Source organism: Chenopodium album, chromosome 27 (assembly GCF_948465745.1).
Source record: "Chenopodium album chromosome 27, dcCheAlbu1.1, whole genome shotgun sequence".
NCBI lineage: Eukaryota > Viridiplantae > Streptophyta > Magnoliopsida > Caryophyllales > Amaranthaceae > Chenopodium > Chenopodium album.
Window position 1 is genome coordinate 2,876,123 of NC_137860.1, and position 288,358 is coordinate 3,164,480.

Consider the following 288,358-nt stretch of genomic DNA (forward strand, 5'->3'; position numbering starts at 1 on the left):
TATATCACTATAACCACATTACATCCAAAATATTGCATTGAAATAGACATATTATATTATTATTCAAATACAGATAATGTATGCAATAATACCATACCATAAAATCGTGTTTAAAGGAATTAGAGCCTATTCACTTCAGCTTAATTTCAGTTCTGTTCAGTTCAACTCCAATCAGTTTAGTTCAGTTTAGCTCCAATCAGTTCTATTCAGTTCAGTTCCTTCTCTCATAAAATATTCATTTCAGCTCTTTTCATTTTAGTTCAGTTCAGCTCCAATCAGTTCAACTCGACTCTAATCAGTTCAGTTCAGTTTAATTCAGTTCAGCTCATTTCAATAAATGTGAACATGCCCTTATTCTAATAATTATGAACACGTAGCTACTTATCTCATTTTATGCTTATGAACACATTGTATGCTAATAAATAGTTTCTTAATTCCTTTGTGTAGAAAGTTTGGATTTCAAGTATTTTTGTATACAGTAGTTATGGAATGAAAAACGTTTATTCTCTATTTGAAGTTGCACACCCTACCCTCTCAAAACCCTAAGACCTCAACAAATTTTTGGCACCTCCAAGACTATTCTCCAATAAGTTTTCTCATCATTGTGAGTGCAACCTAGTCTTTTGTCTTGTTTTCTTCTCGGTTTAGTATTGTAATCCTAATACATTGTAGAATGTGCCTAAGGTAGAAAACCAATTGCATTTGGACTAATCTAATATATATAAATAAAGTAGGCATTTTTGGATAACATTGGAAGCGCCACATAAGAAAAGGTATATTTTCCACCAATTAAAAATTACATTTCTATTTTATTTTATAATTAAAAAAATCACTCGCCACCTAAACAAAAGTGACGAATGAAATTTTAAATTTTTGCCACGTAGGTAAAAACGAAGAATAGTAATTTATTAGGATTTTAATTATTTAAGAACACTAATTTTATCATTTTTATTTGTTACAAAACTAAAAATTTTCTTTAGATATTAGGATTTATATTATTTAAAAAACTAAAAATTATATTTTGATATTTAAAAAATATAAATTATCATTTGATGTTATTGGTTTTATGTAAAAATCTGATGATATGATATTTTCATACAAAATTTTTAAAACTTATAATGCAAGAAAACAATTAAGATATCACCAAAAAAATATTTATATACAAAATGTATATAAAAATTATAAGCAAAAGTAATATTTCGACCAATGAAAAATTAGATTTATATATTAATTTAGAATTTAAATTTTCAATCTCCATTTAAGAAAAAATTAACAAATGAAATTTTAGAATTGAAAACAAAAAATAGTAATTTAAGATTTAAATAATGGAAAAAAAAATTATCTATTATATTATCTTTTACATTAGGATTTATATTATTTTAACAAATAATTAGAAATTAAAAAATATATTTTGATTTAATGATTTTATCTAACTATCAGATGAATGAGATAATATTTATTTCAATTTATAAATTCAAGTTCTATATACGTAAAATTTGAATAAGAATAATTTAAAACTTAACAAAATATTTTATCTTAAATTAATGTTAAAATAATAGAATAGAAAATAAAAACAAAAAATATTAAGAAATTACAAAAAAAAAAAAATACATAAATGAAATATTTAAAAACCGTGCATCGCACGGGCTTACATCTTTTAAAAACTTGATCATCATGACTTCATATTGTTATTTTTGTGTGAGACGGTAACCTTGCTTTGATAGTTTGATACTATTCCTAATTTTATTATTACTAGATGAAAGCCCGTGCGATGCACGGTTTTATCATATATAAATCTCAAAAAAATATATTTTCGTATACATTCTAAGTTTTTTGTAAATCATTTGATTTATTTTACTATTTAATAATTTCAAACAAAAAACACATAATTTATTAATCAAAGTGTTATTGCTTATTAGAAAATATATTTTTTTTAATGTAATTTATAATGCGACTTTAGTTATTTTTGATTTGTATTTTATTTGTGGTTGTTATTTATATGACAACTGAATTTTAAAATATGAGTAAATTGTAAATATGATATCTTTCAAAAAAAAAAAATTGTTAATATGATATATTATCGGTTACATATTAGGTTAAAATCTTTAATGTGAAAAGATTTTTTTTAAAAAAAAATAATTTAAATCCTAAATTATTATTTGTTGTTGTTTTTTTAAATAAAAATATTAAAAAATAATATTTTTTAAATAAAAATATTAAAAAATCCTAAATTTAATGTGAAAAAATTTTATTTTTGAATTAAAAAATTCACTTGCCACCTAAACAAAAGTGACGAATGAGATTTAAGAATTTTGCCACGTAGGTAAAAACAACGAATAATGATTTTTTAGGATTTAATTTATTTAATAAACTAACTATTATCTTTAAAAAAAATCATCTTTAGATATAGGATTTATATCTACCATTATAAGATAAATTTTGATGGTGTTTGTGATAGTAAATAAAAATTATTCTTTAATTATAATTAAATCAAAATTTGTGATATTTATCACTATAAATTGACACATCATACTCCATCAACAAAATTTGATATCAATACAAAACAACATCAAATGAATTTTGTGTCAGTTTTATTAGGTCATCAATGAATGGGTTATTTTTTAGCTTAATTTTTAAAATTCATGTTTAAATGTATATTTGTGATTACTGTTTACATTGTGTTTATTTGGAATATTTAATGATTAAATGTGTAATTACAAAAATTATTTTTTGTGTGATTTTTTATATATAAAATCATGGGATATAAAAATTATCTTATAAAATTAATGGTTTTATCTAAATATTCGATTAATCTAATATCAAATATATATATAAATAAAGTAGACATTTTTTGGGAGCATTTGGCGCGCCACATAAGCAAAGGTCTTATTTCGACCAATTAAAAATTAGATTCTATTTTATTTTAGATTTTAAAATTCACTTGCCATCTAAGTAAAACTGACGAATGAGATATAAGAATTTTGCCACGTTGATATAAATAAATGAATAGTGATTTATTTTTGAAAATTATCTTTTTTAAAAAAAAATTAAAATCATCTTTTGTTATTTTTTTTTTTGGAGAAAACTAAAAATCAACTTTAGATATAAGGATTTAAATAAATTTTTTTTTAAAACATAGGATTAAATAATTTAAAAAGAACTCATGAATAAGTTATATTTTGATATTAGAATTTAAATTATCAATTAAATAATATTTCGTATATACTTATAACAAAAAAAATTTAAGTTTTATCAAAAAAAAAAAAGAAAGATTGAAAGATAATAAACATAAACTACATTCAAGTTAAAAATTGTGAGAAATAAAATGTTCAATTATCATATTTGAAAAGTTATAAAATACAATAATGATGGTAATAAAATTAAATTTATATAAGAAAGATGATTTCAAGTTAAAAAAGTAAAATTGTAATAAAAATCATGTTCAATTACTATAAAAAAATTTCAATTTTAGATTAGATAAAATAATAATGTAATAAGAAAAGTGATATTATTTACAAAAAAAAAGTGATATAAAAAATATAAATTAAAAATAATCTAATAAAAAAATATAAACTACGTTCTATAAAAAATAGTAAAAAAATAAAAATTCAATTTTGGATTAGCTAAAAAAACTAATAAATCATTAAAATAAAAAATAATCCTTTCTTTTTATCTTGCAAATAAGAAAAAGTATGCGCTTATTATTTATCATTTATTCTATTAACAAATAAAATATAGGGAAATTCTCTTTGGTGAACTCCAACTTTTTGGTTTTCTAATTGGTAAACATTCTTAAATTTTATTATGAATGGGAACCCTCAATTTGTTATATTAAGTCAACTATAACATTAATGACAGATTTTAACTAGATATAACAAATTGAGGTTTACCATTGATAAAATAATCTGTCATTAATGTTATAGTTGACTTAATATAACAAATTGAGGTTTACCATTGATAATAAAATTTAAGAATGTTTACCACTTATAAAACCAAAAGGTTGGAGTTCACCAAAGAGAATTTCCCTATATTTTATTTGTTAATAGAATAAATGATAAATGATAAGCGCATACTTTTTCTTATTTGCAAGATAAAAAGAAAGGATTATTTTTTATTTTAATGATTTATTAGTTTTTTTAGCTAATCCAAAATTGAATTTTTATTTTATTTTTATTTTTTTACTATTTTTTTATAGAACGTAGTTTATATTTTTTTATTAGATTATTTGTAATTTATATTTTTTATATCACTTTTTTTTTGTAAATAATATCACTTTTCTTATTACATTATTATTTTATCTAATCTAAAATTGAAATTATTTTATCATATTCAATGCTAATAATTTATCAGTACTTTAAATTTAGAAAAAACATAAAATTTTATGGGAATCCCAAGTACCAACAATATTTATATGCAAAGAAGCGTATTTCAGAAGTTAAAACAACATAAACTTGGTTTAGAACTCAATAACGGACACAATCAGTGATTCATTATATTTTATTTTAGTATTATAAGATTTAATATTGCCACTTAACTAACATAAACCGATAAGGTCACATTATAAATTACTATCATTAAAATATTATATGGTTTAAGTAAGAAAATTATCTTTTCTTGAGATACATCAACAGATAAAGCCACATTTTTACATAAAAATAATAAAAATTATCCTATTTGATAGACAATAGTAATTAAATTATACTCCGTATTGTTTAACTAAGAAAGATAACTTTTCTTGAGATTTATATATGAAAAAAACACCTGTAAAAAAATGTATGAAAAAATCGTGCATCGCACGGGCTTTCATCTAGTTTCCCTTAATTTGGGCTAATGGGCAAAGAAGAAGAGGAATGCAAACATTTAAACCAAAATTGACAATTGGGTATCAAAATTCTTAATTTTGTAGTTTGTCATGTGTTTCGTTTCCAATATTGTTGTAAGGGGTAAGTACTTTTAATTCCTCTTACTATTTGACTCTTCTTGTCGTTAGAACCTAACATTAGTCATGTTTGGTGTTAATGGTGAGCAAAAAATCTAGGTTATTGATAAACAAGAATCTAGTTTGAATCAATTCCGGATCTTGAATATCTAATTTGGACATGGTTCCTATCGGGTACCTGATTAGACTATTTTAATTAAAGAACTTAACACTATTGCAATAGGCCATGTAAACAATAGGCCCATTAGCACATTCCTTTATTAAGGTCCATTTCCTATCATAACCAACCCTAAAAACATTTCATTATTAGCCTCCACTCCTCATGCCTACTTTAATCACAAAAATTCTGATCTTCTTTATACTTATTTTTCCATCATTCTTTCATCTCCATATCTTTGATAGCTAAGAAATTTTAAATACTTCCTCTCTTAAATAATAGTTGGATAAAGCCAAAAAAACCCTAACCTCCTCTCTCTTTTCTCTCTCCTAACTCTAGCCTCCAATGTTAATTTTGAAGGGGCTTCTATCAAATTTCACCGGTTTAAAGCCCCAATCTTTGCTTCTTTTACGTTTTTTATTTTGTTTCGTATGTTATAATAGTGTCTCCCTCGAAAGAAAGGTATTATCTCTTTTGAAAGACAAGGTTTTTCGATCTCTTTCGAAAGACAAGATTTTTCGATCTCCAGTGAAAGACAAGGTTTTATTTGCATTTAATATGGTATATATTTCTTTTTTTTTTTGAGGGAATGGTATATATTTCTTTTTTCTTTCGTTTCTTTGCGTATGTAATTCAAATTTTTTTAATGTCAAGACTTTTTTTTTATTTAACCAATTCATTTTTTTCCTTTTTATTATTACAACAATTTTAATAATATGTTGAGAGAATAAATTCAATTTTTCTCTTTTAATTTTCAAATTGAGTGTTGGAAGAGTGAACTAATTCTCCGCATCTCCCAAATTATCTTCTATTGAAATTCTTTTTAGTCATTTTCTTTTTAATGGAAAATATTTAATTTTAATTTACACAAAATGTAATGGACAAAAAAGTTTAGCGATTTGCCTTAGAATATTTTTTATTTGCTTATGTAATTTAATTGAAGTAGTAGTATTTGAATTTGCCATTTTTTAAGTACTTTTGTTATTTTTATTTTTTCTATTTAAAAGTTGTCAATTCTTTATTAGAAAAATCAATAAATTAAAGAAAGAAAAAATAACGTGAATCGGGTACCCGGTTTTGGGTTCGGTATTAGAATTACTAAACCCGGTTAGAATCGGGTTAGAATCGGTTCTAATTTAATTTTATAATTACTTGTTTCCAAAACTTTGTAATTTGGAACTAGATACAGGTATTTCAAATTCTTGAATTGTAAAGGAAAGAAAATCAATGTTTCCAAACATTACTTTTGTTAATTCTCGTTTAATTTAGTGATAATAATTACTTTCACCACTATCAAAATTTCTATTTCAAAAATTGTGATGAGACTCTAAATTTGGGGGTTATGATGCGTATCCAAGAGGTGTTGCAAGACTCTTCAAATCTTATGCTTGTTTAGGATTTTGTTCCAAGGTTTTGGAATTCGCTTAATTTCTTTTTACTTATTTGGGCTTATTTTAATTCTAGTCATGTGTTTAATTTATGAGCATTAGGATCTACTTTAGGCAAGGGGGGAAACCAAATTATGGACGGTTTTTTGTTGATAAAGTGTGTATAATTAGTTTCCTTAGAGCCCAATTTGTAATGCATATATAAAGGACACCTGTTATGAATAAAATCCAATTTTGGTTGTTTGTTAATTGATGAGTGTACGTAAAAACTATCTAGGTTTAGTTCTTTTGTGCAATGACAAGCCCTTTGAGATCTATTCATCAAACTTCATCCTCCATTAATCTTAATTGCCTTTAACACATTAATTTATTATCTCATGGTACTTGAGTCACTTTCAATGCCTTGTGTTAGTAACTTTGTAACCAAGGTGATTTGCTCACAAATTAATTGTTTTTACAACCAACTTATTAAGTTCCTTCTATTACATTTTTTCGTTTGTCTTACAAGTTTCACAATTCTTTAAGGGACTTGCTCGCTAATTGTGATAAATACTTTCAAACAAGAAATAATAAGGGTCATTCCATTTTCATTTTCCTTGTGCATGTTTTTAATCAATTTATCTTAGTTTCTTTTGTATTTTTAGCATAATTCGTTATAGTTCTAGTTTTTGGAATGAAGCTGCTCCATATTGTTTGATTATCTAACAAGTTTGTCTTGTGAGATCTCAAAAATCATGGAGATGCACCTCATATATATTGAAACTAAAAGTCACTTTAAAGAGTTTGGAATGAATTTTGCTTAAAGATCAGCTGAAAGCAATATCTTCCAATATACTTATATGAAGATGATCAAGTGACTTGTGAATTTGTGATAGCTTATCTCACTAAGCTAGTTTCCTAATGAGTGATCGCGAGATCAGTTAAAGAAGTGGAGAAGAAGTTACGACATTTTTCAACAAAGTTATCCTTATTGCAGAGCTAACATGGTCATGTTGACTAAAAGAGCATTTGAATTGAGTGAAGTTGTAAAAGCAACTAACTATCAAAATGATTGGTTTTAGAAGCTGCCCAAGGCTAGTTTCTCAAAATGAGAAACACATAAAATTTGTTTATAAAAAGGTTACTTTTGTAAAATTATAGGAAAAAAAAATGCTGTCAAAAAAAAAAAAAAAATTACAGGAAAAATCGCTACTTTTAGGACAAAATCGCTACTTCATGTAGTGGTTTATGGTCATATCACTATTTCAAGTAGCGCATTGCTAGTGAACTATAAAAAAATACATTTATTTACAACTTTACCATTCGAGAAACAAACTTGTTTCTCATGTTGTGAAACTTGGAATTTCTATTGCTTTTGAGAATTTATCATTTCAATCCTAAAATTGACTTCCAATGGATTTATTTTCACTTGTAATTTTTCCTCAATATGTAAATACCCTTCTAACCTAATTCATTGTTGTTAACTTTTCTCCCATGTAGCTTCCATGGAATATTGGGTTCTATCTACTCATACCTCTCCCCATATTCTCAAACACTAACTTTGTATATATTTGAATTGACAGATATACGAGAGGCATATACTTCTACAAGGGTTATAACTCTTATAAGGATTTGTTCTCATTTAATGAACTGAGCTGAATTGTTTATGAGAGAAGGAAAACAGGAACTAATTAGAGCTGAATTGATCGAACTGAAATTAAGCTGAAGAGAACAGGCCTTAAGTTTTTTAATTTTGGGAATAACTTGAGAGAGTTCTTTTGTATTGAGTGTAGGCTTTGAGTGTGACATAGAAGTCTTATTCAAGGAAGTTCGTGAATTTCAATTGTTTGATAGAACAATTGGTTCAGGAACTTGAGTAAGAGAATAATTAAAAGGAGTTCTTTTGTATTGAATGTAGGCTTTGAGTGAAGTTTGAGTGTAATTGAGAAGATTCCAAGGAAGCCAGTGAGTTTTGTCTGAGGAGACTCACAAATGTTTTACATTACTAGATAAGCCCCGTGCGATGCACGACATAAAAAAATTCATTGAAATAAATATATATTTTGTATATGTCCCTCATATGAGATAAATTATAGAAACATAACCATTAATTGTCATTTGCAATGATATTTAGATCTTTTTAATTTTGAAGAAGAGTAAAAAGTTAAGCAAAATATGCATTACGGGGTACTCTATAACCGCGAGTAATTATATTTTGAAGTCAAATAGTCGCTCATAAATTCATAATATAAAATATGGAGTATTATTAATATTAGGAAAATTTGTCAAAAATAACACCACCTTTCATCGGTCTTCCAAGAATAGAACGACCTTTGGATTATTTCAAAATAAAATGACCTTCCCACTCCCGCCGACGACCCTCACCACTTCCCCACTGCTGGCCTAAAACAACTCGTAATGACCCTCCCTCCCCTATTCTTGGCCACCTTAAACCCACCCGAAATCACCCAGAAAATTAACCCCCCTGCCCCGAAACCTTAATCCCGAAACCCCTTCCCCCTTTTCAATAATGGATTGTTTACTAGTCTGGGGAAAGGGAGTGGGTAATGGCTGATTAGTTGCTGCTTGTGACGAATTTGGTTGGAAAGTGATGTGGTCTTGATGTCGCTTGTTGTCGAGTATTGCGGGCTGCTGTGGTGGTTTTAGTTGTCAATTTAGGAGGTGCGTGAGGTGAGTTAGGGTGCAAAGGGGCCCCAAGTTAAGTGGAGGTTGGAAAATGTCAGACGCCGGCACGTGGCAGGAAGAGATGGCTGGTAGAGACGACATCGGCGGAGGTAGGGAGACTGGGCAGTAGAGGAGGAGTGGTGGTTGGGCCGGTGGGGTTGGGTAGGGGGTTTTCTTTTTTTAATTAAGGTTTTATTTTTAAGTTTTTTTTTTTTTAACATTTAATTTTTTTTTTGAAAAAAATTAACCACTGACAGTTTGACACGTGTCCTAAGGTAACCTATTAAACAGGTTACTAATAGGTCACGTTCTATTTACGGAAGATATGAGTCAAAGGTGGTGTTATTTTGGAATAATCCAAAGGTCGTACTATTCTTGGAAGACCGCCCAAAGGTAGTGTTATTTTTGACAAATTTTCCTTAATATTATAATAATAGTAGTAGTAGTAGTAATAATAATAATAATAATAATAATAATAATAATAATAATAATAAAATAATAATAATAATAATAATAATAATTGTCTTACAAAAATATTGTTATAATTTAAGGTAAAATAAATAAATAAGAATATGATGTCAGCAAATGATTTAGGCGGGAAAAATTTTAACAACGGCCTAACATGTGTACAATTTTAAAAAGTAATGATGTCAGCGGTTATTGTTTTAGTTTATAGATTATAGATAGATTATTTTTGTCTCTTCTTCCAATCCCACATACGTAATACATCATTTATTTATATTCTTTTCTTATTTTCTCTCCCTTTATTTATTTTTGTCTCTTCTTCCAATCCCCTAAAACTCTTTACATAGCATAATGTTGCGATTATTCCGAAATCAAATGACGTAAAAGAAAAACACAAAAGGTTGAACTATTGAAAATACTACTCCCTCCGTCCCTAAATTACATTCCTCTTTGGAAATTTACACGGGAATTAAGGAGTGAAGAATAAGACAAATAACAATAATTAGATAATGCGATGGGAAGTACAAAGATAGATTAGTTATTACTCATGACAAGTCATCAATCCTTTGAAAAAAAAAGGACCAATCACATGCTCCTAATTAAAAATTTTTAACCAATCATATTCATTGTAATTTGGCGCAAGGATTATAAGTGAGATTAGGTAAGGATGAGTTAGAAAGCATTAAATATAAAACAGAAAAAGAGAGTTGATTTACTAAAAAAAACTTACCAAAAATAGAAAGGAGGAATGTAATTTTGGAATACCAAAAATAGAAAGGAGGAATGTAATTTAGGGACGAAGGGAGTATAAACACTAAAATAATCCACGTGATAACACAATTGAAATTTTAAAACTATTGTACGTATTTAATTAAAATAAATAAAAAAAATGAAACCGTTGATAAAAAAGTTGGCGCTGAAAATCCACTCAAAAAACCCAAATCCCAAAATCCCTGAGTCACCGCTTGTCACATAAATAGAGAATTCCCTCCAAAACCCAAATCTCAAAATTTCGTAAATCGCTCCAATTTTTTCAAACGTTTAAAACCCCAAAAACACACTCACTCTCTCTTCACAAAACTTCCTCAGCACACCAACACCAACACCCCTTTTTCTATTTATATTTCAAACCTCCTTCATTCTTCCCTCCATCCTCTCTTCTCCAATTCTCTCTCTCTCATCTCGCCTTGTTCTCCGAAAATGTCTTCCACTAAATCATTCGTTTCTCTCAACTCCGTCGTCAACGGCGGTGGTGTTGCTAGCTCTGATAGTGTTGTTCCTGGTGAGATTCATGTTATTGTGGATCCCATGTTTGCTGGTAAATCCACTACCCTTCTTCGTCGTGTTAAAACTGAAAGCTCTAATGGCAGGTATTGTACTTTTACTCTATTTAGTATTTGTGGGTTGATCTTAGTTTAGGTTTTAGAAATTTCGTTGATTTTATGTGAATTTGGATTAAATTATATTAGGGTTCTTGTTCATTAGATTAGTAAGGAGTAAAGTTAAATCTTTTTTTTGGATTTTTATGGAGATTCCATGTGAATTTGTCGATTTAAGGTAATATACCCTAAAAGAGAATTCAATTAATAAATAGGGTCTTGTTTATTTTCAAAGAGTTTTGATTATAATTAAATTATCTGTTAAATACAAACATAAACTTCGTATGCATTATTGAAATCGTATCTGTATCTTTTGAGCGGGAATTTTAAATGAAAAATTGGTTGATAATTGTTTTTATTTATTTTTTTTGAATTGTTTTAGAACTGTGGCTATGATTAAATCAAGCAAGGATACGAGGTATGCGAAAGATTCAGTTGTGACACATGATGGAGTCAGATTCCCTTGTTGGTCTGCCTGATCTCTCTTCTTTCCAAGAGAAATTCGGATTTGATGCTTATGAAAAGGTATACTCTCGTCTCTTATCGGCTGGATCAATTGTTACGCTGATAGTGTAATTTGAATTAGTAACGTGACAATTAAATTACATTTAAAGTTTTAATAGTACATGAATATATAGGTACACTCTTTTCTAAATGTGAAGTATACATAGTGGCCACGTCAGCAAAGTTGTTGAGAGTTAGTTATTACTCTGCCAGCTGTAATAAAAGAGTTTGCTACTCTTTTCTGTAATAAGCTGTAAGTAGTATATAAACACTACTACAGTATAACTTTTATTTTTAATTCATTAGAATCTTATTCTCTCTCTCTTAGCAGTTAAACTCTCCTCCATTAATGGAGTTTAGCTCGTAAGCTTGTGCTTGAGGATTGTAATAATAAAAGCTACTTTCCCTATTTTTCCTTTCTTCGTTTTACTAAATAACATGGTATCAGAGCATCTGGGTTCGTTTCTTGGAAGATGAAGCTTCGTTAATGGCGTTTCTCGAGTTCGCGAAGTTCGTCGCCATTGTTGCATCAATTTGTTGATTCTGGTATTGTTTCTGTTTTGAATTTCTTGGGCGTTATTCTATCCTCTGATTTCCAGTATTTTTTGGATTGTGCAATTGTTTGTCTGGGTTGTGATTCTTTGAAGAATTATCTGATTGTTGATTTTTTGGGCGAAAAAAAAAAATTGAAATCTGATTATACGATTTCTTGAGTTCTTGATTGTTTTCGGTTGATTTTCTTGCAATTCTTGCTCTAAAATGGCTCAACCTGAAAGAGATTTGAGTTTAGATCCTTCTAGTCCTTATTTCCTGCATCCGTCTGATTTCACTGGGTTAAAACTTGTTTCGAATGTGTTTGATGGGTCTAGTTATGGTAATTGGAAGAGGTCGATGATAATTGGTCTGACTGCTAAGAACAAAATGGGTTTTGTTGATGGTTCTTTGCCTAAGCCTAGTGCTGATTCTACTGATTTTAAGGCTTGGAATAGATGTAATAGCATGGTTATAGGTTGGATCATTGCTGTGTTAGATCCTCAGATTGCAGGCAGTATATTGTTTGTTGATACTGCTAGGGAGATATGGTTGGATTTAGAAGAGAGGTTTGGTCATGCATCTTCTGCACAGTTGTATTCATTGCAGCAAGATATTTCTAGCACAGAACAAGATGATTTGTCTATTTCAGAATATTACAACAAGTTGAAGAAACTTTGGGATGAATTGGATAATTTGTCTCCTCTGCCTACTTGTACTTGTAGTTCTTGTACTTGTGGATTGACTCAGAAGTATGTCCAGGTTCGGCAAGATCAGAGGCTGATGGTTTTCCTGATGAAGTTAACTAACAATTATGCTAATGTTAGGTCAAATATCTTAATGATGCCTAGTTTGCCTACTCTAGCTCAGGCTTACAAGATGGTTTTGCAAGAAGAAAGGCATAGAGCTTTGAGTTCTGGAAATCAGAAACCCTCAGACCCTGTTGCTTTTGCAGCTGATAGAAGAAGGTTTGATGACAGAAACCAGAGTTATAACAAGGGTTCTTATGGCAGAGGATACTAGGGCAATAATCAGTACAATAAGAATACTGGGACTAAGAGAGCAATTAACTACTATTGTGATCATTGCAAGATGACAGAGCATAGTATGGAAAAGTGTTTCAAGTTGAATGGTTATCCACCTGGGTATAAGGCAGGACAACAACAGTTTTATGGTGCCAAGAAGTTTGCTCATTATGCTGATTTTGGAACTGAAGAGTCTGAACCTTTTGATTCTCAGTCTGATCCAAGTGCATATTTCACAAAGGAAGAGATTAGTCAGTTCAGGTCTTTGCTGAACAGACAGAAGATGGATTCAGTAAGTGCTGTAGGAGATGGGAATGCCTTATTTGCAGGTAATTACTGTCTTTTATCTGCTGTTTATAGTAATGGCTGGATTGTTGACAGTGGGGCAAGTGACCACATGTGTCATAAACTGGATTTATTTGTTGATTATAGAGCTATTCACGATTTGAATAATCATATAACAATACCAGATGGAACAAAGGTAAAGGTGACACATATGGGTACAGTTAAGCTACCTAATGGAATTATCTTGAGGAATGTTTTGTTTGTGCCATGTTTTGAGTTCAACCTTATATCAGTACATAAATTGTGTCAAGATGGTCAGTGTACTGTCCAATTTACTACTGATCAGTGTATTGTTCAGGGACAACACACTTTGACTCTACCACTTGTTCTTGGTAGAGTGGGAAATGGCCTGTATTTTGCTGGTGATTCTGAGGTAACTGACAAAAGTGCTGCTTAGTGCTTTAGATCATGCCAAGTTGTTGCACTTGAGGCTAGGTCACATTCCTTTCACAAAGTTAAATCTTGTACAAGACAAGGTAGACTGTAATAAAGTGACAGATGAGGTTATATGTAGTGTCTGTCCTGCAGCTAGGCAGCATAGGAAATCTTTTCCTCATAGTTCCATTAAAACTGTCAGTCCTTTTGAGTTGTTACATGTTGATGTTTGGGGACCATATAGGTCTATGACTCACAATCAGTGTAACATGTTTTTGACAATAGTGGATGATTTTTCTAGATCCGTTTGGGTGCATTTGATGAAGTCTAAAACAGATTCTGTTGAAATTTTGACAAATTTTGTGAAGTACATTGAGAATCAGTTTAATGCTTGTGTGAAAGTGATTAGAACAGACAATGCCAAGGAGTTATGTGAAGGTGCTATACTTCATTTGTATAAGTTTGGAGGTATTCTTCACCAGACAAGTTGTAGTGACACACCTCAACAAAATGGTGTTGTTGAGAGAAAGCACAAGCACTTGCTTGAGGTTGGTAGGGCTCTTTATTTTCAGTCCAAGCTCCCCATTTCTTATTGGGGTGAGTGCATTCAATGTGCAGCTTATTTGATCAACATGATGCCTTCAGTATCCTTGGGAAATGTCACTCCTTATGAAAGAGTCTATGGTCAGAAACCTGGAATTGAACATTTGAGAGCATTTGGGTGTTTATGCTATGTTTCTACATCCAAGCAACATAGAGGAAAGCTAGATTCTAGAGCTGACAGTTGTGTATTTGTTGGGTATTCTCCTACACAAAAAGGCTATAAGGTGTTACATTTACAATCCAGAAAAATTATTGTGAGCAGGGACATTGTCTTCCATGAAAGACATTTTCCCTTTCATATTTCTTCTTGTCCTCAGTCTACCCCAAGCCCATTTTTTCTTCCTGCTCACACTCCTTTTCCTTCCATTTTCTCTTTTGATACTCCAGATGTTTTCCTTTCATTTGATTCTTCTCAAATCCCATCATCTTCTTCTTCACACATTTCTTCTCCTATACATATTCCAAACTCTCCACAAACTCCACAAATTTCTACAACTCAACCTTTTTCTGATCAAGCTCATGGTGATTCAGGTTCTGTCTCAGAGACTAATCTGGTTGATATGACAGACCAGGCTACTCAATCTGTGGTTAGACAGTCTACAAGACCTAAGAAAGCTGCTGCTTGGATGTCAAAATATGTTTGTGGTGGTGCTGTGACAGAAAGTAGCTATCACTGGTGTAATCTTGTCTTATTCAGCAGTTTTCCTAATCAGCATAAGGCTTTTATTGCTGAGGTTGCTTCTTTGAAAAAACCTATTTCATATAGAGAAGCTGCAGGTGATTTGAATTGGGAATCTGCTATGGCTAAGGAATTGAAAGCTGTACAGGACAATAACACTTGGGAAGTGGTTGATCTACCCAAAGGCAAAAAGGCCATTGGAAGTAAGTGGGTTTACAAGATTAAGCTGAAGAAAGATGGTTCAATAGAAAGATACAAAGCTCGTTTGGTGGCTAAAGGGTTTAATCAAAAGTATGGTGTGGATTTTGAAGAAACCTTCTCTCCAGTAGTGAAGATGGCATCTGTCAGAAGTATAATTGCTTTGGCTACACAACATGGCTGGACTATTTTCCAACTTGATGTTAATAATGCCTTTTTACATGGTAATCTCCATGAAGAAGTGTATATGAAAATGCCTGAGGGAGTTCCTAATCTAGAACACAAGGTTTGCAGATTAAGAAAATCCTTGTATGGTATGAAACAAGCCAGCAGACAGTGGTTTGAAAAGCTTGTTGCCGAGTTACAGTTCTTGGGTTATAAGCAGTCATTGAATGACTATTCTCTTTTCTTGAAGGTTTCTGATTGTCATATCACCATTATAGCAGTCTATGTGGATGATATTATTGTTACAGGCACTGGTTTGGGGCAAGTTCAAACTTTGAAATCTCATTTACATACCACTTTCAGCATTAAGGATCTTGGTGTCCTGAGTTACTTCTTGGGTATGGAAATTGGCTACTCTTCTGGTGGTACTACTATGTCACAGGCTAAGTTCACTAGGGAACTTTTGGAAGGTTGTGGTATTGTGGATTTTAAGTCTGTTGCTACTCCATTACCTTTGGCTCTAAAGTTGCAAATTGATGTTGGTGAGCTATTGGAGGATCCTTCTTTTTACAGATGCATGGTTGGGAAATTAAATTTCCTTACACATACAAGGCCTGACTTGGCTTTTTCTGTTCAGTATCTGAGCCAGTTTATGCAGACTCCCAGGCAACCTCACTTACAAGCTCTATTTCATACTCTGAATTTTGTTTCAGCTACTGCAGGACAAGGCATAATCTTCAGAGGTGGTCTTGACTTGACTTTGCAAGCCTATTCTGATTCAGACTGGGCTGCATGTATTGAAACTAGAAGATCAGTTTCTGGTTATGTTATGATGTTAGGGGGTTCTCCTATAAGCTGGAAGTCTAAAAAGCAGCCTACAGTTTCTAAATCCTCATCAGAAGCAGAGTACAGAGCTATGGCTTCTGCTTCCTCTGAGGTGACTTGGTTGGTTAGGATACTAGAGGAGATTGGTATCAAGAATTTGCAGCCTGTCAAGCTTCATTGTGATAATATGTCTGCTCTACACATAGCCAAGAACCCAGTTTTTCATGAACGCACTAAACACATTGCTATTGACTGCCACTTCACTAGGGAGAAAGTTCTTGAGGGACTTATTCAGCTGACATATCTGCCAACTCAGTCTCAGTTAGCTGATATTATGACTAAAATTCTTCCTTCTCCGCAGTTCAATGTGCTCAAATCCAAGCTTGGTATGTTTACACCCCAAGCTTGAGGGGGGATGTGAAGTATACATAGTGGCCACGTCAGCAAAGTTGTTGAGAGTTAGTTATTACTCTGCAGCTGTAATAAAAGAGTTTGCTACTCTTTTCTGTAATAAGCTGTAAGTAGTATATAAACACTACTACAGTATAGCTTTTATTTTTAATTCATTAGAATCTTATTCTCTCTCTCTTAGCAGTTAAACTCTCCTCCATTAATGGAGTTTAGCTCGTAAGCTTGTGCTTGAGGATTCTAATAATAAAAGCTACTTTCCCTATTTTTCCTTTCTTCGTTTTACTAAATAACACTAAAAGTGTTATGTTAGACACTGAATTTTATGGCTGAACTGATGCAATATCTGAAATAATTTTTTATGTTCTTTGTTGGCAGTTGGATGTAATTGGCATAGACGAAGCGCAATTCTTCCATGACCTCTACGACTTTTGCTGTAAGGCAGCTGAGAAAGATGGGAAAACCATTGTGATTGCAGGGCTAGATGGTGATTACTTGAGGTGCGAAACTCAGTCAATATTTTTTCTTTCTAATGTACTCGTAGCTAGGGATGGCAATCCAGTCCGAATCCAACCCTACTCTGCCCCGATCCGAGGTAAAAAATCCGCTCCGAGTCCGAGAAAAAAGTAATCCGAGTTCGACTCCGTTAAAATAATCCGACTCCGAGTCGGAGGAGGGTCGGAGTCGGATCCTAAAAAAAATCCGAGAAAAAAATCCGACTCCAACAAATGTCCGACTTTGACGGATTATCCGACTCCGACTCCAATAGATAGTGGATTTTTGTGTGGGTCATGGTGGCATTGGGTGTGGGTTGTCAAGGCCCAAATAGCCCAACATCTCAAAGTATATTAAATAATGTAAAAGAAACTCGGAGTCGGGTCGGATCGGAGTCGGAGGTCGGATATTGAAGTCGGAGTCGGAGTCGGATGTCGGAGTCGGAGTCGGATGTCGGATTTAACATCCGACTTCTTGTCGGATCGGAGTCGGATTTAGCATAATCCGCTCCGAGTCCGACCCGTTGCCATCCCTACTCGTAGCTGATCTGAATTTCTGATGTGAATGTTGTTTCTTCTAATACAGGAGGAGCTTTGGATCTGTGCTGGATGTGATACCGCTTGCTGATACCAGGGGCGGATCTAGGGGGGGTTCAAGGGGGTTCATTGAACCCACAGATTTTTCGGAAAAAAATTATAAGTTATAATTTTTTTTTTTAAAAAAAAAAAAGAAAAAAAGGGTTAAAACTAATTTATGTGAGATAAATAATCAAATGTTAAAGCCTGGCACATTGGTAAGGGAGTGATTGTTAGAGCATTGAATCTCCTCCTTAGGTCTTGGGTTCGATTCCTGCTGCCCTCATTTTATGTTTTTATTTTTTTTTTGATATTTTTTTCCGAGTTCTTCTGTTCTTTATGAGTTTGTGAGACCTCTTATTCCTTTACTCCTCTTAATTTTTAAATCTTTATTTAATGGTTAATCTCATTTTATTTTTATCTTTCTTTTTTGTAATTTTTTTCCGAGTTTTTCCGTTCTTCGTGAGTTTGTGAGACCTCTTATTCCTCTACTCCTCTTAATTCTTAAATCTTTATTTAATGGTTGATTTTATTAAAATTAGTGATTTTTTTAATTGGTTTTGATATATTGTTGAATACTTGAATTGTTGACAAATTGAATTGTAGAAACTTAGAATTTAAAATTTTTACTTGGTCTTTTAATTGATAATTAGAAGAAGTTTACATTGTTAAATTTGTGTTTATTGGGGGCTTGAGATTTTTTATTTTTATTTTTATGTGTAATATTGATTTTTTGCAATAGAAATATAGATTTATAGAAGTAGTAATGTATTAGCACGCTCTAATTTCAAACTATGAAAACTCGAAAAATGCTTTTGTAGGTGTTTTTTTTTTTTTTTTTTGTAAAATCCATCCATTTGTAATTAAAAAAAAATGAACTTATGTATTGAATATTTAGTTAATATATGATCATCATTATTTAAAAAATTCCGAACCCACAGTTCGGAATTCCTGGATACGCAAAGTTGACAGCTCGGTGTGAGATGTGTGGGAAGTGGGCTTTCTTTACAATGCGGAAGGTAGGGGAGACACAGACAGAATTAATTGGCGGAGCTGAGTCATACATGACTGTTTGCCGCCAACATTATGTAAATGGGCAGGCAGTCATTGGAGCTGTGCTCGAAACTAGCCACATTAAGAAGGATATTACAGTTCCAGAAGTTCTGGAAGCAACTTGTGTCTCCTAATCTGGTTAAGCATCTTCTTAAGCACCCTTTTTTTCGAAGAGGGTGTGAAAGCGTGCTTCTACTAGCTATCTCGGCTATTACTGATCTAGTGAAGTATTCTTCATAGTTCGGTGTATATAGTAGAAAAGTTACTTTTGTGTGGTTAAGTAGGTAGCAGTTCCATCTTTCTTAATCATATTGCATTTGCAGCTAATGTTATACGAGTACTGTTTAATTAAGCCTTATACTCCGTATGTAGTTTGTCTCACTTTTTAAATCATGAAGTCCTTAATGTTCTCATTAAGATGATGATTCAATTGCAGAAGTGCCTGTTTTAATTCTAATAGTTATAAATAATACTCGTACTGAGTATTCTGTATCTGTCTATTTTGCTCTATCCTTTTTAATGTACTTTTGCTTCTGTCTACTGAGAGTTCAAATGTGATTTGTACTTGTAAACAATCTTTTCTTTGTGGCAGACAGTATTACCTTTAAATGATTTTTTCTGCAGTAGAAGAATTATCGCTAAATTTTGTTCAGAGAAAATATGAAGTACGGAGTACATTTCAGTCCACCAAATTGGCAACTACTAGCTCCACAATTGGAGGCTAAGATGGAAAATATATGGAGTTCATTTGTTGTGTCTAATAGGCTAACTCCATAACAAAGGAGTGCACTTGTAGTGTCTCAGAAAAATCGGAACTCTGATTTGTGGAGTTTGGAGTGTCTAATAGGCTGTGTGTTGTTAGCAGCTCAATTCCAAGTTCTAAGCCACCAAAAACGTAAATTTATCAGACCTTGAACATCTATTGCTGTTTGTTTGCTGTCTGAATTTTCATTCGCTTCAACAATATATCATGATGTGAGCTTCAAGTATAGTTGTCAAAGTGCATTTGCTATACGCAGGATTAATTATAAGCAAAAAAACATGTTCATGCTGCGCAATTAACATCATCTCTAGTCATGAGAAAAATTACATTCCTTCAACAAAATTCATTTTGGGCAGCTACAGTGCTACTTGATTGCTAGACCTTTTCCTTTTATTCTACTTCGTATGTTATAACTTGACATACGTAGTATAAGTTAATCCTTTTGTACTTTCTTAACTATGGAGTTATGCCTTGTTGAGTTGTGTGGAGGATAGTTTCAAGACAAGTCAACGGAGTTATAGAGCCATAAGGTGTTTAGGCTTTGGTTTAAAGTCAGGGATAAGCCTAAGGAGTTGAAAAAAGCTAAAAGACACGCTTGTGCATTTGTGCTATTGTATGCACAAGTCAAAGGAGAGCTGAAAGGAGGAACCAAGCAGGCACTCTCATGACCTCTGTGAAGGGCCAGAGTCATGAGGCATGCCCGTGCAGATTGTTTCAAGAAGTTCCTGCTTGTTGCTACTATTCGACGATGGCACTGAGCAAGCCCGTGCTGCCTAATACTAGCCTTACACCATCAAATACTAAATACCTTCTAAACCCCTTGTGAGTTATAATGACTAGGAGAAACAACTAAGTAAAACTAATACGTAGATAGAAACCTATTAATGATCAGCTTGAGCACATTTAATAAGAATCACACTTATCACACAAGTAATCACAAAAATTTCCATAAAGTTAAGTAGGTTCCTAATTAGAAGTTCAAACCTAATCCAACACTTAAAACCAACAATTAGGCCAAGATAAAGTAAATAGGTTCCTAATTAATTAAACAGAAACTAATGCTCTAATAAATGATCTCTAATCTAAGCCTAACTATGATGGATAAAGGCTAGTCTTTCCCACCTTAATCAGAAGGTCTTAAATGCATCCAGGTCGATAATTGATAGAATATACAACGTTCATGGCCTTACGAATTTATGATGTTATGGATGCAGAGTCTTGTAGAGATAATCTTATGCTAAGGTTGAGTATTGCTCTAGTGAGACTCTAAACGAACATTTTCTCCAACACATATTCAATTAAATAGACAGAATATAAAGTAAGCAGCATTCTTTATGTGCTCATCAAGAAATGCCCAAATAACACATTCGCGAAGTATGCAATAAATTTTCATTGATAAAAAGTATATACAAAGTAATATCTGCCTTTTCCTGAACTTGTGATTCACTCAAATCAGAAAAATGCATTTCTAATTTTCTATTCAGATCTTGTTCTGGCATTAGACCAACGTTAATCCTAATTAATTGCTGCATACATGAACAATAACATTATTGGTCATCAATCCATAGATTGAGACACTTGGCTACTTTGACTTTATATACATGCTTCGTCAAATTGATCAACTAACCAGTTGCAAAATTACGACGAGCTGTTGCTGTTACTATCATCATCATCATCTACTTCTGCGAGGTTGTTACTATCATCATCATCATCTACTTCTGCGAAAAATGGGTCCTTGAGGAGTTCAGAAGCAGAGGGTCTTTCCCTAGGCTTTGCAATGCACTTATCAATGAACGCCTTCACCTCTGGATCGTTCACCTTGTTAAAAGAATCGGGCTTAATACCAGAGGTCACCTTCTTGTATATCTTGGCAATACTATCACACTCGCAGTAAGGAATTTCCATAGTCACCATCTCCAGCAAACACATTCCAAAAGAGTATATGTCCACCACTTCTGTATAGTCTTCCTCATACAGCTCTGGTGCCATATATTCTGGTGTACCCAGTATTGAGTGTGCTACATGGCTCTTACCCACTATTGCTGCCAAGCCAAAGTCACCGATTTTCACCTGCATAAACAAGCAGCAACAGCCTGGTCAATGGAACACAAACTAACAGGACGTACATTTAAGATTCGTTACATCAAAGGTATACATAAACAGGCTAGCAATTTTGACTCAATTAAAACCCCAAAATTAATATATTTAAGGGCAAATTTGATGAAGAAATTATGGTACACTTTCTTAATTCGACTAGTTTCCTATGCATGTGCTATATGTCAAAGGATCATATTTTAGATAGCAGGTTCAATAGTGGTTATTTCAATCATCATGTAAATTTAAAACAGGAAAACAATTGTTAATGAGTTATTCTTTTGTGTTACTTGTTCCGAACCCAGCAAAACCTACAAATTATTATGAACAATGGGAAGGCCAACACAGAGAGTATTGCATCTTCCATTCAAAATTCACAGATTCATTGAACAGCTGACAACTATGAAGCAATGATCATGTTTATTTATGGTCATATGGCAGTATGGATAGCTTAAAAACACAGGAATAAGGATCAAACTCAGAAAGATGCAGTCAGAACAATATTTTAAGAGACAGGATAGACTATATACCTCGCCAACGTTCCCATTTATAAATATATTGCTGCAGTTAAGGTCCCTGTGTATAACACAAGGTTCAAGTGTATGCAGGTACTCCAAACCCTTGAGCACCTGCTTCGACCATTTCTTCAAAGCTCTAATCGACACATGACGGTGTTTCTTTCTGTACTCTCTCAGGTTCCCTGAAGTACAAATCTCAGTAATGAAGTTGAGAGTGTTATGCTCAACATCCCTCCAAACATGATATAAGGTGATGATATTATTGTTCCTCAGCTTGCTCAGCAGCTGAACTTCCTTCACAAGTCGATCAATCACTGACGGGTCTTGGCTGAAATTCTTTAGCTTCACCTGGTTCCAAGCAATCTCTCTTCCTTCCTCCTGATCGAAAGCTCGATACACCCTCTTCACAGCTCCTGCTCCAAGAAGGTCAGGATACCGACCAAACCGGCCAGTAGGATCAAGCTCCTCAAACGGTTCTTTATCACCCTCAGGTGGGTTTAGACTCTCACAAGTCATCTCAGAAATCAAATACTAAGTATACCAAACTCAAAATACTGTTAGAATGAAATAACCAAGTTCTTTCACACAACTCTCCTGCATGAAACACAAACAAACAGGTCCATAAATAATCGCTCAACCCAGAACACACCAAATACTGTATACAAAACCTCGTTTAGACAAAAGGGTACGGGCTTAAATCCAGATTAGTCCGAGTTTAATAGGCTTTTGGCATATCCCATTAAATAACTCAAAATACTGTTAGAATGAAATAACCAAGTTCTTTCACACAACTCTCCTGCATGAAACACAAACAAACAGGTCCATAAATAATCGCTCAACCCAGAACACCAAATACTGTATACAAAATCTCGTTTAGACAAAAGGGTACGGGCTTAAATCCAGATTAGTCCGAGTTTAATAGGCTTTTGGCATATCCCATTAAATTTAGAACTACCATACTTTTCATATCAAAATCAAAAAATTTTAAATGTGCCCATAAAAGTATTTAACATTTGAAGAGCTAATTTTTTGTAGAATTTCTGCCAAATCGTATGAACATACATGTAACTAGAAAAAATCATTATACCAGTATTTGATGGCTAAAATTATGGCAAAGAAGTCAAAGAAAAGACATGAATTAAACTTGTCAAACAACATGAAAATTCAAAGAATAAACAGTCAACAGATAATATTGAACAAAGTCAAAATTCAAAACCCCACAACATCTCATAACAAAATCATAATTGAAAACCCCAAAACATCTCATAAAAAAATCCATGAAAAAGCAGTAATTCTAGAAACATGCAGAAAAATGTAATTAGGAGCAAAAATAGTGGGAAAACATAAGTTACCATAATTCAGAAAACGAAATACTGAAACTTAGAACAAAATCAAAAATCGTAAAAATGATGGGAAATTGTTGAATAACAGAAAGAAAGTCGAAAGAAAATGATGAAATTGAGGAGAGGAGAGAGAGTACCGAAAGGCGGCGTAGGGAAGAGAGAGAAAGAAGAGAGAGAAACGGAAGAGTGATGGGTGTAGAAGAAAGTTAAGGCGTGTAAACTGCCCAGGTATTTATAGACTTGTATAGAGTGCCAGAGTTTTTTTTTTTTTTTTCCTCAAACGCTTCACCCTTTGAGCTAATTTGAATTCAGAGATTAGTTTTGGGTGGTTAAGTTCCAATGCCCTCCCAATTGATGTTGTGGGGGATCGAACACAGGTTCTCCCTATCAAGTGTAGTCCCAATCATTACTACACCAACACTAAATTAGTAGAGGTTGTTTTATTTTAATTGGACTTGGATTACTGAGATTGCGCAACTTTGGTTTTAAAAACAAAAAATTCCTTTATTTCGGAATTTTTTTTTATCCTATAGAATATGGGAGTAGTTTGTTATTCTACCTTGTTTTATACTCCCTTCGTTTTTAAATATACTCGTAGTTTCTATTTGACTTATTTGAGTCAAATTTTAAAAACTTTGATCATAAATTCCTGTTAGTATATAAGATATTATAGGTTCATGTAAGATCTTGTTGAATTTGGGATATAAACGTTGTAAGACATATCTTAAAGACTGTAAAAAGACAAACGAGAACTATATTTAGGGACGGAAGAAGTATTATTTGTGAAATATAATGGCCATGTTTGGGAGAAAGCTGAAGCTGATTGAGTTAGCTGATTTTATTTACTGATTTGACTAACTTATTGTATTAACTGATTTTATAAAAGTGTTTGGTTAATAGCTGATAGCTTAAATGTGATTGAGTATGTGAAATGACCAATAAGCTAATTGTGGGGTAGGTAGTTTAGATAAGATTTTAAATTAAATGAGGTTATAAGTGTCATTTCACAATAATTATTGAATAAGCTAATTGAAAAAGCTCCTAAAATGAGCTTTTTCAAAAAGAGCTTATTTAGTAGAATAAGCTCTTTCAATAAACTTACTACTAAACACTTGTATTAGCTTGTTTGACTAGTCAATCAGCTAAAGTTAGTCAAATAAGCTAATATACTCCAATAAGCTTTCTCCCAAACATGGCCAATATGTTTCAGAGTAGTACGGACTACGGAGTATAAACTTATAATCCACATGCGTTAATCTTATATAGTTATATATTGTATATTTGCTTCATTATTTTTACAAGATTATTGTATTGAAATCAATTATTATTCATTTTGTTTTTGTTGTTGTTGTTTCCAAATGAGCTATTATAAAGGAAAATGCTACTTATGGGATGTGAAGCCATTAGTCTCATCTTAGCTATAAAGTATTTTGGTAACACGACCCCTAGCTATGCACAGCAACACTAAACTTGGATGATAATAGATCGCATACTAAAGGATGCCATCATTGCCATGTGGAGAGGTTATGGAAGAAACAACACTATATTAGCTAGAATAAGAATAATCCCAACTTTATGTTTACCGTAGTCCGTAGAGTTATTCAACATACACCGCCTCTACAACTTTTATTGATTTCGGTTAAGAAGGATTTCATGCTAGACTTCAACCCTTGTTATTTTTCAAGTCTATACACGTAGCAGACACTTCAGAATAGTGGAGAAGGTACGTAAGAGAATCTCTACACCTTAAACACTGTCACTTTAGAAAAATTTAAGTTCCACTCATCTAAGACTTAACGTGAAAACATTACTGAGTGAGCCAAGTTTAATGCTGGAATTCTAGATGGTATTCCACCTTTAACATAAATAAACGATTAAAGCTTATACTTTTAATTATATGTTAAGCTAGAGATTAGATTAGGGTTTATAATCATCACACAAGTATAATTTTTTCGCAAAATGAATCCACTTTTTATTAGAACTATTTGAATCAATTGATGTAAAACAATAAGGGACTAGAAAAATAAAGCAATCGGGTTAATTGTTAAGCATTATATATTAGGTTCTAGATTAATGTTTATAATTCCAAGTTAATTGCATACTAATTGCCAACATTTCTGGATTAATTACTCTTTATGGCGATTCCTACATTTTAAGCCAATTTTCTTAAGGGGAACATCTTTGTTTATGACTATTACAGTAATACTTACAATTAATACAATATTTTGAAACAATATTTGTAACAAGGTAGAAAAGTGAAGATTTGATATAGGGTAAGATCACGCAGAATCTCTTTATGTAGTACTTGCATGAGGCAAGATTTAGGATGCAAAGAAAGGGAAGTAAAAAAGGGGCATACAAATACAAGTTGCTTCAAAACACATTACGTAGCTTGTGATTTTATCAATTGCCGACTTTCTTTCTTTCTTCTTGTGGGAACACTACTCAGTATTGATTTCTCTGGAAACACTTCAACTTGCTATAAAGCACTAATAACCTTCTCGTGAACAAATGCATGTTTACTACAATTGGTTATTAGTTATAGTTGGCTTAATCTATTATTTGTTGTTGTTTTATGTTGTATCTTTCGATGTACCTGTGTCAATGCACATAAATATTCAAATATACAAATAGAGATAAATTTTAATTGAAAATTAAAGAAAAGCTATACTAAATTCTATACTCTAGTTGTTTCATACAGTGTATGCTTTTGGTACACATAGCAAGGGCGGTGGGGAGAATATGTAAATTATCACCAAAATTCATTAGGTCAAATACTCAAACGGATCGAGTTTCTCATCTCCCTATATAAATTGACACAAATTATTGATTAGACCTACACTCGATTCGAACAACTCAATTACCACCACTACTAAATCATTAATATTATCCCCATTAATTATTATATCAAATTGGGAGAGACTTTCATGTCATTCAAATTTTAGGTTCGAGATACTTTTTGTGTATTTTTTCACTATGATATTTCATAATTTGATATATATTGTAGCAACATGTAAAATAGCAACCTAAAAGCAAAAATCAAAGTCACGCATAATTATCTCTAGGTGAAGCTGAATCAGTTTCCGTGGGTATGTTGCTAATTATCAAGATACAATGTATCCATACTTTCAGGCTTAAGAAAGTTAACCAAAGCCCAGATATCAGCAATCAACCAAACCATGAGATTGTGCTGTCCAAGTGCTTCTAACTTATATGCAAAACATGTGAAAACATGTGAATTTCCTTTGTTGAACCCCCCTTTAAGCATGAAATTAATTGATTACTCTAAATATTTGAGAAACAATCTAAAATAAGATCAAAGCAAACTTCTGAAGAATAGTGTCAAGATGCTCGCTTATCATCACTGGTTTAAAGATGAATCAGAATCATGTAAACAACGTCCCGTCTCAGTATATTTAGGGGCGTAGGGGGTACTATTAAAGATCAAAACTACAACTGTAAAAGAAGTATTTAAGAGGGAAAACTAGCAATACCCAAGCCTCAATCCACTTGGGTGGAATCACGAGCATGTAAATAAATCATTGTTAAGCTAGCAGTACCTGTCACTGTAAAGTGACAAACAGTTACTGATTCTGCTCAAACTAGGCAGGAAATGGAGTAACTAACTACTTTTCGAAAAGAAGCAGGAGAGTACAACACCACAGGAAGCTAGAGCTCATAATCTTTTGATTGATTTGCCAGCTATTGAACAAGCAAACTACAGAAACAAAACATATACAGAGCCAGCCATGAAAATCCCTGCATGATTAATGTGATCCGACTATGAAATCTGAGAGCACAAGAAAACTGCTTTTCAAAGGTTATGGACTCTGCATTTCGTACACTCATGCAGTCATGCTTCACACGAATCATAATGGTAAATTTCCGCAGTCAGGTTTATTGATTATAGATGAGATATCTAACAAACATGATTAATGAAAGATAAAATCAGTAATTTGAAGACCCAATATTGTTTTCCTGAAAACCCGCAATCATGCAGCAGCACAATTTCTATATCAGCATGCAAAATGAACAAGTTCCAGAAAAATGGCAAACTCTCTCAAATAAGCTCTTTACGTGAAGGAATTTCCCAGACAAACCCAACCTCCTCCTTAATTCCTGCTGTACATGTTCTTTTCCTACCTGATGAGAACTTGATGTACTAAATCAGTTACTCTGACTTGCTAGTTCCCAAAATTTCGGATTGATGAGTTAAAGCCACCAACCCGACTAATAGAATAATACACGAATACTCAGAAGACATCTATCTATAATACGAAGTATAAAACAAACAGTTATATCAAAACCGTTTGTCATTCAAATTAGAATCAATTATTACTCAAATGCTAAATAAATATTCAAATGCACAAGATAATCGAAAAACAGTCCACTACAACTTAATGACTTATCACTTATCCTTTGCTTGTTCCTAAATCCAGAGTTCTATATTGGATAAAGTGAGAAGTGAGAAAGGTCTTGAAGCTGGCAGTTAGGCCGGTTACTGGACGTCTAAGCTAAAGCAAGATGAACATATGTTATATTATTAAGAGGTTACTGTCATTCACAAATTATCTCGAATCACATGAAACAATGGACATTTGTTATATTATTAAGAGGTTAAAGTCATTCACAAACTATCGACAATCACATGTAACAATGGACATTTCTTATATTATTAAGAGGTTAAAGTCATTCACAAACTATCAAGAATCACATTTAATAATGGACATTTCTTATATTATTAAGAGGTTAAAGTCATTCACAAACTATCGAGAATCACATGTAACAAAAACAAAATACCATATCACACAGACTCTTACTCATGAAAACTTCAGCAGTAATCTAAACAGGCGCAGCTCAAGGCATGCTACCTCATACACTCTCTGAATCCTGATTGGGATATTGTTCATTTCACATATAAGCTATAGTGGAAACGGTAGAGGGTCTCTGGTGAACATAGAAATACGACAATGGAGTATTTTAGTAAGCTATAGTAACAAGCACAAGTATGCTAACTTGCTGAGCAGGAACTACAGCTTCAAATTTCCATGAATTTTCTATTCTGAATCTAAACAGAGCCACAGAGGTTGTGACCAGTATAATACATCTATTAAGCACCAAATGACAATTTGTTCAAAGAAGACAATTAAAGTAAGACGCCATCATAGATAATGAGGATTAGGTACACTTTTTGTTTCGACAAAAATATAACAAGGACAAAAGGAGCAATGATCCTTTAATCAGCAGAAAATTTTCACCACATAAATCAGTAAGAAACAAGCTAAGGATTACAAAGCTATCCCAGGAGACTTGGTAAGAGTTGTAACCAAATGATTCAATGCTATAATCAATTAATCAAAGCCTTAATCCTATAAGTAGGGTCGGCTACATGAACCAAAAGTGATTATTCCGTATAAATGTATAATCATCCACAAAAACAACGATTCAATGCTATAACATCCTCCAAATGGTCTTACATGGTCTAGGATTCCCAAGAGGACAATTTCATAGGTAACTAAGTAACTTGTGTAAAGAAATTGCTACAACAGTCAAGAGTTAAAGTGCTAGTTGAGTTCAGCAGATCATGAGCAACTCGGACTTGACTCGGTCAAATTTTGAATTGAGTTTCCTTTACTCACACACAACTAAAAAATTTACGCTATGTTTAGATAGAGAGGAATGGAGGGAAAGGAAGAAAAGAGAAATGGAAGGATACATTGTCCTTTGTTTGGATATCAAATGCAAGGAAGGAAGGTGAGGGAATTGAAAGGATCCATTTTCCCTCCCCTTATAATAAACCAAATCCCTCCATTGTTGGAGAGATTTGGAAGGAAAATGGAAGGTTACCTTTTCCCTCCCCTCACCTCCCTTTCCCTTCCTTCTTTTTCCTTCCACTCCCTTTCCTTTCACTATTGTTATCCAAACATAGTGTTAATGAGCACAAGTTGAGCTTACTCTAAGTAAGCTCAATAAGCTCGAGATATTTCACTTTGTTTGGATTGAAAGAAATGGAGGGAAAGGAAGGAAGGAAAATAGAGATATTGATTATCTTTTATTTGGATAACAAATGAGGAAGGGAATTGGAGGGGAGAGAAATGTAGGGATTAAATTGTAATAAATTGATCTTTCCAACAATGGAGAGATTAAGAGGAAAACTCGTCATCTTTCCTCCCCTCCCTTTCCCTTCCCGCCCCATCCCTTCCTTTCCATTTCTTTATCCAAACACACCATAAAAAGGAGAAAGTTGACACTTAAATTTTAGAAGAAAGAAAGTTTTGATGAGGAGTCGGGCAAGGCATTAAGTTCAGTGAATTGCATGAGCTGAGCATGGGCGAGAAATTTTAAATTTTCGAATAGTGTTGAGTCAGGTAACAATCAGCTCGCAATTGTCTCACTTTATATCACGCTGCTAACCTGATACTGATTGGTAGAGGAGAGATTAGATCCCCACCCAAATCTGAACAGCAGTCTGTCACTACCCTTGATATGAATTGATATCCTAAAATCCTATCTCCATGGGTTTCCTGGTGTCTCACTCCAAGTAAAAGCTCATCCACAGTGAACAGTAATCATAATTCTAATGCAGGTAAAATCTACAACCAGTTTATGTAGATATTCTCTAAAGACACTACATCCTCTAGAAAACTACTTGAACGAATACTGTCAAAAGTCAGAACCCTGAAAAAACTCAGAGCTTACATAAAGATAACTGAGTAACGAACACCCAGTTAAGCAGGAACACGTAAAAAATCTATAAAGGCACATAAGAACTGATAGCATATGACTGAAAAGCAGGCAGAATTAGCAGAAATTGCAGTATGATTAAAGCAGTCATGTTGGAGAGTCAGTGTAGTCCACAAACACTTGCACGAGAACTCTATTTCAGAAGCCACATAGAGAGAACATTACAAATCTTTGAGCAAAAATATATCAAAAGATCATCAGATTGAAACTCCAGGAGCAGCAAACAGCAACTCTACCTAGTTTGTCATCAAGGTCATCCATGCAGGAAGTGGGAGTCAGGCCAGCTCTGGAAGTGTTTGATTTGACAAGCAAAAGAACCACCAAATCTTTGGCTCACCAAATCTTCCACCAAATCTCTGGAAGTGTTAGTTCTCTATCTAAGGTTGAAGAATGTAAATCTCTCAAAAGGATCAAGGTTAACCTATTTAAGTGGCATATTAGACACCTCTTAGCCTGAACATTGCAAAGGGATCAATGTAAACAACTGAAAATTCCTGCTCTACTGCAATACTAGTATACATTCTTAAGAAGACATGACCCAGGATTTTCACAGACGTACATAGCAGTATAGCACTAACCAACAGTACATGACTGACAAGACATGATTACTATCTCGCTGCACCACTGGTCCACAGAATAGATTTTTACGGTGAGCAGAGTTCTGTTCTAGTAAAAGGATCAGCTGCCAGGTTGCCAATATCATCCTTAGATCTACAGGTAAATAGCTGGAATACTGTTCTCTTACTCCATACTTTTAAATATACCAGTTTCAATTGCATTATGTTAACATGTCACCAGCACTTCAACAAATTAAATAAAATATTCATATGAGAAGGAAACCAAATTTTATACTAGTCTATAGCATATCCCCTCTACAGAACTTTCATAACGTGAATACATAACATAGTGAAAAACATCAGAAGGCTGATCAAAATTGAAAACAGCCCAATAATATAGTTTTAAAGCACCACGCACATTTAAGTAGAAAACAGGTATAGATTTCTGTGATGATAAATCAGAGGCACAAAGGCATCAAGCACTTTCAGCAAATACAAAGAAAAAGGTAAAATAGACGAATGAGAGATCAAGATGATATAACATGTATTTCATGAAATCATAGGGAAACATAAGTTATCAGATACAGATGCTGAAGTACAAAGAGATCCATACCCGAGAATTAATGTACAATGGAACTTGTTACTCTAAGTTGTAGTTCCTACAAGCCAATTAACCAATTACCAAGGAGGATTAGAACCTTCTCTCACAGAAGGTGACCTGGCAGAATCAATGGTTCCTTCCCTAGCAAGCTTTGACACGCTCCTTCCCGGCTTAGGAGTACCTGGGCCAGGGCTGTTACCTCGATAACTAGCACGCAGAGATTCATCAACAGAAGCTGATGATTTTGCCATTGCATTCCTCATAAACTTCTGAGCAGCAGGGGAAAGAGTCCTCACATTGGGACTGGCACTTCCACTCCTCATAGGCGAAGGCAGGGGTGGTTTGTCATACATCCTTGACCTTTCCTTTATCTTACGAGCAGCCTCCCGCGACAAAGAATGAGCTTTCAAATCCCGTGTAGGTGGCAATGGAATCTTGAAACGCGACCCATCACCACTACCTCCAATATCAAGTGGCGTATCCTCACTGTCCAATCTCAAAGGCGTCCCTTCAATTTCACCCCAAGTGATAAATGGTGATTCATCCCCACCAGGAGCAGGTGAAGGAGTCTTCACAAAGCTGTAACCATTCTCAGCCTTTTTCTCAGACTCCACATAAAACACATTCGGAGACTTCCTCAAATCCTCCAAATCATACTTCTTGGTCTTATCCCTATTCCTATCAGACATCACCGGTGTACCCCCGGCTACCATGTTATAAAGAACCTCAACCTCTTCCTCCTCTCTCGGTCCAGAATCCGACATCTTCCCATGAAACCTCGTATTGTACCGATCAACCTCCTTTGTCAAACCCTTCAACCTCTCGGCCCTCTCATCCGCCGTCAACGGAGCTTCACCCCTATCAGCAGGATGATACATTAGCAAATTCTTAGCACAATACTTCCAACCCTCCAACGTACTCACCGGTTGATCGGACGTACCATAACCATCCGTAATCCTATCCCTCTTCACATCCTCAATCCCCTTAACCTCATCACCTTCCTCCTTCTCACCTTCCAACAAATACCCATATCTCTCCTTCCTCTTCCTATTAACTTTCTCCATAATTCTATTAAAACTATCATTATCTTCACTAGTATACTTCCTAAAAAACTGATCCAAACTCAAATTAACATTAACAGAATTCCCATCAGCAACCACCTCCCCACCACCCAAATTCCCATCAATTACAGAAGGGGTTCGATCAAAATCAAAAGGGGTAACAGAATTCTTAAAAAAAGTGGAACCAGGAGTTCGAATTTTACCTCCATCACTGGGGTTCAAACCGCGACGACGCTCAAGAATCTTCAACTGGGCATCACGAATTTGAACAGGATCCCTAGTATAGACGGCCTCAAGCCAATCGATGCGATCACGAAGCTTCGGAATGTCAGGGAAGAAGTCGCGCTCGATGATCTTCTCGATTGCGGCGACATAGCTGTCTTCGTCGAGAACAGTTGCAGATTTTTTAGGGGGGTGTTGTTGTTGGGAAGAAGAAGAAGAAGGGGGATCGGCGGAGGACAGAGAAGGAGATGGGGATGGAGTAGAGAGGTGGCGAGGGGAGTGGCCTGGAGAGAGAAGCATGGCGAATTTGGGCGAAATTAGGGTTAGGGTTTTGGAAAAATTGGGGATCAGAGAAAATTTGGGGAAGAAGATGGAGGAGATGTGATTGAATTGGTGGGTAACGGTGGTTTTAGCCCTTTTAGGGACGTTACGCGGTTAAAGTCGGTGAGGATGTAATTTTTTATTTTTATTTTTTATTTATCTATTTTTTGAAATAATGTAAAATAGTTTTTATTTACAGTATTTTATTTATTTATTTAATTTTTTTTTATTTTTTTTTATTTTTTTTTTGTGTTGCATATCAGAGGTAAAATCTTGTACAGTCATTTCAGTTTAATCAAATGCACTTAATTATAAACAGAGGGAGTATTTGGAGGACGATTTTGGAGCAATTCATAGGTTGGGATGAGTTCATGGAGGATTTGACCAAATTTGACTAAAATTTGCCGATTGATAAAAGTAAAACAAATACTCTTTCCGTCACTAAATAAAAGTCTTATTTGTCTTTTCTCCTTTCACATATTTTTAGGATGATAAGTTTGACTAATTGATTGCAAATTTAAAAGACAAGATAATCTGATATAATTAGATTTATAATACGTAGAGTATGATTGACTAACATTGAAAAAAAAGGGAGATATAAATTGCGACTTTTATTTAAGCAATAATAAAGTGTAAATGTAGCTACCTAGGCTTCCAACAAGTACCTGAAATTGGGCTGGACTAAGAACTAACGAGCCAGAATAATGGAAGTCAATAAGCTAAGTCATACATTAATCATATAAAGCATGATAAGGATCACTTTCATGATCAAATATATAACATACAAAAGCTAAAAATGTACAAATGTGTGTTTGACACTTTGACAAATAGCATCAGAAACTTAGTTGGGATAAACTGGGATTCAGACTCTTCAACTTCTTTACATTAGTCGGAATATGCCCTGTGTTTTTGGTCTTCAAAACTTTAACAAACTACAAAATATACAATCTAAGGTTCAAGCATCTTCAGACAAAATCTCTACTTGACTATATAGTCAAAAATTTACCTGCCTTACTACTTAACTAGCTAGCCGCGATATATAGAAACTTTGTAAAAATTGGGCTTACGGCTCACCAGCTCAAACATACATGCATCTCCAACCTTCAAACCATTATCATTCACGAAAGACTTCCAACCGCTCATGAGTTGTGCATGTTTCTTCCCAAAGTAATATCCAACGGCATGACTTCTCCCAGTTGGCCCTTCCAAGATTATCTTCTCAGATTTATCACTTGGGAAGTAAGTTGAAGCATGGCTGTTGAACGGAACACTCTACACATCAAATAGACCAGACATTAAAATCATGAGATATTATTATGATTTACAAGATACGTACACAAAAGAAACAAAAAACAGATTAATAATCTTACCAGAACGTATTTTTTACACACATGTGTGCGACAAATAATGGATTTGAAGTGAGGATATTGAGATTTTAAGCCATCAAGCTTCATCTTGAGATTTTTCTTCCTCATTTCAGGAGAGATTTCATCATTCCCTTCATTCACATGCAATGAAGAATTTATATATATATATACATCAACTGCTAAACAATTGAAGTTGTTGCATCGACAAAATTTATTGTGTTTGAGGATTTAACAAGATTCCACTAAGGAAATCGTTTATTAGTTTGTTAATGAGAACATGACAATACCAAGTATTACTTGTGACTATTATTTTCCGACAAAACCTCTAATGTTCCAATGTAGTGCAGACAGTTTAAACACTTGTAATAGTATACTGAGTGTGACACACAGACACAGAGGAAAAATTTGCATACTATACCTTTAGTTTTGATGAGGCTTAAACCTTCTCTATCATCATCAGAATCTGAGGTATCAAGATCAATAACTGAGTCGATTGTGTTGACTTTTGGTGAGGATCCATCCAACGTTTCCATGGAGACATCATCGGCCTCTTCAGTGTGATGACCGTGATCTTCTCTAACATCCCTCTTAAGCAGCCTACTGTCAGCACTTCTCTTCGATACATGAGAGCTTCTAACAGGATAGTCTATCTCCGTACCACTCATGTCGAGTATAAGGACATGGAAATGTGATTGTAAACCCCCATCTAGCCTAAATACTAAGAGATGCCTATATTCTAAGCTATAGAACTCCACAAAATCTTGCCAACCTTTCCCTAAGGACATATCAGTGTTTTCTTTCTTTATTTCCACTTTCCATGGTTTTTCAGAATTTGGCACATTAAGGTATATGACATCAGATAATTGTTCTCCGTATTTCTTCACAAACACCAGCGGAATCCTCTGCCATACGGGTGAAACAATGACCATGTTCAGTATTGTTACGAAAAAAAACCGTCTCCTAATCATGGAAGGCAAGTGTAGTCTAACAGCAATATAACATTCATTTCGTACACACAAAAAGATGAGATGACATAATTTACACCAAAAAGTTCATATAGAGTAGTAAGAGTACAGGGGAAAATTACACATTGTAGTGATTCACTAACAGCATTATAATATGAAGTAACAAAAAAGAACAATACACTCTAGTACCAACATTTCATCACTGATCAGTCTCCTACAGTCCTACTCGTAGGTCGTAAACTCGTAATACTAGAATTTGTTTTTAATTCAATCAATTCACCTCATTTCTCTAACATTGGATTATGAATTTATGATACTTAAAAACACCCCCGATCCTATCTATACCATGATCAAATCTCCACCAAGGGTGCATTTAGGGAGACACCCGGTCCTAGCATTTTGGATCAAATTTCACTAGGAATACTTATACGTCTACCTAGGTGGGCCCGCTTTTATTAATTTCAAAAAGAGTAAAAAGAGGAAATTGATTTTGGCACACCCATTGTGACAGTACAATTTTCTATGCTCTCCTCGTGTGCCAAAATCATTTCCCGTAAAAAGGATTATCCCTTATCCTAGTCAATTTTAATAGAAACAGAAAAGCGGCTCTCAAATTAAGAATATTTCCTTGTCCTACTATTTTTAGGACATACTCCATGAAGCATGGAAACTTCTAGGACTACATGAAGTCTCAAGTTTCAACATCCCAAATGTTTCAAAGGCTAATTTTTGAGGGTTAGTCATTTTCGAAACCCGAGCCATTTTCGTGCTACATTAATAAAACATCATATTTGGATTTACGGATCACTTTAACCCAAAAGAATCATACATGGATCACTCAACTCTCCAATAAAAATTAAAAAAAAAAAAATTGACAATCATCAAAACAAAACCCCAATTGAATTTTGTGACAAAATGTAGTAACCCACATGAAGTAAATCAATTTCAGTACATCACATTTCAACCAAATGCCAAGAAAATCATATAATATACATTTGATAGAACAGTAATTTTCGCATTAATCTTGATTACACAGCACTAATCTTATTTACCCAAAACAAAAATCCACATTAGACATTCAAGATCATAGTAAAAATCGTAAATACAAATACTAACAAAAATTAATAGCAATAAAAAAAATGGTTAAAACAAGTACTTACAAGATTGGATTTTTGAGCAAGGGGAGAAACAATGATTTTGAAGAAATGGGGATTTCTTTTTTCTGAGTTAAACCCTGTTTTTGTAGCGTTACTTTCTTCAAGCGCTTGCCTTTTCTTAATCATCATTAGACGACTACTTCTCATGATTTTCAACTATATTATTTTTATTTGTCCGAAAATTTAATGAATTAAATGGACTAATTATATACAGTACAATAGTACTGGAGTAGTGTGTATTTGAAAGGTCGGAATGATGGATGAATGGCAAAATTTTTAGTATTCCTTTATCTGTTATTATGTATTATGCTGTCTTAATATTACAAGTACTTGTATTAGCTGTAAGCCCGTAATGAATCAATAATTAATTAATTACTAATGTGTATCATACTGTCTTAATAACAATAACAAACTGGGTCATTGCTTCAAGCCTTATAGGCCGGGGAAACATTTGATATATTTTGGAATACTCCGTAATAAAGGTTTGACAAAAGGTTTGACAAATACAATTGTTAACAAATTAAAAATTTTATATTAAGAACATTCTTTCATGATTATTGCGCACGTAGTTGTGTTGATTTTTTTAAAATTTAAAAATAAAGAAGACTATTTTTTTTTTGAATGGAAAAGAAGACTAATTTTAGAACACTATCAAATAAAGAAGATAACTAAAAAAGCTCCCTAAATATGGCTAGCTATGGTAACACGCGTTTTAGCTATTTAGGACAAAGTTTAGACTATTTCAATGGGGTATTGTTTTGATTTTTATTTTTATTTATTTATTTATTTATTTTTTTAAAAGAAAAAATATAATTTCAAAACATGGAAAGGAAAAGAATATATATTCTTTAAAAAAACCTAACTGTTTAATAAAGTTTTTGCAAGCCTAAATATTTTCTCTATTTTTTATTTACATTTTTTATCACGTTTGCTCACACACAAATGAATATCAGAAAATTAAAGCTAATCAAAGTGAGGATTACAAATATGCCAGCTTTAAAAGAATGGAGGTAATGACCGATAGTGTTATAACATAACCTCTTAAGCTAGCATTTCTTAATGTTACAAAAAACCCAAAAAAAAAAAAAAAAAAAAAAAAAGAAAAAAAAAAGAGGGAACGATTGTGGGGTTTTAGTACCCATAGAAAGTTAGGGTGTATTCTATTCACCTGATTTTCACTAATCTAAACTTATCTGAACTTATCTAAACTTAGCTGAACTTATTACACCTGAAATAAGTGAAAATAAGGCAAACAGAATAAACCCTTAGAAACAATCAGAAGGTTGTAAATAAATTCTTGAACATATAATAGTGTATAATTATATTCTTGTTGATTGAGTGACTTGGTAGTACAAATATTTTCTCCATTATATTAGACAATGCAATATCATCAATTATTAATTGCATGCACTCATGCAGTGTATTGGAAAATTGAATTTCATAGGAGGATGTACTGTGATGCAATCCTACTTCATTGTTCAAATAAATTGTCTTAGCTTGGGCAGAATCGAGTGTTAGCTAGGCAACTTTAATTTCATGCAATCATCAATTAACCAATACCTTGAGAAAAAACAAGAATGGATGAGGGTAGCATTACAAGTCTGATCTAGCTTCACAATTAGAATCTTTCGTTCAGAGACTACTACATCTACCCATTAAGTTATATCTATTTACGTACATTAAAAAATGAAAATAAAATTAGTTATATAGAATGAAAATAAAGTTAGTTTAGTTATTTAAAATAAGTTCTGATAAGTTCAGATCAGGATCAATAAGTTCAGGTAATATAACGAAACTAAGGGCTAATAAGTTCAGATAAGTTCATACCAGATCAAATAAGTAAGAATCAGGTGAATAGAACGCACCCTAAAATGATACTTGTACATCATTTACCAATTGGCTTCATTCTTAAGAATAATCAAACTTGTAAATGGTCAAATAACTTCAAATTATAATAGAAAATCTACTAAGAAATCAAATTAAAGAGGAGAAATAGTTAATTAATCCATAATACAATACATAACAATAGACAATACAAGTAATGACTGAGCAATATGCAAAGGATGAAGGGTGTACTTTAATGGTTCTTCGGATCACGAAAGATGGTTGCCTTATAGGTGTTGCTATTAAGATCGACGAGCTCGAAAACACAAGTATCTCCTATTTGTAGCTTGTTGTCTCGTACGAAAGTTCGCCATTCAGATCCACAAATACACGCCGATGAATTTGACTTGTAGTAATATGACCTCAAACGATAGCTCTTTTCATCATCGGGTCCTTTTAAAATTAAATCATGTCTATTTTTATCGTTAAAAAACACTCTAGCATAGTCAATTGGAACATTCTGCAAAAATAAGGATCGGATATATATAATGAATCATCAACTAATCTTATAAATTCATACTAATTAATATAATTAGGGAAAAAATAGCTAGCTAATTTAGTACTAGTAGCTACTTAGGCTTCTCTTACCAATATTGATTGTTTTCTTGTGATAAGTTTCATTTTATGATATTCCATGACAACTTGGAAATGAGGATTTTCTGATTTGAAGGCTTCAAGACTCTCTATAGCACTTGTGTTTTCATCGTTCACAACACCCTTTGCATCTACATTAAAAAAAAGTTTATATTAATTAGACACGATACGAAAAGATTAAGGGTGGCCTCATCTTATGTCGCATGCAAGACTTACAACTAATAAAAACCAGAGGAATTAAAATACATTACCGGTTGAAATGATACCGTGATCATTATTGTCATCTTGATCCACCCCCTCTTCTTGTGGAGAAATTTTTATCATTTCTTGATCTTTTGTACGATTATCGAACTCTTGATCATACTCTATTTCGAAACAAGTCGTGTCGAAAATAGTGACGTGGTATACATAATTGACCTTATCATATCTAAATAGAAGGAAGTAACCATATTTAAGTGAATATTTCTTCACAAAACATTCCCAACCTTTGCTTAGCCACACTTTGCCATCTTCTTTAAACAACTCTACTTTCCAAACTATACCATCATTTACGCCTAGTTTAACGTAATCATGTGCTAATTGCTCTTCATAATACATCTTCACGTATTTTTCGGGTATTCTCTACCTCCCATAAAATGAAGCAACACAAAATATGTCATTTAAAAATTAAAATTAATCATCAAAAAACTACTAGAAACAATTTTGCATGAAACCTAAATTAATACATTTAAAAAAAAATATGAAACTATAATGATGAACTTACTAGGTTGTGACTTTGAGTTGAAGGAGCAACAATAATTTTGTAAAAACAAGGTCCAATTGCATGAATATTGTCAGGAATTATTTCTGGAAATGTTGTTGATGCAATCTTCTTACCCTTGTTTTTGTTGCCTTTCTTAAGGACCTCCATTTTGTAGATTATGAAGTGGTGTACTCTAGTAATAGCTAAGGCAATTATAAGATATGAACTTAAGAAAGAGAGTTGTTTGTGGAAAATATAGAAAGCATGTCATCGTTCATCATAAATGCTAAACTTTGGAGTATAATTTATGTCAGTCCGTCATGTCCCTAACCCTTCGTACCACAAAGCCACAAATACAATTTTACGAGATTTGGGGCCAGTTCTCATACGATTATTTTCAGTTTAGTTCAGTTCAACTCTAATAAGTTAAGTTAAGCTCAGTTCAACTCCTAATTTCCTTCTCTTATAAAATATTCATTCCAGTTCAGTTTAGTTTAGCTCTGATAAGTTCAGTTCAATTCAGTTCAGTTCAGTTCAATTCATCTCATTTCAGTCAATAAGAACAGGCCCTTGGTGTTGTCGCGTTTAAAAATAACACTCGCTTCGTATATTATAAGCGTCTGTTCTCATTGACTGAACTCAGCTGAACTGAACTGAAATGAATATTTTATAAGAGAAGGAAATAAGGAGCTGAACTGAACTAAACTGAACTGAGCTGAGCTGAACTGAACTGAATTGAACTGAACTTCAACGTATGAGAACAGACCCTAATTGAAACGTTTTGACTTTTTACACTTATCTAATTAAGTTTGACTAGTGATTGTGATTTAAATATAAGAATAAATATATTTTGTGAATATTTATTAGAATCGTCTCAATTAATGAATAGTTATTTATATTCAATCGTTTACATACTTACTAATTAAAGATATTATCAGTCAAAGTTGTACATTAACATATGTATACATACAAGAGAAACATTTCACTTATATGAATACAGAGGGAGTAAAATAGAAAGTATTGCAAGTATATGGATAATGGGTCAAGTGTTACAAGTATATGGGGAATTGAGGGAAAATAGAGCACGCCCAACTTTATTATCTTGTAAACAAAATTCGTTTATCAAGTGGCAAAATCATAAATAATTCAAAAAAATTATAATGTCTAGCCAACATGCTTGTAATTATATCAACAGTTGCGGCCCTTGCGGGTGTCATATTTACTAAAAAGTTGTTGATTTATTTACAGTTTTAGAACTTGTATTTTCTTTAAGACTATGGGCCTGTTCACATTTACTGAACAGAGCTGAACTGAACTGATCGGAGCTGAACTGAACTGATTGGAGCTGAAATGAATATTTTATGAGAGAAGTAAATTAAGAGTTGAACTGGATTGAACTGAACTGATTGGAGCTGAATTGAACTGAAGTGAAATTAAGCTGAAGTGAACGAGCCTATATGTTTAATTCACCTAATATGATTGTTTGATTTGACAAATTTTGAAATTTTATACATTAATTTAAAAAAGATAGTATGAAAAAGGTGTCATTAGATTCATTTTATGTATAATTTTCAAATATATATCAGACTAACAAAAATTTGATTCAAATTTTATTGGTGAAAAATTACTTTATTTAATTGATCCACTTTTCTCACCTAAGATCTTTAAGTCAATATTGGATCAGAGTCATCTTTGTTGTCAAATATTAGTTTCTTACATGCACTCTTTTGCTTGTCTAACAAGCGAATAGATTGAATGAGTGCAGTCTAAAGTAGAAAAGTACCTCAGTAAAAATCTGATAATTAAGTTGCTGTGAATTTTAAAGTACAGTAGATGCTAACAATAATACTCCAACAAGAAACTTCACCAAATTAAACCAATTACAGTATAACTTGAGAATAGTGGCACTATAGCAAGTCTAGTTACATAGACAAGTTAGGGAATTAGGATTTTGAGGAGATTGTTAGTTAGTTGATACAATAATGTGGGCCACTTGGCCTTAATAAGCTCATTAAAATATTATCAATGGTAAATATTGTTATAACTTATACTATGTACGTGTTAGTTAATGACGTTAGTTTGTGTTGACTTTGTCATAAATTTGGAAATTAATAAAACAGGAAAAAAATAGAAAATTATTAAGTCCGAACTTGGTCTAATTAAATTTGAATAGTACAACACTGTCCCTTGGTACTCCTTGGTCCGATTAGTCCGATTAGCTAAGCCGCAAGTCCGATTAGTTCGATTACTTGATGCAATGCGTGCTTTAGCCCTTATCTTGATGTTTAAATTCTGATTTTCATTATTATTTTTGTTGTAACAAATTAAAATCCCTAGAACTATGGTAGCAAAGGTCCATGATCTAGCCACTAAGGCTAGAACGAAAATGGGCCTAGCTTACCTTTGGTTTTTTCTTTTATATATGCCAAACAAAACCAAAAAAAAAAAAAAAGGGGGTTGGTGAGTAATTGCACACACACCAAAATGGTGTATTTTGTTTAATTTATTAAGGGCCTGTTCTCTTACGTTGAAATTCAGTTCAGTTCAGTTCAGCTGAGTTCAGTTCAGTTCAGCTCAATTCAGTTCAGCTCCTAATTTCCTTCTCTTATAAAATATTCATTTAAGTTCATTTCAGTTCAGTTTATTTCAGCTGAGTTCAGTTCAGTTCAATTCAGTTCAGTTCAGCTGAGTTCAGTCAATGAGAACAGGGCCTAAGTCTACATTGTGCATATTTTTAAAATCTTACTATAATAGTTATAAAATCACAAAATAATTATAAAATTACAAAACCTCTATCTTGTAGTCAGATATGTATATATATACAACGACCAATATATATTAGAATATTAACAAGTTAATCTAGCTGCTACGAAATATAGATACCTTATAAGAATAGGAGCAAGGATTAATGAGCTCAAACATACATATATCTCCAATCATTAAATCATTATCCGATGCAAACCTTCTCCATCCACCAATTAGTTCTACACAAGCTTTCCCATTATAAAATGTTACATGATGGCTCTTCCCATTTGGTCCTTTCAAGATTATCTCCTTCGGTTTTCTTGGAAAGTAATTTGTTGCATGATCCAATGGAACACGCTACACATCACATGCACCAAATAAATAAATCAATAAATCATTATATTTCAGGACATACGAAGTATACTTTAACATTCCTTTTTTTAATTGAAATATTATTCACATTTTTCAAATCATAAATTTAATGATGGTAATTACATTTAACTTTAATAGAATTTTGAAAATATTTATTAAAGCGAAATCTAATATAAAAATCACAACAGAGAACAATGTTGAGTACTTTTATGATGTAAATCCGAAGTGATTCATCAAAAGAAATGGGAGAACGTAAATGTATGTTGATCTATCTACTAGTTATATATGGTGAAAATGCAATGAAAAACTAAGGGCTTGTTTGACACCATTTTTGATTTTCAGTTTCCTGTTTTTTTGAAAACTAAAAACCAAAAACTGGAAACAAGGAAAAGGTGTTTCCACTTTTTAGTTGTCAGTTTTCAAAATTATTATGATTCTAATAAGTTTAAATAATTTTTTATTCGTTATGTGACATATATCATGTACTTATAATAAACAAAAAACCAAAAAACAGAAAACCACAGCAATGCCAAACGAGCCCTAAGTAAAAAAACTTACCAACTTTTTTTGGTTACGGACATTTGAGGGATATATGATTCGTTTGAAGTGAGGATGTTGTGAGGTAATGCCATCAAGCTTTCTCGTAAGTTTCTTTTTCAAATCAGGAGAGATATAATCATACCCTTCACAACACAAGAATTTAATTTCAATATTAATCAACTATAATAAGTAATTGTTGCTAGCCATCTCAACGTACTAGATCTTTTTAACATCATGTCACTAAAATAAGTTCAAAAGTTCACATAATAGAATAATTCAGTCAAAATAAGTTAAATCGAACAAAGAGTACTACTAAGACATAGACACGTCACAATTACATTAGTTTACATACCTTGGCTTTTGAAGCTTGAACATGATACATCATCGGTACTAGAATGAGTAGAATCTAACGTATCATCAAGACTAGCAACACTTAAAACTTCGTTGAGATTTGGTGAGATTTCATCCAAAATTTCGACTGAGACATCATTTTCCTCAATCTGTTCTTTTGTTGCATAATTCCTTTCAATATGTCCGGAGTCATAATTCGTGTCGAAAGAGTTTGAGTTTCGAACAGGATAGTCTATTTCCGTAGCACTCATGTCAAATATACAAACATGGAAATGTGGTTCTACTAAGCCTCCATCAAATCTGAATAGTAAGAAATGTCCATATTCTATGCTATAAAATTCCATGAAATTTTGCCAACCTTTCTCTAAGAATACATTATTATTGTTAGATTTCTCTAATGTCACTTTCCATGGATGTTCGGAATTTTGAACATTGAGGTATATGTCATTGGATAATTGTCTTCCGTATTTCTTCACAAACTCTACCGGAATTCTCTGTGGAATGAGGAGGAAAATGACCCATATATATCAGCTTTAATTTGATATATATACGGCCGCAAATTAAAAGAAAAGTGGAACAAGTAATAAAATATGAAGATAGTAGAAGATATATAAAGTCATCCATGATCTATCTTAGCTTAATAAAGAAATTGATTCTAATGAATCTATATATATTTCACAAGTGAATTTAGTAAGTCGAACACGAATAAATATGATAGGTTTATAAACTTATTACCAAATAAGAACATTTTTGAACCAATATAATGTTTTTGGTACAAATATCACATATAACCTTATTAGGCGTTGAGACTTTCTCCCAATTTAGTAATGATTTCTAGGTTAAACAAATTGGGAATAAGGGAAAAAAATAAGAGAATCTATAACCCTAAAGAGTCCTAATGGGCGTTCAATCTATACTACGTATTTACGCATCAAATTATATATCACATCAGGAGTAATTACTAGCTAGGCAAAATCACACGCAATTACACTGATCTCCATTAAAATCAATACAATTGGATTATAGTTAAGAATTTGCTTCCTAATCTGATTATTTAAGTATTCGCTTCCTAATCTAATTATTACGGAGTAGATGATTAGGGACGCTTCCTAATCTAATAATTAGGCAAAATATTCGGATATTGTATTCTTGATTAATGTATGATGATGACATAAATATGCATCATGGTTTAATTTAATCTAATGACGACTTTCTAGTAACCTTCATATATTCCACGTACTTATTAAACATCAAGAAGAAATAATTTAATTATTTTGATCCATGAGTAATATACTCAGTATAATATCATTATTATTTCTATCAATTAATTTAATCTAGGTTTAATTTAAAGGTGTAATCCCTAAATTTTCGAATAATCTCAAAAAGAGGTTAGAAAAACTTACAAGCTTATATTTTTGAGCGAGTGGAGAAAGAATAATCTTGAAAAAATAGGGGTTTCTTTTCTCTGAATCAATGCTATTTTTTTGCGGCTTCATTGTTTTTCTTCATTAGCCAAATCTTTCTCGTGTTTTCTTCGTTTAATGATTGTTGTCTTTTAAGCTGCTTATTATAGGCAATTGAACGTATATATAGGTTTAGTGTTTTTATTAATTTATTTTATAAAATATATCTTTTAATGTTAATTATTGGCTACGTTTTTAGTTTTTATTTTTTATTTTTTATTTTTTATTTTTTTTGGTCGTAACTATGATTATTCTAAGGTATGATTAAAAAGTAAAGTATTTTTTCTTAACGTTTTTTAGGACTAATTATTTATGGCATTTTTTTTAGCAAGGTTCACACAATAGTGCGATACTGGGATTCATATTAGCGTTTTATTAACAATTGCTAAACGAGCCTTCCAAAAAAAAAAAAAAAAAAAATACAATTACTAAACGTTCAAATCTGTCCGTTAGAAATCACCCTGATTCTTGTAGTGTTAGGTTTCGATCTTGGAAGTAGTGAGAGGTTGTTATATACAAATCACTCTCTTATGGTGACCATAAATACACCCAAAAACAGATCTATACGGAGTACAATTTTTTTGAGACTCCAAGTAAGGAACACAGGCACAACTTTGTGGAACAACGGGACTAGTTAGCATTTAACAACTACCAATAGCTAAAAGCTACCCGTTATTGCTAGTTTTACAGATTTAATATAATATAAAATTTGTACGGATCGGAGTATCTTTTTATCATTCTCCATTAAATAGCTACCCAAAGTAAAGGTTTATCATAAAACTAAAAGCATTATCTTTTAATGTTAAACACATAATACTCGCACAATAGTACTTAGGAACATGAAATAATAGTAGGACAATTACACCATTTAGTACAGGCACATCTTTGTAGAGAGTATGTAATGCATAACTTACGAATAGAGGTGTCGAAAGCACATCCGACCCGACCTGAAAATATCCGATTTAAATTTGAATTCGCTCGCGTGGACTTAATAATTTAGCATGACTCAACTTTAAAAATTAATCCGACCTGACCTCATCAAACCCAATCCGATCATCCAAATTGACTCATCTACTTACGAATGATTGTAACCTTGTACATAACGGTCTTAGGGTCAAGCAGCTCAAATGCGCAAGCATCTCCTACGCACAACTTATTGTCACATACAAAATTGCGCCATCCAGCAGAGCCGACTTGTGCGAGATTATTTTTGGCATACACATTTAACTTCAAATTGTAGCACTTCTCGTCTACTGATCTCTTCAACATTAGCTTCAACTTCTCGCTCGCAAGCGTCAAATGTGCTCTAACATGGTTGATTGGAAACGACTACACCATTTTTGTAAAATAATTGAAGTTAAGATTTATCTTGATTTTTACTTAATTAATCTCATTTATGTTTATCAACTAGGTAAAAAAATAAAAATAAATTAAAATAAAATTGTGAGTATTTTAAATGATGAAAGACTAAGGGTCTGTTCATATTTAATGAACTGAACTAAATTGAACTGAACTGATTGGAGCTAAACTGAACTGATTAGTGCTAAAATGAATATTTTACAAGATAAGGAGATTAAGAACTGAACTAAATTGAATTCAATTCAATTCAGTTCAGCTTCAGTCAGTTCAGTTCATTTAAGCTCCAATCAGTTCAGTTCAGCACCTAATTTCCTTCTCTCATATATTATTCATTTTAGCTCTATTCAGTTCAGTTCAGCTCCATTGAGTTCAGTTCAGCTCAGTTTAATAAATATGAGCAGACCCTAAATACTGAGCTAATTCACTAGTAAGACAAAGAGAAGAAATAGTTTGTCCCCCTAATTCAATTTCTTAGTTCACTAGTGAACTACTCTTTAAAAAACGAGGCTACACTTACCAATCGATATTGGTTAGAGATATTATTATGATGCATGACAACTTTGAAATGAGGCTTTTGAGATTCAAAGGCTTCAATGCTATGCATAACACTTGTCGTCTCTGTCTCTGTCTCATCAATAGTATGAATTTCCTTGGCCTCTTCATAAAAATATCAAATAATTTCGTAAGACAACATTATTTATGATAATTAATTTAAATTTGTTTATGTTATACAATAATCAATACTGTATACTACCTCCGTTAACTTTTAGTTGCAACTTTGGATATTATATATTTTTGAAATATAAAATGTTCCAAATTTCAACTAAAAGTTAACTGAGGTAGTAGACATAATAATGAATAAATAAATAATCTAGTTAGATATATCATACCAAGTGAAATGTCATTATCACAAGACGAAATTTCTTGGACTTGTTGAGCTACGTCAATAAAACGATTTTGGAACACTTGATCATAGTCGATTTCACAACAAGACATATTGAAAATGTTGACACAAAACTCAAAATTGGCTTCATCATATCTAAATAGGAGGAAATCACCAAGTTTAAGAGAATAACTCTTCACAAACACTTCCCAACCTTTCTTAAACCATACTTTGTCACATTGTTTTAATAGCTCTATTCTCCAAACTCTACCATCGGCTACTCTGAGGTTCACGTAATCTTTTGCTAATTGCACCTCTTTATATTTGTTCACATATTTTTCGGGTATTCGCTGCCATCCAAGAAAAATAAAACGAATATAAATATTGATCAAGAGTACATAAACAGTACATATATCACATGCGATAAGTTAGGAATTTTGTTAAAACATATATATACGATGTAGTAGCAAATTTTTAGATACATAAGCCACGGTTAAACAACTAAACAAGTATACGTGAAAAAATTCTTTCTAAAAGGTTTGTACAAACAACCCGAAAAATTTGAGTATAGTACATTAACGATTTAAATTAGCACGAGTAGAATCTAGTAGGATTATGAGTACATAAATGAAAATAAAAACTTACTAGAGTGTGAGATTGAGTTGAGGGGGAGACCATGATTTTGTAGAAATGTGTTCCCATAGTCCACAAAATGATAGGGGTTGTTTATGGAAATATAGTTGATCCACTTTATTTTCTCACCTCTATTAAACTTAAGTTTTTAACAGAGGAATGACTGTTCAATTCGTTGTCAGAAAAATCAATTCAATTAGCTACTCCGTAGCAAATAAATGTACTACAGTTCTCCAAAGTCCAAACAATGCAAGTAGTACTTGTATATCACAGTATTATTAAGTTGGAAATTGAATTAAGTTGTAGGGTAGTTGAAGTAAAATTTAATAAAGTTATTGATAAATGATGCTAGTAAATGCACCAACAAGAGTTGGCTCAAGTGGTAAGCAACTTGATGTCGCTTAAGGGAGGTATCGGGTTCGAGCCTCACCGTACGCAGAAATTCTTGTTGAGAGACTCACCCACCATAAGCCAGGTGTGCTACCCGAGTCGGATCCGGATGTAGTCGGAGCTAAGCTCCGGTAAACCGGGTGGGCAACCTTAAAAAAAAAATGCTAATAAATGCTAATTGAAATGACTAGATAGTTGCTCGAACTTTTGACGGTTGCAGTGTTGCACTGCCCCAAGTCTTTTTTTTTTTTTTTTTAAGTAATAAAACTAATAAAGAAACTTGCTTAAGTCGCATACTCATACTAGAAATAATTCATGTCATTGGCTGTTTGGTAAACAACTTATTTGACTAAGGGCCGGGAGGTCTCGGGTTCGAGCCTCACCGTACGCAGAAATTCTTGTTGAGAGACTCACCCACCATAAGCCAGGTGTGCTACCCGAGTCGAATCCGGATGTAGTCGGAGCTAAGCTCCGGTAAACCGGGTGGACAACCTTAAAAAAAAAATGCTAATAAATGCTAATTGAAATGACTAGATAGTTGCTCGAACTTTTGACGGTTGCAGTGTTGCACTGCCCCAAGTCTCTTTTTTTTTTTTTTTTTTTTTTTTAAGTAATAAAACTAATAAAGAAACTTGCTTAAGTCACATACTCATACTAGAAATAATTCATGTCATTGGTTGTTTGGTAAACAACTTATTTGACTAAGGGCCTGTTCATATTTACTTAATTTCAGTTCAGTTCAGTTCAGCTCCAATCAGTTAGTTCAGTTCAGCTCCAATCAGTTCAGTTCAGTCCAGCTCTTAATTTCCCTCTCACATAAAATATTCATTTCAGCTCAGTTCAGTTCAGCTCAGCTCCAATCAGTTCAGTTCAGCTCAGTTTAGTAAATGTGAACAGGCCCTAAGGCATGTTCACTTCAGCTTAATTTCAGTTCACTTCAATTCAATTCAGCTCCAATCAGTTCAATTCAGTTCAACTCTTAATTTTCTTCTCTCATAAAATATTCATTTCAGCTCAGTTCAGTTCAGTTCGATTCAGTTCAGTTCAGCTTAGTTCAGTAAATATGAACGGGCCCTAATATTAGCTTATTGACTATTAAATAAGCTAATTTAAGAAGTTTGGTGGAAAACTTATTTAAAGAGCTTATTCTACTAAATAAACTCTATTTAAAAGAGCTTTTTCAATTAGCTTATTCATTAATTTATAGTGAAATGACATTATGACAATTATACCCCTATTTAATTTAAAATCATACCTAAACTACCTATCCCACAATCAAATTATTGGCCATTTTACATACTCAAACAACTTTAAGCTATCAACTTTTAGCAAATACTGTTATACAAACAGCTAACAAATCAATTAATACAATCAGTCAGTCAAAATCAGCTAACATAATCAGCTTTATTTTTTAGTTTTAATCAATTCACCAAACACGACTATTGTTTTTTTTATTTCGCCTTAAAAATTATTGTAACTTATTAGTTATTACGTTCCTTTTTGTTTATTACGATTGATACATTTACAAATTTATTTCAAAGAGAAACTTGGATTTTCTCTTACAATTTCTCTTAAAAATCTATTTCCTACATCAAGTAATAATTTGACTTGTATTTTATATATGGGCCATGAGCCCATGAATGAAATAAATTCCACACAAATTAGCAATAATAATTAGCTCATTCTCCAATTCTCTAAAATCAATTATTCCAATTGTAACACCCCAATAATTCTCTCTTTAAACCTGTGAGGACCCTGAACAATATTCAAGAGAATTACTGGCGTGCTACCGCCACGTGTTCAAACGTTAAGGCTTTATCAGAAAATAACAGCGGAAAAACTAAATCAGTTATAAATAAGTTTCAAAACCAACGAATGAAACCAAATTAAGTCATACAACTTGGAACCATTAAGGCCCTTATTCAAAACCCAATAAAAGTAGTAAGTGATTAAATTCAATGTTCAAATAAATTCAAACCCAAAAGAAATAGTGTCGAATAAAATCGAATTAATATAAATTCAAACTTGCAAAAGAAATAAAATGCAAACAACCAACTCTCTACTCAAGATCCCACAACCCTGATGAATGCTGCATGTGTAAGAACCTGTGGTAATTCTGCTCCCCAATATTACAAGTGTAAAAATTGGATCGTCACAGGGTCATTGAAAGGCGAAGGCCATGACCAAAGAAAGACACACAAAGCACGCAATCAGCAAAGCTGAGTACATACAAGCTGCAAAATAAATTAAGAAATCCATAACATGCTACTAATAATCAATCATCATGCATCATTAAATTATAGACTCAACACACGACTCAACTATTTATATTACTAAGACTCCATTAATTAATAATAGGTAAATCATTATTTTTATTCATTGGATTACGCAATAGACAAGGTTGTCCAACCCATGCTCCATTTGGAACATCAATAAAAGAAAAACCCCATGCCTCCTTTCGGAAACATCAATAAACATCCAACGACCACGGGCGCGACTCCGTGACCGTAGTTAGTATGAGATCTCACCTAACTCCTAGTTTTGAAAAATATTTGAAATAAGAGACTCGTAGATCAGACAACCTCGAGAAAAGTACACGGCTAATACCCCATGTACCCCACCCCCTGATTGTCATTACTCCAGAAGTGCACCAATCCAGAGTTTTATTGCTCATCCATCTTGCACTTTACGTGATTTACAGGTTTAGACTTGGTGGTGACTCATATGCATAACAATACAATCAATCCAATATCAATTCAATCAAGTAAAACAACTTTTCAATTTCAATTCTTGATTTATTAGTGGCAAGCAACATTTATTATTTATTCCTTTACTACCTCGGTGTATAAACACCTTGAGTGCATAAGGCACCCCAAAACCTCAACCTCGTCTTAGAAGACTTAAATTCTTCCTTTACTCATCCTGCTTGCATAATCATGAATGAGTAATAAATTAATCATTACACCAATCATATACCTTTGCCTCTAAGCGCACCTTGCATAATCAGAGCACAAATAATACTTGCAATATAAAATAGTGCACGTCATACGAAATTCACAATGTATAACCAAACAATTTAACTTAGTCATCCCTATACATGATACTAAGTTCTCGATCCGTCGTCCTTAAACATGCACCTAAAAGAAAGGTTTCGTAACTTGTACATACCTTGAGCAAACGAATTAGTATGCCACTTTACTAACTAGAAATCACCTTCAATAAACTCCTCTCCTAAGCCAAATAATAACATCTCAATCAATACCCAATCAATCAAATTTACAGCAATACTAACTTACTTTAAAACCTTCAAAATCCAAATCAAACAACACTTTAAAACCTTCCCTTTAGTTAAAATTAAAGGCTTATATATAGTTCTTTAAATTTTTCTTCATAAAAACCTTAAAATACACTCTTATACATGAAATTACAGCAAGTTCAAAGTCTAATAAAAATCTGAAAATTATATAAAAACCCCTAAAAATCTCCCTTTTTAATGGGTGATTAAACCCTCTTTATAAAACATCAAAAGTAGTACTTAGAAACTATTTCCAACACTTAAAACTTCAGTAAAAACATATATTTATGCTTAATTAACTTTAAACATAATTAATTTTATTAATCAAACTCAAGGATAATATTTTAAGTATAAAAAAACTTCGTTAAAATCAAAAACTGCCCGAAAATCATATTTAGAGGCTGAATTTGGCCACGAGAGGGTGGTAGTGAGTCTTTCTTAAAACATTGTTTCCACATGGAAAACACTACTTTTTTGTCAAAATCGGATGAGTTCAGAATCTGATCGGGATTAAAACGGGATTAATATTAACGAACGAAAATCTAAAAATTAAAACACGAATCTATGTGTTCAAAATAATCTGGAATTAAGTTAAACTAATCAGTAGTTATAATCACCAAAATTTCAAAACATCATTACTATAAAAGCCCTAAATCAATTGTTCATAAAAACCCTAAAATCATGATTTTCAATAAATTGAAACCCTAGGTTTATAATTCATAAAATATGAAATTTATAACATAAATATAATCTGAAATTTATAATCTTTATACCATTAAAATATAATTTGATACTAAAAATATAATCTTTATACTAAAATCAAAACCCAAAACAATTAAATTAACATTAAGCAAAATAATGAAACAAAAGAGGATGAAAATAAGACTAACCTTTTTGTGTGGGAAAATTTTGGAGATTCATGGGGTATTTATAGGAGAGAATTATTGTAGGGTAAAAAGAAAGATTGGGCCTCATAAAAATAATGGGTCGATTAAGTAAACAAATGGGTTATGCTTGTGTGATTGGACATAAATTGTAGAATAAAGGTGCATAAAATAATTTGTTCAAATAATTTTCGACCCAGATTAATAATTTGAAACTTTTGAAATTAAATTATGAAAAATAACAAATAAATATTATAAATAAAATAAATTTTCATTTATAAAATATTTAAAAATACGGGGGATTACACCAATTCTCTTTTGACCGATTAAGACTAAGGGTCTGTTCACATTTACTGACTTGAGCTGATTGGAGCTGAACTGAACTGAACTGAGCTAAAATGAATATTTTACGAGAGAAGGAAATTAGGAGCTGAACTGAACTGAACTGATTGGAGCTGAACTAAACTGAACTGATTGGAGCTGAACTAAGCTGAACTGATTGAAGTTGAGCTGAACTGAACTGAACTGAAATTAAGCCGAAGTGAACAGGCCCTAAGTTGGCTCAACTTCATCATTTTATGTTGCTTATGGATTTGAGTAATGACATCTAAACTGATAAATGAATTTTTAATTGGAAATGATCAATGAGGAGAAGAAATTTACATTATTCAAAATACTTCATAGAAAGAGGCTAATTAGTTAAATGATATCATACATATCAATATACTTCGTAATGTTCTTACAAAAACAGGTACTCCGTAATTAATGGGAATGAAAACACCATTGCACCTTAAAATTTAAAAGGCTAGGCCACAAGGCCAGGTTAGAGAAATCCATCTCTCCGTTCGCTTTTTTTACAAAAAAATAAAATAAAATAAAATACTACGTAAAATAAAAATAAAATAAAATACACCAACGTTCATATTAGACCATTAAACTAACATACTATTTTTGATTATGGATTTAGTTAATCTGAGCTTTTCCTTCAAAATAGTTAAGCTGAGCTTAGCTACTTACTAATCGGCTCGAAAGACAGTAACCTTGTACGTATTGCTACGACGGTCCACCAGCTCAAAAACACAAGCTTCTCCTAGCTTCAACTTATTGCCATGCACGAAATTTCGCCACCCAAACCGGAGTTTTGCATCCATTGAATTTTCCCTAGGACTCTTTTTCTTATACACATTTAATCTTACGTTGTAGCTCTTCTCATCTGGTCCTTGGAGGATTAACTCCTTCTCATTTTTAGATTCCATACCCTTTAATAAATGTTTTCTGAGGTAGCTCATTGGAATTGCCTAGACGTATCACATATGTACATGTTGGATTAGATCAACACAAATTAAATTAGGTTACGGTAATAATATTTTTACTCGATTATAGACATATTCTAGAATAAATATAACCGACCAATCAATCTCATGGATAAAAATAAAAACGAATTGGAAATTATGTTGTATGTAAGAATTTTCTTACCATTCGATATAACTTGGAGACATAGCTAGGACGCATCATAACTTTAAAATGAGGGTTTTGAGATTTGAAGGCTTCAAGCCTTTCCATAGCACTTTTCTTATCACCAGCCGCAACGACTTCCTCTTCATATAAAGATTAAAAAAAAGGCAAGGAGATGTATTAATAGCCTATTTATAACACTTTTCAATCTTTTCCTATATGTTTATTAAGATTTTCTATTATATCACTTTTATCAATAGAATAATAGATTTAACATGACTCAATTCAAACGTGACTGGCAAATTACAACTACAATAAAGTAAAATAATATCATTTAAGTCCATTAAATTTAATAATAATTTACAACTACATTAAGGTATAATAATAATTTCATACAAGATCAGATAATTAAGTTCATATAGGCAAAATTCTAGTATATATATAAAAGGCACCATAATAATTTTTATATATACCTGGTGAAATAGCAGTGTCATTATCATCTTGAACAATCATCTCATCATCATGAGACGAAATTTCAATGATTTCTTGAGCTTTGATATAACTATAGTACACTTGATCATACTCAATTTCACAACCATTCATGCCAAAAATAGTAACATGAAACTTTGAATCACTTTCATCATACTTAAAAAAGAGTAAGTTACCATATTTCAGAGAATAACACTTCACAACTTTTTCCCAACCTTTAGTAAGCCACACTTCTCCACTTTCTTTAAATAACTCCACTCTCCAAACTCTACCATCAGCAACTCTAAGCTTCACATAATCATTTACTAATTGCTCTTCGTATTTCTTCGCGTAGGTTTCGGGAATTCTCTGTAAAATGCATGTTCAAATTACATTATTAACGTTTGTAAATAAAAAAAATTACATTATTCATGTATCAACTATTCCGAACAAAGTATCAAATTACGTACGTATGCATAAGGACAAAACAAATTAAAGTTACTTACTAGCTTGTGGTTTTGAGTAGAAGGAGCCACCATGATTTTGTAGAAATATGATTTAAATGTTTGTATTTTACCAGCTTCATGTACCTTCATTATATTAGCCATATATGGCTACTCATCAAGTATGTCTTGAGAAGCTAAGTACAACTGCAAAGAGAATAAGAGATATATATAGTAATATTGTAATGTAATTGTACGTACTACTCATTTAAAGATAAGCCAGTGGGAAAAATTAATACTAGTACTAGTAATATGAGCTAAAAGTTCATCATAATTAATGGCAAACTAGCTAAAATTGATATTCAAGCCTATTACTTACAATTGTATGTATATATAGTACAGTTTAATTATTGTCACGACCCACAACTAGGGTTGTACACCGGTCCAAAACTGGACCGGACCTGACCCGGACCTGAATGGACCGGGACCTGAATTAGTGAATTTCGAGGACCGGAGAACGGACCTGAATCAACAGGTCCGGTTCCGGGTCAGACCTGAAAAATCAGGTCAGTCCGGGTTTGGACCTGAACAGACCTGATTCATGAATTCTTTTCGTTTTAAAAAAAAAAAAAATTAAATAGCTTGCTAGACTTGTATATGGACCGGAGCAAGGGTTGTTGCGCGACTGACGCCGGTGGTTGAACTATCAGTTGTCGCGTCATTTCGTGAGGGTGACTGGTGGTTGGTGGCTTAGGGAGCAGCCGAGCAGGTGTGTCGCGCACTCACGCTGGTTGGTGGTGCAGCGTCTGGGAGGTTTTCGTGCTGGTGGTTGGTGCAGCGCGGCCAGCGGTGTGTAGGGGGGTTTTGTGCTGGTGGCTGGTGCAGCGGTGTGCAGGAGGGTTTTGCGCTGCTGGGCAGGTACAGGAGGCGGGGGGTTTCGCTGTTGGCGGCTAGCAGCGTGAAGGGTTTTCAATTTGGTAATTGGTGCAGCGTAAGGGCTAAGGGGGGTTTAGGGTGGTGGGAGATGCCGCCGCTGGTGGGCGGTGTCTGGTAGTGGTGGACTGGTGGTCGTCGGAGGGGAGTGGGTGAGTGGTTGTCGGCTGAGAGAAAGTGTGTGAGGGATTTAGGGTTTAGAAATGAAAACTGATATGTTGTTTTGATTTTTGAAAAAAAAGATTTTTTTTTTTAATACTAAAATACAATTTTATCGGGTTTCAGGTCCAGACCTGAAAACCCCGGGTTTGGACCTGATCTGGACCGGGACCGGAAACCTTGAATTTTAAGGACCGGGACCGGACCTGAATCTACAGGTCCGGGTCAGGCCAGGTCCCAACAGGTCCGGATCAGGTCGGTTTTCAGGTCCGGTCTTGTTTATATACACCCCTACCCACAACAAAGTTTACACTTCGGCTTAAAAAGTAATACGTATGAAGTATTATTTTAATGAACAAAGAAAGTATGTAATATTTAGATCTTTGGTTACTATCCTTAAATTAGCGTAATAGCATAGGTGTCTTATAATTATTTGTGACGAAATTTTCTACAAATTCTCTATGGGTGAACCAGGTTTTTTTTTGTAATTTAACCACATTATCCAATTTATAGTAACGTTTACCTAAATAAATTTGGGAAAATTATAATACCATTAATTAATAGTACGGAGTATGTATAATAGGACTATATAATATGATCATTAATACAAGTCCAAATTCTCTTATATTTTCCATACAAAATACGAATCCTATGGTTTAAGGTGTCACAGAATCATACTCTAAGTTCATCCAATCCAAATAAACTAAGTTTCACATAAACTTAATAATGAAAATAGCTGGTTAATTAAGCTACAATCAAAGTATGTACTTCTCATGCAGTAGGCGCAACACGAAAGATTGTAACCTTGTAGGCATTGGTCTGAGGGCAGACCAACTCAAACACACAACCGTCCCCTGCTTGCAAACCATTGTTAAGCACAAATTTTTTCCATCCTAAACCGGCGGAGGCTTGACTGTAATTGTACAAATTTAACCTTACGGGGTAGCTCTTCTCATGATCTGTTGCCTTCAAGTGTATTCGTTGAACTTCCAAAGGCCCCAAATGTTTTCTCACATGACGAATTGGAAATGACTACACCATATGAAAATTTATTAAATTAATTAGAGATCGATCCCTTAGATTATCATCATGATATATGATTCTTAATAAGTGTTAAATTTCAAAACAATCTGAAATGGGCCTGGGCAACCCGAACAAGGAGGAGGGGAGTTTGGGCCACAAACAAGGCTTTAGAAGAGACTCATAAGTGGGCCACAATGGGTTTCAACACCCCCCTCACTTATGAGTGTCCTTAGAACTTCAGAGCTAACTGGATAAGGCCAGATCAATAATCCTCTTAGGGGTTGGACATCCTGTCGAGGTAAATCCTTATCCAGTAGCGATTAAATACCCAGTTTAGAAGAGACCCGTAACCCGGACTCTGATACCATGTTAAATTTCGAAACAATCTGAAATGGGTCTGGGCAACCCGAACAAGGAGGAGGGGAGTTTGGGCCACAAACAAGGCTTTGGAGCTTCCATACTAAAACCAATTGGCAATAGTAGGAGGTACTCCTCTACCTTATAAAGTGAAACCATCTCTCCTCTTTCTCCAATGTGGGACACTCATAAGTGGGCTACAATGGGTTTCAACAATAAGTTATACATACTACGCATAATATTTTTTTTTTCTTAATATAAAGAGTAATAGAATAATCGAAGAAGTGTGATCTTACATATCGAAATCCATTAGAGACAAAGCTAGGTTGCATAACAACTTTGAAATGAGGATTTTTAGTTTTGTAAGCCACGAGTCTACTTTCGACATCTGTCTGCTCCATGGGCTCGTCCACTGCAACATCATCATCATCCTCTTTAATTGTACAAAGAAAAAATAAATTGATTTATCACGTAATCCCACTTTAAATCACATTGCATGCATGCATGTCTAATAGTTGTAGTGAATTATTATTAGTGATGATGACATTGACTAAACCCAATTTTGACCTTAACCGAATTCAAGTTGACCTTTATCCAAATACTACGTATTTCCATATATTTCATAAAGATATAATATAGTGAAGTATCAAATTTACTAAAAAATGTGTGATAAATTATTTACTCTATATTAATTAGGATTTAACAGTTTCATTGTCATAATCTTGATCATACTCAATTCATGCCAAAAATAGTAACATGAAACTACTAGTAATTTAATTTGAATCACTATAAATTAAAGGAAAAGCTTGATTAATTGCATACGTACTAAATATACCTTCATCATCACTAGAATTCAATCGAACATCGATTGTGTTGAGCATTGGTGAGATTTCATCATCGGCCTCCTTCTTAAGATGTCTACTGCTGTTATTAGTACTTCTGTTTGGAACACGGGAGCTTCGAACACGATAGTCTATCTCCGTACCACTCTTATCGAATATAAGGACATGGAAATGTGATTGTAAACCCGCGTCAAATCTAAATACTAAGAAATGGCCGTATTCTAAGGCATAGAACTCCATGAAAACTTGCCAACCTTTTCCTAAGGACATAACATTGTTTTCTTTATGTAATTCCACTTTCCATGGTTGTTCAGAATTTGGTACGTCCAAAAATATTTCATCAGTTAATTGTTCTCCATATTTCTTCACAAACTCCGCCGGAATCCTCTGCCAGAAGGGTGATACAAAATGACCATATATATGTTCAATAATTTGTTCAGATAAAATTAAACTTGCATAATTAAAAAATTCGATCTACAACCATTAATTTAATTTAAATCATATGTTCGATTTAAAGGTACAAAAATTTAGTAAACTAGTAACCCACATAGATTAATTTCAGTACATTGTGTAATAAATCAACCAAAAGGCAAAAGAAATCTGTTAATTTCTGGAATTTAGCTAAGTTTTCAGCAAGAATTTCTGATCAAAATCAGAGAGAAAATCAGGAAGAAAACTAGGAGCTAAATAGAATGAGAGAGATTTTATTGATTGTAAAATGAGAATATTTGTGAATACACAATTCTGACATCATAATCAACTATATATAGAACAAGGGAAAGAATCTAGGAGTTTCTAATCATAACAGAATTTTGTTATGATCACTAACAAACTCTGCTGACTAGGACAAGGCTTCATAACAGAATTTTATTCTGTTAGCTGTTAGCTGGCAGCTGGTATCATGCAGCTATCTTCAACACCCCCCCCCCCTCCCTCAAGATGGAGGTGGGTGATCTTCAAGATCAACTAACCCCAGCTTGGATAAAAGTTCCTTAAACTGATAGGCTGGCAAGACCTTAGTAAAAACATCAGCTAGCTGAGATCTTGTAGGCAAATAAGTTAATTGAATCAAACCTTCAAGCACCTTTTCCCTTGTAAAGTGACAATCTATCTCGATGTGCTTGGTTCTCTCATGAAACACAGGATTTTTGGCAATATACAATGCAGACTGATTGTCACAATGAATAGTGACAGGACTTAAACCTGTAACACCCATTTCCTCAAGTAATCTGACAGCCCAAACAACTTCTGAAGAAGCAGCAGCCATTGATCTATATTCTGATTCACTTGAGGACTTAGAAACAGTCCCTTGTTTCTTAGATTTCCAGCTTATAGGAGAATCCCCAAAGAGCAAAATGTAACCAGTGACAGATTTTCTGGAATCAGAACAGGCACCCCAATCTGAATCAGAGAATGCTTGCAGAGTCAAAGAATTATAAGCCTTTAATAAAATTCCCTGATTCCGAGTACTTGCCAAATATCTCAAAGTGTGATGTAGAGCAGTCAAGTGAGAAGACCTAGGAAGCTGCAAAAACTGGCTTAGACACTGAACTGTATAAGATTGATCAGGTCTTGTGTTGGTAAGATAGTTAAACTTTCCAACCAAAGATCTGTAAAGCTCAGGATCAGAAATAGGATCACCAAGATCTGCAGATAACTTGAGATGTTGAGGTAAAGGTGTTGTTGCCTTTCTTGACAAATCAAAAGGAAGATCAGCAAGTAACTCCCTCACAAACTTGAGTTGACTTAAGACTATGCCTTTAGGAACATACCCAACTTCAATACCCAGAAAGAAAGTAAGTAATCCCAAGTCTTTGATACTGAACTTAGCATCAAGATGCTGCTTGAACATCTCAATAGTGTCCTGATCACTGCCAGTGATGATGATATCATCAACATACACTGCTGCAAGTGTAATATGATCCCCAACTTTCTTAATGAACAAACTCTGATCATTGGTAGCTTGTGTGAAACCTAAGAGAGTAAGTTCATGAACTAACTTGGCAAACCATTGCCTAGAAGCCTGTTTTAGACCATATAAAGCCTTTTTGAGTCTGCAAACTTTGTTATCTGGGTTGGGAATGCCATCTGGAACTTTCATAAACACCTCTTCTTTCAAATCTCCATGTAAGAATGCATTATTGACATCCAATTGAAAGATACACCACTGTCTACTTGCAGCAAGAGCAATTAAACATCTTATAGTTGCCATCTTCACTACTGGGGAAAAAGTTTCCTCATAATCAATCAAATATTTCTGATTATAGCCCTTACCAACAAGCCTAGCCTTGTATCTCTCAATAGTCCCATCTTTGTTCAGTTTTATCTTATAAACCCATTTGAAACCTATGGCTTTCTTCCCTGTAGGAAAATGAACTAATTCCCAAGTATCATTCTTTTGTAAAGCTGCAATCTCTTTGTCCATTGCTTCAACCCAATGTTTGTCAGAAACAGCCTCAGAATAGGAAGTTGGTTCTTGAATATGAGTAATATGAGAAAGCAGAGCCAAATGAGCAGAAGAATAGTCTGTGTAACTGACCAAATTGCACCAGTGATCTGTAATACTGGTGTTACAAACATAGTCATCATGCCAAAAAGGTTTCTTATGAGGTCTGGCAGTCTGTCTTGGTGGTTGCTGATCAGGGATAGGATCAGAATGTGGAACAGAAGAAGAAATAGGGGTTAAAGGAAGATGATCATCAGAAATATTTGTATGAGAAGGAGAATCTGAAGAGTGAGGTGAAAAGTATGATGTGTGAGGGGAAGAGAAGAGAGGAGTTGCAGGAAGAGAGTTATCTGATTGAATTTGGGAAGATAGGAACTGCTCTAAATGTGAAGAGTAATCATCATGAAAATGATTAAGAGTTTGAGCAGGTAGAAAAATTTCAGGAAAGAGTTGTGGATTTGATGTTTGGGTTTTGTTATAAATATGAAAAGGAAAATGTCTTTCATGGAATGTGACATTTCTTGAGATGATGACTTTATTAGTCTCAAGAATCAACACCTTATAGCCTTTTTGACTGACAGAATAGCCAAGAAAAACACCAGAAGTTTCCCTGGGATCAAGCTTTCCCCTGTGAACTCTAGAAGTGTTCACATAACACAAATAGCCAAAAACTCTCAAGTGTTCCAATGAAGCAGACTTCTTAAACAATTTCTCATAAGGTATCTCATTCTGAATAGCTTGTAAGGGCATTCTATTAATGAGATAAGCAGCACAAATAACACAATCACCCCAAAATTTAGCTGGAATATAAGATTGGAACAAAAGGGCTCTAGCAGTTTCTAAGAGGTGTTTGTGCTTCCTCTCCACAACACCATTTTGTTGTGGTGTATCAGGGCAACTAGTATAGTGAAAGATCCCTTAAGACAGAAAAAACTCTTTCATTCCACCTTCTTTTAACTCTAAAGCATTGTCAGATATTACAGACAAAATCTTGGTGTCAAACTGAGTCTTAACATAATTGCAAAAATCAGAAAAAACTTTAACTGAATCTGATTTACTTTTAAGCAAATGCACCCAAGTAAATCTGGTAAAATCATTAACTATAGTGAGAAATTGATTACAACCAGAGTAAGTAGTGACACTATAGGGTCCCCAAACATCAAGGTGAATCAACTCAAAGGGAGCCACAGACTTTATTTGACTAGTGGGAAAGGGTAACCTAGATTGCTTGGCTACAGGACAAATCTGACAGATTGTGTCACTCAAGCATTTATTGTAAGCACTACTAGGATTAACAAACTTCATTTGAGAAAAAGACATATGACCTAATCTTAGATGCCACAACTTAGCATCATCAACAGCAGTAAAACACTTAGAACTAGACAGAACTTTAGGATGTTTGTCTTCAATGTTGTATAAACCACTCTCCAATTTACCAAGAAGCATCGAGGTCTCTCCTTGAGTATGACCCTGAATGAAGCATTCATTATGAGTAAAATAGACTCTACAGTTCATATCCTTGCATAATTTGTGTACAGAAATCAAGTTGAACTTGAATTCTGGTACATGAAGAACATTATGCAGAACAATGCTATTGTTCAATATCACTGAACCAATATGTTTAACAACCACCTTTCTACCATCAGGGACAGTAATAGTAAAATTAGGGTTGTTTATCAGCTTAAAATCTTTAAACCAGCTCAAATCAGAACATATGTGATCAGTTGCTCCAGAATCTAATAACCAACTAGCATTAAAACAGGAAATAAGGCATATATTACCTGTCATTAAAGCTGTGTGGTTAGTATCAACCTTCTCAGCATCATTATTCTTGCCAATGAAGCTTAAAAAAGCCTTGTATTCTTCTGCTGAAAGAGATTCAGTACTGATCCTTTGCTGATCATCATGAACTTCAGCAGCATCACCAAAACCAACTGCAGCTACTTTTCTATCCTTGAAACCAGTGAAGCCTGGTGGATATATCCATTCAGCTCGAAACACCTTTCAACACTATGTCCAGGTATTTGACAATGTGTGCAAAAGAATTTAGATCCTGGTCTTTCAAATCTCTTAGTACCAGAATGTTGCCTGAAATTGCTATTGGAGTAATTGTTATTCCCAGTCATTCCTTGTTTCTGAAAGTTATTGTAACCAGTTGACCTATAATTCCTGTTTTGGTTGTCATTATATCTCCTACCAGCAACAAATGCCAATGATTCTGTCTGAGTAGTCTGTTGTGTAAGCTCTTTATGTCTTTCTTCTTGAGCAAAAATTCTGTAGGCTTCAGAAACCTTAGGTAAAGGAGACATCATCAAAACATTGCCTCTGATAGTAGAAAATTGTTCTGTAAGTTTCATCATAAACTGCAGTAGATACTTCTCTTGTTCTCTCTGAAAAATCTTTTGTGTCAGGTTGCATGTTCACTTATTGCAAGTACAATAAGGAATAGGATGAGCATCACTTATTCTATCCCACAATGTCTTGATTTCAGTGTAAAATTCAGACACTGATTGAGTACCTTGAGAAATCTGAGCAAGATTCTGTTCTAGAGAGAAAACTTGAGCCATTGAAGCAAAACCAAAACGTTCTTCCAAGTCCTTCCAAACATCTTCAGCTGACTTGAAGAACAAAACACTTTTGGCAATAACAGGATCTAGATTAACCAAAATCCAGGACATAACCAGATCATTACACCTCTCCCAAGCAACATATTCTTCAGGTTCAGATTCAGCATTTGGTTTAGGAATTGTTCCAGTAACAAAACCTAATTTGTTTTTAGCTGAAAAATTAATCATCATTGACCTCTTCCAGTCATGATAATTGTCACCTTTGAATTTGAATGATACTAATTGAGCAGAATTAGCATCAGATGGATGAATATAGAACTTGCTAGTAGGATCTTGATTCAAAGGTAAGGAGATTCTTTCAGGATTTCTTTCAGAATTTCCAGCCATTTTCAGAGAGAATATGAGAGAATTTCAGAGAATAACAAGCAATAACAGACAATCTCAAGGAATGAACTCAAATAAAAAACGAACCACAAATTTCACAATCAGCTAGATCAGGCAGAAATCAATCAATGAATTCAGCAGAAAAAATGTCTCAGCAATCAGGAAAAACCAGCAGAATCAGCAGAAACACAGCAGAATCAGAAACAATTGCAGAACAACAAGAAATTTCAAATCACACCTGAAGATCAGTATCTGAACAGCAGAAGAATGAAGATCAGAGAAAAAAATTCTTCAGCAAGGCAGAATCGAACGCAGAAGCTCTGATACCATGTTAATTTCTGGAATTTAGCTAAGTTTTCAGCAAGAATTTCTGATCAAAATCAGAGAGAAAATCAGGAAGAAAACTAGGAGCTAAATAGAATGAGAGAGATTTTATTGATTGTAAAATGAGAATATTTGTGAATACACAATTCTGACATCATAATCAACTATATATAGAACAAGGGAAAGAATCTAGGAGTTTCTAATCATAACAGAATTTTGTTATGATCACTAACAAACTCTGCTGACTAGGACAAGGCTTCATAACAGAATTTTATTCTGTTAGCTGCAGTAAGGCTAAGCTGGCAGCTGGTATCATGCAGCTATCTTCAACAAAATCATATTATATACGCAGGAAATATACGCATAATATAACAGCACTTTAATTATGATTTAATCTTGATTACATGGCAATAATCTATCTTTTAACCACGAAAAAAAAAATCACTTTATACACTCAATTGTACAAGTACTAGCAAAAATTAATACTACTGTATGTATGTATGTAATAATAAGAATATTACTCCGTAAAAGAAATGGATACAAATAATACTTACAAGCTTAGATTTTTGAGCAAGGGAAGAAACAATGATATATCTTGTAGAAATGATAGTGGTTTGGTTTCTCTGAATCACACCCAGCGTTACCTTCTTCTATCGCTCGCCTTTTCTTAATCATCATTAGACTACTATTTGGTGCGTGGCTTGGGTGACGGAGTTTGGTGGTTGTTATGTGTTGCGTGGGCAGTGGGCTGGTGCGAGGGAGAGTTGGTGTTGTGGTGTAAAGGAAGCAGGGGAAGGTGTGGTGTATAATATCGTAAGGTGTGGTGTAGGTCCGTAGGATAAACGGGCAGCAGTAGGTGATGATTTTTAAGAGATTGTAAAGTTTTTTTTTTTTTTTTTTTTTGGGGACACTTATTGGAAAGTTTATATAGGGAGATACATTACATATGCATTTTGTTAACCCATTTCGCTCACTCTCATCCGACCTTGTATGACAGATAATACTCCCTCCGTCCCTTTATTTTTGCTCCATAGCTATTTTTGGGGTCAAACTTTGAAAGCTTTGACCACAAATTACCGTTAATATATAAAAAAATAATTTAGCTAGTCATGACTCATGAGTGGTCTTGTTAGATTCGTCTCGTTGTATATTTTATTAATATCACATTTTTATAATTTTTACGTGTATGAAAATAAAGATATAGACATTTTAATACATGTCTTGGAGACTGTGCCTAGTCAAATGGAGCAAAGAAATAGGGACAGAGGGAATAATAAATTATTTATCCGATATGAATATATGATTCATTGGACATTAATATTTTTACGTACTAAAATCATTTACTACGATCCATTTTGGCACTTCATTGAGTACAAGTTGTAGATAATGTAGGGGGTGGGTGGCTTAATTAGTTAGGTTATTAATGCATGCATACGTACATTACTATTTTTGAGTACCTCTATATTTCCTTGAACATCTATCTAGCTTGTACTCTTTGCATGTATAGCATTGTTGCACTTTTAATGCTAAAGATCTGATGACGTATATATGCTGCCGCAAATATTATTCACATGTATCACATAGTATAAAAATGCAGTATGATTTAATTTGTATAAGTATCATTAGAAAAAGAGAAATCCAATTATGCTTCAATCGGGTAATATCCCGGGTTGTTGAATGAATTTAGATAGTGTTCTTTTTATCTCTAAAAAAACCATGTCATGTAGTTTGAGATTTTAAAAAAAAATAAAATAAATAAATAAATAAATTAGTGGATCGACTTAATTTTTGAGTAGTTACTTGATTTGCAATTTGCAAAACATTATGTTTGTATTTCAACTTTTAAGAAATGAATTAAAATACAAATAGTTTATCAAGTTTTAATTATGCTAACATCGGATACTAGTGAAATTATTTGAAAAAATAAAATGGACAATATGCAATTTATTTTTAGACCATAGAAGGTATATAGAAATAAACAACACTACTGTCCTAAACAATATGGAATACGAAATATGTTCGTTGTATTGAATTATACTGAAAGTAAGGTTGTTCAGCCATTGTGAGTAAAGAGATCAATTCACCATTTCTTTCTTACATATACGTACACGTACTAATCATATCCATACTAATTAATAAAATACAAGGTAAGCGGCCAAGTACAAAGGTTTCACATCATTGGTCATACTCTAAGTTCGATCTATCCAACTAAACTAATTAACATTCACGTAAATTTAAAAACCACTTATTAACGAATGTAGCTACATAATCTAGGATCGGGTTACACGAAAGATGGTAACCTTGTAGGAATTGCTTTGAGGGCAGACCAGCTCAAATACACAACCATCACCTGCTTGCAAATCATTGTTCAGCACAAATTTTTTCCATCCAAAGCCGACGGCCGCCTGACTATTCTTATTGCACAAATTTAACCTTACGGGGTAGCTCTTCTCATGATCTGTTGCCTTCAAGTGAATTTGTTGAACTTCCAAAAGCTCCAAGTGACTTCTCACGTGACGAATTGGCAATGACTACACCATATGAAAAATTAATTAGAGGTCCCTAATATTATCATTTCGTTTAATCATCTTAAGTGATTCTTAACTAAATTATACATTGTAATGTGTTTTTTTTTTAACAATAATGAAATAAAGAGTAATGGTTGAGGCTCAGGAATATATTTAATACTCTATTAGTAATTAATCGAAGAAGTATGAGCTTACGTATCGAAATGCATTAGAGACATGGCCAGGTTGCATAATAACTTTGAAATGAGGATTTTTAGTTTTGTAAGCTTCGAGCCTACTTTCAATATCTGTCTGATCAATGGGCTCGTGGACTGCAACAACATCATCATCCTCTTTATACATGAAAAAAATTAAAGATATTGGTTAGTATGTAACCCACTTTAATTAAATCACATGCACGCCTAATAATTATAGTTAATTACAAGTTTAATTACAACTATATATTTAATTAAAAGGATACAATTTCATGCAAAGCATAAGCAAGAGTCGACTAAATTACAACTATATATATTTGATAAATTAAGGACATTTTGTCAGAAACTACCTATTAAAAGCATTTTTTTGCGAGAAACTACCTAATAAAAAAAATGTTGTAAGAAACTACCTATTAAAATAAAAATGTTGTAAAAAACTACCTATTAATATAATAAATGTTGTAATAAAATTTCTTTCGCCAGATTTCTATCATTGACTAATTTCTCCGGCATTGACCACCCTCGGCGGGTCACATGATTATGAATTAACCAAATTCTCACCTTTTTTTTCCCCAATTTGGTGCCTAACATCAACATTAATCCTTATATCCATCAATTTATCCATCCTTTGCTTCCCTAGCTTGTGTCATTTTCCTTTCCCCTACTTCCCTTTGACAATATGCGTTTTGGGTTTCTTAATTTGGGCTAATTTTGTGAGTTAAAATTGGTTGGATTAATGTCGTGGGTTGCTTCGTTGTTGCTTTATTGTTGTTGGGTTTAGCGTCGTTGGAATGGCGACTTAGTACGTGTGGCTGTTGTTTAATTTGTTGGTGGCTATGGATCTTAAGGTATGGTGAGGAAGAGTTGTGTGCCAGTGCTATTAGGTGGCGTCAGGAGGAATAGAGGGGAGTGTCGTGGTGCGGTGAGGAATTGCGAAAGAGTTAGGGCTTGTGTTGCTTTTGGGGATGCGAGAGGGTGGATTTGGGGGTGTTTTGAGGTGGGTTTGGGGTGGTGTGGTGGCCGGGAGGTGGTGAGGAAGGTAGCACTGCTGGTGGGGCATGAAAAAAGGTTTTAAAATGTTACGTGACCGGCGTGTGGGTGGTAAACGCCGGAGAAATTAGTTAACGGGTGAAAATCCGGTAATGAGTACTCTGTTACAACATTTTCATTTTAATAGGTAGTTTCTTACAACATTTTTTTTATTAGGTAGTTTCTCGCAAAAAAATGTTTTTAATAGGTAGTTTCTGACATAAAATTAAATATGTACTCAAATGATTTTAAGCATGTACACATGTAATTTTATCTTTGATTAGATTGCTTCTACGTAAAAGTAATTGTCTAGCTAATTCTAAACCAAATTAACATATAATAAAGATTTAAGTCATCAATTTAGCTACCTACTTTAATTCAACGATACCAATCAATAAGGTTACACATTTAATTTTACTATTTTTGTATTTTAACTTCCTAGTTTAATTTATTTTCCTCTCCCATTAATCAAATCTCTAATCATTTACCAAAATATATGCAAAAACTCAAGTAGTACGTAGCCAAACAACAAATTAAAGTAACTCCATCATAGAAAATTAATTTGTATAATTAGCTAGATAGATATATCTGAAAAAGAAAGGTCGTCACCATCATCTAGATCCATCTCTTCCTCTTCGGATGCCGACGAAATTTGTTCGACTTGTTGATGATCATACTCGATTTCAAAACCGGTCGTATCAAAAATGTTGAGTTGAAACATAGAATCGCGTTTATCATACTTGAACAAAAGAAAATCGCCGCGTTTGATTGAGTAGTTCATCACAACCCTTTCCCAACCTTGTGTTAGCCAAACTTGTCCATTTTCCTTATAAACCTCGACTCTCCAAACCCTACCATCTTTGCCAACTCTTAGCCTCACGTAATCAAACGCAAATCGACCTCCATTTTTCTTCACATATTCTTCCGGTATTCTCTGCCCATAAACAAGATTACAAAATTAAATTACGCGATCAATACAAATTTAAAAAAATTGTGACTACGAAAGATGCATGAAAGAACTTACTAGTTTGTTTCTTTGAGTTGAAGGAGAAATCATAATTTTGTAGAAGTGCATTTCTTTATCCATTGTTGAATTTGCACCGTGTGGCAATCGAAGACGAATGTAGCTCTAGTATGTATTTGATCGACGCTCTCAAGTTATGGTGTTAGCGTGGTTTGATGAGCTTATATAGTTATATTAGTTATATATATAGTTATATTAAAAATAGCAATGTATTCAGAGACTAACTATTACTAATAAAGGACACGGTACATCTATAACTCCATGTTGGGTGACCAAGGGATGTGATCGAAACAAATAAATGTTTGAAGTACGTGAGACTATAAATGTCAGATCGGATAAGAAGGAAAAATTGGATTATATCGATCATGTATTTCCAAATACTAGAAAATTACAAAATCTTACATTCGGGTACACATAAAATTTATAAATGACAACATTTAAAATTATAAATGTAATGAATTGAACAAAAAAGGGTTGCACCAACATACAGTTTGTTTGTTTTTTTTTTTTTTTTTTTTTCCTTTTTTGAGCACTAAAATTTGCATGGTTCTCCTAGACATGGAAATGTTTAATTAATTAGTTGTTAAGTCAATTTGGGTAGTATAAAGTTATTATTCTATTAATATAAAAAAGAAAAATAATTCCAGTAATAATAAATCGGTTTTATTTTAGAAAAACCTTAATAAAAATACTAAAAAACCTTAATATCCATTCTTATGAATTAGAAAAAATAAATAAAAATATATAAAAATAAAATAAAAAGACGAAAAAAACAGAAGCAGCAAATTATGATTAAAAATAAAAATAAAAAATAAAATTTGCATATAAAACCTGTCAACTTTTAAAGTTTGCTAATATTCAATCACAAACATCCATTTTTATGACATATCCATTATTAACGTACTTTGAATATCATCATCATATCTCAAGTTTTAATTCTTCCAACCAACTCTTTCTTAACTTAAATTCAACAACCCTTCAAATCTCAAGTATATATTACTATGTATAGTATCATTATTGTCTTCAATTCTTGCAACTAGGCAAACTCAAATGGAGTAACTAGTTATTGATAATGAACAATGCATGAATTTTTAGATGATAAGAACGAAGTGTGTATTGTACCACATATGTATACGTAACTACTTGTTGATAATGAACAATGCATGAATTTTTAGATTAATTGGCCTTTTACAAAAAATACAATTGATTGAAATTAGGCAACATTTTATTGTATATACTTGATGATTTGTATAAAACTCAATCTTTTCATCCTTCAAGGAAAAGATCGAGAATGTCAGACATTTTAAAAAAATAAATAAATAAATAAATAAAAATCATGTGTTTATCATCGTCTAAAATATAATGGCAAACCTTAAATGACATCTTGGAAGCAAGGGAAATGCAAGGGAAATTTTAACTATATAATATCTATATATATACAATAATATTGAAAGTCTCTATATAATATCTGATCCTTAGCTTGATAATTGTTATCTAACATGCATTTACCACTCCTTTAATGTGACGCGACACAATTGTTATTCACATTGACATGAGAAACTCTCTCAACAATCTCTCCGACCCTTTCATATATGTATTGCGTCATAGTGTGTTTGAGCCACACCAAGTAACCAATATGTTCAATTTCATACTATAGGCATGTTCAACATAACTTTTCTACCACGCACGTATCTGTGTATGTACATCAAGTAGGCTCTACATACTCATCTTTCAAAAACATGCATCGTACCATACAATATCACATTATCACCTCTAAAGGCTTACACCCATGCCATAAAGCACACCACTCTACACTTATGAGTTGGATTGTGTTTAAGCCCAATGAAGCCATAATGAGACCTAATTAAGGTTGTATTTGCTATCCCAAATCTCTCTAGGGTAAATGGTTTCGTTAAATTTCCATACCCTCCTTAACATGTATGATCACACAAGATCGCGATCCAAATGCACAATTACCACTCCCTTGAATTCGGCCTGATCGATCACTTGCTACATCTAGGAATTCCTCACTTGCTAGTTGCTACATTTGTGACTTTAGACATGCTACACTCTACAACACTAGCTCAATTTAGGCAATCTAATCTTAGCCTACATGTAATATTGATTGTTGGGCCTTAGGTCAAGGCCCACTAGGAGCTAAAATGACTCACATATACTTTAAGTGAGTTTTCATCCTAAAAGCATATATACTTCTATAATTGATTAAGTAGCCCACAAACCTACTAAGTTAGCCATTTACGTACCATTCGTATATTGGTTTGACGGCTTGACATGTAAAAGGTGCCCGTTAAGTAGTTTGATACTTCAGTTGGACCCATTCAAAATGGATTATATTTGAATTAGATGTATCAATTATTTGGTTTGATTCAATCTATATCCCATCAAGATATAAGAAATCAATCCAAAAAAAAAAAAAAAAAAAAAGTCGAGCCTGTCTTATTTAAATTCTAACTTGATCTAATTTTTACTCCTAGCTCGTCAAATAATGAAGTGCTATTCATTAAGTGAAATATGGTACTCCGATCCGTATAATAGTTACCTTAGTTATTCATTACCCTCTGATTAAGGTACATTGACCTATACTAGAATATTCATTACCCTCTTTTGTAGTTTTGTCTCCTTACTGTATAACAAAATAATCCATCAATTTAAACCAACATACAAAACAAACATAAATACCAAGGAAAAAAAAGATCAAGCTATACCTCTTCCTGAACTAACAGGAAGATGATGATCTAAATTTGAAGCGAACTCACTGATTCCAATTGATATATCTATGAGCCTAAGATTATATCCAATCTGTTCAGCAATAAATACTCTATTTTTTTTAATTTTAAAATGAGAATTGAGCAAAAACACGTACTGTAATTGCATCAGGAAGTTTTAGGAGCTACATATCAGTTAAAAACAATTGGCATAATTTCGAATTTCTATGAAAAATTAACAAGAATACAAAAAAAATTAAACAGATCTTCAAATTAAATTATTGAGCATGTACAATCACCTTTTAGCAACAATGAACATAACAATGCAACAGCAAAAGGTCAACAATATGAAAAGAAACAATCAATTTATGCCTACAAGAGAGATGAGGGTACTCATCACTAAAGCGGGAGGAAGGCGAGCACTTGGTAAGTGGTTGGAATTATATATGAGCGAGTATAAAGGGGAGTGAGGGTTATGGTTGAACCACAACGCTCCGCTTTAAACTTGAAGAACAGAAGAGTGGTCTTCATAGGTAAGGTTAAATCACATTCATCACCACGTGGGATTACAGGGGAGAAAACGGCCAAGCATAAGATTTTGTTGGTGTCATCTAGACAAAACAACGAATCAAAGTCGAAGGTACAATCATCGACAGAGAAATCTTCTTCAATAACCCGAGTGGACCACTGCACGTCTAGCCACTTCCCAGTGGCAACCTCGTATGCTTCAACAAGATTAGGAAGTTTACGGAAATGAAGATAGAGGACACCATCAACAAGTACAGCATCCAGAACACTGCTCCAAACATTGAAATTGGAGTCTAGACATTCCCATGTACCAGCACTAAGATGAGTTGGAGGATAAAAGGCATAGAGGGAATTCGAGGAAAGCTTGTTGTCATGTATGTAAATTAGAATGCGATTGTTGGTAGGGTCAGGAATGACTGGCATATATGTAACACAGTTCACCAGTTCGGAAGGCAAAGTGCCAAGAGTCTTCCAGGAGCCATTATCGACATCAAGAAACATTGGAACAGGCTCGAAATATCGAATGCAGTATACAACCCCATTAAGGCAGGTGTAGATGAATTGAGATAGATCATTGACCGGCGCTGAGCCCCATGTCCCAACACCACCAACACGACTATCATCTGTCATCGAATTAATGGAACCAAAATGTAAGTGAGACGCGCCCATGTAATAATGAAATTCAGAATCGGATGATGATGATATATTATTCCCACCAAAGATGAAGATGGACTGACCCGCAGCCACCATTTCACCAACCCCCCCAGCACTTCGCAGTGAAGGTAAACAATTATAATATATTTTGTCAAGCTTCAGATCAACTAAGTGGAATTCGTCTCGTCTAACGGTTTTTTCAATCATATTACCATTGTCTTCGTTTTGACATTGTACCTTGTCGTCAATATCCTTTATTGAGCGCACTAGAATCTTTCTTTCAATCGAGGATTCCTCGATAGCCTTGTGAACACACTCGTGTTGCACCACGAGCTGATAAGCCCTATCGAGGCTAGGCAACGGATCCTGCGATAAAATATTAGTGCGGAGAGAAGAATAAATACCAGAATACAATCCCATTAAAAAATCATGAAGACGAGATTGTTCTCTCCGTTGTTCATGAAGCTGACCCGCTGTACATGAAGAGCAACACGCACAAGAAATTAAAGGCTCAAGGTGGTCGAGCTCATGCCATATAGCTTGTAATTTCCCATAGTAGACGGAAACCTGCATTGACTTGGTCTGCTCACACTTAGCTAGCAACGACCGAAGCTGCTTAATACGGGGACCATTGGGTTCAGTTTTAGCTGGGGGTGGCGGTGGCGGTGGCGGTGGCGGTGGCAGTGGTGTTTTATCGTCCTCGGCCATGATAAATTCAACGTGCTCTTGACAGGGGCGGATCAAGAATTTCCGAGCCTGTGAGTCCCCATGAATTATTAATCACCTTATTTACCCGTGAAAGTACAAAAATTTCGGGTCCAACATATGAACAAAAATGTATATATTACAACCAAATTGATTTCAATCCAACAAATAGGACACAAAAATTCATATTATAACCACGTAGTAGTTAAAAAATCCATCTTATAAGCTGATATTACTACAAATAACACATTACAAACATATAAAATATAGAGATTAATACAAACTATGACAAATTGGCAATCACTGATAGTCAAAACTCAAAACTCTAAATTTCACAGAAAATGACTTATAATTCGAATTTCAGAAATAATTCATCAAGGGACAGTTTTCAAATGGCTACAATAAAATTGTGGCCATTGTAACTGAGTGAATCACAACCCTCCAATTAATTAAATTCATCATATCCATCAATTTAGTTATTTTAAAATACATCTTATAAAAAAAAAAAAAAATAGATAAAAATAATTCAGCTTTTTTATTACAGAGTACTTCAAAATTTGGTCTAAGGATGAAATTTCTAATTTATCTTATTGATGATTAATATTTTTTTATCTTTAATGCCAATTGATTGTTTTCTTGAAAATTAGAGATAAATCTCACAATTTTTCATCATCTTCCTTAATCCTCGATTTTTCTGGTTTTCTTTTATAGAGGATGATTCATTGTTTGATAAATTTGATGCAAAATCTATGGACCTTGTAATATACTTCGTATATAATGCCGTAGATTGGGTTTATTGTTAATAAACTAGTATAATCAAATGTTGATTTTTTAATGGAGATGGGAGATTTCTTGAAACTTAGAAATTGCCAGTATATGCATTAATGACGGCAAAGTTCAGTTTTTTGTTTCGGAAACTGCATAACTGTTTTTTTTTTTTTTTTTTTTTTTTTTTTGTCCTCCATTTCTTATTAAAAATTTAAGTCAATCGATGAATGAACAAGATTGAACATTAAAAATAAAGGGTCAAGATTAGAACTAATTACAATAGCTACAATTTTATTGTAGCCATTGAATAGTCTTCCTTCATCAAGAAATTGTGTTAATTGGGTAACAAATTTATCCCAAATATCTCTGAATAATCAATAAAAGCCTCCCAATTAAATAGCTTGAGCATAAAATCGATGCAAATTTCCAAAATCAAAATGATAACAAAACCCACCTCAAATTAATCATCAATTTCAATTATAACCAAATATTTATATAAAAAAAACAAGAATAAATTAAGCAGTGAAAGAAAAACCTTGAAAGCAGTGGCTTGCAGGCTTGGTGGGACAAATTAGAGAGGAAAAGATAATTATGTGGCTTGCCTTCTCATTAATCACAATGAAAAATATACAGTGTTACATCCTTCTAGCCCTAGAATAAAAGATCGATAACCTAGAATATGAGGAAGTTAACTAAATTATACTTCGTATTGTCAATATCAAATAATATCCCGAAATATCTTAATTATTTCGTCCCAACTTTTTTTCCCTAATCATAACACTAACACAACTAAACATATCATATTGTCATTTTTTCTAGATTATTATTAAATCACGTAAAATTTAAATTAACATCAAACATAAACATCACTCACTTAGTCACTTATCATGTTTTTCTAGCTAGATTATGGATTACATAAAATAAAATTCAGTCAACTAGAGAATTAATTTTATAATCCATAGTTTCATATCAAAACAACCGTCGAATACAGAAAAACATGAAACTATTCATCAAACATATGCTACAATCGACTTGATAATTATTTCAAAGTGAATCAAAAATTATACCTGAGAAAGAGAGATACAGAAACAGAGACAGAGAAGAAAATTGGTGAGACAAAGGAAAAACCCTAAGATTTTTTTAAAAAATTTAATTAACCCTAAGATTTTTAATTACGAATTAGTTGGTACTTTTTTATTAAGAAATTAGGGTCCAGTTTGGCAGCATGGTAACAAATTGGACTTGGCCACATAATGTGGACTTTGTTAGTACGTGTTGGGTTATTTAAGCAAAGAGCGAGTTCAGAAGCATTGAAAGTAGTTGACTAAGAAAATTGTTTTGTCTAACATTCTTTGGTTTTAATCGTGGCTTTGTGAACATCAACTCATCCACGTTGAGTCGTTAACCACTGCCGGCTGTTGTTGCCGGTTACCGTTGCCGTCCTGTCTTCACTACTGTTTGTAGTGGACTCGGATTTGGGACTTGTGATTAGAGTCGGACAACAAAGAAGTAGGGGAAGTAATTAGGAGACATACGGTTAATTATTTAAGGACGACATAAAACAACATTAATTTTTATATAGAGCTTGAAAGATTATGCAAGTGTGTGGAATTCAATAAAAAAAAAATACGAATATAAAAATTAAAGAATTCTATTTCTAAATTTTACGTCATATATTGAAATAATTTTTATTTTTTTTCATTCTTTTATTTTCTTTTTAACGAGATCATATGTATATGTTTTTTTAAAAAAAAAATTCATATGTATATTGATTAACTATATAGAAATTTCCAAACAATACCTTTATTTAGTGAGTTAAGAGTACAATTAGGTACTCAATTCTTGCTTTTTTCACCATTTAGGTACTCAATTTTTTTTACTTTGCTTTTGGGTACTCAAAGTGTTTTTCTGGTGAACTAACTCACCACTAACTCATCACTAACCATACCTAATTAAAAAATTAATATTTCTTAAAAAAAAAATGCATTAAATTTGACTAAGAAACTAGCCGTTATTTTCTTTATTTATAAGGTCATGAACCTGGCAGAATCACCATTGTTGCTCAACAAAATTCTTCCAAAACCATTTGTCCCTGATTCAATTTCAATTAAAAAAAAAAACCAAAAACAGGAAGACATAATCTGTTTGCACAGTTTGAACACCCAAACAGGGAGCTACACCTTCTTCAACACAATCAATTTCATTTTCAGCTCCTCCCTGCTCCATTCTTCGCTAAACATGAAGATTTACCATATTTTGAAGTTAGGCACTTCAAATGCACAACAAAAACACACACAACACCATCAATCACACATACACAAGTTCACCAAAACCTCCCCTGTGTTAGTGCGAAAACATAAAAACTAATCCAACCCTTGCGCAATGTAAACAACATGAAATTAACATTCAATAACAACACAAGCTTAATCCAACAACAAACAACAACAAAGCAACAAATTTAACACAGCCATTCTACATCATCAATCAGTTCAAAAAAACCCCCAAAATTTCGAAAACCCTAGGTCGAAACAATCATCAACAAATGGGCAAAAAATCCAAAATTTATATCAAAATAACAACTAAAACGATGAGAAATTGAGCTTACCTCAAAAAAAAAATGGCGGCTAAAGGTGTAGTTTTCCCCAGAATCGAGCCCAATGTGCGCGTTGTTCTTCGACAGTGACGCAACAGTGTTTTCCTGATTTGGAAAGAATAAAGGGGGAATAACAGGGGGAATAAAGGAAAAAGAAAGGGAAAGAAATGGGTGACCCGCGATTTTTTTATTCGGGTGGGGCCCACATGCTCTTAACAAAGGTACTAAATTATTTAACCCAAGGTACTGAATTCTTTGGCTGATTTAATTTTTTTGGCCGGAATTCTTAACTCAGTACCCAAAAGCAAAGTAAAAATAATTCAGTACCTAAACGGTGAAAAAAGGAAGAATTGAGTACCCACTTTTATGCTTAACTCTTATTTAGTAAATAAAACTCACAAGAACTTCCTATATTTTAAACAATTTCCTTTATTGTTTGTCTCAAATTATTTATTTATTTTTAATTATTATTACTCGAATTATTTACAAAGTAGTTCAAAAAAAGAAAAAGTTTGTTGAGATGAATAAAAGTTGTAATTTTGTTAGAGTGAAACCTTTATATAATGGTAATAGGAATACAAGTCACAAAACCCTGTTTGTAACTTTGTAAGAGGGGAATAATCGAATATATAGTGATAATTAGAGAATATAACTTTTCTTAAAAAAATTCCTCTATTGTATTTATTATAAAAAAATTGATTAATTTTTTTTTTTACTTTATTTATTTATTTTTGGTAAAAAAAAAAAAAAGTTTAAAAGTTAAGGGTTATGCACTAACAACCACTAAGGTCAGGTCAGCCGTCAGTTGCTGACACACTCAAAAGCAAAGCTAAAAAAATGGTGGCCATTTTTCACTTTTCTCTCTCCTCAAATCAAATCCAACGGTCCAGATTTCTCCTCTGACTTGACAACCCATAATCAAACGGTATACAAACCTGACATCTGTCACCGATCCCAATAAAAAAATAAAATTAAAAAAAATGGAATCCACCTGATTGTAGAAAAAACCAATTTTCTCTCTCCTCTGATCATCACACTTCTCTCGAGGGTTTTGCCTCAACTTTGACCCCCTCTTCTTCTTCTTCTTCTTTTTCCCCAAAATTCCCAGAATTTTTTCTTCGATTTTCTCTCATATAAATCTTAATTCTTTTGTTAATTCTTCATCAGCTTATTCTTCTTGTTGTTGGGTAAGTTTTAATTTTACTAATTGTTTTGGGTTTAATTAGTTAATTGCTTTTGGAATTTGTGCTAATTTAATTTATATTATTTCTTAATTTAGTAACTTTTTTGTTGTTTGTTTCAATGAAATTGGGTTTATGGGGATAAAGGGTTTTTTATTTTTAGAAATAAAAATGAATTCTTTGTAATTGGGAATCCCTATTAATTTTTGGTGCTAATTGTTTAATGTATTTTGGAAGGCAAATTATAGATTGGAGTGATTGTTATTGTTTTGATGAATGTTGAAATTATAGTTTAAATTTGTATGATTCAGCTTGTAAAGTGTGAGAATTTGCCCCTTTTCCCCAATTATTGAAAAAAATGTTCATTATTTATGCCTAAATTGGGAGAATTAAGATTTGATGAATGATGGGTTTTGATTCTATGTATGGGATGAACTGGGGTTTTACTTGAGAAAAGAAATAAAGTTTTGGGTAGGTGACTTTTGTGATTACTTGAGAAGAGGAAATTGCTCAGAAACTGAGGGTATTCTTTGTTTGACTTTGGAGTTTAGATGTGATGCTTTGAATGGATACAGCATTAGCTACAAGGGTTGCTTAGTGCGATTTTGAGATGTTTCGAGGTGGTTCAGGGTTTAGGATGTAATGAATTACATGCTCGGTTCTATAATGGATAGAGGTGTACACTTGATTTTTGACAATGAGGATTGAAGACAAGGGTTGTGTGAAATATCAACTGCTTCAGTAAATGACCTTTTCTGTAAGGAAGATTGCAAAATTGTCTGGCTAAAATTCAGCAAAATGTAGTTTAGGATGCTTGCACTTCTCTAGACTTTGCTGGGATGTTAGAACCACTTAGACTTTCTGGGTAGATGACAACTTCAATTGTGTGCCAGTTAAATCGGAAAATTGTCATCATCTGAATCCATATGTTGAACTTATTTGGTTTTTGTCCTTGTTTTCAACATACTTTGTGCTGTCACACCACATTCACGATTTCTGATATAGTAGCTTTTTTTAGAAATGTATTATTTTTGAATTTCTGAATTGTATTGGCATAGGATTCTTGATTTTCTGAGAGTGTAATCTGAATTATGATTGTAAAATGGTGCAGCTTGTAAGTGTCCAAGAAGATAGCCATCTCAGTGATCAATTCAGTTTGTTGACAGACAGCATAAATTCTTGGTTTGGAATGCCTTAAGATCAACTTGCTGAATTTCTTCTTTAAAATTTTCCCAATGGTTACACAAGAGGAAAACGCTGTAGTTATATCTCCTAAAGATAAATTGGGGCAGGGATTGAGCCCTGATTCTACAATAAATGCTTCCAGTACTGATCGAGAAGCTATTGTCCCTGAAAAACCATCTGAAGATGGATATAATTGGAGAAAATATGGGCAGAAAAATGTCAAAGGAAATGAATATATAAGAAGTTATTACAAATGTTCACATCCAAACTGCCAGGTGAAGAAACAAGTGGAGCGATCCCAGGATGGGCGGATCACAGATATTAATTACCTGGGAGAGCATGAGCATGCTAAACCTCATTCTGATCCCCAAGTACCTGTTCCCTCTCTTCTGTCCGTTAAAGTACAGATATCAGATTGTCCACCAGCTGCTGTTGAAGGTAAAAAGGATATAATCTTTAATTTCTTAAGCTTAAAAATTGGTGAACTTTTTTTAACTTACCTCTTCATATTCTCCAATCTGAAGGTAAACCATCAGATGTGCAAGCCCGTGCAACTGGTCATTTTCAGAAAGTGGAATTATGTGAGCATGCTATAGTTAAGGTGGCTGATGATGCTACACCTGTACCTCTCACACCATCAAGTCAATCAAGGGATGATCATAGTGAAAACTTTACCCTGAAGAGACGGTATGTTGGAACATCTGTTTCATCTTTATGCTTGCTTTTGTTGTTCAAATTGTGTTTGTTCTTACTTGTCAGCAATTTATGCTTTGAAAAAATCATGAACCAAAACAGGAAGAGAGGCATTGATGGTGTTGATAACACAGCAGAGAAACCCAGCCATGAAGCACGGATTGTCGTCCATACAGTTAGTGAGGTTGATATCGTTAATGATGGGTTCAGGTGGCGGAAGTATGGACAGAAAATGGTCAAGGGAAACCCTAACCCAAGGTATACACTGTATACTATGCTCTTTACAGCTACATGATCCCTGTGAGTCTTAGGATAGACACAAACATGAGACATCAAGAACTGATCATACCTACTATTGTCACCTAAATTAGAGTTCCTACATCTTTTTTATTACGGTGATATATAGTCAGTCAGTTTAACAATGAAGTTGATCTTGTTATCAATTATTTTTCTTATGCACAATTGCAGTAAGATTGTGAAATGAAAATAATTAAATGATATGCAATTTTTCTGATCAATGATCTTGTACTACAGTGTTATGAACTCTACTGCATTTTACTGTACAATATATCACAACCATGTAGGTCCTAGTGTTTTCATGGTCTTATTACACAGGGCTTTTATATTTTATCATCTTTTACTATGCTTTTGTTCTTAAAGAGTTGTGAGGATACTGAGAAGGGGAAATCTTATGACTATTTTTCAATACTTGGCGTTCTAAGTAGTAACTTTTAAGTTTGCTTTCCTGAAGATCTTAGATAAACTGGCAAGATATCTAATTAAAATATACGTGGGTATCATATGTACTTTATATTTATAAAGCGGTCAGTTTAATCTTAAATTGAAAGCATCTGACTTTGATAAGCTAGCTAGCTTACTCGTTTTTTCTGATGCTCCTCATTTATAGTCTTAGCTCTGAAGAATCCTGTTGCAATTAGGAACATCATGTGCTGATTTGGAAATCTAGATCCTTTTTTCATTGTTTCGCAAAATAAATTATTGATCTGACCCTTTTCTCTTGTCTACATATTTTTCCTCCTCTCTTTTTCTTTGTTTTCAATACAAGATCTGGTAAATAATGCTCTACTATCTGCTTATGTTACTTCGGTTTCTTCCTACTGTAAAATTTGTGACACTTTCCTCTGCTTAGCCCTTGTGGTATATAGTATAAATAGAGTGTAGACAATTTCCTATTGCCTCGTACTAGGCTCCAATTTGGTTGGAATAAGTTTGATGTGTACAGCCATATTTGTACCATTGCAAGGAGGCTCTTAGTCTTAAATCCACCCATACAATGGCAAAGAGTTCATCTGGTAGATTCCTAGTATCTGGATTCAATTAATTGGCCAATAATCTCACAACAGTTTGAGAAATATCATTTAAGTCTTAAAGACAATTGATTTAAGTCTGCTGCAATCCATAGGCAAAAGATGAGAAGGCAAAAGATGAGAAACTTCTCATTTATGCTCCTTTCAAAAAATAAAAACTGTAAAATTGCATTCTTTGTCAAGTATAGCCATGATTTAGTCATAAGTTTAGAAGGCATAGCTTAGTAAATACTTTATTGTTATAATACTTATCAACGGGTTATAATGTCATATTATTTAGTTCTGTTAAGAATCTTTGCCAAATTTTGCCGAATTTTCATTCTAGTAATTTCTTGTCATGCTTTTGGTTGCAACACATTTAGTTTTAGTATTGCTCTTTAGCTACAGTTGAATTGACAAGGGTTACTTTGGGGAATCTCATGTAATTAATTATGTAGTGCTCTTTCTTTTTCTAACTCACCACCTCTTTCATATTTGTAGTGTTTTGGATTTAATCTCATTTACATTTTTCTGGACTGTTATTATTTAGGAGTTACTACCGATGCTCGACTACGGGTTGCCCAGTTAAGAAACACGTTGAAAGGGCCTCGCATGATCCTAAAGTAGTTATCACCACGTATGAGGGTGAACATGATCATAGTATGCCTCCTATAAGGACTATTCTTCCCCAGACTCCTGGAGCTTCTATGGGTGAGATGGAGTCTAATGGCATGAGTAAATCCAAGTCAGAAGAAGGGGTTGCAGTTCAAGATGCTGCAATAACAGGTAAACTCGAAAAAGGTGATTCTGTTGATCCTATTACCAATGAAAAAGAAAACAATCTAGCAATTGTGGTGAGGGCTGAAGATGCTGTTACTGGATCCATTGAGCAAGAAGCCAATCATAAAGCTGAGAGATCTGAACATAATCCTCAAATTGCTAAGCAGGAAATTGATCAGACTGATAATAAAGATCAGATGGTCAAACAAGAGAAACTTGCTTCAATTCACGTTGATATGAAGCCAGAAGCTGTATCATCTGAGGCAAAAAATTCTGATACAATCGCTGATAGGAAATCAGAAGTTGTATCAACTGAGGCAAAAAAACCTGATACAATTGTTGATAAGAAACCAGAAGTATCAACTGAGGCAAAAAAAACCTGATACAGTAGTTGATATGGATGTTGTATCAACTGAGGCAACAAAACCTGATACAACCGTTGATATGAAGCCAGAAAAGGCATCAACTGAGGCAAAAAGACCTGATGCAATAGTTGAAAGCTCTCGTGCTGAAGCAAAGTCAAATGGACTACAAAGGCCTAATGCAGAAGCTGTCAACTGCTGAACACGTTGTTGTCGCTGATTGAAGTCATAGCTGATAGAGGATTGTTGTAGACAATGGCATTCATTGACATAGAAAATGCTGCAGGTGGAGGGAGTATTCTGGAGGTGTTATAAACATTGTAAATAAATCTAATTAGACAAAGGGGGGCAGCCATAGCCTGAGGAGTCTAATTTAATTATTGAGAATAAAAATATCATAGATTTCCCTTCAAAAAATGTCTCATAGTTGGAAGTTGGAAGTGCTATTTGATTGTATTTAGTGTATTTCCTGTGGATATGTATCAAATGGATGAATTTGTAAGCTCTCTATAGTTTGATTATGGAAATGACCATTGCTTTGGATTTCCAGATTAAGGACCAATTCAATTTTCTAGTTTTCTTTATAAGGTTGGATTGAACAAGGTAAACATTTGATGTCATACGAGTAATCGAGTATTACTTTTTGGTTACTTTCAGGTCTCATCCTCAAATTTTTCAACAATACTCTTTTATCTTTCAATGTCTTTTTTTTTTCCTTCCTAAATATTCTTTGAAATCATTCTAAAACTACCAAAGTACTCTTTATTTCAAGACAAATAATGTAACATAAATTGGAAAAACAAAAGGGAGCTTAAGGGCTGCTGTTGCAAACCTGCAACTTCAATAAGCAGTAGAAACTAATTAAGAAAATGCATAAGAGTACAAGTTACAACATGATTTCTCGGCCTCAGATATTATGCAAAGAAATCAATAGGCAACTAACTACATTGCCAAGCACAAGAAGCAACCAAATCTCTATTCATCCACCCAAGATAAAGAGCTCCATCCCTTTCTTCTAACCTATATCTATCACAATAATTCTTCAGCAGTGTCTTTATTGTGCTATTTACCAAAACGCTCAAAGGGTAAGGCTTAAACCCTGCCATTGTGAAGCGCGATCTCCACTTTCCAAGTAGTTCATGGCGCTCCACCCTCTCGGCTCCCTCACAAGCTATCAAATTAACCACATCCCTAGCTAAACAGTGTTGCTCAACATTAATTCGATCTTTATGAACCCTTGGCAGAGTCACATCCATGGACTCGAACATTGCCATATAATAGTCCAATGTCTCAAGAAAACGTGGCAAGAAAGCAGCTGTATTTGTGTTACATTCTTGCTCTACAAGTGTCACTACTTTTGGGTTCAAGCCTTTAACCAGCCTAAGTAACCGATCCCTGTGATTCTCAGTGCTTACACTTTCGTCAGGCATATGATGCAGCATGAAAGCAAAATTCACTGCCAAGGCCTCACCACGTCGAATTCCAAGATCTTTCAACTGAACCCGACAACCTGAGATATCAACAGCATGGAATTCAAACGGAACCTTGAATGCCTGAGCTAACCTTGAAAGCCTCTGGCCAACTATATTCAGCCCCCCTCCACGGGCATATGCTGAATATGAGTCATCAATTCCAGTTACCCGAATGTGGGGGGCTCCACCAGGCCGGGCTGCAAAAGCTTGTAGAAGAGTCACCCATTGGGTCCCTTGACCTATTTGGAAATCAATGATATGGACTCTCCTTTCATTTTTCATAGCTTCAGCAATGGCACCATTCGCGGACATGTAGCCAAACTTAATGTATGGACAGACCTCAAAAAGTATATGCAAGTAAGATAATAGATCCGCACTTGCAGGCTCTTTGCTCTTCAATGCTTTGTAAATGGAGCTACCTGAGGAGGCCTGCCTTGCCACCAGTCCTTCCAACATGTATGCTCCTAATCTTTGAATTGGACTACCCGAGACTGATACCATCTGTCTCAGCTCATCCATCAGCCATTGGGCGACCAACTGATCATTCTCAACAACTGCTCTTGCACAGGCAACAAGAACCTGTTTCACGTCTTTGCAAGCGAGCATCTCAATCACTTTACCCCAGCTGTCCATCTCTAATGGGGTTACATGGGACCCGCTCATGATCATGCTGCTATAACCATCTGTTATATCAGTAGTATCAGGTCCCAGCATCACGTTTTCCAACTCCCTCAGCTTCCACTTCAAGTCACTGCAATCATCTGTAACACATGAGTTACTCACAGGTGAGTTATTGGCGTAATCAGGAGAGCAGTGTTGATCAGGCGGGTATGAACTGGAATCGAGTAGTGATCCAGGGCTTCCACTGGATGCAAAGGTAAGAGTAGATGCAGAGCTAAGCATCATATAACTGCCAATTCCAGAGGATAATTCCAGGGTGTTGTACTGACCTGGGGAAGTTTTCGAGGTTGCATAACTTTCAGTGTTGAGGTTAGAATAGAGTTGAGGATTCAAAGGCTGACACTGAAGCATGAAATGTGTATCAACTTCTCTCTTAGGCTGATAATACAAACTGTTCGACATCGATGAGCTTAATACTGCCAGACAAATGTACTGCTTGTCCTTGTGAGAAAAACAAAATTTACCAAAATTTCTCACCAACAAATTTTATTTCAGAAACTCAAGCCCTCATCCTGCTGGATGTCAACAGGTTGATCCGCCAATGCACCTCTTGCTTTCCAGCTACTCAAATTCATGAATACTTGTGAAAGTAATCGAAACCTGCAGAGAACAGAAACACACATTTTTAATGATCCATCTAGAGTGGAAAAAATTGTACATCAACCTAAGGAAATCTATCATTACATATGAAAGGGGAAAGTTCATACATCTTTAAGTTAGCATATAGAGAACGAAGAAAGCAATGCAAACATGTCAAAATCAGAAACACCAATTAGTCAATTCGAACAGACAACCCCTACCTCCACCCCCTCTCGCCCACCTACCCAATACCAATCTGTGGTCTTTCATATTGTTAATGTTCCATTTGTTGGACAGAAGAATTTGATCTGGGACAAGAGGAATCAGATTCAATGGTGTCCAACACTCTAACTACTTAAAAGCATCATATCAATATTTGATAGATACGGGGTAATTAGAAGAAAAAAAAACAGTAACTTGCAAGTAAGTTATGTCTAGAAGAGGTACTCAATCAAAGGAAGACTAGAAAGCAAAGTATCAAAAAGTAACAATTATAATCAAAAGTATACAATTACAAAGTCTATAGACCAACATTATTCACAACCCTGTCAATTTGACTTAAACCTCAAATGTCCTTGTCCTGTATTCTCTTTCCATTGAAGTCAAGTTGATAGACAACATGTATTACTATGACTAAACAACCAATCTTACACGCACAATTCGGATTCTCCATTCTAGAACAAAAATTCTTGAAAAAATCCAAAAAACAATTAGAAAAAAAAGGCACCTAAATTTAGCTATTACCAACCATTTGCTTATGAAATGCCAGGTTATCTCTCATCTAAAATCTTTCCAAATTCTTTCCTTGTCCAATTCTTACGATGATCGAAAATGATCGAATTGTCCACTCGAGCAAGAGAATAATCGGACTAAACTTTCGTTACACTTAAAATTGACCTTAAAGCCGACCAATTCTTTTGGGAATAAAGCTTTTATGTTGTTGTCAAAATTGGCCTTAGAAATATTTGAACCAAAGGAAAAAAAAAAATTTCCTGGTATATAATTTCTTTTCATTGAACTTTATCTTTAAAGGGGCTAAGAGAATCCACCACTTAAAGAACCTAAAAAATTAACCATTTCTTGTACAAAAAGTGGAAATTCTACATAAATTATTATGGAATCAGAATATCAAAATTAACATGTCTACTTCATTTTAGTTTCTTTATATACCCTTTAATTATCTGAATTCTAGAAACAAAAATTGACAAATTCTTGTCAATGTACATAGAATTTTGCAACTATTGATACTACAGAAAAACTGACATTTCAGGAATCAGGATCTAAGCTGGTGAAATTATGTTATGATGATGTAAGCTTCCAAAACAAATGTTCAAGCAGAAAGTTTAGTATATGAACAAAAAACAAAAATATAACCCCAAGATCTAACAGCAACCCTTTTAGAGTTTTAGCGGGTTTTACTGTTCGTGTGTATGAGATTGATCAACCTCGGATATAAACTAACATAAAATAATTCAAGTACAGTAGGATGAGTGTGATAACATTGAAACCAGGACTTAAATTTTTGTACTTTTAACAGTAAGTTACACAACAAAAAATTGATATTTTTTAATAGTCAAAACATTGCAAAGCATGAAACATAAGCTCAAAGGAAGTAAGAAAATAATTGAAAAGAAACCCAGAATTTTGAAGAATATATCATTTGTAGTATGAAATTGTATAATCAGATGTTGCATAAACATACCTTGGTTAGTTGAAGAGAGGAATAAGTTGTTTAAAGAGAGAGAGTAAAAGAGAGAGAAGCAGAGGAAAAGAGAGAGGTGATGAGGGACAGCAATTGCAGAGTGCTATGAGTAAGAATAGCACCTGTGTGGATTATAATATTACCTTCTAACCATATTGCCCTTGGTTTCTCACATAACTACTAAAATGCCCCTCTTCACCCTGTGTTAGTATTGTTCTCTTCGACTTAAGGTCTGTTTTGATTGACTGAACTAAGCTAAACTGAACTGAATATTTTATGTGAGAAGGAAATTAAGAACTGAACTGAAAATAATCAGAAGAGAACAGACCCTTATTCTTAAAGGTGTTAAATACCGCCGTCTAAATTTATCGCCACCGCCATCATTACAAGCAAACTGACAATCTTGTTCTTACTAACCTTTTTTTTTCCCATTTTCTCTCGCAAACATTAATTCATCAACCACAACCGTGTCAACCACCACCTTCTACACCGGATAGCCACAAGGACGGCAAAAAGTCGACAAGAAATGGATGGTGATCGAGGTGGCTCGACGAAAAATGAATTGGGGGTCAATCGGAGCTCCACTGCAATCGATTACCGTGGACAGTAACCGATTTAGTAAAGGCAAGATTGTCAGTTTGCTCGAAATGATGGCGGTGGCGATAAATTTGGATGGCGGCATTTAGCATTTCACTATTCTTATTGCTCGTACTTTCTTTGTTTTGTTTACCTGGCATGTTTAGATGTTTAACATGAATCTTCACGAGAAAATATAAGCTTATCTTCTACATTTTGCTTATCAGATGATAAAAATGTAAATAAATCAACAACTTTTTATCAAATATGGGACCTATAATTGTTGATTTATTTACAAAAATGACATACCGACTCGATAAAATTGATAATTTATTTACGATTTTGCCAAGATAAACTGAGGCTTCTTCAATCTTAACGCTCCATTTAGTCCATTTTTTTATTTTTAGATGAAATTAGTCTTTTACATGGAAACAAGATTAGATAATTTTTACTAATTAAGACTAATTACAATCGAAATCGATCTAAAACATTCATATTAAAGTAGATCTTTAAAAAAATTATTTTAATGTGAAGAGAATACAGTCTAATACTTAAGTTACATGGCAATAATTACTTTCTTTGTCCAAATTTGGTGTGCTAACTTGTCATGGCACTAGGATGTTAGTGGTAGTGAGTTTTATTGGAAACCTAGACCATTTAGGTGGGGATGGTGGGTGAAGATTTTAAAGGTGATGACTCTAATAAGGTGAGGATAGAGATAAAACCGCGACCCGCTCTGTGTGGTGCGGTGGGTATAGATTTAGGGTGTACCCGTTTAGCCTTATCCATCCTCACAAAATTCTATTATACTTTTTAAGTTTTTATATAACTTATGTTATATTTTACCAAACTTTTTTATAATAATATAAAGTTACTAGTTTTTAGCCCAAGCAACACTCGGATATTTACAAGAAATTTTTTTTAAAAAAAAAAATGTTCGTACAAAGTATCTATTTATGTTATCAAACTATTTTAAATTAGATTCGATAATATAGAGTACTGATCTCTCATTTTAATTTGCTGACATGTTATGTGTTAAATTGAGGTTTTTTTTTTTTTCTTAAAGTAGAAAACAAACCATACATATTATATATTGACCTTTAAAGAATCAAGAAAATATACATTTCTTCACCAAAAAAATGGAAATATAACATTTTATAGATTAACAATTAAAAATATTTTATTTATTTAAGTTGTTATTATTGTTCTATTGTTTAGGTTGTTTAGGCATATTATTATTATTATTATTATTATTATTATTAGCTATCTTATTTTTTTTAAAGAAAAAATAGGGTTTTGGCGGGAAATTTTTTATTGTAAATGCGACAAGTGTACTTAAAGGATGATGTTGGTGGAAATGTTTGATTTGTATATTAAAAAATTAGCAAAAAATAAATTAAGCAAAATAAATGTTCAAAGCCTGTTGGGTTGACTCGAACCCAAAACTTTGGGCAAGGGTTGAACATTTCTTGACTCGTAACCTAAAAGTGACCCAATCCGAGATGACTCATGACCCGACCCTAATTGACAAATCTATATAGTAATAAAATTCTATTAGATTGTGAAGTATATTATTTTAACCTATTAGTATATATTAAAAATGGGTGTTTTACGCTTTAAACTACTTCAACTAACAATTTTATCCTAAAATTCTATCCAAATAGAATTCTAAATTAACTTTTGTTTATCTTATGAAGTCTATTTAAATCTATCCAACGTGCGCGACACTTGGCAAAAAGTTAGAATGCCAAGTGTCGCTGCCTCGTGACCTGGCTAAAAGTTTAACATTATATATTAGTTAGTTTTTATGATGTGATATTAAATCTTTAAATATAAGGGTAAATAAATAAATAAGAATAACTTTTTGTTAAGGGCCTGTTTTGATTTACTAAGAACTGATTGGAGCTGAGCTAAAATGAATTGTTTCTGAGAGAAGGAAATTAGGAACTAAACTGAATTGATTGGAACTGAATCGAAATAAATTGAAATTAAGCTGAAGAGAACATGCCCTAAATAAAAAGGGTTACGACTATTAAAAATAAAAATAAATAAGAGGGTTACGTTGAACACTCGTAGACGCTGTACATATCTATTCATTCTTATTTCCTTAATAATTATTGAACCACAAATAGTCGAATACTTGAAGTGTCGAAGATTTGCATCTTGAGCAATAAAATTAAATATACACGACTCTGATGTATATTCATTTGATCCCATATCTACATAATTTGAAATTTAAACCAACTCGAATAAATACAACCTTTGTGTACATGTTTTTTTTTTTTTTTTTTTTTTAAACCTATAAGTAGAGTTTGATTCCATATGTTTCGATCCAAAATAACTCAGAGCTGAATCTATTCAAAGAACTTGTTTACCAACTTATTAAAATACTCCGTAAATAAATAGAATCATATTTAAAATAATTAAAATGAGTGAGATGATGAGCACAAAGAAATTCAGAAATTAGTTGCACTAACAAAACAACAAAAAACAAAGGCGTAAGTAAGAATATAGATGCTGGGGAAGGTGACCCACATCAGTCGCTAGGAATGAAGAGATAGAGATCTCAGTACAATTTTAGTCTTTTGTGACGTGGTAACCAGTGCCTTCCACTTCAGCCTTCATCTTACGGTAACCTTTTTTTTCTCATCTTTTGTGCTTCCTTTTTTTCCGTAACTAGCATCAACTTGCTATCTTAAAACCCTATAAACGATGTAGCATGTCTTGCGTACGATTGATCATATCATATACTTCCTCCGTTTTGACTAGCTTTGACTTTTACACTATTTATGTACTCCACTTTAACTAGTTTTGACGATTTATAGCTAAGAAAAAATATAGTCATGTGTGATCTTGTTAGATTCGTCTCGTTTTATACTATTTTAATATCTAACGTTTATAATTTTTACATATTGCTTATTAAAGATATAAACGATTGTAATAATGCGTCGTCAAGCGTGAAAGAAGAAGTGTTGCAAGTAAAAAAAAAAACAGAGGAAGTATATAATCACTTGTAAAATAGCAAAATACTTGTAATTCTTATAATATTAACCAAATAACCCCTATAACATTAGTAAAGTAGTCCCTATAATACTGACGAAATAACCACACTAACAAAGTAACTCCTATGATAGCGTGTGGCCAAATACATATAAATTTTTTGTTAAAGCCGAGATTAAAATAATACAGAATATTAATTAATACATTTGTGTGAAATGTTTTCCATATTGGAGAGAGAAGAATGATATGTTTAGGTTTAAGGGGGCCCGTTTTATTCACTTTATTTTCACATATTTCAAGTAATTTTTTTATAGAGTTAGGGCCTGTTCTCATATGTTGAAATTCAGCTGAACTGAACTGAGCTGAGCTAAACTGAGCTGACTGAACTGAACTGAACTGAATTTCAATATAAAAGAAAAGGCCCTTAAGCTATAAAGATTCCAAACATACATAACTACGTATCAATTAGAAACCGATGCAAGAGAATACCATATATACATATATTCCCTCCGTCTCATAATATAGTTCATGCTTTCCTAATGTGGAGTACCAAAATATTGTTTATGTTGTTATTTTTGGATAGTATGTAAAGATCATTATACCCTCACTTTTTTTAACTTTATTCATTGTACTTTCTAAATTACTCTTGAATTTTGCACATGTATTGTACTTTTTTCCACTTTCTCTCTCTAACTTTTGTCTATAATTTTACTTTTTACTTTCATTAATGTACTTCATCTACTTTTTCCTTCTATTTTTCAAATACCATGAAAAAACACAAACAAGAATTACTCGTATATTATGAAACGGAGGGAGTATATGAGTATTATATAGCCTAATCCAACTCGAACTACCATGCTATACAGAAGGATCCTTCTGTCTTAGTGTCTTCTCCCGTTCAAATTGAACTTGCCTAGCTGATCCATACCCAAAAGGGCATAATTTAACTAGCTTAGCATTAATTTTGTAATTAAAATTAATCTCAAGATCAAATATCACATTCTAACCACTACATTTCCCATGTGAAAATTTGTAGCATACCCCTAATAGGAAGCCCTACATTTTCCTTAGTTAAAAGCGACCGTTAATTGTAGGACAACCGTTGATTAATTGTCATTAAAATTTAAGCATGCATGCATACATACATAAATTATTAAAATCTTTATAATATATGCTTCTATACATATATGCATGGATCGACAAAAAGGATTGTTTAGTGTTAGTGAAGATAAGAATTATGGTGGGGTCATTAAATTTTCATTACTCGATCTTTTAACATAATGAGGAGACAAAGTGAACTTCATGATTCTCCTTTCTTATTATAGCTTTTTTTTTTAAGTACAAGTTTTTTTTTTTTTGACAATATTTTTTAAGTACAAGTTGGAGTAGATTAGTTATTAATTAATCCTTGTTTATTAGCACGTCGTTCGAAGAATAACTAGGTGATTACATGCTATGATTTGACTAATTAAACTTTAGTTTTGCTATATTTGCGAATCTTTCTTAGCTTAAGCTCGTCATGGTTGATTAGTAATGTTGCTAATTTTGTCCATAAAAATCGAATCAAGTATAATACCGAAGACTTAATGATTTGTTACATATGGAGTATGTATGGACCACCTTAGGTTTTGCAACTGTCTTTGTTGCATACGTATTACTCCATGTTACTAATGTTGTGACTTGTATATACTCTTGACGAGGCTAAAGTGCTAGGTTGATCTCGGGGATCGATAAAATAAAATAAATTATATGAAGAACTTAATTCATCTCCGCAAACACTCAAATATACTTTTAAGTCAATTAAACTACAAGAATGTGTTATCAAGATTTTCTTAAATATGAGTTGTTATGGATCAACGTTTTGTAAGATGGTTTTGATTTAATCAACATAAATTTAAATAAGTTGACTAAAATACTACGTAAATATGTATCCACCATATTTTCTAAGTCATAAGCTGTATAGATCGAAATTTTGCAAGATGGTAATGGGGATTGCTGAAGTCGAATGCATGGTAATCAAATTCGCTCAATTGAGGTATATAGCTAGATCAATACACTTAGATATAAGAGAAAACACAATTAATTGGTCATTGAACTCATTTATAATATGGAGCAAGTCATTTTCATTTAATTCAATTTTGTGAGTGTGTAGAGAGGAAAGACACAAAATGGAAAAATGATTTAAGACATTTTGACAACCACTTTTGGATTCACAAAGTTTCATATATACGTGATTAGCCACGACGTATGGCTGGAATTACTTATTAAAGGGTTACAAGGGTCGTTGGTCAGGGATTACTTGAGTAAATCAGGAATTATTTAATTATTCAAGGATTACTCGGTCGGTTAGGGATTAGTTGGTCGGAAAATCAGTCAGGATTTACTTGTTTAGTGTTTTGGTGTGGTCAGCCGACCACACACTAATTTTGAAGGTTTGCTAATAATCTTGAAGGGCAACCATTTAATGCCAATCACGCACACTACTAGATTGCCCAAATCGTCTTTTAAGACAGTGATTCACCACTACGCAACATATGTCGACTTAGTACATCGCAACATCAAGATAAGTTCATTCTGTATTTTCTTATTTCCATAACAACTTTAATTAGGATAGTAAGATACGAGTAGTTACATTAACATTCAACTTAACATACTCGTAATAAAGTAAGTTTAAACTTTGTTTACATTAATGTAGGGACATGCCCTTTAATGTTCTCCACGTGTGTACTAAAGAAGGCCCACCAAAAGCTAGATGCACGCCCTTAGACATAGGAAACGACACAATCAAGACTTGATTGACACATTACATTTAGATTGTGTTGATCTTACATTTAGACGTCCTATATATAATTCCTACTTTTTCAATTCCTCAAAAAAAAAAAAAAAAAAAACAATAAATATGGGTGTTTTTTGCAACGGACAAAATTCGCTACTTCCACTTAAATAACTTTTGCTACAATTAGCTATATTCATCGATAATGTAATTCGGAAACATGATTAATTTATCAAAACTATGTTAATTAAGGGAGAGAAGAATCAAATTGTCACACTCATATCATATCATATCCTAAAGTTTATGCTTCATTTTTGTTGATATAAATACAATGTACCTTGAAGTAAGCGATTTGATCAACTCTAAAAAGAATAGAAAATCTTAAGAATGTAAACTGATGTACATGGTTGAGAGAGATTTAGAAGTGTCTTGCAGGGGTAGGTTGGTCATTTCCTACGAGATTTAAATTTTGTCATTTTAGATTTAGTGGTACAAAATACACTCTCAGTGGTACAAAATATAATTTTAGTGATATTTAAAAAAAGATTCAAATGTCTAATTAGGCTGTCAAATAATACCATTACATCTCAGTGGTACAAAATACACTCACAGTGATACTCATTGCAGTTTTAGTGGTACTTATAAAAATCCTCAGTGGTACAAAATATACTCTCAGTAGTTGTGGTCCCAATTTTTTTTGTCGTTTTTGCACGTGAATCCATTTCTGACTCTAAAAGTGGGCCCTACCTCACCTTTTTTCACTCTCTCTATCTCTCTCTTCCTTTCTCCCTCTTCCTAGTACATTTGCTATATTATTTTATGGTGTGAGACATTTTATTTTGTCTCACAACCCTTGAAATATACTTCCTCCACTTTGAGTTTGTAAAGGTATACTCCATAATCCGTACCTAATTAAAGTAATTAATAACTAACCGATAATTAAGAAAGCAGGTTACAATGATGTAATGTTAATATACTGTATATGTTATACACTTATACATATACATATACATACATGTCAATCAAGAGTACGCATAATATACTATGTGGTTGATTCTTAAGCTTTGTGATCATTTTTTTTTTCATATTGTTCACTTTGTCGTGAAAAACTTTGTACAATACCTTTTTTGAGTCATGTATGGAGTATGATTTTGTAATGAATAGTTGCATGTCATTGGCTATGAGCCTATGATAATCCTTGTCCTGTTGTCCACAATAATTTCATTTATACTTTTTATTTATTTTTCTATTACTACTTAATATTTCAAAACTACGTACATGCCCCATAGTTCTCATCCTCATATAAAATGTCAACTAGATTAGTATATCAAACTAAAGATTCTATGTGCATCATGTATGTTTACGGGAAATTCCCTGTTTCTCATGGTGAGAAACGAAATTTGTTTCTCATGGGGGAATTTTCGTGAATAAATCATTATGCAGTTGAATATTGTGGGCTCCACGGTTGAATAAAGTTGTTGGTTTATTTACGAAAATGTCATGTGAGAAACAAAATTTATTTCTCACCGTGAGAAAGTGGGGCATCCTCTATGTTTACACAACGTTAAAATCCTTTGTGTAATGTGTTTCTGTGTATGTTAGTCTGACAGATAAATTATAAGAAAACCAAGCTTTTATAAGACAGGATGTGATTTTTTTTTTTATATAAAATTATTTTTTATTAAAAAAAGTTTACATACAAATAAGAGTATTACTATTGTTTCGATTATTAATCACCAAATCAGCCATTAAGTTTTATAATAGGCAAAAATTAATGGACGCCTCAGGAACGTTAGATAAGATAACTAAAAAGAAATACTCGTATTAAATTAAAATGAACATTAATTACATTGATCAACGCATGAATTAGACATGCATTCCAAAATTAATACTTCCTCCGTCCCCAAATGATAGTCCCTTATGGCCTATTTTTAGTCCCAAATTGATAGTCCCATTTGCTTTTTTCAAGTACCATTAATATTAATTTTTTATCAAAATTTCCTCCAATTACAACAATATTTGTGCAAATTTAACTTTCCCATGTAAATTTTGTTTTTCAATGTACTTTTATTACTTTCTCTCTCTACTATTTTACATACCCAATGTAAATTTATATTTTCAATGTAATTTTACTACTTTTATTTAAGTTTCTTAATTCTCGTGATTTTTGCCCATAAGGGACTATCATTTGGGGACGAAGGGAGTATCACTTTAAAAAGTATTTTTATTGCTTATTATCTAATGTTTCAGATGTTCGTTAGCAAGATCATATTATTGGGGTCTATTATTATTTTTACCTATTATTGTCATAGCTCTAATTAAGTATATTATTATTTTACCTATTATTATCATAGCTCTAATTAAGTGGCTAGGACCCACAATTACTTCATCTATGTATGAATTTGACAAATTAAACCATGCTACAACTATACCTCTTTCAATACTTTTGTCCTTAACTCAATTTGGCTACAAAACAAAGCTCTGAAACCTACTCATCAGTCAAGACTCCATCTTCCTCAACTTTAGTCGAAGAGAACAAAGTTTGTATACCTATATATACGATTAGGGGTTTTTTTTGGGACATATGTCACATTACGATTAGGCTATTAGTAAACACTAAAAGGAGTGTGTTTTTGAAAGTTTGGAGGGAATTTTAGGTTTTTAAGTACTGGTGTATAGTCCATACATTGAAAACATACATAATCATAATGATTATGACATTTTCATCATATTTCTCAACTGTGGAAATGCATCACCGACTTTAATCAAGGCGTGTGTTTTTAATAAGTGTAATTTTCTCAATCATTGGTATAATTTACAACTACTACAATTCTAAACACATTAACACACTTTGTAACATACTTCGTATTATTTATTAGAGAAGCTAATCTATACTTTGTTTATTAGAGAAGCTCATATAAGTGAAATTTAATACACCAAAAGTCCAATTTAATTCACCATCACACACACTCGTGCATATTATTTAACATACAACACTACACCAGAACTCCCACAATATACATAAGAGAGATGACAATGATATGAAATATATACTTAGTAAGTATTAATTATATTTACTTATTCAGTTATTCTATAGAGAACCGCAAAAGATATTGTCATAAACAGAATTGATATCATACAAACCCGTACATATCGAACCGATTATTAACATATGAATCTCGTCACTTGCATTATTATATATGAAACAAATTAAAGCCAACACAATGTCTCAACTCACCACAACAAGAAAAATGTAATGTCCTAATCCCAACAAGGCCAAGAAAAACATTCACACATTACATTCCCATTATCCCATAGATAGTTACGCGTAGGGTGCACTTGTGTACCTAAATTTTGCGGCAATTTACCAATTTTATTACTTCTTTTAATCTAGCTAGTTAATAATTTCATCCAAGAAGATAAGAAAGATGTGATATTAATATTCAAGCTTTTGCCTAGCTATATATCGAAGTCCCAAACAATAAAATGACAACTGCCAAAGTTATCATATATTTTGACTTTTCATGCATTTTGCCTTGTCCTTATTCCGACAATTATCGATTATATTATTAGTTTTTAAATCAATTGGAGTAACTTTTATGTATTAATAGACAATTTTTTTACTTATGTTTGATTATATTGTGGAATTTTTTTTGTAGTTTTTAAATAACAAGACATGCTCTCAAGCAAATAAGTGTTTGTTTGGTTCACATAAAGATAAAATAGAAAGTGTGAATCTAATTTCTTTGACAAAAAGAAAATTGCAAGTATATTATTCATCCATAGCAACCATGTATGCAACAATGCAAGTGATAGTTTGTGTGAGAAACCAACCAAACAACTTTTTTGGCTTGCTATGAATTAATGGAATTGATATGTATGTATGGGATAAAGTAGTACTGCTTCATTCTTATGTTTGACTGAAATGGCTATTTTTATTAGAAGCATGAATGTCATTTCTTACTAAATTGTTATTGCTAGTGAATTTTATAAGTTGAGAAGGACCAATAAAAATGTTCATTTATTTTATACAATAAGGCCATACAAACATGCAACAAACACAAAGACCCTACCTTTGGCCAATATGGCCAATTCGCCATATCATATATAGGTTACGATAAATCTTTAAGTAAAGTACAGTTGCGAGACTCTCATCTCGAGAAAAACACTGCTATTGAGACATAGATTGGCATAAGAATTTGATTCCAAAATACACGAACGACTAGATAAGATCATTTTCATTGCAAGTGCAAAAAATTTTAGATGATGGAAGAGTATTGAGATATATCATATACTAGAGTTGTGCCCGTGAGATTGATCGGGTTGTTTATTGAATTTTAAGATAAATTTTTAATCTATATGTCAAATTTTAAAACATATCGTTGATACAAAATTAGTTAGGAATTGATGTATTTTTGTGACGATTTGAACTATGTAGTAGGCATGTAATGACTAATAATAATATTAGTGAAAAACATTTCTTAACCTGTAACTTGAAATAATGAGTTAATGACCTTGTCCAAAATGACTCGTGACCCGACCCGATTGACAAGTCTACACACAGTAATAAAATTATACTTCGTACTAGATTTTGAAATATATTATTTTAATTGATTAAAATATATTATAAATAATAAATGTGGTATATTTTGAACTAATTTATGATGATACAAAAAATAAATTTATATTATAATTTATGAGTATTATAATCTAATTATTTTTTGAATAGAATTATAATTCAATTTGTACATATGAAATATTGGTAATTTATCGAAAAAAAACTCTAAATTAACAATTTTATCTAAAAATTCTATCCAAATTTGATTGTAAATAGAATTCTAAACTAACTTTCTTATCCTACAAATTGAGTTCTATATAACTCTATCCTACGTGGTGCGACACTTGGCAAAAAGTTGGAACGCCAAGTGTCGCTGTCTCGTCGCCTAGCTAAAAGTTTAGCTTTATATATTAGTTATATATGATGATTATATTTAAGGAAGATATTTATTCCCTAATATTATCTTGTGTATTCCTTAATATTCTAGGAGATCTTATGATTCTAGGTTAAGGAAAGTATGTAATGCTTATATATTTGGGGCTATGTTTAATAAGAAACAAGCTATTCTATTCTATTCTATTCTATTCTTTCTAACATGTCATGGTATCAAGAGCAGGTTAATTTTTTTTGTCTTTTTTCTCTATAATCAATGATGGCCGGTGATGATACACCACCGCCACCACCAACTAAGATAGAACCGAATTCCCCCTATTATCTTGGTCCTCAAGATCGTCCCGGCGATTACATTACACCTACTCGGCGAAAAGGTTGACTAGAGGTACATTTAAAACTAGAAATTCATGTAAGAAGTTCCAAGTTATTAAACGGAACTAGTAATATAACTCATAAAATTTTCTTAAACTAACAATTAATTATGTAGATAACTTATATATTGTTTAAATTCAACTCAACAATGATAAGGGTGATCAAGGAAATCATATGTTAATCAAACATGGAGCAAAAGAGCAATGCAACTTGTCTTAGCCCAAATAACACAATCTTGATAGGGGGATGATGAGGGATTTTAAAGGAAGGAATGTTATGCATTTAGAATTGCATAACGAGGGGCATTCGTGTAATTACACATATGTACAAACATATGCATATTGTGATATTATTGGATGATCAAATAATACCGATGACACTATATATGCATATAGTGGTATTAAATATGCATTCAATAGTACTATATTAAATAGTACTGCTAAAGAATCAATGGTACTATATAAAATTTAAGTGAAACATTCAGCATGTGGTCCCCATCACGTAAGACAATCTGACCAAAATAGATGGGTCCACCTACAGACCTCTCTCTTCCTATCTCTCTCCTCTTTTCTCTCTCTACCATGTGTTTTTAAGAATATTCTAATCCTTGTTATATAACATTCCTCCGTTATTACTTCCCGGGATGATATACTAATAAATGAGAGTGAGATTGTATATTATTGTAGTGTGTAAGTGGTGGAGTCATATACTTCGTATATGATCTACTCATTATCAAGTTTTGGGAATCATAATTACTTGTTTTGGATGATTTATTAGTGGATAGTGGGCTAGGAAAATAACCTATTGGAAAAAGTATATTGTCTCATTGATCCACATAAGCACATTGGTTATTGTTTTGCTGCAAACTGAAGAGTGGCCAACAACTCCTAAATTCTTGGGTTGATTGGGTCCCTACTTTCCTATCTTTCGGCACTTTGGGCTTCCACGTGGGCTTTTATTGAACCTAAATGCTCCTAATTTGTCTAGTTTTTCGTCAATTGTTCATTTATTTTCAGCTCATCAACTCACGCATATTTGATGGCTAATGTATGTAACCACTTTATGGTGTATTTGTGAATCAACTTAAGAGCATGTTTTAACTTTTAATTGATGGCTTTCTTTTATTTTCGGTTACAGATTGACAATTTTGTTATGGTTATAAGGTCCATATTATACTTGACAAACAATGATTAATAAGGAAAATTTGTCAAAAATAATACAAACTTTGAACAGATTAACTTTTTTAATTTCTACGGAGTAGTTTTTAGCACATTTTTTAAATGGCTACAAGCCTACAATAAAAATGTAATTTATTTTTTTTGTTTTTTGAGCAAGCAAAATTGTAATTATTGTATTAACTCTAATTACAACCATTCATTATTATTGATTATTGTAAATTATTGATGGAGTTGACTTTTACTTTCAAATCTAAAAAAGAAGAGGAATGAGCTGAGGATAAATAGAAAGAAGTTGTTTAGGAGATTTTTAACTATATTGAGAGACATTTTCGGAATTATTAAGGATACGAACTTCGCAAATGTTTAACTTGATAAACAATTTAGTTTAAAATCCTTCAACATGTAGGAATTCATTCTTCAAAAAAAAAAAAAAAAAAAAAAAAAAAAAAAAAAAAAAAAAATTTAAAGCTTCAAGCTTATGAGGGGACCACATTTACACATTTTCCATATAATAACATTGCAAATAATAATCAATAATCTTATTTCCACTTGATAATAAAATAATTAGTACTGTACATCAACAACATTAGTGGATCAGAATTATAAAATAAATCTCATATTTCATCTATTGATGATAAGATAACAATGCCAACTGCATGTGAGTTTGATGCAATGTTCCATAGATAACAATAATTAACACTAATTACATGCTCTAATCGCGCTTTGAGAGGGGGTCCACAGGATATTCTACATAGTATATCTTACTGAAATAGTAAAGATAAGTTCAAAAATGTGGTCCGTTGATAAACTTTCACAGTTGTACAATCAAATTGATTGCATTTTGTTTAAACTATTCTTAACAATTTTGTGAACTGTATTCTTTGAGAAGCCAGAGACGATATGAGGAGTTTAGGAAAGAAACAGCTATAAGATTGTGCTAATAAGATAATCAGTTCATGGTCGGTCCCTAGTTCTCAACAAACTTGTCCCGATAATTTTAATAAGTTTAAATAAGTTCAGATAATATAATTTGAAAGGTTAAGGTATACTAGAATGACCGATTGGTTGAGAAATTTATAGTTGCGTTGGTAGGGTAGAATAACATGAGCAATAAAAATAGCGAACAAATGTATCTATAACAATGAGATGGTAACATGCATGAGAAACATAATAAATCATATAACAGAATATTTGTATACTAAAAAAACTTGCTTCATATTTCATTCAACAAGGTAAAGATTCTACATGAAGAAATGTTCTAAGCAATTAAACTCTGTTGTAATGTAACCTTTCATTTTATATGATATTATGATGTATGACAAATTCTGTATGAATCTACTCTGAAGTACTCCCTTCCTCGAGTACCGAAATCCATGTATAAGTTAGTAATTAGCATCTATTGCACCACTTAAAAATGTGATGAATTTCTGTGGGGAGCAAGCCACTCAATTGGCGCTAAGTCTTGAAAAAATAGAAACTTACCGACCTATTATTTATCCACACTTTTGAGAAACAAACCTTGTAGTTGTATGATCAAGTCGTGCCATTTATGCTTCTAAGTATTTGCAAAACCTGATCTGTATGTCTGACTTCTATCTTCCTGTTATGTATCGTAAGCTGTTGCAGTTGCAAACGGGTTATCTGGGAGATTAAGTACTTGGTTGCTGCATGGAGTCCAAACAAAGCAACAATTATAACGCAAATCACATAGTATTTAGCAATTTTATTTAAGTCGGTTTTCAAATTTAACATGATTAGTGCATGTACATCCTGTTAGAGTACAGAACTAGCACATGTTCTGAGAAATGTCTTTGATTAAGTGCATTGCATAAGTTTGTACCTTTCTCCGCTGCCATAATTAGTGTTCACGTTCGTGAAGTTGTCCTCACTGGAAAAGCCAATGTTCAGATCGTTTAACCTGGAACTAAACTGCTCCAAAGTTGGAAACTCTGCATTTTCAGCATCAACTACTCAGTCCGATGATAATGGCAACAACAATATATGCACTGACCCGAAACAGATGATGGCTAAGATAGATTTGGTAAGAGTATAAACCTTGAGCAAGCTTTAACTCATCAATCGAGTTGGCAAAGTATTGGAGTCGTGCTGATGGTTCAGGCAGTAATTGTGATTCAGAAAGGCAAGTCTTCTCCTGTTCAAGTGCCTCCTTACGTTCTTCCATGAATCGAAGCCTCATTAGCCTTGAATAATCACTGGCTCTTGCCACTGCCAAATAGAGAAATAAATTGTCAGAACAAACTGTGGCAATTGCTCGTTTATTCATAATGACATTGTACTCACAAGATTGGAATTCAGAGTCTCCATCAAAAAGATGTGAGTCGTGCATAGAGCATTGTAGCTTCTCTGCATGATTCCTACAAATTTGGAGAATAAGATAGACAAACATTTAAAAATTTGTGACGAATATAGATCAAAATATCCAAACAGCACAGTTTTATTTATCGTTACTGCATGATCAGATATTTCATATTAGTACTCATTTTGCTAAAGACCTAAGATTAAATTAAGTCTCTTGTCTAAACAGTTGTGACTTTTAGGGGTCAGAGCGCGTACATCTAAATCACAACAAACTTCATCTTGACGCGATTAAGACTAGTATGTGGTTGTTTTAAGACATACTAACTTTTTCTTCATCAAATATCCACTAACTTTAGGGAGTCCAATGTGGAAGAGGGAGAAAATAACCCTTCTATGTATGTTGCACATATATGTCAAACTCAATTAGTGCAGAACAATTGAAAACAAACAAAAAGTCTTCCTTAAATATCAATTTCAAATAGGAAAAGGAACAATTTTTCTGCCAATCAATGCCAGCCGAGCCCAGAGATATTTTTTGATGAGAAAATATAAAGCTTTTGCTTATATGTTTGTATCTAATGAGCAAAATTCTGTTATTGATAATGACAGATGAGTATGATTGATCACTTGATTGTCGCGTCATCAGATATAAATATAACTATATAAGAGCTAAATCAACTGCTAATACGTCCATATATAATAATAGACTACACTTTTCAAGGATTTTTATTCAATATATTGTATTAGAACACCTTAAATAATAAGAATGTTACACCTTTGTCATGCCAGTATGCCACAAGGTAGCCTATCTATAGGAAATTTAGAGTTTTGGATTATACAGGGCAGGGGAATGTTCGAAATTACCAAACTAGATTTTTAGATGATTTACAAGAATAATGTGGTCTATTATTTAGGGACGGAAACTATCATAGATCAAACAAACTACCAATGATTCAATGAACAACACTAAAGCACACTACCTGTCAACGAGCCTTGACTTTTCCCTGTATGGTTTCACAAGAACACGAGCACCACAAACAAAATGTGGGTTCCCCTTGGACAAGATTTTCCGAACTGTTTCTGGATAAACAAAGGTAACAAATCCAAACATCCTCCTCTCTTGACTTGGAATCCTAACATCCTGGACAGGCCCGTAGGTGCTGCAGCACAGAATACAGTAACACAAAATAAATCAGTTTTCAAGAATTTTCAATCATGAATTGCAATTTCTACTGTAAACTTCAACAATCTCTTACTTGAAGTAGTTGGACACATCAATCTCAGAGAATGCACTTTCAGCAGGAAAAGTGAGATAAATTTGTCTAGACCCCGGAACAATTCCACCATTCTCACTTCGATCACTAGCATACTCCAAGTATTTTGGAGCATCTTCAGCCAAGATCACTGAATGCTGTCCATGAGGCCTAGAGAACGATAAAACCTCACTAATCAACCAGGAGAACAGGAAAAATAGGAGAAATATTATCATTAAGACCAGAACATAGTATTAAACCAATAAACCATACCGGTCAATGAGACATATGCTGTTTCTCAAGCGAGCAAGAAGCCTAGTAAGGCTGTAGCCAGCCTTACCATGTCTTTGGCTTTCGGTAAGATAACCTTCAGCCTGAAGAGTCCTGCCATACTTGTCATAATACAGCATTGGCAATGTGGCAATTGAAATGGGGCTTCCATTTCTTGATCTCAGAAGTTCAATTAGATCTAATTCAAGTTTCTCAAGTGAACCTACTGGGAACACATTATGATCATCAATCCCATTCCCAAACCTGATATCGTTTGATCCGAGACCTAACAACTCAGAAATACTTTCAAGGGTCATTGGATTACCATGATAGAACCTACAGTTGTTACCATGCTTGCAGAGCCCCTTGCTGAAGTAATGGCAAACTTTTGGGGGAAATTCAATCAAACTTCGCGACCTTCTTGTAACTCTGTCAGTAGCATATCCACTAAAACCAGGCTGATCAGGGTAACTATAATTGCTGTGCAACTCTGAATCTAATGAGTTACCTAGCTTTAAGTAATCATCCTCAAATTTCAAGGACTGCGGAACCTTTTCAAGACCATTGGCCACCTGAACATTCCAAGAAGTACTCAATGGCATGTTCGAGTTTGAGTAAGGCCGACAATCAGGAAAACCTTGATATGGATTACAATATTGAATGGGGTTAATAAGTGGAGAAGACACTGAAGCAAACGACATTTGCTGCTGCTGCTGCTGTTGCAACTGTTGCAGTTGCTGCTGCCACTGCAGCAGTTTGTTAGGCAAAGACAAACTAAGAGTATGTTTTACTTTGTTAGCTACATCTCTAATTACATTATCGGGGCTAAACGCTAGGCGAATCATATCCTGATCACCAAAGTCTTGTCACAACAAGTATCCTACAATCTTTGAGGCATGCTCAGGTTCTACCTCCTGAATTCGACTCGACACAATTTGCATTGAATTCGACAAATCCATCATGAAATTAAACTCACAATTCTGCCAGAATGCAAATGTGGGTAATTAACCCTATAACAAACAAAAAAAATAAATCATCTAAAAATTTTACAAAATAAAGTATCAACGTATTAAAAAAATATACAAGTATAGAATTTTAATCCACATGCTTAAATTACACAATCAAAAAATGAAAAGTAACACATTATACAAATTATCAATTTTGCCATTTTTTAAACCAAATTTCTGCAAAATTACATCCTAAAAATGTAAAAACACACGGAGTAGACAATTCAAATGAGGGAAACATCATTATTGTAGAAAAACTTAACAATCAAAAATGCAAAACCATAAACAAACTCAAACTTCAACAAAATCAATTTAAAAATTGAAAAAAAAAATACCATAAAACTATTAAATTTGATGTATATAGAGACCTGGAGTACTTACCATACAAATAAGCAGAAAATGTAACCTTGTTTGATTTATATTAACGATAATCTTCTTGAATCGAAAGAAAGTTGGAGAGGCAACTCAGTCACAACCCTTAATTTCATACATTCTGCATATTCTCACTGAATTGATGTTGCCTATAATTAGCGTCTACACATTAAATCCTTAACAAAAACCCATAATGTTAATTACAGTAATAATTTTTCTTAAGAAATTATTTTTTTTAAAAAAAAACAACATTACATTCGTCGAATAAGTTTGGAAGGGTACAAGTCAGCAAATTTTGTGATTTTGATGGTATGTTTAGATTTTTTTTTCAAAAAAAAAATTAAAAAAAATAATAATAAAAATAACAACTTCCTGTTTACATGGAATGATATCAATGTGTAGATTAAGATTTCCCTATTATTAGGGATATAGTTAAAATAAAATCACAGTTTAAATCTTTAATTTTTTTTATTATTTTTTTTAAGGAAATCTTTAATAACTAGGTCAGACTTTGTGTTAAAAAAGATATTTTTTTTAAACAAATAATTTTATTTAATAATAATACGAGTATTTTTTTTTTCACTGACATAATACATATACGGAGTATTTATTTTGCCAAAACTCTTCAAACTTTTTCTCCTCCAATAAAGTAGCAACAAATAATCAATAAAATTCTCCAAATCAATACAACATTAAGCTGAAACCATATTAATGAAAAGGAAGTGTAAGTGAAAGAATTACAGTACTCCGTAACATTTAATCAATTACAAGATATTAATTTACAGAGAAAAATAAATAAATAAATAAGCACCCAAACCTTTAATCTTCTACATGCATGTCTTAATTTGAGAGTTTTAATTGTTGCTCCAAATTTGGGAGATGGGATGAAAAAGGGGTTATTTTTTTCGAGAAAAGCAGTGGGTATTGTGGGTTGAAATGAGAGAAACTCTGTAATTTATATAGAAAGAATTATTATTCTACACGATTATGGCAAATTACATATTTTGTAGCGATTTTGATTGTCAATTTCGTTTGTAATTTTGATGATTTTAATCACAATAATAATGAAAGAAATAAAAAAAATTTGAATAGAGGAAAGAAATAAAATTAATGAATATCTATCTTACTCTTTAGATGGAACTCCCTTTTTTGATTGAGAATTTTCCCTTTTAAAATGCCCTTAAATAAAATACATAATACTTATTTTACTAAGCTGAGCTTCTGAGCTGAAATTAGGGGCGAAACCAGGACTAACTGAGCTATCATTGAGACCTCTCTCACCATACAAGCTCAAACTATCAACTGAGCTATCATTGGCAACTTAGGGTCTGTTCATATTTACTTAATTTCAGTTCAGCTCCAATCAGTTCAGTTCAGTTCCAATCAGTTCAGTTCAGTTCAGCTCTTAATTTCCCTCTCACATAAAATATTCATTTCAGCTCAATTCAGTTCAGTTCAGTTCCAATCAGTTCAGTTCAGTTCAGTTCAGCTCCAATCAGTTTAGTTCAGCTCAGTTTAGTAAATATGAACAGGCCCTTAGTATATTAACTAAATATTTACTACTTATTAGTTTCTTATGGGGGCCAGCCTACAAAATACACATACTACATGTTGGGTCACGGGGGTCGGGCCTCCACACCCCCCCCCCCACCCCGCCCCGCGTGGCTCCGCCCATGGCTGAAATGAATATCTTATGAGAGAAGGAAATTAAGAGCTAAACTGAACTAATTAGAGCTGAATTGAATTGAATTGATAGAAGCTGAACTAAACTGAACTGAAATGAAATTAAACTAAAGTGAATAGGCCCTTAATTTTCCCATGCACGATCCTCTCCTCCTACAACTGCTTTTCCCACACGTGAATATATGAGGTATGTATGCCAATCTTTTGTATGAGAACCAATGTGTTTATGTGTGCCCTTTTCTTTCGTTGTTTTTTCTATATTTTCTCATGACTCCTGCAGTCCTACACTCCTACTACAATCTTCCCTTTAAATGATTCATTGATTCTTTATATAATCTTCATATGTTATAGTCATATGGTTCTAAGAAATTACGTTTTTTTTTTTTTTTTTTTTTTATGGAATAAATTACATATTTTATACTCGATCATTCTTACTTATGATATTATTGACTAATCTATCTTTACTTTTGTAGAATATGAGGTATCGATTGTTCTTCATGGTACTGTTTTTAGTTAGATTGTTCTCGCTCCATACATCAATCTTCGGTTGATTTTATTATGGGTACATATTTTCAATAACTTATGCTTCCTCCATAATACTTCGTATATATACTTCATTAAAAAAAAAAAAGTTTTTTATTTTTTAATTCCTTGCTTGGTATGATATACAACTTCAATTTCTTATTATTTTAGACATTATATTAAAGTGGTAATTGTGCACACATTGTGTGTGCCTTTTAACTTGTGTTGTTAAAGGAAAAGATATTTTTGTTTCAAAAAAAGGAAAAGATATTTTGAATTTCAATTTTTTTTTTATTAGATTTCAAAGTTTTTTTTAAAAAAAAAAATAATTATCATGAAACAGGATGATGTTCATGTAGATTGTTCTTTGTATTACTCGTATTTTCTTTGGTGTTTAGAGGGGCATGTGAGGAGAATCGAGCCTAAAATCTCTAGAATTCGAGAGGGGAGCTCTAAAGTTGCTCTTTGTATTTTGATGTTTTTATATGTACTTACAAGCTAGATTTGATATAAGATACTTGTGCATTATTAATTTGAATATTTATCATTTATAGTACTTAACTACTTAAATCAATCATATGGTTTTTTTTAATAAAAAATAAATACATAAAAAAAAAAAAAAATGTACCCAACTTGCTAAAAAGTACTCTCTCTTACCCTATTTTTTTTGCCCTATTTGACTTTCCATAATCTCCAAGACGCGTCTTAAAAAGAATATATCTCTATATTCATGCTCGTAAAAATTATAAAAACTTGATACTAATATAATATGCAATGTGACGAATACAGGAACCAGACCTCACATGATTATATTATCTCTTATAGATTAATGGGTCAAAAAATTTAAGGATGGAGGGAGTACTTGCTGAGGAGCATTATGTATATCATGAAAGTTTGGGAATAAGGGTGTGACATGCATGTATCATATAATAAGGTGAAGAACCTAATTTTTCAATAATAGAATAGGATGAATATCATGATTAAACATAAACTTCCTCCGTTTTTTTTAGTTGACACCGTTTGACTTTTACACTATACACATCACATGCTTTGACTCGTTTTTGTGGTTTATTCTTTATAGATATGATAAAAAAAATTTATGTGGATCTTGTTTGAATCGTTTCATTGTATACTAATATCCACTTTTTTATAATTTTACAATGTTAATAATTAGATATATTAATCATTAAAAACATGCGTTGACAAGCGTAATAATTGAAAGGTGTCAACTAAATTAATCAGATGTAGTATAAAATTTGATATTTTTAAGACATTGTTTAATATTGCTAAGTATAGAGTGCCACTTGTTCCTTTTGGAAAGAAAAATCTTTTTTGGTTTCGTGAGTCACATTAAATGAACATCTATAAATAACATGATATGATAACTAAATGTACATTCTTATAACATTTTGCGGAGATTAAAAACTTTGAGTAAATGGAATGATTGAGTAGTCGAGTTCAATATGATTAAAAAAAAAAAATTAAACTCACAATTTCACCATTTTAAACACTTGACTTAACAATAAAAAATGCAAAACCATAAACAAACTCAAACTTCAATCGACAAAATCAATTTAAAATTTGAAAAAAATACCATAAAACTGTAAAATTTGATGTATACGGAGATAATGAGTACTTACACTACAAATAAGCCAAAAACGTAACCTTGTTTGATTTATATTAATGATAATCTTCTCAACTCAAAAAAAAGTTGAAGAGGCAACTCAGTCACAGCCCCCAATTTCATAAATACTGCATATTCTCACTGAATTATCAATTTTGCCTATAATTAGCGTCTACACATTAAATCCTTAACAAAAACAAAAACGCATAATGTAATTACAGTAATAATTTCACATGTATTTTTCTTAAAAAAAAAAAACATTATACTCGTAGAATAAGTTTGGAAGGCACAAGTCAGCAAATATTGTAATTTTGAAAGTATGTTTGAATTTTTTTTTTTTAAATCAGAAAAAAATAATAAAAAATAACAACTTCCCTATTTACATGAAATAAAATCAATGTGTAGATTAAAATATCTATTATTAGGAATATAGTTAAAAAAAATATCATAGTTTATATCTTTAATGACTAGGTTAGACTCCGTGTTAAAAAAAAAGATTTTTTTTTGTTTTTTTAAACAAAAGTTTAATTCTTATCATTTAATAATAATAATAATAATATACTATACGAGTACTTAGTATGTGACAAACATTACACTGAGCAAAAATGATGAAAACCAATAAAACTCTTCAATTTTCTATTAATAAATAAAAGGAAAATGTTATACACATTATAAATAAATATGATGTACATCATATGTTCTAATTATGAACATTATTTAACAGTATGTTCTTTTCACCATGCACATTTACGAACCACGGATGAAAGGCTACAATATTTATAGGGATAAAATGGAAAAAAAATAAAAATTGCATCGACAACACCACGTCACATCAACCACGGCCGCGTCGCGGCAATTTTGGCGCGCCGAGACAGAATTCTAGTTTTTGTGGTTTTTTGTTTTTATCATAACTTTTGATCCGAATCCGAATTAAGACAGATAATATATCTTTGGAAAGATATAGAAGTCTATTTTCTAACCAAATTAAAATCAAATCAATATGTTATCTTCATCAATAGATATGGTCAAAATAGTGCAAGGGTGTCGATTTTGGATAGAGTTTGGTATTTGTTCATATATTTTTCGTTATAGCTCGTAATTGAGTTTATAATATATTATTGAAAAGCTTATTTCAAGGTATATCCAACCATGTAAGATTTGGATAATAATTATGAATACGAAAATCAATTCTGCTCGATTTCAAGATTGCAGTTATAAACAGAGGAAATTGGGCAAGATATGTGGATTTTAGGCTAAGAAAAGTGTTTGTGCTATTGAAATGGCTAAAATGGCTTATGAAATGATTGAAAATGGAAAAGACATGAATTTCTAAACAAAAATAAAGTTTTTCTTTCTTTCAATACTTTACTCAAACCAAATGGCAATGAAAGATTTTACTCATAATCGTGTTTCGCTTGGGGAGACATTTATAAGTGTCAAGAAGTTTATATGTTTTGTTCGTGGTCTCCCTACAAATCAAGTTCACCCTACGAGACAAGGCGAACAAGGGAAGCTTCATAATATAATATGGTCATATTAGATTTGCTTGTTGGCATGCCCAGGCGGGCAAAGTGATCACCCAGTCAGATGAGGCGGACAAGGTTATTCAATTCTCTGGTTTTTTTTCTCTTTCTCTGTATAACGGCTATTTGAGATATGCGTGAGGACTACTTTATGGTTTTATTTGAGTTCCCTCGTGTTATATCAATTAGAGACTTAGATATCACACCCTTTGACACCTTTTTGAGCCACTAAGATTTAAGACTACTTGTATATTCTCGTTCTTTCTCCAGTATAGTGAAGAAGCTTTCGAATTCCCCACCTGTGAATGTAGGTCTAATTCAGTTGAACCATGTAAATCCATGAGTGCAACTTGACCGTTGATCATTATAATATGTGCGTGTCATTGTTTCAAATCCTTACATTGTCACGTCATCACTTATTACATAGGCAAGGAGTCTTGCAAAAGGGGGCAGAATATTTTATTCAATAACCATGTTACAATAGCTGGTTAAAACCAGGTTATTGTGTTTCTCGCTCCTTAGTTTTCTCTCTTTACAATTGTTTATAACTAGAGCGTATCTGTGCTAAAGCACAGAATATAATCGTATATATCAATGTTTTTTATTACCACTTCACACAATATTGTTAATTTATTTGTGTAAATAGGATAGTGGAAGTTATTGAATTTGTTTAGTAGAAGTTATGGAATAGGAAGTTATGATGGAAATAAGTAGGTTTTTTTTTTAAAAAAAAAAAATAAGAAAAGTAAAGTTAACAAAAATTGAGGATTTAGAGTTTGGAGTGTTGTGGTTAAAAGTTGAAAAAAGACTCTACAATTATATAATAGATATTTTTACAATCTCTCTCCTAATAACCACCCTAACTGGTTAATGGGTAGGTATGCTCTAAATGTAAGTCTAATTTAACTTAACCACGTAAATCTTTGTGTTATGAATTTATCTTCTTATTATTTATCTATTTGAGGCAAACTAAACATAGCCTTAAACTTCATTGGCCAATAACCTAACTAGGCGAACTAAGCATAAATTTAATCTTTGATGGCCACTAACCTAACTAGGCGAACTAAATATAAACTAAAATTTCAATGGCCAATAATCTAACTAGGCGAACTACACATAAAATTAATCTTCGATGGCCAGTAACTCTGTTATGGTTTGGCCGTTTGGGGTGATGGAACAACATACTAACTACATTATTCCATTACTCTTTAGTCCTTATAACCTTTTAAGTAAGCAATTAGTACTTGGATGATATTCATAGCATCTTTCCTAACAATGATTGAAAATCAAATCAACTCAACAAATTACAAACTGAAATGCGCGTGTAATAAAAAGGGGCGTGATATTAGGATTATGCTTAGACCAACACGTGGTAGGTCCTAAAGCGTACCTTTTTATTTATTTTTTATAACCTCCGTCCCCTTTTGATAGTCCCTTATAAGCAAATTTTAGTTTCAAAATGTTCACCCTATTTGCTTTTTTCAACAACTATTAATATTAATTTTTTATCAAAATTTCCTCCAATTTACAACAATATTTGTGCAAATTTAACTTTCTCTTGTAAATTTTATTTTCTCATATACATAATACATTTATTACTTTCTCTCTCTACTTTTTTGCATACCCAATGTCAATTTACTTTTTCAATATACTTTTATTATTCTTACCTCTGTTCATTAATTCCGGTGAAATATGTCCATAAGAGACTATCAAAAGGGAACGGAGGGAGTAATTAACTTAAAAATCCTAAATTCCTTAGATACTATATAAATCAGTTTTTTTAGTGGGGTCCGTTTTTTTTTTAGAAGTTCACAAATTAACCCACTCGCGCCTAACTTCCTCACTCTCTCTCTCTCTCTTTCTCTCTCCTTCTCATCAAACAAACTGCAACTTCCCCTTTAACTTTCTCTCTCCTCTTTTTTCTCTCTCTTTTTCGTGCTCAGCTGAAGTTCATCGTCAAATGTTGAGTGGAGGATAATCATCTCTCTTTACCCTAACTTTAACTGGTAATTTTGGTACTGATTTTGTGCGTCTTTGTTTGATTTTGATTTTGTTCGATGATTTTTAGGTTTTTTTTGTTGATCCGATGTTGATTTTTGATTTTTTGTGATTGTGAAATTAGGGTTTTGCTGGTTTGTTTGTGGTTTTTAGTTTTGTTTTTTTGGGAGATGAACAACGAACGGCCGCCTGAGCCTTTGGATTTCTTCATCTGGACTGTTGAGGTATTGATTTCTGTGTTCAATTTCGCCAAATTTGGAGTTGGATCTTGAAATATTTTTTTTTTTGTGTAATTTTTACTGTTCATAAAATTTTTCATGTTAATTCTTTATTTTATTGTGTATTTTGTTGCTAATTTCACTATTTCATGAATCATGAGTATTACTTTGGACTCTGGTGAAATGTGACATGATTGTTATATTTGATCATTTGGCTGATTTGCCTTTCGAAAGTAAGGATAATTCGAGTTTGTCGAAGGAAAAGGATGAAGAGTGCTATGAACTGTTAATTGTTGTTAGAATTTAGAGTGTGGAACCTCTGGATTGAGAATTGTGTTATTGGTTAAGCCGTTAAGGGAGGCAATTGATAAGCTTCAGTACGATTCGAGTAGGGGAATGAGGAACATTAGTTGGCGCTTTGATGATTATGCTCCTTAAGGTGGAATGGAAGACTTGTTGAAGAATGAGAAGGGTTTAGTCATCCTTACTAATTACGAAAACTAGCGGGGTTTTTTGTTTTAGTAAATTACTTCTATTAGCTCTATTTTCTTCTGAGTGTGGTCTATTCAGCTCGGACTTTTGAAGTAAAGGACATTACATTTGGGACTCGGAAGTCTCTTTCTGATTGGAGATAATGTCTATGTTCTGTCAAATTGCTGCTTTAATTCTTTGAATATAATTAGAGGTTTTTTTGGCTCTTCAAACTGGTGGTGTACTGGGGATATGTTGAATTGACTTCCCCAAGTTCTAAATTAGTTCAATTCTAGATCTTTCACCTCCCAACATTATTTGGTAGACCTCCAGTTGCTCGAATTTTTGCCAAGAGCCATGGACACCCATTAACCGTCTTGCCTCTCTTTCCTACGCTCAATTCATCTTAGACTTATAGGTCAATTTCATACTTTTCCCCATTTTTCAGCAACACGCTTCTGATTTCTTAGCTTTTTAAATAGATTATAGACCTGGAAACATAATAACTGAATATGACTTGTTACACACTCGTCCCACCTTTTTATAAAAGGATAAAGAAAATCATTTCTTAACTTTAGGTGATAGTTGAGCATTTTGAGTGTATGGTAAATCTGCTGCGTGAATACAAAAGTGATCATCATTTATTCTACTAGAAATTGAGCTATTGGCTTATCTCCTTCCATTATGGATTTTGTTGCCATTAGTTTTTGTGGATGGGTTCACCCAGAGGACCTTTTGGTAATATTTACTATTTTTTGTATGGGGTTTCACTCGGTGTTCGATTTCAGCTTTGCTAGGCTTTGGTCTCATTGTATGTAATGTTATCACTTTTTGGGGTAAAAGGCTTATGTTTTTTTGACTTTATCATTGCACCATTTTACAAAAGCAGTATTTTTTTTGTATTCAAAAACATTTATGAATCTCATCATTGAGCCAAAATTCTAATACACACTCATAAAACCTGTAAAAACTTACATGTCCTGGTCAAAGTTTTGATTTTGGTTTGGCTTGATTTTCCATTATCATTTGTTAGCTGATTTGTCTTTGTTCTTCATTGGAGTGTCATTGGTCTGATCACTTTAAGGATTCTTTGGGCACGGTTTGATTTCTTGTGCTAATTCCTTATACAGTAATTTTAATGCATGATTTTCTCTCCTTTGTTTGATTTTCTTGGAGTGTTCTCTTTTATTGTGCACTGCTAAGCTTTAGGAAATGCAAGGAATAAAGATAATTTGAAATATTTTGTTATTTGACTTCGTTTGCTTGATGCTTTACTGCTTTTGTTTCTAATGCTTACTCGGTTACTCCCAATGTGCTGAAATTTGATGATTATTTCAATTGTGCACACCAAGTTGCTCTTAATATATTTCTTTCTTTTTGCTGGAGAGAATCTCAGTACTTCTTATTCATCCTATGTTTTCCTTTGCAGGATGTTGGTATGTGGTTAGAAGAAATAAATCTTGGTAGCTACCGCCAAATTTTTAAGGAAAATGGTGTTAATGGCGAGTATTTGGAGGGAATGTCCATGTTCACGACAGAGCAGATACTTAGGTTTATTAGGCGTTGCCATATGAAATGGGGGGACTTCATCACACTTTGCAAGGAATTGAGGCGAATAAAAGGTTCCAACATCTTTTATCTTCCTTTTTTTAAAGTACCCATTTTATTTCAGAGAGAGAGAGAGAGAGACAACACAAAATGGTAACAAGATCTCGCTTTTATGCATTAGAAGTCTGAAAACCAATCATGCGTTGGCTTCATGGTTTAAGGCAAAGAAGGCAAAAGAAAAGCATTTGCTAGTTGCCTGAGTAATTGAGGACAACTCATCATAAGTATAAAGTGGATAGCTTTTAACTCTAGTTAAGTAAAGAATGCCTTAGATCTTTATAGTTTTCGTCAAAAAAAGGTTTCAACTTTTGAGAACTTTCTTAAAATTTTGACTAGCAGAAAACTGTAATGACGGTTTGCCTCATACTTGTCATCAAGTATAAATTATGATCATCTTTACTTTACTCAATTTTTATCAGGTGCATGTGTTTTAAACCACATCATTAGATGTCTTGCACTTGCAAATTTAGGGTCAGTTGTGACCACATCAGAAGATGTTTTGCATCTGCTGCTTTGTCTTGGGGTTTTGGTACTGTCGTACTGATGTTGAGAAGTCACTGTAGATCCATATGTGAGGAACAACATTAGTTGCTTTCTTCAGTTTGAATTAAAAGCATGTGAATCTAGCTTATCATGTATGCTGTGAATTTGAACGCGTTTTTGTAACATTTTATGATTTAAATGCTGAAGCTCTATAATTATTACAGGAATACAAAATTCTTCTCAACATTAACTTAATATAGGCGAACTAATTCATTATTAATGCTTTTAAGTACAGGTTTATGTGCTGACTGCATGACGTTTTATATATTGTTCAGTGGCTTGCTTGAAAGGGGAGCAAAAGGTTCGTCGGCCATGGTGGGCCCCTTCCTGCTTGTTTGTAGTCTTTGTCAAGGCGGCTAAACGCAACAGACAGTCTCGTGTTGTATCACTAAAGCTCGAACCATGATAGTAGATGGTACATCTTGTACGTATATTTTACACATTTTGCTTAGTGAAAAAAGGATGAAGAACAAGGAAAATATCACCTTGATGTCTTCAAGTTGAGCGTAGTGTTGCATCAGTTCTTCTTTGGGAATCACTTTCAAGGAAGTTCTCTATAAATGTTGGTGATTTGTAGATGTATCATTTGTATGTAACTAAAGATGAATGATAATGGTTGCGAGGCTTCTCGATAAATCAATGTAAACTCTCTGACGGAAGAAACCCCATACTAGTTGGCCATACTATGGTGATTGTATTCCTTGCACTTGTGCCTTGGTCTATTATTTTTCTTTTGGTTCAATTCTTTTTTGGAAAAGATTGCATCTAGTTTTTTGTCCCATACCTCGATGCAATCTGCATAGCTTGAACCATGAGTCCATGATGCACCAAAGATTAAATTTAAGTACAAACTTATCATAAATCAAACTTGACTGATTATAGGTGTTGAAGTAGCAATATGTCAGCCAAGTGTTGTCTATTTGTACCTTATATATGTATGAGCAGCTGTCTTTTGAATTAGAAAAGTGAAGTTGCGAATGAGCTTTTGAAGCTTGCTGATGTTCTTGGTACTTTTGATTTGGTGTGTTACGATGGAGGACTAATATTCCATAGTTTTATTTGCACATTGCAGTGTTTAATGTCTGTGATACAACACTAACTGTGAACTCAGACAAAGTCAAAAAAAAAAAAAAAGTCACAAAACAAATCGCTAATCCTCATGATCAGGAAACCAGTTGGTGGATTCTGCAGTGTCGGACACCATTTGCTGCATGAGCAAGTGATCACAATCGAAGATGTACTTTCTAGTGCTTGATAAGGTGGTTGAGGTCTCTTCGCCCAAGTTTTTGGCAAGTTGATGTATTCACATGTCTAACTGGGACGCACCAGCTTGATGATGACATAGTCACAATTGATTATTCCGTGACACAATTGATGCGCTCATTTTTCCGACTCTTAACACACAGGAAGTGCTATTCCTATCATAGTTTGCTACTGTGTAAGTGTATGCTGACTTATGTACTCCATAGCCTGTTTATCTACCTCACTCACATTCTACGCCCTAGAAACACCGCAAATTTTCTTCGTTCTTCAGGATTTTTAAGCCTCAACCATATCAAAACACCAAGGCACATGAACCAGATTCTCTTTTTATATATACTTTGTATATTATACAGTAATATGACACAATAGCACAAGTTAACCTTATGTTCTACTTGTGAATCTTTCAAGTTCTCAGAGAACCATCACGCGGGAAACTCAAAATTTACTCTTAATCAAACTCGCCTATCAACTAATTCTGCTCAAATTTCACAATATTTGATTAACAACCAAGCAAGCATGTTCAGATTCCTTACAAACTATTCAAATACTTCGTAGTATCACACAGACAGACATGGTAAACAATATTTAAGATTGGAAAGTGCTACAATCACATAAGATTATGGCGTCAAAAACAGTAAATGAATGATTTCAGCAAGCTGCCAAGTAACCACTTTGCTCAACAGCTAACCATACAGATTACAGACACTAGTGGCTCAGATGACTAGAATTTTCATTTTCAAGTCTCAAAGTTAAAAGCTGTTTTACAAGAACACACACTAAGGAATCCGATTGAAGACATCAATCAGCATGCAATATTGGGACTTTTTTTTTCCTTCAATATTTCCATATCAAGAGCAGACATAATTAAACTATGTACTGAATTATAAGGCCATTCAGGTTCTTTTGTTTCAAGGCCGCCCAACTTGAAAAGAAGGGGTGTGCTAAACAAGTAGGTTCAACTAGAAATAGGTCCCTTCTGGAGGTTGAACAAGTTTCCGGTTGTGGGGTGCAGCCATCTCTTTCCTCAGCTGAGTCAGAATGTCCTCCATAGTGTACTCTCTCTGCCAATTAACCAGCATTCCAAACTTCTTTGGTTCAACCTGCCACCCACAACATTACACATAAATGACTCCCACAAACTACCGGGCACAGGATACATAATGGAGAATATAACAAAATGCTATGGAATAACAGAAATGATTCCATCTCATATCAACAGAAAATCAGCCATCTACATGACAGATCATATGCAAAACATACTTTGTTTGAATGTACATACTTCTGATTTAGCCTAGATAGATTGGTTTCACAAGGTGTCATAGGGTAGCACAGGCTATGATCTCATGAATAACATAAAACAAGTAATATGATGAAAGGCTTGGCTTGAGCAATTCTTTTCACCAAAAACCAAAGTCAGGTACATAATGTATATGATATAAAGGCAAAAGGTGTGTGTGTGTGTGTGTTTACATATTTCCACATAATCAGGTAGAACACTATAAACGATTAAACATTACCATTCCACTCTCAGGATTCACACAAGTCATGTTGACCCTTGTGTGGAAGCGAACAGTTGGAGGTTTCTCTGGATAATCTTTGTCACAGAAAAGCTTCAACTGATAAATGCGGCCTTCATGCACACTCTGATACAAAAACCAACACAAATCTTCAAATACACTACAACCACCAAAAAAAAAAGAAAAGGCAAATGAACCATGAAGCACAAGCAATGCACATCAAACGGTTCATCACTAATAAAACTCCTATGGTCAAGGGATCAACAATACAATCCAGCAACCAAGGCCAAATGAACCCAAGAAAAGAGAAAAGAATAAAGTTTGGAAAGTAAATAGTAGCTTGAAAATAAACTGACTGAAGAACTGGTATGTAATAGCTAATTCTCACACCTGGTGGAAAAATGGGGTTTAGGACTAGTAGAGCTTGAAAGAGACTAAGTTTCTTCCACAAGAAAGTTGAAAGTGCACATGAAACAATCAGAATTTCTCAATTAAATTAAATGACTTTAGAGAAAATTATGATTAAAAGGAAAATAATGAACAACTTCATTATATTACCCCAGCAATATAACAAAAGGAAAATATGTTCCAAGTTCTATTCACAAAGACAATAAAAAAAAGTCAGTTCAACTATACTAAAGAAGAATAAAACCCAGCTGTTATATTAGTCAATTATTCTAAAACAAAATATCACTAACAATGAGGGGCTGCATCATTTAAGATATACTCTTGTCCAAAAGCAGCAAAGTAAAACACAACTCACATTGTGAGGGCCAATGATAGTTCCTGTCCATGAGCGCATGTAAATATCATCACTGTCATCCATCCCATAGCTGACACTCCCATCTCCAATCCCTTTCTCACCACGTTCAAGTTCTTCCAGCAACCTGAAGTTTCTGGGAACTGCATAGCCAAATCAACAGAGTATATTTAGATATAAAAGCTTTTGCAGCTTTAAATGAAACATCAATGGATGTCTAAAAGCAACTTAAATTAGCCAATAAGGGCAATAGCAAAGCATGTCACCTTACATTCTCAAAGTCAAAACATGTAACATGGCTTATAACCCATGGAATAAAAAAAGGACTAGAATTCTAGAAGACGAATCAATTGGAAATTGCAGGCTAAACAAAAGATTAATATACGAAAACTAAATTTCTATTAAAAAAAAAAAAAAAACACATGCTTCCATTAAAATTCACTATCAGACTTGCCAGTAAAATTCATTATCGCCACTTTAGGCCTTCTTAGAGAAATGCAAAGTTCCCCTTGATCCTCACCACCTTGTAGCCTGGTCTAGTTAATAGAAAGATTCATCTTTTGTTACAGGATTGATAAACTCCCCTAAACAGTAACATTTCAAAGAGATTGACAAAGTCCAAAACGTCGCGTTCATATTAAGCTTCCTTGGTTCTATGCTACAGAAAGCTGGTTTCAATATTCAAATGACCTAAATTCTCAAATCCATGGCTTCTCAAAGAAATAACAACAATTCATATAGTAAAGTCAACTTTAAAACCAATCTCCAATTCCATTTAGTCATCTCTTATCCAAAACAAAACAACTCCACAAAATTTCAATACCCAAACATGAAAAAAATGTCAATGATTATATCATTCGAAATTGAATCAACCAATAATCAACAAACCCTAAATTGGATCCAAGAAAGCAAAGCCAATGATATAATTAGATCCTTTTATAATCGAATCAATCAGAATAACAAAAAACCCACATGACAAATCAATCGATCAAGCATAAAAATAACATTCACATACAAGAAATATCAAAGAACAAAGAATAACCCTAAATGAAACAAGAAATACCCAATACAAAACCAAAAAATAATGAAATTTCAACATGAAAAAAGAAAGGGAAGTAGAATCTACCAACAACGCTAGATCCTGCAGAACCAATCGTCATAATTGGAGAATAAAATCGAAAGGGAAAAAGGGGTACTGAGAATTGACGCAAAGTGTGTGAGAAAGAGAGAGAAAATGGTGAAGACTGAAGAGGTGTTTTGGGGACAAAGGAGAGAGAAAGAGAAGAAATGGGATGTTAATAAGGAAAGGCCACAGCCCACGGTCACGACTCACGAGATACGAGTATAGAATCTCAGTATGTCACCGACCCATTTTTTTTTTTTATTACGGAGTACTCTCTTATTTTTGCCCGAATGACCAAATTGGTTAAAAATATAATCGAGGACACGAACGTTTTCAATGGTAAGCTAATTGCGAATTTTATGAGCTTTTCAATTGAAAATTTGCAAGCACCTAATTAACCAATGATCGTGGAGAAATTCATGCAATACATAGAGCATGTAGTGAGTGATTTCTCAAAAAGATCATGAACGGAGCTAGTGTTGCTAAGAATTGAATGAAACCGAGCAGATACACAAACATAGCTACTAGGGGACCTATTGCTCTACAATTAGAAAGCTCCTCAATATGTTTTTAAAAGCAACTATGTAGCTAACAATTTTCAGTGAATGATCCTCTTGAAAGGATCACAAATGTTTAAAAAGAAGCTATTAAGAAATGAGGATTAATTATTATTGCTATTGTAAGTCCACCCTCAAAGCACTTAATAAAAATTGTGATACTAACTTGACACAAACGAAGTGAATGCTTTCTACTTCTATTTTTAAAGTACTCCGTATTAAAAGTGTGAATTACATAATGAAATTTTCTAACATGTTCCATGGTCACACAATAAGACTAAGAAGATTCCTTGTAAATATAAAGTGATTATTTGGGTACAATGTTTTTAAGACAAGTTGTTGAGATGTTATAAATTACTTTTTATGTTTCTAAAGTTTGCTTCATTTGATCTTTTATGGTCTCTAAGATGTGTCTTAAATTGCAAAAACCTTTACATTATAATATGTTTTTTGTGTAAACGAGGGGCTAAGCCCCAAACAAACAAAGAAAAAAAACTATGTGGAACGATGTGTAACAAAGTCACTCCAACAACATCATTATGCAATATATGACCTAAAGCTAAGGGGACTTGAATCATCTCGTTCTTGTTGTTATGAATTATTTGTGGTTGGCCAACCAGTCCATCCGCTATGTTCGCCTCTCTAAAGATATGCTTAACCTCAACTTGCCAGGCTAGATTTGTTGTTAGTTCCTTGCATTGAGCAATATTATGTTTGAAATCCCATCAATATAGCTTCTGAATTATTTAACACTCTTACTACAGCTTGATTATCAATTTGAACTTGTAACATATTAATCCCAAGCCTTCTCACCATCTCCAACCCATATTTAATAGTAAGAATCTCTACTTTAAATGAGGAACAAACACCTAGGTTGAGGGAATAAGCAATCCCTTATCAGGCGGTCAGGCCTCCACCCACTACAGCCCCAGGGGCACCCTTCGCGGGTACCGGTTGAATTAAGCGCAAAGCATCCAAGAGGGTGCCATCCATTAATTATTAAAGCTTCTCTCCTTGCTCTTGGAAGCTGGGTGTGTTTGCAGCATCATCACCATGAGCCCTCCGGACTTCATTAAAACGATCTAAAAAAAATTAGTTAACATCCATGAGTATCTTACTCCTTTTATCAAAAGCAACATCATTTATTTCTCTATCGCAAATAAACCATATTTTTTGGTGGAAGAGAGGGGCTAGGCCCCTAAAACAAATAAACATAAATTACAGAAAGGCCCCTAAAACAAATAAACATAACTACGGAAAAAAAGAACAAAATGAAACAAAGAAACAGCAATACTAACCGAATGCCATAAGGGCACGTAACTAAACTAGTTTATTTGTTGGCACTCTACAAGGTAACGCCACACCCCCAAGTCCTCCAATAAAACTACATGAAGATCCTTCGGGATCGCCTCAAAAAATGACAAGGTTTTGATCCGCCTTCACATCATAATTAGTAAACCAATCAACTGCTCGATTAGCCTCCTTATAACAATGCGAAATCACTACCACCCAATCTCTCTCACAGATGAGAACATGCATTTTCGCAACACATGAATATACGAGGAGTTGGTGGGAATGTCATCCACCAACATGCGAATCACAATCTCAGAGTCGATTGAAACCTTGTACTCTACGATGTCCACCGACCACCGTCCCAAGCACCATCAAACCTCTCATAACAACCAAAAGCTACATGATTTCACCACCATCAAACTTGTAAGTTTGTGGAGCTACATGATTTCACAAAGCTACAACTCTCCACATTAACATGCCCCATCTCTACTTAAAAAAAAAATGTGCAAACAAAAACCTTAACCCACCAATATTTGAGCAAAAGATCTTTGTTCACATTGCCAAAAGGGAAAAAAAAATAGCACCATTTAGGAAAAAAAAAAAGCTTATGACATAGTATTGGGCTTAACTCACTTAAGTTGAAGTAGAAATTGAAGAAAATTGAAGAAAATTATGAAACCACTCTAAAATCTTACTCCCATTTAGAAATTACGCTCCATTACACAACGCATAAACCCTAAAACCTCCAATAAACCCCTTTTTCTCCCCTCAATTTCACATCCTCAATTTCTCTGTGATTCAATTTTCCCCAAAAATGTTCTCACCTGCTACTTCTACCAGGAAGAAATCCAGTTACAGAACTTCCAAAGATCACAATGTCGCCCAGATTAAGCCACTTTCCTTCGATTCTTCGCCAATTACTCCAAATCGTAGTTCGATTGCCGACGGTTCGATACCTAATCGCCCTAATACCGGCACTCCTGCTCCTTGGGCTTCTCGCCTTTCTGTTCTTGCCAGGTTCCTTCTATTATCTTTGATTTCTGATTTTTAGTAGATTTTGTTATATATATTTTAATCATATTGTTAGTATTTGGTTTGATTATTGGATAATTGGTAGATTTTTAACTTGCAAATAAGTGTGCTTTTGGTTGTTTTGTGGGTTATGGTAATGCAAATGTTAAGGTATTGGTAATGTCAGTAGCTTCCTATAATTGGCGTTGTAATGTCTAGTAACGGGTGCTTATAGACTATTCATGTTTAAATTGGTTAAGGGCGTTGCGTTTCGTTTGGACCCGATAGAGAAAAATTGTATATTGATGCTACAGAAATGAGCATGATTACTACTTCCTCTGTTTTCTTTTACTTGCAACACACGTTTTAGGCACGCAGTTTTAGGAGATGATTAGTGAGGATAGACGAACGATTTTATCAATATAATTTTTACACGAAGATTAGAATATGGTTAAGTATCATTTGTAAAAATTATAATGAATAATTTATCCGTTTACATTACGTAAACCCGACCTTAAAACACGTGCCACAAGGCTGTGTTGCAAGTAAAAAGAAACGGAGGAAGTACTTACTAGTATATTACAATTTAGAAAAGTTGAATTATGTGTTGGGGGAATGGGGTTGGGTTGGCATTGCATGCTGCAATGGGATTGGGGTTTAGATGGAAATTCCGTATGAGACAAGTGTGCTATGTTTGGTCGTACATATGCTGAATTAGTTTGCAACTCGGCATGTCAATAATTGTCCAACTTTCAAACTTTTTTACGCTGTTACTTAAGCTGCATGTTAGAGAAAGTTGATGCATTTGGTTGACAATCCGGTCATTGTAGGAAACTGTGGATGTTAAATTTCATATCTCATATAGTTTGTAGTTTCTTTGAATATTTGATAATAATTATACGCCCTATCCATGTTAGAAGCCTTTTGCTTCCTAGTGTACTGTTCACAATCGTATAATGTATTGTGCAAACATGTGCAAACACATGTACTCAATGGTGACTGGATTCTAAAAAAGATCGGTGTTGGAAATATTGTCTGATAATTTCTCCCATCCTATTATATATTAAATATTTGCATTTTTTGGGAGTATTCTCGCTGTTCATGCTGAATTGTATCCTGTTTGAAATAAGCTGTATGATTGAGAATGCCTAACGACTTTTAGTATGATGCTCGGATTCAGAATTGAGTATTGGACTTTAGAGTCACATGTTGAAATTTTTTAATTTAAATATATAGGAATTAGGGACAACATTTACGAGATAAACACAAGGGTAAGGATACTTAAAATTAAACTCTCAATACCTGTGCTTTAGATAATGGACTTTTGAGCTGAAGATGAGCATCACAAAAGTTGGTATAGGCACTTACCTTTGAAAAGTATGTTCTGTACCTTAGCAGCAAACAAGCAGTAATTCCAGCCTCATGTCTTTTCTAACCTTAGTAATCCTTTTGATCCTTGAAATAGGGATCCGTTTGGGACTTTGGGTTGATTATCTTTGTGGCTTGCTAACTGCGTTGAGTTGTGCACCTTTAGAAATTCTAGTGAAGAAGTGACCACTTGCTAAAAAAACAACAATTGATGTCATGGAAGCAGGTCTAATGAAGGGGCTTGTATGTTGAAGCAATTATTATAGCTGGACTCGCTTTAGATATGCTTTACTAAATGCAGAATTATTATTTAGCTTATAGTGGGGAAACTTATTTGTTAACTGGCTCATATGTTGTGGCTTTTTGAGTTCAATCCTTCTTCTTCATCATCTTATCTACTTCCTCCGTTTTGTTAGATGCATCACTTTCTATAAATGGAATTTTTAATTTAGATGCATCACTATCCTTTTTAGTTAATAATTTCTCTCTCTCCTATCACATGGGTCCCCTTTTCCTTTTGTCTCTCTCTCATCTCTGAAAAATTGCCTAGGAGTCCGCGATTCCTAAAGTGATGCATCTAAAAAAAAGGAGGAAGTATTATTTTTTTGCCGTAGAATTAACCTACCATGCCTGTTTGAAGTTAGGACAGAGGTAGTGTTGCAAGTTCTTATTTGCTATTCCAGTGACTTAATGTTTTGTGTCTTTTTTTTTGGCCAGAATCCCCCCAGCAAAGAAAAGTGAAGACAATAGAGAACCATCAGAACCTGTGTATGTTGGAGACTTTCCACAGGCTGTTCATGATGAACAAGCTAACTTTTTGCGGAACACGGTCCCAGGTTAGAGTTATTACTATTATTATTATCATTGTATTCATTTTTCTATACAACAACCTTGGCCTTTTTCTGGCTACCTGTTGGGAAATTGAACCTTTTTTTTTCTCCTGAATGGGACCCTGTTGGAATTGTTGTGGCAGGTGAAGCGTGCATTGCTGGTGGGATGGACAAGGAAACTGGTTTGTCATGGATGATTTGTGGAAGTAAACTTTTTATATGGAGTTACCTATCACCTGCTGCTTCAAAGAAATGTGTGGTTCTTGATCTTCCAGCAGATATTTCTGAAATCAGCAGTAGAAATGCATACCTTGGTGATACTTGGTTGCTTTGTATCATAAATTGGGACAATGTTCATCAGAGTAGCAGTATAGTAAAGCAGTTGAACTCAGCTGGAGTTGTTTTATGCAATCAAAGAAGTCGAGCTGTTGTATATTGGCCTGATATATATTCAGATGACAGGGCTACTTCTGGAATCAGCCTGGCTTCTTCTGAAGAGCTAGGGATTATTTCTTCAATGGAAAATGGTAAGAGTCCTCCAAGTCGATTGCAATCAGACAATAGGCTAGAACGCCTTTCAGCTAATTCTAATTCTTTTACCTCCTTTATCGCTTCTGCCATCCCTTCCTATCACCATGCTTGTGTTGCACTTGCCACTAGCTCCAATGGTGAACTCTGGCAGTTTATCTGCAGACCTGCTGGAATTCTGCGTCAGAATGTTAGTAATATCTTGTCAACTTCTGTTAGTGGCTATAGTCAACCGTCAGGGAGCAAGGGGTATCCTAGATCTCTTATATGGAGATTTCCATCCCTCCTGACTGGAGAGGCTTCTAGACAGTTTTTCTTGTTGACTGATCATGAAATACAATGTTTCAGCATTCAACTGTCACCTAATCCAACTTTGCTGAAAGTCTGGTCCCATGAAATCATCGGCACTGATACTGATCTAGGAATTAAGAAGGACTTGGCTGGTCAGAAGAGAATATGGCCTTTGGATATTCAGGTAGATGAACATGGTAAAGAAATAACCATTCTTGTCGCCATATTCTGTAAGGATCGTCTAAGCAGTTCAAGCTACACACAATATTCTCTTTTGACTATGCAATATAAATCTGGTTTAGATGAAGCATTAAATAACTTTACAAATGTAAGGGTGTTAGAGAAGAAGTCTCCTGTACAGGTTATTATTCCCAAAGCAAGAGTGGAAGAGGAGGAATTCTTATTTTCAATGAGATTGAGAGTCGGGGGAAAGCCTTCAGGATCTGCTGTCATACTCTCTGGAGATGGAACCGCAACTGTCTCCTACTTTTGGAGAAACTCAACCATGCTTTACCAATTTGATCTGCCCTATGATGCTGGAAAAGTTATTGATGCTTCAATTTTCCCTTCTACTGATGATACAGAAGAGGGTGCCTGGGTTGTACTGACTGAGAAAGCTGGTGTCTGGGCAATACCGGGGAAAGCGGTTTTGTCTGGTGGAGTTGAACCTCCTGAGCGAAGCTTGTCACGCAAAGGAAGCTCAAATGAAAAGTCTGGTGCAGAAGAAAATAAAAAGCTTCTGTTTTCAGCTAGTGTTTCTCCTGCTAAAGCAGGTGTAGATGCTCGAGATATTGGTGGCATGCAGAAGGCTGGTTTTACAAAGGTTGCTGGCAGGAATGCTCAAGATGAAGAAGCAGAGGCTTTACTCAATCGCCTGTTTCATGATTATCTCTTGTCAGGCCAGGTTGATGGATCTCTTGAAAAACTGAAGAATTCTAGGGCATTTGAAAGGGATGGAGAAACTAATGCGTTTGTTCGGGCAAGCAAATCGATTGTTGATTCCCTGGCTAAGCATTGGACAACTACCAGAGGTGCCGAAATTGTTTCTTTGGCTGTTGTATCGAACCAACTAATAGAGAAGCAACAAAAACATGAAAAATTTCTTCAGTTTCTGGCTATATCCAAGTGTCATGAAGAGTTATGTGTGAAACAAAGTAAGTACATTTCTTATGACCATACGCACATTGTTTTCTTTCTTCTTGTTTGTCTATATTTTATTCTAGTTCATGAGTAAGGAAGGGAAGTTATTCATCATCTGTGTCTGCTTTTGATTGGATTGGAAGACTTGCATCGCCCCTATAATTTTTCTTTCTTCCTAACTGGTTCAGAGCAAGACTGAGATTGTGTATGTGGAAAATTTAAATATTACGAAGTCCTTGGCTATAAACATCTTGTTTGTGGGCCATAAAATTTTGAGGAAGGAACACATTATTTTCCCTCATTTACTTTTAGGCATTTCATAGAGATACACTCACAACTCACAAGTAGTGGTGGATTCTTTCACTTTGCCCATGGAGGTTCTCTCTCTCTCTATTTATTTATTTTCATTTAATTTATTATTATTATTATTGTTATATATATATATATATATATATATATATATATATATATATATATATATATATATATATATATATATATATATATATATATATTAGTTATAAAGGAAATTTGGAAAACCAACCATATTTTTTTCCCCAATATTCCACTCACTGGATTTGAAACTACTATATGCATTTTTGTTTTGAATATGCCTGTCGTTTTGGACACCCTAGCCCTAAATATTGGGAGATGACGCATAATTGCATAAAGGTTACTATAGCCTGTATCAATGGTTTGTTTTGTACTTCCTATTAATAAAAAAACCAATTAAGTTGTAGCATATTCTTCTAAGATTTGTGGCCCTTGGTTCCAACTCTTAAGCTCGAAAGGATTCTTATCCAATTATTTCTGTTCTTTATCTGACTGCTTAATTGATCTCAAATTTCTATATGCAGATGGACTCCTTTTATAGTTATATGCTGTAATATTTGTTTTATTTTAGTGTTAGTGGGATAAAATTACTCTCTATTTTTATCATTGTTGGATGAAAATGAAGTAGTTGATTGAATTCTTGCATGTCTTCCTTGCTTTCTTTGTTTGACTAAAGAGCTCCTTGGTTCACCTGTCATCCCTAGAAGAGTTGTCTTGATGGAATAAAATTCAGACAAGATTCACTAGAATCACTAGCCTTAACTTAAAGCCTGAAAGGCACTCTATTCCTTGTTGACTCTGCTGGCTTCTGTATAATGTAATTAGGGGATGTGAAGAAATCAGGGAATTTTAGTAATGGCAACATGGTAAATCAACTTGCAATTATTGTAGGTTGTAAATGTTTTTTGATTAATGGAATGTTTTTTTGAGTATGTAACATAAATCAGAGCGCACATGTTTTGAGGTTGGTTTTGGGAATACATTTTCATTTTATGACTATTAAAAGTTATCATCTAAAAAGGACTGCCATTAGTAAAATACCATAGAGATCTATGGTATGTGTTCTGAAACTTTGAATTAACCTAATGCTTTACAATGCCAGCAATTCCTTATCACTCTCTTCTTTTGGATTGTTGCTTTTGGTGATTAGATGCTTCATAATATATACTAAAGTGACCACCCATGGGCCATGGTTATTTTTCATACAACTAGGAAAATTAGAGATTAAGTTATAGAACCTATACTTGGATGAAAAGCTAGATTTCAATTTTTATAAAAATGATAATGTATGTGTTCAAAAATATCTCTTAGGTGATTGAAGACTACTGCTACGTCTCTCCTCTGTTTTCTCTGTTTTGTCTTCTGTGTTTGGGGTGTATTAATATGTTTACTTGTTTTTTCCTTTCCTGCCCTCTCCTTTGGGTATCAAAATGCCAACTGTGCATGGTCTATATCTTCTCAACTGACAATTGCATCATTAATCTGGTGTAATTCTGTTTTCTAGGATATGCTCTCCAAATTATATTGGAAGATGGTGAAAAGCTGGCTGGTATGATACAACTAAGGGAACTGCAAAATATGATCAGTCAGAGCCGTTCAGTTGGAGTCAGCTCCCAGCATTCAAGTACCAACGGTGAAGTTTCAGGCTCTTTATGGGATTTAATTCAGATAGTTGGTGAGAGAGCCCGCAGAAACACAGTTCTTTTGATGGATAGGGATAATGCTGAGGTGTTCTACAGTAAGATTTCTAATCTGGAAGAAGTATTTTATTGCTTGGACAGGCACTTGGATCACATTATAAATGTGGGTCAGCCATTTAAGGCTCAGGTCCAGCGAGTTTGTGAACTGTCAAAAGCATGTGTGACTTTACTCCGCAGTGCTATGCACTATAGAAATGAGCATCATATGTGGTATCCACCTCCCGAAGGCTTGATGCCTTGGTATAGCCAGCCTGTTGTTCCTGATGGGCTCTGGAGTGTTGCTTCTTTTATGATTAAAATTTTGGATGATTCATCTGGAATTGATTTGTCTTCTAAGTCAGATATATGTTCTCATCTGGAAGTGCTAGCTGATGTAGTATTAGAGGCATACGTTGGTGCCATCACTGCGAAAATTGAGCGTGGGGAAGAGCATAAAGGCCTTTCAGATGAGTACTGGAGAAAAAGGGATGCTCTTCTTGACTCTCTCTATCAGCAGATTAAGGTCTTTGTGAATGCTAGATTCCAGGTTTGTTCTCTGTTCATTAAATATCTAATGAATATTATTGCAATAATTAGCTTTAATATGCCTAGTTCCACCTGTTTCTTCTCAGAAATATATTTATCATTTGTGTTAAAGAATATTTTTATAAATCAGAAAATTGATAAGTTATGGAGTACCTCTGTCTCTTTTACTAAACAATGTCTAAGATAACTATAAATGACCAGCAACAGATTTGTACTCCATCTTTTCTTGGCTTTTTTCTTAAAAAGGATTGTGAATCAGTAGATTTGGATGGTGGTTTCTTTTGGTAGAGCCCAATATGCTTAGACATCTCTCTTCCATTATGACTTGTTCTATTCTATTATGCTTGCTCACATTGAACTCCTAATTCTCCTATCTCAAAGTGATCCTCTGTCTCGTTTTTTGTCCCAATTATTGTTCCTATACCTTAATTGTGCTACTACGCCTTTATTCACATTTAATTTGAAACATTATATACCAAGATGGTGATTTTCCATTATTTCGAGAGGTTGGGTACAAGATAGTACATATGCTAAATGTTTAGGAATATAAATAAGTATATAATTCCTGGTTTGGACATTCTATAAAAATATTCCACTGCAATCTTCTTATTTGAATCAGTCATTATGATGATAGAATCTCTAGAGGGTACAATGTGTGGGTGATAGAGTGATTAGATTATCAAAGAAAAAAAAAATGTGAAAACTGAGTTGGCAATTTCATTATTGATACGCTTGGTCCACTTTTGAAGATGATCCCTAAAATGCCTAAATGTCAGAGATTTTGGAATAGCTCAAGTTGGCAATTTTTCTCAAACTTGATACTCCCTTCTTCCCTACATAGAGTCACATTCACCTTTTGCACACCATTTTTAGGAAAGTGAATAGAAAAAAATAAGATTATGGGGGTTTGGTTGATTAAAGAAGAATTTAAAAATAAGATAGTGGTTTTGTTGATTTCAAGTGAATAAAAAGAGATAGATAGTAAGGTTTGGTTGCTTAAATGTAAAAGATATAAATAGATAAAGGTGAAATGGGACATTCATGTGGGACTATACTAGAGGCAAGGAGATTTATTTATTTTGTTGTCAAATCTCCACTTTCTTCCCAATTGAGCCAGTTCTTGTGTGTTAGAAGAGAAGAAAATTTAAGTGAAGTTTAGATATAGGTTAAACTTGTATATTTTTTTGACTCACCATTAACTTGGGTATAAGCCTATAAGCATAAAGCCTTTGATGAAAGCACTCTTCTTATGTTATGACTATGGTGTATGCTTGAGAACTTTGGTATCATAGTTTGTTTGAATAAATGCTTGTTGTAAAGGGTTCCGTAGAAGTTGACTGAAGTGAAGATAGTTTGTGATGAAGTCTCTGTTTTATAAATTTTTTGACCCAGACAGGCATGGTTGGTTGGTTCCCTCAATCCCCCCCCCCCCCCCACCCCACCCCACCCTACCTCCTCTTTTGGAAATTGCTCAGTGTCAAGACTGCAGATTAATATTGTATAATTTACTAAATTTGTAGGATTCAGCTGATGAGAAAGAACAGAAAGAAGTTGTTCTTAAAGAATTGTCATCAAATTTGTTGTCTGTTGCAAGGCGGCATGAAGCCTATCGGACTCTTTGGAACATTTGCTGTGACCTCAATGATTCCAATCTTCTTAAAGAGCTTATGGTATGGTCTTTATTCCGTTACAGTGGAAAATTTTGTGTTAAATTGCTGAATCTTTGGGTCTTTTGCAGTACTTTCTTTTGCTTCTTAATATTTTCATTGCTAAAATTTTTCCTGATCTAGAAGGTATCTATGGCAAAATTTCACCATGATTATGCTTTGTTAGAAGTAGTTGAGTGGTATGCTCTTTTTCTTTCATTAATTTATTTATATTTAATTCAAAGGAAATTCTTGCTACTTTATTTATTTATTTTTAATCTATTTTTTTTATTACGTTAAAAAAAAAAATGTAGAAAACTATGTCTTTCAAAGTGTTAATTTAAACCTATAGATATATTGTGGCTGAATTACCCTTGAACGCTACTCTATGTATTGACTCTCTGAGTATGTTTATCTTTCTTGTAGAGAATTCTAACTGCACAATTTATTCTATTCCTCAACATTTTGTTGGTCAATCATTACAGCATTTTGTTACTTGTTTACTAGTCTAGTGGACAATCAATCTTTCTGAAGTGCTTCAAGCATTTCAAACTTTCTATGTGCTCAAAAGGATGTTGTAGTCTGTAAAATTTTGTTGAAATATAAAGTGTTTGACCAACCTAAAGTAGAACTCTTTTGCCTTCAAAGATGCGAGGATGAAAATTTGAAACTTGACCAGAATGATGCTGGAAGTCCAAACTTTGGCACAACTTTATGTTCTTGGAAGGATCGTAGCATTAAATTTTCTTCTTCAATCTGTTGCATCTAGTGTTTGTGTCAGATGCGTGAGACCTTGATATTGTTTTTTGCTGTGCAGCATGAAAGCATGGGACCCAGAGGAGGGTTTAGTTATTTCGTTTTCGAGCAATTGTATAAGAATGGACAATTTCCAAAACTTCTGAGGCTAGGGGAAGAGTTTACTCAGGAACTTTTAGTTTTTCTGAAGGATCACCCCAATCTTCTGTGGCTTCATGAAATTTTTCTTCATCAATATTCTGGTGCTTCGAAAACTCTTCATGGTTTGGCACTCTCTGGAGATGAAAGATTGTTTTCAGCTTCTGAAAAGGAGACAGAACTAGATTCTAGAAAAACAGACTTAACATTGTCAGAAAGGAAGCGTCTCTTGCATTTATCAAAGATAGCTGCAATTGCAGGTTTGACTCACTGTCTTTCATTGCACAACACTATTCTCTTATTTTTATTAAATTTTCAAGTGCACTGCTCCTTTCAATTGCTTATTATCTATTAAAACTGTTTAAACTGATTCTATCATTCTATGTGCTGTACTTCCATCTGTGCTCTGGGAAGATTCAGAATTTGCAATTTTGAAATTTGAAGTGGTTTTATATCCATAACTTTATCCTTATATGGGTGTATGAAGGGGGAGTTATAGTGGGAGGATTGGAGGAGAGGAAGGGATGGGAAAAACAGCTGATAAGCTTGTAGTCTTTGCCGTATTCCTTATCTTGAGTGAAATTGTACTAGTTGTGTCTTCATGAGGCCTACATTTGACTACAGGCTTGCTATCGAGTTCTGCACAAAGTAGATCATTCTTGAGATACTTTTTATCAATGTATTGTAATTTTTGATTGACATAGGTGTTTTAGCCTTTGTTTATTGAACAGTACGTTCTTGCTTCAATTAAAGGTAGAGATTGTGATCAATATCAAGCATTAAACCTGTGATACACTTGACTGACAGAACTTTGGCACTTTATCTGAATAATGGACTGCGCTCACAGATACAGCAGGTGCTGTAATTCATTTTCTTTTTATGCATGTCATGGACTAAGCTACCTGGATTGTTTGATTTCTGGTCCTATCCATGTCAACAGCCATGAAGCAGATCTCAATACTAAATTTGTGACCCTCCGATTTCGGGTCAAAAGTGAACCTGGGAGGTAAAGGAAGATAGTTTGATAGGAGGAGAGTTGGAGAAAAGAATAAGAATTAGGTGTGATTTGTAGAGATGTGAATCTCACATACAAGCTTGAGGATTTTGAAGAAATGAAATTAGTATCAGAATATGAAGTTTAATGATGATAAAAGGTAATACTAGTTCTAGGCTCATTTATGAATTAATGACTGGAGTGCGGATGGTTTGCATTAAAAATTCAGACAAAGAGAAAATTGCGATCCTATTAGACTTCTATAGAAGACATGGAGGTACTAGCATTGAAGGTTTTGTCAAAAACTTAACTCTTTCACAGATGGATGCAAGTTTAGGGAGGCCATTGAAAAAGTAGGGAAGGTGGGTTGAACAATTGATGGGATTAGTAGGCACTTGGCTTTGCGAGTGAAGTTCCATTTTTTTGAGGTTATTGTGAAAGCATAAACTCCAGATACATATCTCTTGTTTTCAAGCATCAATCTATTAAGGTTGATGATTATTCAACATTTTTTTTGCTTGAGCTTTTGAGAAATGTTGGTTGATAAGTTTAAGGGTGTTGCTCTTCTATTGTGTTTTGTAGGGGAACACAGATCTTGGATGTGGTTCTTGAGGTTTTAGATAAGGTTTGTTGGAATGTAATGAGCATGGTTGTGTTTTGAGAGGCTGAGTTGGGCCTTGCTTGATATGGTGCATTAGGGGGGTGGTCTGGTCATATGGTGAGCATTAGATATTTAGATGTGCTAGATAGAAAGGTTGCTCTTCTAATATTTACTTTGTCCTACCAAAAATTCTCTTTTCTTGGCATATAGTTTAAGGGTTCAAGGGTTGGTGTCTTGGAATGTCTTTCTTATTAGAAACTATCCTTAGTCCTAATAACATTGGGTATCAAGATAAAGTATGGGTTGTTTGGAGGTGGGTGCGATGCTTTTATCTCTTAGGATGTTCTGTCTTTTACTCTGTTGGGTAAATTTAGGATAATAAATGTTCAGTGAATGGTTTTCCTCCATTGTCTCTCTTTATGGAACTTTTTCACTTTGTTGTGTGAGCATCAAGTCTTCATGGTTTGATGGGACAATAATTTTGGAGGAAGTTTATTGTAAGAGTCTTGGTCTGTCTTTTGGAAATGTTATAGATACTCTTGGGGGTTTTGTCGGCGCCAAGTTGAAGTCTTGGTGCAATTAGTGAAGGCCATACCGTGGTGCATTTGGTAAAATAGAAATACTAGAATCATATTGGGCCCTGTTTATAGCGCAATTTGCTGTGATAGGGTCTGTTCAGAATTTTTACTGCTACTACTGAATAAAGTGTCCTGTACAAACCCTCTAATATAACAATAACATTTACAATTTGGCAGGCAAAGATGCAGTCTATGAGGCAGAAATAGAACGTATTGATGCGGACTTGAAGATCTTGAAGTCACAGGTATCTTTAGATAGAACATGCTTACTTGGACATTGCTGATAAAATGTTGGTGCTTGTTTTGTAATGCTTGATGAGCCCAATGCTTTTATGTTTTTAATTCTATTGAACATGAACTAAATTCAATGTGTGACTCTTGGTTGACAATATCCTTGTGAAAGCTGTTTCTATTGTGTTTCAAAATGTAGGACATGCTTAGTTCTTATCTTAATTTCACAATGTAAAACTCTCAAACTAGTATATTCCTAATTCCATATTAACTATCGTCTAAGATTAGACACATTTTTGATAGTTGTTAGTTATGGCTTTGATAAAAAATACTCCATAGTGAATTGGTGCTTTCAACAAACATATCATAGCTATGTTACTCGGACTCTTCATTTTACCTTAAGTACCCGTGTCGGACCCTCGACCCTCGGACATGGGTATGACACATGGACACTTCATTTTAGTTGAAAATCATAGAATTTTTTCACAAAATAGCCGAGTCGGACACTTGGACACGTACCCGTGTCGGACATGGGTACCCGAGTCCGAGTAACATAGTATCATAGTGCATTGATGAATGGCAGTATGGATCATGGTACAATGAGGTTAGTTATTGTAAAATTGAGTGAGTTTCATTTCAACCCTATGATTACAACTTTTTTCCTAACCTGTAGCCATTTAATATGATGTGCCAATGACATACCTGTCAAATGGGATTCTGTTCTTTTTAATTTATCAATTATTTAATCTCTTCACAAGTTTTTATATGCCCTTTGATTTAAGTTGGAGGCAGCTTTTTTGTTGTGTAAAATTTGGTTCATTCTCAAGTGTTCTTTAATCAAATTCATATCCTCACCCAAAAGTGAGGTATGTACAAACTTGTGATTTAGTAATCTTTCTTGTCACCATACTTTAAAGTTTCATCACTGTCATCATATGCTGAAACCTGCTATTTGCATCACTGTCATTTCTGTCATAGTTATCTCCCTATCCTTGTTAGTAATTGGCTGCTTGATAACTTCCTGTCCATCTTCCTATCCTTTCAAAAACTAAGGAACTGAATAAAGGTTTTTATTTATTTATTTTTTTTTATTTTTTTTTACGCATAGTTAGATCTGGGACTTCTTATCTTTCTACTTGGTGCTTGTGCTTCATCCATTAATTGGTTAAGACTGCCTATTGTAGGAAGATATCTTGGAACTATATCCTGATGACATAGAGAAGCAGAAAATCGGACAACGACTCCTCCCTCCTTGGGATCTTATCAAACTGTGCCTCAAAGGTCAAACACCAGAGTTGTTGTTAAGGGCTTTTGATGTGTTTGCCTGGACTAGTTCTTCCTTCCGAAAATCCAATAAATCACTTTTAGTAGATTGCTGGAAAAGTGCAGTTGATCAAGATGACTGGGAAAAGCTCTATCAATTTTCCATCACGGAAGGATGGGGTGATGAGGACACAATGCGGGTTCTGCAGAAAACTATGCTTTTCCTGGCAGCAAGGAGGTGTTATGGACCAGAATCAGACATGTACGAAGGAAGTTTTGATGAAGTGTTGCCATTGAGGCAAGAGAGCAGCGAGCTGTCAAGTTTGAAAGATGCTAGCTCTTCTGTTGAAGCAATCTTGATGCAGCATAAAGACTTCTCAGATGCTGGCAAGCTAATGCTAACTGCTCTGATGTCAGGAAGTGCTCAAGTAGATACTAGCAGGGCCGACGGGCCAATCCCCATGGAGTAGCAGCAGTTGAATGATTGTGACGATGTAAGGGAGTAATTTTGTATGCTGTAACTGAGGGTTAACATCCCTTCTAAAAGATTAGCAAAAGAAATATTGTTAACATAGCTTTTACTGTACATATGAGAACTCTCTAGACTAGATTTTTGAAAGGTCTTACAGAGTTACGGATGTACAATTTTGCTAGAATCTATCGACAAGAAATTTAGATTGTGTTGCAATTATGTTTATGGAGCAAAACATTAGTTATCCCCTAAAAATGATCCAGAGGCATTCTGTACTGGTGCAGCCTTTAGAGACATCTGGCCTGTACTGTGAAATAGTCGTCATGTACCTTTGTCATGTACTTTGTATTATAGTGAATTTTGACCATTTATAGAAGTTAAGGTTGTGATTAGTATCAATAAATAGGTAAAGTCAGGAGATTTGATCCTAATTCAAATCACTGTAGTCAGATGAGCTTGTGCATGATGCAATAATAAATCCCAAAAACTCATACCCTGATCCAAATTCACTAGCTAGACAATCCCCAAACCAGATTAGGATCATGATGGTAGACTAATCTTATGCGATCCTGTCACTTAAGAAACAAGGGATCTTGGATTTCACCATTGTCTTCGGTGTAGAGGTATTTTTGTTTACAGGGAAAGCTTGGTTTCACTCAAGGACAGCAGCCAATCACATCAATGTCATGAAGCTGAAGCAAAAACGACCAACCCTAGGCTTTAAGACATTAATCACTACTTCACAAAAATGTCATGCTTGATTATCTATGTTGTGTTTCTTGGTGAAAGTATTCTGTATGCTTGTGCTGCTTTTCTGAGAGTGGAATAAGTCAGAAACTGAAATGGATGTTATACAACGTTATTTTTGTACTGTGTTGATGTACTATGATCGAATAAAAGCTAGACTTGATGTACTGTGTTGTATCATCAAAGAATAAAAACTAGACTTCTTTTCTCCTGGTTTTTCTGAAGTTTTACTGTATTTATATATTAAACATTCATATCTATGTACATCAGACTGTCTTTGGAGATATGTCTATATACATATATACAAAGAAACTCGTAGGCCAACTTTTAGCTGATCAACAAAAAGGCGGCTGATAATCGACATTATCTCCTCATGATCTACTATTAGAACCTAAAGCAGATTCTTAACATGGCAGAGCAATACTCTGTAAATACATCAACTTATTTTCTGCATGTGTTCTGGTTAATATGAGAACTTTGGTTTGTTGCAATTGCATGACAATGGTTTGCTTTCGTTTCCATCTTTAGATGATTTAGCATTAGCAAGTCTTCAAGGTTGACGATGAGAAACTTTTAAGTGAAAACTCCAACAGAATAAAATAATTCAATAAACAGGCTTATTGGATTGTAGAATTATAAGTGTAAAACAAACCATGTTAAACTTTAAATTAAAGCATAATAAGGAAGTACAAATCAAAAGCATCTAAGTTTTGTTCTTATCACATGATTTTGACCTTGCATATGGTATTTCAAAAGTACACTTGATTTTGAACCTAAATAATAACGCAGCAACCCCATGTATGGAGCAATTTATTCTATTGTATCTAGCTTCCAGGATTTATCACTTGCATCCCTCAAAGAAATTGGAGACTTGATTATCCATCATTTGAATCTGTGATTGATTTTGTGATTGCTAACCATTTATTCTCCAGATTCAACGCCTTGTAATCTGGAGTATTCCTACAAGTTTTTGTTTTTTTGTTCCTAGATGTTTCTTTATCATTTGAACTAATAGAAGAAGAAATGTTGCCTCTTTTTTCTCATCTCTTTCTTGGTTGTTGATTGCAATGATTGAATTCTTCCATTTTCTGATACCCAAACCAATTGTGGTAAACACGATTTTCCATCTTTTTTCTCATGAACTTGAAACCTTGCACCAGTGAGTGTATTTCCGGTCTCAATACATATATGATATTGTTTCAACTCCAAATTAAATTACTTAGCCATAGAAAATAGTTCGCTTTATAAGTTTAAGGTACACAAACATATGTGGGTCATTAGTATACATGCAACATGTATATGTATGATATATGTGCAATATATGTACAAATATGATATAAATCATGCGTATATACAAAGTATTACTTTGGATTTGGAATGGAATTTGAATTTGTAATTGATAATCTATGAGTTATGAAATAAATTTGTATCTTATACGTCAAGAGTTAATTATTGTTAAGGGCCCGACTAAAATATATCCAAATATATTTTTATGATTTTGAGTAAGTGGTAAAGGGAAAGATCGGTCGTTGGAAAATCACCCTAAAGCCAAACAATATTTCTACCTAAACTAACCTAAGACAAGTTTAGTGTAAGTAGAGGATCGTATCCACAGTGAATGGGTAAGGACACCACGAGTATGAAACAGTTGCAATCTAGTTCGGTCTCAAAGTGGGGGTTTTGATTAGATAACTACTATGGAGACAAGCACTAGGTAGAAATGGGAATCGACACCAACCAAACCAATGCATCAAAACAATAGGCAAGCATGAACACAAATTAGGTGATAGAAAGAGCACTCAGCATTGCCTTCTTTCGAAACCACAACACTAGGAATTCCTAAACCAAACTCAACTAACAAGATAGGCCAACCAAGTCTTAACGATGGGATATAGACTACTAACTCGGGTTTGTCTTTCGATCGGTCCAAGTAAGCATTAAGGCACAAGCAATTGGGATTTCTCACCTAATTGTTGCAACTAAGACTACTACATCATTCAAATAAGGATCGTAATCAAGAGGAATTTAGCATAATCATATAAGAAAAAGCTCACAATTAGACTCCATCTCTCAATGCAAGCATAGAAGTGAATACATGATCATTAAGTGGCCATCCAATTACACATGCAATTAACCAATTTTCTTACAATCAATCATCAACCCAAAATGAACATGCAAGCACAAAAATCAATTAACCCATGGCTTGGTTTGGTCTTCCCTAGCTAATTAACTACTCACTAATCATGGTGAAGAACATCATAACAACAAGTTCTAATTCTAGCATTAAATTAACAAGTTGAGAAAAGTAGTATGAACAAGGTAGATTGAACATGCAACAACAATTGAACAAGATTAAGGAAGAAATTAGCAATTCAGAGTAAGTAAAAAAATACTTCCTCCGTTTCTTTTTACTTGCAACACAGCCTTGTGGCACGTGTTTTGAGGTCGGGTTTATGTAATGTAGAAAATAAAGAATAAGAGATAGAGGAAAGAGATTATTTAAAATGCTTCAAAGTTGAGGAAGTGTTGAATTCAAGAGAATAATCTTCAATTATCTATTACAATGATTGAGTTTGAGAAGATCTAAGCTAATTAATGAGAGTTCTAAGAAACTAAGGGCCTAAGAAGTCAAAAGGGAATTAAGAGAGAAGAAGATCCGTACAAATGAGCCCCCAAAAACTATTTATAACCCTCAATTACATAGTAAACTCCGTAACAGAAAGCTCGTAGGACCTATCGGGCGCGACCTCTCCAAGGCCCAGAGAGGCCACTCCTAAGGACCGGAGAGGCCGCTCCAATCTGGGAGAAATTGGGGCAGAATGTTCCGTAGCAGGGTGGAGAAGACTCTCCAAAAAGGTGGAGAGGCCGCACACCTATGTTGGCGAGGCCTCTCCGCATTTCTTCTTTCAAATGTACCAAGGGAGGCACGAAGTTCAGCATTGAGGTGGAAAGGGCGCTCCAGTTGGAGAGGCCGCGACCTATGTTGGAGAGGCCTCTCCTCACAAAATTCCTACATTCTGCCAAGGAGGTAGTAGCTACAACAGCGAGGTGGAGATGCCTCTCCACTGACCTGAAGAGGCCGCGCCTTAGGAGAGGCCACACCGCTCTTTGGAGAGGCCGCTCCACTGCAGTTCTCTCCTTTTTTCTTGACTTGGCTCCCTTGACTTGGCTTCTTTCCATCATCTTCTTGCTTAAAATTCCTTGCATATTTCTCGGGATGCTTCGTAGTGCATTCATTGGACCTAAAATATCATAAAAAACAATAACCCCATGAAGCACATAACACACAAAAATGTATAAAAATAGAGTGAAAAATGAACAAAGGCATCAATTCCTCACATATTCAATGTTAAAAACCACTCTATAATCATACAAAATAGCATGCTATTAGTAAGAAATATATTTATGTTTGATTACAATTTAGTTTTATTTGATTTGAATCCACTTAGCTTGAAACAATTGTTAACTTTGCCATTGCCCACCGGCCCATCGCATCCATTATAATCAATTTTAGCTTAATTTTTACATTTATTCTAAGCTAGCATCCTGTGCCTTATTAAAAAAAGAAAGGGAACATCTAACAGGTACCTCTAAAATAGTTATCAGCACAAATATGAGGCTGGAAGGGAGAAATATATTAAGAATGATTTTTTTTTTTTTTTTTTTTTTTTTTTTTTTTTTTTTTTTTTTTTTACATGAGGCCTCCCACCAAAGTAACATATTGCATCAAAATAAACATCAGCATTGAGACTTACAGTTCCAAGTTTATCAAGGATAGTTACTAACAAGGGTGATAAAGTTAATGTTTTGAAAGTTGGCTTGAGATGAAAATGGAGGAAAGGTAAAAAAAAATTATAATTTTGATTTAAAAATGTGTAGAAACTTATTCTTATTACAGGTGGACTATTGATTTGTATGCTGGATTATAATAGATTCATATATCCTACCTAAAACCCTTTCACAAAAGGGACCAGATATGAGCCTGTCATTAATGGGCTATCGTTAAAGAGTTTTTTTTTTTTTTTTTCCTGGTGGATCTATGTCAAAGAGACATGAACATGATACTTTGTGGACTGCTAATTCAACTTGCAACATTGTTAGGCAAATGGCAGTGCTCCACCCCAAAATTTCACAAAATTTATAATATTTTAAGTTAAAAGTGTTATGATTTCTAGCAAAGTATCATGTTTTTACAACACACCATAGATTCATGCATACTGTATAATTTCAAAGTTTGAGACCATGAAATGTTAAATCTAACTCAAAGGCTATCCATAAGACTAAATACTAAGGGCCAAACCAATCTTGCTATTCATAAAATCTAAAACATATCCTTATGATGGTATGAGGTCAAAGATAAAGGTTTTTATTTGAATGCACCAGTCATTGAACTAATAGAAGTAAAGAAACACATAGAATGAAATGTGGTAATCATACATGGCTTAAAACCGATAAGAAATCACTCAAATAATTACATAATATGGCTGGAACGATTAGCATCTGAAGACTATCAGAACTATTCCATTCGAACCATAGTCTATGATAAGTGCTCCACCACCATCAAAACCTTTCTTTTAGAAATTGATTCTGTCAGCTACATTGCCTGTGGGAAAATCTAAATTTGATTGAGCTTGTCTACTTCCTCTTTCACAGCCCACTTGCAGCGCTTTGCAAGAAAAATCAGTTGCAGGTGTAAGCACCGAAACCTAAAGAACAGTAACGCACAGAGCAACACATAGCTAAAATTTCTTAAAAAGCTAAAGCATTCAGTAGTATTATACAATCAAGAAGTCCCTGTCTTTTTACTATACAATCAGCCAAACTTAAGGCAGAAATTCTCAATAAACTTGATACAGGCGAAATGAATTCCAATTGCCAAAATAGAGTATATAACACACCTGTTTAGGCTCTCCATTTTGACCCCCAATCGTAGTTGAAATTATGTGTCCAGTGCCAGCACCATTGCCATCTACTATTGTTGAAGCCAGCACCATTGCTATTATATGTTGCACTTCTGTTCTGAATCTGTCACTCACTACTGATGGTTTATCGATTTTCTTTCCTACAGTATGGTCACAATTTACAACAAGAAACGACGACTAAGAGTTGAAGGAAATGTTGACCTTCTGAGAATAAAATCCTAGAATTGAGTTTTCCATGCAAAATTCAACGAATTATTATACCAAAAGTAATCTGATCAAAATAATGCTCAGCAGTTCTGCTTGGGATCTCGATCTCAACCACATAAAAATCAAAACTTATGTACTAGCTCATGGTCTCAAGGTTCATATGAAATTGCACTTTGTGTTAGGCAATTTACAGAAGCAGCTTACAAATTACAGGATCAGAGTGTTTAAACGCGTAATGCTAGCTTTTAGATGTGCAAATTGTCTGAGGGACTTTTCATGTATAGTGTTTACACACAGACTAATTATCTTGGGACTCTGTACAAACGATCAACCATTTTTAATATAAACAAATTTCCTTTGTCTCCTCTAGATACTCTGCAAAAGCCAAAAAAAAAAAAAAAACAAAAAAAAAAACGTGCATCTTTCATGAGTGACATATCCATCAATAGAGCAGGTCTTTCAAATCACTTGATTATAAACTAATCATATCAATCCAAAGTAAAAAAAAAATGCAGACATTCCTCAACATCAAGTCATGAAAATGAAATGCCTATAACTACTTAATAAATGATAGGTGTTTATTTGCCTAGTTTAATCAGTTAGAGGTAGCTAGCTTCCTTCAGATGCTACAAAACTTGACGGCGAGCTATTACTGACATACATTTTTTCCTCCTCTCTCGCGCACATTCTCACTTCCATTTTCAGATAGATCAGTACATATTGTCACATTGTTGCATTCCATGATCACATACAATGAGAAATTGATACACTAACATAAATCTTGATGGAGCAGGCTTGTCATCTTCATTATAAAACCTTCTGATAATCTAAGTACTGATTATTATGTATCAAAGAAGTAAAATTCAATTTAAAAAGCAGGTAAAACATATATAAATTTTCTTAAGTCTCTAAAATTTCCAATTATATACTACTGTGTATTGATGAAGAATGTTGTGTATAGTTTGGAATGAAGATATCTCATTAGCTACTAACTAACACTACAATGTAAATCAAGTCTGATAGGATAGTCATTCTGGAATCGAGGATATATACTATGGACCTAAAATGAATTGGAGATAAAATAGAGGTGAATGATTTCAGATACAATAATTGCCTTGAACAAAATTTACCGCAGATGCTCATCCAAGTAAGTAATATCCAGAGAGCCATACTGAGTTCTTTCTGGTGCCTTCACCGGTATCTACAAAAGTGAAGCCGCGCTATAAACACACTTCATGGTAGATATTTTACATCAACTAATCATCATAAAGACACAAATTTATCCTAATAGCTAATATGAAGTAATTCATTATATGGAAACTAGTACTCAAGATACTGGACTTCTCGTACAAGTATCACTCTAGTCAATTTTATATCCTTAAACATCATATGATAAAGTATTAATTATAGATTAAGCATATTACCAGTCCCAATATTTTGAAATAATCAAATTTCACAGCCACCTTTCTTGAATTTATCGGCAAGAGATCTGCTGTCACCTGAAAACCATCCAATGTAAACACAAGGGTGATTCAACAGAAACCGCTGAGCATCTGTTTAACCATCATTTTTCATTTAGAAAGGCAAGAAATAAATTTCTAAGTTACTATAACAATATCAAAAATTAAAGAATATCTAAACAGAAGCACTTCATGATCACTAGCCAATTCTAACTTAAGTAAAGGTCGACGAAAATGAGCTTAAGGACAGTAAACATAATGACATTGCAGGCTACATAAGCAAGTATTATGTACTTAATAATTACATTATTGAGTAAAGTATGCTTGTTACAAAATGTCTACAATAATCCAATCAACTTAACCTGATTAAAGAAAGGCCAAGTCTCCATATTTTGGGCTCGAAGAGTGTCAAGATTAATGGCTTGGTAATTAACCCTTGATCTTAAAAACTTGGGTCTCTGTCAAAAAAAAGCAAACAATCCTAAAACTAAACTTACAAAATTAATCAATTAGAAAGATTTAAGAGAATAAAACAAGACAATAAATTACCTCATTTTGTAGAATTGATTTAGAGGTTGTATAAATGAGCTCCCATTTTCCATTCAGTAAATCAGACTTCAGTGGCTCTTTCGTTGGATTTACTGCTTCTAGCTTCCGCGTAAGCTTATAAAAACAAAAAATTAATGTATAATTAGAGAAAAAAATTTAAATAATTCATCGATCCTTACAGTTTCTTTAGCAAGATTTTCTTAATTAACTATTATTATCCACATTTGCTATTGCAAACCAATGAGGTCTTAGACTGAGGGTCCGTGTTAGAGATATGAGATAATCAATATTATCGGAATAACAGTCCGTGTACGATATAGGTCATAGGTTCGAACCTCCCGTCCATCATTTATAATTTGTAATGCCCTTGCGACTCATTCAAAGACGTCGAAACTGAGCAAACAAGAGAGAAAACCAACCAACCAACCAACCAACCTGATCAATCCTCTGCTGGTCATCAGGGGTGGCATCAGCTCCCCTATCAAGAGGCTCAATGGCCATAAGAAGCTCCTCCTTTAATTTTAAGGCTTTGGGATCTTTTCTGTTGGTAAAAAAACCAGGAAAAAAGGATACTTTTGTTCTGATACTTGTTCTGCTGCACTTTTCAGTAGGAAGTGAGAGATGTTTGAAGGTGGGTTTGCTTGGTAAAGGAAGATTTGATGAGGAAGAAGGAAGAAATAAGGGAAATTTTGTGATAGGATCATTTGCAAGTATAATTTTGGAGAGAGAATTAGAAGATGAGGCCATACTGATACTGGTTTCAGAAGGTTGTAGGAGTACAAAACTGATGGTGGGCGTGGGGACGTGTAACTTTCTGCTTGAAAATAGCTATTTTTTTTTTTTTTTTTTTTTTTTTTTTGGAGAGCCATGAGGGCGGAGAATAGATGAGAATCGATTTTAGGATCAACTACTTGAACTACACTCAAGGTGTGTTTGGTATGTGGGAATTGAGGGTGTGATTAGGAGTTTTAATCACATTTGAAGATTAAAGCCTTATTTGGTTGATAGAAATGGGAATAAAAAGAGATTTGGGAATAAGAATATTTCGGGGTGAATTATCATCATTTTACTACCCAAAGAGGGTAGATAATAAATGGATGGGAATGAGAATAAGTATAAAATACAGTAACATTTTTGTCATTAATGAAAATAATGAAAAGAAAATTTTAATAAGGGTATTTTTGTAAAATTGTCATTTATTCTTTATATATTCTCATCCGCTATCCAAACATATTGACAGATTTTCATGAATTCTCAACAAACATTAGTTTATAAGGGCAATCTTTATTTGTATGTATGAGTAAAAGTCTGTTCACATTTACAGAACTGAGCTGAACTGAACTGAACTGATTGAAGCTGAGCTGAGCTGAATTGAATTGAATTGAGCTGAAATGAATATTTTATGAGAGAAGGAAATTATGAGCTGAGCTAAACTAAACTGAACTGATTGGAGCTTAACTAAACTGAAGTGAATTGAACTGAACTAAAATTAAGTAAATGTGAATAGGCCTTAAGAGTAACCTCAATTTTTCATAAGAGTAACCCCATGTTGTCCATAAAAGTAAGCCAAATTTATATTACGAGTGAAATCAAGTAATTTAGAAATAAGTAACTCCATTTGTTCATTCGAGTAACTCAACTTATTTAAGAAAGTAACCCCTTTTTCTCGTACGTTAAGGTAACCTCAATTTGCTCATCATTGTAACCCTTTATTACTTAATTAATTACCTTTATATGTAATTATGTGAAGTGGTCATACATGTTGCTAGCCACATATAAGACTTGGTGAAACTAATTTAACTTCATTAACATTTTTACATGTCTTTCCAAACTAAAACCCTCCCTTAAAATCGGAAAATTTATAAGAAATGTCATCAATAATTCAACACAGCTTCACCTAGTGGTGGGCAGCGTGCTGGGCCGGGCCTCCATGGGCCTTGCCTTGCCATGCCTACATAAATATCTTAAATTGAAAATTACCTCCAGGTAAGAGTGTACAAGCTTATAGAAACTACTACATAAATAAAAATTCAAAATATAACAATTCCCATTAATTAGTTGAGATATTTTGTCATTTAAATTATAAATTCATACATGAAGCCAGTCCTATTGAACAATCAATTAGTGGCTGATTCTCAAATTCGACAATTTTTAGAAATTCACCATCGGTTCAGTGAATACAAGTTTACAACACTCACATTTTGTATTATATTACACAATCAAGCCTATAAGAGTGTAATGTACAGATATCATATTGTACACAATTTTCAGACTAATCTCTGATTTTATTTGTATATCAAAGGAAAAATAAAATAGAAGAAAAAAATCCTGTACTGCTTACTGCTTAGAGCATTGACGTCTTGAATATGCCCCGAGGAAGACCAGACATAAGACCCGTTGACATTCACAGATTTACTCGTTAGCTTGGAATTCTGTATGATCGATCAACCATTTTTAAGATGAACAAGTTTCCTTTGTCTCCTCTTGATACCCTGGAAAAAAAAACGATAGAATAAGAACACATGAATCTGATGTAACACTCCATTCCTTTTGTGTTGCATTTATTGTCCTTGTTCACAATACACAAGACATGTATATTTAGGATAATTAAAAAGGACCAATAATAATCAGTTTTGATAGAACTATGTGTAACTAAAATGGTAACACTATTAATCACAAAAGATTAATTACAAGGGTTACAGATAGAAATCAAGAAAGACTAAAAATGAGCTGCATGGCGTAGGGCTGGCAAAAACTGACCCGACCCGAAAACACGACCCGAACCCGACCCGAAAATAGCGGGTTTGGGTTGAGATTCTTGACCCGAAAACTTAAATGGGTCGACACGAACCCGACCTCATAATTAAATAGGTTAGGTTAAGGTTGAAATTTTCAACCCGAAAATGACCCACTTAACCCGAAATAAGTGAAATAGGCAAAAAAAAAATGCTGAAGTAAACTAGCCCAAGCCCATATTTAATTCTAATAAAATATAAAACCCTAAATCCTATCACACTCTCAATCCTCTTTCAGCAGCCGTAAGAAGCCCTTTCTCTCTCCTATTTCAAGTTATCTCTCAATTTTCTCTCTCTTCAATTGTGGAGATCCATAATTCCATATTGCAATTCAAGAGTAAGGCAGGCAGTTCCCAGACTTCCCACACATTAAATTATGGAAGAATGAGAGGTGGCGGCAGCGGCGACACTACTGACGATATTGCAAGCTAGTAAATGTGATAAATCTGATGATAATTGTTTTTTTTCATGTTTTTGTTATTTACCTTGTAATTTATTGATTTTTATGTTTATTACTCGCTCGTTCATTAAGAACACTTCTTTTAGTTAATTTTGGTTTCAATAAAATATGTTGTTTACATAGTATTTTGGTTTCAACTAAAGCAATGTGTCTATGAACTTGAGTGTTCGTTTGATAATATCAATGGGTTTGATAATTAAAGTTATTAGAAAAACAAATCAGGCTAGTTTCAGGTTGAATAATCTGATTAAAAATTTAAAACCCAAAAAAAAAAAAAAGGTCAGGTCAGATAAGGTCAATTTCGGGTTGACCCGAACCCGATAATATCAGGTTCAGGTTCGGGTTTTCGACCCGAAAAATTAAATGGATCAGGTTAGGGTTGGGGGGTAGCTGACCCGAAATCAACTGACCCGAACACGAACCCGACCCGACCTGACCCATTTGCCAGCCCTAGCATGGCGGTATAGGTAAGTCACAGTAGTATCAGGATTCTATATAAAGAAGTATGGTAGAAGACATTAGGAAGGCAATATATATACTAGTAGTAAAACTTTGCTTTTGTAGCAATTAGAATCTTGTGCAGTGTAGTTGGGTGCATTTTTACTCAGCAGATACAAAATCGGGTTAGTGGGGAGTATTATGAAAGAGAAAATGCTTATCATCCATGCTGATAGTTTAGAGCTCTGGATCATTGGTTTATGAATCTAAAGTCTCACTTACTTTCAGTTTCTTATTATGTCAATCAGGAGACACGCGCGCGTATTCCCAATAGAGGGTTAAAAATGATTCACATGTGAAGCACCCTAAAGATAGTTCTCACAGAAATTCACCTCGTGTAATATAGATCATGCTCAGTACAAAATAGATGTTATTTTTATGCTGCATACCGTAACTCTTCATCTAAGTATGTGATTTCCAATGATCCACGTGCAGAATCTGGTGCCTTAACAGGTATCTGCAGAGGAAAACTATAATTAAACATACTTGACTAGAAATCAAGATGTAGCATACAAAAGAATTCATGTTGGAGGTGCCTCTCTATTCTACTGACTGACTGAAATTTTTCACAATTCATGCACAAGGTATTTCGTAAGAAATTTGGTTGACTTCCTATCATAGGGCTTAGGTTTTAGCAATGAGGTGATAGTGATGACATAAATGCGGATTTATAATCGTAACCAAATCAAAAGCAGTAAAAATCAAGAAATCTTTTCAAGGCAGAGATACAGTCATTGCACTAATTCAAACTAGGCATCTCCGAGAAGGAAAAGAAAAGCACTCAGAGAAGATGCAAATTATATCAATCATAACACAACTAGCCATTATATTATAATTCTATAATTGATCTTGTCTCTTTGATCATAGATGTCTTAAGGGTATCATTGATTATGCAAAAAGAACTAGCTAAGTGCTTATGCAATCCCCCTTTTTGAAGTACAATATATGTGTCCTTGATTAATATACTCACAAATTTTATTTGCTTGTTCCTCTGTAAAAGCTTTATAAAAAAACCAACTAGATCTATTATGAATATATTGGAGTTATTACCAGCCCTCCTATTTTGAAATAATCAAATTTCACAGCTACTTTTCTTGAATTGACCGGAGTGAGATCTGCTGTGACCTGGAAAACATTTATATGAGCACATTAGTAAGAAAAATTAAAAGCATCGATGATTAAAGTATATTATCTGTCGTGCTGGAATAGAAGATACTACAACATACTGTATATTTGTTGACACCAAACACCATTTAACGTGAGTCACTCAGTAACTAAGATTGAAGTTTAACGAGTTTTTGGACCAAGCAAGAAATAAATGTTTCAGGATACATTAGCATCTTAGCACCGCAGTCCAAATTACATATGAGATTATAAGTGGTTAGAAACAATTATCTTAAATGCTTTAAGTACATAAGAGTCTAAAATGTATAAACTGAGCTATGATTAAAGTGAGAAAAAACTAATACAAACCTAACAGCTCCTCACACCGTACTTAAAAAGGACAGTTTTAAATAGGATAGTTTCTCAACTTAAGAAAGCAGCTTCATAAACCTACAAAATGTGATGTATTGGAACCTTTCTCGAATATTTCAAAAAAGAAATAGTTTAGCTCAACAATCCTTAATCACTTGTGAATTGCAATAAGTAGAAGGATGGCAGAAGATTTTCAAACAAAATAAGACGGACTATACAATCATTTAGTCAGTATAACTTGTATGAGTGAGATAAAATCAAAGGCAATCAGTGCTACCTGGTTAAAAAATGGCCAACTTTCCATATTCTGAGCCCGAAGTGTATCTGCATTGATTGCTTGATAGTTGACTCTTGATCTTAAGAATTTAGGTCTCTGTCAAAATAAAAAGGTGAGCTGATTACAGAACTGCATTTAGGAATAGAAGATACCTTAATCATGACTTTAAGCGACAACATCCAGTTCAATTTGAGAGCTAGGAACTAAAAAAGAGCCAAGTCAACTTACAATATGTTCAGCTTTTTAAAAAGTACTTGTTGCCCTTCATAAACTATGTATTTACTAATTGATTACATGTTCAGAGAACAGAGATTGGCTTGATCAACTCATAGAATATGCTTTTTGTCTTAAATTGCAACTGATAATCCTATAATCCTAGGTAGCATAGGCAATGCCGTCATTAAATAAAGTCTCTCATATTTTCTGCAATTACTAAATTAGAAAGTTTGAACTGCTGTTCTATTTCTGAAACTTAAACTTCAGTGTTCAACAAATAACAAACATATGAGCTAAAAATACTATTGCATGCAGCCTGGTGCTCTGTCTCCAGTCTCAACTATTTCCTCCATATGCAGGAGTACATGAAAACACATGCTCGAGAATTTCTCAGAATACTAGTATAAAAATAGTATTGCCTAAGATTCAAACATTTGAACAGAAATATCAAATGTCAGGAAAAAAAGAGTAGAATGCAAACCAGAACAATCCTTGAAAGCACAAGTGCGTGATTGGCTACATTTTCTTACTACAATATCTGATAAATGATAATTAGAGAAGCATTCCATGTGATTAGAAAAATTGGGCAGATGATAAAACAAGCAATTATCACAGTAATGTGGCAAGATGATACACCACCATTACATAGGTAGAAATATGTGGTATAGCATTTGAAGTTCAATAGATAATAAAAAAACCTTAGTTTGTAAGATTCCTTGCGAGGTAGTGTAAATGAGCTCCCATTTCCCATTCAGTAAATCAGACTTCAGTGGCTCTTTCGTTGGATTCACTGCTTCAAGCTTGCGAGTAAGCTTATGAACACCACAATTAAAAACCAAAATTAGACCAAATAACAGAAAATAACTATTTTGGCAGCTATCTTGAACCAGACTCTTTAGTATACAAACTATAATACTGCACAATTATAGCATTTTGAGGAGTAAAACATGCAATCAAATAACCTGAGACAATATAGTTTTCTACTTTTTTCTCACCAAAGTTGGCTCCTATGAACTTAACATTTCACTATTATCATTAGTTTACTAAGCACAAGAACTAGAAGACATGTATATTTGCACCACATAATTTAAGGTAAGACTTATTCCACATTTCTTTTGTTGGGTCTTAATCCTCAATAAAAACATTTCATAATGTCCAATATATTGCAACTAGCTTAGTTCGTTTAAGTCTTCCCAAGACCTTGAATCAAATTCCGTCTACATTGGAGAGAATTAGGGATTTAACTACTACTATAGTACTATACTCATAAATATAGTAGCATCACTAAAACACCCAAATTACAAAATCATCATAAACCCAACTTTGTAATTAAAAATCCCAAAAAAATAAAATAAAAAAAATAAAAGGGGAATTGAGGAAATTCCAACCTGCTCAATACTCTGTTGATCTTCAGGGGTGGCATCAGCTCCTCTATCAAGGGGTTTAATGGCCTCAAGAAGCTCCATTTTAAGAGCTTCAGCATTTTTACCTTTGGTAAAGAAGGTAGGAAAGAAGGAAACTTTAGTTTTAGTACTGATGCTACTTCTTCTGCTGCTGCATTGGCCAGTGAGAGGATTATTTGAGAGGTTTTGAAAGATTGGAAATTGAATGTTTGAAGGTAGTTGATGAATTGGGAGTTTTCTGATTGATTTATTTGCAGGCAAAGATTTGGGGAGAGATACTGAAGAAGATAAGGCCATAGTGGAGATATGGAATGGTGTCCCTCCAAAACTTTCTTTTTGTAATCTGACAAAATTGACCTGATGAATTGATGATAGCTAGATTGCTATGCAGCTATGGAATGGTAATTTTTTATTATTTTTTTTATTTTATTATTATTTTTTTTTTACAATGAACTGCACTTACAAAATTGACCCGACCTGATCCACCCAAAAAATAAGATGGAGCTAGTTTTGAAACCTGAGAGTTTTGTTTGGAAAAGAGCTTCTAGCTTATAGAAAGTTAGAAACCATCTTTCAAGAAAAATATAAAAATATTGAAGTTGATTAAAGGTTTGACTGTTATGAAAAAACAATTTTGAGTGCTTGGTAAACAACTTATTAAAATAGATTTTTCGACTAAAAAAAGCTCGTACTTTTTATAAATAAGCTTATTGAATATTTTACTTTTTAGTTGATATATACAATAAAATGGAAATTCTCTCCCTCTAATAACTTAAGTCATTAATGACTCTAATAATGTTCGTTGGTATAAATTGTGCTTAGAGCCTTAGATGGTATTACCATTATACCAAAATAATCCTCCATTAATACCAATAAATACAAATGCTTTGTTGGTATAAATAGCCTACTTTGTTGGTATAAGTAGCATACTTTGTTGGTGTTATAAGGAGCAGTTTCTAGTTAATCTAATTGATTGATTTATAGCCACGTCACATAAATGACTTCGTGTATGCTGATTCAGATTACGCGCCTTACACATGTGTAATCAACCTGTATGTAACTCCGTTTCATATAATCTTTAACGCGGTATGCTTAATGTTTCTGTTTCTGTTGAAATTAATAATTCAATTCAAAACTTACATTATTGAATCTCTTCAAAGTTGGAGTATATGGAGAATATAAGCAACAACATGAACAGTGGCGAAGAAGAACTGATTGCTACACAATCCAATTAGTCTACTGACTCTGTACAAGAACAATGAAAAGTACTAAGGATTTGGTCTTTGTGTTCTGTTATGCTTGCTTGTGCAGCACCCACACGGGTTCACCGGCTAAGCTATTAACACATCTAACATTCTTTATACTTCATATATACCAACACACATTAAACAGAGAAAATTGAATTGGCCTTTTCATTAAAATTTGAACAATTGGGCAGTTTTATACTGATTTTGGCTAGATTTTCTGCATAATGTTGAGGGTTATAAGTTGGTTTTAGTTTCTGCTCAATGATCAGGTCCATTGTTCATATGTACTGCTGAGTATGAACAATCCCTTTCTTGATTCTCGATTTAGCTCTCTTCTTGTGTTCACTGTTTTGTCATGTAACAAATTTCATCATATTTGTACTTATCATCAGAAATATTTGCTGATTGAACAATCAGAGCAGCTTGACAAGCCCACCAACTGTGAAAACAGAACGAGTCCCAGAAATGCACATATCTTCCAAAAAAGGAATCGTTCTCCACAACTCTCAAAGCCATAGGTGATGGGTTTTCTACACCAGTAGACCAAATTAGCAGCAAGTGATATCCCATATCCATGTTTTGAAGCCGGTAATTTAATAAAACTATACCTTACCTTTACTATATTCATCATTCTGTGTGCAAATAGCAGCATAATGATGAAATAGAGAGTAGTAATATATGCTGTAGTAGGTAGAATATGATTTGTCTGTTAGTACTGTCATAGGCTAGCAGTCATTTGTTTTGTTCTGTAATGTGCTGTAAGGTTCCTAGTGGTCCTAAGAGGCCAAATCCCTAGGTTAAATGTGAGTGCTGTCATATATAAGGCAGCAAGAATATTGTAGCAGTCATTCAGAAAACACTAAAGAAAATGCTCAATGAAAACATCCTGCTCCTATCATATTTGCTGCTATTCTGTTTCTGCTAAAAATCGAGCCTTTTATGTCTGTCATCATGGCTGAGGTCAGTATATTAGCAGCAATTATGCAGTAAAGTTTTTTTAAAAAAATTTTGTTCCTTTAATATTGTGAACTGTAGATCTGTGAAAGCAATATATAAAGTTGATATCCTTATTATTAGATAACCATTGTATCTTGCATATAAAATATGTCGACTGTAATAGAGACCACTAGCCCCTTATACTTGCATCCATCTGATGGAAGCAACTCTATCAGTGTAGAGAAACTAGAAGGATCAAGTAATTATAGATCTTGGAAAAGATCAATGGAAATCAGTCTTGGATCCAAGAGAAAATATGGGTTTGTGACTGGGACTGTAGGAAGAGACTTGAGTGATAGGGTAAAACAAGAAGCTTGGGATACATGTAACAACATGATAATAGCATGGATACTAGGAAATGTGTCAGATTCTATCAAAAAATCTGTCATGTTCATTAGTAACTGCTCTCAGATCTGGAAACAACTTGAACAAAGGTATGCTATTGCTAATGGTTCAAGGAAATATCAGTTGAACAAGGAAATTTATGAAACAAAGCAGTCGAGCAAAAGTGTGACTGACTATTATACAGAATTAAAAATTCTGTGGGAGGAACTAGAAAACATGACAAGCTTGCCTCCTATTACCACCACCAATGCAGAAATCACTGCATTCCTTACTGCCCTGAATTAGCAAAAGGATGAACAGAAGTTGTTCCAGTTCCTAAATGGACTGGATGAGAGTTACAGTCAACTAAGGAGTCACTTGCTTATGCAAACTCCTTTGCCTAGTGTTGACTCAACATGTAACACCCTGCATCAAGAAGAGAATCAAAGAACAATGCTGAAAACTGTAAAAGAAGAAGTTGAACCCTTGGCAATGTTTAGCAAGGGTAATAGTGAGAGTGTGACAGGAGAAACCACATGTACACACTGTGGAAAATTTGGTCATGTCAAGGAGAAATGCTGGTATCTGAAGGGATTCCCAAGTGGACACCCAAAAGCTCAAAAAGACTTCAAAATGAACAATAATAGAGGTGGATTCAGAGGTGGAAGAGGTTATAGAGGTGGTGGTAGAATAGGAAGAGGTGGAAGAACTGCTGCAAATGTGCACACAGAAGCAGGAAGCACAAGCAACAACTCTTCTACACTGCCATTCAATGCAAGTCAGCTAGAACAACTGGTAAAATTGTGGCCAAATGTGGGAAGGTCAGCTAGAACAGGACAAGAAGAAGAAGATGATGTTGACTTCACATATGCAGGCATGGTGAGCTGTTATTATGCTGATGCAGCAAAGGCATCCTGGATCATTGACTCAGGTGCCTCAGATCATATGACAGGGAACCTAGAGGTACTTGAAAATGCTGAGAAATGCAGGAATGAGGCAAAAATCAATCTGCCAACTGGCCATACATCTGGAATCACTCATAAAGGATGTGTGAGCCTAGAGAATGGGATGAAACTCAAGGAGGTTCTGTATATTCCGGTATTCAAGCATAATCTGCTGTCTGTACAAAAGTTGGTGGAAAATGAGTCATGTAAAGTGGATTTTCATGCAAAGTATTGTGTAATACAGGACAAGAAAAGTGGAGAAATCAGAGGGATAGGCAAGGCTGAGAATGGTCTGTACTATCTCATAAATGAGTCAATGAAAGATGTGATGAAGAAACTTTCTGAACTGAAGAAACATAGTGAGAAAATAGCATTACAAGCAGCATCAACAATGACAATCCCAGGGACTGTGAAGAATGTGAACAAGCTGAGTGAGCCAACTCTCTGGCACCAGAGGTTAGGTCATGCTCCTATGACTAAGATCAGAAAAATTGAAGAATTGAAGGGAGTTGAGAAGAAATATGAAGATGTGTGTCTGACATGTCCTGCTGCCAAGTTTACTAATCTGCCATACACCTTGAGTGAATCAAGGGCAAAACAGGCATTTGAACTGATTCACATAGACATCTGGGGAGCATATAAAGTGCCAACTAGATGCAATCAGAAGTATTTTCTTACAATTGTAGATGACTTCTCCAGAGTGACATGGGTAAAAATGCTGAAAGAGAAATCTCAGGCATTCAGTGCAATAGAGGAATTTGTTCATATGAGCAAAACTCAGTATGGAAAAAAGGTGCAAGTCATAAGATCTGATAATGCACTGGAATTTGATGATGAGAGCTGCAAAAAGATGTTCTGGAAGATGGGAATGATTCATCAGACAAGTTGTGTGGACAGACCACAACAAAATGGAAGAGTTGAAAGGAAACACAGGAATATTTTGGAGATGGCAAGAGCTCTCAGAATTTAAGCTGGAATTCCTTTGCAATATTGGGGTGACAGTGTTCAAACAGCTGTGTACATAATTAACAGGCTTCCCACTCCACTCTTGAATCACAAGAGCCCATATGAGGTACTCACTGAAACCAAACCAATTTATAGTCACATGAGAGTGTTTGGATGTTTGGCTATGGCAAGTAATCCAAGTAGAAATGTAAACAAATTTAGCCTAAGAGATGTGCCATGTGTGTTCTTAGGATATCCTTTGAATCAAAAGGGGTACAAACTACTCAACTTAGCTGAAAACAAAGTTTTTGTGAGTAGAGATGTGAAATTTCTTGAGTCTATTTGTCCTTACAAATTGTTTCATCCCCATAGTAAAACTCAGTCAGAAATTATAGACAATACTGGAATTCACATTGATAATAAGGGAATAGAAGATAGTGAGGACATTGAAATTGAAGAAAATGTGGAGTTGGAACACATAGAGGAAACTGAGGAAGATATCACACTGAAACTGTACAGTCAGATCATGATCAGGATGATAATGAAGATGTAATGAGAAGGAGTAGTAGACCTCATGTGCCACCTAAATGGCACAAAGATTATGTGATGGGAAAGTCCAACCTTTGTTTCAAAATTGTTCCTGAAAAAATAGAAACAGTTGTCAATGTTCCAATCAGCAATACCTTTTCTGTTCTCATGTCTGAAGTCACAAAAAACCCTGAGCCAAATTCCTTCAAACAAGCTGTTAAGAAACAAGAGTGGGTGAATGCTATGAATGAAGAATTAGAAGCCTTAGAAACCAATAACACCTGGGAAATAACTGACCTACCAGAAGGGAAAAAGGCAATAGGATGTAAATGGTTGTATAAAACCAAATACAAGCCTAATGGAGAGAAAGAAAGAGATAAGTCAAGACTTGTGATTCTAGGAAACAAGCAAGTGTATGGCATTGACTATGACCAAACATTTGCCCCTGTAGCAAAAATGACTACTGTGAGATCTCTTCTTGCTGTAGCTGCCTTAGAAAGCTGGAATGTACATCAAATGGATGTTAAAAATGCTTTTTTACATGGTGAATTGCAGGAAGATGTGTACATGAAGCTACCACAAGGGTATACAGGAATTGGAAGCAGAATAAGTGCTCAAGGAGAGGGGGAGCAAAGTGCCCTGAAAACTGACAAAGTGTGTAAACTGAAGAGATCTCTGTATGGGCTTAAACAAGCTCCCAGGCAGTGGTTTGCAAAGCTGAGTGGAGCTCTGAAAAGTAACATGTTCACTCAATCAAAATCTGATTACTCTTTGTTCTGTAAGAAAAAGGGCAGAAGTTTGACTGTGATCCTAGTCTATGTTGATGACTTGATAATTGCTGGTAATGACATGGAAGCTATGAATGAAGCAAAATTGTTCTTAGCCTCTCAATTCCACATGAAAGACATGGGTGAGCTAAGATATTTTCTTGGCATTGAGGTTGACAGAAGTGATCAAGGAATGTTTCTGTCACAAAGAAAATATGTTACTGATATTTTGGAAGAATATGGAATGACCAATGCAAAACCACTTAAGCTCCCTATGGATCCTCACTTAAAGCTGAGAGATGACAGTGGAAGTGTGCTGAAGGATGCTGAGCCATACCAGAAACTGGTGGGAAAACTCATTTACTTAACAATCACAAGACCTGACATATCATTTACAGTCCATGTGTTGAGTAAATTCATGCATAAACCAACTGATGTGCACTATCAGTGTGCTAAGAGAGTGCTCAGGTACTTGTCTGGTTCTACACAACAAGGTATACTCCTTGCCTCAAAAGGTAGTGCAGAACTAAAAGCCTACTGTGATAGTGATTGGGCAGGATGCCAGAATACCAGAAGATCAACATCTGGCTTCTGTATTCTGTTTGGAAACTCTCCTATTTCTTGGAAATCCAAGAGACAATCTGTTGTTGCTAGAAGTACTGCAGAAGCATAAATCAGATCAATGGCTTTGACTGTATGTGAAGTAATGTGGCTAAAGAATCTCTTGAAAGATCTAGGAATGACTAAACTAGGGACAACCTCTGTGTATTGTGATAATCAAGCAGCTTTAGCTATTGCAGCTAATCCTGTTCACCATGAGAAGACAAAGCATGTTGACATGAAGGTGTAATTGCCCCTAGCTATGTCCACAGCACTCATCAACTTGCAGATGTGTTCACCAAAATTCTGTCTGTGGAACAGATGAATCAACTTTTGTCCAAGCTTGGAGTTCAGTCTCAATTCCTCACTCTAAGCTTGAGGGGGAGTGATGAAATAGAGAGTAGTAATATATGCTGTAGTAGGTAGAATATGATTTGTCTGTTAGTACTGTCATAGGCTAGCAGTCATTTGTTTTGTTCTGTAATGTGTTGTAAGGTTCCTAGTGGTCCTAAGAGGCCAAATCCCTAGGTTAAATGTGAGTGCTGTCATATATAAGGCAGCAAGAATATTGTAGCAGTCATTCAGAAAACACTAAAGAAAATGCTCAATGAAAACATCCTGCTCCTATCATATTTGCTGCTATTCTGTTTCTGCTAAAAATCGAGCCTTTTATGTCTGTCATCACATAATGAGTATCAGCAAAGTCAAGAAGAGCAAACTGCCATTCCCCAGTTTGAGATGATTCAACAGCAATATCGGATTCCTGGCATCACCATAAGGTGGAAGTGACCAAACATGTTAGAATTTTTAGAATAGAAAGAAACACATATAGGTAAGCGCAAACACTCATACAATTTTAGTTTCAAAATATAAGCAATATATTGTTAACATTATAGATTTGGGAGCATTTTTTTTTATTTGTTGCACACAAATAATGAAAAGGCATCATATATCTATCTAGATCACTATAAAACCAAAAACTAGTTAGAAAATCTTTCAAAAAAAAAAAAAAAAAAACTAGTTAGAAAAGGACATTGCAAAACATGTCCTAACTTCATAATAATATACTACTGCATTCTAAGATATTAGTCTCCTAATGGAAGGTTAAAGCTTCTCTAAACAAGCCTAACAACATATTAATATACTACTAGCATTCCAAGATATTAGTCTCCCAATTGAAGGTTAAAGCTTCTCTAAACAAGCCTAATAACATATTAATATACTACTGCATTCCAAGATATTAGTCTCCCAATTGAAGGTTCTTCATAAAAAGTACAATGAATAGGTAGAAAATCAGAATCACAAATTGTCAGAAGGGGCAGCTGAATATCCAGCATGCACTTGAAAATCAGACCAACTAATCTATATCAACCCGGAACATATGAATTCTGCTCCAGTCTAATGTTTGGCAAACTACGAAAACGATGTGCTGCAGAGCAAAGCAGAGAGACTGAACTAATGGAACAAGTTTCTATTGACTTCTTTTTTTGGTCAAGTCTATTGACTTGGTTAGTTTACCAATATCCACAGTGACTATTTGTATTTCCACAAACTTTCATTTTCAAGTCATATAATAATCTAGCTACAAGATCTATTTGAAAGGGCATCAACTTCATTAAAAAGGACAGAGAATATCCAAAGAAATACCTTAAGAGCAGCAGTTTCTGAAATATTAGACATTTTTTTTGAAGAAGCATTGAAGTGAATCTTGAAGGTCTTAAATGGAGTAGCCGAAAAGCCCCTTCCTAATGCTTTTACATAAGCTTCCTGAAAGTTTTAATTACACATGAAGGGTGAGATCTGAGCACACTCTAACCTTCCTTCTCATCAGTTTACACTTTACACTCATACAAAATACAACAATTCTGTTTGGAAAAGAGGAAAATAAAACAACATTGACAGGACAGTAAATAGGGGTGATCAAATGCAACTAAATCCTAATTCTTTAAGATTATTTAACATGATAACTCAACTTATTTTTCTTTCTTAGTGTATGTATACTACGTATATGCTTCTCCAGACAAACACAAGCAAGTTATTAAGGGCTTGTTTGACATTGTTTTTTGTTTTCAGTTTCCAGTTTTTTTGAAAACAAAAAACCAAAAACAGGAAACAAGAAAAAGGTGTTTCCACTTTTTGTTGTCAGTTTTCATAATTATCATGGTTTTTATGAGTTTGACTAATTTTTGATTCATTATGTCACATATATTGTATGATTTTAAAAAACAAAAAATCAAAAAACAGAAAACCACAGTGATGCCAAACGAATCCTAAATTAACAGACTAGGCTATCATATATTCATATGTTGATTTTGGATTTGTAGCGTCTGGTAACAATTATATTCTAGATATTTCTGGTCGCAAATATACATATCTATTGCAACTAAACCATCATATCCAAGACTAAAAACAGTGTACACATTTCATGCCATAAATTTAATACATTCCAAAGTTGCAACTAAAGGTAGCAGGTAGTATATCGAATCAGGAAACTCTTCTAATGCACTTGTACCTTACATATTCTATATGTACTCAGCTTATTCATCATCACTATCATACTGACAAAGTGATTGGAGACCACTACAAAGGGCTGTATCTTCCTTCGAAACTGGTACTGGTTTCCTCATCACCATGAATTTGACTCTCTGAGCCGGACCCAGCAAGGTAGTTTGCTGCGATGTTTTGATTTTTCTCAACTCGTGGTCTTCACTTAAATGAGTCATTGTCGTCAACCCATCTGAAAGTTTAAGTTTCTTCACACACACATTATTTGCTATCTCATCATCATCCTGAATCCTTCGCATATGAAATATTGATTTAATAAGTGCCTCATCCTCTTCTTGGTTCATCGTCATCTTTTTCTTATCCTTCAAAGCCTCAAGCAGTGTATCTACGCCGAATGTCACACGCCTTGCCTTCATAGACTTTAACTCCTCAAGACTCGCCAGGACATCCATCTCCCATTTCAAGTCCAAGCTTCTATCCTCCAAAGACTTCATTGCATCCCCAACTTCTTCTTTCCGTGGTTCGAAACACCGTGTTGCACCAGCCTCAAGCACATAATCTGAGTTTTTCGGGTCAGTCTTCTTGACGATCTCAGCCGAGCAATTTGTGCATTTGAAGTAGAATCTAAAGCATTTGATTCCCAAATATGTCTCTTCTTTCATGACTTGTTCCTTTCTAGCATTGACTTTTGTGCCTGGATACATGTAATTTCCGCAAGTATTGCAGCGTATAGTCATAGGTAACATTGTTCGGACTTTAATTTGTTGATTATTATTGAATCGTCTTCGTCTGTTATTTTGGCGGGATCAAAATCCAGAGGATAATACTTATTCAATACCTTCCTTTCTCCCATAATCACAATCACTGGAATTTTTTAATCTTGATCTCAAATTTCTGTATATTCAACTACAATAAGCAATACGTATGTATATATAATAAGTAATAACAACTCCTATTTAATTTAGTAATTACAATGTTGGGCCTATCAAATATAATCAAGTAATTTTGATGCGGTGAATATATATAGAAAATATATAAGGCGGTTAAGTTGTGAAGAACGCAATTGATTAACTTCTTGCAGCCCAAGTATTCCCATAAATCAATCCTAAAAATAAATAAATAAAAATATAAAAGCTAAGTATTCAAGTTTATCACTAGCAGCACTAGGCTAGTCCTTAACTAAATAGAGTACTTCATATGTCCAACCGATTTCATGGAAATCATATACACTCCAATATAAATGGATTATGGGAAAACCACCACAACGAAAATGCATCTTTACAAAGTCAATCACCATATCGAGCTATCAACCAAACCATTCTTGCATTCAACCACTACTCACCATTGTTCGAATTATTCTCTGAGTTACAGATCACAGCTTTATCTAATAAAATTGCATAAAGCCAAAGCAAATTAAATACCCAAAATGGTCCTAATCTGGTTTGGGGGATGTCTAGCTAGTGATTTTGGATCAGGGTATGAATTCTTGGGATCCATTATTGCATTGTGCACAAGCTCGTAAGCGTCAGCAAGGGACTTTGCCAATTGGATACAAGCTTCTGACCGTAGTTTTGGCACCTGCAATTGCTCAAATTCTGGTAGAGAATTATCAGTGCCAAGGATGAGACCAAAGAATATGTTGAGACTTTCTGATAATGCAGCTGGAGAAGTTTCCTCCATTTCTGCCAATGGACCGGCGGTAGCTTCTTCACTATCCTCATTGAATGTTTTCCTAAAGTTGGCCATCTTGTTCAATAGATTACATCTTTTTAGAATGGTCTCAACTTCTTTGTTGACCAGCACACGCATGTGATTTTCTATCATATCACCAATGCTCTTTGCATATTTGGCTGCAGCTTCATGTCCAATTAAGGGCTGTTGGATGGTGCATAAGCAGTTGATGAGGAAAATCTTAGAAGGTGTCTCGGTACTCTGCAAGTACATGAACAAAACAACATGAACACAAAATAATGTTGCACTGTAAGCAGTCAGACTTCATTGCTCCCTGCCTTTCAGGACAGCGCTAACGTCTGGAACACTTGCACTAGCATTCATACACAGGACAAATTATGAAAATCACAAAAAATCAAGCCTGTTCAATGAGGGACAATTCAGTGTAATGCAATTAACCAAGAAAAGGAGATGAAACTAAGTTGACAAACATTTTAACGTCAATTGTATTGTAATGTGTTACTTTGTAAAGCACAATGTAGGAGATTTTTATATCACTCACGTTTTTTAGACCAGTCCATCCAAAAGAGTAAGATATTAATTAATTGTTGGCTTTGAAATTGAAATGGACTCCGGTTTATATGATCCATTTAATTGTCTAGCCTTCTTAATCATGTGAAGCATGATCAGTCATTGTATATATATTAGATGAAGGGTCAATTAGAAGCGACCTCTCTGCTGTAGCAGGGGTAATGCTGAGAAGACCTCTGTCTCCCCTCCCCCCAACCTGCTAGGGTGGCAGCCATTGAGGAGATGATAATGATGTATATTTGAAAAAGACAAAAAAAAAGAAAAAAAAAAAAAAGAAAAATGAAGAAGAATATGTTTTGAAGTTTCTTGAGCTCTATTTCCACAAGCATACATTGGTTCCTAAAGTAATCCTAGGAGTAATGACTAGTCTTAAGCAAGTTTCTCATTGTCAACCTCCCTACGAATTGCTGAATCATCATCCAAAACTGTAAATGGAAGCAAACAATCAATGTTCTCAGATTCACTAGAACATCTGAGCACCACTCAGCAATCAGCATGGGAGTTTAAACCTTACAGTTAGCACTTAGCAGGGTCTTAAGTCTTAACAGTAAACATCATCACCACATGGTGCATTCTCCAAGTGTAGCAAATCAGTTTCATAACTAAATTTGTCTCAACTTTAGTTCAAAAATAAAAAGACTAATTGTAATATTGCCTATGACAGATGTTGCATACCTGGAACAACGATTATCAATTTATCATGTAATTGACAGCAAAAGAACAGAAGTGACAAGATAGACTCCTGTATTAAACTCACATGTTATTTCTGCCCAAAATCAGTAAATTTGGAAGAAAAGAAAGTTAATATAATAAGAAATCTTCATTTCTTTCCAAATACTATATACAAGTACTATACAATTTACATGCCTAAGAGAGAAATACTTTCAACTTCAAGTACCAAGGTTGCATGGGTACTTCACATAGGCAACATATCATTGAACCGGACATGTCTCGAACACTCTAAAAGGCGTGTCTGTTTATTATAATTTTAAAGGCATTTACTATAAGACATCTTAGGACCATTTGACACTGGAATACTTGAGGAGATCCTTCATTATTATTTATTATTACTATTTTAGCATTTTTAGCAATATGGAAATTAATAGGAAATATATGTGCTTTTAATAATTTAAAAAAAAATATCAATTTAATCAAAGTTATATAACTTTTGATATTGCATGTTCTTGTGTCCTTATTGTTATCGTAACTGTGTTCCTATCCATTTCAGTGAAACTTGATATCTTCCAAACAAGAAGATAATAATTCCCCTTCTTTTCTATTCCAATTACCCAGAAAAGTTAAACAAGCTGCAAGTGCCAGGAAGATACAGAAAAAGGATAAGCAGGGCATAAATCTCTGCAAATAGGTACTAAAATAGGATATTGAGAAAATGAAAGATCAAGACATAGGCAATTCTATACCTGAGTGGCTGAAAGGGTACTGTTATTACTCAGTATTGCATCAACGGATGATTTGTTAAGCTGATTGGAGTCTGAGCTTATTCTGCTCCTCCTTGATGAGTGAGCACCTACTTTGGATTTGTGTGCCTCTGCTGCTTGCTCACACATCTACAATAAACAGGAACACATTATAGTTTCTCAGATCTGATAGGCACTCATGTTTTGAGTTGAATTTCTCCATGTGGACCATGCAAAAGGACAAAAAATTGGCGAGTTGCATTCTATTGCTACCCCCTCTATGATTTTGATAGCGCATCTATTATTTGTTTCAGTAATATCGTCATTCAGGGTCATAATAAGCAAGAGGTCCTTCACCGGATCCCACATCAGCCTCATGATGTTGGTAAACTGAATAGATAAAAGCTTATGCTCGAGAAGCTTCGATCTAAATGGCCTAGAAAACTCGCTAGTATATTATTGAACCAACAACGAACAAGCTATGAAACTGAACACAAAAAAAGTACACAAACTGCAAGACAAATAAGCTGCTCTCAGGCTGCCTTGTTTATATCCTATCAACATTAGATGTACATTGACTTCCCTACTAATTACTGTAACTACTAAGTTCGCATGTAGGGGACATCAGAACTTAAAGGCCTGAATAATGGTATATAAACCCACTAGGAAGCTATTATAGACAAGAAATCTCAATAATTCTAGGTAGGGATAATTCCTAGATGTTAACAGCTAAACCTTTTCTGCTCTGGTTTTTTTTTTTAATGTTATACATAGCCCTTAGGGCTACATATAAGCATTTAATATAATTATGAAAATTGTATAAAATTATGAATTCATGACAAAAACACGCGCAAATCAGTGTAATTGGTGTGTTTTTGTCATGATTTTCGAAATTTAAACAATTTTCAAGAGTATTTTTAATGCTTATATATAGCCTTTAGGGCTATGTATAACATTTTCCTTTCTTTAAAAGAAAAAACCTTTTCTGCTCTGATACCCTAACTAGACTTTAGGTAAAGTTTTGGATAAATTTACATTATTATCTCATTTAATGATGATGGCATGAGATAGTTTTAAGAAAATAATCTGATCAGAGTAACATGAAGAGATAGTCAGCCCTTGACTTCAGATATTTCTGAAGGTGTAGCCTGAATGATGCTAGAACTGATTACATTGAAGAATAACGACTTCTACCAGAGAAAAAGTTTCAAGTACAGAAAAACCCTAGAACTCCATAAGTCCACGAGTCACCAAAGAGCAACAGTCCATCAAGATCTCTCCCGATCCTTCCAAATTTAATGAAAACACCAAGCTTTCCAAAAAAAAAAAATATAATAATAAGATCTTCCCATCCATTAGCACTAATAAGAGCAGTAAAGAACCATAACTGAGGGAAAAAATGATTTGAGATAGGGTAGAGACAGCATAAGTAAATGGGAAGAAGAGACTTCAGATTTCAATATATTTCATCTAATCAAAGTCAAAATAAAAATTGCAAAACGTATTTGAAACCGTGAAATGGTAATAAGGGAAAGGAGCAGAAGAGTTTTTTTTTTTTTTTTTTTTTTTTTTTTTTTTTTTTGGCAGGGCATTTCCATGTCCAAATAAGTTTAAAAAGTGTGGCAATACAATTGACTAGTCATTGTGCAGCTCCAATAGTCATAAGCAGAAAATAGCTAGTATCAAAGTTAACAAGCATTACGTTTACAATTATAAAAAAAGGATAGCTACATCAAACGGAGATGAAACATATTAATTTAGCATTAATGCATTACGTTAAATATTTTCTCAAAAGTGAAAAGTTAGCAACTAAGTCTGTCACCTGAATAATAGGATCTAATAAAGCAGATATCACAGGATCAAATGCTGGCTTCTTTGAAGACGGAATCATCATGCTATCATATGTCTCAATTATTTCCAGTAAAACAGAAACTCCTTCTCTTACAGCAGGTGGCGGTGAAAGATCCACAGCTACAAGTGGAGGGTATCGAAGTAGCTTCTCTCCTCGACTCTTGAGAATATCAAAAAATGTTTTCTGAGCAGCTTCCTTCAAAGTCCAGAGTGTTTGGCAAAGGGCTGTTTCACTCCCTATCAAATCCGATATCTGTGAGGGCGGCAACATAAAATTAGTACAGAAATATATATCATTAATGAGAGAAAAGAACATCTTTAAAAAAGAGCTCTAGCTCACCGTGTATGTATAAAACTCCAGCTGGTTAATAAGTTTATATGATACTATAAGACTAGGTTGAGACTGTAATACTTGTTCAACTCTAACTTTAAATGGCCTGCAAACTCCTTCAAATATCCGATCAAGGACAAAGGTTAAATCAGATTCAATTTTTCCATTTTCACCTTCGGAATTCTTGGAGTGCTGACGTGCAGTTGGCCCAGCATCTACATCAGCATCCGGATCAAGCAAAGCATGCACAAGTTCTCTTTCAGAAGCTAATGCCTTCGAAGGGACATAAAGGAACAAACTTTAAGGTAAAACCACTAAAATTGTCTTTAGCAATGATAAAAGCTAGCCAGAAATTCAGAAAAACACTAAATAGAGTAAATACCAAAAAGACAAGTGTGTCAAACCTGATGTAGCCATGCTAGCATATCACCGACATACCGCAAAGGATCATGGGCATGCACTTCAATAGGTCTGGGCAACCCACCAGGTCCTCCACGAGTAAGAGCACTAATAAACCTTCGGAATAAAGCATTGTGCCTCATATTTGCTACCTAGAATATAGCATATGTATGAGAAGACATCAAATGTCAAACAATAACTTTTGTTAATATTTCCTCCATTTTTTTTAATTGGCACGTTTCTAATATTATGTTTTTCAAAGCACAACTTTAATGATTAATATCTCTAATTGTCAACATTGTAAAATTATAAAAAGTGGATATTAATAAAATTTACATCGAGACGATTTAAACAAGATCTCACATGACTATGTTTTATCATAGCTATAAATCACAAAGAGTCAAAGTATAGTTTGTGAATAGTGTCAAAAGTCAAAACGTGTCAACTAAAATAACGAAGGAAGTATATTTAAAACTGTAGCTCATGCCATGACCAAATTACCTCTTCAGCACAGTATTTAAAAAGAACAGGCCTTTCATTGAGACATCGGACTGCTGTTCTTAAAAGTTCACTAACTTCAGGATTATCAGTGTCTCCCAATCTCCTACACTCAGCCTGAACCCACCTGGAAAAGAGAGGTGTATAAGCACATATACTAAGTTATACTAGCACAACTTTAGGTTAAAAAAAAATAATAATAAAGAAAAGAAAAGAAGATAAGAGAGAGAGAGAGAGTATAATCAAAATCAGTCAATGGTATATAAAATATCCAAGCGAATATAATATAGAAGATCTTAATGCAAGAGATGTGTCTTCACAAATCAAAAATCATACACAGCAACTCATAGTGTATTAATATCGAATATAAAAGGGTAAGTAAAAGGACAATTAAGGCTTATTAGGAAGAAATCAAACTCCGTAAGAGTTGGTTTGTATAGTAGAAATAAGCAAACTACTCAGAAGAAGAGCATAAGATGGTAAAATACCCACAGGTATGGTTCTCCTGATAGATTAAAAATTATACTAAGTAAGAGTTCAGGTAACAAACAAGTATCATGCACTTGACATTTTAGCCTTCCTAGAATCACATAGAAGCGCAAAAAAGCAAAGAAAAACACCTTCATTTGAGATTATGTAGCTTAATAATTCAAATAAAAACTTTCCTTTCCTTTCCTTTCCCTCTTTACATCAGCAGCATAAATACTAAGTACTCGATATGTGCCATTGAACACTAAATACTATGATAGTATGATTTTATGAGAAAAATCATAATGCATTCTCTCCATATTTGTATTTTCCAACAAATACTAAAGCATATTTATTCTCCATATTAGATTTATAGATAATAGAGGGATAGTTGTTCTGGGTGAGCACCAATGGTTTGACCCATCTAAATTTGGGGAGTTCATACTGAAATTAGCCAGGTTAGAGTATCAAAAGCTTATCATATTTAGACATTCAAGGGTTAAATTTTTATTGTTTAAACAGATTCTAAGCACAATAGGTGAATCCTTACTGCCAACCCCCTTTATAATTAATATAGTGTATGATCACTTTTACTGTTCCCTCAAATCTAACCAAAAATCAATCAGCTTTAGCATACTAGCACAATTTCAAGTGAATTGCATAGTTATATGTCATAGAAGAAGAATTTAACCTGCAGAGACGTTCATAGGCTCCCTCCTGGTACATAGCCATCATATCCATCAATTCCAGCCCTGCACGCTGCAATAAAACTCTGGATGAGACACATTATAGTCTGTAATAGTTTATGTACACAGATGAATCTATTGATTCTTCCTTTTATTTATGGTAAAGTTTCAAACGAAACACTACACCCATCCTGAGAAAAAGGAATCACGTAATTGGTCTCATTGTTAAGCATACATAAATTCTATCATCAAACTTCTTTTAACAATACAGTTAGCATATATAAAATTACCTCATATTAATGTGGTTCACAATTCCAGCTCACGTCCAATTGTGGTTCAATACTATATGTTTCACACATTTCAAAATTAAATTTATGCTATCTATCTTGAGCTTTTTGATGACATTTATTCATTATTCCCTCTATATCAATATATAAGATGTGTTTAAACAATCAATCCCATAAGTGGGATATAAGATGTGTTAATCCCCTTAAATGCATAACAAAATAAAGATATGTCAGCAGGGTCTTTGACTCTTTGTAGTTACTCAATGGGGGAAATTCAGCAACCCAGTGCTAACATGTAATCTATTCTCAACTGTAAAAGGGCAACTTGTCCTCTGTTTACTTTTGGCAGTATGCTCATGTAATGGACTGATATTACTCGGTGTAATAACAGTACAACGAAGGGGAAAACTCATAAATTTGATTTAACAAATTAATGGTTTTACAACGATAGTAGTAGGTTTAGTCTACAAAGCTCCAATAGTGACTTTAGGTCACAACTCTCCTAAAAAATTACTCCAAAATTCTGCCTGCCTCTTCTTTCTCACATGTCCCTATTTATACTAAGGCTAACAACTACTAACCTAATAATACCAGACTTCCCATATTGCCCATATTACATTTGATAATTACTAACATACTAAACTACCCATTGTTGTGCCTAAAATTTTACTACGTTCAGATGACTGCAGGTTGCTAGATCGCAGGTCACAGGTTGCTAGGTCGCAGGTTACAGATTGCTACGTGATCAGCTACCTGGTTCCGGGTCTTAAATAAAATCAAACAAAGACATTTCCAAGGAATATTCTAAGAGAATCCAAGTTTGAATGAAGTCAAAGTTGTTATAAGCTTTCCTACAATCGAGGAGGAGATATTTCCCACCAGAAATAAGTTAATTGGAAATGTTAAATGTATCTGCACCACAAACAAGTCCACATTCGTTGAAGACCAAATCAAGGAGTCAAACTACTTCTATTTTCATGGAGGACACTCCCACTATCCTCCAACTAACCAGCAACAAAGAACAAGTCAAAAGGCAAAGGATAAACACAAAGAGAACATGGCATGAATCTCGTAGCTGAACCTGGCAGCTAACTCCTACATTCAAGGAATCATCAAGGAAGTTGTTACAAGACTTCAAAAGACTCCCCTATTATAAATAGGATGGAAGACCATTGTAAAAGGGGAAGATACGAGCCCTAGGCATCATATTTTATAGTCATTAGCAATTAGTACTAAATTATAGGTTCATTCTTAGTCACAAAACAACCTGTATTGTACCTGTAATTCACTCTCAAACTAGTAGATTGGTGGACTCAACGCCACCCGCAGTTTTTACCCTTATTCTTGGGGTTTTCTGCGTCATCATCTTGTGTCTCTTTTCCTCTTTCCCCTTTGTTCATCTTTCGTAGGTTATCTACCCTCATTAATTGAACCTACACTATCATTTATATACCTTCTAATCTAGCTGTTGTCCTATAGAACCTGGTCGAATCTAGCGAGCAGATTTTGGCCAAAACACCCATAATACCCTCCCCTAAGTCAGTTCATTACAGCTCATACTCCCTCTGTTTCATAGAAAGAAATTTCACTGGACAGGGAAAATGTTGAGCCACCAGTATCCAGCAAAATATCCAATGAGAGATATTTTTAATTAAATGAATTCCATGGAACTACATCAACCAACATGTCTTAAAGCTTAGAAAAAGAACTCAACTACTAAAAAGGGATTAGAATATTTCACTGAAATCATTTTTGGAACTTTCACTATAATTTTCTGAATAATGGTTTTACTCTGCCAATTCAAGTACCATCGAAATATAAATTTATTCCAACTTGTAGTGACAATCTGAATCTGAAAATTTTTATAAAGAGCTAAAATTTTCCTCAAAAGACCATTAAGCAACATCAGGATACTAAACCATATCTGCAGCAAGAGCTTTCCAGCTATACGATGAATAGGACGGAATGGTGTGAGACTAAAAAGATGGCAGTTACCTGATGGTGTGTCCTGAGCAATATTTTGCAGTTGGCATGAATTTCTTGAACATGAGAAAGAGCCTTGAAGAAATTTTCATTCAACTCTTCTTCTTTAAGTGCATTTATCTGAAATGCAAGCAATTGTCAGCTATTTCTCTAACCAACTAATACATACAGGGTGTAGAAGAAGCGAACTCAAACCTCCTCATTAGATAGTTGGTAGTCACGAAGAAAGCACGAAACAATCTCTTGTCTCTGAGTAGTAACATCAAGGTCTTGTTTTAGCCTTTCTGTGGTACTTATGATATCCCCGGTGGTAGCACTACAGCTGTTTAAAGCCTTTGCAATCCTGCCAATACACAGAACAGTACTTAAGATTTTAGATATTTTGTACACAAGAAATACAAATATGATTAGAATGCATTTTAAGAGGAATAGAGTAATAGATCAAAGTGGAAGATAAAATGAAGGCATACTTGATCTATATGCATGCGGTGCGTGCTTTAAATTCAAAATCCTACACATAACTGGCTAATTTTTCTCTTTGTCAACTTTCAACTTTATACTTACATTCAACCACTACTTGCCCACCCCTACTAGTTTCTTTAGAATGCTTGACAAATCTTCACCAGAAGATAAAGAGAACAAGTGAACAACAGATGTAATATAAATTCAGCCAAGACAAGGAGAGGGAGTAGATATTGACTAGAAATAAGACATGAGCAAGCATCAAGAATGAACACAGCACACACTATTAAAAAAAAAAAAAAAAAAAACAGTAGCATAATAGAGATCACTATCTCTGCCTAAATGCCTAGACTTAAAAAGTTAATTTAAAACGGACTACCAAGTTTGACATTAACTACATCAAAATTAGAGCCAAGAGCTTCGAAGGTTCCACATCAGCCAAACTCTAGCCAACCACCTCATACAAAACAATCCTGTCTTCTTGTATTCTATCTTTTGAAACATCCTTAATTGCATGGTTTTACTTGTGTCTTAAGAGTAAGGTTTCAGATGAAGCCAAAAATGTATTTAATTTCCCTAGTGTTAGAAATTTAATTTGTTTTAAGATTTTATTTAAAAATCTACAATACGGTTGTAGTGCCTATAAAACTCACCAGCTTAGATTAATATTAGCCTCATCCCAGATTTTTAACGTTTACCTATTCTTCTCTTACAATTTGATTCGTGATTCTAAGTGTAATTGATCAATAAAATATAATTTCATCTTAGTTTTACAATAATAAATTGATATGACACCCATAATCTTATATCTCTTGGTCGCTTGGTAGGATCATTTGGAATGGAGTTAGAATCTATTTCATCTAATTTTTTGTTTAAATAGTTGAGTTTTTTAGTAATGGAATCTCATACCTAAGGGGATCTAATTCTCCCCCATACACATGGAATCCTATACGCACCTTTCCCCCTAAGATTCACAATCTATTCTATTAATGAAGTATATAATCCATACCAACAATCAAACCAAACAACTTTGGACTAGTATGGGTTTTAGAATCCATACCTCATTAGTATGAGATTTATGAGATTTCATATCAATCCATTCCAATTTGATGAACTAAACACTTAGTAAGATTGTGTTTTAATGCTATCCTCTCCCCACCCCCAACTTTCGAGATTGGGTTTGCTAATTTTCCCTGCCAAGTGGTGTATGATAGCTAATTCAACCTTCCACCCTTGCATTGGCTTCTATTTTTTGTGGTCATCGTAAATTTCTACCTCAGTGGGCTCCGTCCCCAATTAAAAGTCTTATTTGCCTTCTGTACACAATTGTAAGATGGAGGGATTTGGTTGATTAAAGGTGAACATAAATGACAAGATAGTGGAGTTTGGTGTATTAAAAGTGAATAAAAAAAATTAGGATAATGGGGATTGGTTGATAAAAGGTAAATAATAAATTAACATAGATGAAACGGGAAATGTATTCACTAACAAGGTTTTGAGTGAAATGGGACTTTTTTGAGGATGGAGGGAGCAGCACAAATTTTGTAACTTTTCAAATTACAATCACGGGTTTAGGGAAACCTTGTCGCATTGCTAATGACACCAAGGTTGAATACTTGAATCCCTTCATGCCAAGCATCATAAAAAAAAAAACATTAGCATCCATCATACAGCTATATGAGGCACTTTCTAAGACAATGTTTGCAAAATATACTTCTTCAAGGAACAGAGAGATACTCCTACTCATAAACTGAATCAAAAATACTTTCCTTAAGAGTTTATTGGTCATTTCCAATAGTCATAACAATTCTAATGAGAATTCTTGCATTCTAATGATATGAATCGATTTCGTGCACTATTTCCACTAGTCATAACAATTCTAATGAGAATTCTTGCATTCTAATGATATGAATCGATTTCGTGCACTATTTCCACTAGTCATAACAATTCTAATGAGAATTCTTGCATTCTAATGATATGAATCAATTTCTTGCACTATTTCCAATAGTCATAACAATTCTAATTCAATAATAACAACTTGTTAACCATGAACATCCAATAAAACCCGTGTTCGACCCCATAACAACATCGAAAACCACAGCAATTTGCACACCAAAATTGAATAATATACGCTATAATTACCTACCTATCACAACATTCCGCAAGTGCATTAACCTCCTCTTCAACTTGATCTAATGCCTAAAAAATCAATCAAAAAACCAACAATTAATCTTCAAAATCTCATACAAACAACACCACAATTCCTAATTGAGAGAAATTGACAAAGAACGGACCTGCTGCGCCGCATCGGAAGCGCTGAGAAAGTCATGGTTGATAGAAAGAGCGCGCTTCTCAATGGTAGATCTGAGGTTACGGCGCGCCTGAGGAGAGTTGTCGGAGTAGAATGCGGAGAGTGTGGAGAGAGAAGTGACAAGTTCCGGAGAATCGATTCGAGATTCTAGAACCTTCTTTAGCTTTCTGGATAATCCTGGTGCTAATGTCGCTGTTCCCATTGATGATTGCTTATCTTATCAATTTGATTGATTGATTGAAGATGAAGATTGATTCAATGCAAATGTGCAGAATCTGGAAATTGCTGATGAATTTTTGGGGAAATGTTGGGTTTTTGAGCTGAATTGAAGTGAGTTTTGTGATGAAATGGGGGAAATTTTGAGATCTTGACTGTTGGAGAGTAGAGACTCCAGGAAGAAGATGAGATGAGAGTGCCGCAAACAATGTTAAGCACTAGAGGGGGTGATCAATTTTTTTAGGAAAAATTGCTCGGAATAATCCCACATTTGGGGCGTCCGCCCAAAATAATCCCACCTTTGGACTATTTTTAAATAATCCGACTTTTATACTCAGTCCGCTTAAAATGGTCCCAAGTGACCTATAACCGGTTGAGTAGACAATTTTTTTTTTATTAAGTTTAATTTACACGTGTCACCACGTGATTAGTCAAATTATAAGTTTTAACTTTAATTTTGTTTTAAAAAATGATTATTAGTAATTAAAAGTAATTAACTATTAAAAAAAATTTCCTTTAAAGAAAAAATTAAAAACTAAAACCATAACCCAGCACCACCGTGAGCCATGACCCCAGCCACCTCCCCACCACTGCCATCTGCCCAGAGCCGCCAGCACCACCAAGACCAAACCCAGCTCTCTTGCGCCGTTCGCCGACCATCTCCAACCTTTTTCCGTCGCCACTAAACCACCACAATCATTATCGAAATCAAGGTGTGGGAAAGGGAAAGGGGCTGAAATCGAGGTCTGGGAAGGGGATGGAGGCCGAAATCAGGGCGTGGGGAAGGCGAGATGGCTGGAAAAGGGACAGGGGAAGGGGAGGGGGGTTGAGATTGGGATGGAAAATGGGTTTTCGAGGGTGGGGTCTGGTTTTATGCTCGGCGTTGTTCTCCTACTGGGTTTTCGTGGGGAAAGGGGATGGTGGTTCAGGGGAGGGGGGTCGTTCGCGGCGCAGAACCGGCGACGGCTGGCCGGAGCTACTGGGATGGGGATGGCTGGCCGACGATTGCGTGCGTGGCAGGGGATTCAGGCGGGGAACAACAATGGATTGGCTGGTTATATAATAATTAATTTAATTTTTCTTTTAAAAAAATTTTAACTTTTAAATTTTTTTTTTATTTTTTTTTAGTTTTTTGACCAATCAAAGGTTGCCACGTGTCCGGTAACTTGTTACAACAAGTTACCTAACCGGTTAGGACCATTTTGAGCGGATTGAGTATAAAGGTCGGATTATTTAAAAATAACCCAAAGGTGGGATTATTTTTAGCGGACGCCCCAAAGGTGGGATTATTCCGGGCAATTTTTCCTTTTTTTTTAAGGGCGTTCTAACACGATTTTTGGAGGATTAACGATGAGGGTTCGGGTTATTTTTCAAGTGTTACATTTTTCATAAACTGGTCACATTTTTTTGGCAAACTTATATGAAGTATTACATTTTAATATTTATATAATGACTTTGATTGGTAATTAGCGGATAGCCGATTGTTAAGAATATAGAATAAAAACTCGGCTGTTTTATCGCGATGCAGCTGATATGTAATGGATTTAATTATTTAAAGGCTGTCGTTATAAGATTTACTGTTTTGTAACGGCGGAGTTTTGAAAAACCCTGCATTTTTTACCGATATGACCGATACACGACTAAAATGCCCGAAAAAAAGCTTGTGGGCATGAGTTCGTCAAAGTAATGTGGCAGACTCCATTGTTGCTAGCGTGTAGCAAGCCTTAGCAACCGCATCATAGAGAAAGAAGAAGAAAGTATAAAGGGTTGAGAGCTAAAGAATGAGGTAAATAAGTGAAAAGTGGGACAATTGTTATTAGTTAAAAGAAGGTTGGGACAGCTCTATAATGCTCCACTTTATTGTATATTTGACTTTTTGACTACTCAACCTCTCTATTTTACTTTTAATTTTTTGATTTAAAAGAAAATTGTTACGGACTACCGTAGTACTGTAATTATTACTGTTTAATATCTTATTATTATTTTCATTATTTTATGACAAATAAGAAAAATGTATTTAAAAAATAATATAACTAAAAATATTTTTAAAATTTCTACCGCAATGACCACAACCCGGTCCATGATCAACGCATCGTTTCCGATACTGCAACACCGCGACCGTTCCTGCGATTACAACCGATACTGCATTTTTATTCTATGGTTTAGAGTTGATTGTATTAGCTATTTTGACTAACTTGCTGCCTTAGATGTTTTAGCTAGATGATGAAAGTTTGCATTGGTTCTTGGTTGAATTGTAGATTTTGGTACTAATTTATGGACACTTGAAAGTTTTGCTCACCCATGCTTGAAAGCATCTTACAAATAATCATGTTGAATCGATATCATATCTCTTTGCACAATGTCCATGTGCTCATTAATGGAGATCTCGAGGATATACCACTAAAAAAAACAAAAAAGCTTGAGAATAAGAGAAAGAAAAATTACTGAGTTAAGATGCTGAAATTCGAAGGCCCCATATTATTAGCACAAGGCCCCAAAAATGGTTAAGACAACCCTGATGGTCGGCAAGTGACAAGCAATACATGCATGTGTTACCCTTAATGTGACACTTTAAAATTGAGCGTTTTTCACTAGACGCAAGCCAAATACACGTTGCAAAGCTAGGACTGCCATTGCCATCTACTATCCATCCTCAAGTACACAACATATAATGTATCACCTTGACATTCTCTTTCTCGTTGACTCGAAACTGTGGATCGATGGAGATTGTGAGTGTACTACACATGTAAGATTAATGACTCACCAATGTAGTGGTCACATATGTATATACCATTGTTGTCGAAAAAACATTATTTAAAGTAATTTACACTTCGATCATCCTCCTCGTCTCATACTTTAGTGAAGCAATTTTAATTAATGAAATTCAGGTAAATCTAGGAAAACTTGACATTCTTTTAACAATTTTCTATAAATTTTAAGTTTATACTAAGGGAATTGAACTTTTAAAATCGTTCACCTTTTTAAAACAATGTGGAAAAAGAAGATTTTTATCCAGAGTCCGATGCGTCCATGATCATGATAGCTCAAGCCGCCACGCATATTACTCGCATTATTAGCGGGTCCGAATTGGTGATTACGACACGGGGTGGAGACTGGTGACTACGAATTAGTGGATGACGTCTTTGAAACAGTCCCGTTCGACACTTCCAGTGCTTCAAAAAAATCCAAAAACAAAGACAATTCCTATTGATCTTGCCAATCTTCACACACCCAATTCGCATACAAATTTTCTCCTCCAAAATTAATGCACAAATCAATTCAATTTCTTCATCTTCCACTTCAACTTTCATCACAATTTCAAATTCTTTGAAATTCTGAAACAACTTTACAGAAATGTTACTGAAATTGTCACTCAAACAATACACAGTGCTTGCAATTCCAGTGCAACCTCCGCCATTAAAGATAACCCACCATGGATTTTACTGTTGTAAGATCAGATCATCTGCAAATGATTCTACAGACCGTAAATTACCCTTTAAATTCCCGATTCAATGGAGGGATCCCAAGTGGAAGCTTAGTGATTTCGACCCCGGTAATTATATGAATTTGTATCTCAATTAATTTGGTTTTTTCAGTTTTTAATTAGAAAATATGAACTGGGTTTAAGATTTGCTCTGAATTGTGATTAAGTAGTTGTTAGTTTTCTCATTTTGGGTTCGGAATTGCTTGTTTGATCATTTTTTCATTAATAGAATTGCAATTTGTGTGAATGTGTGTGTGTGGGTTTATGTGGATTGGTAGCATAGTAGATTAATATGATGTATATGAAGTGAACGATTGATGCTGATTAATATTGATTTCTTCCGAAAATTGTAAAAATGGGCAAAATTTGAGCAAGAAGAATTGGAGCTGCATGAACATGAAATTGTGAAGAATGATATCAATGTAGGAATGTACAGGGATTACAAGTATGAATTACATTTTCTTAGGGAAAAATTAAATGGGGTAGTCAGTGTGGAGTGAAGAGAGTATGAAGATTTTGGAATTTCACACGAAATTTGCAATTGTTGATCAAATTAACATTAGCTCGAGCATTAATGTCTCTATGTAGGCTTCCCAACATAGTTTAGTTTAGGAATTATCATAGCAGAGTTCGAGAAAACTCCTTTTTATTTTTTAGGATTCATTTTTCTTTGCATACAGTGTTTAAGCTTTCACTTCAATGTGATAGACAGTTTGGCGTAATCTTTTTGCCTTAATGATAGAGAGGCAATTTCCAATTGACCCTTGTTCCAATATGCTATAATCTTATACTACCTCACAATAAATAAGAAGTGGAGGCATTAATTAAGTTCATTACTTTTGAAAAGCCAAAGATTTCTCTTCCGTGGCAATCAGTGCTCCACATGTGGAGTATTTGGTAAGAGATAGGAATCCTTTTGCTTCTCTCTTCCTCTTTCGGAGGAGGTGACTCACACAAAATGAGCTAGTGTGTGTGTGTGTGCGCGCTCACGCTCGCGTGGATAAGTATCAAGGGGTGTGGGTCTCTGACCCTTATCTTGCTTAAATTTTCTTAATTTTGTTATAATCATTATAGAAGGCCGCTGACCATCTCCAATCTTCTATTTGTTATGGAAGTTTAAGGTTTAGAAGTTGAATATATCTTTCTATCTGAATGAAACCCGTGGCTACTCTAATATTAATGCTCTACAAACTTGAAGGCTTATAGAGCTATTTTGTCCAATGATTATGTAATGTGTGGATGTTATCAAAGTGAAGGGAAAAGGAGACTCTTGTTTGTGTGTTTTATCTAACTGCTTATCATTTTTGTGGCAAGCTGGTGATATTGGACTTCCGGTTTTGAGCAGCATCGCTGAATTTGTTTATAGGGATATAGATAATTGTCGTATGAAGTTTTTCTCTTTGGTCATTTTTAAAGTTTTGTGTCTGATAAGTATGAGGATAAATAACTAATGGTTTTCATATATGAGATATAGTATATTATTTTGCCTCCTTTATAAATATTGTTTTTTCTTCTTTACCCAGTTTGCTTACTCAGTCACTTGGATGGGTCCATGTGGGGCTTTGTAAGGGTTATTTTTAACCATGTTCCTCATTGTTGCGTTTGGCATGCTTGTGTTCCTTGGTCCTTTATACTCTCTTTTTTTCTCTTAAAGCTTGTCTAATGTAGAATGCAGCCATAATAAGGGAGCGTACCTGCTTGAAATATTCCCTACAGTACCTAACTTGTTGTATCCTTTTTCCCCCCTAATATTGTTTTCCCAATTCTGAACTCTTGGACATTATTCTGGAATTCTTGTCCAGCATTTTGGATGTCTTTGAAAATTAAAAGCTTATTATGGTAAGGGAGAGGGAAAACTTTATTCCTCTATTCTAATAGGTCTCTTTTCTGATAGAAGAGGTACTTCATTCATCGAAATTGAATAAACTATATAGCTTAGTGGAATGATCTAGGGTTATTGAGCTGTGGCTGATGTTTGATTCTGACCTTTCTAGATACTGTGAAGAAAAGTTTGAATACATTGCTATCAAGAACCCAGAACTTCCTAAATGAAGCAACTTCTCTGTATGTTAAATCTGGAAAGCTTGATGACGACAAGGATGTTGATCATTATGATGGTGAAAATATACTCGTGGGAGAAATGACTCTTCAGAGTGAAATGCTTGATGGAAATCTTTCTTTAGCTGCTGTTGTTTCAATTGAACAATTCAGTCGGTAAAACACTCTCAACCTTGTACTCTTTGCATCTTATTCACTCTGTTTCCAATAAAATTTCCAAATCTCTCTATATGCTTGTCCCAAATAAACTTCCAATTTTCCTCTTGGGACCTACTTAATATATAACCCCTACTTTATTTCACCTAACTAGTAACCAATACTAATAAACAAATTTCATACTTTGTTTTATTCATCTTAAATTAACAATGCCCCACCACCTAGGGACCAAGGGTCTCCTAAATTTATGTGTGAAGGGAAAATGGGAACATTAGTTGGGGAGAGAAAGAATATTGTACTCAATGGAGTCAATTTTATGCTAATCCTATACAGTAAGATGTGCATAACATGTTGATGAAGGAATAACGTAGAACTAAGCATTTTAGGGTATATTTTTTGGCCTTATGGGTACTCTGTGCTTGGGTACAATTTACAAATTATTCTTTAGTTTGGGAATAAAATATCCCTAGGCCCTTGGGTTCCCTGCACTTTAGTCGTAGTGGCATAGTGTTCAACCTGTAAAACCATTAAGCATGCTGCAGCTTTGTTAACTTGAGGACAGAAGAGCACTGTCATCCCTTGCTAATTCAACTCTCTCTTATCATCTAAACCCCTTGGCTCTTGCTACTTTTATCTGACCTCCCTTAGAAAATATTCTTTCTTATAGGTTAATGTTGCAATGTTTTCCTATTTATGCAAGTTTTGATTATTTGCATATAATTCCTCTCTATGTCTCTTCATCATATGGGTCTCTCTATTTACTCCTTTCTATCTCTCTCCTTTTTATATGGGTTCCTTATATTTCTTACTCCCCTACATGTAATAATTAAAGAACAGAGTAAGTATAAGTGTTCAACTCAATTTTTTTTATTCTACTGTTTATAATTATTATTTCAGTAAAGAATATAAGTAGGACATACATACTTTCTCTGTTCCAAAATAGATGACATGCTATTTGGCACAGATATTAAGAAGGGAGATAGAGTGACAAAAGACACAAACACCCTTACCAAACGAGGCCAACCATTTTAGCTGACCTAAACCCCACCATCACTGCCACTTTCAACTACTTGGCCACCTCCAAGCGGCAAACCCACCTTTTTCTCTCCCCCTTCATCACCTCAGTCAAGTTGCCCCCCAATATCATCATCTCTCCTTCGATTCTCACTCATCTTTGTCTTAGCAACCCAACACTAATTCACACCATATTTAAACCCAAAAACCCATCATCGTCTCCCTAAATCTAATCCCACCTTCTGTTAAAAAAAAAAAAAATCAAATCCCACCTTAACTTTCAAAAATTGACGTGGGTACTTTTTCAAGACGAATGCTAGCAGTAAATATAAAAAATTACTCCTCTAGTTTCACAAAAATAGATGTGGGTTTATTTTTGATGTTTGATGCTAAAATCTTTGATGAATTTTCTTTTTCATTGTGGATGTAAGTAGCAGAAGAGACATCGATGTTGGTGGTGATGGTAGAGACTTTGCTTTGATTTTGTGTTTAAGGAAAAAAGTTGCTTTTCGTAAGTCTCAGCTCCTTGATTCAAATCTTGCCCCACATTTCATCTCTTTCTCCACATACACAGGAAATTGCTTCTTCAAATATGACGGGAAGGAAATAGTCTAATCCCGGCGATGAGGGGGGAGAGTCGGCAGCAAGGGAGGACTGAGAATATGGTGGTGGTGGCTGACAGGGGAGAGAGAAAATGAGCCATGGTAGTGGCTGTGACAGAGAAGAGAGAGAGGGGGTCAAGGAGGAGAGAAAGAAAATTTACCATAAAAAAAAACCCAAAATAGAAATGTGTCATCTGAAAAAAAATTTCCCAAAAAAGAATACGTGTCATCCAATTTGGAATGAAGGAAGTATAATTTATATTAAAAGCTTCCTTTATTTTCCAAAATATTAAATGAGCAACACGAAATAAAAAATAAAAAATTTGCATGTTTCTTGATCAAGTACTCCAGCTGATTAGAGTTCAATTAAGTTCATCAAGGTTTTGAGTTAAGTTAGAGCCTATATTGAGCTGGTTTGAGTCAGGTTAAGCTGTTAATTAAGTTTATCTCTAGGGATATTTTTTATCCTTACTACACCAATGCACAAAGTAGATTTCATTTAGTTCCTTCACGTGGTTAACATCCCTTAAATTGTATTAGATACATCAAAGATAATACAGGGAAGTTATGATGTGAAATAAAAGAAAATTTGAATTTCTTGCGGTCTTTATCCTAAGAAGTGTACATAAAGGATTTTCTTAAGTTAGCTTTAAGCCTTTAAGACATTTCCTATTGGTAATTTTTTATTTTATTGGCTAAGCATGGACATGCATCATGCAGGATGAATGGATTGACTGGGAAGAAAATGCAAAAGTTATTTGAAGCTCTTGTGCCCAAATCTGTGCACAAGGATGCTCGTAATTTGGTCGAGTATTGCTGCTTTAGGTTTTTGTCGAGGGATAATTCTGATATTCATCCTTGCCTTCAGGTTAGTGGGGCTAGGTTTTCATCTCTCTCTGTCTCTCTCTCTCTCTCTGCTGTTGTTTGATGTTGCCCTACCCTGTGATTTGAAGGATTGATATAGCTCTGTAATTTTTTGCCAATCCTTCTGTTGATTACTTGATGACATAAAACAATACCATCTGTTATTAAGCTTAATCTGATCTTTCAAAGTCTGAATAATTATGTTGAGTAATAAGTTGCTGACTTGTTGTTTTGTCAATATATAAGTTCAAATCCTTAAAAATCTAGTAGATACGCTTTTGTGAAGATGTGGCAATTTAACATTATTGAGATTTTTTGGTTGTTTCAATGAGTATTTAACCTTGGATGAAATTGCTAATTGCTTGGAATTATATTATTTATTTCTAAACTACATTATTGCATCAAAAAAAAAAAAAAAAAAAAAAAAAATCAGAAAATAATGTGAGTTTGCATCTGATTATTGTTTTGATCAGGAGCTTGCCTTCCGGAGGCTGATATTCATTACTATGCTTGCTTGGGAAGAACCTCAAAGACTAGAAAATGATTCATATCCTGATGGTTCTGAAGCAGCATCATTACAGGTTTCATGTTTTGATTGACTCCTAGTCTACCTACTCTCTCATGTTTCTGCCGCTTCTACTGTTATGCTACTTGCTTCTAGGGTACTAATCCTATATGCATTTGATGAGTGCGTAAATATCTGCAAGGATGATAAAATTAGTATTTTTTTTTTTTTTTTTAATTCCATACATTCAGTGAATTAATGTGAATTTGTGCAAAAGGTATCCATTGCAGACTGAATGATGAGATTAACTTTAATTTATTACTTAATACTTCCTCCGTTCTATTAATATTGCAACAAGGATGAAATTACACATCCCAAAGCACAATTTATATGCTAAATATCTATAATTGTGTAAGAGTAAAAATTATAAAAAGTTAATATTGTGAAAGTACTTTATGAGACGAATCCAACAAGATCCTACATGACTATATTTTGCTTAACGTATAAATCATATTATATGGTCAAATAAGAGTGATGAATAGTGCAAAAAGTCCATTTGTTGCAATATTAACAGAATGGAGGAATTAAACAACGAACACCCGCTAAACTTATATCTCTTTCCCTCTCTCATCTCCGAATGCCCTTGAACTTGTTTTTGTATGTAGATCTTCACACTTATCCATTAATTTGTCTGCCGCATGAGAATTGACCTGTTGATATAGTCCAGAGCATGATTGGCCACTTTATGGCTTGTTTTTGCAAGTTCAGTTGCTTTCATAATAATCTTCATGTATTATTTTTTTTTCCTAATCAAATGTGTATCTATAGATTGGACGGTTGGCTAAAGGAAGACTTCTTTCTTGTGTAGACAAGGCTTGTCAGAGAAGAAGCCTTTGTTCGCATTGCACCTGCTATCTCCGGTGTAGCTGATCGAGCAACTGTGCATAATATTTACAAGGCTCTTTCGGGTGATAAAGGAGGAATTTCTTTCAGCGTTTGGTCCTCATACATTAATGGGCTTCTTAAGTGAGCATCTTTTTTGCACTTTGATTTGAACTCTTGAATGTGGTTTGCTGCTCTTACAGGATGTTTTGAGGAAAGAGTTTAACTTTTATACGTCATAAGAGTCTGTTTCTCATCCTGCATCCATCACTCCAAAAAGGAAATTAATAACCCCTTTTATGATATGAATGACATTGTTGCTCTAAAGGAAGAGATATAGGAGAATGTGGTCTTTATTTTGGTTTCCTTATCATGTACATGTATCCCTTTCATGATATGAATGACATTGTCTCTATTTCCTTTACCAGCCAATCATTAGTTACATGGTTTACAACTAAACTTCCCTTGTGGTAATTAATCAATATTTTCAATATTCTGTCTCGTGGGACTGAGGCTTATTTCTGGTTATTAGTTCTATTTCTTTAGTGTCCCTACTTTTCATTTTGGCTTTTCATGATTTGTCTTGTCACTGGAGATTCGTCTCATGATTGGCTTCTCTCTAAGATGATGCAAATTCTGTTATTTTTAATCTTACTTCGTATAAAGTTTCACTATTTGATCAAATGTAGTCTGATACTCTGATGTTATCTGATGGTTCATAGTAAGTATTTGTGGGCTTATTTTTGCTGTAGAGTACACAAAGACAGGACTTCCTATAAACCTCAACTTCCCCACACTCCATCCGAACAAGTCTTGTGTGTGGGTTTTAGCAGGAAACAGCCAATTCTGAAATGGGAGGACAACATGGCATGGCCAGGAAAACTGACTTTGACAGAAAGAGCCCTCTATTTTGAGGTAATTTAACTTGAGTAACTATGTTTTCTGTAGGAACTTTTTGCAGTACTTTTAGCGATGTCATAACCTGGCACAATTTAGAGTTTGCTGTTAAAAATCTTAAAACCATTTGGTATTCCCTCTATAGACCTGTTGCAATATATTTATAAGAATATATTTAAAGGAACATTGGTTTTTAATAAAATTCCTTACTTTGATTGAGAAGTACTAAGTTTGGGACATGTTATACAGAAAACATATGACGATGTTTACTGAAAGGTGTGAGTTTGTGAAGAAAAGTTAGAATTTTTTTTGTCAATGAAGCCCTTTACTAGTTCATCTCTTTGACCAATTAAGGCAATGGAGCTTATTTTTAGCTGGTTCACCTCAAGAGCTAGTCTTATAGAACTAAATATAAGGAGCAAGGGAAAATGTATTAAATCACTGTTTATTAAATGCAGAAGAAAGTTACAGTTAAAGCCTTAATTCTTATGAGTTTCAGTACCTTACTCTTTTTTTTCATGCTTTTATCTATGATAACTTAGTAACTTAGTCTATGTTTCATCAAAAAAGTTTCCTTTTTCTAAAGTTTCCCAGACCTTTATCTATATAACAGTATTGTTTGAAAACTCAAAATTAACATTAGCTGCTTGCATTTGTTTGGCAGCCAATTGACTTTTTTAAGAACAAAAAAGTTGAGAGATTGGATATTACGGGACACGGGGCTGAGGTGAAGCAAACTAAAGTTGGTTTATTTGGATCGGTGCTCTTTGACTCAGCTGTCTCTATTTCTTCTGGTGAAAAGAAGTAAGTGTCTCAATGCTTCATTTACCCTGTAGCTTTGCGTTATTTCTATACTACGTATTAGTTTTTATTTGAGCTTTGAATATGATCTGCTTCATTTTAGCTGTGAAGGGTGAACTGTTATCTTTATTGTCATATGGCCAGTCTGACTTATGGAACACCACAGTGTAACCCCAGAATAGAATTTAAGTGATAATGGTTGTGACTTGTGAGGGTTTATAGATCTTATTGAGAATCTAGCCAGTGTTACAGTGAGCCTTGTTCATTTGTATGTAAAGATACAACAGATATTTTTGTGTGCAACCAGGTCTTATATATGTCAGTTGTATTAATATCAACTCTTGCACTTTTCTCCAATAACTCTTTGTCCCTACACCTATATTTTTATTCATATATACCATCTCAAAGGCAAAAAACAAAAAACTCATATTATTTCATTTCTGTTCCTTTTTGCCTTCTTTCTCTTTTGCTTTTGACTCTTCCCCCCCCCCCCCCCCCCCCCCTCCCTGATGAATAAGGTGGGGCTGATAAATTATGAAGGAAATTGGAGGGGAAAGAGGGGAAACAAATGAAAGAGAAGGAAAGTAGCTTTTTTTTGGGAAAGCAGAACCTTTACCAATAAGGACATTTTTGTCATATCTAGGGTACCATAACTTTAGAGTACATCCTATCAATGATACAATGAGCTCTTTACAATATATGTGTTTGATGAAAATCTTTTTAAATAATTAAGCTTTTGTACAATTGCTCAAATTCCTATTAGCATAGTGATTCTGGATCTTTTACATAAGGTATGATAGTGAGGAATTGCATTGTTTTTGTGTCACAGTGTTATAGCTTAGCCATACTTGTTTTTTATTAGCTCACATTGCACATAATATTACAAACTTGCTTTGTTTATTATGTGCGCTCTACTTTTCTTCCTGAAATTAGATATAAACCGTGGGTGTTGGAGTTTATTGATCTTGGAGGTGAAATGAGGCGAGATGTTTGGCATGCATCTATAAATGAAGTTATTGCTTTTCACAAGTTTGTGCGTGAATATGGACCCCAAGAACACGATTCAGTTTCTCATGTTTATGGTGCTGATAAGGGAAATGAAAGAGCTAAAATAGAGGCTGTTAACAGTATCTCTAGACTTCAATCTCTTCAGTCTATCAGGAAGCTATTGGATGAGCCTTTGAAACTTCTTCAGTTCTCATATTTGCAGTATGCTCCATATGGCGAAGTTGTTTCCCAAACTCTTGCTCTTAACTATTGGGGTGGACCATTGGTTTCAAAATTTAGGAAGGTAAGAAACTACAGTAAGAAGTCTAGGTCCCTGGATGAGGCTTATGAAGACCATGTATATGATGTAGATGGAAGTGTGTATTTGAGCCAGTGGATGAAATCTCCAACCTGGGCTTCTAATAATTCAATTTCCTTTTGGAGAAATGCACCTCTTAAGCAGGGAGTTGTGTTGAGCAAAAATATTATTGTGGGAGGTGCTTCCTTGACAGAAAGGGCAGCGAGAATATGCAGAGAAAAAAGTAAAGTTATTGAAAAAACGCAGGCCACCATTGATGCTGCTACCCTGGAAGGGATACCAAGTAACATTGACCTTTTTAAGGTCAGTCTACTTTCTTATGTGCTAAATAGTTACTTATATTTCATCTCATGTTTTACTGAACTATCTTTTACTATATTTCACTCAACATTTGTTACAGTAGAAGAAAAATGGGGTCTTATGTATGTGGAGAAGAGTAATATTGTTCAATATGTTTTCAGGAACTTGTGCTCCCTCTAACTATTATGGCTAGAAATTTTGAAAAGCTTAGACACTGGGAGAATCCATTCTTGACAATCTCGGTTCTTGGACTGGCGTATGCTATCATATTTAGGTATAATTTTCTATTTTTTTTTATGTTAGTACTAATAAATGGTTACAAACTTACAACGGTTGTAGTACACTTCTTGATTTTGTCTATTGAATTCTCCCACAAAATCCTTGTCAGAAATCTGCTAGCATATGTTTTTCCTACAACATTGATGGTAGCAGCTGGGATTATGCTGTCATTGAAGGCCCTAAGGGAGCAAGGTCGACTTGGAAGATCCTTTGGGAATGTTACAATTCGTGACCAGCCACATTCTAACACTGTTCAGCAGATCATAGCGCTTAAGAAGGCCATGCGTGATATGGAGAACTTTCTTCAAAATGTTAATGTCTCACTTCTAAAAATACGTACTATTCTCCTTTCTGGTCAGCCTCAGGTATGTAATACTATATGAAATATAGCATTTAGTGACTATTGGACATGGCATATTTTGCAAATTCTGAATAATTAAACAAAGTGAATAGATTCGTCATGAACAGGTGATTAATTGACTAGGGGCTCAGTGAGAGAAGGCTTATTATTCCTTCCTATAGATTTGTTTAGCAACAAAAACAAGTATACATTTCACCACTACCAGAATTTGGGGGTTCTTAACATACGCATATCTATACTACTGACTAGTTAGACTGGTGGAGATGCTTGTCTACTCAGAATCTTGTAAAGATGATTTGACAGTGTATGGTAAAGAGTATGGAGTCTTAGTGTTAGAATCCAACCTCTTAATTATGTATTCTTCTTTATTTTCTTTGTATTTTCCCTTATGTATCGTTTCTTAAGTCTTTCTTTTTATTTTCTAGGCTCTAGGGAGAATTATTGTGTTACTGTCATTTCAACGTTCACTTGTAATTCTCTAGTAATACTATATAAAGCTCTTTAGGGAGCGAATGGTTATTGAATCTAAGCTCCCTACCCCGTTGCTATTGCTTTAAGACTTGTGTGTTGTTTAAGCCTTTATAGATATTGTGCTTGCCTTGTTTTAAAGCATCCCCACCAAACCAAGAGACCCAAGATACACTTTCATCTCGTCGGTTCCGCTTGTGCCCGCTTCGAAGTATCGGCCGTCACAAGCCCCGACTCCGCACTCGTTGTCATCGTGTGCCCTTTTAAGACACCCTTGGTCCGTGTTGCTGTGTGCTCACGAACCTCTTTTAAGATAGGCTTGCGTCCTTGTCGTCAATAGACAAGCGCGCGCCGCACGATCCAGTGTCAAAACACTCGGACCGTGACAGTTGGTATCAGAGCCGAGCTTGCCGCTGATATGGCAGAAGAAGGAGAGATGCATGAATATACACTTGAGGAACGACTTGCTTGGCTTGAAGGCAAGTCCGAACATTGGGTGATGCTCGAAGAAAGGTTGCCCAAACTCGAGGATATTGTGATAAAACAAGCCGAACAAATGGAGAGGCTTGCAGCAACAGTGGATGGGTTAACGGAGCAGCTTAACTTCGTGCAAAACGTTGCTGATGAAGCACAAGACAAATGTGCAACTCTAATGCGTGCCCAGAGAGGGCTCGGGGGAAGTGGAGGTGCCAAAATCAAACCTCCCAAACCTCGAACCTTTAATGGCACGAGAGATTCAAAGGAAGTCGATAACTTCATCTTCGATATGGAGCAATACTTCCGCGTCTGTCAGTTGGAGAATGAGTTAAAAGTCGATACTGCCACTATGTATTTGGTGGATGATGCAAAGCTTTGGTGGCGCACTAAGTACGCCGACATCCAAGCTAAGAGGACGTCGGTAGACACTTGGGAGGAACTAAAGAAAGAGATGATGGCCCAATTTTATCCCGAGAATACCGAGTTTGTTGCTCGCACCAAGCTCGCTGCTTTACAGCATAAGGGTTCTATTCGGGAGTATGTCAAAGAATTTTCAGCGTGCATGTTGGAGATCCACAACATGTCGGAGGAAGATCGCCTATTTAATTTTGTGCGCGGTCTGAAGGAGTGGGCCCAAAGAGAAATTTGGCGCCAGAAGATTGATACCTTATCGGGAGCCATCGCCCCAGCTGAAAGGCTGTTGGACTACTCGTCAGAGAAAGGGCAAGGTTTGAAGAAAGGGAATAGTGGTCCGACTCCGAACCCTCCTAGAAACTCGGGATATGGTTCGCAAGTGAGCTCCAACAACTCAAACAATAGATACAACAGGAGTGGGGGAGAAGACTCTCGGAAGAGTGGAGCTTCTTCCTTCTCTAGTAAGGGAAGCACACCTAGCTCATCTTCGGCAGCCAGGCCATTGACGTGTATCCTTTGTCGGGGACCGCACAAGTGGTTTGAATGTCGACACAAGGGAGAAATTGACAACCTCCAAAAGAAACTTTCCTCGATGTCCTTAGAAGCGGCGGAGGTTGAAGAAGCTGATGAGATAGAACCCAGTGAAGGGGAACATTCAAGATTGGGAGCCATTCGGATGATGTGTGCTATGGAAAGAGAGGCCTCTGAGGGCCAACCCAAAAACTCTGAGTTGATGTATGTGAAGGTGTTGGTAAATGGAAAGGAAGCTCAAGCCATGGTGGATACAGGTGCTACCCACAACTTCATTTCAGAAAAGGAGGCAAAAAGACTGGGGTTGAAGCTGCTACCAGAAGGAGGTAGTATGAAAGCGGTGAATTCGGCTGCCAAACCAATCCACGGCGTTGCTAAGAGAGTGACAATGAAGCTAGGAGATTGGAGCGGACAGGTGGACTTTACCGTGGCGCCCATGGATGACTTCAGCTTGGTGCTCGGCATGGACTTCTTACACTCTAGTAAGGCAGTTCCGATGCCGCATCTTAGATCTATACTTGTGCCTGGGCAACAACCATGTCTCCTCAGAACCTGCAATCCTGGAAAAGGGCCGAAAGGGCCCCTCCTTTCAGCAATGCAATTAGAGAAGGGGTTGAAGAGGAACGAGCCCACGTTCCTCGCAACACTTTCCGCTAAGGAAGATGAAGCAAGCGGAGACCTTCCTCCCGCCCTTGTCGAGCTTCTAACCGAGTTCCAGGACCTTCTCCCGAATGATCTACCAAAAGTTCTCCTACCTAGAAGAGCGGTGGACCATGAGATTGAGCTGGTTCCAGGGGCGAAACCTCCAGCGCGAAGCCCTTATCGCATGGCTCCCCCGGAATTGGCAAAACTCCGGAGACAACTGGAGGACTTGCTCGAGTCAGGCTTCATCCGCCCATCAAAGGCTCCTTACGGGGCCCCTGTGCTCTTTCAGAAGAAACAAGATGGGAGTCTTCGATTGTGCATCGACTACCGAGCATTAAATAAGGTTACGGTGCGCAATCAATACCCTATTCCTTTGGTGGCGGATCTGTTCGATCAGTTAGGGGATGCAGTGTATTTCACCAAGCTAGGCTTGAAGTCTGGCTACCACCAAGTTCGCATTGCCGAAGGGGATGAACCAAAAACTGCTTGTGTGACGAGATACGGGGCGTACGAATGGCTAGTCATGCCCTTCGGATTGACGAATGCACCTGCTACATTCTGTACTCTGATGAACCAAGTATTCCGAGAATACTTAGATAAGTTCGTGGTTGTGTACCTTGATGACATTGTTGTTTACAGCAAGACTGTTGAAGAGCACCTCGAGCACCTCAGATTGGTCTTCGAGAAGTTGAGAGAACATCACCTGTTTGTGAAGCGAGAAAAGTGTGCCTTTGCGCAAGAAGAAGTCGGGTTTCTTGGACATTTTGTGGGGAAGGGTCGATTGAGGATGGACCCAAAGAAGATATGTGTTGTCCGCGATTGGCAAGATCCCAAGAACCCCTCCGAACTGCGATCCTTTCTAGGATTAGCAAACTATTATAGAAGATTTATCAAGGGATACTCGGAGATCGCAAGTCCGCTCACCGATCTATTGAGGAAAGAAAGTCGTTGGGAATGGTCAGGTCCACAGAAGGAAGCTTTTCAGAAGTTGAAAGAAGCAGTGGTGAAGGAGCCGGTCCTTGCCCTTCCGGACATCACCAAACCATTTGTGGTCGAGACGGATGCTTCAGATTTTGCTCTGGGTGCCCCTCCAGGAAGGGCATCCCATTGCATTCGAAAGCAGGAAGCTAAATAATGCTGAGAGGAGGTATGCTGCACAGGAAAAGGAGCTACTAGCTATTGTGCACTGCCTAAGAGGATGGAGACACTATTTGTTGGGATCAAAGTTCACTGTCCGCACAGACAACACCGCGGCGAGTCACTTTCTCACCCAACCCAAGCTGACAGGAAAACAAGCCCGGTGGCAAGAGTCTTAGTGTTAGAATCCAACCTCTTAATTATGTATTCTTCTTTATTTTCTTTGTATTTTCCCTTATGTATCGTTTCTTAAGTCTTTCTTTTTATTTTCTAGGCTCTAGGGAGAATTATTGTGTTACTGTCATTTCAACGTTCACTTGTAATTCTCTAGTAATACTATATAAAGCTCTTTAGGGAGCGAATGGTTATTGAATCTAAGCTCCCTACCCCGTTGCTATTGCTTTAAGACTTGTGTGTTGTTTAAGCCTTTATAGATATTGTGCTTGCCTTGTTTTAAAGCATCCCCACCAAACCAAGAGACCCAAGATACACTTTCATCTCGTCGGTTCCGCTTGTGCCCGCTTCGAAGTATCGGCCGTCACAAGCCCCGACTCCGCACTCGTTGTCATCGTGTGCCCTTTTAAGACACCCTTGGTCCGTGTTGCTGTGTGCTCACGAACCTCTTTTAAGATAGGCTTGCGTCCTTGTCGTCAATAGACAAGCGCGCGCCGCACGATCCAGTGTCAAAACACTCGGACCATGACACTTAGGAAGTAAAACAATGAAAAGAATATTTTAATGATTGGAAAGTTTGCGTCTGACGTAAACCTGCCATTGCTTGGTAAATTTTTGTACGTGAATCCTGCCTTGTTAAGTGATCAATATTGAGGGCCTTGAGGCCCTTATTAGTATTAAGTTTATATTCACTCTCCAGTCTTTTACCTTTCTGGTTTTTTAATTGTTATGGAGTACATTATAGATATTATATGTAGAGGTAGAACAACAATGGGTTTTCCTTCAAGAACTGCAAAGTTGTGGAAGACCCTAAAGCACGAGTTCTAGAACTTGTTGCTAGTGGTCAGACCCAAGGAGCTGAAGGATTTTCATACTTTCAAAACTTAATTAATAAAAAACCTTTTAAGCAATTTCTGAAGTGGTAGGAAAAAAGACGCAACAATCAATTTCTGTATACACTCTTCTTAAATTTTGAGGAAAAAAGGCAGCCCATTGTGCCACAGAAACACTTAAACATTGCAAATATGAGGCAAATGGTTGCCTTACTTGACTGTTTAGGACCTTGAACATCATTTGAAAACAGCAAGGTTTACTACTTAATACTTCACATCTTTCTGACATGGGAATTTTTTTTTCCTAAAAGTAAGTGACTGAACAAAAGTCACGATTTGAATGGAGGATTCCTTGTCTAATTATACAATTCAATGACATTGTAAAACCAGCATTATTGGCATTTAATATTCTCATGACCCATGCTATGTGATACATATTTATTTATTAACTTATTTATTTATTTTGTGTAGTCACGATTGCTTCTTTTGGATATTGCTTAGCATCCATCTTTATATCAATTTTCATTGATGCTTTCCAGATAACCAATGAAGTCGCACTAGTTTTGTTATCGTCCGCAACTATCCTGTATATCGTTCCTTTTAAATACATTCTTTCCTTCTTTATATTTGATCTGTTCACTCGTGAACTGGAATTCCGGAAGGAAATGGTATTAAGGTTCAGAAAACTTCTGAAAGATCGCTGGCAAACTGTGCCTGCGGCTCCAGTGACAGTATTACCCTTTGAGAATGATCAAAACAAGGAAACCAAAGAAGAAGAGTTGCATGAGAAATCAGAGTGAAGGTAATTTGTCTAATTCCTCAATGCATATCCTATCTTTCCCTTTCTCCCTCAATTTTGTTTTATCCCTATGGCATCAAACCTGAAAATTATTGGTATAGACTCTTCAATTCTTGTGGTTCACATTGATGTAACTCTTATTAACTGCCTTGGCTTGGTGAACTAGCAAAAACAAATTGGTCTTATTGACCAGATCACCAGATGCCCTTGTAAAAAGTCAATTGAGTCGGTTAATTAAGATAACTCTGTCATGTAATCAGAGTAAGAATAATGATTCCATGGTTCCACCATATCTGAGCAAATGCCTTTATTTCAATCTTCAACCCTGATATGCTACAAAGTAGCTGCTAAGCATGCTGAGTGCAATGATTTGGTCCCTGATAAAATAATAAATGCTTTCTGGTGTAAAGTTGGTCAGTGATGAACTATAAACTTGTGTTGATTTTTCTGTTGAGTTTTGGCTAGCTTTTTGTGCAACCTTTGACTGAGAACTTGGAACTTTTGATTCTAATTCTATCTTTTAAAGTTAAGCTATATTTCAAACTTTGCTTTTTGATAAATGAGATTAACTTGATGAACAATCAAACAGATGCTCATTATGCAGTTGGATATACTGGAGCAGGTGATTATGCTGGTGGATCATTGTAAGCATAACTATAAACTGCAGGACAAACTTTCTCAAAAGTTGCGGAAAAGTTTGCTGTCTCCTTGCTCATAGAGCAGTACTCATCAGTCTGGACTTGATTACAACTTACAAAGTCAGACACTTCGGCAGGAAATTAAATTGATGTTTTCTATCCTGCTCAACATCAAGCTCTGATGGGAAATTGTCCCTCGAGTCTCCATCCCAACCAGCTGTGCCGCAGTTTTCTTCCTATGATGCGACGACAATGATCATTGGTTAGCTGAAACCCCCGACGAGGCTGATATTCATTGAAGTCTGGTGTTCCCAAAGTGAACCTACCAGTCTTGCTAATTTTACTCAGGTCTCTAGCATATGGGGAAACTGCCACAGATTCCATTACTAGTGGTGTCCAACAAACAGCTTGCTCGACCTCGAACTTCGGTGGACGGTGAAAATTGGCAATTTTCATGGGTCCAAAACCAAAACTTGGACTTCTAACTTTTAACTTCAATTATTCGTGGGCATAAGGTCTCTATGCAGTAGTTTACGGTTTTAGCCGTGCACCTGTTTAGCATAACCTCAAGTTTTTAGGACACTTCTTTCATGTTGTGATAGCTTGTAAATTTTTGTATAAAAAATCTCCGGGACGGTAATGAAAAAGTAGCGAATGTTATGAAATCATTACATGATTGTGAATATGTGATAGCTGTCATTACTGGCTTCAAATCCTTTTGCAATGGTGATGCATCATGCATGGTAGTGGAAAAAGTCTTAGTGGACTTATGATGAGTTCATACTTCATAGAAGTCCATGCACGGGTGGTGTTCCTCTTGTATCGTGTCAGACTAGTCAAGCCATTTTCATGCCGTGCTTATCGACCTCATGCCAACTTGGCCCATGTACATCTCTAATTGTTGTCTGCAAATTAGCTACTATCAGTTTATCACTAACTATTATCTGCAGATTAATCACCATCTCAAACTACTATCCTTTATCCTTAGTGATAGGGAGTAAGTTTAAGAAAAAGTTGATCAAAAAGTCAAACTTATTAGAAAGTCAAAGTAGTTGTAACATATGTAAGTATCTTGCCATATGCATTTAGTTTATTTGCTTTTTTAGTCCCACATAGCGCTTAAGGTCATGCAGTGACCGTAGTATTTTATTGCTCCTACTAGAAAGTAGAAAGTTTTTGCTAACAAGTCATAACATAGACATTGCAAGTTTGCCTGACATAATCTGTGATGATCCACCTGTTTCTGTTATATGGGATCATGGATTATGATTACTATGTTTTTCCTTATGTTAATCCATTTGATATGGACTGACGTGATGGAACAGTAGGCTAAGATTGCACGTTGCCCCGGGTTTATATCCTGAATGTCTGATTGCAACTGGAAGCTAAGCCTATAACTGAAACCTGTTATGCTTGATGGAGAAGGTTTGAGGAGGAACTAGAAATGGAGGAAAGTTAGGCATTTACAAATGCATAACAAGTGGCATTCATGTAATTATACATATGTACAAACGAATGCATATTATGGTATCATTGGATGATCAAATGGTACCACTGAATATACAGTGATACTATATATGCACATAATGGTATTATATATGCATTCAGTTGTACAAAATTTATGCATTAATAGTACCACTGAAGATTCAATGGTACCATATAAACTTTCAATGGAACAATTAACATGTGGTTCCCCATCACGTGATACAATCCGACCAAAAAATATGTGGGATCCACCTACACACCTCTCTCTTCCTATCTCTCTCCTCTTTTCTCTCTCTATCATGTGTTTTAAAAATATTTTAATCAATGTTATACATTTACAAATGCCTAACATTCCTCCCTTTAAAATTCCTCAAGGTTTGAGCTAACCTTGATACTACTGAGATACATGTCAACATAAAATTGGACTATGTTGATATCGGTTTAAGCGGTAGACTACAGAATTTATACTATTGTCCTGTTGATGCAATTTTATACACTAGAAGAGTTTTGTGCTAACCATATGAAAGATGTTTTCAAGATTAAAGAAAACTGTAAAAGTTTCTGGTTCTTTAGTAATGTGCCTCGGTGCCGTGTGTGTGTCCAAACCCTAGTGGTGATTGATATTGTTGCTGTGTTTTCATAATCTTATTACATGCATCAGAAATGTTATGTTAGTGGTAAATTTAAACTTTATTGTTTGCCTGTTGACAAAAATAAATGCACAAAAAGAGTTATGAAGTAGTTAATAATTTTGATAACGCATGATCCATTGTACAAAGTAGTAAATTACTCCTCATATTACAGGACTTCAGTAAACACAAAGTTACATCAACTTCATGGCTCAAAGTTCACTGCCCATCACTGCAAAGCATACATTTGTTCACACTATTTCTCATTAAGTTATTACACATCCTATCAGTTTTTTACTTTCCAGGAACGAAGTTGGTGGCAAAAGCCCAGGCGTTGTTAGCAACTGGATCAGCAAGATGATCAGAGAGGTTCTCAATGGGACCCTTTCCGGTAACAATAGCCTGTACGAAGAACCCGAACATGGAGAACATAGCCAATCTCCCGTTCTTAAGCTCTTTTACCTTCAGCTCAGCAAAGGCCTCTGGATCATCTGCAAGACCAAGTGGGTCAAAAGCTCCACCTGGGTATACCTTGTCGAGCCCTTCACCCAATGGTCCACCACCAACACGGTAGCCTTCGATCAAACCCATGAGGACAACTTGGCTGGCCCAGATAGCAAGAATGCTTTGGGCATGGATCAAGTTCGGGTTTCCTAAGTAGTCGAGTCCACCTTCCTGGAAGATTTGGGATCCAGCCTTGAACCACACGGCTTCACCGAATTTGACACCGTTTTTGGACAGGATTTCAGGGAATACACAGCCCAGGGCACCAAGCATAGCCCACCTAGAGTGGATCACCTCGAGCTCACGGTTTCTGGCGAAGGTTTCGGGGTCTGCTGATAGTCCAGCAGTGTCCCAACCGTAGTCACCAGGAAATTCACCAGTTAAGTATGATGGAGTCTGCTCTGAGAAGGGGCCCAAATACTTGGGACGGTCAGGACCGTACCTGCATTTTATTTCCAGATGTTATTACATGTTAATGACTCTGCAGTCAAGCTTACAACAACACACAGTTCTGTTTCAATAGATTATGTAACCCATAATTTTTTTTTCCCTCTTTTTTAGTGACAGGTATTTATTGAAATTTTAAGAGAATTAGTTGCAAACTGTAATATAGTAATGTTCTAGTCTAAGGGTCTGTTCACATTTACTGAACTAAGCTGAACTGATTGGAGCTGAACTGAACTGAACTGAGCTGAAATGAATATTTCATGAGAGAGGGAAATTAAGAACTGAACTGGAATTAAGTAAATATGAACAGACCCTAAATTCTTGATTATACAGGACAAAATATACATATGATTGCAAGTATTGATTAATCTATTCAATTAAAACCTTAAACATTATGCAAAAGTTAATTTCTACTTTGAATAAGAAAGTTAACATGACTAGTTTAAGTATGACTAGTTTTACTCGCTCTGTTTCTAAATAAGCGCATCACTTATTTATAGAATTCCGACAAGTTAGAAAGAAAAAGGTACTTACCATATGCTTTGAGGAGCGCTCTTGACGGTACGACGCATAGAAAACCGGCCTCCATTACCACCAACCTTGCGAGCGAGCTCATTTTGTTGCTTCAAGATGGTCTGCCCAGCAAATGCAGATTGTTGGATAGTTGAAGTAGCCATAGTAGTAGTGCTACACTTAGTTTATCTGCTATTCTACTTTGCTAGTTTGGTGTGCTTTTATGAGTTGGTGGTTACTATAAACTGATTGTGATTATATATATACTATTAATGTTTGTGGCTTATGATGTGGATGAGGAAATTTACACATCACCATCTTCCTATTGGCTATCATCTTAATGTATGGATTTTCATGCTGATTTTTTGGGTGATAAGAGAGGCTGTTTTTCTGCCATCTAAGATTGTTAGATTTTGTTCTTGGATATTATTTTGTAGGATATTGTACACCACAAACTTTGTAGACAACCTGTTGTTGGATTTGTTTTAGTGGGTTTACTTCAGTTTTTGTTTTTCTTAAAATCATATCTTTATCCATAATTCTAACTTTAAATAAGAGTACTTATATTTTAATAAGTGTTTCACTATTTTATTTTTGTATTTGACTTGAATTTTTTTTTTACTAATGTACTCGTATACCATCGAAAGCAAATGTTATCATACAATATATTGTTGGATTAGTTCAAATGCTTAATATATAAATTCATAATATTAACATTATATGAGTTATACTGATAAAAAATTAAAAATATTAATGGTCAAAATTACGCATTAACAAGCATTATAAAGGTGTAATTCAAAAATAGAGAGATAAAATTTGAACTTGCACATGCCTTTGGAAAAATTGCCTCACACTTATTTTTAATGGTTTATCACATGTGACATGGATTAGAATTAAAGAAACGTAGAAAACAAATAAATATGTACAACTTTAGATAGAACTTGGTTTGATAGTTATATGGTTACTCATGTTAAACGCTCATGTACGTAACACCGTGGCCTATCTAGTTGCAAGGTGGGATTCAAGTGATCATTCGGAGTATGTACGAAAGGACTCTTTCCCCCCAAAGTGTTATGACCTTGGTGGGATTATATTACTCTTAATAAAATGCTCTATCGTATCCCTCAAAAAAAAAAAAAAAAAAATCTAACACTATTGATATTTAAATTTGTTTCCTTATTACCTTGTTCTGTCTATTTAGTAGATGAGAAACATTTGAGCAAGATCGGTTTATCATCATAAGACCATATTTGTGTGAGTCATTAATCAGAGGTCTACAGCAGCTAAAGAAGAAGTCCTTATTCTTTTCTATGATTAATGATATTTTTATGTTGGGATAATGATTAATGGCTGATTAGATTGTCTTCTATCCCACCCACCCAATTTTTAGTGAAAGAGCAGAACTTTGGAGAATGAGTGTCCTCTATCTTAAAAAAAAAAAAAAAAAATGACATACTTAGTGTCTGCTCAATGGTGTTTCCTTGGGTTATTAATCTTTTTCTTGACTTATGATGAACTGACTATAGTTCACATCAAGTCTTTTTAAGCTAGGTATGCCCGTACTTGAATTTTTCCCCCTTTTCTCGGATGCGGAAGAGTCATCGGGATACCTCAAACTTAGTAAAGGCCTTTGGGTAAGAAATTTGTCCTGCACCAAAGTAAATCCTTGTGAAAACCTCGAGATGACAATATGTACTAGTGCGATTATGTTCACCCAGGATGTTACAAGTTCACTTTAAGAATTATATTAAACCACACAAGTCTATATTATTGCTTGTTTGTTTTCGTGTGGCTTGATGAGATGTTGAAATGTTATGTTGTAAATATAATGAAGACCTTATCAACAACTCCATCAATGCTTGACATTTGTAGAAATGGATTTCTAGTAGGATAATGTGTTATGTACTTATGTGTATCATAAATAGTTACACGGCATTTTTTATTAATTAATGAAAAATTAATGAATGAATTACTTTTAAAAATGTTTCTTGGTAGTATTACTGAAAATATATGGATTACTATATGATAATGTTTTAAGTTTGCTCTTTTTTTTTCCAAAAAAATTGATTTGCTTGTAATTAAAATGCAGATTCCTTGCTAAGCAATATGTTCTCTTTTGCAAATATGATGCTAAAACACCTCCATAGTTGAAGTAATATCACCACATCACCTCCTAATACAATACTACATGTTATATGTATCAAAAGCATGGTGAATTTTATGTTTATTAGACAGTTGTGGACCTAGATATATAAAGAGGCCGACCCGGTTGATCAGACTGATTAACCAATTCTTGTTAATCAGCTGCATTTGTGGGCCCCACTTGCCAGACAAACTGACGGAGATTCATAAGACGTTAGCTTTAATTTAAGTCTCATTTTTTTTTTTACAATTTTTTTTTGTTTTTTAACCCATCTTCTCCAATCTTCCACCGGCAGCGAGCACCACCATAGCCACCATCTGGTCCACCACCATCACATCGACTACCATCTGAACCCCATTACAGCCACCACCATCACATCGACTACGTACTATCTGAAACCCATCACAGGCACCACCATCTCTCCTCTTTCCGCCAATCAAACCCACAAAGGCCTTCCACATCCTCATCTTCTTCCCGTCATCCTCCTCTTCTTCCTCAATAATGGATGCTTCGCGGTGAATCAAATAGACACCCTACTAGAAAAGAGTGTAAATTAGGGTCATATCAACCCCTTAGGGAAAACCTTTCATTCGCAGCAGCATTTTGAACTACCATAGGCGGTGGTGGCGTGGAGGAAGAAGTGGGTTTTTGGGTTTTGGTTTCTGGCGTGGAGGAAGAAATGGGTTTCTGACTTTCTAGTTTTGGTTTCTGGCGTGAAGGATGGGAACGAGTTAACGAGCGTTATCCCAACGTTTGCCAAATTATGTGTGCATTGACAAGAGTACCCTTACTATTATGCATGAAAAGACAAAATTAACCCCTGATTTACACAAGCTGTAAATCAGCCTGATGAACAAGAATTTCCTCATATATAAACTTTAAAGTATAGATATTGAGGCTATGGATATGTGATATTCTCTTATGAATTCGAAACAAAATTACTATAGTGTAATTAAGGTTTCTCATCACTTCTTTTGCCCTCTTTTTAATGAGTAACGACTAGTGTGTGGCCCAGGCGATGCCCCGGGTTACTAGTTTGTACTTGTTTAATTTGCTAATTAAATTTGACTATTTAGATAATAAGACTTGTTGGTTTCGAGTTTAAGTCTTGCTATAAACATTTTTTTAGTTGTCAACTCAATCATTACATAATGGAAACAAATACTCCGTAGTATAATATATAAGATAAAAATTAACTTATCAAAGTTAACTATAATCTTATTGGATAAAAAACACACAATTAATAAATGGCTCAGATGGTAAGACTCTTAACTTAAGACTTGTTGGACTTGAGTTCAAGTCTTGTTACAAATGGAACATATTCTGTTTTAGGAACGCTTTTTAATATATAAGTATAGATATAGATTTTTCGAATCATAGTCATGGCTTCTTTTACTACACACAATCTTCATAGGGATCCTGTTTGTTGATTGAGGTTTAGCAATTAATTTTGGCATTGACATGGTTCATGTTAGCGCGCAATGCAACAACTAGTATATGAACAAAATGACTTAATGGGTGTAACCACTTTCCCCAAATTTTTATTCATAATATTCTCGAGGAGAATTTAATGAAATAGATGCATTCACAAAATAATAAGGGCATTTTCGTCATTTACTAACAAAATTTGATCGAAACTATTGTAGAAAAATGAAATGCATCATGTTTATCTTTCTAATTAGTCAATTGCAAACGATCAATTCCAATTTTTTTTTTTTTTTTTTTTTTTTTTTTTTTTTTTTTTTTTTTTAAGTTTCTGTTATTGATAACAAAATATGTTATCAAATGACAAAGTTGTTAAAAAATGCAAAAAGTTGTTAAAGTTGTTTGAATTAGTAAAAATAATTTTAGTTTAGGAAAAATCATTTAAGTTAAGGTGAATCAATTTCGAGAGAGCCACAGTTTATTTTCGTGATAAACAAAAATCGTTTATATAGTGACATTTTCGTAAATAAATCAACAAAACATTCCACTCAACCTAACATTTTTGTAAATAAATCAACAAAACATCCGATTAACCTAATATTTTAGTAAATAAATTAATATTACCCGCAACTAAGGACTCGTTTGGTTGACACGGGAAATAAATTCCCATAGAATGTTGTATTTCATGGGAAGTTATTACCTTCATGAAATTCCTAGGAATTTCTCAAAGTTATTTGGTTATGAGTCTTATGACAATGTGAAGTTGAAATTCCCGTGAATTTTGATTAATCAAGGGAACCTTGGTAATTTATTTCCTATGTTTTGGAGGAAGTTGAAATTCCCTTTTTGCTTTTTGTATCATCCAAACATGTATCCACTTCCCCAATTTTATTTTGTCAACCAAACAAACTCTAATAAACGTTGTTGAGTTATTTACAAAAATGTCAATAGATAATTTTACGTAGTATTTTATTTTATTTTATTTTTATTTTTTACTATCAGTTTCTCAATACTGTTATATGGGTTCGTCACAAAACCTTAAAACCATGAAACATTCATCTAATGTATGAGGGCCTGAGGGGTAATGCTAGAGGAGGGTTTAGCTTCTTCATCCCCAACTTCAGTCAACGACCTGTTATAATCTCTCCTCCTTCAACACCTTTAAATTTCACTCCTTGTTCCCATTTTAGATTCTGGGTTTCTGGAAAAACCAGGTTTTTATCTGAAAAAACCAGGATTTCTTCTTCATCTCTTCAAGTTATGGGGCTTCAATCAGAGTCTGTTGATGGGGTTTCTTTGGAATGGCCTGCTAAGAAAGTTCGAGACACTTTCATCAAATATTTTGAAGAAAAAAACCATACTTTCTGGAAATCAAGCCCTGTTGTTCCTGTTAATGATCCCACTTTGCTCTTTGCTAATGCTGGTTTGTGTTCTTTCCTCTTATTATTATTGTTTGAATCTTGAATTCGATTTGTAATTTCATTTTGTCTATTGGGTAATTAGGTTTAATGGGTCTGAAATTAAATGATTAAATTAAATAATGAATTAATCGAATTTTGGGTTGGTAGGAAATTGGGGAAAGAGGGGAGTTGTTTATAGGTGAGTGATCGCAAGGAGGCCGTTCGCAGTGAAGAGTGGAACTTGTGTACATATGCGGGTTGTTATTGAATTATAATGTTGAGGACATATGCTGGTTATTTAGTGCTGATAATGATTTAATGAAAATGCCATCTTCTGAAGGTTTATGAAATTATAATTGTCTGATTGAACAGGTATGAATCAGTTCAAGCCGATTTTTCTGGGGAACGTCGATCCTAACAGTCCTTTGAGTGAACTGAAGCGTGCTTGCAACACTCAGAAATGTATTCGAGCTGGTGGGAAGCACAATGATCTCGACGATGTTGGGAAGGATACTTATCATCATACATTCTTTGAAATGCTTGGCAATTGGTCCTTTGGTGATTACTTTAAGAAAGAGGCTATTCAATGGGCCTGGGAACTCCTGACCAAGGCAAACTATTCAGACCTGTTTTTCTATGCCGTTTTGAACTTTATCTGTTAGCTTAATGTGAAAAAGGTTTTGGTATAATTTTTGTAATAAGGTTTTGTGCTGTCGTACTGCTGACAGGTTTATGGCCTTCCTGCTAATCAAATTTATGCTACCTATTTCGGTGGTGATGAGAAAGCAGGACTTGTTGCTGACACGGAGGCCAAGGATATTTGGCTCAACTACTTGCCTCCTGAGCGTGTGTTACCTTTTGGTTGCAAGGTGTGTATTTACAAGTTATAACTCCTAACAGAATTATCTCTGTAGTTTTATGAGTTAAACTTGAATTTTGGAAGTAGAAGAACAGTTAGTACTACAATGAGGTCCAAAAAACCTTTTTTCTTCACTTATGGAAATTGGAAAGTTCTTTCACAAAGTGTCTTGTCCCCTTTTATGATGCGGCTGAGGTTTTGATTCTTGGAATGCTGGACCCACCCAGCTGTTTTAGCTGTCGTAGATGAATAACAATTAATTATTAATTAGGCCAACTGCTATGGCCTACAAACTTTTTATATTAGTATAGAGTATTTCTATAAGCTACAGTTCCTACTTGTATCACACAATGGAAATTGTTTCCTTATGATAGTGGTAGGTGTCAATTATAACTTTATTGGCTTTAGTTGCTGATTAAATTCTAAAAAGGGTTTTGAATTCGGTCAACTAAGAGAATCACCATCTGGTTGCAGTACTTAGATTGAACTATAAGTCATGGCTTGTCATATGAATCATTTTATTCTTAACCCACCTGTTTAAGTAGAGAATAGGTATGCATTAATTTTTGTATGCAAAACAACAACAATCAGCTACATGAATCAAGATTTTATCTCCTGTACTCGCAAACCATGATCCTCTCCTTCCTTTCCCTTTTGTCCAATGTCACATGCTTCTGGAAACCAAACTTCTTCATGTCCTTCCATCCAAGTCATCTTTGGTGTTCCATCTGTCTTTTCTGATATCCTCTTGTCCCTTCCTGCCTGACATGCCAAAGATGACTGGAATTTATATGGTGACATCCTATGTTGCTGTAAGCTTTAAACTTTACTGCCTGACTAGGGTGACTAAGGCTAAATATCAATTTCCTTATATATTAGTTTGAAGAGGGAAAGAAATACTCTTATTTTTCTTTCATCCTATCCATGTGAAAATCTCGCTTTCACACAGTTATTTGGAGTTCCGAGAATGTATATAAGATTCTCTGCAAGCTCTTTATTATTAATGTATATAAGATTTTCTGCAAGCTCTTTAATTAGTCCAAGAAGTATCTCTTCAATTCAAATGACATACTTCCCTAGGAAGTACCGGAAATATTACCTTTTAAGTGATGTCATACGAAACTCTCTCATACTACTTGAGAGTTGAGACATTCCTAAATGGAAACCATGTCACTTTATCTGCCTCATAATATCAGGTCACCTCACAAATTTATCTCATTAAGTAATGTCATTTATGACATTGATGCACTGTATTTTTAAATTGTAAATATCAATGCACTTTGTCAGTTCTTAATACCAATGATACCAATGAAGTAACTAACATTATTTATATACTTGTGCATAACCTTAAAAAGCAAGTTATTAGGGATGGAGGGATTTGCATTTTATCATTTCTGAATTATTTGGTGATTATTTTGAATGTCTTGTATCTGAGCCTTATTAGGCATGTATTTGTTGATTATTGGTTCTTGCTTTTGTAATCTAGTTTTAATTTGTGTGGCCCGATGTTTGTACGGAATAGGACAACTTCTGGGAGATGGGCGATACTGGTCCGTGTGGACCTTGTACTGAAATTCACTTCGATAGGATTGGGAATCGTGATGCCGCATCACTGGTTAATAATGATGACCCTACATGTATCGAGGTTTGGAATCTTGTATTTATTCAGGTATGCTCTTGTCAATTATATCTTGTGGAGTTGGCCTTGTTTCCTGTCTAGCTGAATCTGCAACGAACAAATTTTCATACTCTTCATGCTGTTGTTATTCTAGTGAAAATGTTGGATTTCTTGATCTTTGATACTGATCTGCTGCATCTTTAGAATATTTATTACTCCGTATGCTTAATGACAAAATGAATTTTTTAATCCAGAAAATTGTTTTCCCAGATATTTTGATTTGCTGCTAATATATGGCTTCTTTTTTTTGTGGCCTACAGTTTAACAGAGAAACTGACGGTACCCTGAAATCCCTTCCTGCAAAACATGTTGATACGGGAATGGGTTTTGAAAGATTGACATCGGTTCTTCAGAATAAGATGAGTAATTATGATACAGATGTCTTCATGCCCTTGTTCGATGCTATTCAACAAGTAACAGATGACTTAAAAGCATTTTTATTGTTAGGTATCATTTAAAGCAAAGGTTTTATTTATTTATTTTTTATTTGTTTATTATTATTATTATTATTATTATTATTATTATTATTATTATTATTATTATTATTATTGTTATTGTTATTGTTATTGTTATTGTTATTGTTATTGTTATTGTTATTGTTATTGTTATTATATATATATATTTTTTTTCTTATAAATTTGACTGTGTTTGAGAAAGGGTATTTGGACTTAATATTTCTGTGCCAATGTCTTGGATAAATTTAATTTTCAGACTCGTTATATGGTAGCAAAGTGTTTGATGAGTTCTTTGCTATAATGCTTAATATCAGATACACGTATCAGACTTGGATGTGAATCCAACCGTCTGTCATGGAGAACTCTTAGCTTGAAGATAATGGGACACAGTAAAGTGTTTGGTGTTACAAACTTACAGTGGGAGATGAGCACAAGGATGCTTTCCTTTAGCATCCTTTATTACATATGCATGTACAAGAAAAAAATTATTAATCTTTCAACATTTATCGAAATTAGAGCATCACAGGTCCTCTGTTATCCTATTTAGCCGAGAGTTGTATTATCATCATGTTATATGCTGGTCCAGAAGCTACTTAGGGGGGCAGGGGAAGTGTACATGATAGCAATAGGTATAGCTCCACTGAAGCAAGTTCAAGCAGGTCTTCTTCATGATCGTTTCTGCATTTCGAAATGCATGGCTGTCCATTGAGTTTTGTTAAAGATGAAATCTCCTTGCTGTTCGTGTTTGGTTAATGTTTAGACAACGTGTTTTAATTGTGGTGTTTGTGATGAATTTTGGTCTTAGCTCGCATGCGTGGGCTGTATTGTAGATTGTATCAGTTAATAACATTTTAAGTTGGATATATCTTAATGCAGCGTGAACTAGTGGTTTGGATTGAGAAATCAACGTTTTATGGGCTCTAATTATTGCGCACGTCTTTAATTGGCATACAGGCTACTGGGGCTCGCACTTATTCTGGAAAAGTTGGTGACGATGATGTAGACAAAGTTGATATGGCCTATAGGGTTGTTGCTGATCATATAAGAACTCTCTCTTTTGCAATTGCTGATGGTGCTTGTCCAGGTATAGTTTGAACTATGAAACATGGTCCTAGTGCTCATCTTTAAATTTTGCTGTTACTCTATCATGACAATTCTTGTTTTTGTTTCTATCTTCATCAGGTAGTGAAAAATGTATGTATTGTAATTAAAAAAAAGTAGATGACAGCTGATCATAATTCATGAATTTAGGATTAAATTCTTTAATAATTGTTTAGATTCTGTCTTAAACATGCACAATGCTACATGTTCCGTCTTGTGGTGGTACATGCTATCAAACAGCTCTACTTTGACTTGGATTTTTGTTGTAATCTTGAAGTTAAACATCATAGATATATTACATTAGAAAATAAATCAATAATTTGTTGGTAAATCCTGTCTGGTTAGGGAATATTGATCTCATAACTGCCTCTTCTAAAGAGAAAATTTGGTAGCTTTGGGCTTGTGTATATTTGCTAATTTAGCTATTTATCTCATGCATCACTATTTTGATAATTATTTTTGTAAATTTATTGTTGCTTTTATAGGGTTTTCAGAAGTATTTAAATTGATTCATTACTGTTGGTTTGTTGACTTAGCCTGAAATTTATGGATCTACAACTATGGTAGATTGGTATTTATGTTGGTTGGAATAAAAAACTAGCTATGCAAAATTTGATAGTAGTAGTTAGATGGATATTAAAGGCTTCATGTTCTATGTACATTTCAGAATACAATCATATACTTCGTATTTACTATTTAGTAGTAGATAGGATTAAGACTCTCGTGTTGGGTTCTATTTTGGGTTTTGGTTTGAAGAAAAATATTCGTAATAACATGTATTGACACTTAACAAGATTTCACTTGTAATGCAGGTAATGAGGGTCGTGAATATGTATTAAGGCGCATTCTTCGTCGTGCTGTTCGTTATGGAAGTGAAGTACTAAATGCCAAGGAAGGGTTTTTTAATGGGTAAGAAAGAATAACATACTTTTTATTCAATCATTCTTCTAGCTTGAATTCCATATTTTCTTCCCATGAAAAATGGTGAATTTTATCCTGAATTCAATTCCTACAAACACATATTATGTGAATGCATGATTGGCTACAGGCTGGTACCTACTCTGGTGAATTTGATGGATGATATTTTCCCGGAGCTGAAGCAGCACGAGAATCATATCAAAGATGTCATTGCAGCTGAGGAGACCAGTTTTGGGAAAACATTGCTTAAGGTGAGAAATAAATTTTCTTGCAATGACATGTTTGCTTGGTTGGAATGCTATAAGGAGATGGGAAACAACTTATGTGATGAGGAATAATGGGGTTCATTATTAAATTGTTTACGCTATGCTTAACAACCAAGTGATGGTACAAAATTTGGTCAAAGTCTTTAAAGGAAATCACGTACTGTCCTTATAAAAAAGGAATTTAAAATCCCAGATTAGATTAGGTCTAGCTGAATTCTATAGTAGTTTGTTTGCAACTTTGCATTAATGGCTGGGCTGCGCTTTAAAGCTTACAAACGATGGTCAATATCTAACCAGGGCATCGAGAAATTTAAGAAGGCTGCCCAGGAGGTTGATGGGAAGACATTGAGTGGCCAGGTAAAATGCTTACCTTTGTATTTGCATCTGCTCCTTTTCTACTGTGGGTTTCTTCTGACACGTGCACTATTTATTTTCGTGTATGATATTTTTATGAGGGTTTATCCTTTGCTAAAATTACTTTCCTACTAATTATTTTTTATATAAAAATTAGGCTGTATCAGCCACAAAACAAAAGTCGTGTCGTGAGTTCATGACTACATCCAAGACTTAAAAATTCTTATTATTGAGTAGTTACTAATTATAAACACTGACTTCAGTTTGGAGAGATATTGTTGGATTAACCAACACCATTTCATCTCTTCTACAAATTGTCGCATTGACTTTATATTATTGATTTTCAAATTATAGTAATTAAAATTTTTTGTATGAGAGGGAAGGAAGGGAGGGGAGGGTGAAGTTGAAAAGTGGGGAGTAGCTGGTAAATATTCTATTATCTTTTGTCTGCAGCTCTTGTGCAATGAAGCCATGGCTTCACAAGTTGGTAAATAGGCTGTTACATAATAGAGCTTTCTATGATTCCTAAGTTGTGTCTTGCAGGATGCATTTGCTTTGTGGGACAGATATGGCTTTCCATTAGATTTGACCCAGGTACTTGGTGTATTATTATTACATACATAAAAGCGCAATCATTCCATTTTGCATTTTTTGACTCCTGATTCTTGTTTCTGTTTAGTTAATGGCAGAGGAAAGAGGTTTAACTGTTGATACTAAAGGTTTTATTGATGCTATGGCGGAAGCAAGGGAAAGATCAAGAAGTGCTCAAAATAAGGTAATTTTTTCCTAGCATTCAGAACTGGAGTTACATTGTGTTGGATGGGAAACTTACTTTTTTGAATTCCAATGGCATGCCTCATGTGCATTGCTGATATACTATATATATATATATATATATATATATATATATATATATATGGTGTGGTGGGGGGGAGGGGGGTAGGAGAAAGGAAAAGGGGGGCTGACTGGTAAGAAATTTTAGATTGTGAGAGATGATAGTTATGCAGCTTTCCCTGTGCTGTGGTCCCTTGTGGATTATTATGTAAACCTAAGCGTCACTTTAATATCCTGTAGCAAGCTGGTGGAGCAATTACAATGGATGCAAATGCTACGGCATTGTTACACAACAATCAAGTTCCAACCACTGACGACTCTAGCAAGTACATCTGGTTCAAGGTTAGTATATTCATTGTATTATTCAAGTAGTATTTCTGTTGATGGAAGCTAGGAACTTTGTGGCGTACATCACTTATTTAAAGGGGAACTTGATAATGTAGATTTCTCATGCAAATTCATGTATTTTAGGATCATGACAGCACCATTCGAGCTGTTTACACTGGATCTGAGTTTTTGGATTCTGCTGAAGCTGGCCAGGAAATTGGTGTTGTACTGGAGTCCACAAGCTTCTATGCTGAGCAAGGTGGTCAGGTATATTACCAGTAAAATTTTGTATTGGTCAACAATGAATCACTTTCTGTTCTGGTTTTAGATTACTAATATCTGATTAGTAGGTGTTCGATTCGATCTGAACTGGCACGCCTATGATCTTAAATTAACTGTTAATCGCTTTATTATTTTCTGTTTTGTTTTTACAATGAAGCCAACAATTTCCTCTGTGCACCAACGCACATTTTTTTTTTTTTTTGTAGAGTACGTTATCATATTGTCTTATAATCTTCTATAGCTTTCATTTCCAGCTCCTGGATTTGAGTAGTTGATAAGAAAGTCCATCTGTTTGGATACACTAACAGCTTATCTTATTTATGTTGCATGACTTATAACTTTAAATGTCAATTGCACTATATGCGTACAAACATTGTACTGATGTTCAGATCTCTAATTTGATCTCTTTTGATTTAGATCTTTGACACTGGATCAATTGATGGCCCACATGGTAGTTTTAAAGTTTCTAATGTCCAAGCGTTTGGTGGTTTCGTTCTACATATTGGTTCAAGTGAAACTGGTAGATTATCTGTTGGTGATAAAGTCACTTGCAAGGTAGCATTTATCTCTATGATACACATTCCATTCATTCCTGCAGCCCATTTTCTGCTTTTCCTTCTCACCTGTTTTTAATTTGGTTGTACAGGTGGACTATAATAGGCGTCAACTCATTGCCCCCAACCATACCTGTACTCACATGTTAAACTTTGCTCTCAGGGTAGGTTGCATCCTAATTTAACTTGTATTTGTTTGTTGTTGTGTACCCTGTCTAAATGCTGTACATTTGTGGATTTGCAGGAAGTACTTGGGACTCATGTTGATCAGAAGGGATCTATCGTCCTTCCTGAGAAATTAAGATATGATTTTTCTCATGGTAATGAATTTTTGGTGTAGTTAATAGGTTGTTTGCCTTACTGCTAATTACGTATTAAGCTGACAACCATTGCTTTCCTCAACAGGCAAGCCTGTTCAAAGTGAAGAATTGAGGAAAATAGAAAGCATAGTGAATGAACATATTAAAGCTGAATTAGATGTATATGCAAAAGAGGCAAAACTTACTGATGCCAAGCGAGTAAATGGTCTTAGGGCTGTATTTGGAGAAGTAAGCTTCTATTCTTTTGAAAGCAACATGTTACATTATTGTTTCCATTTCAGAATCAAATACCCAGTGAAAGACTGTGCAAACTGTTTCAGATATACCCTGATCCTGTGAGAATAGTGTCAATTGGGAAAAAGGTGGAAGATCTCTTGGCCGATCCAGAAAAAGAAGAGTGGTCACAATATTCTGCTGAACTTTGTGGAGGTATTATGTCTTCTTGTATTTTTATGTGTTTATTTTCAAAGATCTGAGTTATTTTGTACTGAAAGTTGTTTCGTGGATTATGTAGGAACCCATATATCTAATACAAAAGAAGCTAAGGCATTTGCACTTTTATCTGAGGAGGGAATTGCCAAAGGTATTCGTAGAGTGACTGCTGTTACATCTGACATTGCATTGGAAGCATTTAAATCGGCATGCTCCCTTGAGCAAGAAGTGATTGATGCATCAAACATAGAAGCAAGCCTGCTAGAGAAGGTTAATTTGAAATATTATTATGTCTTTCTTCTAACACTAAATCGATCTTAGCATTCACAGTGCTGTCCTATGTAAATGGTTATCATTATATGAGCCTTGGCCTCCTGCTACAGATATCTGTAGTGTTTCAAGTGGTGATTTATATTCTCTTTTGGTTCAGAAAGTAGCAGCTCTTAGAAGCAGTGTAGATGCAGCATCCATTCCAACAGCCAAGAAAAGTGATATTCGGCTGAAGATTTCCTTGCTTCAGGTATTGTCTATGTTCTGATTAAGTTTACTAGTTTCTCTTACTTGTTCTCCAACTCCATGACCTTCTGCATACATATTCATGTTTATGTCCTTTATTTTAGGACCAAGTGCGGAATGCACAGAAAAGATTGGCTGCTGAGAACCGTCAAAAAGTAGTTGAAACTGCCAGAGAGAGGGCAGAGGCTGCCGTTGCAGAGGGGAAGACCTTTTGCATCTCTCGTGTTGATATTGGTGTAGATGCTTCTGCTGTCAAAATCCTCAAGGAAGCTATACAGGAAGTGATACAGGAGAAGGTTTGTGGCAATTGCTGTTTTGCTTGCCTTCCCCTTTTCATGGAATAGATTTCTGTTTTTATGGCTTTACTTGCATTGGGTGCTTACTAACTTTGCTTTGTTGGGGCAAGCAGAAGATACCAATCATGGTCTTTAGTGTGGATGAATCTGCAAATAAGGCTATTGTTTATGCTGGAGTTCCCGGCAAGGATAACAACTGCGAGGGCTTAGAAGTATCTGAATGGCTAACAGTTGCTTTGGGTCCACTAAAGGGAAAGGGCGGTAAAGGAAAAGGTGGTCTCGCTCAAGGCCAGGTTAGCAACCTCTTCACATTCTAAGTGATGTATGCTTATTTATTGCAACAACTACTACATATTCCCACAAACAAAAAACATGAAAATAAATGAAAAGATAAGATTACATTTGTTTCTGCTGTTTAGCAGATTATTCATATTAGTTGAGAGTCAAGGTATTTCACAATTTCACATGTGTAGTAACTAGTAAGTAGGATTAGAAAGATCTGTAATTGTGAAGTCAGATGTCGTCTAGAGTTCTGATGGAAACGAGCCAGGTTAGAGACTTTCCTAGCTCCACAGCTTCTTTATTACATTGCTTTGAATTATTTGGGACCAGTTGCTCAGGCAAGCATGCTAAGCAGTTCTAACCAGCAAAATTAATAAGGAGATTTGCCTACGAAATTAAGCTTTGCAAAATTGTTACTTTAGTTCCATCAAATGTATACGCTCAAATTTAATTTTACTGGAGACCAAAAATTCTCATGAAATGGCATTTTTGCTCTTCAGGGTACTGATGCATCAAACGTTGAGGAGGCCATAAAACTGGCAGTCAATTTCGCATCAATGAAGCTGAACTGTTAACTGCATATTGAGTGTTGACAGATCAAACTTTGTGGCTGCCTGTGCAATCCTGATTGCTGTTCCTCGGCCTTTATCCCTCAGCATGTTTTATGAAAATGGGTGATATTGAGCCATTTTTGCGAGAAGGTGGCGTGCAGATTTTTTGCTTATTAATAGAATTACGATGTCATTTCATATCATATTTATACTAATATACTAGGAATATCTTAGACTTTCAAGAAAATGTATTTTACCTTTCCATATTGGGATTACTGAAGCTGTTACAATATTTAACCACTAATAGAGATACGCGATAATTTTGTAGCCTGATGGAACAATTGCTGTTAAGTTAGATCTTACCATCTGTTGGAAAACTGTAATTCCAAGTTAGTCATCCTTCAAGCCCGAGCACTAAAGATGTCATCCTTCGGTATGGCTAAACTTTTGTCTTGATTTCTCAATTTGGAAACTAGTATACTATACATCTCATATTGGGTGGAAACGAGGCGCATCCTTACAGGGTCATCCATATTAATATACAGGGTGCATATTTTAGGAACACAAGGCATTTCTTTCAAATTTTAATGAGATCAAAATATCCTTTAGCATAAACTTCTTGTATACTGTGTATTGAGCCAAGCTTGATGAGAATTACTCAGGATCAAATTAAGATGAGCTGAATCGTTTAAAATGTTCGAGCGTGGCTTGTATATGATTTTGGTTTCTCGAGCTTGGTTAAACTTGTTTAAAATCAAGCTTGAGCCGAATGAGTTTACTATAAAACAAAATCATATTTGATGGGATTACTTCATTCGGTCGTTTTTAATTGGATATTATCGTTATTTCAACATTATATAATTTTTGATAATTAAAAATAACATTTACTGAAATTGTGCGTTGTCTAATGTGATAATAGAAAAGTATATAAAAAGAATGGATCCTAGGAAGTAGTATTACGTGCTCCATAAAATTTGTTGGATGTATTCATATGTGTTGATGTGAGAATAATTATTGAAATGAAGTCGTGAATCTTGTGATCCATAGTTTATACTTATTTTGTAATCATATGAGTATGAGTAGAACATATTGTCTAGGCAGTAGTTGATCGACTTAAACCAATATTGAGGAGGATTGACGATTGAGGACCAATAATTACGGGCAACGGTTTAAATCATTTAATTCTAACGACAATAATTAAATATGGAACAGGAAAACCGAAGTAGGGTTGTCTCTACCATAAAGATTTGGCAGAGATGGTAAATTAAAAATCAAATCAATGAATCACTACCATAAGAGTAAGTAAGGGGGGACTGCCCAGTTAATCTTCATGATTAACAATTTTGTCAATCTTTCCTGCCATGTCAGAATCTTGGAATAGAGAAAGTTCAGTCAGCAGGCGAGTCACGATACACGTTGGCATATTGTTTGTAAACGGCGCTGTTGTTACTTAAATGGGGTTGTTACTAGCTTGACAGTGGAAGATGAAAGTTATGCTGCATTTAATGTTGGTAGTTGCTGGTTTATGGTTTATAGACCATTCATTTGCAAGTGACGTAATATTAGTCCATTTCGTGGAATTTGACCCTTAAATTGAATCTAAAACACAAAAATATAGAAATATTGCTATCATTTCTATTTATTTGAATTTGATTAATAAATACTTCGTATAAAATATTAAACATGAATATTGTGTGTTCGTTAAATTCGAATATCTTACGTAAATGTTTTATGCTTTTTTATTACTGTAAAAATTAAATTTACTATTTAAAATATATACTTGTACTTTTTTTTGTTTTTAATTGTTGTAACATACACATTTTTACCGTATATAAGAAAAATGCACCTCATATGATTTAAAATATGGTTAACTGATTGATAATAGTATGTGGGTCATGAGTTTTAAATAAGAAAAATTTACGACTTAACAAAAAAAAAGTTCAAATATGGTGTGTTGCAACTTGCAAGTATTATGAATTCAACTTAAGAAAGTGTTACAAGTTTCTAGAACCAGAGGCCGTATTAAATTCATTAAAATTTAGGACATTTTGTGAAAAACTACCTTATAAAGAAATTTTTTTGCGAGAAACTACCTAATAAAAAAAATGTTGTAAGAAACTACCTTATAAAAGAATAAATGTTGTAAAAGACTACCCTTGGTCGAAAAATCATCATTGACTTTTATTTTCCGGCGTTGATCATGTCACGTGCCAATTAAGAAAAAAGGAGGAAAAAAGTGAATTAAAAGTCACGTGATTGGCACGTGATGTGGTCAACGCCGGAATTTGAAAGTCAACGGTGACTTTCCGATCAATGGTAGTCTCTTACAACATTACCCTTTTATAAGATAGTTTCTTACAACATTTTTTTTATTAGGTAGTTTGTCGCAGAAAAAAGTATTTTATAAGGTAGTATTATATATATATATATATATATATATATACATATATATATATATATATATATATATATATATATATAACTTTTTCTTGTTTTTAAAAGTAAGGGGACAGTTGTCCCCCCTTGTACCCCCTAGCTCCGCCTCTGTTAGGAAGTTGCAAATTTTAATGTCATAAAGTTTAGGGAATTTATAAAATTACAGTTAACCTGTTATTGTAGATCATAACTTATTTGAATGAGTGAATTGCAACTTTTGTAAGTTTAGTGAATACTTTACAACTTTAGTCTAAGTTTAGGGAGTGATTGTGTACTTAACTCATCTAGTTGTGTAGAGAGGAAGGAGATAGAAGCAAAATTTTTTAATTTAATGATGACAAATAAATTTAGTTGTCAAGTCAATTCAATTCAATGAACTGAATGATGTTAATTTAATACCGACAAATATATGATAATGATATAAATATTATAATGGCTACAAATTGTATAATTGTCCAATGTTTTGAAATATAATGGCTACCCAACTATTGTAGTTGGGTATTGTCCGATGTTGTAATTATTAATTAGCATTGCTGTTGTTACAATATTAAGTAATTTAACGTACTAGACTTGTACTCACACAATATATACATACATGGGATTATTGTTATAATGACATAAATTATTTTCTAACTTGGCTAACTAATGATAATAGTAAATATAGTTTTCACAAGGCGGTCGGTGAAGCCGAGAGCAACACCACATCTTCTGGCTTTGGCTTATCTAGCAAGAAATATTGTATTTTGACAAGAAGATATAAATATACATATTACATGCAGGGATTATTGTTATATTCTATGATTTGAGTTCTTTCACATATTTAAGATCACATGAACCACTTAATAATGAATCTTCAACCTAAAGATTTGTTGGCTTTAAGTACAATTTTTTAAGAGTTGTGTCCAGTTAATTCCCCAGATATATGGGGGTATAATCGTCTTTAAAGTAAGTGGAGGGGTACATGCGTCTTTTCATGTACTAGTTGAGGGGTACATGTGTATTTTCCTCACTAAACAGTAAAAGCAAGTCGCAAACAACAATTGGACATCTCATCAAAAGTACTGAACGAATGACCACACTTTTTCAATATATTTACAGAAATGCCACTATATTAACAAAATTTCGTTTATCTGGCAGACAAACTTGTTTTTGCCGATTTTAAAAATCGTTGTAGTTGTATATGTGCACATTCGAATTATTAGTTTTAATTTGGTCAGTGCATTAAGGTATTTTATTTCAGTATGTGTGTGCATTGTTAAGACAAATAATTTCGTACTATGTTCATTTAAAGTCATACCTTTGTATCCTTGGTCACTAAGGAGACATTTAAAGTCACTATAATTATTGTTATTTAATAGGAAAAATTGACAAGAAAAATCCCAACTTTCGATTATTTTTTAATAATCCGAATTTTAATATGAATTTGCTTCTAATGGTCCTAATCGGTCATCTAACTTGTTATAACAAGTTATGTGACACGTGTCGGCACCTAATTTGTTAGAAAAAAAGTTTAATTTTTTAAAGAAAAATAAAAAACTATAATAGTTAATTAAAAAACCACCTTAAAAAAAAAAAAAAAAATTAAAAAACCACCTTCCCACCGTCCACCACGCCAGCCAAACCTCCTGCCCTCTTACTCAGGTCGATCCCAGACCCCTTACCCACCGCGCCGACGCCCCGCCAAGGCGCCAATGCAACCCCCTTACCCATGAATTTTCAGTCCCGATCCCGCCTCGTTCCCTTCCCCTGTCCCGCTGATCCCGCCCCCATCCCCTTCCCCCGTCATGATTTTGACCAAGTGCGCTTACTATCACCGCCCTAAAAACACGATTTTGGGTGGTTATGGGTGAGATTTCGGGTTCTGGTGGTTGTAATGGTGCTTCAAGTTTGGTGGTTGAAGGGTGGTAGCTTGCGGGTCAGATTGGTTGTGGTGGGGGTGGTGTTTTGGTTGCGGTGGTTGTGGTAGGGGGTGGGTGTGGGGCTGGTGGCTCATGGGATGTAGGGAGGTGGAGGTGGCTAGGTTGGTGTTGGTGATGGGTAGGGTGGTTTGCATCTTTATGGTTTCTATTTCCTTTTTTAATTTTTTTAAAGTAATTATTTTTAAAAAAGTTAGTTTTAAATTAATTATTAATTAAGTGTTATTTCATAACTAATAATCATTTTTACAAAGTTAATTTCTTTTTTGAAAAAAATTTACCCACTCAACAAGTTACTGGTCACTTAGAACCATTGAAAGCAAATTCATATTAAAGTTTGGATTATTTAAAAATAATCGAAAGTTGGAATTCTTTTGGGCGAATGTGGCAAAGTTGAGATTATTTTTATCAATTTTTCCTATTTAATAATACTTCATTGCAATTATTTATTGCACTTCCTCACCAGAATAATTATTGGCAACCGACACTCGACCAACTACAGCCGAATACTTCAATTTTTCACAATTACAATAAACCAAGAATGCAACGAACGTACATACCAACTCTTTAACACTAAGTGCAAGATAGAGAATATTTTAGATACATAACATGACCGACCAATCGTCGTCAACAATAATTCTATGGAATTTGAATTTTAGTGACTATATTTGCTAATAAGATTGAACAAAGAATTAAATAAGTCAATTGATGTCAAACTAGATTATTTAGCTGAATTATTGATAATAAAATTCTTTGTCCAATTTTAAATGTGGGAGTTGGTTTATCTTTAGATTTGCATGTCCATGCTCACCAATTTGAAAGTACTCGTGCATCATATTTGGTTTGATCAAATATGAACTATTAAATTTGACCAAACTTTAACTTCATTTATACTCTAATAATCGGTAGAATATAAATGTGCCATAAATTGATGAGATGTCCTTGGATTCATATTAGTATGGACATTTCATATATGATATTTTCATATAGTTTTTAATAATAAAATTAAATATATTTAACTAAACTAAATGCCAAATAACAAACTAATTTCTACCTATAGCCTAAAATATTTCCATTCAACTACTCAAGAATGTACTCTCCTTTAAAGATATATGAGTGTTTTTGGATTGAAAGAAATAGAGATAAGGAAAGGGAAGAAAAATAAAAGGATGGTGTATATTTCATTTAGATGTTAAATAAGAATAACAAAGAGAAATGAAGGGATTAATTTGTCAGAAATTGATTTTTCTGACAATAATAGAAAAATTTGGAAGGAAAAGTCATTATTCCGCCGTCCCCTCCCTTTCCTTTCTCTCTTTTTCACCTCTCTCTCCATCTCTTCCCTCCCTTTTTTCTATCCAAACTCACTATAAAATCCCCAAACTAAAAGTAGTCTTTCAAGTAAACTCCTACTCTCACATTCAACAAATGAAGGAATTCGAAAAACCCCTCCTCATTATCCACCGCATACCCTCCTACACATGCTTCTTCCGCCACCGCCTAGCCACCAATTTCACTCTCCTAGAGCCCTTAGACGCAGTTGGCGCTGACTCCTCTGCCATCCAATCTTACTTGAGGACCAACGGTAGTGGTGCACGTGCTCTTGTCTGCGTATGGGCATCTCCACTAAGGAAGGACATCTTAGATTGTCTTCCCTCTTTGGAGCTTGTGGTGGTTGCTTGCGCAGGCTACAACCATATCGATCTTTCGGAATGCCGCCGTCGAGGGATCCTTGTTGCTAATGTTGGTGATGTATTCTCCGAAGATGTAGCTGATTATACTGTTGGAATGCTCCTTGATGTGCTCCGTAAGTTTTCTGCCGCAGACCGATTTGTTCGCGGCGGGATTTGGCCTCGACCAGGAGAGTTCCCTCTTGGCTCTAGTGTGAGTAGACTCATCCATTTTTCTTCCGAGTAGTTTAGAACAGTGATTTTTTATGAAGTACTCCCTCCAATTTTTGTAAAAGGTCATTTTTTATTAAGTGCAATACTTTATAAATGAAATCATCTACATTTCTTGTAGAAAGAAAATCATCGACACATTTTTAATATATCTTCACTTATGGTCTCAATTTTACATTTTTTAATTTTTTTTTTACATTATTATTATTATTATTATTATTATTATTTATTTATTTATTATTTATTAAAATTCATTTTGATTTTTTGTATACTTTACGATAATTACTTGTTATATTACAAATTTTGGAGAATCAAGTTTCTTGGCTGTATCACATATTTGTATGTATAGTATGTAGCTACTTTGATACTTCGTATTAAGTATTTAAATGTCAATGACAGATGCGTGGAAAGCGAATTGGCATAGTCGGCCTTGGAAGCATAGGTACATTGGTTGCAAATCGACTTATATCATTCGGTTGTACCATTGCATACAACTCTAGGGAGAAAAAACCCTCTGTTTCTTTTCCCTACTATGCCAATGTTTATGACTTGGCCCTCGATAGTGACATTCTCACCCTTTGTTGCTCGTTAACCGAGCAAACTCACCATATAATCGACAAGAAGGTATTGACTGCTTTAGGAAAGGAAGGTTATATCATTAATGTTGGCCGAGGGGCTCTAATCAACGAGAGTGAATTGGTGCAATCTTTGGTGGAAGGCAAAATTGGAGGAGCCGGTCTTGATGTGTTTGAGTATGAGCCTAATATTTCGAAAGAGCTATTTGGTTTAGACAATGTAGTTTTATCTCCTCATCGAGCTGCCTTTACTCCACAATCCTTTAAGGCTGTTGAAGACATTGTTGTAGAAAACTTGGAAGCCTTCTATTCAAACAAACCATTGGTCACTCCTATAAGATTGGAGTAGAGTATGATATGTATGGACAAGTACAATTTGTTATTTATGTTGCATTAGTTTATTCTATGAGAAGGTATTGTGTCAGTCCGAACTTACGAAGTCAGTCCGGATTGAATGTGGATTTTTGATATCCTCAATTGGCGGGATGATATCCTCTATTGGCTGGATAATATCCTTTATTGGTTGAATGATATCCTCTACTAATTGGATGATATCCTTTATTGGCTATATGATATCCTTTATTGGCTAGATGATAAATCTATTGGCTATATGATATTCTCTATTGGCTGGATGATATCCTCTATTGGATGCATGGATGATATCCTCTATTGGCTATATGCAATGGTATCCTTTATTGGCTAAATGATATTTCTACTAGCTAGATGATATCCTCTATTGGCTGATGATATCATATAGCCAATAGAGGATATCATCCAGCTAATAATAGATATCATAGACACAATCATAAACGATATCATATATAGCTAATAGAGGATATCATCCAACCATGATATCATATAGCCAATAGAGGAAATCATCCAACCAATTGCGAATATGTATAACTTATCTGAAAATATATATAATTTGTTTGATAATATGTATAAAAATGGTGGAACCTCCATTGAAGTGCTATACTAAGGTCATGGGTATAACATAACTTGCTCATTTCTCAACCAAAATACATGCATATGTTATCAAAATGCTTACAATTCAACATACAATCATATGAGACAATCAATTTCAACAATTATACATCACATTAAAAAGCCCCAATTCGATTTTTGGGCACCCAATACTTTGAATTATTCTATATATATAATTCAATGATCGAACTTTTTGTTATTTGATTTGATTCTAAGAGAAAGTATTCATTTATTTACATTGATGTTCCATTCGTTTGTGATCTTGCATAAGAACCTTTTATTTGTCATAATTTTTTTGACTAAGATATAATTGAAATTTATACTTTATCCGTCTCAAAATAATTGACACAATTAACCTTGACCCACATACCAATGCACTATTTTGACCTTGAATATATACAATTAGTATCAGTTGGCTCGTGATCCTCGCTCCTTTCGATTATTTTTATTGCATTTATTCTTTTATATTAATGCTTCTCAATCTTTACTTGCATCTTAACGTTACACACTCACTAACCCTAACACTATACATAATTGAATATTAGTAAAAATACACTACTAACTACGTTATGAAAGTTCAACTCACTTTATAACATTCATGCAATCTCCGCCCAATGTATGTTTTTAACCATATTAAATATGCTTGGTTATGAATAAATGAGGATTACGAAAATTCTTTATTTGAGAATTTCACACTAATTTGAATCCAGTAAGATACACCACAAATTTATTTCTTTTGTTTAGTCAAAGTTTTTATTTTGACCACATGATCAATAAGCTAGGCGAACTTTCGGAAATGGAAGAAGTATATAAAAGTTAACATGACAAAAGATTGTGTTATTAAAAGGCTATTGTGAATGTGTATTATATTGTGAATGATGTGTGTTGTGTATTATTATTGTCAATGGTATGGGTTATTGAAACTTTGTAATGAATGTGAAATGAATATGCGAATGAGTGAAAGAATAGATGAAGAACTGAATTACTGAGCGAGTATGTAATATGTTTTATTCATTTTTATTTATTTATTTATTTTTTAAATTGGAGTTTAATTTCTTGCGCATATTCTTTATATGTGACTCTACAGTGTCGCCAACAATCTTAGGGTTACTTTGTTAGTCTTATAAGGGTTATTCAATTAGTGTTACAAGGGTTAATTCATCAGTTTTATATGGGTTAACGGTCTATGTTATAGGTTTATAGGAGTTAATCAACTAGAATTATATGAGTTATTATTTTGCTCTTTTAGAAGTGGTAACATGTATGGTATAATTAGCCGCACACAAAATACACTGAATAGTATAGTCAGCCACACACAAAAAGCTCACTTAAAAATAATATATTTAAGATCACATGAATCTCACTTAAACATGAACCTCCAATGAGTCCAATCAAAGGATTTGTTAAGTTCAAGTGCAATTTTGTAAGTCACTGTAACTGTGTACGTGCACGTTATTAGTTTTAATTTGGACCATAGATTACGGTATTTGATTTCACTTTATGCAATGTGAAGACAAAGATACACCCAAGAGCAAATTTTTGACTTCGTCACTCTTTTGAAAGAAACATTTTTGTTTAAAGTCACGATTATTATTGTCATCAATATAATCAATAATTGATTTTTTTTGCAACTTTCCCACCAGAATAGTTGCAGCCCTTGCAGGTAACAAAATCAATTGGATGGTGACGGTGATTGTGATTATATGCCCCAATCTTTATCATTATTGGCAATCGACACAACCTAATACACCTGATTGCTACATTTCTTCACAATTACAACAAATCAATAATACAACAAGCATACCAACTATTGAAATGAAGATCTTTATATAAACAGTTCTCCAATGCCAAAATATTCATTGTCGATCTCACGCCCTTGTATAATTAATGTCATAAATCATATTAGTTGTTAGATGTACATATAACGTCGATTCTCCCTAGATCTGTAGTTTAGAAGAGAATATATAAACCAATACTGAATTTCAACCATTAGATCAATAATGCAACGAACATACCAACTCTTTAACACTAATTGCATCACGATAAATCTATTTGCCATGAACACCATGACAAATGCTACAAGTAACTAACCTTTTTAATTTTAAATGAAGATCTTTATGTAAGCTAAGCGTTTGATGCAATTTTCGTGGATTTAATTTTAGGAAAATTTGTCTAAAAGGGACTTATATCTTCACTCTTTTGTCTGGAAAGACCTTATATGTTCAAAGTGGTCTAAAAGGATCTTATAAGTATGCTTTGTTGTCTAGAGGGACCTTGACGCCAGATTCCGGTGTTTGACTTTTTTGCTCCGGCGTTGACCAGTCACGTGACCATCACGTGACTTAAAAAATCACCCTCCCTCTTAATTTTTAATTTTTTCCCCTTTTCCCTCCAATTCACATTATATGCCCAAAATATTTCCCCAAATTGTTTCTCACTCCTCACGAAACAAGGTGACTTAATCTAATCCATTGGATTTTCTTAATTTTCGAAGAAATTCAAGCAAGTAGCTTTCGATTAAGTCCTTTTCGCATCAGGTAAGAACAATTCATACGGTTTAATTTTTTTCCCCAATCCCATTGTTTTAAGCCTAAGTTTAGTTGTTTGGAAAATTAGGGTTTATAACTCAATTGGTTCCGAAATCATGTTTTTTGGTTATTAAAGCATATTTTCGACTAATTAAAAGGAAGTCAAACCTTGCAAATTCTATAATTTCGAAACAGGGTAGAAGGGTTGTGACTACTTTGAATGGGTTGATGAAGATATTTTGGAGTGGCAAAAGGATGTAACTAATGTTCTATCTGAAAAACAAAGATTGGCTATGAATATCATTGTTTTGAAGGCTAAGGTGGCTTGTATAGAAAATGAGAAGAGAAGGTTGATTGATGAACATGAGAACTTGAAGAACAAGATGATGAGGAGCAAGGAAGGTGTTCATAAAACTTTGATCAGGACTGAAAATTGGGGAATTAGAGGGAAAAGGTGAAAAAAATAAGGGGGGGGTGATTTTATTAAGTCGAGTGAAAGTCACGTGACTGGTTAACGCCGGAGTAAAAAGTCAAACACCGGAATATGACGTCAAGGTCCCTCTAGACAACAAAACATACTTATAAGGTCCTTTTAGACCACTTTGAACATATAAAGTCATTCCAGACAAAAGAGTGAAGATATAAGTCCCTTTTAGACAAATTTTCTTTAATTTAATAAACAGTTTTTCAACGTCAAAATATTCATAATTGATCTCATGGGTGTAATTAATGTTAATTGACGGATGAAGTATTAGACATATCTTTAATGTAAATATGCATTACTGATAGAGTATAAAACATATAATTGGGCTCAGCCACCAGCTTAAAGTTTTGGTTGAGTTGGTCCTTTAACATAATATCAGCACCTACACAAAGGTCACGGGTTCAAATCTCATCCACCTTCCTTCAAAGTGGAATATTAAGCTCATGATCTATATACTCTTATCACATACAAATTTCATCCACGACTCCTGCATCCACACTTCAAATTTAATGAACACTCATTGGTATATATAAAGATTATAAACCAATCATTGACTTTAACCAGCTTAATTGGTTGAGTAGTTAGGTCCTTTAACCAAATGTGATTGATTTTTCTCTTAGACAAGGGTTTGTTGGCATGAATTAGACATGTGAAAGTGTATGGCATTGTCAAAAATTGTAAACTTCACTAGTTTGATGATGAGTCACGGTAATGGCTAGTAGGACAGAGACACAAGAATTTGTCATCCTAGATGGACGGACACTACTATAAAAGGGGATGAATTGTAGCAAAAATGCAATTAGATAGAGAAATTTCACAAGATAATTAAAGCAAGTCATCGACAACATTTTTTTTTTGAAATTCTATTGTATATGTTTGCTGATATAATTGGACAAATAAATTATACTGTATTAAAAAGTTTGATGACAAGATTATTTTGCTTAGTTAATGATAATTAATTTTTAATTTGGCCCAATTTTATTCGTGGGGTACTCAAATACTGAAATACTCAATGATTTTCTTTCTAGATTTGCATGTCCATGCAATCATGCTCATCATGGTTTTGGTCATTTTCTCAGTCTTTTTGTTGTTTGTCTTAACATACTCTTCCTTGATTGTATTTTGTATTTTAAACGTAATGAAAATTATGGTCATTTGAAATCTTATTAAATTAGTCACGATATATATTTTCAAAATATCAAATTTTTATAATTCTTGATTACTGGTAATTAAAGATATTAATAGTTGAATTTGCACAATGACAAATGTGACTAAAGAAACGTGTCAGCTAAAAAAAACGAAAGAAGTAAATTTGGACTTTTTTCTATTTATATTTTACCTTTGACTATTCCTTTTTACTAATGTATTACAGCATCAAAAGAATACATCATGTAAAATATTGATAATAAGTAAAAAATTGATATAAGTTGCATGATTTTAAAATTTATAAAAAAAAAACTAACTTTTACTAATATTTATGATCAAACTAGTGCATAGACAAATGTACGGAAATTCATTATGTCAATTATAATAAAATGGAGGGAGTAAATCGTTTCCTCTGCCCTTGCTTGATGTCGAAATTACACAACCATTCCATGGTGCCTTTGAACATCAATGCAAGACGCTTTACGAAGGCCGGGTTGCTATATTTTATGAAGCTTGTTGTAATTTTACTGTTTTTTAATTTTCTTGGGTAGTTTTATAGCTAGTTTTCGTGTATAGTTTTAGCTAGCTTTTGGTCCTCCTTTGAACTTGGTGCACCTTTCATTTACTACCTTCATTACACATTATTTGCAACGATTTGACATAAAGTAGAGAGAGAAAATGTCTAATCGTTGCAAATAATATGTAATGGAGGTAGTAAATAAAAAAAAAAAAAATTCAAAATTAGGGTAGAAACAATTAGGAAAATATATTCAAGAATCATCTACATTATAATGTAACTTATTATCCTCAAGTATAGAATAATTAACTAACCACAACATGAGAAACACATAGGAAGATCCTAGATAAATTTAATAAAAAAAATTATGTGGTTTTAGATAGTAAGAGAAACAAAATCCATGAACTCAGGGTCAGATTCAAGAACAACCATTTGTTTAGGCAATAGACATATCTCAAAATCAACACTTCCACCACCTTCACATCCAGGGTATGTATTCACTTTCCCTACAAATTTATTCCCATTACCACTCCTAACCGCGACGGGTCTCCCTAGACCCTTAAACTCGTTACTATATATCTCAAACCTCGGCGAGCTTCCAAATCTAACACTTCTCAAATCGGAAAATGTACTTAGATCAATAAAATACGGCGCCTCCGCCCAACGGCCGTCCAAACCAACGACGCCATCGTTGGTGTATTTTCTTATACTCTCATTCAACAATGATGCTGATAACCCCAAACTTTGGCTAAGTAGTTCACCTGCTGTTGTACTAGTCATTATGTTACTTAGCGCGTTTCCAAAATAGTCTTCAGGCAGTGGCGGATCTAGCCTTTTTCTAACATTTACTGCTAGGTGACAATTAGTCACCTCATTTGGTGCTAGTTCATATGCTCGAACAATTGCACGCCATATAAGCACGGCTAGTGCTTGAAAAGACGAGATTATAACATCGTTGTTATCATTATGATCTTTGTTGGCTTTCACTTTCAGCCTCTTCATTGACTCGGATGTAAAATGAAACATCCTCTCCATCAACTCGGGTTGAGGTTCGTAACGAACTACAAACTCCTCGAGCTCGTTATTGTTTAAAGATAGTAAAAGAGGTGAATCTTTGCCTACTAGTAACGGTGGGCGTGAGATAGAAATCGGCCTTGAATTCGCGTTGTGTATCTCGGACCACACCTTCCAAAAATGCCAAAATGAGGTTCCATCTACAATTGCATGATTCATGGAACATCCTATGAATACACCATCCACAAACTCGGTAACTTGGACCGATAACAATGGTCTAGACCGTCCATCTAAGTTAACCACGGTACATTTGTCGTTGTCGAATAACGAGTGTACAACATTAGGGATGTAGGTAGGGGAGAGTATATCGGACACGGTCATGTCTAGGGTAGCATGGAGAAATTGAGCTCCAGGACCCTTGTTACAATCGACGAAGACCACACATTTGTGGTCTTCGTCGATTCGAGTGACGAGCTGACCGGCTAAGGGATAAAAATGGACAAGGGTGAGAGCAAGAGAGTCCTTAAGACTATCTAAAAGGTTGTCAAATGAGAAAGACTCATCTTTTGGTGAAGGTTTAGTGAATAAAAGACCTTTTTGATTATAATGAATAGAAAGCAATCTTAAATCCCATGAAGTTAAGAAATATGGTTTGTTGGAATAATTTTCTTGTAATTTTGGTTTGATGAAGCACTCATTGATGCGCTTGACGGTGGGTAATTCCATTATTGGTTATAAGGAAAAGTGAAGTTTTTGAAGTTTTAATTGATTTTAACTTGTTGTGTATTGAATGGAAAGGGATATAATTTGATTGATGAACTAGTATATCATATAAGGACCTTGAATTATTGAGTTCAATAATTGATATGTACTATATGCAAGTTGGTACTGTAGTCTGCTATATCACGTGGAATTAAAGAACATCCGAGGCTTCACGCACTTTCTTTTTTAATTAATATTGGGTTATGATACACGTATACTTAATTTACAAAGATATCTTGTACATTTCTTTCTCATTTGCTGATAAAGAATCTTTTTATTGTGAGACCTTAATATTTTTATTCAAAACTGAAATGAGCATCTGAAAGTTTTCGAATTCAAAATTCAGATTAGTATATAAGACGAAACTTCTTTGAGATAATGGTTTACTCAAACTTGTTCATTCCTAAAAGGCATTAGCCTAAGCTAGCAAGGTCATGGCCTGGTGATGAGCAATCGCATTGCCATCCCTCTTAACATGAGACAATGACACATATTCGTGGTCTTTATTAACAAAGAAAACCCAATCTAACATTGAGTCTAAATCAGTGAAATAGCTAGGACAATAGCAATTATGCAAGATCACAAACGAACATCAATGTAAATATATGTATACTTTCTCTTAAAATCAAATAAAAATAAGTTTGATTATTGAATTATATATCTATAGAACTTAATGCAACATAAATAACAAATTGTAGATATGTGTCATACTCTACTCCAGTCTTATAGGAGTAATCAATGGTTTGTTTGAAAAGAAGGCTTCTAAGTTTGCTACAACAATGTCTTCAACAGCCTTAAAGGATTGTGGAGTAAAGGCAGCTCGATGAGGAGATAAAACTACATTGTCTAAACCAAATAGCTCTTTCGAAATATTAGGCTCATACTCGAAAACATCAAGACCAGCTCCTCCAATTTTGCCTTCCACCAAAGATTGCACCAATTCACTCTCGTTTATTAGAGCCCCTCGGCCAACATTAATGACAAATCCATCCTTTCCTAAAGCAGCCAGTACCTTCTTGTCGATTATATGATGAGTTTGCTCGGTTAATGAGCAGCAAAGGATGAGAATGTCACTGTCGATGGCCAAGTCATAGACATTGGCATAGTAGGGGAAAGAAGCAGAAGGTTTCCTCTGCCTAGAGTTGTATGCAATGGTACAACCAAATGATATAAGTCGATTTGCAACCAATGTACCTATGCTTCCAAGGCCGACTATGCCTATTCGCTTTCCACGCATCTGCCATTGACATTAATTTAATTAATACTAGTATACGAAGAATAAAAGTATAATGATGCAAAGCAATATTCACAAAGGATTTTTAGTAAATTAAAAAAATGTATAATCTTACAAACTTTGAAAGATAACAAGTAAATTTTGCAGAGTAGATAGTTGTAAAAGCGTCAATACGCTGTATTATTCATTGAGTTTAACTTCTTAAAAATGTTAGTAAATGAGACTTTTAGAGTTTAGCAATTAGCGAAGAAATCGGTGAATAAACTTGAATGTACTAGAGTTATTAGGAGTAGTTGAAATGCCAAAAGTTGTGACTTTTCATTGCATCACAATAATGTAGAAGGCATTCCTCACCCCCTATATGAAATATTCTTGTACATATCAAATAAACATAAGAAATCTTCCTACTTTCTTTCTATATTCACTGTCCAGCTTTGCTCTAACAATTGGTATCAAGAGCCTTATGATCTTAAGGGCCCGGAAAAAAAAAAAGAAAAAAAAAAGAAAGAGACAAAAAAAGAGAAGATTGGAAGAAGAAATCACAACTTCTATGCCATTACCTCTTACTTTCACAGGAGAGAATTATGATTCTTGGTGTATAAAAATGAAGCTTATTCTAAAATTAAGTGCTTTGTGGGAGATAGTGGAAATTGGTTTTGTACGAATTGAAACAAGAAGGAGTGCAATATACAGAAGCACAATTAAAGAAAATAAGTGATGATGAGATGAAAGATGTTAGAGCCTTATCTCATATCATCAATTGTGTTTCTTACACAATCTTCCCCAAGATCATAAGAGCCTCATCAGCAAAAGAAGCTTGGAGTCTTCTTTAGGAGGAGTTTCATGGTGATGAAAAATTCAGAAATATTCAACTTAATACTTTGAGGAGTCAATATGATAATATGAAGATGAAGGAGAATGTGGATATAAAAGGTTACACTTCTAGATTCATGGAGGTTGTAAACCAAATGAAGATCTATGGAGAAGAGATTTCAGATGCAAAATTAGTGCAAAAGATCTTAGGATCTTTGGACAGAAGGTTTAATTCAATGTCCACAATAATTGTTGAATCTAAGGACGTCACAAAACTCAATGTGACAAAGCTGATGGGCTCGTTGCTTGCCCATGAGCATAAATTTGCAAAGGATGACTTATGTACGTAAATACCCACCCTCGGAGATTGCTTTCTATTAAAGTCTCATCAAAAGTTTTCGTTCAACGAAAGCAATAACATGAAGACAAGGAGCAGCCACAGACTATAGGGAAATTCCCCTCATGTGTTATATGCAATAAGACAAATCACTTGAAAAAGATTGCTATCACAAGGGGAAATCGAAGTGCAGCCATTGCAAAAAACTAGGCCATTTGGAGAAGGATTGTTGGCACAAACAGAAGCAACAACCGTCAAACACAAATGCCCATACTTCCAATGAATTAGAAGACTATTTGTTTTTTGCAAGTCAAGCGATGAGTGCCTATAGCAGCAAGGAAAGATGGTTGATTGACAGTGGGTGCACATCCCACATGACAAACAATTCAAGCTTATTTTACAAACTTGACTCTTCCATCAAAGTTCCAATTCGTATGGGGAATGTTCATTGTTCCATATTTGAATGAGAGTTTACTTAGTGTTGCTCAAATGGTCAACACCGGTTGTTCACTTGTCTTTGAGAATAACCATTGCACTATCATTGACTCGAATAAGAAAGAGATTGTAAAGTCCCGATGGAAAACAAAAGCTTTCTCTTGAAGTGGGATTATCCAGTAGAGAATGTGAATGCAGCAAATTCAAGTGACACATGGCTATGGCATAGGAGGTATGGACACTTTAATTTGCGTGCTCTCAATGATCTTCACAAGAAAAGTCCAGTGAGAGATTTTCCTGCAATTTGTGTATCTAGTGATCTTTGTGAGTCTTGTCAATGTGACAAGCAACATAGATTGCCTTTCCCGAAGGATAATGTGTGGAGAGCATCAAAAAAGTTGCAGCTTGTTCACACTGATCTTTGTGGACCTCATCGAACATTGTCTCTTGGTGAAAACAAGTATTTCATCCTTTTTTATCAATGATTTCACCCGCATGACGTGGGTGTGTTTTATGAGAGAAAAGTTTGAAGTTTTCAGTGTTTTCGAAAAATTCAAAGCACTGGTAGAAGCTCAAAGTATCTGTAAAGTACTCCCTCCGTTTTTTATTTGCATCACTTGCAAGTGCACGGAGTTTTAGGAGAATGAATTAATAATGTGAGTGGATGAATAATTTATTATAGTAAAAGTAATGTGGGGACCATGAAAGTGAAAGTATGTGGGAGAGTAGTGGGGACCATGAGATAGAGAAATGATAAATGTATTTGAGTGGGGTTTGAAGTAAGAGAGAGAAATAATAAAATATAAAGTTACTATATAAAGAAGTGATGCAAATAAAAAAAACACCCATAAAAGAAAAGTGATGCAAATAAATAAAACGGAGGGAGTACAAAATATCAGATCATATCGAGACAGTGCAAGGAATATACTTCCTCTGAATTTGATATTTTCTGTGAAGATGAGGGAATTGATCGAACATCATCTTACAGTGGGTTATACACCTCAGCAAAATGAGGTTTCCGAACGAATTTAAAGAATAGAACGGTGATGGAGATGGCTCATTGTATGTTAAGTGAGAAAAATCTGCCAAAAAAATTCTAGGCAGAAGCTGTTCGCACATCTGTTTATTTGTTGAACATGCTGCTCACAAAAGCAATTCAAGGAGAAACTCAAATTAAAGCATGGAGTGGAAGAAATCCAACAAAAAAACACTTGAGATCTTTAGATCAGTTTGCTATGCTCATTCTATCTCAAAAGAGAAGCAAACTAGATGCAAAAGCCAAAAGAGGAATCTTCCTTGGCTATGATTCACACACCAAAGGATATCGACTCTTCAATCTTAGTAATGAAAAGATCATGATCAGTCAAGATGTTGAATTCCATGAAGATGCAAGTTGGAATTGGGAAGAAGAGAAGGTTGAGAAGAAATTTTTTCAAGTTGGCAGTGAAGTACATGATGAACTTAGTAATGAGAATACTGAAGAAGCTCCTTCCACTTCTATACAAGCTGGAAATGGCACTGGTGAAACTAGTGATGATGATAATGCCACGGGTCCTAGAGGTAAGAAGTTTCTCTCGGATTTTTACGACGAATGTCCAGTCTTTCACCTACACTGGAGGAATGTGAAAGATGCTATGTACCTTGGTCTTGAAGAGCCCCAAACATATGAGCAGGCTTTTGAAGACAAAAGGTGGCAACAAGCAATGTAAAATGAAATCAATATGATCCAGAAAAATCAGACTTGGGAGTTGGTTGATAGACCAAGTAATCGCAAAGTGATTGGCGTCAAGTGGGTCTACAAAATCAAATTGAATCATGATGGGATGATAAGCAAGTTCTAGATTGGTCGTCAAAGAATACTCCCAACAAGCAGGAATTGATTATAGAGATACATTTGCTCCAGTGGCTAGGCTTGACACAGTTAAAACTCTGATTGCTTTAGCAGCTCAAGAGAAGTGGAAGATTTATCAACTTGATGTCAAGTCTGCCTTTCTTAATGATGAACTTGGGAGGAAATTTACATTGAGCAACCTCCCGGATTTGCTATTAAAGGGAAAGAAGAAAAAGTGGGCAAGCTGAAAAAGGCTTTTATGGGCTAAAACAAGCGTCACGAGCATGGTACAGCAAGAGTGACTCATTCTACTTGCACAAGGGTTCAATAAAAGTAAAAATGAGCACACTCTCTATGTGAAGAATCAAGTAGAAAATGATTTTCTCATTGTTTCACATTATGCTGATGATCTTCTTGTCACGGGAAACAATTCAAAGATGATCCTCTCGTTCAAGGAGGAGATGAAAATGAAGTTCGAAATAACAGACTTGGGCTTAATGAATTATTTCCTAGGGATGGAAGTTCAACAAGCTGAAGATGGAATCTTCATCTCTCAAAGGAAATATGCAAATGATGTTCTTAAGAAAGTTCATATGAAAAACTGCAAGCCAGTCAGTACACCTCTTGTACTGTAGTGAATGAGAAGCTGTCCAGAGTTGATGGTCAAAGATAAACTGTCACTAGGCAATACAGGAGCTTAGTTGGAAGCCTACTTTACCTTACAAAAACAAGGCCAGATCTGATGTTTGTAGCTAGTTTGCTTTCAAGATTCATTAGTGAGTCAAGTGATGTTCATATGGGTGTTGCCAGAAGAGTACTCAAGTATATAAGATAAGAGGGACCTCAGATTTTGGTGTTATGTTTAACACAAATGCAAACTTCAAATTGTTTGCATATATATTCAGACATTGACTGGGGTGGTTCAAATGATGACATGAAAAGTACTTTGGGATATGCTTTTTGGAGTGTTTTCATGGATTTCGAAGAAGCAAAAAGTAGTAGCTCAATCTTCAGCTGAAGCCGAGTACATTGCAGCATCGACAACTATTAATCAAGCTGTGTGGCTCAAGAAAATACTTGCTGACTTGAGACACAAACAGGAAGAAACTACTGAAGTTCTAATAGACAACAAATCAACAATTGCTATTTCAAAAATTCCAGTTTGTTTCAGTTAGACAAAGCACATGAAGATTAAGTATTATGCACTTCGAGAAGCTGAGTAAGAGAAAGATGTGAAGCTGATTCATTGTTCTACTGAGTTTCAATTCGCTGACATTTTGACCAAGGCTTTACCAAAAAGTAGATTTGAGTTTCTTAGACTCAAGCTTGGTATGATGGCCAAAAGTCTCGAGGAGTATTTATAAATGAGACTTTTGGTGTTCAGCAATTAGTGAAGAAATCAATGAATAAACTTGAATGTACTAAAGTTATTATGATTAATTGAAATGCCAAAAGTTGTGACTCTTCATTGCATCACAATAATGTAGAAGACATCCCTCACCCCTATATAAAGTATTCTTGTACATATCAAATAAACATAAGAAATCTTCCTACTTTCTTTCTACATACACCATCCAGCTTTGCTCTAACAAAGAATATTAAGAAAAATTATTTGGCCAAACATAGAAGTAGAGATAATTGAATTAATCTTTTCAATCTTAGGGCCTGTTCTGCTTGATTGAATTGAGCTGAACTGAACTTATTAGAGTTGAACTGAAGTGAATATTTTATGAGAGAAGGAAATTATGAACTGAACTGAACTGAATTGATTATTTTATGAGTGAAGGTAATTAAGAACTGAACTGAACCTATTGGAGCTAAACTGAAATGACCTGAAAATAATTTGAAGAGAACAGGCCTTAAGTAAACTAAGCAACTATCCCAATTTTGTAAGTTACCAGTCTTTTTGGTTGCAAAAAAGAAAATTTTATACGTTGAAAGATGATTAAGAGAGTTTAACTCTAAAAGCTACTGTAATTTTGAAAAGAAAAAAAAAAGAATGGTTTATTTACTTTACTACTCCGATCCCTATGTCTCTTACCCTCTTGCAAATCTATGGTCAAACTTATAAAACTTTGATAAAGAATTATAGTTAATCCATAAGTGATAATATATTCAAGTGAAATTTTGTTACAATTGTCTCATTTTATATTTTATTAATATCATATTTAAATAAGTTTTATGTGTACGTATAGAAATTGAGATATGTACATTTGAATATGTGTTTTGGAAACCATGAAAAGTCAAATGAGAAAAAAAGTATGAGACAGAAAAAGGACTCTTTACCAAATTTGTTCAAGCTAATAATTTCTTTTTCGAGAATCAAGCTAGTATTATATGACATAATGTACATTTCCTCAGTTCTTTTTTTTTTTTTTAATTCATCTGCTTTGATTAATTCACTATTTCACCTCCCCTTTTTTCGCCGTATTTTGTGAATTAAATGTAAGTAAAAAGATATTTTTGTGGAATCTTGTTACATTTGTCTCAATAAGTATTACTCTCTACTTCTCATAATGTTAGTTCTAATTTTTATTTTTTAGGGAAATAATATTAGTCCTATTACCTGGTTTTACATTTCTTTTTGTACTTGATTCCCTTTCACTATTACCTGGTTTTACCTCTAAGGATGTGGAGTTGGCTTGATGGTAGCACTCCCATCTCGTAACCTCGAGGTTACGGGATCGATCCTTAATTGCCCCCAGCATATGCTGGAATTTTCCCCGCCCTTGTGGCTCATATGAATAAAAAAAAAAAAAAAAACCTGGTTTTACCTCTCGCTATAAAATAGAGCTATCAGTGTTGGAAGTGAATGTTCTAAAAAAAAGAAATAACAATAAAACAAAATACCAAAAATAGTATGCAAGATCATGAAAATGAAAATGGCAATTATTTATAAGGACGGACGGAGCTATCATTGTCGGAATTGAATGTTCTGATTTCTCAAAAATAAAAAAAATAAAAAAAAAATGAAAAATGCTCTAAAAATAGAAGTAATAAAAATAAAACAAATTACCATAAATAGTATAAGCAGATCACGGAGTTATTATAACGAATGCAATTAAAAATTAATTAATTAAAGGAGGACCACTCACACTAGAGCCAAGAGGAAATTCCCCTGGTTGAGGCCACACCCCGATCCGAACAAATCGGTCGGCAGCAGAAACCTTACGAACCACATCAAGGAGAATTCCAACTGTATAATCTGCGACATCGTCGGAAAATACATCACCAACGTTGGCAACAAGGATCCCTCGACGGCGGCATTCCGAAAGATCGATATGGTTGTAGCCTGCGCAAGCAACCACGACAAGCTCCAAAGAAGGTAAGCAATCTAAGGTGTCTTTCTTTAACGGAGATGCCCATATGCAGACAAGAGCACGTGCACCACTACCGTCGGACCTTAAGTAAGATTGGAGGGCGGAGGAGTCAGTGCCTACTGTGGCAACGGGGTCAAGGACAGTGAAATGGGTGGCGAGGCGGTGGTGGAAGAAGCATGAAAAGGAGGGTAAACGGTGGATAACTAAAAGGGGTTTTTCGTTTATTTCTCCAATAATAGTATGAGAGTTTTGAAAGTTTCCGTTGTCTGCCATATTGAAAATTCACTTTCTATGATTGTTACTCGTATATTTTGGACAATAATGTGCTGAAATATTTGCTTAAAAAAGAAAATTAAAAAAAAAATAAAGGTGGTGAAATATTTGCTATGATATCTGACTAAGTGCACAAACTGCTTGTTTTTGTTACCCGTAAGCCATAAATTTGAGGGCCCATATTTCCGGGGTCTAAATTGAAATGTCTCAAACCAAATTAATAAGTGCTCCCTTCATCACTAAATGATATGCCCTATTCTCATATTTTGCATTAATTAAGGAGATTGAAGAAAGTAAATACGAGAGAGTGAAGGATAGTTCAAGTGGTTGGAGCTCCCCTCCCGATTGCAGGTAATACCGTGATCGATTCTCATCACTCGCCCTTGTGGCTCTCTAAACACCCAAAAAAAAAAGAAAAAAGAAAGTAAATACGAAGTAATATTCCTTTTTTTTTTTGACAATTAGGGATATTAAATGGACAAGGGAAAAAAAAAAGAAGGTAAGTAATGATGTATTGAATGTATGTGTATCAGTGGCGGATCCAACGGGAGTTCAGAGGTTCAACTGAACCCTGTTCGATTGGGAAAAAAAATAGGAATGTTATTAGAAAAAAAAAAATAGAAAAACTATATACTAGTATAAAATATTAAAAACAAATATATACCATGTTACGCGCAAGCTCAGTTGGACATGTAAGACTAGGGTGCACAACAGGTCTCGGGTTAGACTCTCCTAGGACGTAATTTTAAGTTTTTATTTTTATTTTTAAAATTATAAGCTAAAAAATCCCTAACTTTCTTTCTCTATCTTTTCTCACTTCTCTGATAACTTTCTCTCACTGTGTATTTTTATTTCAATTTCTTAAATATTTTAATTTGTTTTGTAATTTGTTTATTTGTATTTGTTTAAAATTTTATATTGTAGATTGTTAATCTGTTTTCTATTAAGTATTTAAGAGTTGAACTATATTTTTCAATTTGTTTTTGAGTTTTTAAGTTTTTCAATTTTTTAATTGTTAATATGTTGATTGTTTTAACTTTTGCTCATTTGTTGTATTGTTAACTGCTAAATGAATTATGAATAAACGGAGCCAGTAGATGTAGTACTAATTTTAGGTATTTTATTTTGACATTTAATTGAAGTTATGTAGAATATTATTGTATCGGATCATTTTATTTTGCAATTTTATTGAAATTTGGATTTAATTTGTTGTGTACTTGTGTATTGGTATTTATTTGAACACTCTACTCTATACTTGAATACCCTATTTATAGCCATGTATTCGGATATCGGGTGTTTGAAAAATTTCGAACCCCCTAGGTACAATTCCTGGATCCACCACTGATGTGTATTTTGTATAACGATTTTTATTTTTATTTTGACAGATTTAGGTCTTGTTCTTTTGAGTTGTTTTGCTCTGCTTTGTTGAGTCCCACTTTGTTCTGCTGAAATTTGTTCTACTCTGCTAAAAAATAATAATTAATACTAATAATAATAACTAATTTTTAATAATAATAACGAATATTTATAGATAATAATAATTAATATTTAATAATAATAATAATAAAAAATACTCCCTCTGTTCCCTTTTATTTTTGACGTTTGGAATTATGCGCGATTATTGAGAAACTAGCTTATGGTCCCGTGCAATGCATATTGCACGGATTTACCAAATTTTATAAAAATGTGTATTTCAACAATTTTTATAAATTGTTTTCTCTTATAAATAGTATGACAAAGGTCAATATTCATTAAAAAAGGGTAATGCTATATGCATCCTTAAGGGCTGCATATAAAAATTTAATATACTCCCTTTTTTAGTATTAAGTTGAGAATTTACCAACAATTCACGATCAACTCGGTGTAATAAATGTTAATTTTATGTCTATTCTTTCCACGTACTTTTAGCTTCTTATATGAATCCCTAAAGGCTGCATATATAAAGTGCTGCATGAAATATATATATATATATATATATATATATATATATATATATATATATATATATATATATATATATATATATATATATATATATATATATATATATATATATATATATATATATATATATATATATATATATATATATATATATATATATAAATATATATGTAAGATTGAGATTATGTGAGAACCAAGGTGAATAATAGGAACTAGGAACCAATCCCAGCCTTTAATCGTGCTCCATCCGATGGCTCACATCATCTCACTCGCATTCATTAATGGCATTTTTATAATATTGCGAATTTTTAAACCTTTTTTTAGTTTTTTAACTTTTAAGGCAAATCCATTTACTTTATGACTGATTTTATTTACTTTTTAAAAATGAAACTGGAAAATCACTTTGTAAAGTTGAAATATGTGTGTGTGTGTGTGTGAATAAAAATTTATATAAAAATTTATACAACAACAACAACAATAATAATAATAAAAATAATAACAATAATAATAAATTTAATAATAATAATAATATTAATAACATAATAACAACAACAACAACAACAACAAAAACAATTATAATAATAATAATAATAATGCTGAAATCTACTCTGCTTAACTGAATCCTACTCTGCTATGCCCGGAAGCTTAAAAGAATAAGTCCTTATATGAGAAATGTTGAAAAGCATAAAATACCACAAAATTTTATATATAGATGGGAATACTTTATATTATATGGGAAAGTTATCAAAAATTTTGTGAATTGAATTATGATAGAATTATGGGTAAAGGCTACACATACAATTTTTGTATGTGGCCCCTACATACAACTTTAATTTTTTCATGTTTTTATTGGCTAGAATAATAATAATAATGGGTCCAATTTCCATTAAAATTCAATTTATATCTGACTCCTAACAGTCTTCCCTACCTCTTTTGATGATGTCTTAAGTTTCTACTGTTGTTATATATTGGGACAATATACAATGGTTGTATGTGTATTGGATTATATTTTTAAAGTCAAACACATTGTTATTTGTGATATAATACAAAAATAATGAAGCAATTCATGGGAATAAACAAATGCAATGCACATACAAAATAAAGATAAAATAATAAGGTAAAATTAATTAAAATTACTAGTGAGAAAAAATTATTATTTTTCATTAGTTGAGTTAAAAATATTTAACAATATACACGTTATATTACATTAATGATACATATTCCCAATAAAACTATACAATGTAGATGTCGTATGACTTTTTATTAATGAATTAGTTTAGTTAAAAAAAATTATATAATGTACTTTCAAAAATAACCTAAGGCTTTTTTTAATTAGATTAAGTAGAATTTAAATTAATAAATAAAGCTGACATCATATATTATTGTTTTGATTTTTTTTTAATGGTAGCTTGACATATGATCGATGTAAGCATGTGACCTGTTTTAGTAATACCTAATCAAATTCTTTTAATTTTTAGCATGACCTACACAACACTCTATCCGTTGAGCTAGTAGGCTACTGTATCAAAGCAAAATAGTTTTCATGAGATCTCAACCTTAGTGCATTCAAGCTTAAATAATAAATAATATATTTAAGATTAGAGTAGCCAAATTGTATATAAACACAGACAAAGTAGCCTAAGGCCCTGTTCTCTTCAACTTAAAAAAATAATATTAAGTAAAAATAAATTCAGTTCAATAAAAATAAGTTCAGTTCGGTAAAATTAAGTTCATTTCAATAAAAATAATTTCAGTTCAGTAAATATAAGTAAGTTCAATAAAATTCAGTTTTCTTAAAGAAGAATTATAATAACAAATCAGTAAAAATAATTTCAGTTCAACAAAAATAATTTAAGTTCAGTAAAAATAATTTAAGTTCAGCAAATATAATTTTGTTTCAGTAAAAATAATTTCAGTTCATTAAAAATAAGGTGAAGATAATGAGGCCTAAGCATACTAACAAACAAATTTGGGTATGGGTAAACTTATGATGCATGCTAAATATCCCTTGAACTCTACTCGAGAGAAAGACAAGAACGAGGCTTAAGAGTTTTCCTAAAACTCATTGGCGACTCCTTATTAGTTTCTTACAAAAAAATGTAATGATAGAATGAACTCTAATTCAAGGTCTCCCAAACAGTCAGGAATTCAAATCCTAATACACCCTCAAAAGTGTAAAGTCCTAAAATTTTAAAGGACCATGGGCATAGGGGAGAAGGATCCCCTGCGATGGGCACACGCATACCCTGCTCACATATTTAATATCTTACAAATTTTAGGAAATTTTGATTTTTACCATCTTTAAATAACGACTTTATTAAATTTACCACCTCCAAAAAAAAAAAATTACTTTACCACCTCATAAAAAAATAAAATATCAGTTTTCCCACCAATCACCTCCAACTAACAGATTCCGTCCATAAATCTGTTAGTGGGGCCTACCTTGCACACGTGTCACCATATTATTAGGTAAGTTTTAAATGAAAATTTTAAAAAAAACAAAAAAAATTTAAAAATCCTCATCCATCAACCGGTGATTGCTGCCACCGTCAGGACCGCCACCGCCGGATCGGCTATGACCAGTCCCACCACCTTACCGCTACGACCAACCCCACAACCAAACAGCTACCACCGCACCGCACAGCCACAGCCACCGCACCGATTTCGACCCCCTTTCCACCAATTTTCGACCTCAAAACCCTAGCCACCACCTAATCGCTCTGACCAACCCACCACCTAACCGCTACCACCTCACCGCACCTGCCCAAGGACCCCCGAAATCCCCCAACCGCACCGCACAGCCACCGCATCGATTTCGACCCCCTCTCCACCAATTTCCGACCTCATAACCCTAGCCACCAAATTTCGACCACCCATAAAGCCCCTCCTAATTCCGACCATTCTAAAAACCCTAACCCTAACCACAACCAAATTCCGCACTCCTAAAACCCTAGCCACCACCTAATTCCAACCGCCTCCCTAACCTTCACACCAAATTCCGGCCTCTCCTTAGTCCCACACGAAATTTCGACCAACCGAGGTAGTGGATTTCGTTGCTGGTTGATTGACACGGAAGATCGGGGAAAATGAAGAAGAAACGTCAAAAAAGTGGGCCCTACTAACGGATTCATGGACGGAATCCGTTAGTTGGTGGTAAAATCGAATTTTTGGAAATTTTGGTGGTGGTAAAGTAAATCTTTTTTTTTTTTGGAGGTGGTAAATTCAATTAAGTGGTTATTTGAAGGTGGTGAAATTCAATATTTCCCAAATTTTATTAATGTGTAATTATCAAGGATATAAAATCTAAGGAAAATTAAAATAGGGTGTTTGTTATGCTTAAGAAGAGTTTTTCAATTAAACTAAACATTAATACATGGAGGTTAATGTAAGGAGTTTTTCTATCATTAATGGACTGGTATGATGTGTCGTCACATTATATGCCAAATGGCAAAATTGGTGACACATGGAAAAATTGCATATCTTGCCATATATGAGTTTTAATAATATTATATATTGATCTTGATTGATATTGATAACGATATTGATCAATAACACTATGACATGGCACCACATTGCCTAGTTGCCTTATAATAACGATTTGTGGTGAGATGCTAAGTTGCAACAAAGTTTTTAAAATTGATGGTCTATTGCAACATTTTTTTAAAAAAAATGATTATATGCAAAAAAAGAGATTTAAAAGGTGATTATCTGCAAAATTTCCTAATATATATGTTATTTTTTCATAAATATACTCATTCAAATCAGTCTATTTTTAGGGCCTGTTCTGATTTACTAAATTGAGCTGAATTGAACTGAAATGACCTGAATATTTTATGTGAGGAGGAAATTAGGAACTGAACTGAACTTAAGCTAAAGAGAACAAGTCCTTAGTTGGGAAAAATTGATCATAATCAATATGTGAAACAAAATTGATTAAAGAGAGGAGTGAATAAGAAAATTTGGAGCATGGACCTAGCATTGGCGGATGTACTCAGGTCCACATTGAGTCACGTGACTCAGCAGCAAAAAAAAAATTATTTTTTTAAAGAGAAATCAAAGAGACCGTTTATTATGGATAGGCGGTCTCTTTGATGCTGCTATGTTACAAAAACTTTGCGCTGCGTTTGGTTTTCTTTTTAAAAATATCAAAGAGACCAGTTATTTAGATAATTGATCTCTTTGATGCTGCTATTGCATTTCTAGTTTCTTTTTTCATGAAAGAGACCAGTTATATTTAATAACCAGTCAAGTTATCTCTTCTTTTTTTTTTTAAATTTTTAATAATTTTTGCTTCTATTTATATCCTATCGCAACTAATTTTACTCTGTAATATTTTCCCACAAAGCTCACCATTTAATATAAAAACCATAAGGTTAATGTAATGGTTTTATAGTACTATTTGTTTGTAACATGCTATTTGTAGCAATTACAACTTGTAAGATTGAATTTTTAAGTACGTTTTAGTTGTAGTATGGATTTTTGTGTCCTATTTTTAGATTGAAATCAATTTCGTGAATTTTATATATATATATATATATATATATATATATGGGAAGGCTCTCGTCAGAATTTTTCTTATGTGAGAACACTCGATCTTTATGTTCTAAATTTTAAATCTGATGCTCTAAACTTTTCCTTAGGTTTTCTAAATTAAATCAAATGTTCTAATTTAGTACTCACATGTTCAAAACCATACATTAGTTAAGTTTGATGTCATAAATTTTAAATAACTTGTTCCAAAAATTTAACTTATATGTTGTAAATTTTAAAACGTGCGTTCTAAGATTTTTAATTATATATTCCAGATTTTAAAGCGTATGTTCTATTTTTTTACACATATGTTCTAAATTCTTTATTCACACTTTTTATATTCTATATCAATTTGTTCTAAATTTTTATTCACATGTTCATAATTTTAAATCAGATGTTCTAAATTTTACTCATATGTTTAAAATTTCATAAAGCAAATTTTATAAATTTTTAATCACTTGTTCTAATTCTTAAATCAGATGTTCTAAACATATTACTCTCACAAATGTTTTAAATTATTACTCATATGTTCAAAATTTTAATTTGAATCACGTGTTCTAAATTTTAACTCGCATATTCTAAATTTTTACTCACATGTTCAAAATTTTTTCTCAGTTCTCATATAAGTATGAATTCTCACATATAGACCTATTCTCATCGGATCCATCCCCTATATATATATATATATACTATTTGGATTGAAATTAATTATGAACAAGATTTGAAAAAAAAATTGCAGTTTCACAAGCGATCAATAATTGATGGTGATCGAAAATCCTGGATCCGCCACTGGGACCTAGATAATATTTATAGTGTGTGACAGGGACTTTACTTCAATTAGTTACCACATATATACACGTTAGTGTATAAACCCTTTATTGTAGGACATCTGATAATGTGCTTGAAGGCTACGTGAATCGGCTATATTTAAGAGGCTAATTATTTCGCACTCTTGAAGAGTACAACTCAGAAATTATCAAACAATTAATTACTCTCTTTTTGTTTTGACAAAGAAACTACGGAGTAACAATCTAAGAGAAGCAAAAATTAGTCAATCACACGCTCACATTTGAACAAACACACAAACAACGAAAGGAAAACTATGAAAATGAAGCTGATGCACCGCACCGAAACAAATTCACATACCTTTTATTGAGGAAATGATTTTGGCACACCCCTAATTGATTTTGGCACACCTCTATGTGAGCACATTTTCCTATGTTCTTCTCGCATAGGAGTGTGCCAAAATCAATAAAGGATGTGCCAAAATCAATTTTCCTTTTATAGTGACGCCTGAACAACCGAAGAATTCCTACCAAGCGGACCAAGAGATACCAAATTTGTTGCTTGTTTAGGTGTCAAACAATAATACTTACAAGTATATTTGAGTACTCTTAATCATGTCGACCTAAAAACAAAACTTTTAAGCAGTTAAAAAAATACGGAGCTGATTGTGCTGCTTCTAATATTTTATGGGCCCAAGGCAATTAATGAACATTTGGCCCTTGTAATTTTCTTTTTTTTTTTTTAATTGGAAATTCCTTTTTTTTTATTTTTTATTTTTTATTTTATTTATATACATGGAATTAACTTTTATAATACCTTATTTTTACCTTTCTCTTTGGTAAATTGCAAAAAAAAAAAAAAAAAAAATAAAAAAATAAAATAAAAAAATAAAATAAAAATAAAAATATTATCTTAGATAATCATGCCAAAAAAGTAGTTATATTATTTAAAAATCTTAACCATGGTTAGTTTTATATAATACTTCCTCCATTTTCTTTTAGATACAACACACCCTTTAGTGCGGAATTAAGAAAGGTGGGGTTTACATGATATAATAAACTTTAAAATAGGATGAGTGGTTGTTAGGAGTATAATTTAGTGGGCCATGTGCTTTAAATAAGGGATAAAATATAGTTTTTCCCTAAAATAACTTTCCTTTTATACTCGTAAAAAAAAACTTTCCTTTTATAGTGTGTTGCAAGTATTGTGACCCTTCCTTTTTAGGGAAGTGTTGCAAGTAAAAGAAAACAGAGTTAATAAATTTTTTTATAAAAAATCCTTCCACCAACTAGCCACCCTCTTCCCCTTTCCCCCTCCACGGCTAGCGCCCGTCCCACCTTGATTGTCGGCGCCAGGGCCTCCCCACATATCCTGAAACCCTTGCTCCTACGCCGATTGATTTCCCCCAACCCTGAACCACTGTCTCAAACGATTTAGGGTACATTAGGGTGATTTATGAATGGAAGAGTCGGAGAAAGGGAGATAGGGTTAGGTTTAGGAGTTATACAAGCTCAACAATTAGGAAAGCAAAACGACAACCGAAAACGTCAATTTCACTTTCAAGGCTATTTAATTAATTTGATGTTGTAGATCAGAGTTGATGTTGTAGAGAGTTTTCGGTGAGAGTTTTGACCACCTAAGGCACGGGTTTAGGGTTTGGTGGGAAAAGGGGAGAGGATCATTTGGGAAAAAGGGGCGTTCATGAGTGGGGTAAATTGAAATTGATCAGGGGTGGGGCTGGGGTGTCAGGATAGGGATCGACCGGCAGAGGGAGGGGCTGGGGTGTCAGTATTTGGATTGAAAAGAAAAAAAAAAAGAGAAAAATTTTTGTCGTAATATCTCTACTCCGTATTCTTTTGTGTTAGAGGGAGTGAACTAAGGTAATTTCTTCTTTTTTTTTCTTTTTAATTAAATTTTTTTTGTTTAAAATTTTTTTTTGGTGTGCTGGGTCATGTGACCCACCTTGCCCAATAGTGAATCTGCAAATAAAGACATTTTAAGATACGTCTTAATGACCGACCATAAAATATCAAATGGAAACTATATTTAGGAATAGAAGAAATATTATTTTTACCCTAAAACATGAAACACAACACAATGTCCATTTTCTCACCCAACTTGAATCTAGTTATAATTATGTGTGTAGTTGGAAGTTAGAATGCAATTTTAATTACAGTGACCTCCGTAATGATTGGGACCGTCTCAAATTGGCTTCCACATAAAGTAAATTAATAGGAGCTGTACTCCTATTAACTCCTATTAATAGGAGTTGTACTTTTGGCAAAAAATAATAATAATAATAATAATAATAATAATAATAATAATAATAATAATAATAATAATAATAATAATAATAATTAGGATTTGTACTTATGATTTATGAGGGCCCAGGGCAAATTGTTAGATGTGTGTAATATCTAATTATCTATGGTGTTGAGTACTACTCCGTAGCTGTCTTGTGTAATGAAGTTATCAGCCCCCTCGAAGATCAATTTTGTGCACTATAGTTGATTTTAATTTGTGCACATAATCTATTCTAAAATAAAAAAGAAGGAAAAAAAAACTGAATAAATATTCCTTCTAGCTTCCAACTACATACAGTACATAATTATAAATTATAAATCTATATTAAAAGTTAAATTTAACATATATATTACTCGTATCATTTTATATCACTTTAAGATTTTAACAAAAAATATTAATAAACAGGAAATTTTGACAATTACCACTTTCTGTTATATCCATTTTAGCAATTACCACCTTCTATTTTTTTTTTTTTAAAAAATTTACCACCTTCTATTTTAAAAAGCATCAAAAGTTACCACATTCTTGCCTCTCAACTACCACATGACGTCATTTTGGACTCATTCTTTCCCTTTCCTCCCTATTTCCCTCACATTTTTCATTCCTAACTCGATTCTCATCCCGCCTTTCAATTTTTTTTCCCCCAAACAATAAAAAAACTTCGATTCACTCCTCCAAATCAAAATTGACGAACAATTATTGGTGGTTTGGGGGAAAAAAAGTGAAAGGGGAGATGAGAATCCAAATAGAAATGAGAAATGTGAGGGAAATAGGGAGAGAAGGGAAAGAATGGGCCCAAATTGACGTCACGTGGTAGTTGGGGGGCAAGAAGGTCGTAACTTTTGATATTTTTGAAAATAGAAGGTAGTAATTTTCAAAAAAAAAAATAAATAAAATAGAAGGTGGTAATTGCTAAAATAAACATAACAGAATGTGGTAATTGTCAAAATTTCCTAATAAATAATCCTATACACTTAACGTTTACACATGGTAGATAAAAAATAACGCTCTTCTTAATTCAACTCTACTCTGTCCTAAATCCTAGCTTTTATTGTTGTATTTTGAAGGGGCTTCTATTGGTTTTAACCAGTGGAAAGCCCGAATTCTTATTTATTTAAAAGTCTTTTTTAGGTTTATAATAATAAAGAGGAACTTTTCTCCCTCGTAAGAAAGTCTTTTCGATTTCCTTCGAAAGACAAGGGTTTTTCGACTTCCTTTCAAAGACAAGATTTATCTCCTCTATTTGGGGAAAAATTTTCTTAGGTTGAATTCATGATAGAAGATCTAATGGATTGTCATGAAATTATTTTGTTGGTGAAAAATTACGCGATCGATATCGCAAGGGTTATTAAGCTTTTGAACACAATTAGATGAATTAAAAAGAAAACATCCTCACGACCACAAAAGGAGCGTGAGATTTTAAACCGCCATATTTGGGGGGAACCAACATCTCAAATCAAAAATTAGAAGCACCATTTAAAACCGGTGGGATTATTACAAAAGAGCACCGGTTAACTGGTGCACATATGGTTTAGCATCGGTTAACTAGTGCACATATGTAGCCTAACAAAAATAATTGATACTCTCTCCATCCCTAAAGCTAGTTCCCATTAATTTTTCATGGTCTTCAAAATGTGTCTTAAAATGTCTATATCTCTATATTTTCATATGTGTAAAAATGACAAAAAATTAATATTAATAAAATATACAATATGATGAATCCAACAAGATCCACATGAATGTATAATCTCTTACTTGTATAAATTAACGGGAACTTATGGTCAAAGTTTGACCCAAATAAGTAAAATGGAAACAATATTTAGGGATGGGAAGAGTATAACTAAGGGCACTGGTATGGCCTCTAAACCGGTGCCCTTAATGCCTAATTTTTTTATTTTTTTATTTTGCATTTTTCACTTAAATTGATGTATAAACACTAACATATACTACCTCTTATTTCTATTAGTTGATACGTTTCCTTTTTAAGTAATTTCTTAATTATTTTGAATACTTAATTTATACGATTTTTGAAATTAGGATTAGATGCAATGAGTGTTCTTGTAAAAAGAAGAAGAGAGATTAAGAAATTATACTCCCTCCGTTCCCTAATGTTTTTTACGTTTGGAATTATGCGCGGTAATTAAGAAATTGTGTAAAGTTGAGGTATTTATTGGAATATTTCAATGATTGAAAGTACAATTTTATTGAAAAATACAATGTTGAGCATGTGGGGTGAAGAAATTAGAGGAGAGAGGAGAGAGAAAGTAATAATAAGTGTAGAAAAACTATTAAAATAGTACAAAAAGTACAATAGCACATGGAAAAGGAAGGACTTTTGAGTAAAAAAATTGTAAAACAAGGGTAATTTTGTCCAAAATTTATGACCAAAATAGGAAAGATACTAAATGTAAAGAATAAAAAGGAACACTCTAAATGAAAACGTAAAAAACATTTAGGAACGGAGGGAGTAGTATTCAATGAAGATAAAGACAAAGTTGTAGGTGGGCTAGGAGTGGTGGGTCGATGGGTAGGACTGTGAGGTAAAAGTGAAGGGCAATTATGTATTTTAGATATACACCCTTCGTTTTTAAATATTTGCTCCATTTCTTCATGCGCGAAGTTTTAGGAAAAAGTGGATGAAGTAATAAAATATAGAGATTGTGGGGTTAATGGAAGGTAAATTGCAGTAGAGAGAATCTAAAAGTATAATTGAGTCCCACTAGTTGAGAAAAATAAAGCTTTTCAAATAAAGAAATGGAGCAAGTATTTTTTTTAAAAAAAAAAAACAAAAAAAAAAAAAAAGAAAGTGGAGCAAGTATTTTAAAACAGAGGGAGTATTTTACTTCCTTAGTATACGCGCCAAAATAAAAAGCGGCAACTAATAAAACGAGGAAGTATATAAACTTACTTATTTTCATTAATACAAAGTTGTAATATCACAATTTTCATTCAAAAATCATCCGTCCCTTAATACAATGTCTCTTTCTCTTTATTATGTGAGGAATAAATGCTTAAAAGAGGCATTGTATTAAGGGAAGGAGGGAGTAATATACAGGGTTACCGCAAACATCAACATATGCAGCAGCAAGAAAAGAGAAAAAGTAGTAGTAGCACCAGCAGCAGCTGCTTCAGCAGAGCAGATAGTGTTGCAGCATGGGCAGCATTGAACCAGGGCAGTATATTCAAGTCATTCGGTAAAGTAAAAAATACAGCTCAGAAAATCAATAAAACCTGAAATTGCGGCTTCATCTGACAATTCTTTCCGCCCAAATTCTCGATGAATGAAGTCTAATTAATTTCAATATCAATAGTCTAGCAATTAAACACTGAATCACAAATCTTCAAATGCTGAGACCCATCCAGAATATTGCCCATCAAACCAAACAAAACAAATTACAACAATTGGCATTTAAATTGAGAAATTAATGGACAAGATTGAAAATAACGTAAATACACTAACAACTCTGACACTCTGTAAATCTATAGGTTTAAGGCCAGAGTTCATTGTTATTCATCTGTAGAGCAAGGTCCAAGAGAGACTACAAGATGATAAGGAAGTTCCAAAATCATGCTACATCCGTTTTTATTTAGTTGACACGTTTTGACTTTAGCACTATTCACACACCTCCCTTTAACCGTGTTTTGTGCTTTGTACGCAATGAAAAATATAGTCATGTGGGATCTTGTTAAATTCGTCACGTTATATACTTTCTAAATATCAACTTTTCATAACTTTTGCTTATTGATAATTAAAGATATTAATGATTGAATAAGTGCATTGGCAAATGTAATTAAAGAAACGTGTCAACTAAAAGGAAACGGAGGAAGTACATTACTCCTTGAAAACACAAAAATCTGTGAACAAAGAATATAAATAAAATTATGTGGTCTTTCTTTGATTTCTCGCCATTGTGAGTTAATTTGGTTTGTGTTTTTTGTTTAACTAGATTAGGCCCCGTGCCATGCACGGTTATTTTACCATATTTTAATCAATAAAATAAAGAAAAATAATTGTTTTAAAAAATAGCATAGATAAAATACATTTATAAAATATATATTACCTTTGGTTTTGCGTATATAATGAAATGAAATATGAAATATAACGAAATAGTCAATTAAACAAATGAGTATATTAAAACTACCTCTACACGTTAGACCATATGAGTGTTTTAAAAATTCAATGATAAATTATTATAAAATTTGCCTTTTTTAATCAAATAAATATTTAAATTGTGTATTTACACTTAATGGGCATGAATGATAATCCCGTTTTGATATTTATTCAATTCTTTCCTTAAATTACGATACTATAAGAAAGTATTATTGGAGATACAAATACATAAAATTTAATCAAATAATCTTACATGATTACATGTATAGATAAAGTGTTTATAATGTAATGCTATGTTGCTAAAATCCCTTCATATTTTTTATTAGGCTATTCTATTAAAATTAGGCGAGATACCAATTAAAATATTAAAAAAAGAAATAAAAATCAAATTCCAATTTAACAATAATTTGTGTAATACAAATCTATTATTTAATAGATTCATCATTTTAAATTATATTAATCAATTGAATGAAAAAGTTATGTTGTATAAATGATTTGTCATACAGAGTAATATTTATAGAAAGTAGAGTAATAACTAATAGGAATATATTTACTATAAAAGATACTTATAAAATATTTGAAATGATGTTATGATAGTTATATTATACCAAATTGCAATAAAACCCTTTCTCTCTCTAAATATCCTCTCTCTCTAAAAATCCTCTCTTTCTCCCTCTCCCATAAACCGCCGCCCCCATTCTTTCTTCTCCGGCTATGAGGCTCGCCGGCGGGCGTGTGGCTCACCGCCCATGCCACAGAGTTGGCGAGCCTCCGATCTACCCCTTTAGCTTGTTTTTTTCTTTTTCCGTTATGGTTTTTCGTTTCTTCAGCCTTTCATTTTGCGCCGCACCGCTTCTTCGTCCGCCGCCGTTGTTCTTCTCCGACCGTACGGCCGGCCTACCGTCGTCTCTTTGTACCGCCTCCCTGCCGAGCCTACGCCCCACCCCCTTGTCCGTTGCCGCAACGTTGATTACGAGAACGGGGAGGGGGAGTTTTCTCCCTCTGAGTCCCTCATGTAAGGCCGTTTTAAGTCCCTCGTGTAGGGTTGTCGTTACTGTGGCTTAGGGGCGTGTGGGGTTCGGGCTTCTCAGGCGGGCCTCGGTGGTCCGTGCGTTTCTTTCCGGCGGTTCGTGGGCTGGGTCGGTGAATCCCAGAGCGTTGGTGGTGGGGCTCGGTTTGGCGGCGGGGTGGGATGTTAGGGTTTCGTTTTTTGTTTTAGGTTTTAGTTTTTTTTCTGTTTTTCCTTTTAGAAGTCGTTGTGTGCTATTTAGTTTTATTATTTTTTCTGTTTGTGTGGTGTGTTGGGGTAATATGGGGCTTGCAGATCGGTGTACCGATCTACTGGTGCAGGATTTAAGCCGGGTTTTTTGGCTATGGGGCTTCGGTTTGATCTTCTGTTGGTTTGGGCTAAAGGGTTTTGCTTCCATGCCGATATCCGTGTTTGAATCGGAGTTGGTCTTGTCTATGGTGAAGTGTACGACACCAAGTTTGATTTCAGGTCGAGGAGTACGGGATTCTGAGCCAATGAAGGTTCTCGTCAGAAATTACATCATATTGCCAGACCTCCTTGCAAGAGGCTGCATAGGACAACGTTATATGAGCCAAGGGTACTTAAGAAAGTCATTGTGCGCGTGCAATTGTAGTTTCTTTTATTTCGAACTTGTAATTGGTTCGGTTGTCTTTGTATTGTTCGATTACGATCTCTTATGTAAGTGCCGTATGGCTTTTTATTAATGAATCTAATCTCCCCCCTTCAAAAAAAGTTATATTATACCAAACTTCTCAAAGAAGATTCTAATAAAAAAGGGCAAGGTTTTTTCTTTAAGGGAAAAAACTACACCAAGAATTGACGCGTGTCATTCCTGGTGTCTGTTTTAGCATTATGTTATGATTGAATTGAGTTTGCTTTTTATTGGAATTTTATGTTGATTATTGTTGCTGATAGTTAATCAAATTTATTTTACAGGTATATTAATAAAGAAAATTTGTTGAAAACCATCTTATAAAAACCAAATTTTGTTGAAAACCATCTTATAAATTATTTTTTGTCAAAACACACCTGTTATAATTTTTTTTTTTTTTTTTTTTTTTTTTTTTTTTTTTTGTCAAAACACACCTGTTTAAATTTTTTTTGATAAGTCACACCATTCCCCCGAATTCCGACTAATTACTTACATTTGCGGCATTGACTAAAATGTGCACCTCACAAGCTCACATAACCCACTTAACCCCATTTTTTATTTTTATTTTCCTCCCTTTTCCCTCCATTCATTCTCCCTTTCATCACTCATTTCATCATAGTTTGGTTTTTATAAACTTTTATACAATTGCACGGAAATGTAAGTGACAAAGGAAGAATGAATGGAGGGAAAAGGGATAAAAATAATGGAACATTGGGGTTAAGTGGGTCACGTGAGGTGTACATGTTAATCAATGCCAAAAATGTCAATCAATAACAAATTAAGCAGGTGTGAATTATATCACGTGTGATTGGAAATGCAGTGGAGTCACTATTTTTTTTTTTTTTTTGGTGTTTAGAGAGCCACAAGAGCGGGGATGAGAATTGATCCCAAGATCTTTTGGAATCAGAATAGATGCTCTAACTACTTAAGCTATCCCTCACTCTCTGCAGTGGAATCACTATTACATGATGAGACATATCAAGAACACGTGTAAATTATATCCTATAAATTTTGAAGACATCGGCAAGATGAGACATATCAATAACTCTTTTTCAAAAAATTGTAGAGAGAGAAACAGAAAAATAGTTATACATATAATTATCAAGTACTCAATAATGGAGTCACTATTACATGATGCAAACCAAAAATTAGTCACCAAAAATGGCAATATTAATGGTATAATGAAGGATCGCAACTCTTCTTCCGAAAATAATAATAACACTGTAATTAATCTTGACCAGTAAGTTATACTTTCTCCATTTTTATTTGGTTGAAACATTATATTTTTACCTTTACTACGAATTCAATGGGTCATAAATTTTTCATTTTTGTTCTCAAAACTATGATTTATACCAAGAAATATTGCAAGGCGAATGTAATTTTATACACAAATCTTATTGAACTGATGTAGTGGTGACCCTAAGATGTTCTACTCATACTGGAAAAAGGTGGACGACGAATGCTCCATAACAATAAAAGCATCAGACTTGATAAGCTACTTTGTGAACCCAAATGAGGCTGATTTTTTCTACCAGATGCCGGAGTTCAACGATGCTGTTCGAAGGGTGCATCGTGTGATCGGAAATGCAGTGGCCGAGGACCGGTACATTATCGGAGGAACAGGATCATCTCAGTTATTTGTCACCGCACTTCGTGCCTTGGCGTTGTCTATTAAGGAGACTAGTAGTAACGGAGATAAGCGTATACCCGTTGTTTGTGCTGAGCCCTATTACTCGGTAATTTCTCAACACAGTATATTTTTTGTATTTAATATATGTAATTCATATAAAATGATTTGGAAGGTTAAGAAATATAGAGAAATTAAATAATTAATAAAATTTAAAAAGGGTTGGTGACACCCTTTGGAAAAAAATAATGGAAAAATGGAAACATAATTCCAACCTTTAATTAATTTCACAAAAATTCAACCTTTATACACCACCTTCTCCCACAGATCCATTACATGTTAATGACCGATTTTTGAAAGTTATGTACCACGTGTCAGTCATTAATTGGTTAATTATTTTTTTAATCATTAAAAAACAAAAAAAAAATTAAAAGAAAAAATCAGAAAAGCCAAAATCCCCATCCCCATCGCACCTAACCACCACATCCCCACCCCACCCCCCCCCCCCCCACTCCCCACTCCCAACCTTGAAACCCGACCACCTTGAAACCTGACAACCTTGAAACCACCACACCAACCCCCATTACCCGAAACTGACCACCGTAGCCACCCATGCCCTTAAATCCTATCACCCTTTACTCGAAACTGACCACCCATACCCTTACATCCTACCACCCCTTACCCGAAACTGACCACCGCAGCCACCCCCAAACTCAACCACGGACTACCCCCAAACACGTCACCCTAAACACGACCACCCACGTCACCCCTAAACACGACCACCCACGACACCCTTACCCTTAAACAAGAAGAAATAGGGGGCGAGTTTAGGGGTGGTCGGGTTTTAAGTTGGCTGGGTGGTCGGGGTTTTAGGGTGGGTTGGTGTAAGGACCGGGGTTTTGTGGGTCGAGTTTCGTGGGTGGCTAGGGTGGTCAGGTTTTAGGTTGGCTAGGGTGGTTGGGGTTCTAGGGTGGTCGGGGTTTAGGGTGGTTGGTGTTAGGGCCGGGTTTTGTGGGTCGAGGTTGGTTGGGGTGGTTGGGGTTTTAGGGTGGTCGGGTTTTAGGTTGGCTGGGGTGGTCGGGTTTTTGGTGGGTTGTTGGGGTGGCAGAATTGGTGGATTGGTGGGTTGTTGGAGATAGGAGAGAGAAAGAGGAGAAGTGAGAAGGGAAATTAATATATTTTAAACTTTTTAACTTGTTTAATAGGTTAAAGGTCAAATGGATCTGTGGGAAAAGGTGGGGTATAAAGGTTGAATTTTTGTGAGATTAATCAAAGGTTGGATTTTTATTGTCAGACCGCGCAAATGTTGGATATTTAGTTTCCATTTTTCCAAAAATAAAAGGATTAATGCAATTTTAAAAAATACAGAACATTTAGAATATGACATGTGAAGATTAAATTTATCAGCCATGGTTATCAATTATGTAAAAACAAGTTTTTTGAAACAATGTAAGATGATGAGTTTTAGTTCGTTAAAATTGATATGTAAAACTAATAAAGTTAAAATGAAAAGACATGATGGTTTAAATATAAAGTAAATTGCATAATTTTTCTATAGAAATGATTGGATAAGGGAAGTTAAAAATGATTAAGCTAAAGAATGAAATGACATGAAGGTAAGTTACAAATAATTTTTTTTCCAAAAAAAAAGGGGAATATTTATATGGTGTGGCAGTTTATATGACTTGTAACTTTCCAGTTGGTACGCCCTAGTAAAGTTAATATGAAAAGACATAATTGTTTAAATGTAAACGAATGAAATGACTTAATTTTCCTATAGAAATGATTGGAAAGGGAAAGTTAAAGATGATCAAGGGAATGAAATGACATGAAGGTAAGAACCAAATAAATTATATTTTCAAAAAAGCTAAAAACAAGGAACTTTTATATGGTAACACATGGTAGTTTGTATGACTTGTAAATTTTCCTATTATAAAATATTAGATTTGAATTATTATATTTTTTTGAAAGCTGAAATATGAGGAGTGTTATTAATTCATTTCACTATTGTATTAGTATTTGTTTATACGATGTATTAAATCTCCGGTAAGAATGTTTATAAAAAAGGTCACTATAAAAGAAGTAAATTTGTGTTTAAAAAAAAAATTATTTAAGAGAGTAGTACTTTTGACAACTGGTCTCTGGTGGAAATGATAAACTGATAGCCATTGAAAACAATACAAAGCATATTATGTCAAATACTTCAGCATCTAAGAGACTAGGCAGGCCTTTTGAAGAAGCAGTCTCCTTGATTTTAACAAAATGTAATGTGTGCACTTGTTTGTGGGTTGGTTTATGTATATAACAGAATCTAAGAGACCCGTCAGTATTTGACATAATACGCTTTGTATTGTTTTCAATGGCTATTAGTTTAATTATTTCCACCAAAGAAACCAGTAGTAAAAAATAACCACTCTCTTAGGATAACTTTTTTTTTACACACAAATATAAAGTGGAAAAAATAATATATATGGAAATTTAGTTGGGTGAGTCGTCGCAGATAACTTTCAGCTCTCCTCAAGACGATTCAGACCCTCCAATGCAAATCGCAGGGAGTAAACGGCACGTCGTCCCCAGGATAAAACCCAAACTTATACACTCCCTAACCTTCGTATTAAGGAGTAGAAATTTATGTAATAACCAAAATACCTGACTTATGTATATTATCTAAGTATGTGGGGAAATGTATAGGATAATATTTTTTTATATATCATTAAATTAGATACTTCAAAAACATATAATAAAACTAGATAATTATGTACGTTAGACTAATCCAGAATTCAAGACATCAAGTAATACAGCTTGTAACTCCATCCAACTTGCATGTGTAACCCCCAATCAAGCATTTACTTTGCCATTGAATATTTACCCTTAAATTAAAATCCCTTCATCAATATTTGTAATTGAAGCCATAAAAAAGGAAGAAAACATCACAAGTCAGAGTAAGTTGAATACTTGATTAGGAAATTGATTTTGGCACACCCCTATGTGAGAAGAACGTAGAAAATTGTACTCTCACATAGGAGTGTGCCAAAATCAATTAAGGGTGTGCCAAAATTATTTCCTGATTGATTATAACAAATAAAAACTATTAAGTTTGAAAATCAATCCACTTAATGATTTTATATTTTAAATTTTAAAAATTAAATACATTAAATCAAAAAAATAATTAATATTAATTATTTGTAGCTATACTATCCAACACTAGATTTCAAGTTATAATTTTACAAATCTCAACATTGACTTGAAATCAACCAAACGAGGTAACTCCACCTTGAACCAAAAAAATCAACAACTAATGCTCATAAGAAAACATATTACCTCCACCTTAAATAAAATTCCATAAACACACATTAGGAAATCAAGAAATGGACATTTTCCACAATTTATGAATTGCTACGCCTCCAAATACAAAATTTCGTACATGAAACCATCACATGGCCTAGATTGAGAGTATAATGTCACGACGCCAAACATGCTTATCAAAATTACCAAACTCTTTTCAAACACTTTTTTATCTCAAAACCAAACAAAAAACTTAGGGCTTGTTTGGCATCATTTTTCGTTTTCAGTTTCCTGTTTTTTTGAAAACTAAAAACCAGAAACAGGAAACAAGAAAAAGATGTTTCCACTTTTCTGTTGTCAGTTTTCAAAATTATCATGATTTTAATAAGCCTAAATAATTTTTGATTCATTATGTAACATATATAATGTACTTTTAAAAAACAAAAAACCAAAAAACAGAAAACCACAGCGATGCTAAACGAACCCTTAAGTAATTATAGAAAATAAAAATTACATCAACAATTTTTAAATTTCAATTGTATTTAACATAACTAGAAAAAAAAAACTAATGCATATTCGAGATTATTATATTAGTGCAAACGGAAATTCGAAAGTGATCTATTATAAACTCCGTACCAAAATCCACATGATTTCTCGTTTCACTAAGAGATCTCAAAAGGGCACTTATCATAAAGAGATCTTAGAAACCCCAGTCCCAAAACTTGTTACCCTAAAGTGCAAAATCATCATCATTGTCGAAGTTGGCAATATTTGCGGATTTGTCATCATTGGACTTCTCCTCATTATTCTTTTTCTTCGATTTCCAACACTCGGCTTTGATATGACCCTTCATATGACAATAGTTACAAATTATTTCTTTCCAAAATTCTTATCACCATGAGGAACCGAAGCATTATTTTGATCCGGGTTATTTGATTTATTAACCAATTTGTTAAATCTCTTTAGGTTAAAGCATCCTAATAAACATCCTCCGAACTTAAATCATCTCTACTATACAATAAAGTATCTCAAAAGTGCTTATATGAAGGTGGTAAAGAACTAACGCAACAACTAAATAGCCATATCCTCATCATTGATCTCAGCATCAATGTTTCGCAAACTCATAATTATAGAGAAGAATTATTCATCTAATAAGACTTAAGCAGTTTACTTTCTTCTTGACGAAGATCATTAAGTCTAGATTTGAGCAGTGAACAGTTAGCATCATGCTCTTTGTCATAAACTGACTCCAACTTCAACCACAAACCCGCAATAATTGTCTCCTTGGCAACCTTTCTCAAAACAACATTAGAGAGACATAAATAAATTTGCCGAAACAGCCTTCATATCAATCTCCTCCCACGTATCCTTCGTCATGCCCAAAGGCTTTTTGGATACATCTTCATGAGCCTTGTGACCGCAACTTTGAACTATAAAGGCTTTCATCTTTAATTTCCATAGGCAAAAATTCACTAACCTATCCGAATTTCTCAATATCGAATGTCATTAGCATAATTTAATCAAACTTGTCTATAAATACCTAAAACCTAAGATCTTAAAATATGTCTTTATATAAGAATTTGTTAGGAAGTAAGGGTGTAGAGTTATGTTTGATTAATGCGAAATAAGTCAATGAAAAAAGAACGAGAAAATCAATAAAGAAGATAGACAAAAGACTTAAGGAATTATGTGATTCAGTCAAATTAAACCTATATCCACATGTGGGGGAATCAAGAGATTATTCATTATAATGGAGATTGGACAATAATAGGAGTCTTAAATTTAATGGCTTTCTATACTTATCTAATTGATTAACTAAAGAATCTTATAATGACATAAGGAAACCCTAATAATATCCTAAATTGTTGCTGAAGTATACACAATAAGCTATCACAGAAGAAATATAGTTTAAGAAATCTCCCGAAAAAAAATTACGCTTAACATTGGAATAGAAAAGTCCCTACTCGACCAGGCACAACTAGAAAAACAATTTTAAGCAAAAAAAACGTCGTCCAAGACCCTTTTTTCGTCGTCTAAACGTTTGTGCAATGACTTTCAAGTCACTGTGAGCTTGTCGCACAAGGGTCGACGCCCATGTATGTTAGGTGACAACTTGTTCATTGTTGAACAAAACTAATTTTGGGCGACTAGCTAGGTTGCTTCCCTCATACATATTTGGGCTGCGAAAGAATATTTTGCTGCCTATATATGTTGATGAACTTTGGGCAACGACCTTGTATATTTCGTGGCCTAAAGGGATTTCACAGCAGCACGCATAATGGTAAAGGCAACAGTAGTGCCATCGCGAAAATCATTTTGGGCAACGACATGTTAGTTTGTAGCCCCATGTCTCAATGCTAGCCAATTTTATTATACAATAATGTGCAATGCATTTCGTTATCTAAAACTTTATTGGGCATATGGGCAACATGTTTGTTATCCAACCATTTCCTCACCTTTCTCAAACTTGTTTTAATTGCTCAAAAATTTACATATTCGTAGTTCAAAGAGATGACATTAAATAATTTTCATAATAATAACAATTACATGAATTATTAGGTATTGCATGCTTCTCCAAGTTCAATCCAAGGACATACACTATATATTTACATGCTTCTCCAAGTATTACATGATTTCCTTCGGTATTTCTAAAATTTCCGACGGCTTTAAAAAATTATCAGTAAAGTATATTTTTACCACCGATGGATTTTAGTGGCCATTGATATGTTGTCGTACACCTGTCAAAAAAGATTTCTAACAAAACCAACTAACTATGTAGTAGGGTAAGTAGGGTCGAATCCATAGAGAGATGGCTATTTAATCTAGCTTTCAAGGTATGGAGAAACTAATCTATGTCACGTAATTGAGATAAGAAAGTAGTCTAAATTAAAAAAAGGAATAAAACAATTAATAAAAAAACCTAGGGTAATGGTTTACCATGTTTATAGTTCTAAATCTATCAAATATCAATAACAATTCAATCAATTAAGTATCTAGAGCAATTGCTAAGCTTACGGTTGGGTCTTAACGCTCTCAATTCAACATATGTAGTTCGATAGCTAACATAATCAGAACTGTTAATTGTAAGTAAGCCTCTAAAAGAAAGATCTTTCGATTCAAACTCTTATTAACAATAATTAATCCAACAATTGATCAGGTTGCAAGATTAATAATAAAACACTATCAATTAGAGAAACTAATAATCAAAATATCAATAACATCTATCAAGATTCATAATATATATAAACATGGATTCCTAAACCCTAGAAATTAAACTACTCAAACATGAAAGAAATAATAAAAACTAGATCTAAGGGAAAAAACATAATTAAAAGCAAGAAATAGGAATAAAAATACCTCAATGAATTAAAATAATAAACCTAAGAATCATCCATGGAAGAATCCATGGAGATGCCATGAGAAACTAGGGTTCAACTCAAAAGAATGTAAACTAATAAAAAGCATAAAAGGCCTAAGGGAAAAATAATATCCCTTGAGTGTATATATTATCCTAAAACTAATCATCTAAAGATAAATAAATAAAATAAAATCTGAAAAAATAGCAATTACATAAGTCGTGATATGATTGGTCGATTGAAAGAGTTATAATCGATGTAGGATTTCTAGTAGCTTGCGTGCACACCCCACCCATCGGGCGATGGGTGGCCGATGGTCGGACGAGCTGCACAAGGGGGTTCAACCAGTGGGCACTGGTTTTCCATCGCCCCAACAAGCAGCGCACGCTCGAGCGTACAGCACATCCATCGCCCGATGACTGGGCGATGGGATGACAGCTTCGTAGGGTCAACTTCAAAGGGTTGTATCTCACGTTCTAGGAACTGCATAGGGGCGTGTGACCTATCAATAGAAGGCTTTTCAAGTCTAGTTTCCAACGCAATTTGAATCACCTCAATCCAATCTGTAGAAATCAAGTTATGATCAAAAGAGTGAATAAGATCTCAGTTTTGCCACTTTGTAAAACATTGTTTAACTTTGTTTCTAACTCAAATTCAATTTCGAAAAGTGCATAATGATCATTGTGGATGCTATTTTCATTTCTCATGCATAAAATCCTCATAGTCAACATCCACGATCTTCGATTAATAAGCTCAATTCTCGACTTCCATCCAAATATCATTCGAATCTACTCCAAACACTACGAAAGCGTCCAAATTACTATGAAATACCTGAAATATTAAGAAAAACACAAACGGAGCGTAATAGAGCACAAACAAACAACTTATGCATTTGCGACCTAAAATGAGACAAAAGGCCTAAAAAACCAACTATAAAACTAGCATAAACGTGCCTATAAACTCTATATAAATATGACTCATCATCAGCCATCCATTTTATATTTCCCATCAGTAAATGCACATATTCTTATAGTGGTAGCCTTTGTATATATACCCTATCTATTGATGAATAATAAATCAAGACATACTATCTAACTCGTTAATGAAATTTGTCAGTTTGTGAGATAATTTAACTTGTGAGCAGTATTGGTTCAGTTCGGTCCTTCATCTTACCTAAAAAAAATGTTATTGCTAGCTAGCATGTTGGAGTCTTTTACCATCAGATATTCAAATATATGTTACATTGACATATCCAATTTTTTAATCACAGTATTATGGAGAGGTCATAGAGCAAGAGATATCAGAGTTATTTGAATGGCAAGGAGATGCCAACACCTTCCAACAGAAATCGGGTCCGTACATTGAAGTGGTGACATCTCCGAATAACCCTGATGGTACGATTCGAACACCGGTGGTGAATAGAGAGGGAGGATCAGTGATTTATGACCTTGCTTATTACTGGCCACACTACACGCCTATAACCTCTCCAGCTGATTATGATGTTATGCTCTTTACAATGTCTAAGACTTCTGGTCATGCTGGATCTCGAGTTGGGTAAGTGTACCAATTCTAATATCATATCATATCATATTAGGGTTAAGGCCATTTTTCGGGTAGTTTGGGAATATTCGGGGTAGTTTCATACCTCGAGACGGTGGTTCAAGGGTGTTTTTGAGGTGGTTCAATGTTAAAAAATTAGGTTAACAGTGGAAATCCAGTCTAGAGGAAGTATTTTATAACATTTTATTGCTTTTTCTATATAGTTTCTCATAACATTTTTTTTAATTAGCTAGTATTCACTTGATTTTATTAGGTGGTTTCTTTTAAAACTTGAAGGATTGATATGATGAATTTTATATTAATACCAAATTATCAATATTTTGGATGATAACATAAATTATTAATACAATTAGTTTAAAGTTATAGTCAAAGTTAAATTAGTTTATGGATAGTCCATAAAGTTCATATGTGTCAATTATTTTAGCTTAGGATGGAGAGATCAGAAGTCGTAATAGTCTAGCAAGGTCACGCATCCATGCTCATAGCTTATAGATAAACAATGTTTTTTATTTGTTTCCAATTACTCAAGAACAAAAATTCTATATATATAACAATGGGTAATAATTATATATTAAAGGTGGGCCATCATAAGGGATCAAGATATTGCCAAAAAGATGAAGAAGCAAATATTGTTGACGACCATTGGAAGTAGCCATGAAGGGCAGCTTCGAGCAACAAAGATCTTAAACTTCATAGCTGATAAATATGAAAATCATACTTATTATATGGTTGAGAAGCCTTCCAAGTTGCATAAATTGTTTGAAGTTGAAGGGTTGTTTGAATATGGCCACCGCATGTTAGGGCAACGTTGGGAGAAGCTTAGAGCTGTTGTCCAACACAATCCGGCTATTCGCCTCCCAGACTTTTCTCCAAGCTTTTGTAACTTCATGGGAAAGCTCACTTCTCCAACTCCAGGTATTTATTCAAGCCTCGATTGTTCGGTATCATTCTCATTATTTGATTTTTGGCTCTAAATTTTGGAATAATTAATATTGCATATAATATAAATTGAATGACGATTTTAAATTATTATTTTGATTGTGATAATATTTATTTTAATTTTACATAATGTGTAAAACTGTAAAAGTCATTAAATATATGAAAATTTGACATAAAAAACCTATTGATTGGTGATGGTGTTTTGTGTTGGAGGGGGGGTTTGGTGTGGCTGAGTGGGTTTTATTGGTGGGGATAGAGTTTTTTGGGGTGCCGGTGCTAGGGAAGGTGGTTGGGGTAGGGCTATCAATGAAGATGGTTGAACCTTAGTGGCCGTGTAGTGATGGTTAGGGTGGGAAAAGAAACTAAAAAAAATTAACAAGTTAAACATGTTATATCGGTAAAAAGCTTGTTCTGAGAAAATAAGGGGTAAAGGTTGGCTCATTCCCAGAATACGCAAAGGTTAATTTATTTTGAGCAGATCGAGCAAACATGGGATTATTCTTCTCAAAACTCTTTGCCAGCCACTAAAATAGCCTTGATTTTACCCTCACCAACCTCTAATGAGCTATTCTAGATTTCTAGAGATGGGTCGGTTTGTAGTGGACGCTACTTGCTAGGGTGGGGCCGGGAAATAAAATGGGTGACGTGTAGTGGAGGTAGTTATGGTTTTCTTTACTTATAAATTAATTACATTGTTAAATAATTACCCAAGATTAAACAAGAGTGAGAACGAAGGAATTTACAAGAAAAAGGGTTGGATTGGACTATTACAATATATAATAGATTAATAGGCACATAACCGGCACAAGAGGTGTCAATGTCGGAAAAGACCAATTTAATGTCGAAAGCTGAGTTTTGGTTGTCTTTAACAAAAAAATTATTTAAATTAAGTTTTAAGTTGCCAAAATAAATTTATAGGTTTTTCCTAATAGAAAATTGCTTTAAAAGGTATTTTTTGACAAAATTTTCTTAATTTAAACGATCAAACAACTAAATCTATGATCTACAATCTATCTATACTTTATTAGTATTTAAAAACTCAAACCAGGAAAGACACATGTCCCATCCTATTATACTCCTTGTATATCTTCTTTTTCAATGTAGTGTGCCATATGTCTTCTTAAATTAATTATTTTTTATTACACTATCTTTCTTTACACTTTCATTAAACATTTCATCTTCATCTCCCTTCTTCAATACCATTGTTTCCTTTTCTTCCTCTAATTTTAGTCCTTTCACCTTTTTTTTCAAGTCCAATTTTGTTTTAAAGTCTCAACAATATAATTTCTTTATTCATGTTTTTTTTTTATTACATATTGCACCCATAATAATTTATTGGTATTTCCTTACTCATTTTTCAATGTAGTTTTCTATGAAAAATATGTGCGTTGCACATGCCAGAAGACTAGTTATTAGTTTATAATAACACAAACCATCAATGAAATTTCTCTCATCCTCTTGTGATCTCCCATCCCTCTGTTTTCTATTCAATCTTATATCAAACTCTTTGAACGTAAGTAATAATGATATTTGATTTTACATTTTGACCGACATGACGACATATATATAATTTTGAAGTAATTTAATTGACTTAAATAAAATAAGAAGTAAAAAAACTTGTAAAATTTATTAATTATATTTTTAACAAAATTTTGAATTGTTTTAACTTTACGCAGCCTTTGCATGGGTGGAATTTGAAACTGGTGAAGACGCAGAAGAAGTAATGAGGAAGCTGAAATTCAAAGGAAGGAATGGGTCACGATTCGGTATCAATGTCTCTCGGAGATATATTAGAGTTAACATGATGGGAGATGACCCCTCTTTCAACCTCTTCTTGGAAAGGCTCTCATTTCTAAGGATTGCGGTTTAAAAAATATATTCTTGGTGGATATATATATATACATGATACATGTATATATACATGTATAATGTACATTATATATATATATGTTTGTTAGACGTACTACCTCTGTTGATTGTTTTGTACAACTTTTGCAATTTCGGGATGATCAGAGTTATGTGCAATTATCTATTTTTCCCATTTATAGTAAGAAAGGCAGGAAATTACAAATTTGCCCTTACTTAAAAAAAATACTCCCTCCGCATTCAATTATCTGCAACATTTACCATAAATAGGTGCTACCTATTATCTGCAATAAATTTTTTTCTTTCCTTTTTTAGTAAATTTTATACAATAAAATGACCACCTTACCCTTACTTTATTTTTTAAACTTTGTTTAACATCTTATAATTACACTTACTTACCAATTCAACTAATTACCACCTTATCCCAACCCAACCCTGCCTACCTCCAGCCCAACCACACGAAACCAGAGCACCACCCCCACCGCTACAGCGCTACTATACCCCATCGCCGCGCCAATCTCCGACCACACCCTAGCTCGCCGCCCCATTCTCCGACCAAATCCCATCGCACCCTAGACCAGACCCCACTACACCACAACCACTAATCTGAGTTCGTGGGTTTTGCGGTGGGTTTCGTGGCTAGACTTGGAGTCGTGGGTTGGGCGTTGGGTTTCGATTCAAGATCTAGGGTCGTGCGTTGGGCGGTGGTTTAGATTCAAGATCTGGGGTCGCGGGTTGGGCGGTGGGTTTCGATTCAAGACCTGGGGTCGTGGGTTTCGTGGTGGGTGTTGGTGGTCTGAGTTCGTGGGGCTGGTGCGTGAATGGGGTTGCGTGAATGGGGAATGCGTGGTGGTTTCGGTGGTCTGAGTTTGGTGGTTTTGCGTCCGTGAGTGGGGGTTGCGTGGTGGTTTTGGTGGTCTGAGGTTGGTGGTTCTGCGTGAGTGGTGAGGGTTGCGTGGGTGTGGGTGTTGGATTAATTATCCTTTCCTCTCCTCTTAATTTTCAATAATCATGCTTAAGAAGTTTTGCCTAGGAGTCCGTAAAAAGTACCATTGTTGCAGATAATTGAAACCGGAGGGAGTATGATTTTTTTATCATTTCACACTTAGTCTATTTTAATCTTGCTAACCTAAAACTAATCAAATTACCCTAATCTAATTACTCCCTCCATTAATTATCCCACTTCCCCCAACTACTCTCATTATCTCACATTCCCAACCACCAAAATTAAATTTGATGGTTGGGTTTCCTTATTTTTTCTGAATTTCTCTCCAGATGAACCCTAGTTCATCTTCTGTGTGACTTTCTCTCTCCTCTTCATCCTTTGTTTTCTACCCATTCTCTCTCTAGATCTCCTCTTCATCCATCATTTTCTACCATTTATCTCGCCAGATGTCCCTAAAATAGAGTCCTCCCCTACAAAATGGTGAACCTTGAACCTCTCCACAATGCTTGGATGGCCACAGATGATGTGGGTGAGGGATATTTGATCCAGTCCCTTATACAACCGATTGAGACTGGTTTTCCCTTTCCTCGACAATTTTACGAGTCTAGTGAGTTTGGTCCCTACGGCACTTCAACAACGTACAAAGCTTTGGGTAAGGTTCTTGAGAGTGTTGAAGAGGAGGAACGTCTAAAGAGGGTTGATGGTCAAGGTGAGTCCCGTGGTAAGAAAACGCTTGATTTCATTGATGTACCTGTAGATCCAGTTGTTGAAAATGGTGAGGGGTCCTGTATGGCCACCAAAAAGGCTAGATCTAAGAGACCGAGGCCACCAGAAAGGCTGAGGGCTACAAGGAAAGTTGCTAGGGTGGCGCTACGGCGGATGCGGTGATTACCTGATGAGGAGAAAATTGTCATGTCATATGAGGAAGAGGCTGAAAAAGAGGAGGTTTCAGCAACTCCTTCAAGCAATTCAAGGCAGATCATGGTTCCGGACTTGGCTCTGGCTCTAGTGTGCAGCACTATGTGAGGCGGATGAACCCTAGGGTTCAATACTCTGAGTGAATGCTTATGTTACAATCCCTAACCCTAATTTATTTCATTTTTTAATTTGAGTCCCTTAGTCATTGATTTAATTAAGAGTTGATTGGTTTCCTGATTTCGTAATATGGTTGTGTTTTGTGGCTGTATGTTCTAGTTATTTTGATTTTTCTTTTCTCGAGTTTTGCTTGGTGTGGATTTTGGTTGGTTGTTGCCTTACATTGCTGGTGTTTGATGGATTTTTACTTGACTTAGGTTGTGGATGGAATATGCTGTGTGTTGTGGATGGATTATGTTGTTGGTTATTATTAGATTATTATGCTGGTTGATGCCGTTGCTGGATTATAATGTTGTCTGATTATATTGGTTGCTGAATTTTGTTGTTGGTTTGTTGTGTGTTGTGGTTTGTTGTTGCACTACTGACTTATGGCATTTCTGGGAATTTGATTAATGAATGATGAGGCTATTATGTGATTGGTGTTGTCAACTTGGGTTGTGGGTTGCCTATAATGTTTTTAATGATTGTTGGTGTAGAGAACAGTGTTATGTCTTTACTATACTTAGTTCCACTTTCTATGAGTCCCTCAATGCTGTTTATGAAGTTCTAAGTGGGGAATCCCACCTTGTACTATGAACCTTTTTGTTTGTGTAATCCATATGATGAATGGACTCCATTGAATTACAATTTGAACAAGTATTTTGCTCCAACAATCAAAATAATTTGATTGTTGTTGAGGTAAACTTTTTTGAATTGTTGTATTCAACATTCATGTATTCCTTTGATGGATTAAATGTTAGTTAGCATAATTTCTTCATTCATTTCATTCCAATTAAAATGTGGCTACAAAATCTATATTACATAAGCACTAGAACTTACACAACACTGCCTAAGTGGTTTATCACATCCTAACTCACAAAATACACCTAACCACCTATTCATTAACACTACAAAAGCTAAATAAAAAAGGAATCACAAACTTTAGGTGCTTATTATGTGTGGCAGGATGTTCTGAGTTGCTTTGTACGATATTCTAGTCTGCACCCAACTCCATGTCCTCTGCTGCTTCATGATTTCCTTCAGGTGCTGGCTGATAGGCCGTCGTCGAGCCTACCAAAGATAAAGTCCTATCTTGGTCTCACTAGCTAATAACAAGGGTAAGAAAGGGTCGAACCCAAGAGAGGCGTTGAATCAACCACCGAAATACTACCGTATAAATAAGCTAAATGAAGTCGAAAATGGTTTAGTTTTATGTAACAAGCACTAGTTCAAGCCAACTAAAGCTAAGGGAAGATTAACAATATTTAGAGGGTTCTAGGGCTCGGGTTATACCACTCAACTTCATCACAAATCACAATTAACATGCACAAACAAGGTAAAATAAGGGATAAAATAGGGGATGTCATCTAAAGCACCCAACTACTCTCTCAAGCTAGAGGGATTACTTGAATCATGAATACAACCTACTCTCGTAGTTACAAAGCACAAAGCAACGATGACATAAACATTCCCTTGACTAGAAATTCCTATTCTCATGGCATTTCAAGTCAATCAAGCAAAAGGGAGCTAACGCAAGTTCATCTCTTAATCCTTCGTTGAGATCGAGAAAGCTTGGATAATAGTTCTAGCAATGGCCATATACAAGAACTAAACAATTAAACCACTTAAGCTCAACTAATTAATACCCAATAATTACCAAATTAGCACATGCAACAAGTAATTAGTGACTACATTGAGGGTTTTACCCAAACCCTAGAAAATTAGACTACTCACAATCCATGGAGATTAAAGCAATTAAGGATTTCAAGTAACTCATGAACAAGATTCAAACTAAAAATTAAGTTAATTAACAATCTAAGCATACAAGAATTAAACAAGAAAACTAACAATCAAAGCAATTAAAATGGAAGAGAAGAGTGAGAAAAATATTACTAGAAGCTTTGATCTTGAATAACAATATAATGGTGGAACTTGTCTTCTACAATAATTGAGAATGAGATTTCCAAGCTAATAATTATAATCTAACTAATGATTTTGAGAAATATTTGTGTTTCTACAATTACCAACTAAGAGGAAGCACTAAAAACTTGGATGCCCGTACAAATGAGCAAAGGGGAGTATTTATATGACCCCCAAATAAAAAGGACGGAGAAAACAAGAGTCGGGCACGGCTACAGATCTGCACGGACGTGCCGGGCTTGGCACGGACGTGCAACCTAAGTTGCACGGACATGCCATCCCATGCACGGCCGTGTAGAGTCAGAGATGTGAATTAGTTTGCTACTGATTTGGCCAGGGAAACCTACACGAATGTGCCACATTTGGCACGGACGTGCACACCTTAAACTGCAGAATCAGTTTTGAAACTGATTCGGGTTGAATAAGCTGCACGGACGTGCAGGCTTCTGCATGGACGTGCTGGGTGACTTGCACAGACGTGCTGAAGTCTTCACGGCCGTGCAAGATCTGGCAGAAACGTCAGCTTGCTGGAGCACTCCTGCACGGTCGTGCAGGACATGGCACGGCCGTGCAGGGTCTTCTAGGCCCTTCTCTTCACATTTTCTTCAGTTTTGCTCCTTTGTCACGGCTTCCTTCCTCGGTTCATCAACCGTATGCTTCAAATGGTCGTCCTTTGGCCCTAATAACTCAAAAAAAAAACACCCACAACCCGTGAAGCAAGGGATACACAAAAATTGCAGGAAAATAGAGTAAAAGTGAACCAAAACGGCAATATATCAAGTAAACAAGGTTCGAAATCACTCTAAAATCTTATCGAATAACAAGTTATCACTGGCCTGAACATTGTGTTCAGGTACTCCATAGCCTCTATCATTATTTACTTCTCAACATGCACTTGATATGGTCGAATGCCTAGATTTCCAAGTTTTTTCTTGTTCATGTGTGGAATTTTGTACTTATTTCCCACCTTGTGCCTTGAGTATTTTGATCATGCATCTTTATAAAGTCACACATTATACTTGTTCACTTCTGGTTTGAATGTGTTGTAAGAGTCAATCACCCTCTCAACATATATTTGATGACCTCTCTGTTCACATTACGGAGTGCCTTTGTGACCATTGTGCCTGCTGCTGTGTTCTTGCTTGATTTATTTGATCTTTCATTTATTGTGAATGGGAATATCCCATACTTGCCATCATGTAGTAGTTCCCCATTGGAGACATATAGTGGCTTCCCAATAATTGCCAAACATATCCTTTAACTTAAACCATCTAGACTGTTGTTCCATGTATGGATCTTCTTCACTTGGAAGGAGTAAAAATCTCTTTTTATCAGGGTTCAAGTAGAACCAATTATCATCAATGTCAATGACATACTTCATGTCTTTAAAAGTAGGGGTCCTCATTTCCTAGAACTAGGTTTATATGAGAAAGAACGCACTTCATTCTAGCTACCTTATGATCTGATGTTAGTGCTGGCTTACAACTTGTTGTGCGGTGTTCTCAGCCTTCCTTTTTTCTTCAAATAATGCAAAGTGACATGTGAAATCTTCAGTGCTGCTGCATAAGACCTTTTTGTCTGCCTTAAGTAAAGAGGGATTGACTATAGGAATTCATCTGGAAATTCCCTAGGCTTTGGACGTGTTCTGCCTATCTTCCTAGTCTTGACATCAATCAAATTCTCTTGTGCCATCTATTTTTTTATGTCTGTGAGAATTCTTGTGATTTTTGATTTGTGGACACTAAATTGAATTAAAAGTTGCATTTTGTATTCTCATGGTAAGTTTCCATTTTTCATCTTCATCAACATTGCTTCAACAATCTTGCTTCTTTGGTGCATGGTAAGCTATTTTTTGTTGACTGTTTGAGTGCCTTCTTGTGTTAGCTGTTGGGTTGTTTGGAATTCAACTTGAACTTCTAGTTCTTAAGTCACATCCTCTACCTCTTCTTCTTACTGCATGTTTTCAATTTCAAAGTCATAATACTATATGTCTTGATCTTGTAACTCCTCTTCCTCATTAAAGTACAACTCTGTCAATTGTTCCTCTGTCAATAGTTCGTTGATCAACATCATAATATAGAGATTCATCTAATTCTGCCATGCCTTCTGTGTGTTTTCTGTTTCTGCAGATTGTTGATGATGATGTAGGGGTAGCTAATGCGGTTTTTTGAGAAGATCAAGCTACCTTACACTTTTGTGTAGATAATGATGAAGCAATGCAAAGCTGATGATGATGATGAAGGAAGATGTGCAGCACTAATTTAATTTAGGAGCTAATTTTTTGGGTAATTAAGGGTTAATGTGGGTATTAGTTGCTGATTTTTTGGGAAAACATTTTTATGTTTTGGACAGAGTATGGTATGTAATTAATGGTTTGAAAATTTATTGCTTTTGTAGTATCAGGGCTTGCTTTTATAAGTCTCATAAATGGTGAATGCTAGATTTAAATGAAGGGGAAAATTTAAATGTATGCCTTGTTTTTTTTTTTTTAAAAAAAAAAAAGTTTGAGGGAATTTGTATCCCACCCAAAAACTCAAAAGTTTTGAATTTTTGGTGAAAAAACGGAGGGAATACAAATCCCTCTACAAGAATCAGATTTTCCCACCAAAACACATGGGGAGGCCCTACTTTCTCTCTCTTCTCCCTTTAATTAATTTCTTTCATTATCCTCTAATCAATGCCCCTCAAATTTTGCATTGGCAATTGTGAACCTCTTCAAAGTTACACAAAATAATTAATGGAGGTAGTACTATTCTTCATATTTCTTTCATTTTTTTTAAAAAAATTTGTAATTCATTTCAATGGTATATCTTCCCAAAAAAAAGGACTAAGGAGTTCTCTCAAAGGTTCTTTTATTACATTCAATGTAAAAATTGTACAATGTCATCACTCAAAAAAGGCACCACAATATGTTGATGTAGCAAAATCTAATTGGCCCACATTTTGTATTTTGATTTTTATTTTGAAATATTTTAATGTACATATATAGTGTATTAATTTTGTATTTATATTATGTGTTTGTTCAAATTCATGTATTTTTTTATTAGAAATGAATAATTATAAAAATTCTTTTTTAAAATATTAAGGAAAATTTGCAAATTGCAGCAATTTAATAAAAAATTGCAAATTGCATCCCAAAAGTTCATATAAATTTTAAATTGCAGCCCAACTCAACTTTTTCATCGGTTTACATGTCGAAAAATCTTTGGTTACGGTTTTAGGGGTAATTTTAGTTCTTAAGGGACCAAATTGAGCTCGAAATTAGCAAAACACTAATCTAACTGCCTCGTTTTGCGTAACAAAAATGTATTGATTCGTGGCCTACTATTTTTTGTTGTAAAAACGAGACTTGTCGCATTGTAATTGGCTAAGATTTCTTAAAAAAAGATCTTTTAATAACAAAGAAATAATTAAAAACAAAAATCTCAAATTAAAAAAAAAAAACAAAAAAACCATCCTCACTCCTTTACAGCAGTGATGCCCCCTCTCGGCCTCCTTCTGGATTCCTCTCCTAACGGTTAGCCTCTCCCCAACCCTGATCCCAACCTGGCCCTCCCAACCCTAACCCAAATCCCATTCATGGCTTTGTTTTTATTCAAGCGTTTTTCAGCCATGGTTTACAGTTTTGGGGCTCAACCAAAGAAGAGGTAAGGCTTTCAGGCTTTATGGAAGAGATGGGGTGGTAGTTTGATCAGGTTGCTAGGGGCTAGTTTGGGGTTATATCAAAGTTGGGTTTCTTAGGGTGGAGGTAAGAGCAGGTTGGGGTTTCATCCGGGTTACTATGGGAGTTTTCAGCGAGGGTGGGGCTTGTGCCTTGGGGTTTCGTTGTTTTATTTCATGATAATAAAAAAGTCGTTTTTATTTTTTAAAAATCGCTGAAAAATCGTAATATTCCTGACAATTTTTTCTTTTATTTATCTTCAACCTAAAATCATGCACATAACTTCAACATTCAATAATGGCGCTTACTCAAGAATTAATATGACTAATCAAAATTATACCACAAAATAAATCATACCAATTCTAATAAAGTAGCAACTAATACCAAAATTATTATATAAAATCTAAAATAAAACGGTTTTTTGTATACTAATAATTAAATAGATTAATATTATAATTTAAAAAAACATTGAAGCATAAATGTCTTCAGTCTTATTGATTTCTTATATACATTGGTAATTTATGGTTGTGTTTTGAATGAATAATGAAGTTGAAGATGAAGAGCATGTTCTGATTTACTAAGCTAAGTTGAACTGAACTGAATTGAATAGAACTGAACTGAATAGAGCTGAACTAAACTGATTTAAATTGAACTAAATAGAGCGGAAATGTATATTTAATGAGAGAAGGAAATTAGGAGTTGAACTGAACTGATTGGAGCTGAATTGAACTAAGCTGAACTAAATTGAAATTAGGCTGAAGAGAACAGGCCCAAAGTGCGCCATTAAAGATGGATAAAGCTATCAAAATGGGGATAAAGTTTTTAAAATGAGGATGACGTTGTACAATTGTTTTTTTTTTAATTTATTTTGAATGACTAACTTTAATTTTATAATTTTGGATGATTGTTCATAAATTATTTTATTATAACTTGCAAAATAAAAATTACCCTCTAAAAGTAAGAAACTAAACAACACTTTTGCTGCCTAATCGCTGACTTGTCATGACTTAACTGATGTGAAAATTAGATTTTTGTAATGTTTCAAAAAATGTAATATTGATAGGCTAAGATTAAGCAACAAACAATATCAATGGTTTAGATTTAATATCTTATTGTAGTCGAACATAGTCGTCCATAGTCGACAACTAAGCTAGAAAATAGTTATAAGTAGATGAAGCCTATGCGATGCATGGTTTGGTTGTATTTTTTTAAAGTAAATATTTTTTTTGTATTTATGTGATCAAATTTGTTATTTTATTCGTTGTACTAGTATATCATTTAATATTTTTATTTTAATATAAATTGTGAGTCTCCTCTCATTCGTTATATATTTTTAAAAAATTCCTAACCTCAAAACTCGAGAAAAAAGAAACCCCATATATATATATATATATATATATATATATATATATATATATATATATATATATATATATATATATATATATATATATATATATATATATATATACATACATATATATACATATACACATACATATATACATATACACATACATATATACATATACACATACATATATACATATACATATATGTATATGTATATATATATATATATATATATATATATATATATATATATATATATATTAGACATAACATGTGCAAAAGCTTGATTATGAAGATCCATTTTGTAATACCACGTGTTAGGTGTATAAAATTGGCAAGATATATACTACCTCCATTTCTTTTTAGTTGACACGTATTCCTTTTTAGAAAGTTTTTTTTTTAGTTGACACGTTTTTTTTTTGGGTAAATTTTTTACCTGCATTTACAAGCTACCCCACTTGCTTTTTTATTCTCTCTCACTCTCTTTCCTCTCCTTAATATATGTGCCTAAATCAAACGCGTCAACTAAATAGAAACGGAGGAAGTATTGATTATGATACAGAAATATTATGCTCAACTCTTCCAAGTTTCAATTGCTCGAGACATGTACTCCACTTATACAATATTTTAACAAATTCAACTTAATCATATAAAACACTACGCAAGTTAAAGTGTTGCATTAAAAAAAAAATGAAGGAAGCATATTAATATTTTATCGGCAAGATGACAATGAGTATACAAGTGGACATTGGATTCATTTGCCACTTGAAGTGAGAACAATAGTGAAGACTGAAGAGAGTGAAGGAGAGTAAGGGCCTGTTTTGATAAACTAAATAGAGCTGAACTAAACTAAACTGAATGAATTGTTTGTGAGAGAAAGAAATTAGGAATTGAACTGATATTAAGTTGAAGAGAATAGGCTCTAAGTGAGATCTGAAATTGGCCTGGTAGCTACAAAAGGTGACAAAGCATTGATTGAAAGATCACCACAGAGTCACACATTGACACATACATACTGTATCTGTATCTGTATCTGTATCTGTCAAAGTATTTTTATTTATTACAAAATCTGTGATAATGAGTAAAATTTAAAAGCCACAATTATAGGTACTAACGGGCGTCAAATACGGTCCGTACTCCCTACGACCCTACCACGTGATTTGGGCTAAATAGTACTCGTATTATGGCAATGAAAGCTCTAATTTAAGTGTAGGTCCAAAGAATAAGCATTGGTACCACAACCCCACCCCGACCCCATTATCGCGCCGAGCTGTCAACGTACTTAATATGAGTCTCATTTTTAGATTTTTAAGGACTATCATTGTCACCATCTTAATCTTTTGCCTCCCTTGTATAAAGCTTAAAATAACTACTACGTAGGTTCTCTTCTTATTAATGCGATTAACATTCCAGCACCTTTTTGGTGCAGCATGTGGCCTGCTACCAACTCGGCAAAAATAACAGTGACACTCACGCGTATTTTTAAGTAACCCTTAATTTTAACTAATTAACCCCTATTACAAGTAATTCCTAATTTTAAGTCACCCCTAAATACTTGCTCTATTTCTCCCTGCGTGGAGTTTTAGAAAAAATTACTGCAAATAGATATGAGTATAATAAAATTTCAATGCAAATATGCATATTTGAATTGATATTTTATTATACTCGTATAAATTAAATAAGTCATCGAACAATTACATACTTAAAATGCATTAGACATATAGGCCACTTTCTTTCAAAAAAAAAATATGAAAGACCCTAGTATTAATTTTCCTCAAAAAACTAACCATCTGCGCTGCGTAATAATTCCAAGTGAAGACAAAAAATAAATCAAAGAGCATTTGTGTTAAGACAAAAATAAATTTGAAGAAACATTTTGTGGAAAGTCAATGTCATTGTTGTTAGGGATGTCAATGGGGCGGGGCGGATGTTGGCCTTCCCATCCCCATCCCCGCCTAACATTTTCATCCCAATCCCCATCCCCATCCCCGCGGCGGGTCTAATATTCATCCCTATCCCCGCCCCGGCGGATACAACTCCAAAACCATCCCCGCCCCACCCCCACTTGGATATTCATCCCCGCCTAATCCCCAACAAATACCCGCCTAATCCCCACCCAAGACCCACCAAATTTCCGTGTCTCGAATACACAATCCTACATCTTATAATATTAAAAAAAAAATTCTTAATATTACACACATTTTTGTTTATAATATAAGTGTAGTACAAAATATTATAATTAATATTTATTTCACGTAATTATTTTATAAAATAATATAAAAGTATATAGATGTGGGTATGAGGTGGGGATGGGGCGGGGCGAGGATGGGGCGGGTACAACTTAAAATCCACCCCCGCCTCATCACCCAAGACGGGTATCGTTTTCATCCCCATCCCCGCCCCACCACCCGCCAAACCGAGACCCATCCCCCCCCCAATTGGGGTGGGGATGGGGCGGGTCTCCTACTTGACCCGCCCCACTGACATCCCTAATTGTTGTCATTATTATAATCAATTATTGCCAATTTTGGAACCTTTTTCCGCCATAAAAGTTACGTACCTTGCAAGTAGCAAATCAATTGGTGCGACAACTGACACTCGACCAGTAATGCAATAAATCAATAATGCAACGAAAACGCCAACTCGTTAACACTAATTGCATGACATTAACACAAGCACCAACTCCAAAATAGGGTTAACTTACTTCTCTTTCCCTCAAAAATATATATATATATATATATATATATATATATATATATATATAAAACCATCAAATAAGGTCCTATTTGATTCACCTTATTTTTGCTGAAATGAAATTATTTTTACTGAACTGAACTTATTTTTAATGAACTGCACTTAATTTTACTGAACTGAAATTATTTTTACTGAACTGAAATTATTTTTATTGATTTTCTATTATAATTCTTCTTTTTGAAAACTGAATTTTACTGAACTGAACTTATTTTTACTGAACTGAAACCTAAATCAAACACGTCAACTAAATAGAAACGGAGGAAGTATTGATTATGATACAGAAATATTATGCTCAACTCTTCCAAGTTTCAATTGCTCGAGACATGTACTCCACTTATACAATATTTTAACAAATTCAACTTAATCATATAAAACACTACGCAAGTTAAAGTGTTGCATTAAAAAAAAATGAAGGAAGCATATTAATATTTTATCGGCAAGATGATAATGAGTATACAAGTGGACATTGGATTCATGTACCACTTGAAGTGAGAACAATAGTGAAGACTGAAGAGAGTAAAGGAGAGTAAGGGCCTGTTTTGATAAACTAAATAGAGCTGAACTAAACTAAACTGAATGAATTGTTTGTGAGAGAAAGAAATTAGGAATTGAACTGATATTAAGTTGAAGAGAATAGGCTCTAAGTGAGATCTGAAATTGGCCTGGTAGCTACAAAAGGTGACAAAGCATTGATTGAAAGATCACCACAGAGTCACACATTGACACATACATACTGTATCTGTATCTGTATCTGTATCTGTCAAAGTATTTTTATTTATTACAAAATCTGTGATAATGAGTAAAATTTAAAAGCCACAATTATAGGTACTAACGGGCGTCAAATACGGTCCGTACTCCCTACGACCCTACCACGTGATTTGGGCTAAATAGTACTCGTATTATGGCAATGAAAGCTCTAATTTAAGTGTAGGTCCAAAGAATAAGCATTGGTACCACAACCCCACCCCGACCCCATTATCGCGCCGAGCTGTCAACGTACTTAATATGAGTCTCATTTTTAGATTTTTAAGGACTATCATTGTCACCATCTTAATCTTTTGCCTCCCTTGTATAAAGCTTAAAATAACTACTACGTAGGTTCTCTTCTTATTAATGCGATTAACATTCCAGCACCTTTTTGGTGCAGCATGTGGCCTGCTACCAACTCGGCAAAAATAACAGTGACACTCACGCGTATTTTTAAGTAACCCTTAATTTTAACTAATTAACCCCTATTACAAGTAATTCCTAATTTCAAGTCACCCCTAAATACTTGCTCTATTTCTCCCTGCGTGGAGTTTTAGAAAAAATTACTGCAAATAGATATGAGTATAATAAAATTTCAATGCAAATATACATATTTGAATTGATATTTTATTATACTCGTATTTATTTGCAGTAATTTTTAACTAATTATTGAGAGGAATTGAAAATTAAATAAGTCATCGAACAATTACATACTTAAAATGCATTAGACATATAGGCCACTTTCTTTCAAAAAAAAAAATATGAAAGCAACTAGTATTAATTTTCCTCAAAAAACTAACCAAGGTGTGCAACCTTGCTTTTGAAATTTTTGTATTGGTATGCTTGAGGTTTTTCACTTTAGAACTCTTTTTTGTTCATATTTTGCTATCTCTCTTCTTTTTTACTTTTCATTTTTTTTCATTCTTTTTTGATAAGTGTGGGCAATCTCGATCATGCGGTTTATCACTCACTTGGCATTTATGTTTCTTAGGCACGGTACCAAGCACTCGATAAGAAAAGCAATTTGAGACGTGTTCATATCAAAGATATTTTCATATTAAAGACATTGCAACACTTTCCCTTTTTCACATTTTTATTAATATTTGCTAATTTTTGCTTATTTTAATATTTTGAATTACTCAAGCTTTTGTTCCAAGGTTAGGTAGATGTGGGTTGAAGAAAGAAAGGTCTATCGTTAGACGAGGCTCAAAGTGGTTTATCAAGAAAGAAATTATTTATTTGAAATGGTGAAGATGATATCATGGCTAGCTATAAGGGGTGCCTCATATCATTGGTATACCTTGTGCTTTGTTCGACTTTTTTTTTTTTATTTTTTATTTTTTTATTTTGCTATGCAATGCAATGATCATATGCAAGAATGAAATGCTCAATTTATTAAAGGGGAAAAAGAAAAAAACCTACAAAATAAAATCTAAGGGAAAATGAAAGGTGCCTATGGTAGACCTATTGGGGAAAGGAATAAAAGAGAAGAACACTACAAGAAAATAACATTTTCGTAGCAATTATTTTAACCTTTAGTATCGATTGTAATTGCAACAAAAAGTTTTCCCAACGAATGGTCATTCGATACAGTATCCCCCGTTGCCTTAGCCTTTAGTAGTAGTTTTCAATATCGCTGGGGTTGGTCTCAATAATCGATACGAAAAACTACATCCAATCATGGTGATTATTGTAGCGATTACAATCGCTATAAATGTTGAACTCATTTTCTTCAAAAAAAAAAAGCATGCATATGATCTTTATAAGATTCGAACATGCAACCTCAAACTCTTAAAGTAAATGTTTCACCAATAAGCTATGACATATTTTATGTATTCTTTGTCAAACAATATTTATATATCTAGTGTTGAAAAGGCTTTTCATATCGATTTTTGGGATTTAGTGGCGATTGTAAATGATACGATTTCTAAAAATCATATAAATGTGTAAAAATAGTGTAGATATGTATTATTATGTTTTCCGTATCGATTTTATATGGGAAAACCATGGCGAATGTAAAATGATACGACTTCTTTAATTATTTCACAAACATACTTGCATATTGTAGCAAATGTACAATCGCTACGAAATAATCGCTACGAAAAGACATTTTTCTTGTAGTGGAAGAAAGCATGAAATCTCGGTAAGAAGCTTGCCTTGTGTTTTGTCTCACCGTTACTCTTTTTTTTTTTTTTTTTTTTTTTAAGATTGTCAATCACATGACTCGAACTCGACTCAACATGCATAGATGGAGAAAGATCATGGAAGAATGAGGGGAATAATATGTATGGAGAAATCATGTGGAGAGTGGAAAGATGATGTGGATGGAAAGATACGGAAGAAGTAGGAATAGAATGGACCCCCAACTCAAATGACAGAAAGACGACTCATGCATGAACCTAAGACATGGTAATGGTGACATATGCAAAGTGTGTTCTAAGACTAGTGAGTGTAGGTGATATGTTAAGACTTGTGTCATAACCATGTGACTAGACTATGAGACTAGATTCGAACAAAGACTAAGTTAAGACCTCACATATATGCACTAAGCTGGACTGGCTATGGTATTTTAGTCATAACTTTTGATTTGTGATTCTGATTGGGATGAAACTAACGCGTAAGGAAAGATAAAACTCGGCGCTACAGATCCATAGGTTGTACCTAGGGCTGTGCACCGGTCCAAAACCGGACCGGAACCCGGAATAAGCTATTTTTAAGAACCGGAAACCGGACCGTATTCTGCCGGTCCGGTCCCGGTCTGGACCTGTTTAATACGGTCCATTCCGGTTTTGGACCGGTTGGGACCGACTGTACCTTTTTTTTTTCCCTGCATTTTAACCTGTTTTTTTAAACGGTTTAGCCTGTGTACTTTTTCTATCATTTTTTTTAACCTGTGTACTTTTTCCCCAAAAATATATAAATCACAAAATTAAAAAAAAACCAAACATCATACACACTCAATACATCCGATTTATCCAAATACAAACCAAAACAAGTACCAAGTTAAATACAACACCAAAGTAATACAAGTTTAATGAAAAAGAGCTAAGTTCTTCAATCTTTGATAATTTCTCCTCTCCATTTTTCTATCAATTCTACATCACCGCTCTAGCAAAAATAAAAAAAAAAAAAAAAAATCATCAACGTTAGAGATTAGAAGTTTAAAGATACTTTAAATGAAAATAAAAGTTGGAAAACATTACCTCCAAATCTTAAATCATGCAAAATAGTTCACAAAAATGACCTCATGATCTCCATCATCAACTTCCACCTCTATGAAAATGCAAGTAATAGTGTAAGAAATACCTTTCTCAATCTCCTCTAAATCTTTTACTTTTTCTTCAACATCAACTTCCATCATTCCCTTTGGTTTAAGCCAATCTTGAGAGCAAATCAAAGGTTGAACCATCTTTCATATAAAAAAAATAAAAATTAAATAACAAAGCCAACATAGAATATGAGAATATAAATATGTAAAAATAAAATAACTTAAAGCAAAAAACATTACCTTAGGTGTCAAAGAACTCCGAAAAGGATCGAGATGGCGACCTCCCGTACTAAAGGCGGATTCCGATGCAACGGTAGACAATGGAATGGCTAATATGTCACGTGCCATACGTGAAACAATAGGATAACGATGTCCATTTTGTGCCCACCAAGATAAAGCATCCCTTTCTTCTTCCTCCGGCCCTAATTGTTCATTGATGTATCTATCAAACTCACTATTTGCAAATGCATTATCCGCTCTCATCTTTTTAATAACTCTACCCTTAACTTTTGCAAAATACGCCTTATTCTTACTCTTTTCCGCCACATCAACATCTAAATCAATTGGCACATGATTTTCACTGTGGCCACTTTGAGGAATGAAGGAAGAATACAAATTTTTATACTCTTCAAATAAAGAGTAAGTAAATTGCTTTACTTTAACACCAAGTCTTGTCCCTTCTTCCTCTCCATACATATCCCTAAGTATTTCCTCAACAATACGAAATTTGGATTGATGATCAAGAATGGCAGCAACATATATAAACATATTCATATTAGCCACTTTTCCCCAATACTTATCAAATTTTTTCTTCATTGAAACGGCCATAGCTTGAAAATTCAAATCATCACTTTTTTTCCCATTCATTTAGCAAATCATAAATATATGCAATGTCAAACAAATCTTTATTACTTGTCACATAAAGAGAACCAGAGACATTACGAGTCAAATGATAAAACTCCTCCAAAAACAAAACTAACCTTCCCACCTTGACCCAATCATCATGGTCAGGAGGTTTTTCATTATCTTTCACACCTTCTCCATCGGGAAGTGACACCCCACCAATAACTTTTTAAAATTTCAAAGCTGATTCCAACATCATGTAAGTTGAATTCCATCGAGTAGGGACATCAAAGCATAAAGAAGATTTGCTTTGTATATTAGCCTTTTGAGCAAGATCTTTGAACCTAGCAATTCTAGCAGGAGAATTCTTGATATATTTTACAGCATGTCTAACCCTATCAATGCACACACCATGCTCTCTAATACCATCCCAGACAATAAGATTAATAATATGAGCTATGCATCAAACATGAAGAGAATTTCCATTATTAACACATCCGGTTCGTTGAACCCTTTTTTTCAAATGTGCACAAGCAAGATCATGAGAGCTAGCATTATCAACTGTAACAGTGTACAACTTATCCTCAATACCCCAATACTCTAAACATGCCTCCACTGCTTTACCAATGGCCTCACCCTTATGACTAGAAATAGGACAAAAATTTATAATTTTTTTTATTCAATTTCCAATCACTATCTATGTAATAGCTGTGAGACACATATAGTTGATTCTTTGAATTGAGGTCCAAGTATCAGTTGTGACACAAATTTTTTGACATCCCTCAAATGATTTTTTAAGTATTTCTTTTTCACGATAATAAAGGCGTAAACAATCACGAGCAATAGTAGTACGACTAGCTAGGGATGGTAAACCCAGGACAAGCAACTTCCACAAAATACTTAAAACCAGGTTTTTCAACATGTTTGAATGGCAGTTCATCAGTAATGACCATACGAATCAATGCTTCTCTAACCTCTTTAAAATTAACAACCCCACACTTCAGTTTTCCAGCCTCATTTTCATTATCCCCGGGTTGAAAATTCAATTGAATTTGCTTACCCTTACCCTTGTCTTTATTTTAAGGATTACCAAAACAATTTTCAGAATGGTTTTTAACATTTTTAGTACCATTAACATTGCCATCAGCAGCAAAAGTTTTTGTACAAAACTTACATTCAGCACGTAGTTTGCCATCATCATCTAAGTACTCAATGTAGTTCTTCCAATATTCAGCCTTCCTCTTGGTTTTTGTTCTAACCAAATACTTCCGTCCCTCCGTAAGTGTCTTGTCCGGAGGCAAGGATTGCCGCAATAAATTAATATCAGTGTTGTTAGCAGCATCCGAAAGTGTATGTGCCGTTTGATCAGAAGAGTATATAGGTGCCCTTTTGGATTGGGAGCTCGCCATCTAAAACATTATATTTAATTATATGTTAAGAATATAATGCATTATATGGCGGAAGGGCAGAATCATAAAACATTATATTGAACATGCAACTGAATACAACATTATATGGCAGAATACAACATTATATTTAATACTCTGACATTATATAACATTATATGGCAGAAACCGCAGAATACAACATTATATTTAATTATATATCCCAAAAATATGGCAGAATCATATGAATAAAAACAGATTAAAATCAAAAACATTTTTTAAAAAGAATTGAACATACAACTGATGCAAGCAACTTACATTGCATGAATATGAATCCGTTGTTGAACAATTGAATGGTAATACTCTGAAAACAAATTAAATACACATAATTACATGATTTACATCAAAAAATGCCTATCAATTTATTAAGTAACAAAAACAGAAGAAAAAAAAATTCAAAAAAAAAAACACAAACCTGACTTTCGAACTAGAACAGGAGCAATTTCCGGTGAGGGCTGTTAGGCGTCGATGGCTGGAGTCATCGGAGGAGGAGGCTGAGTTTAACAAATTGAATTTAATTAAACAAAAAAACAAAAAAACGAAGAGAGGCTAACAATCGAACTAGGACATACCTGGAGGGCTGGAAGTCAAAGAGGAGGGCGGTGCTGCGGCGGTGCGGCCTGCGGAGATAAGGGCGGTGTCGCGGCGGCGTCGGGCAGAGATTGAGAACGGGAAAAATGTTAGAGGAGGACAGAGAGTGAGAGTGAAGACTGAAGAGGCTGTGAATGAGATTGATAGAAGTTAGGGTTTTTAGGAAATTTTTAAAAAAAATATATACATTTTTCCCAGGTTTCCAGTCCAGCTCGGAATTTACCGGGTTTTACCCAGACCGGACCGGAAACCCGGAATGACTTATTTTAAAGGACCGAGGACTGACCCGGAAGGCTACGGTCCAGGCCGGGTCCGGTCCGGTCCCGGTCGGTCCCGGTCGGTTTTACGGTCCAAATCTAAAAGTGCACAGCCCTAGTTGTACCACTAGTAACTCTTCCTAGAACTCTGGCTATGACCAAAACAAGTTGACGCTTGTGCAGTATACGAGAATAAAAATCCGGGTTGACTCAAAGGAACTATGACTCGATTTTATGCATACTTATTAACTCAAATTAATTAATCAATTAATTAAGAAAATTCCTTTAGTCATTGGTTAGTTTATTAAGACTTATTTACAAACACAAGTCAAACCAAACGGTTAGTTTAGTCACATATAAGCTATGCACAAGTAGTCAAGTAGTCACAATATGATGCAATGAGTTTGCAACCTAACCATGGCTCTAGTTCTTTAAAGTTCAAGGATATGGGTTAGTTAAAGAGGGTCCATGGTTATGAGTCCGGATGCATCACGCGGAAGCCTTACCTTTGGAAGGTTTGGCGCGTATGGATGGGACCCCGTAAGTTAAACTTGATTCCACGGTTTGGTGGATTCACAAACTCGGATGTACCCGTCGTTGCCAGGAGCGTTTGATTGGGTAGATGGAGCGTGAACCCCCATAGGGTTATGGCCATATGTAGAACACATATGGGTTTCAGACAAGAGAGAAAAACTCAATCAGGAAGTAGAATTGAGCCAACAGTGCTAGAACCAGTCAAAAAAAGAAGGTAGAGTTCTGGCACGGTATTGGAAGAACATGGTGCCAGACTACAGAAGACTGTCGCCAAAAAATAACCATGTCGCAAGACGACAGAACCATAAAACAGGCGACGGGCTCTGTTTTCTAGACGCTAGTTCCTACATGCCTTAGCAGGTATTTGTGTTCTTAGAATTTACCAGTTTTCGCAGTATTATTTCGATTCTAGTTGTGAAAGATATTTCTCAAATTTCCTACGTGTAAAAATCCTATGTTTTTTACTCATTTCGGATGGTCTATCCAATGAGGACCTTTTTTATGCACATGACAATAATGTTAATCAAAATTACGCACATGAAATACTTAGAACTTTTCGAGTCTCATCCGCTCATTCTAAATCATTGCCAAAATAAATTTTAGGAATTAAAATAGAAATCCTTCTCAGTGGAGTCGCCAAAAATTGTAGGGAATATTTCAAGCACTACCCCAAACTTGAACCCTACTCTGATCATACACTAAAGCATGGTGGCGTCCAAAGGGAAGGAAACAGGAGCAAAAGAGTCGCCAACAAGTTTTAGGAACTTGTAAACCATTCACAGGGTGAAGGTTACACCCCTTAACGATCCATGAAATCATCAACTCCAATAGATCCGGAACCATGACTTGTGTTTAAGAATGAGGGTATGAATCCAATCTACAAAAGAAAAAAAAACCCGCCCTATAAAATGGGCCTCTACTTTATTCTACCCGTATTCATGTGCGCTTTCTAACTAACATGCAATCATTAGGTTATCTATGTTGGTTGAATATTAATGCACAAATAAATCTATTATTAGCGATCAGTTGAATTAATATCATATTAGCCTAAACCAAATTATTAAATATCTTATTAGGCGTGATTTCAAGTATAAATTCCCTTTAAACATGCATAAAAGGCGTGATCAAGCAATAACAATAAATATATACTCAAGCAACATAATAATAATAATAATAATAATAATAATAATAATAATAGAATTTCTCTCGTTTAGGGGCGATTAGGGTAGGGCAGGGCAGGCTTCCACGTCCTTTTCCGGCGCATTTTTCGGCGATTAGGGTCGTTCAGGTCAGGCGTGTTCGCGTTAGGTGGTTCCGGTGGTTCAGGCGGCTATTTTAGGGGTAAAATTCAGGTGGTTTTGGGCTTTTTTGGTGCAGTTTTGAGGCGCAATTTCCAGGCAATTTTCAGGCGATTTTCAGTCCGGTGTTTTGCTGCTTGTTTTCCCCTGTTTCCGGCGACTTTGAGGCGTATTTTCCAGGTGTTTTTGGGGCTGTTTTCAGGCGGTTTTAAGGCAGGTTTCGGGTCAGTTTTCTGTTTCAGTTTGGGTGTGATTTTGGTGCTGTTTGAGGGCTGGTTTCAGGCGTCTTTCTGGTCGTTTTTGAGGCATTGTTTTGAGGATTTTGGTGCTTTGTTTCTGCTCTGTTTTCAGTCGTGTTTTCAGTTGCGTTTTTGGAGCATTTTAGTGCATATTTCAGGCGGCTTTTGGGTCAGTTTGAGGGCTGTTTGCGGGCTGTTTTTCTGGCAAAATTCTGTTTGTTTTGTGGCATAATTCAGGTTAGTGCTGCTCCAGTTTTAGGTTGTGTTTTGTAGCAGTTTTGGGTGCAGTTTATGGTCTGTTTCTGGTGCTTTTTCCGGCGTATTTCAGGTGCGTTTTGGTGGTGTTTTTGGTGTGTTTTGGGTGCAGTTTTCAGGCAGCTTTATAGGGGTTTAATTGGCAGTTTTCAAGTGTCTCTTGGGAGAGTATTTGCAGCCTATGTCCGGAGTCGTTGTGAAGTTTCATTGTCCGTTTGTGGGTCTTAGTGGTTGTCAAGATGGGAGTGGAAATGGCCTTACTCGACGTTCTCTAATTAGGCATCTTAGTGATCGTCATTGTTGTATCGGTGCGCGAGATATCACCCGTCATTCTCTAACTTCTAATTTAGCTGTTTATAGTGAGGCAGAAGTTACTTTTAGGCGTATGGGGATTTGGTTATGTGGCGTTTGCTATAAAACGCACACGTTTCGTTCTAAGTGTCGTCATGATAGGGATGAGGATGTTTCGCCCCCTGATGAAGGAGATGGTTTTGTTCGTTTTGTGCTTCATAATTTTACCAAGCCGCAAGCTCCTTCTTCTCCTGCGCAAGTTGGTCATGTGGATGGTGAGGTGCGAGATCATAACGGTGGTTTTGATGTGGCTCTCCTTGATTGTTTTTTCTCTAAGGGGTTTCGCACTGTTAAGTCTATCCCTCCCAAGTGTCGTTTGGGGTTTTCTCGGGTTCTGAAAGGTGCTCTTGATAAGGTGATCTCTAAGCCTGATGACATTTCTAATTGGGTCTCTTTGTTGGTGTTACCTCTTTGCATCCTTAAAGTCTTTCGCCCTCGGAGTAGTCGTGAGTCTCGGTCTACGGTAAGGCGTCGGCATCAAGAAGAGAGTATTTCCCGTGCTATTTGTTCTTGGAATGTAGCGGGTGGTAGTTTGCAGCTTGTGAGGGAAATTTTGGCGGAGGAATCTCCTACTTTGTCGGCGGTTGATGATGAGGACATTGATTTGGAGGAGCGTAATATAAAGCAGTGTCGTAGGAAGATTTGCGATGGCCATTACACTGCTGCAGTTCGGGTTCTTTCCTCTTCAGGCGTTGCTCCTTATAATGACGCCACTCTTGCGGATTTACAGTCCAAGCACCCTTCATCTCCAGCTCCATCCTTGCCTGATATACCTATTGATCACCTTCATCTCGTAACGACTTCTGCTGTTGTTTTGGATCGGATTAAGAGCTTCCCTCGTGGCACATCATGTGGTAGGGATGGTTTGCGTGCTCAACATCTTATGGATTGCTTAAGTGGTGCAGCTGTGGCAGTCTCAGATGAGTTGGTTGACTCTATTACCGGGGTGGTTAATCTCTTTCTAGCTGGAAGATGTCCTATGGAATTAGGAGAGTACATTGCTAGTGCTCCTCTTACGCCACTTGTCAAGCCCGGTGGTGGTATCCGTCCTATTGCTGTGGGTACGGTTTGGAGGCGTCTCGTTTCGAAGGTGGGTGCTGTTATGGTTGGTCAGTCTTTAGGGAGTTACTTTGATGGCCTTCAATTTGGTGTTGGGGTTTCTTCAGGTGGTGAGGCAATTCTTCATGCGGTGAATCGGTTAATTGAGGATCGTGGTTCTGATGTGGGTCTATCTATGTTGTTGGTGGATTTTCAAAATGCCTTCAATCTGGTTGATCGTTCGGTCATGTTAAGTGAGGTACGTCGCCGTTGTCCAGGGATTTCGCGATGGGTTGAATTCTGCTATTCTAATCCAGCCAGGTTGTACTATGGGGACCAAACCTTATGGTCATCTCAAGGGGTGCAGCAGGGTGATCCCCTTGGTCCTTTGCTTTTTTCTTTGGTTTTACAACCTCTGGTGTGTAAAATTAGAGAGACTTTTGATGTATGTCTTCAGGCTTGGTATTTAGATGACGGCACGATTATTGGAGACACTTTGGTGGTGGGGCAAGTTCTGCAGTTGATTATGGAGGAAGGACCTCGTTCTGGGTTATGTCTTAACGTGGAAAAAACTGAAGTTTTCTGGCCTACGGAAGACCCTCGAAGCTGGCTGGTGGGTGTCTTTCCGCCTAATATTGCTCGACCTTTGCGTGGTGTTAGGTTGCTTGGAGGTCCCGCTAGTTCCGATTCTGGTTTCAGTGGTGAGCTTGTGATGCAGAGGGTGACCAAGACCATTGCCCTTATGGATAAAGTCGCTATGCTAGATGATCCTCAGTGTGAATTGTTGTTACTTAGGGCATGTACTGGAGTTTCAAAACTCTACTTTGCATTACGTACTTGTCCTCCTAGTACTTTTGAGGTAGCTCAGCGCACTTTTGATGGAGCTCTTCGATCTTCCTTGGAGCGTATTGTTACCGCTTCGGGGCCTGGGTTTGGTGATTGGCAGTGGCGGCTTGCCACCTTACCATTTGCGTTTGGAGGGCTTGGTGTTTATTCTGCAGGTGATGTTCGTCACTATGCTTTTCTTGCTTCTCGGTTGCAGTCTGCTGGGTTGCAGACACAACTTCTTCGGCATTCTGGCATTGTTGGTCTTGGACGAGCCTTTGAGGATGCGTTGTGTCTGTTTAATGGAACAGTGGAGTCTGACATTTTGAGTAATCCGAGTGAGGTCGCTGCCCCTAAACTCATGAAGAAATTGGCAGATATGTATTTCACAAAGATTACCGCTTCTGCAGAATCTGCTTATTCTTTAACTCCTCGACAATCAGCATTGTGGAAATCTCAGCAGGGTGATCACACCTCTGCTTGGCTTCGGGCGGTTCCTATTTCGGGGTTGGGTCAGACGATGAACGCCAAGACTTATCGATGTGTGTTGTCCTATCGGTTGGGTGTTCCATTGTTCTCTATCTCCACGTCGTGCTCTGCTTGTTCGAGGGTTTTTGCTGGAGATATTTTCGGTGATCACGCGGTGTCTTGTGCTGGTATTGTGGGTATTAAACATCGGCATAATGTTGTTCGGGATACCCTTGTTGATGTTTGTTATCGTTCTGGGATTTCAGCGAGAAAAGAGGTTGACATTGGGTTGGCTGGAGGGAACGACGAGGCCCTCAGACCTGCGGATGTGTTACTTTATTCATGGGATCGTGGTCGCGATGTCTGTGTTGATTTGACAGGGTCTTCTCCTTTGACACAGTCAGGGCTATCTGACTTTATTCCTGGGCGGGTTGTGGCTGATGCTGCTCATCGGAAGCGGGTTAAGTATGAAGCTCGATGTCAGGCTATTGGATATGGTTTCATACCCTTCTCCTTTTCTTCGCTTGGGGAATTAGAGAAGGAGGCTGTTGCGTTACTGAAGCGGATTCAGAGGTTCTCGACGACGCAAGACATTGGGGCTCGTGCTGCAGCTCATATCTTCACTAGGGTAGGTTTTGCTATAGCTAGAGGAGTGGGGGCCCAGATTGTATCTCGGCTTCCCACTAATTTATTGTAGGTTGTATGACTTTTGTTTTTGAGATATAATAATAATAATAATAATAATAATAATAATAATAATAATAATAATAATAATAATAATAATAATAATAATAATAATAATAATAATAATAGTAAGATCCTAGGCATGATACTAACAAGATTAATAACAAATCCTAGCATGTCACTAAGAAATAAAGATCAAAGCTTTAAACCTAACATAATACTAACATGCTATTAGAAAGAATAAAAGGCACCCTAAACATGATAATAGAAAGCAATAATAACATCCTAACATTATACTAGGAATTAAACAAGCATAAAAGGCGTGATCAATCAATAACAATAAATATATAATCAAGCAACATAATAATAATAAAGCTTAATAATAATAGTATAAGATCCTAGGCATGATACTAATAAGATTAATAACAAATCCTAGCATGTCACTAAGTATTAAAGATCAAAGCTTTAAACCTAACATGATACTAACATGCTATTAGGAAGAATAAAAGGCACCCTAAACATGACACTAGAAAGCAATAATAACATTCTAACATGATACTAGGAATTAATCAAATCTAAGCATGCTTTCTACATTGAAATAAAAAGGGAGTAAGCTAATAACTTGCTTTGAACCCTCGTACCTCTCTCTAATAACAAAATACACACGTTAGTTAACTTCAATAAAATATTAAATCAAAGAATTAAATTAACTAATTGAAAGAAAGAGTTAAAAAGTTTAGACTGGGTTTGGGACCAAACCCCAGAAATTATCAACCTTTCACGTCTAGGGCGAAGGTAACTTCGAATTTGGCTAGGTGTTTCTAGATTTACTGTATGCGGTATTGTGTTTGTAAAAGTTAGTTTAGGAAGAAGGAGAGAAAGAAAAAGCTTAATTGCTCGAGAGAGAAGTGAGAGAATTAGGATGATTATAGATTGTAGATTAAAACGGAGGTCCAGGGATCCTATTTATAGGAAAATAGTCCAGAATCCGATAGAAAATAGTCAGAATTTGAAGAGAAATAAAACTCCTCTTCGTTGCCAGCAATAAGCTTTGTTGCTAGGCGATAAAATCCTCGCGAGGCGACAAAACTGTCGTCCAGCGACGAAAGACAGTTTTTTTTGCGTATTTTGTTTTTATCATATCTTTTCATCCAAAAGTCCAAATAAGAAATATAATATGTCGTTAAAAAGATCTTGAAGTTTACTTTCCAACACAATTAGAATCAGATTAAAATCTTTTGTAGATAAAAGATATGGCTGAAATACTGGAAGGATGTCAGTTTTGGATAGAGTTTCGTATTCCTTTCATATCTTTTTAGTTATAGCTCGGAATTAATATTATAATATATCATTGGAAAGATAATATCAAGATCTATCCAACAATATAAAATTTTATAAAGATTATGAGGCACAAAAATAAAATCTGAATGTCTTTGAACATCTTAAAATCGAATAGAATTATGACTTAAAAAAGGAAAGTATTATTCAAATTCAAACTCTATGATCTTATCTTTTCGAAAAAAGGATAATTAAGATCTTTTAGAAACTTATAGAAGCTTCTAATCAATCCAAATTATTTTAGGAATAGGATTAAACCTTTGGACCCTCCACATGATCATTGGGTCGTAGGTAAGATCCAGTTTGGGCACAGTTTAGTATTTTGGCCATAACATCCTCATTATTCATCGGAATTAGACTTATAATGTATCGCTGGAAAGGTCTTTTCGAGCCCCATCCAACTTCACGGTTATTGGACCCTTATCATGGACCAAACTAAACTGGATTGGACATTTTCATAAAACAGGGTGGGTTTTCGAAAATAGAAACAAAGATTTTTATTAAAAACTACCGCATCACTAGACTTTTCGCTTCATTCGAGTATGATTTGACGCGAAAGGTATTTATCACTGGGTTTGGTTTTGGGGAGACACAAATGGGGGTCTACAATTACTAAAGCAGATCCAGAAGTTCTCGAAGACTCAGGATATTGGGGCACGTGCTGTAGCTCATATCTTTACTAGGATCGGCTTTTCTATAGCTAGAGGAGTGGGGGCCCATGTTGTATCTCGACTTCCCACTAATTTTCTATAAATTGTATAACTTTATCTGTTTTTGAGATATAATAATAATAAATAATAATAATAATATTAATAGTAATAATAATAACAATAACAATAACAATAAC

General features: G+C 34.3%; 27 protein-coding genes and 1 pseudogene across 36 annotated transcripts; 9 read left to right on the forward strand and 19 right to left on the reverse strand.

Annotated features, from left to right (window-relative positions):
* Positions 1–12,255: 12,255 nt before the first annotated feature.
* Positions 12,256–13,050, forward strand: LOC145619013 (uncharacterized). Its single transcript, XM_081673615.1, has one exon. It carries the CDS (start codon positions 12,256–12,258, stop codon positions 13,048–13,050), a length of 795 nt encoding a protein of 264 aa, XP_081529741.1.
* Positions 13,051–21,071: 8,021 nt separating this feature from the next.
* On the reverse strand, positions 21,072–23,683 carry LOC145619463 (putative serine/threonine-protein kinase WNK11). 4 transcript variants are annotated; one of them, XM_081674154.1, is made up of 3 exons: positions 23,629–23,683; positions 22,161–22,742; positions 21,072–21,606 (listed from the first exon to the last, which is right to left on the reverse strand). In XM_081674154.1, the coding sequence occupies exons 2-3, from the start codon at positions 22,662–22,664 to the stop codon at positions 21,175–21,177; spliced, it is 936 nt and encodes a 311-aa protein (XP_081530280.1). In that variant the 5' UTR covers positions 22,665–22,742; positions 23,629–23,683; the 3' UTR covers positions 21,072–21,174. The 4 variants fall into 4 exon arrangements, with proteins under 4 accessions (XP_081530280.1, XP_081530281.1, XP_081530278.1 ...); XM_081674155.1 differs by having other exon boundaries at positions 23,501–23,672; XM_081674152.1 differs by having other exon boundaries at positions 22,161–22,944; positions 23,501–23,672.
* A 7,613-nt stretch (positions 23,684–31,296) lies between these two features.
* On the reverse strand, positions 31,297–33,081 carry LOC145620390 (uncharacterized). Its single transcript, XM_081675064.1, has one exon. The coding sequence runs from the start codon at positions 32,974–32,976 to the stop codon at positions 31,471–31,473; it is 1,506 nt and encodes a 501-aa protein (XP_081531190.1). The 5' UTR covers positions 32,977–33,081; the 3' UTR covers positions 31,297–31,470.
* A 942-nt stretch (positions 33,082–34,023) lies between these two features.
* On the reverse strand, positions 34,024–36,633 carry LOC145619015 (B3 domain-containing protein REM9-like). Its single transcript, XM_081673616.1, has 4 exons — positions 36,490–36,633; positions 34,783–35,266; positions 34,368–34,495; positions 34,024–34,269 (listed from the first exon to the last, which is right to left on the reverse strand). The coding sequence occupies exons 1-4, from the start codon at positions 36,631–36,633 to the stop codon at positions 34,024–34,026; spliced, it is 1,002 nt and encodes a 333-aa protein (XP_081529742.1).
* Positions 36,634–38,563: 1,930 nt separating this feature from the next.
* On the reverse strand, positions 38,564–39,874 carry LOC145619016 (B3 domain-containing protein Os03g0212300-like). The gene is made up of 4 exons (XM_081673617.1): positions 39,728–39,874; positions 39,216–39,585; positions 38,959–39,095; positions 38,564–38,830 (listed from the first exon to the last, which is right to left on the reverse strand). The coding sequence occupies exons 1-4, from the start codon at positions 39,872–39,874 to the stop codon at positions 38,564–38,566; spliced, it is 921 nt and encodes a 306-aa protein (XP_081529743.1).
* Positions 39,875–42,565: 2,691 nt separating this feature from the next.
* Positions 42,566–45,210, reverse strand: LOC145619017 (B3 domain-containing protein Os03g0622200-like). The gene is made up of 4 exons (XM_081673618.1): positions 45,118–45,210; positions 43,716–44,208; positions 43,382–43,506; positions 42,566–42,808 (listed from the first exon to the last, which is right to left on the reverse strand). The coding sequence occupies exons 1-4, from the start codon at positions 45,208–45,210 to the stop codon at positions 42,566–42,568; spliced, it is 954 nt and encodes a 317-aa protein (XP_081529744.1).
* Positions 45,211–46,248: 1,038 nt separating this feature from the next.
* LOC145619018 (putative B3 domain-containing protein Os03g0621600) lies at positions 46,249–55,152 on the reverse strand. Its single transcript, XM_081673620.1, has 7 exons — positions 55,051–55,152; positions 54,550–54,913; positions 54,098–54,219; positions 53,662–53,919; positions 47,427–47,769; positions 47,054–47,193; positions 46,249–46,506 (listed from the first exon to the last, which is right to left on the reverse strand). The coding sequence occupies exons 1-7, from the start codon at positions 55,150–55,152 to the stop codon at positions 46,249–46,251; spliced, it is 1,587 nt and encodes a 528-aa protein (XP_081529746.1).
* Positions 55,153–56,823: 1,671 nt separating this feature from the next.
* LOC145621515 (uncharacterized) lies at positions 56,824–64,873 on the reverse strand. 2 transcript variants are annotated; one of them, XM_081676247.1, is made up of 5 exons: positions 64,577–64,873; positions 63,937–64,068; positions 58,295–58,688; positions 57,756–57,871; positions 56,824–57,111 (listed from the first exon to the last, which is right to left on the reverse strand). In XM_081676247.1, the coding sequence occupies exons 3-5, from the start codon at positions 58,569–58,571 to the stop codon at positions 56,851–56,853; spliced, it is 654 nt and encodes a 217-aa protein (XP_081532373.1). In that variant the 5' UTR covers positions 58,572–58,688; positions 63,937–64,068; positions 64,577–64,873; the 3' UTR covers positions 56,824–56,850. The 2 variants fall into 2 exon arrangements, with proteins under 2 accessions (XP_081532373.1, XP_081532374.1); XM_081676248.1 differs by lacking the exon at positions 63,937–64,068.
* LOC145619019 (uncharacterized) lies at positions 63,168–63,701 on the reverse strand. Its single transcript, XM_081673621.1, has one exon. It carries the CDS (start codon positions 63,699–63,701, stop codon positions 63,168–63,170), a length of 534 nt encoding a protein of 177 aa, XP_081529747.1.
* Positions 64,874–68,347: 3,474 nt separating the features above from the next.
* On the reverse strand, positions 68,348–68,860 carry LOC145619020 (B3 domain-containing transcription factor VRN1-like). The gene is made up of 2 exons (XM_081673622.1): positions 68,798–68,860; positions 68,348–68,707 (listed from the first exon to the last, which is right to left on the reverse strand). Exons 1-2 carry the CDS (start codon positions 68,858–68,860, stop codon positions 68,348–68,350), a joined length of 423 nt encoding a protein of 140 aa, XP_081529748.1.
* Positions 68,861–77,777: 8,917 nt separating this feature from the next.
* Positions 77,778–82,929, forward strand: LOC145620350 (WRKY transcription factor SUSIBA2-like). The gene is made up of 6 exons (XM_081675013.1): positions 77,778–77,958; positions 79,064–79,575; positions 79,662–79,824; positions 79,933–80,088; positions 81,688–82,212; positions 82,355–82,929. The coding sequence occupies exons 2-6, from the start codon at positions 79,188–79,190 to the stop codon at positions 82,479–82,481; spliced, it is 1,359 nt and encodes a 452-aa protein (XP_081531139.1). The 5' UTR covers positions 77,778–77,958; positions 79,064–79,187; the 3' UTR covers positions 82,482–82,929.
* Positions 82,930–83,018: 89 nt separating this feature from the next.
* On the reverse strand, positions 83,019–86,846 carry LOC145620321 (scarecrow-like protein 21). Of its 2 annotated transcripts, XM_081674966.1 has the most exons (3): positions 86,714–86,846; positions 84,702–85,032; positions 83,019–84,512 (listed from the first exon to the last, which is right to left on the reverse strand). In XM_081674966.1, the coding sequence occupies exons 2-3, from the start codon at positions 84,832–84,834 to the stop codon at positions 83,218–83,220; spliced, it is 1,428 nt and encodes a 475-aa protein (XP_081531092.1). In that variant the 5' UTR covers positions 84,835–85,032; positions 86,714–86,846; the 3' UTR covers positions 83,019–83,217. The 2 variants fall into 2 exon arrangements, with proteins under 2 accessions (XP_081531092.1, XP_081531091.1); XM_081674965.1 differs by having other exon boundaries at positions 83,019–85,032.
* A 14,320-nt stretch (positions 86,847–101,166) lies between these two features.
* On the reverse strand, positions 101,167–104,250 carry LOC145619021 (zinc finger CCCH domain-containing protein 18-like). The gene is made up of 7 exons (XM_081673623.1): positions 103,409–104,250; positions 103,139–103,306; positions 102,863–103,042; positions 101,865–101,938; positions 101,619–101,789; positions 101,404–101,530; positions 101,167–101,227 (listed from the first exon to the last, which is right to left on the reverse strand). Exons 1-7 carry the CDS (start codon positions 104,248–104,250, stop codon positions 101,167–101,169), a joined length of 1,623 nt encoding a protein of 540 aa, XP_081529749.1.
* A 7,746-nt stretch (positions 104,251–111,996) lies between these two features.
* On the forward strand, positions 111,997–115,680 carry LOC145619556 (uncharacterized). Its single transcript, XM_081674272.1, has 4 exons — positions 111,997–112,142; positions 112,259–112,358; positions 114,253–114,445; positions 115,250–115,680. Exons 2-4 carry the CDS (start codon positions 112,305–112,307, stop codon positions 115,378–115,380), a joined length of 378 nt encoding a protein of 125 aa, XP_081530398.1. The 5' UTR covers positions 111,997–112,142; positions 112,259–112,304; the 3' UTR covers positions 115,381–115,680.
* Positions 115,681–116,946: 1,266 nt separating this feature from the next.
* LOC145620295 (ubiquitin-conjugating enzyme E2 variant 1D-like) lies at positions 116,947–119,796 on the reverse strand. The gene is made up of 4 exons (XM_081674938.1): positions 119,641–119,796; positions 118,518–118,657; positions 117,755–117,880; positions 116,947–117,337 (listed from the first exon to the last, which is right to left on the reverse strand). Exons 1-4 carry the CDS (start codon positions 119,672–119,674, stop codon positions 117,197–117,199), a joined length of 441 nt encoding a protein of 146 aa, XP_081531064.1. The 5' UTR covers positions 119,675–119,796; the 3' UTR covers positions 116,947–117,196.
* A 2,505-nt stretch (positions 119,797–122,301) lies between these two features.
* Positions 122,302–136,268, forward strand: LOC145619443 (nuclear pore complex protein NUP133-like). The gene is made up of 8 exons (XM_081674130.1): positions 122,302–122,504; positions 124,584–124,702; positions 124,840–126,669; positions 128,493–129,214; positions 130,734–130,883; positions 131,677–132,013; positions 134,104–134,171; positions 135,342–136,268. The coding sequence occupies exons 1-8, from the start codon at positions 122,302–122,304 to the stop codon at positions 135,888–135,890; spliced, it is 3,978 nt and encodes a 1,325-aa protein (XP_081530256.1). The 3' UTR covers positions 135,891–136,268.
* Positions 136,269–141,002: 4,734 nt separating this feature from the next.
* On the reverse strand, positions 141,003–144,585 carry LOC145620391 (putative plastid-lipid-associated protein 4, chloroplastic). Of its 2 annotated transcripts, none has more exons than XM_081675065.1 (7): positions 144,213–144,585; positions 143,778–143,891; positions 143,591–143,686; positions 143,193–143,267; positions 142,899–142,969; positions 141,538–142,143; positions 141,003–141,345 (listed from the first exon to the last, which is right to left on the reverse strand). In XM_081675065.1, the coding sequence occupies exons 1-6, from the start codon at positions 144,522–144,524 to the stop codon at positions 142,071–142,073; spliced, it is 741 nt and encodes a 246-aa protein (XP_081531191.1). In that variant the 5' UTR covers positions 144,525–144,585; the 3' UTR covers positions 141,003–141,345; positions 141,538–142,070. The 2 variants fall into 2 exon arrangements, with proteins under 2 accessions (XP_081531191.1, XP_081531192.1); XM_081675066.1 differs by having other exon boundaries at positions 141,538–141,701; positions 144,213–144,584.
* A 1,236-nt stretch (positions 144,586–145,821) lies between these two features.
* Positions 145,822–151,250, reverse strand: LOC145619361 (putative plastid-lipid-associated protein 4, chloroplastic). Its single transcript, XM_081674040.1, has 6 exons — positions 150,888–151,250; positions 150,198–150,311; positions 149,284–149,379; positions 148,581–148,655; positions 147,920–147,987; positions 145,822–146,269 (listed from the first exon to the last, which is right to left on the reverse strand). The coding sequence occupies exons 1-6, from the start codon at positions 151,197–151,199 to the stop codon at positions 146,197–146,199; spliced, it is 738 nt and encodes a 245-aa protein (XP_081530166.1). The 5' UTR covers positions 151,200–151,250; the 3' UTR covers positions 145,822–146,196.
* A 2,003-nt stretch (positions 151,251–153,253) lies between these two features.
* On the forward strand, positions 153,254–153,775 carry LOC145619022 (uncharacterized). Its single transcript, XM_081673624.1, has one exon. The coding sequence runs from the start codon at positions 153,254–153,256 to the stop codon at positions 153,773–153,775; it is 522 nt and encodes a 173-aa protein (XP_081529750.1).
* Positions 153,776–159,790: 6,015 nt separating this feature from the next.
* Positions 159,791–160,611, reverse strand: LOC145619024 (uncharacterized; annotated as a pseudogene).
* Positions 160,612–160,821: 210 nt separating this feature from the next.
* On the reverse strand, positions 160,822–173,120 carry LOC145619445 (conserved oligomeric Golgi complex subunit 6-like). Its single transcript, XM_081674133.1, has 11 exons — positions 172,698–173,120; positions 172,550–172,602; positions 170,137–170,284; positions 169,954–170,061; positions 167,677–167,744; positions 166,521–166,644; positions 166,025–166,171; positions 165,630–165,893; positions 165,261–165,542; positions 163,442–163,588; positions 160,822–161,690 (listed from the first exon to the last, which is right to left on the reverse strand). The coding sequence occupies exons 1-11, from the start codon at positions 172,914–172,916 to the stop codon at positions 161,172–161,174; spliced, it is 2,079 nt and encodes a 692-aa protein (XP_081530259.1). The 5' UTR covers positions 172,917–173,120; the 3' UTR covers positions 160,822–161,171.
* Positions 173,121–176,074: 2,954 nt separating this feature from the next.
* LOC145618904 (uncharacterized) lies at positions 176,075–193,223 on the forward strand. 2 transcript variants are annotated; one of them, XM_081673511.1, is made up of 12 exons: positions 176,075–176,483; positions 178,409–178,628; positions 180,965–181,112; positions 181,582–181,689; positions 182,482–182,639; positions 183,248–183,410; positions 184,057–184,196; positions 185,127–185,802; positions 185,961–186,073; positions 186,188–186,443; positions 191,658–191,920; positions 192,507–193,223. In XM_081673511.1, the coding sequence occupies exons 1-11, from the start codon at positions 176,285–176,287 to the stop codon at positions 191,916–191,918; spliced, it is 2,442 nt and encodes an 813-aa protein (XP_081529637.1). In that variant the 5' UTR covers positions 176,075–176,284; the 3' UTR covers positions 191,919–191,920; positions 192,507–193,223. The 2 variants fall into 2 exon arrangements, with proteins under 2 accessions (XP_081529637.1, XP_081529638.1); XM_081673512.1 differs by lacking the exon at positions 178,409–178,628 and having other exon boundaries at positions 176,347–176,483.
* A 1,548-nt stretch (positions 193,224–194,771) lies between these two features.
* On the reverse strand, positions 194,772–196,372 carry LOC145621306 (chlorophyll a-b binding protein 5, chloroplastic-like). The gene is made up of 2 exons (XM_081676047.1): positions 196,155–196,372; positions 194,772–195,615 (listed from the first exon to the last, which is right to left on the reverse strand). The coding sequence occupies exons 1-2, from the start codon at positions 196,295–196,297 to the stop codon at positions 194,964–194,966; spliced, it is 795 nt and encodes a 264-aa protein (XP_081532173.1). The 5' UTR covers positions 196,298–196,372; the 3' UTR covers positions 194,772–194,963.
* Positions 196,373–200,831: 4,459 nt separating this feature from the next.
* On the forward strand, positions 200,832–211,509 carry LOC145619132 (alanine--tRNA ligase-like). 2 transcript variants are annotated; one of them, XM_081673736.1, is made up of 23 exons: positions 200,832–201,124; positions 201,474–201,712; positions 201,830–201,970; positions 203,483–203,629; positions 203,899–204,051; positions 205,048–205,177; positions 206,007–206,103; positions 206,243–206,363; positions 206,676–206,735; positions 207,276–207,326; positions 207,412–207,507; positions 207,807–207,908; positions 208,038–208,160; positions 208,593–208,730; positions 208,822–208,893; positions 208,974–209,049; positions 209,135–209,277; positions 209,370–209,478; positions 209,564–209,751; positions 209,912–210,001; positions 210,102–210,293; positions 210,407–210,586; positions 211,076–211,509. In XM_081673736.1, the coding sequence occupies exons 1-23, from the start codon at positions 200,962–200,964 to the stop codon at positions 211,148–211,150; spliced, it is 2,886 nt and encodes a 961-aa protein (XP_081529862.1). In that variant the 5' UTR covers positions 200,832–200,961; the 3' UTR covers positions 211,151–211,509. The 2 variants fall into 2 exon arrangements, with proteins under 2 accessions (XP_081529862.1, XP_081529863.1); XM_081673737.1 differs by lacking the exons at positions 206,243–206,363; positions 206,676–206,735; positions 207,276–207,326 and having other exon boundaries at positions 206,007–206,076; positions 207,492–207,507.
* A 5,390-nt stretch (positions 211,510–216,899) lies between these two features.
* Positions 216,900–218,527, forward strand: LOC145621450 (glyoxylate/hydroxypyruvate reductase HPR3-like). Its single transcript, XM_081676178.1, has 2 exons — positions 216,900–217,362; positions 217,779–218,527. Exons 1-2 carry the CDS (start codon positions 216,907–216,909, stop codon positions 218,301–218,303), a joined length of 981 nt encoding a protein of 326 aa, XP_081532304.1. The 5' UTR covers positions 216,900–216,906; the 3' UTR covers positions 218,304–218,527.
* A 5,461-nt stretch (positions 218,528–223,988) lies between these two features.
* On the reverse strand, positions 223,989–225,353 carry LOC145619025 (putative acetyltransferase At3g50280). The gene has a single exon (XM_081673625.1). It carries the CDS (start codon positions 225,351–225,353, stop codon positions 223,989–223,991), a length of 1,365 nt encoding a protein of 454 aa, XP_081529751.1.
* Positions 225,354–225,970: 617 nt separating this feature from the next.
* On the reverse strand, positions 225,971–233,783 carry LOC145620509 (glyoxylate/hydroxypyruvate reductase HPR3-like). The gene is made up of 2 exons (XM_081675193.1): positions 233,135–233,783; positions 225,971–226,626 (listed from the first exon to the last, which is right to left on the reverse strand). Exons 1-2 carry the CDS (start codon positions 233,630–233,632, stop codon positions 226,102–226,104), a joined length of 1,023 nt encoding a protein of 340 aa, XP_081531319.1. The 5' UTR covers positions 233,633–233,783; the 3' UTR covers positions 225,971–226,101.
* A 16,233-nt stretch (positions 233,784–250,016) lies between these two features.
* On the forward strand, positions 250,017–268,039 carry LOC145621351 (tryptophan aminotransferase-related protein 1-like). 2 transcript variants are annotated; one of them, XM_081676083.1, is made up of 5 exons: positions 250,017–250,229; positions 250,401–250,725; positions 258,528–258,811; positions 259,395–259,732; positions 267,692–268,039. In XM_081676083.1, exons 1-5 carry the CDS (start codon positions 250,018–250,020, stop codon positions 267,697–267,699), a joined length of 1,167 nt encoding a protein of 388 aa, XP_081532209.1. In that variant the 5' UTR covers position 250,017; the 3' UTR covers positions 267,700–268,039. The 2 variants fall into 2 exon arrangements, with proteins under 2 accessions (XP_081532209.1, XP_081532208.1); XM_081676082.1 differs by lacking the exon at positions 267,692–268,039 and adding an exon at positions 261,433–261,811.
* Positions 268,040–288,358: the final 20,319 nt, after the last annotated feature.

Bases quoted from the DNA above. Each gene is read 5' to 3' on its own strand.
- LOC145619013 (XM_081673615.1), top strand. From the start codon at position 12,256: ATGGCTCAACCTGAAAGAGATTTGAGTTTAGATCCTTCTAGTCCTTAT.
- LOC145619463 (XM_081674154.1), bottom strand. From the start codon at position 22,664: ATGACTTGTGAGAGTCTAAACCCACCTGAGGGTGATAAAGAACCGTTT. The intron at 21,607-22,160 runs GTATATAGTCTA...TTGTTTATGCAG, and splicing joins TAAATGGGAACGTTGGCGAG to GTGAAAATCGGTGACTTTGG.
- LOC145620390 (XM_081675064.1), bottom strand. From the start codon at position 32,976: ATGCTTCTCTCTCCAGGCCACTCCCCTCGCCACCTCTCTACTCCATCC.
- LOC145619015 (XM_081673616.1), bottom strand. From the start codon at position 36,633: ATGAGAAGTAGTCGTCTAATGATGATTAAGAAAAGGCAAGCGCTTGAA. The intron at 35,267-36,489 runs GTAAGTACTTGT...CCCGTATGGCAG, and splicing joins TTGCTCAAAAATCCAATCTT to AGGATTCCGCTGGTGTTTGT. The intron at 34,496-34,782 runs GTATAGTATGCA...ATGTGAATGAAG, and splicing joins AAGCCTCATCAAAACTAAAG to GGAATGATGAAATCTCTCCT.
- LOC145619016 (XM_081673617.1), bottom strand. From the start codon at position 39,874: ATGGAGGTCCTTAAGAAAGGCAACAAAAACAAGGGTAAGAAGATTGCA. The intron at 39,586-39,727 runs GTAAGTTCATCA...TATGGGAGGTAG, and splicing joins CAACTCAAAGTCACAACCTA to AGAATACCCGAAAAATACGT. The intron at 39,096-39,215 runs GTAATGTATTTT...TTTTTAATGTAG, and splicing joins TCACGGTATCATTTCAACCG to ATGCAAAGGGTGTTGTGAAC.
- LOC145619017 (XM_081673618.1), bottom strand. From the start codon at position 45,210: ATGAAGCCGCAAAAAAATAGCATTGATTCAGAGAAAAGAAACCCCTAT. The intron at 44,209-45,117 runs GTAAGTTTTTCT...CTCATTCCACAG, and splicing joins TCGCTCAAAAATATAAGCTT to AGAATTCCGGTAGAGTTTGT. The intron at 42,809-43,381 runs GTAAGTTTTTTT...TGTGATGTGTAG, and splicing joins TCCGTAACCAAAAAAAGTTG to CGTGTTCCATTGGATCATGC.
- LOC145619018 (XM_081673620.1), bottom strand. From the start codon at position 55,152: ATGGCTAATATAATGAAGGTACATGAAGCTGGTAAAATACAAACATTT. The intron at 53,920-54,097 runs GTAAGAAAATTC...TGATACGTCTAG, and splicing joins TCTCCAAGTTATATCGAATG to GCAATTCCAATGAGCTACCT. The intron at 46,507-47,053 runs GTAAGTGTAGCC...AAAATGGTGTAG, and splicing joins TCTCTAACCAATATCGATTG to TCGTTTCCAATCAACCATGT.
- LOC145621515 (XM_081676248.1), bottom strand. From the start codon at position 58,571: ATGTCCTTAGGAAAAGGTTGGCAAGTTTTCATGGAGTTCTATGCCTTA. The intron at 57,872-58,294 runs GTATATTTAGTA...ATGATGTTGCAG, and splicing joins GAATTCTAGTGATGATGAAG to TGGACGAGCCCATGGAGCAG. The intron at 57,112-57,755 runs GTAAGATCACAC...CATATGGTGTAG, and splicing joins TCTCTAATGGATTTCGATAT to TCATTTCCAATTCGTCATGT.
- LOC145619019 (XM_081673621.1), bottom strand. From the start codon at position 63,701: ATGGCTGGAAATTCTGAAAGAAATCCTGAAAGAATCTCCTTACCTTTG.
- LOC145619020 (XM_081673622.1), bottom strand. From the start codon at position 68,860: ATGGATAAAGAAATGCACTTCTACAAAATTATGATTTCTCCTTCAACT. The intron at 68,708-68,797 runs GTAAGTTCTTTC...GTTTATGGGCAG, and splicing joins CAACTCAAAGAAACAAACTA to AGAATACCGGAAGAATATGT.
- LOC145620350 (XM_081675013.1), top strand. From the start codon at position 79,188: ATGGTTACACAAGAGGAAAACGCTGTAGTTATATCTCCTAAAGATAAA. The intron at 79,825-79,932 runs GTATGTTGGAAC...GAACCAAAACAG, and splicing joins AACTTTACCCTGAAGAGACG to GAAGAGAGGCATTGATGGTG. The intron at 82,213-82,354 runs ATCAGAAGTTGT...ACCTGATACAAC, and splicing joins GATACAATCGCTGATAGGAA to CGTTGATATGAAGCCAGAAA.
- LOC145620321 (XM_081674965.1), bottom strand. From the start codon at position 84,834: ATGTCGAACAGTTTGTATTATCAGCCTAAGAGAGAAGTTGATACACAT.
- LOC145619021 (XM_081673623.1), bottom strand. From the start codon at position 104,250: ATGATTCGCCTAGCGTTTAGCCCCGATAATGTAATTAGAGATGTAGCT. The intron at 101,939-102,862 runs GTAGTGTGCTTT...CCAAATTTGTAG, and splicing joins AAGTCAAGGCTCGTTGACAG to GAATCATGCAGAGAAGCTAC. The intron at 101,531-101,618 runs GTTTATACTCTT...CGGACTGAGTAG, and splicing joins TGAGTTAAAGCTTGCTCAAG to TTGATGCTGAAAATGCAGAG.
- LOC145619556 (XM_081674272.1), top strand. From the start codon at position 112,305: ATGAACAACGAACGGCCGCCTGAGCCTTTGGATTTCTTCATCTGGACT. The intron at 112,359-114,252 runs GTATTGATTTCT...TTTCCTTTGCAG, and splicing joins TCTTCATCTGGACTGTTGAG to GATGTTGGTATGTGGTTAGA. The intron at 114,446-115,249 runs GTTCCAACATCT...TATATTGTTCAG, and splicing joins GGAATTGAGGCGAATAAAAG to TGGCTTGCTTGAAAGGGGAG.
- LOC145620295 (XM_081674938.1), bottom strand. From the start codon at position 119,674: ATGACGATTGGTTCTGCAGGATCTAGCGTTGTTG. The intron at 118,658-119,640 runs GTAGATTCTACT...TTGGCTATGCAG, and splicing joins TGCAGGATCTAGCGTTGTTG to TTCCCAGAAACTTCAGGTTG. The intron at 117,881-118,517 runs GTGAGTTGTGTT...TTTTTGTATCAG, and splicing joins CTATCATTGGCCCTCACAAT to AGTGTGCATGAAGGCCGCAT.
- LOC145619443 (XM_081674130.1), top strand. From the start codon at position 122,302: ATGTTCTCACCTGCTACTTCTACCAGGAAGAAATCCAGTTACAGAACT. The intron at 126,670-128,492 runs GTAAGTACATTT...TCTGTTTTCTAG, and splicing joins AGAGTTATGTGTGAAACAAA to GATATGCTCTCCAAATTATA. The intron at 132,014-134,103 runs GTTTGACTCACT...ACAATTTGGCAG, and splicing joins AAAGATAGCTGCAATTGCAG to GCAAAGATGCAGTCTATGAG.
- LOC145620391 (XM_081675065.1), bottom strand. From the start codon at position 144,524: ATGGCCTCATCTTCTAATTCTCTCTCCAAAATTATACTTGCAAATGAT. The intron at 143,687-143,777 runs GTAATTTATTGT...TTTTTTTGACAG, and splicing joins AATCAATTCTACAAAATGAG to AGACCCAAGTTTTTAAGATC. The intron at 142,970-143,192 runs GTAATATGCTTA...TCACTTTTGTAG, and splicing joins ATTTCAAAATATTGGGACTG to ATACCGGTGAAGGCACCAGA.
- LOC145619361 (XM_081674040.1), bottom strand. From the start codon at position 151,199: ATGGCCTTATCTTCTTCAGTATCTCTCCCCAAATCTTTGCCTGCAAAT. The intron at 149,380-150,197 runs GTTTTTTTATTA...TTATTTTGACAG, and splicing joins AAGGAATCTTACAAACTAAG to AGACCTAAATTCTTAAGATC. The intron at 146,270-147,919 runs GTATGCAGCATA...TTTTTTTTCCAG, and splicing joins TACTTAGATGAAGAGTTACG to GGTATCAAGAGGAGACAAAG.
- LOC145619022 (XM_081673624.1), top strand. From the start codon at position 153,254: ATGTCGACTGTAATAGAGACCACTAGCCCCTTATACTTGCATCCATCT.
- LOC145619445 (XM_081674133.1), bottom strand. From the start codon at position 172,916: ATGGGAACAGCGACATTAGCACCAGGATTATCCAGAAAGCTAAAGAAG. The intron at 163,589-165,260 runs GTGACAGACTTA...TGTTTATTGTAG, and splicing joins TATTAGATCCTATTATTCAG to ATGTGTGAGCAAGCAGCAGA. The intron at 161,691-163,441 runs GTATAGAATTGC...ATGTACTTGCAG, and splicing joins GTACCCTTTCAGCCACTCAG to AGTACCGAGACACCTTCTAA.
- LOC145618904 (XM_081673511.1), top strand. From the start codon at position 176,285: ATGTTACTGAAATTGTCACTCAAACAATACACAGTGCTTGCAATTCCA. The intron at 182,640-183,247 runs GTGAGCATCTTT...TTTTTGCTGTAG, and splicing joins TACATTAATGGGCTTCTTAA to AGTACACAAAGACAGGACTT. The intron at 183,411-184,056 runs GTAATTTAACTT...TTTGTTTGGCAG, and splicing joins AAAGAGCCCTCTATTTTGAG to CCAATTGACTTTTTTAAGAA.
- LOC145621306 (XM_081676047.1), bottom strand. From the start codon at position 196,297: ATGGCTACTTCAACTATCCAACAATCTGCATTTGCTGGGCAGACCATC. The intron at 195,616-196,154 runs GTAAGTACCTTT...AATAAAATGCAG, and splicing joins AGCGCTCCTCAAAGCATATG to GTACGGTCCTGACCGTCCCA.
- LOC145619132 (XM_081673736.1), top strand. From the start codon at position 200,962: ATGGGGCTTCAATCAGAGTCTGTTGATGGGGTTTCTTTGGAATGGCCT. The intron at 209,050-209,134 runs GTAATGAATTTT...TTTCCTCAACAG, and splicing joins AAGATATGATTTTTCTCATG to GCAAGCCTGTTCAAAGTGAA. The intron at 209,752-209,911 runs GTTAATTTGAAA...CTTTTGGTTCAG, and splicing joins AAGCAAGCCTGCTAGAGAAG to AAAGTAGCAGCTCTTAGAAG.
- LOC145621450 (XM_081676178.1), top strand. From the start codon at position 216,907: ATGAAGGAATTCGAAAAACCCCTCCTCATTATCCACCGCATACCCTCC. The intron at 217,363-217,778 runs GTGAGTAGACTC...TGTCAATGACAG, and splicing joins AGTTCCCTCTTGGCTCTAGT to ATGCGTGGAAAGCGAATTGG.
- LOC145619025 (XM_081673625.1), bottom strand. From the start codon at position 225,353: ATGGAATTACCCACCGTCAAGCGCATCAATGAGTGCTTCATCAAACCA.
- LOC145620509 (XM_081675193.1), bottom strand. From the start codon at position 233,632: ATGGCAGACAACGGAAACTTTCAAAACTCTCATACTATTATTGGAGAA. The intron at 226,627-233,134 runs GTGAGTGGTCCT...TGTCAATGGCAG, and splicing joins AATTTCCTCTTGGCTCTAGT to ATGCGTGGAAAGCGAATAGG.
- LOC145621351 (XM_081676082.1), top strand. From the start codon at position 250,018: ATGAGACATATCAATAACTCTTTTTCAAAAAATTGTAGAGAGAGAAAC. The intron at 250,726-258,527 runs GTAATTTCTCAA...TTTTAATCACAG, and splicing joins GTGCTGAGCCCTATTACTCG to TATTATGGAGAGGTCATAGA. The intron at 259,733-261,432 runs GTATTTATTCAA...AACTTTACGCAG, and splicing joins GCTCACTTCTCCAACTCCAG to CCTTTGCATGGGTGGAATTT.